Source organism: Diabrotica virgifera, chromosome 3 (assembly GCF_917563875.1).
Source record: "Diabrotica virgifera virgifera chromosome 3, PGI_DIABVI_V3a".
Lineage (NCBI taxonomy): Eukaryota > Metazoa > Arthropoda > Insecta > Coleoptera > Chrysomelidae > Diabrotica > Diabrotica virgifera.
Window position 1 is genome coordinate 149,651,255 of NC_065445.1, and position 254,731 is coordinate 149,905,985.

The 254,731-nt window shown below is 34.0% G+C and overlaps 3 protein-coding genes and 2 long non-coding RNA genes across 6 annotated transcripts; 2 read left to right on the forward strand and 3 right to left on the reverse strand.

The window, feature by feature from the left end:
- Positions 1–12,991: 12,991 nt before the first annotated feature.
- LOC126881354 (uncharacterized) lies at positions 12,992–15,501 on the forward strand. Of its 2 annotated transcripts, XR_007696812.1 has the most exons (4): positions 12,992–13,186; positions 13,286–13,537; positions 14,245–14,572; positions 14,913–15,501. XR_007696812.1 is itself a non-coding variant. In XM_050645603.1 (3 exons), the coding sequence occupies exons 1-3, from the start codon at positions 13,125–13,127 to the stop codon at positions 14,246–14,248; spliced, it is 318 nt and encodes a 105-aa protein (XP_050501560.1). In that variant the 5' UTR covers positions 12,992–13,124; the 3' UTR covers positions 14,249–15,501. The 2 variants fall into 2 exon arrangements, 1 of the variants encoding a protein (XP_050501560.1); XM_050645603.1 differs by having other exon boundaries at positions 14,245–15,501.
- Positions 15,502–23,686: 8,185 nt separating this feature from the next.
- LOC126881352 (phosphatase Herzog) lies at positions 23,687–128,858 on the reverse strand. The gene is made up of 4 exons (XM_050645601.1): positions 128,602–128,858; positions 73,273–73,559; positions 42,853–43,188; positions 23,687–32,091 (listed from the first exon to the last, which is right to left on the reverse strand). The coding sequence occupies exons 1-4, from the start codon at positions 128,672–128,674 to the stop codon at positions 31,873–31,875; spliced, it is 915 nt and encodes a 304-aa protein (XP_050501558.1). The 5' UTR covers positions 128,675–128,858; the 3' UTR covers positions 23,687–31,872.
- A 12,221-nt stretch (positions 128,859–141,079) lies between these two features.
- Positions 141,080–142,147, forward strand: LOC126882585 (probable serine/threonine-protein kinase dyrk1). The gene has a single exon (XM_050647558.1). The coding sequence runs from the start codon at positions 141,080–141,082 to the stop codon at positions 142,145–142,147; it is 1,068 nt and encodes a 355-aa protein (XP_050503515.1).
- Positions 142,148–157,919: 15,772 nt separating this feature from the next.
- Positions 157,920–162,442, reverse strand: LOC126881357 (uncharacterized). Its single transcript, XR_007696815.1, has 2 exons — positions 162,093–162,442; positions 157,920–161,989 (listed from the first exon to the last, which is right to left on the reverse strand). It is a non-coding gene; the product is annotated as an uncharacterized LOC126881357 (long non-coding RNA).
- Positions 162,443–162,654: 212 nt separating this feature from the next.
- LOC126881362 (uncharacterized) lies at positions 162,655–163,136 on the reverse strand. Its single transcript, XR_007696820.1, has 2 exons — positions 162,924–163,136; positions 162,655–162,823 (listed from the first exon to the last, which is right to left on the reverse strand). It is a non-coding gene; the product is annotated as an uncharacterized LOC126881362 (long non-coding RNA).
- Positions 163,137–254,731: the final 91,595 nt, after the last annotated feature.

Genomic DNA, 254,731 nt, shown 5'->3' on the forward strand with positions numbered 1-254,731 from the left:
TCATTACTGAGGTAGAGACTACAATTACTAGTCTCCCAACAGAAACAGCCGAGATAATACGCCAAGACGTATCAAAAATATTAAGAACAGCTAAACCACCAAAAAGAAATTTAACACGGGAAGAGAAAGAAGCCTTACATAATTTGAAGAACAACAAAGATATCATCGTGCTTCCAGCTGACAAAGGCAACGCTACGGTAGTAATGGATATTCAAGACTACGAAACAAAAATAAACGACATCTTAAATGATTCAACATATCAAAGCATCTCATCAGACCCGACAACATATCTAGAGAAAATAACAAAAGCCAAGATCAAAGCCTCAAATATCAAGAAAGAACAACAGGTCCATCTCATACCTAGAGAGAAGTCATCAAGATGCCCAAAATTTTACGGCCTACCCAAGGTACACAAGGCAGGATTACCATTGCGACCAATTGTGAGCTCCATCGGATCTCCCTTACAACCGCTGGCAAAATTTCTGGCTCAACAGCTGCAACCATACGCGGAGGAAGCGGATTCTTACGTCAAGAACGCGAGCCACTTCATCGAGCGTATAAAAGGTGTGACTCTTTAGGATTTAGGTAGTAAATTTAACCTTTGTCAAAATCTACCCTACGCCGAACCTCGCTTTTGCCCTGGGGGTGAAAACGACCCCAGCTAGGGGATGAAAATATTTTCAATCAAAATAACAATGGAAGTCCATAGACTGACCAATTCTGAGTAAATTTTATTCTATAAGATTTTTTTGCAAAGTTGATATTTTCCAAGTTATTAGCGATTGAAACTATGCATTTTTCATTGAAAAAACTCGTTTTATAAAAAACGTTTTATAACCGTTTTTTCATGAATAACGTAAAAAATTTAATCTTATCGAAAAAATTATTAAGAACAAAATTGGAGCTAATAAAAATAAAGAGATAATAAAATAAGAGAAAATAATAAAATAAAGAGATTTGCGTCGGAGAGACCTATGTAAACCCACTAACGACTGAGTTATTGCTCTTCAAAGGATGGTTATTTTTGAAGAACATCGAAATTTAGAACCTTTAATCTCATATAACTCGAATATGGTGCAATTTTTTGGGAAAATTTAACAGACATCTTTTAAAATTCATTAAAAAACCTTTCAAATAAGCTCTAATAAAAGTTTTTTGCATAAGAACTGACTGACTTATGACGAAAATACAGTCGCACTCTGCTATTTTCCTTTTTGAATGTAAAAATTAAACCCTCGTCATAACATTCCTAATAGAAATGGAATAGCTTCCCACTTGAAATTAACTTTATTTAGGTATAATTGGTATGATCCATGCAATTTGACCGGTTCGGAATGCTTAGTTTACAAAAAATAGTTGATTAAATAGAAAATTACATTTTTATAATTTTTAAAAAAAGTGTATTTTTCTTAAATAAATCTAAAAGTATTCATAATATGAAAAAATGTTTCAAATATTAATTGTAGGATTTCCTTTACTGAAAACTTTGATTTTTTTTGTTTTTGTATCATGAATACTTTTAGGCTTATTTAAGAAAAATGCACTTGTTTTTTTAATTATAAAAATGTCATTTTCAATTTCATCAACTATTTTTTCTAAACTGAGTATTCCAAACCGGCCAAATCACATGAATCGGATCAACTATATCTAAATAAAGTTAATTTCAAGTGGGAAGCTATTCATTTATATTAGGATTGTATTAACGAGGGTTTAATTGTTACATTTCAAAAAGAAAAAAGCAAAGAGCGACTTTATTTTCGTCATTAGTCAGTCAGTTCTTATGAAAAAAACTTTTGTCTGAGCTCATTTGAAAGGCTGTTTAATGAACTTTAAAAGATGTCTGTTAAATGTTTCCAAAAAATTGCACCAAATTCGAGTTACTTGAGATTGAAGGTTCTCCATTTCGAAGTTCTTCGAAAATAACCATCCTTTAAAGAACAATAACTTAGTCGTTATTGGGTTTACATAGGTCTTTCCAACGCGAATCTCTTTGTTTTTATATTATCCACAATTTTGTTCTTAACGATTTTTTCCATAAAATTAAAATTTTTGAAGTTACTCACGAAAAACGTTTATAAAACGTGAGTTTTTCAATGAAAAATGCAGTTTCAATCGCTTACAACTTGGAAAGTATCAATTTTGCAAAAAAATTTATAGAACGAAATTTACTCAGAATTGGTCACTCTATCGATTTCCATAGTTATTTTGATTGAAAAATTTTCATCACCTAGATGGGGTTGTTTTCACCCCCAGGGCAAAAGCGCGGTTCGGCATAGGATAAATTTTGAAGAAGAGAGTCAACCGAACTTAAATTCAAATTTTCATTAAAATCGGTGTTGATTCTCAAAATTCCACGGTTTTACAGTTTTTTACCGCTGATGAGTGGTTCATGAGTTTTTTTACCAAGAAATAAACAATACTGTATACAACTGTACGTAATTTAGATGTATTGTGCATATCGTCGGTGATGTAACAATGTTACGTCCCTGGATTATCCAATGTATGACGCAGGATACAGAGACTATACCTATATACGAGTGTTTTATAATTTTCAGGGCTTTTTCGCCGCTTCTCGTTTCTTAGTTAGTTTTAGCTTTTTTACTTTGTACTTTGTTACTGTATTTTCGAAATTCGTTCTCAAAAAATAAATTTTATTACGCAAGGCAATTTTTTAAACATCCGTTTTTGGCCATGACTTTCGTAATTGGCGCAGTCAGACAGTAGGATTTTCCGGAATTGTACAAGTGTTCGTCTTAACCTTTGCCGGATTTCGCGTGCAATTTTTCTTTTTAAAGATTAACGGAAAAATCTTTATTTTTGGGTACGATAACGGTCAAAGGTCCAGGGCTAGGAATGCACAGGATTATCAGCATCCAAAATAAGAGCAACACATATTCATTTAATTTTTAAATGTCTTACAAAATAAACATCACGTTTGTTGTTAAATAATGAGGCGACACCGATTGCTCAACACGAGTGCACTAGTTTCAATAACGCTTTGTCAGCTATTCAATATTATTCTTAATTCACGGCCAAGCCAAGTCAGCATTAAAAACATCAACACTTTTCTAGTTTATTTATAGTTACCTACAGCAAAGCATCGTGGATCATTCTATTATTATTCTTTTATCAATCATCATTCGTGGTTCAGAGACATGATTAGATAGTTATACCTCAAACCCACCAACTCGTTACTGATATTTAGAAGTGATCAATAAATATGGTATGAATAAATAGTGATTTACCAAATCAACCCTCTCCTCAGGGTAACTACCCCATAACGTATGGAGTTCTATTATATGGCGACCTGAGAGACGAACTGGACTTCTGAGGCAGCGAACAGGAAAGATGGCGAGGTTCTATAATTGGAAGAGAAGAAAGAAAATTGGTAGATGGAGTATGAGATGGATTTGGAGAGACCTAGCCACAGGGTAGAATGGTAGACGTCAGCAGGAACGTTTGGAGTCATGGGACAACGCCCAGCTTCAAGAGGACACATGAAGGAAATGGACAATAGTGGACAAATATGTAATCGTGAGTAACTTTTTAGCTATTTTTTAAATTGCATATACAGTCTCACACATATGAATAATTTTTTTTATTAATATAATATAAATATAATTATTTTAGAAGAACTAGAATTATTAATTATTATTTAAATATAATTAAATTAGGTCAAATTTTTCGTATATTATTAAGATTTAGAAGTATTTCCCCATATTAAATAATTTAGAAGATTTTTTTTGTAATTACATATATCACATATAGATAATCGTAATTGATAGTTTTATTTTAATAGAAATATAGTAATTCTTATATTATATCGTAAGAAATATATATTAAAAGAATTATTTTTAACCATACGAGTACGTAAATAAGTTTATTTTGATTTTATGTATTTCTACTTGACGAAAATGCTATTTTTGCATAAGGAAGTTATTTTGTTTATAACAGTACTATTTTTAAACTAGGTACTTCTAGTATAATAATTATGATGATATGACGTATTTGACATTGAAACGAATAAACTACATAGGAATTCGCTAAAACGACAAATTTTTACGAAGAAAGTCTATTACGATAAATAAAATTAGCCCGAAAAATAAAATATAAGATATTGGTATTATAGTATTCGAAGAATAAAAATAAAGTATTTTAAGATGTTGGAAAGAAATTAGAAAATCCAGCATAACGGACATATTGGAGACGAAAATGTCTCAATCAATGGAAATTTTTGTTGAGAAATGCACGTAAATGCAAAGAAATGCAAAGATTTTTACTTATGATTAATATGACAAGACAAAGAAAAGAATCCTAAAAAGGAAAAATTAAAAATATGACTATGGGAAAGAATATACAAGGATATACAAGAATTTTTATACAATGATTTTGTGAAGAAATGAAAGTAATGATGTAAGAAGAAACATAAAGACAAAACATGTTATAACGACGTAGTGAAGTTATATTATATATATATATATATATATATATATATATATATATATATATATATATATATATATATGACAAAAAATCACATTTGAGGGAAAAGAGAAGAGAAGATTGAATATTAGGACTTAAAAGTTACCCTAGAGAAAGACAAGGTATTAAGGATAATTTGAAGAAGATTGAATGTCAAAAGATATGGAAAAATAGAATGATTGAAGAGAATTTTGGTACCCACAGTACAAAAAGTTACAATACCTACAGTAAAAAGGTACTATTTAAGAAGAATACTTTGTATTGCTTCAAGTAACATAATTATTAGTGTAATATATAAAATAACTTTAAATTTCTATAATATTTATTTAATTCGAATGAGGTCATGTAAGACTGTATTTCAATTAGAGAAATAGAGATTATTTTTTTGTGACGTAAAAGTGACCATTCGCGCGCGAACTGAACTGAGCGAAGAAACTGAACTTCGATTTAACTAGTAAGAAAAATTTAGATTAACTGTTCTATTGTAGGTTTTTCTCATTAGTAGTTTTGATGTAAATATTTTAATGGACGTCCAGACGTATAGTCCAGGAACCGAAGCATTTCACCTCGCAATTTTTACAGAATGGATCGATTTGCTTGAAAGTTTGAGAGTAAGTAGTGCATAGTCCAAGGATCAAAATCTATATGATGCCAAAAGGTGCTTTTACCATGGGGGTGGTTGCCACCCCATCTCGTGGGTGGAAATTTTTTATTATATTTTGACCACAAAGGTTGATAAAAACATTCATTCTAAGCAAAAAATGTTCTATAAATTTTTTTGATAAAATTAATAGTTTTCGATTTATTTGCTATCGAAAGTGTTAGTTTTACATCGAAAAATCAATGTTTTTCGATATACTCGTTTACGATTCACTCAATTTTTGCAGTAGAAATTTTTTTAAACCCAGTTCTTGGGAATTAAATAACCTACAATTTCGTATTTAAACATTTTTTCGTATCTCTGATGCTAATTTTTATATTCTGAAGAAAATGCCATTATTTACCGAACTATAAAAATTTGTTATTCGCTTTTAACTCCAGTTTTTAAAAACTGATCATTTTAAGCCAGTCAAACTTCTAGAATCTATTAATAATACATAAATAAAGAAGAATAAATAAGGCCGATGACTAAAAACACCGCTAACTTGCATTATTCTGCTTTCAATTGGATGTCTCCTTTTTTTTTTTTCAACAAAATTAATTGATTTTTTAACCGTAACTTTTTTATTTTTTATCTTAGAAAGTTTGGGGAAAAACAATTTTGTAGGTTTTTAAAAGATCTATAAGGCTATTAATATTAAATCTTTTTAAAATCCTCAGTAGCAAAAAGAGGTGACTTTGAAAGGGTTGGTAAAGATGGTTTTTGCATGTTATTACAAGTTTTAATTGGCAATAGCTCACTTAATTTTTGCTGTAGAAAAAATTTATGCAAACCAATTTCTTGGGAATTAAATAAACTACAATTTTATATTTAAACATTTGTTCGTATCTCTGATGCCAATCTTTCTATTCTTAAGAAAAGACCATTTTTTTCCAAACTACAAAATTTCGTTATTAGCTTTTAACTCAATTTTTTTAAAAATTAATTATTCTAAGCCAGTCAAACTTCTAAAACCTATTAATAACACATAAGTAAAGAAGACCAAATAAGGTCAATGACTAATTTTAATTAGGGTGGTGATTAGGGGGTTGCTTCCGATAACTTTTTCGCTGAAAAAAATATAGACTGACATTCTTTTCATTATAAGTCACTTATTTTAGAGCTAGATACTTTTTTTTATTTATGGAGATAGATATTTTTAAATACTTTAAATTAGTTTGAATAAGTTATCCTCGAAAAATGCATAGTTTCTCCGTCTTTTGAGTTTGAAACTACAATATTTAGCATTTGGCAAAGAAGAGCTGTGATAGCCTGAAGTGAATTGTAGATACCTATACCGAAAAACATTGATTTCTTAGATATAAAACTAACACTTTCGATAGCCAATAAATCGAAAACTGTTAATTTTATCAAAAAAATGTATAGAACGTTTTTTCCTTAGAATGAACGTTTTTACGAATCTTTGCAGTCAAAATATAATAAAAAATTTCTACCCCCGTGATGGGGTGGCAACCACCCTCCATGGTAAAAGAGCCTTTCGGCATCATATAGATTTTGATACTTAAACTATCCACTACTTATTCTCAAATTTTCAAGCAAATCGATCCATTCTGTAAAAATTGCGAGGTTTTGTCCTATTTTAAGCTTCATTACTTGGACTATTAATATTATTTACTCAGCAATTGCAAGCTGAAATTTTCTTTATGTTTAGGAGATTTTCATGATATTTTTTAACAGAATATGGTCTATTTTTATTACCACTTTCTTTCGATTTTTTTTTTCATTATTGATTGCTGAAGTTTTTAATACCGACAATAAGATTTTTGATTTCAATTTTTTTTAATACTGTCGAATTTTAGTATAAATATGATTTTTAATGGTTTATGAAGAATTAAGTAGACAAATGATTTTTTTTAATATATTAGAAGCATAATTAACTAAAGACAATTCAGAAAATAAACACACTCTTGTCAAGGAAAAAGGTACAAAATGAACATCAGAAGATTTTAGCATGCTCATTTCGTGTTTTGAAATTAACCGACTCTCATCAGTCTCATCAAGACTGAGCAGTCCGGATCAGACAGGAACTTAGAGATGCGAGAAAATGTAGAAGATTTTAGAGACACAACTATCCATTTTGTCTTTTTGTAACAAACCTTCTCACGACTAAGGACGTGCAAAAGGACCGGAAGCAAATTCAAGGATTTAAAGTTGCGAAAAACTACCCACCGAGTGGGTAAGGGTTAGAAAATTAAGAATTTATGAAGTAAATGATATATAAATGAAGAATTATGAAAAATGATATGAATATATGAAGGAAGATATTATATGATATATGAAGTAAATAATAATGAAGAAATATGAAGAAGAAGAAATATGTTTAATAGTACACTATGAAGAAAGTGCTAAGTATAAAGAAAATGAAAATATCTATTAGTAAAGTACCGGACAAGAAGAAGAGAAAGAAAAATGAGAAATTTTAATAGAAGAATATGTAAAAGGTCAGAAAATCAAATAATTATGTTAAAGTGAAAGAATTATAATTAAAAACTAAGTTCAAATGTAAGAGTTAAAGTTATATATATTTTTTTAATCTGTGAATTATGGTAAAATATATTACAATTTCCGAGTATAGATTTTCTCGAGATTAAGAAAAGGAATAAGTAAGAATAGACGATGTTTGATGACTAATTTTTTTTATAGTGTTAAAAGTTGTATATTTGTATATTTTATATTGGTATATTTTGTATTTGTATAATTTTGTATAAATCTTTAAAAGTAATCAGTTGGTGGCGTTGTCTAGAAAAATTTTCTTCTTTGTCGGTAGTCAGAAATTTTTTCCCGGAAGGGTAAGGATGTACAGGATTATCAGCATCCAAAATAAGAGCAACACATATTCATTTAATTTTTAAATGTCTTACAAAATAAACATCACGTTTGTTGTTAAATAATGAGGTGACACCAATTGCTCAACACGAGTACACTAGTTTCAATAACGCTTTGTCAGCTATTCAATATTATTCTTAATTCACGGCCAAGCTGAGTCAGCATTAAAAACATCAACACTTTTCTAGTTTATTTATAGTTACAGCAAAGCATCGCGGATCATTCTATTATTATTCTTTTATCAATCATCATTCGTGGTTCAGAGACATGATTAGATAGTTATACCTCAAGCCCACCAACTCGTTACAGATATTTAGAAGTGATCAATAAATATGGTATGAATACATAGTGTTTTACCAAATCAACCCTCTCCTCAGGGTAACTATCCCGTAACGTATGGAGTTCTATTATAGGAACAAGCATTGTCCACAACCCATTGGAGAAGCCAATACCAGGGAAAAGGAACCAGCATCGTCCAGATTCCTATTGGTGCAGACGGAAGAACAAAATAGTCTGAAGTCTATAGAAAATGAAAATATTCATGTAAGTGTTTCCTATTTTTTACCAATCCATATTTTTACCTATAAGAGTGATATATTGTATATTTTTTATTCATACTGGAGGATATTTTAGAAAGTTTAATTAATTTAACATTTAACGAAATGGCTCAACCTAACTTTCAACTTATTTAATACCAGGAAGATAATATTCCTAAATTCGATGGCAACCCAAACCAACTAAATAGATTTATTAGATCATGTGAAAATTTTTAAATAATCATAGGAACAGATGCAAATAATCCTATTAATGTTTGTCTTTTTGACACTGTTTTGAGTAAATTAACTGATAGAGCAGCAGACCTTATTGCTTCAAGAACCGAACTCGATTCTTGGGTAAAAGTTAAAGATTCTCTCATAGTAACATTTTCTGACCAGAGATCCATTGATTGCTTAGTTCAAGATATAATTTCTATGAAACGAGAAAGGAACGAAAATCCTCAAAATTTTGGTTTAAGAATCCAAGATGCTAGAAGCATCCTTTGTTCTAAAATTAATATGTCTAATGACCAATTAAATGTAAAATTATTAAAGGTACAGCAATACGAAGATATTTGTCTTAAAACTTTTATTAATGGCCTTAATTATCATATGCAGTTAGTAGTTCGATTAAATAATCCTGATTCACTGATTCCATAGAACAAGCAATGACTTTCGCTAAAGAGGAGGAAAATTTTATTACTTACAAAAATCGAAGTAATAATACAAGACCTTCAAATTTTAACAATTCTAGATCCCCTAATCTTTCTCACAGAAATTCAAAGAATAATTCACATTCTTCATTTCCAAATAGAAATAATTATTCTCGAAATCATAATTTTTCAAATTACAATAATTTTCAAAATCGCCATTCTTCCCAAAGTTCTAGTCAATACAGAAATAATATTTTTTTCAGAAATCCTAATAATAATTTTCAAAATCAACCAAGTTTTTCGAACAGTAGTTTTAATAATAATAATGATAATCAATTTCTAAGACAATTTCAAATATGCCTAGATATCAGCCATCAATTTATATCCAAAATCAAAGTAGAAAAACAATACAACCAGAGCCAATGGACACAAGTTCCAATAACTTTAGTTTACGAAGTAACTTTAGAAATAATTATAGACGTTCTCCAAATAATCATAAAATAACAAGCAATAATGTAAGAGAAGAAAGATATATTGAACATGAAAGAAGAGTATCTAATGATGAAAATTTTCCAGTCCAAGCCTCAACAAGTACAGCCACATAGACTTTAATGCTATTAAACAATATGATAAATTAGCTAAAATAATAATTCCAGAAATTAATGCTACATTTTTGATAGATAGCCCGATCAAAGAACAATCTGACCCAAAAAAAATAAAGGAAGGATGAAAATTTGGAAATAGGTAGTTGACATTATCTATTATTATATAAGAAAAAGTTTACAATTCTACATCCCCTCCATTTTTCAAAAATGGAGGGGATACCTCCTTCTCGGGGGTGAAAAATATACATTCAAAATAAGTCCGGAACTGAATAAAATGACTAATTCTAAACAACTTTTGTTCTATAGAGTTTTTTCACTAAGTCAATACTTTTTGAGTTATTTGCGAGTGAATATTTTCATTTATAACAAGAAAAAACATGTTTTTGGACGGTTTTTCGTAAATACCTCAAAAAGTAAGTATTTTATCGAAAAAAATATTCTTAGCAAAAATATAGCTTATAAAAAATTGAAAAAAATGGTGTACGCATGAAGTCTGTAGACCCAACAGAATCAGAGTTGTAGCTAATGAAAAGAAGGTTCTTCTTCGTCAAATTCCAAATCAAATATTTCAATGTGAAATAACCAAACAATGAAGCACTTTTCGGGGAAAATTCATTACAACTTTTTTAAAGTGTTTAAAAAAAGGTTTATTTCTGTTTTTCAAAAAAAGATCTAACATTAAAAGTAAGTGAGTTACGCGCAAAATATTGTTGGTCCCTCTCATTTTTTGTTAAAAAGAATCACGAAAATCACCCCCTAACTAGCACCACAAATAAATTTAATCATTATCGCTTCACAGGTTACTTTGATTATGTATTCTATATATGATCTGTAAGTTTCATCAGTTTAAAGTGCTTATTTTTGAAAAGGCTGTAGTTAAAATGGCTTGAACGAGTAACTAATCACGAGTTTAGGCAAAATTTTGAACAGCCATAGCATAACCAATTTTTGTCTAAGAAGAAAACAAAAAATCCAAAATATTCAGAAAAGCAAAACGTACATTTTATTACTCTTTGAGATTTTTGGTATTACTAATAATTTTTAAATAGTTAAAAGTTAAATTGAAAAAAATAGGAATTTTTTCTAATTAAAAAAAAATGTTTTATTTTAAAACCAATTTTTTCCCAATAATCAGCACTTTGGACCAATGAAACTTATAGATGATATAAATAATACATAAGTAACGTAACTTTTGTAAAGCGGTAATGATTAATTTTATTTGGGAAGATAATTAGGGGGTGATTTTCGCGATTTTTTTTACAAAAAAATAAAAGGGACCAACAATATTTTGAGCACAGCTCACTTACTTTTAATGTTGAAAGTTTTTTCAAAAAGCAAGAATAAACCTTTTTTTAAACACTTTAAAAAAGGTGTAAGGAGTTTACCCCGAAAAGTGCTCCGTGTTTTGGTTATTTTACGTTGAAATATTCGATTTGGAATTTGACGAATAAGAACCTACATTTCATTAGCTACAACTCTGCTTCTACTGAGTCTAGAGTCCTAATGCATACACCATTTTTTTTATGTTTTTATTAGCTATATTTTTGCTAAGAATATTTTTTTCGTTAAAATACTTATTTCTTGAGTTATCTGTGAAAAACCGTCCAAAAACATGTTTTATTTTTGTTAAAAATGAACATATTCACTCGCAAATAACTCGAAAAGTATTAACTTAGTGAAAAAGCTCTATAGAAAAAAAGTTGCTTATAATTAGTCATTTTATCCAATTCCGGACTTATTTTGAACATATGTTTTTCACCCCCGAGAAAATATTTTTCACCCCGTATTTCCCAATTTCTGTAAAATGGAGGGGATGTAGAATTGTAAACTTTTTCTTATTATAATAATAGACAATTTCAACTATTTCCAAATTTTCATCCTTCCTTTATTTTTTTGGAGGTTTTCGAAAAGTTTTGTGTTCATTAATCGGGCTGGAGATTAAGATACAGGATCGGAACAAAGTTTTTTCAGACCCGACCTCGCAAAACAACTACTATTTTCGAAATATATAATTCCTGAGCAATTTGCTGGATTTGCTGTACATACTGCATACGCTACATTAGTCCATAATGAAACAATGACTATTCCAATATTCCCTTGTTTCGCAAATTCAAATTTTCATAAATTTTATCTATTCGATTTCTCTCCTAATTTTGACGGTTTGCTAGGATGCAACTTTTTGTCACAAATCAATGCTATTATTGATTTTAAAATCTCAAAATTAAAGACTCCAAATATTTCTCTCCCTATATTTTTTACTTCACAATATCCAAAGAAACAAAAATATTTTAAGCCCAGTAAAATAATAATACCTGCAAGAACTGCTCAAAAAGTTAAAGTCCCAGTTAACAGAAGATATGGTACAGGAATATTAAACTATACAAAAATCAGAAATGCAGAAATCCCTTCATGTTTTTAGTTGAGATAAATAATCACAACGCATTTACTATGATAAGTAACCTAGGAGAAACCCCAGCAGAAATTCAATTTTCAGGACCACTTAATGTAAATTAGGTATATCTCCCAGGCAACCAAGTGACGTCAACAACGTCGAGGAGACGTCAGTATTTGGTGGAATATATACACGTGGTTGAACATTACGTCATATCGACGTCTTTTGTAGGTGATTTTAAATACGTAAGATTAATGACGTTAAAATACGTTTAAAAGACGTTTTTATTTCAGCCAGCCTAAGTCTGACGTCACGAAATTGGGAGGAGCTTGGAGCTTAAAAGTTACAAAACTAAGGTTATGTTTGTTTCAGGGTTGTTAACTCTACGGATTTTTCCGTAGATCTACGGATTTTCGAAATTATTTCGGATTTTCAGATATCGACCACATTTCTACGGATTTTTCAGCTGCAGCCATCAAGAAGCTAAAATGAGGATTTTTTTACTCTTAAGGTGTCATTCTTCTTCTTTTTTGGTCTAACAAGTACCATTCTTCTTCTTTTTTGGTCTGTCAAGTGCAATTCTTCTTCTTCTTTGGTCTATAAAGTGTCATTATTCTTTTTTTTGGTCTGTCAAGTATCATTCTTCTTCTTTTTTTGGTCTATCAAGCACTATTCTTCTTCTTTTTGTCTGTCGATTGTCATTCTTCTTCTTTTTTTGGTCTGCCAAGTGTCATTTTCTGTCAGATTTCTGCACTACGGATTTCTACGGATTTTTGAAGCGCCCTCTACGGAAATATTCAGTTGCGTTGTTAACAACCCTGGTTTGTTTGTATCGTTGTCGTTTGTTTGTCCTAGTCACGTCTTAGTATTTTGCCTATTTTGGATTCATTTGGATTTTGTTGGCTGTTTTGTGTGTATTTTTTAAAACTTTTGTTTTTTGTCATTTGTAAATTTTATAAATTTACCACAATGCAAAGTGATTACCTATTTAAGGAAATTATTATTGGAAACTCCGCAGATGTTTTAGAAAGGTAGGCGAAACAATTTTTATTTACTATTCATTTTTCCCTGATATGTATCAATAATGATGAATTTTGCAAGCAATAACATTATTTCTTTTATTGTTTTAGATATTCATTGAAGCTGAAAATAATTGGAGATTTAGATCCATATACAATTCAGTCATCAGAATTGGATTTTACAGTGCATTCCATCAATTACTGTTATAATGCTATTATAGATAGACTGGTAGAGTCTCACAGTTACTACTTTAAGCAGCAGATGAAAGCATACAAAAGCCTTCAGGCACATAAAAGCCTTCACAACTGGATTTGTTTTGAAACATTTGATGTTTTGATGATTTTTATATTATTGTTGGAAAGGTAAGTCTTTATAATATTTATTCACCATTAAAAATATATAGATAACAGTATTAGTGTCTTTCAGATAAATGGGTTTTAAATATTACATTTATTTACGTTTATATATCTGTATGAAACCAGACATATTGCCGTCCTAATTTGTAAACTGTGTAACTGTGTAAAGGATACACATGCATATTTTTACCAGAAGAGTAAATAGTGACATCTTCGTATACACCGATCTCCCTTGCAGTAAATTTAGTACGAAAAATATGTAACTCCCCAGTTTGTCATACCACACGATTGACCTCACTGTTTAGAAAGTGATATTTTCAAGAAAGAGTTGGTGGTAAATAATATTAATACACTCATTAAACAATATAGGTACAAATGTTAGTACCTATCTATAAAATATTCCATTTTAGCATTCTATCTTTTAAAATGGGAGATACGTAGTATTCGCATTAGTCATATTTAGAGAAATAATTTTTTTGCCTCTGTAAAATTTGGAGAAATGGAGTTACACAGTTTACAGATTAGGTCGACGACATGTAATTGCTATGATAGAAAAGAGAATAATAAACAGTCATGATTGTTTGTTCTAAAATTATATTATATGAATGTCTGATTTTAAAATATTCTCAATCATTGTAAAGAACGCAAATACTCTAATGAAAATAAATATTTGTAGTTGAAGCATTCCCACAAAGATAAAATATTTTTTTTAGGTGAAGAATTCCCAAAAAGCTAATGCCAAACCACTAGATGCTTGGGTGATAGCCAGTTCCAATGGCATAGCAAATGCACATTGTATGTGTATTGCCGGTAATAGTGAAGTTTGCAGCCATATTGCAGCAATCTTATTTGCAGCTGAGTATGCCCACAGCAAGACAGAAGAAGAAGAACCCAATGCATGTACATATGTTACAGCTATGTACATTCTCTGGTGAAAAACTAATGAGTTTTCAAGCTGTTCAGTCAGAGTGCTTGTTGCTCTCTCTAAACGAACTGAAATATAAGACGGCTTTGGCTTCATGTTGCAGCGATATGAAAATGGTTAGTCATTTTTAATTATAATGTACTTCTTCATCATGAGTATTTATGTATAGGGCTTTTCATTCACAGTCATTTGTTTCGAGCTGCTGTCATGTGTCACATAATATTAATATTATATCTACGTCATACGTTATTGGTATATACCAATGATACACACCAAAGACATATCGCGTAGATATATTAATATTATGTGACACATGGCACATGCTCGAAACAAATGACAGTCGATAAAAAGCCCTATTAGTCTTTTAAGTGTGTATTATCAGATACCACACGTAAATTGTTTTTATCATTTTAATTTGGTCATTACAGTCCCTTAATCAAAAAATATATTTTTCAGGTGTCTGTGGATCTTTTTGTATGCAACTATTTGTAATAATTATTTGAAATCATTTTGAGGATTATAAGAGTATGGAAATATAAATGTGAGAACACAGACTATTATAGTTTTGTCCTATTTTTTATCATTCAATCGTCTTCTTTAAAATTTATAAATATAAAGCAGATAGTTTTCATTGAAATTCAATATATTGGGTCTTATTTGTATGTATTCATTTTTGACTAAAGGTACGATTCCGATAACGACTGCAGACAGCAACTGCAAACATCAGTTGCAGCTCTCGGCGTTATGGACGTTACTACTTTGCACTATTTATCTGTATGAGACTGATTCTGACATCTGACTGCAACTGCTGTCCGGCAGAACGTCAGTTGCTAATAATTATGCAAATTATTAGTGCAAAATAATGACGTCTGTCATGGTGACAACTGTAACTGCCATCTGCAGTCGTTGTCAGAATCGTACCTTTAAAATTTGTGGTATAATTATAATAATTATATATATTATATAACTTAAATGGTTTAAACTTAAGTTTGTTATTACATGTGACTTAAATGTTTAATTTGTTAATAAATGATTTATTAGTTTATATGTTGTTTCACTTTTGACACAGTAAATATTTATAATATAAAAAGTGAAAATTCTATGTATGTTATATATGTTGCATTGAGGATATTGTAATTCTATGCATTTTAACAAGCCTTCCATTTGGTTTTACTTAAATGGAAAAATTGCAATACTAACAATGCCCATACGAATAATTGAATGGGCCTGCCGAATAACGTTGTAAACGCCACATGGTTTGTTTTTGAGAAGTCAAAGAAAAAGTTTTAATATTGTGATGATGGTGAGTTTATACATTTTAAGGGTTAGTAATACAGTTTTTAAATACAAAATACAAACTGTATTACTCACCTTTAAAATGTATAAACTCACCATTATCACAATATAAAACTTTTTCTTTGACTTCTCAAAAACAAACCATGTGGTGGACCCATTCAATTATTGTGTATTTCTAAAACCATAAAATGAAAATTAAATCTAAAAAACGACGCAAAATCGACGTAAAAACTACGATTTTCATATCACGTATTTAAAACGTGATAAAAATGACGTGACTTATGGTGGGACATATTCACGTGATCTTCGACGTCGAAAAAACGTGATAAACTGACGTCGTTTGGTGATAATTATGACGTTTTTTCAACGTTTTATAAACGTTATTTGGTTGCCTGTGTTACCGTTAAAATCCGATTTCAGTTAAAATCCGAATTTACTAGGAAAAACTAGTTTTTACTATTTCCAAATAGTTTTTTCTGGAATTACTAGTGAATACCAGTTAAAATTGTTGCGAGAAGAGACAAGTAGGTACGGCTTATTCAGGGTAGTGTTAATGACGAAGGCGGCTGGTTGGTAGCAAACTAGTGTGTGCAACTGTTGATTATTTTGCATCGTTTTTATTGGTTATATTACAGCACTGTGTATCATTCACCATGAGTGATAATATCAAAGATCAGATTGAGAGTAGAGAAATAAGAAAGTGAAAAAACGTGTTTTGGAAATGATTTTACAAATGGAAGAGACAGAGAAGAAAGAAATTAAGTGCTTGGAGCCGATGGTATTATTACAAAGCACCTACATATTTTGATCAAAAAAAAATTTCCGAATTTTTCACTTATGTGCTTAGTCACCTCAGTCACAGATATCTATATGTCCCAGTTAACAATACCAATGGGACACATATGTCCCATTTCTCAATGTCAAATCTAAGAAAAAATCTTATGAAAACCTGTTTGCGTAACCTAATTACATACAAAAAAGCTCAGAAATTACGATTTCAACTCCGTTTATTTAAGTAAAAAAAATGGAGCTGAACGGGTTAAAAAACATGCATTTATTCACGACAAATCAAAATCTTTGATAGATCAAAAAATATTGATTTATTTTGATAACTTTATGTAATAAATTTTGCTTTGTGGGGATACTTTTAATAAAGTAATTTTCTAATTTTCATCCCCGAAAAGAGGTGGTAACTACCCCTAGGATAAAAGCACAAGTTGACACCATGTCACTTTTGTTTATTGAGGTATCCTCTAACCACTTAAAAACTTTCGTAAAAATCGATGGAGGTTGACCGCAATCGAAGGTACTGTCTATTTTTGAACCAAGAGGAGTAATTTAAATTTACCATGCCGTAATGCTTAGTTGTAATTGGTCCTACCTTAGGCAAGTTTACTCTTCTATTATCAAATTTTGACACTAATGACATTTATCAAATTTTAACATTACTGGCATTTCTTAGGTTAATTAAGTTATATCGGCGATTTTTTGTGTTTTCTGCGTTATTCCTTTAATTTTTATATTTTTAGTCTGCTTTATATAAAAAACAGTTGTTGTTTTTAGAACTCTTTAGCGACGCATTAGTACAATATAATATTTATGAATTACTGTCAAAGGCCGACATGATCAAACAAAAAAGAAGATGTAAGTAGGTATTTGGTGATTTTTTAGTGACTTTTTTGGGTGTGAATCTGTCTTTTTAATTTACTCCTCCTGGTTTAAAAACAAACTATAGTTGACTTTTACTTTTACCTTCTACCTTTAGAAATGAAATTGCAATTCAATAATCTAAATGCGCGTATTTTGTAAGCCTATAAATTAGTAAATTATAATATGTAGTCGCAAGATAATTAGTTTTGTTCATTTTAAGTATAATTCTCTCTTAAGCCGGGAAGATTGGGCCTTTTTGTGAAGGGGCCGTAGCTCAATAATCGAAATGCGCATATTTTAAGAGTTTATTTTTAGAATTTATACGCTATACGAATTACATCCGCGATACATTTTAATTTTTGGCAACATTTTTCTCTTGAGTTGAATCAATTCAAGAGTTGTTTGGGGATTGAGGGGATAAGTTCAAAAATAGAAACTATGTCACCTCGAAAGCTCATAAATAGCTCGTAATTCTGCCGCAAAGATCGATTAAATATCTTTATTTTTAAGTCAACAAATATTAAATTCCTGCCCAGTGTTACGAGCTCAAGATTTTTAATCTACGGTATATGAAAGAAAGCTCATAAGTAGCTCGTAATTTAGCGCTATTTGTATTTTAATTTCTACAAGGTAGGGAGGCCATCTCAACAGGGATGAAGTAGAAAGAAGGTTTTCGGCATATAAACAATTATTAGGAGATAGACGGCACAGATTTTCTCTAGAAAATATAGAAAAACATTTAATAATATACAGGGTGTCTAGAAACTCTCCCGACAAACGAAGACGGGATGCTAAAGATATTGGATCTAGGAAAGAAAATGCCTCCTAAGGGAGCTAGAGCTCTTTAAAGATGGCGTCTTGTAATTAGTTTTTTTAAAATAGCTCCAGAACGCTTCTATTTAGAAAAACGATAACTGCTACGTCTTTTTATCTTCCAGATAAATCGATTCAATCAATTGCGAATTTCTAGTACCGGTTATAGACGCCCGTCTTGAGCAGGGCAACGGTTATTTTATTCCATAACTTTTTTGTCTTTAACTTTTAAGTATTTTTGACACTGGATTGTTAAACTTTGAGGTATTCTAGTACTAGAAGGTACTCTTGCTTTAAGTCGGTATGATTTACCGTTTTCTAGAAAAATCGATTTGAAAATTTTTCGTTTTTTGAATAAAAAAAAAATTAAATTTTTTTTTTAAAACGAAAACTAGTACGCCTATTTATCTTCAGGAGATATATCGATTTTATAAATTGCGAATTTATAGTAACGGTCATAGGCATTCGTTTTGGGTAGGTCAACAGTTATTTTATCGGTTTTGTATTAAATTTTTAAGAACTTTTGACACTAGATTATTAAATTATGAGGTATTCTAGTAATAAAAGTTACTCTTGCATATTGGTTTAATTCGATAAAATACACAGTTTTATTTTGAAATTATTTTTTAAATTCAAAAAATTTTCAAATCGGTTTTTCTATAAAACGGTGCATTCTACCGACTTAAAGCAAGAGTACCTTTTAGTACTAGAATATCCCAGAATTTAATAATCCAGTGTCAAAAATAGTTGAAAGTTAAAGACAAAAAAGTTATGCAGTTAACAAAACCGTGCAGTTAAAAAGTTAAATGCCTATGACCGATTCTAGAAATTCGCAATAGAGTCGATTTACCTCTGGAAGATAAATAGTAGCAGTTTTGTTTTTCTAAATAGAAGCGTTTTGGAGTTATTTAAAAAAAAACTAATTATAAGGCGCCATCTTTAAAGAGCTCTAGCTCCCTTCGGAAACATTTTCAAACTATACTAAATTTAAAATCAAGATGCAGTAGAAATAAAGAAACCAAGACACGTTAAATGCTACCAGACCAGGAGCACTCCCGAATCATAATTTACAATGTATTTACATTTTAAATCCCAAATCATGATTTCCAAAGTTTATACATTCTAAATTATGATTCGGGAGTGCTTCTAGTAGCATTTAACGTGTCTTGGTTTGTTTATTTCTACTGCATCTTGAATGTAAATTTAGTATAGGTGATGAAATTATCTGATGAATCTCCGGTCTTCGTTTGTCGGGAGAATTTCTGGACACCCTGTATATTATGATGATGAATACAAAGAATGAGAAATGAATATAATGATGTAGGTGAGAGTTTAGCATAAAATAAATTAAATACTTTCAATACAAGGATTACTGCGTTTTTTGTATATATGCATTAAATGCATGAAGGCATATTTTAGTGCATATTTTTTGGAAGTGCATATTTGCCGAGCTCTAGTTATGACTTTACTCAACTTTTTAATAACTTTACCTTCCTCTAAAAAAATACGAGTATATTAGGAATATCGTAGTGTTGATAATTTAATTTGTGAAAAATTTGCACTTGCGTCAGCGTTTCCCCAAAGGTGTGATGTGTTCTCTACCGGTTGGTATGTACAAAAATATATATTTTTTCTGCATAAATATAACAAATATTTGATTTTTTAGCTAATCGTTCTCCAAATTCAGTAGTATTATAAAACTTCAAAATTTCGCATAAATGTACAAGTCAAAACATGTTTATTGTGTACAATTTATTGTACGTCAGGCACATCTGGGTTATTTAAGTTTTATAAATCAGAAAGTAGTTGATCTGGAGGGAGGGACTTACTCAGGGGCGTAACAGAGGCCCCCGCAGCATGAAGCTTGCGGGGGGTCCCAATCGATCTGGGGCCCCATCTTGTCGTCTGATATTATGTAAAAATCTATTATTGGTATATGTATTATTTTACGTTGTGTGTTTAAATTTAAGAACGTAAATTTCCAAATAGGCATGTTCGGCAAATGAATCATCTCATATCTATAAAATTAATCTTTTCCGGTCTCACGAATTTTTATGGTAACGGCAATAAACTATATTGCTTTGTACGTGACCATTGAAAGATTTGAAAATTGCAATTTGCCGAATTTCAGAACAATATTTCTAAATCTAAAAATGAGATTTCTCTTTACATTTAATATTTCGATACAATTATCAGCAGTAGTTTCCAGAGGCGTAACAGAGGCCCCCGTAGCATGGGATATCAATATTGCGTCGTCTTCATAACTGAGTATTTCTACTTCTTTGTTTCCCTCTCTGTATCCTCTTCTTTTGTTGATGCTGTTGGCGATTTCATTCATGATTAAATTGAAGAGAATTGGAATCAATGAGTCCCTTGCCTTATTCCGTTGCCTATGTCTATAGATTCTGTAAGTTGTCCATCTATTCTACAGGAACTTCTCTATTATACAGAAGATGGATTACATGTTTGAGTCTTGAAGCTTGCGGGGGGCCCAATATGTCAGGGGCTCCATCTTGTCGTCTAAAAATGTGTCATTTTTATATTATTATAGGCGTAAGTACATACGCAACGTTTTTTAAGCAGTGTAGTATTGAAAATAAAGTTGTCCATCAGATAGATGTGTCCATCTATAGATAGTACACGAAGAAAGTTGTTAGAAAGTAAGTAAGTAAGTTATCAAAAAAATATTTTTAGCAAAACTGTAGCTTATAAAAAACAAAAAAACGTGAAGTCAATCGACACAGTAAAAGCAAAATTAAAGCTTATGAAAAATTGTTCTTATTCGTCCAATTCCAAATCGAATATTCCAACGTAAAATAACCAAAATAAAGCACTTTTCGGGGAAAACTTAAATTTTTTTAGATGTGTAAAAAAAGTATTTTTTATAAAAGTATTTAGGATCAAAACTAATCGAGTTAAGCTCAAAATAAAGTTGTCCACTTTTTTTGGTAAAAAAAATCGTGTAAATTTCCCCCTGTTTAGCACCTCAAATAAAATTAATAGTTAGCGCTTTACCATTTACTTTATATATGTATTGTTTATATGATCTGTAAGTTTGACCGGTTCAAAGTTTTATTTTTGAAAAAATTTGGTTTTTTAGTAGGAAAGGGTTTTTTATTTTGGAAAAATGCCCTTTTTAAAAATAACTTAAAAAGTATTAGTGATACAAAAAATCTCAAATAGTAAAGAAATGTAGGTTTTGCTTTTATAAATATTATGGTTTTATTTTGTTATTAACACAAAAATTGGTTAAGATATGGCTGTTCAAAATTTGCATACACATGTGATTAGTGACTCGTTCAAAAATAAGGTCTTTGGACCAGTGAAACTTGCAGATCATATAAAAATAGTTAAGTAATTTGTAAAGCGAATTTGGGGTGCTAAATAGGGGGAGACTTTCACACGATTTTTTACCAAAACAAGGGGTTAACTTTATTTTGAGTGTAACTCACTTAGTTTTGATGCTAAAAACTTTTATAAAAAATAAAGATAAAGCTTTTTTAAAAAATTTTCAATGAGATTTTCCCGAAAAGTGCTTCATTTTTTGGTTATTTCACGTTGAAATATTCGATTTGGAATTTGAATAAGAAGAATTTTTCATAAGTCACAACTTTGTTTTTACTGGGTCGATAGACATAATTTTTTTATGAGCTACATTTTTGCTAAGAATATTTTTTAGATCAAATTCTTTTTGAGTTATTTGCGAAAAACCGTTTGAAAACGTGGTTTTCTTGTTGAACAATAAATTACACGGAATCTCCGTATTTCACGGTCATTTATATTATTATATACATATATACTATTACATATATTTATAGTCGTATTACTCCGTAGAGTAACTAGGTGCATTTTTCCGTTGGAACTTTACCAGCTGCAGACGGGGATGTGAATTGCATAGTGTAGAATTCCTTCCCTTTCGTCTTCACTGCAGCATCCATTTGACTTGCAAATTGTAGAAGTCTTGGAGGTGTCACCAGGAAAGTGTACCAATAAGTTTTCAATTTAAAAATCTTTTAGTAATGTTTTTAATATTTTTCAATATTATTAATTTACTATTAGGATTGAAAACTACTTCGTCTTTCAATGCCAGATGGCGCTAGCCACCTACTATCATCACTTCGGTTGCAATGGGTGGGAAAAGCTCTCGATGCGAATCAATTAGAATATGGAGAACAGTGCCTACGTTCTTTCCGATGAGGCTCCAATAAGAGCCGAAAATCGCGATTCAAGGGACTGGACTGCACTCCGTATTCTAATTGAAAAGTAAGATTGTTTTGCCTTCGCATTGCAACTGAATAAAAATGGTATACATTTTTATTTTATAGTCGTATTACTCCGTAGAGTAACTAGGTGCATTTTTCCGTTGGAACTTTACCAGCTCCAGACGGGGGATGTGAACTGCATAGTGTAGAATTCCTTCCCTTTCGTCTTCACTGCAGAATCCATTTGACTTGCAAATTGTAGAAGTCTTGGAGGTGTCACCAGGAAAGTGTACCAATAAGTTTTCAATTTAAAAATCTTTTAGTAATGTTTTTAATATTTTTCAATATTATTAATTTACTATTAGGATTGAAAACTACTTCGTCTTTCAATGCCAGATGGCGCTAGCCACCTACTATCATGACTTCGGTTGCCATGGGTGGGAAAAGCTCTCGATGCGAATCAATTAGAATATGGATAACAGTGCCTACGTTCTTTCCGATGAGGCTCCAATAAGAGCCGAAAATCGCGATTCAAGGGACTGGACTGCACTCCGTATTCTAATTGAAAAGTAAGATTGTTTTGCCTTCGCATTGCAACTGAATAAAAATGGTATACATTTTTATTTTATTACATATACGTTTTTGTTAAACAAGTCGTATTTAGTAACTTTTTAAAGAGGGCCCCATTTCCAATTCTGCGGGGGGCCCGACGGAGTTTGTTACGCCACTGGACTTACTTAAGACGTGTACAGTATCTGTTTCCAATAATATGCGCATAAGTGTTTGTTATAAATTGCAGGTGTATTTTTAAGAATCAGATGGTAGGTATACTACAGCAGTCTATAGGCTTCAAGGATGCAAACTGGTACTTGAGAATAGTAACTCATATCGTATGTTTCCATCGTATTTTATATGTTAGTTTAATTTCTATCTTATTATCTACATTATCTTCCACTGTTCCTCTGTACAATCCGACACATTGATAGATCCATTTGGTTATGTGTGTTGGTTAGTTGTTAAGTTGATTTATCATCCTTCTTACCGGATATCACACAGATAGTGTCATATCAATTATTATTAAGTACCGGAATCTGTTGCTACCATTTCTGTACCTTTTATTAAGTTGTCAGGTCTGTTCAATGTCACACTCCTTTTACTGAACTCCCATTACGCGGTGCTCAGCCACTGAGGATCAACTACCATTACAAACATCTGTACCATTTAATTTTTTCCACCCCCAAAGGTTCGCTTCAAAAAGAAATAAAATCATATAAATAAATTCTGTGTATTTACAGTTGTAAGTTATACATAGTTAATATAATAATACAATAATATTTATATACAATACAATAATAATTTCATTAGTTTACAGCATGTTGTTAACTTTAGCAAACTTAAAAAGAATAATTTAATTATGTCTTGTCTTGTGAATTGACTAAAATAATTCGAAGGAAAATACCCCGAACTCATTATTTTTTATTATATACTAAGAGTAAAAGGTACACATCTTCTTTCGGTTCGTCGATAAAACACTGAGCAATACAATGACATATTTTGGGACCTATACCATACAATCAAATATTACACATACAAAAATTAGACACAACTACTTACTATCCGGGGTACTTTCCCTTATTAAATTGGTGTAATCTACTTTTAACTAAATTTTTGAACAAACCTTTGACTAATAAACATTCAAAAAATGTACATAAAACAGTATATTCTTTAAATGCCCGGTATAGGGCTTTTCATTCACAGTCATTTGTTTCGAGCTTCTGTCATATGTCGTGTAATCCGTGCACATTAATATTATACACAGATTATACAACATATGACAGAAGGTCGAAACAAATGACAATCAATGAAAAGCCCTATATTAGATTTGCAGATCAACATCACAACAAATGAGAACATCTTTATTCAAATTAAAAACATCATATACTACTAAAATTATTTGCGTTCCGTGATTCTTTTCATCACGTTTGTACACGTGCTAATAGACTTCATGTACCTAATATTGCAAGTCATCCAATGCAGCAATTAACTGTCCGCAGTCGTTTAAAGCAGTGGTAGAATATTGAAATATGGATGAACCACTACTTAAAAGAAATAGCAGTATAGGAACTAAGTCGTTGGTGTTTTTGGAACACAAAATGAATTTTGCTGTTGAGTATCTTGCAAAAGGTAAAACCATAACTGGTAAATACTACTCCCAATTTCTAATAAATTTGGTCGCAAGCATTTGTAAAAGCACACCCGGCTTAAATAAAACAAAACTTTTCCATAAGGATAATGCAACTGCCCATAAGTGTCTTTGCCATGGAGAATAGGGAACTTGCACATTTTTTTTTATTACATAATAATGTTCAGTTTTGTTTAAAAATGAGATTTCCAAAATTTCACGCTTCAAAAACTCATAATAACTTAAAAATACAAATTTAACATCTACTGCGATATTGAAATATGTAGTTCAAACAGCCCGTGACGTCACATAGTTTTACAATATGGTTATATCTATGGTTATATTTAGGTATATTCTTCTTCTCCTTTAGTTTATTGGCCTCCACCTACTTGGGTATTTGGCCAGCTCGTCGTCGCGGAATAAGAGAAAAAATATTCTAATGACATTTATCGTACATACGTCATTGTAATAATATATACCAGTTTGTTGAGATTGGAGTTTGATACAGTTTTTGAAGGAAAGGAAAGAAGGTTTCCTATGGAAAATAAAACCATTTTGTAAAAGTACAAGTTTTCTATGAATAGTTCAAACGATCAAAAACACTTGTGACGTCACTAACTGTTTTTCTACTGACGCATGACGTTTATAATGTCTAATTTAAAATTATATACAATTTTGTTTACTTTGTTGGTGCAGAATGTAAACATTAACCATATGACGTCACGACGCGTTTTGGACTAGCTGCTTTAATTTGAATTTAGAATCGTCTTTAGGGGCCAAACGGAACACAAAAGCAACTTTTTTTTATCTTTGATACATGTTTTAAATTATGTTCTGTTGTGATTTATTTATAACATTTGTTTCGAATTTAAAATTTTATGCAAGTTCCCTATTGGAAGATCTTGTCAATACAGTACTGGAATGTCTACCTTCCTCCCAGTTTCATCGAGATTTTATTCTCGAAGTTGAAGATCTTCCTAAAGATAATTTTGTAACATTTTTAGAAAACACGGCTCTAAAGGGATAATGGCATTGGAACACTTCTAGATGAAATGCATTAATTATTAGATATTTTTATGATGAGAAACAAAACTTCTTCGTAAACATAAATTATCATTTTCACTATATGCTAAGAACATTCATACCACTGTTGTATACTCGTCAGCAATTACCAAACTCATGAAGACTCAATCACTTTGAATACTATAAACTTACTTATATTATAATACCTAAGATTCTTATTGTCTTACTAACCCTCCATTTCGCCCCAGTGATAGTGGTGATCGAGAAAAAATTAAGCTCGTGGAAAGTGAGAAGATCAAGTCTAAAGGCGGGTTGACATTACTAGTGAATAACGAACGTGGCTCACGCTTGTATTTTGCCCGTGCTATTGTTAGATATTTTATTATAGATGCATAGATACAAATACACTGCTCGAGTTTGAAAATAGATAATAAAATATCTAACAATAGCAGGGGCAAAATACGTAAGCGTGAGCCACATTCGTTATTCACTGGTAATGTCAACCCGCCTATAAAGATTACAACAGAGAAAGTTTGAAAGTTCGATGCAGCCATGATCTGGTGGTTTCGTGGAAAAAAATATATGGCGTGTATATTCAACGTGTGGTAAAAAATATATTTACTAACGACTTAAAAACATTGAATAAACCTTGCAAGTAATGGAAAGAATAAAAAGTCGATGTTATAAAGACTTCGATTCAGATCGGATTATACTGTCAAAAACGACAGAAAAGTAAAAGATTAATGTATTTAACGATGTCAAAAGTTCCTTTGTCGTAATCATCTTTATCGCTTTGAAGAATTTTCTAGTTCTTTGCAATTAGAATTATTGTTGGAATTATTTTTACAATTTTATTCACTGGTAGTACAGCGCAGACGAGAAGAAACAAATATATGGTAAAATTACAATTTCTTTTCGAAAACCTCGTTTTATGTAGTCAAAATAAACTTATTAAATTTTGTTTTCTGTGTTATGCACACAACGTTTTGTAAAAAAGTATAAATTCTATAATACTAATAATTAATCTATCACATATAAAATATTTGCTAGTACGTCAAAAATAAAAGACTACAACTGGTATTTAAACTTCAATGGGATAAAATTATACAAAAGCTAGTGCAAAAACCAATCACTACCATCAAATAAAAATGTTCCCTTTACTATGGTATTACCTGTTCATAATCAATATAACAAAATAACAAAAAACTTGTATACAAATCTATTACATTCTCATGTAGGCAGAAAACCCCCACCTACCATTGTCAAAGTCTCTTAAAATTGATTCAGTTACTTTTTTGCCATTCAATAGAATATCAAAATTGTTTCAATTGATATGTCGTCAGATGGCGCCACCTCTCCTGCGTCGTGGCGTCATCTTTCGGAAAAAACTCGTATAAAATTCAATATGATCAGCGTCTTGACAACACAAAGGCCACTAATTTTACAAACATTGGTACTATATCAAAAATCTTGAGAGTTCTGACGTGAAAACCTTTATAATGCTGTTCAGTCCATGGAAAATGATATAACCTTTGACAGTTATCGACTACTGATAGCTAACAATTAAGATTCCCAACAAATAGATCCTATGAGTCAATAGTGAAGTAAATCTTTAGAAAAATGTTTTAAATAGATATCTTTATTGACTCGGTTAACCAATACACATGCTGATACTCTTATATCAATCACTTGGATTTTTGTACAATAAGAATACAAACACGAGTAATATATGAATAAGCACCAAGTAGCAGCTATATTATTGTTAACAGGTTGACGATTACTTTAAATTCAGTGAATAGTTTTGTTTATTAAAAGACACAAGTGTTCAAAATCACCTTGTCAAAAATGTGTAGTACAGTCCAATCACCAGACATAAAACCCTAATTTTTAAGCTGGTCTGGACTGGAAATAAACATGGTCTTACAAGTCATATATGAGATCCTTAATCTGGACTAAACACGGATGTTTGAAAATTATTTAAAAAACTACAGACGGATTTACTACTATTTAGTTATTTGTTAACTAAATTTGTAATTATAAATACATTGCATTTATGGCTCAAAGTCAGCGAAGAACCTATAATCGAAATTAATAATGTTATCATCATCATCCAACCACTTTACGTTCACTGCTGGATATAGGTCTCCCCCAATTGTTTCCACACTTCACGGTTTTGTGATGATATACAGTAACGTAAAACATAATTAATCACTGATCCTGTACATTTTAAGAAAGTAAAACTGTCATATAATGGCAATAGGCCAAATGTAATGCTTCAGTTATTTCAGAAGCGGTAATATGATAATTATGGAATTTATTTTTAGGGGTTGTGTAATACTATCGGTCTTTATATGGTATTTGCGCTGTCAAACCTTCTGTTTTTCCGATAATATAAGGAACTTTTGTTTGTTACAGCTAGTAATTAAAGAACAGATGCAGTAAAAGATTTACCTAAATTAGGACTTAAAAACATGTAAAAGCTGAAGACAAATCGTTATATGTGTGCGTTTTGTTATAAGAAGGTTCACACTAGAGTAATAAGACAGATAGCTTCATATTTTACACATATCTGCTCTAATAATTTTACGTGATATGTTAATAATAAAAATAATAATCTCACAATAAAACACTGAAAACTTTTGTTTTCTATACTTCCACAAAATTTATTATTTACAACTATGTGACTACAGCTGTTTCGGCAGAGTGCCTTTCTCAAGTGATATAATTTACAATGTGTTTGCCTTTTTAAGTCTCTAACTGAAGAGGTTGAGGAGTGGGGAGCTGTTTGTCTCGAGTTGCCCTAAGTCCATTACTATCAGATATATTTATGAACCAACTTGAAACAACAATTTCTAAACATCGCGTATTTAAACAGTTCTTATATTGGTGGAGATACGTGGATGATATACTAGTATGCTATACAGGAACTAACAGACAACTTGACCAATTTCTATCATACATTAATTCACTTCATAGTAATATTGAGTTTACAATAGAAACAGAACAGAATAATTCCATAAACTTTCTAGATGTAACGATTACCAGACTACACAACAAACATGAGTTCTCCGTATATCATAAACCTACCCATACTGATACAACTATACACAATTCATCATCCCATCCTACACAACACAAATTAGCAGCCTACCATAGCATGATACATAGACTGACAGAAATTCCCATGACAAAAAATAACTTCGAGATAGAACTAAACATCATTAAACAAATAGCAGTAAACAACGGCTATAACGAACAAACAGTTAACAAAATCTTAAATCAAAAACTCCATAAGAAAGCCCTGAAATTAGTGTATCCACCACCACAGAAAGAACCCAGTACCTTCTGCTCTCTCACATATACTGGCAAGATAACAACAAAAATAGCCAGATACATAAAAAAGAAAGGAATAATACCAGCTTTCAGAACTAACAACAACTTAAGCAAATATATTAAGAACAATAAAAGTCGAAAGAGAAAGCAACTACAGAGTGGTGTGTACAAACTAACTTGTGGTGACTGTCCGAAAACTTACATCGGTCAAACTGGCAGAACTTTTGACAAACAGATAGCAGAACACAAAAGGGCTTTCAACAATAGAAAAACAGACTTCTACATACGCACTTCACCTTCTAGATCATAATCATTCTTTCAATGAAGAGTTTCAAATTCTCCATATCCAAAATAAAGGCCTTAAGCTATCTTTTTTAGAATCTATGGAAATTAATAAACTGAAAAATACAGATATACATAATTCTGAATGACCAACTCGAGACAAACAGCTCCCCACTCCTCAATCTCTTCAGTTAGAGACTTAAAAAGGCAAACACATTGTAAATTATATCACTTGAGAAAGGCACTCTGCCGAAGCAGCTGTAGTCACATAGTTGTAAATAATAAATTTTGTGGAAGTATAGAAAACAAAAGTTTTCAGTGTTTTATTGTGAGATAAAATGAACTTCCATCAAGTAACGGTCGAATCCATCAAAAATAATAATGATAATAAAGATAGTTGTCAGATGTAAATTTTGATAATTGTGTTCAATTTTGTGATACAACGAAACGGTCCAAATGTTTTAAATTTAAATAATGTTATGTTCTCGCCCTACACCACTATATGGTAACAGGGTTTTTTTGAAAATACATATGTATATAATATGTTCTCTGCAGAAAAAAGAAACTGATTTTATTAGCGGAATCGATTAGGCATAATCGATATTATCCACGGTGGCTGCATAAATTCCATTCTTAATATCCATAGGATCTTAAGGTATGGATCGGAATGATTGCCAATAAAATAATAATTGGTCTTTTATGCATTTAAGGGAATCTAAATGTCAAACTAATTTGGAGATACTACAAAACATCTAGCAAACGTTCGTGAGCTAGCTAGGCTATTCTCCAACATGTATTTTTCATATCTTTTAATTTAAAACTTTATTGCTGTATAGTTTTTAAACAATAGCAATAGCTTTAACTATGGTATTTGGTAGCAACAGGATGGAGCTGCTCCTCACTATGCTATTTAATTGAAATTTAAATAATGTGTTTACAGTTGTATAATTTTGTCAAACACACATACACACACTTGTATGTATAAAACAAAACAATTCGTCAAAATTCACGAACTAAAAGATACCATCTCTGCAAAGCAAATATAAGGATAATAAAGGAGGATATCTTACAAATTTAATGTTATCGTAGCTTTAAAGATCGGATGGCTTACCTTGTGGAAAGAAATGGATATCATTTTGAACGTCTATTGAAAATTCCTGATGTTTATCAATAAATAATTTTAGGTGAGTTTATTCAAATTGATTACAGTACAAAATGAACATTTTAAAATTTGATATTACGATATTAATTTCTGGAACTGTTACGTTTAGGTAAAGGGAGTTTTACATTACAAATATTCAGGATTAATTAGGTAGGTAATTTAAAAATCGAACAATGCACAGAATATATTTGAAAAAACAAACTCTCCTATATTATCAAATATACGGAATATCTGGGAACAACGCAAAAATCAAATGCAGATCGCTCATATTATACAACCCCTATCAAAAAATGTCACAATTTTTTATTAGCCGCTTATGAAAGGTTTGATAAATTTGTCTTGCATTGCATCGCATATGTCGTAAAATAATATATAAAGCTTTCATTTTGAAAGTAACGTAATCTTAATCGTTGGTTACTGGTGACTATTAAGTAATTCCTTGACTGCTTTGTAAAACATATCAATTACGTTTACCCAAAAAATTATACACCTTAACAGGACATCACAGGTCTATTTGTGGAAAAATCATTGTAAGTTGTATCAATTACTAAGTATTAAAAATATCAATAGTTCTTTCATAGAAAAATACGTCCTCGCCTCAACTGTCCCAATATGAAAAAAGTAACAATTAAAATGAGAATCCTCAATTTCATTTTACGTTTTTGTTCATAATTATACAAATGATTGTTACACAATGTCAAACAATTTTACGTCCACACAATTTTGTTATATAAAAAATTAAAAAATAAAAACAGGTCTCCAGTCGGTAAGACTATAGTTTTTAAATACGAGCGGGGAAATGGTATTGGCTGTTTTTTCTAACAGTGCAATAGAAAAATATCGGTTTATTGGATTCTTCCAACAGACATCAACTATATACAAAATATACAGACTATTTTCAAGACCCATACCGAAAATATGCTATTTGTAACAGTTCCAAAATAACGCCGTCCACCACTAGAATAATAACAAATTGGTATCACTGGTTGTCAAATAATTATGAATTAAAAGTAACCTGCATATAAGTACGTCATATAAATAAAATATTTTTGATTTTTACGCACAAAGAATGCAGCTTGGCACAAAATCACTAATCTATCACACATACAGTTAATTGCATTAGAAAACATCATCTACCAACATCACTAAAATGTATTTGCATTTAAAGAAGCTATATATAGAAATACAAAAAAAAATGCATTTGATTTTTATGACCTATTGAGAAGTACTTTCTGTTTATTTCGAGTAGTTTCTAGAAGGCTGCTGCAAGTGACGTTGGCAGGTGACGTTCGTTTTGTCACAATACTTAGCGGTACCCGACTTTTGCAAAAGGAAATGAAAATTTATCTACTGTACAGCCTGGTTGCCCAATACCATTTTCCCACCATTCTGTTGTCATTCACCCTGCTTACGACCTTTAATTATTAAACAAACTCAATAACAAACCACCAACTGAAAGATGATAAGCGATCGCTACGTTTTTGCCGGAGAATGATTGGTCTGCGGTCCTCTCAGGGCATGGTTAATGTTTTGGGGACCATTGAGTTGCGCGGGTGCGCTGTTATTGTACGGATGATTGGAGTTGCACAGCACTGTGTATACATTGTCCATGTTGCTGAGCTTCTCGAAGAACGGGATCAAGTCGAGCAGCTCTGAATCGTTCATGTCGTCGAACCACGACGCTACCGGCACCTGAAGATTAAAAAACCAAGCCGTTAAAATCCTGAGTACATGTAACTAAATTGAAGTCTATTCATATTTTTTTACCACCAAAGATAATTATAAAAGATGTCAGACGATCCTAACTTATTGGAATACAGGTATAATTTAAAATCCGTTTATACGAGTAGAATCATTGGGAGTCACGAGACCTTGTCGTGTTGGAGGAGCACTGTCGGTTTTGTTCAGTAATTATGTGAATGAGGAGCACGTTTGAGTGAAGGCTAAAAAAGGTTATAAACTCCGGGTACCAAGTCCAAATACAAGAAGTCCAAAAAGTCAGGATTCTTAACTAGTACAGTGCCGTTGGAAGTGTCTCTTGGGATAATAGATCTTCCTTGATCCATTTGCAAAACTGCCATCATGTTCTCCTTTTAGACTTTACTACTTTTTTTCTTATCTGTCATGGACTCAACCATACCGTACCAAGGCTGTATCGCCAGCTCTACGGTTCATCACTTAGGCAACGTTTTCTCACTCTACCATGAATACTCTGGACATGATGGGGCTACATCTCGGGATTGGGAAGGACAGTAGTCACAGCAGAAGTCTGAGCCAGCTGTGGTTCGGTGTTTTGTGACTTGTTGATTGAGTATGGTTTATTGTGTAATACAGAGATAACACTACATTGTTGGTGAAATGAAATTTCTGAGAAGAGTCTCTAAGACAAAAACAGAAAAAAGAATACATAACAATATAGAAACAGCAGACTGGCACCGTGAATTCACAATCTCCATTCCCTAGCTTCTCGTGCGATAAGAATGGATCACGACCAAACAAACAAAAACAGTGATAAAGCAAAGAAAAGATTTAAAGTTAATTACTGTAAAATTATATTGCGTTCCTGGGACGACTTTAATTCGAATAATTCGATTAATTATTTTAAAGCAAAATTATAGCTTATTCCCAATAAAAATAATAAATTCCATTAAAATGCCACAAGAAAATAGCTTCAGAATACTATTAATGATGACATGTTTCCATCACAGATACAATACATAATTTGAAATATACTTTTTTGCAGAAAAATTACTAATTTTTCTAAAAATACGAGGAGATTTTAAATGCAATAGTATGACGAACTAGACGCTGAATCTTAAGACGACATAACCAAAAGAAGATATAGTCATAACGGTATTCGATAATGTAACACATAGTGAACAAAGCGCTTTAAAATCAGCAGAAAGTATACGAGAGTCGGTTATTGAAAAGGAAAATAACAACACTCACAATGAATATAATCAGCAGAATTATATCCTGCAAATGATTTTGAGAGATTTTGACTTTGTATCTAATCCAGCAACTGATTTAGTAAGGCCCATTTTTTCAGTGAGGTTAAAATTTTGGTTAGCCAACCTAGTTTAGATTTTAACAAATACCCATTTTAACCCATTTATTTTTCGGCCACCGAAATATTTATGGTTAATCAGTTTTTCAGTACTAGGTTAGAGTTTAAACCCGTTTAAGTTGACCAAGATTTTAACCGATACCCATTAGATCAGCTGTTTCCAACCTTTTTTAGCTCGAGGCACACTAACTTAAAAACTGGTTCAGCCACGGCACACTTGGGTAAATAATCTCTATAATGATAGTGAGTATAATTAAATTTCGCGGCACACCTACAAGGACTTCAGGGCACACCAATGTGCCGCGGCACACTGGTTGGGAAGCTCTGCATTAGATGGTTTAACTCCGAATTTTTTGGTTACGCTTGCGCATAGGTGCAGTGAATGCATCAGAGTCGAATTTGTTTATTTTGAGAATTGCCTGATAGACCAGTAAGGATCTGTTTTTAGGTGGATGTGAGAGGTGGCACTCAGATTTTTGCGGATAAAGTTAGGTGATAACTTCGTTAATAATAATTGAATTATGCTCCTTCTCAAATATGCCCGGAACATTAATAAAAAAAAATAAAATATTTAAAAATTTCAAAAAATTTCGTTTTTTTTCTACTTTTTTGCTTTTAACTTAAAAACTATTCATTTTAGAACAAAGTCGTATAAGAATAAAACAAAGATAATTAAATTTTATATCAGATGCGATTGGCTAAAAATGTCTTAATTTATCGCCCTTGCTTCAAAATAGCAATAAATATAAAATAAGGGGGCCAAACAAGCCTGTCTTTATTCAATGATTTTCCATCACTTAGGTTACACTTTGAACCTTCCTAATTCGCTTAGAAAATTTTTGTAATGTGCTAAAACCGTACACCAAATTTCATTAAAATTGACTTACTAGATTTTGCATAATAATTTTGCAATCTAAACTTTTTTTAAAAAATTAAAATTTTTTAAAATCTTGCACATCAAAAACTAGAACATACAAAGATTTGTCAATTTTTTTACATATAAAGAAGTACTCCACCTATCTAGTGCACTTTACATAATTGAAATCGGATTATTTAAGCAGCCTCAGCAATGTTTTAAAGTTATAAACAAATTTTTTGGCTTATAAACAAATTAGTGCTGTGGCCAGGAGGGGTGCTACGGGCTCCTTTATTTAGATGGACTTTAGATGGCCAAGTTTTTTATGTATTTTGACCCGTAGAACACGAATTTTTTGGATAACAGTTGATCCGGATGTCGATAAGATTGTTACAAACAAAGAACTTGAAGAATTACATAACATCGATTTTTCGCAAAATAAAACATTTTTTTGTATTTCTTGGGCAATTCTAAGCAAAAAATGTTCTTACAAGTTTTTTCGTAGGATGCATAGTTTTCAAGATAACCGCGGTGGAACTTTCAAAAAATCGAGAAATTGCAATTTTTGAACGCGAATAACGTTTGATTAAAAAATAAAATAGCAATTCTGCTGACAGCATTTGAAAGTTTAAGTCAAATTATAAAGGTTTTAACTATTTGCATTGCTAAAAATTAATTTTTTTATAAAGCTATTTGTTTATAAGCCAAAAAATTGTTTGTAAATTTAAAACATTGCTGAGGCCCCTTAAATAATCCGATTTTAATTCTGCTGTAAAGTGTATTAGATAGGTAGAGCACCTCTTTATATGTAAAAAAATTAGCCAACTTCTAAATGGTCTACTTTTTGTTCAGAAAGATTTTAAAAAATTTGAACTTTTTTAAAAAACATTTATTTTGCAAATTTATTATGCAAAATTTATTAGGTCGATTTTAATGAAATTTAGTACACGATTTAAGTATGTTACAAATAATTTCCTAAGCGAATTACTAAGGTTCTAAGTGCCACCAAAGTGGTTAAAAAATATTGAATAACAACAGACTTATTTTGCCCCCTTATTTTGTATTTATTGCTATATTGCAGAAAAGGTAATAACTTAAGACATTTTTTACCAGTCGTATATCATACAAAATTCAATTATCTTTATTTTATTTCTCTACGACTTTGTTCCAAAACGAATCGTTTTAAAGTTATAAGCAAATAAAGCAGAAAAAATCGATGTTTGTCGAAATTTTTAAATATTTTAATTTTTATATTAATGTTCCGGGCATATTTGAGAAGGAGCATAAGTCAATTATTATTACTGAAGGTGTCACCTAACTTTATCTGCAAAAATCCGAATGCCACCTCTCACATCCAAAAATAGACGTTTTTCGCAGATCCTTACTGGTCTATGACAGAAGAGGTTAGTTAGATTGTTATTTTGTTTTTATCGCGGGAGATATTTTATTTTTTTACCCTGTTATTACAAGGAAACTATTACATAGATATTATTATCGAAGTTATAAGTTATTATCGTTATTATACAGTGATGAGAGCGCTAATAACCGGCAAAATAGCGCAAAAGATGGAAAACATAATACATTGCGAACCAAAAAGAGATGAAACTAGTGGAAGTGGAAATTATCGTTATAAACGTATAAATTAACATTACATTACATATTTTCCCACCTTTAGACGTCTGTCACAGTGACAGTTCTCTGATACGTCTAAAGGTGGGAATAGCTGTTTGTATAACAAGGGAGGAAAGTGCTACTTTTCCTCCCGACAATGAAGTTTACTGCCCGACGCGTAGCGGAGGGAGGAAAAGGCACTTTACTCCCATGTTATACATATGGTTTTTCCACCTTCCTCAAATAACGAGTTATTTTTTCATTTTTACTTAATTTATGTATGTAACTAACCAACAAAATTTATTAGAACTAAAACTACCAAGTAGGTACAATATAACTGTCAACTGTCAAATAAAGTCAAATTATTAATGTAAACATTGTTAAATCAAAATAACAATTTACTGTTTTTTACCATTCTGCAAAATACAGGGTGTTTTATAAATAAACGTTTTATAAATAAAGGGCGTCAATAAGTTATATTTCATGAATGAAATACCATGACGTCACTTTTACTTTTCATCCCTAGGGAGGAAAAGTACAACTTTGCTCCCTACAATCAGGTCCGGAAAAGTATACTTTCGGTAGAGGTAGGTGTAAAACTATGTTTCCCACCTAAACTAATGTTAATTTATACGTTTATCATTTCCATCTCCACTAGTTTCATTCCTCGATGTTAGCCAGGCTTTTGATAAAGTTTGGCATCAAGGACTGTTGTATAAACTGAAAAAGAACTTACCAGAGGAACTATATACACTCCTTAAGTCGTATTTATCAGGAAGATACTTTCGAGTGAAGTTTGAGTCAGCCTTTACAAAATTATATCCCATCAGATCAGGGGTACCGCAAGGAAGCGTTCTGGGACCACAACTGTATCTGATTTACACAGCAGACTTACCCACAAATCGTGATACAACGACCACCACCTTTGCAGACGATACTGCAATCCTAGCAGCAGTACACAAAAATCCCGTCGAAGCTGCTGCAAAACTCCAGAGAGTATTAAATCAAATAAATACATGGGCACAAAATTGGACAATTAAATTTAATGAACAAAAATCAAACCATATTGTTTTTACAAAATGTCACGGTGAATCACCTACAGTAACAATAAATAATAAGGTAATTCCCTCAGTTACCTTTGTAAAATATCTGGGCATGCACTTGGGACAGGGGATTAACCTGGAGAACCCATATATGGAACAAACGGAAACAACTGGGCATAAAATTTAGTAAGCATTATTGGCTTCTAGGGCGTAAGTCTAAGCTCACAACAAGAAATAAACTGCTAGTCTACAACACAACATTCAAATCAGTCTGGGCATATGGTCTGCAGCTCTGGGGAACAGCATCAAAGTCGAATGTATCCATAATTGAGAGATTCCAGTCCAAGGTGTTACGTTCAATAATCGATGCTCCGTGGTTTGTTACTAACAGGGATATTTACAATGATCTGGAAACGAAAACCGTCAGTAAAGTGATAGTGGAGTTAAGTGCAAAATACATCGTACGTCTTGAAAGCCACGCGAATGTGCTTGCAATTAATTTGTCAGACAACAGTCAGGAAACAAAACGGTTAAAGAGACAGACACCATTAGATTTACCGCACAGACATTAATATTGTTACAGTAGCTAAGTTAATATATGTAATACAGTAATTGAATATTATCTCTATAGAGATGTGTGGCGCTGGTCACAATCTCTTCATGTCATTATTTCTCAGATAAAATGTGCTTATTGTTATATGTTATAACAGATTGCCTAATACAAAAAAAACAAAAAAACAAAACTAGTTTCATCTCTTTTTGTTTCCCAATGTATTACGTTTTCCATCTTTTACGCTATTTTGCCGGTTATTAGCGCGCTCATCATCATGGACCCTGATAAATTCGGAAAGACGGCACTGAAATGTTCTGTTGGAGAGGAATGCTACGAATTCCTTGGACCGACCATAGAATAAATAATTCAATTTTAAGAGAGCTAAAAGTTAGCCAACGACTCTCCAGTAAAGTCCATCTCCAACAATTAAAATACTTTGGACACGTTATGAGAGCAAACACAGAAAACATGGAAAAACTCATTATACAAGGAAGGCCGAAGATCACGAGGAAGATCCCCAACAAGATGAATCTATCAAATTACAGGAATATGCAAAAGACCTATGCATGAGTTAAAAGAAATGACCAGAGACAGAGACCTTTGGAGACGGACAATACACGACATCACGTCGACCATTACACTCCCTCCGGGGGGTCAGGATTGAAGAGAGAGCGCGCTCATCACTGTATAGAAAGTCAACCCATCTAACGAGTTTCGATTAAAACCTTAGTCAAATTAAACGGGCTTAAGCGCTATTTCGGTACCGAAAATTAAATGGGTTAACCCAGCACTGAAAAATCGGCCGGACCTAACACATTTACTTGGCCATGTAAAACCATTAACAAACCAAAATATAATTATTACTACTTGGCAATGTATTTTAGAAGAATTAATAAATAGATACAAATATAAAAGTGAATCAAAGATAAAGTTACAAGATATCGCCAAATCAGCAATTGAGGCATTATTTTTTATCTGCTCTTTCTAACAGCAATTTTCAAATAATAAAGATTTATAATGAATATATGCAAAATATAGAATGGGCAGATCGCTTGTCGAGTACACAATCTCTCAAATACATACCTAAAAAAAAAGAGTTACTAGGGGCAGAAGATTGTGTCGCTGCTGTATCATGTACGAATATTACGCCAAGGAAATAAGGCAAAAATATACCACGTTCGGGACACTTGAGCAGCCAGGTTGCAAATAGGTTTTTTGGGTACTATATACCTAAACATTAGGTATTATAAATACAAAAATTCCCGTCATAGTTCGGACGGGAATTTTAGTTATTAACAAAAAGGGTCAAAAATGGCAGTTTTTTTCGTTTAAATCGCTACAGGTAAAAATAGGGTAATTAAATATCTTATTTATAGTATTCTCCTTTTAGTAGATGAGCCAAGGTTTAAAATGGCAGTTTTTGAATTTTGATACGATCATTTGTTGCTTCGGAAATGGCAAAATAAGACTAAAATTTCGAAAATAAAAAATTTGCTATAACTTTTCCAAAAATCACCTTAAGACTTTCATATTGCATGAAAAGTTAAGTCAAACAGTCCATATAATGCACAAAAATTTTTATGACGATTCGTCAATTGGTTTAAATTTTATTCAAGTTGTTTATCCCAAAGAGCTTTTTTTCGCAATGTTATAGTTCAGAAAATAATAATGATATAGCAATTCTGTGGAAACCACATGAAAGAAGAAGTCATATTTTCAAAGTATGTATTTAAAAAAAAATCGCTAAAAAGTCATTTTTATCACTCCGGAAACATTTTACTATATAGTAGAGTCATTTTTGGCTTATAAACAACTTGAATAACTTTGTTAATATTGACTGTAGGCTAAAACTACAATGGGATTTGAAAACCTGGTATTTTTACACGAATTTTCAAAAAAAAAACTTTTCGCCTAGGTTATTATTTACGGTCAAGTTAATAACTTTTTTTATTTAATTGACGGCTACTTTGTTTATAACAATTAAGCAACCTAACTAGCGTCATTTTGAAGTTGAAGGTATGTGTACAGTACTGTTTATGTGTAAAAGTTTGAGTAAACTTTGAACTTCAACAGAGTGGTTACTAAAGCTTTAAAAATGACGTCCTAACGAAATCGATTCGTGATCGGTGGAGGGGAATTATAAAAATCCGTGCACTCAAAAAATGAAACAGCTTGTTGATGTATTCTGATCATAATTTTTTTAATTTGTATGTACTAGTAATCTTATAGAGTACGTATGTACACATATGCCCACCTAACATTACAAAATGTTAGGGGAAACTCCCCTATCACTCAGGGATATGAAAAATAGATTAAGACCGATTCTAAGACCTACCGAATATAAATATATAATTTCATAAAAATCGGTCAAGCGGTCTCAGAGGAGGATGGCAAACAGTGTGACAGGAGAATTTTATAGATGTAAATATATAGATGGCTATTAACAGATAGGGGTTGGTGATAGAAGAGTGAAAATTACTGGTTGTATGTATTTTTTAATTCTACATCATATAAAATTAAGGTAGGCAATTTTGTCCAAATAAATTTTAAAAAATGTCAGGGGGGCAACCCCCCTTATAACTTATGGGTATGAAAAATAGATTAAAACCTATTCTCAGTCCTATAGGATATACGTGTAAAATTTCAAAAAAATCGGCCATGCAGCGCCGTTTCGGAGTAGTAGTCGAGGAAATGAAGCTGAAAAAATGGCAAAACCTCGCAATTTTTTCGTCCAACATCGACTTGTACAAAAATTTGGGATTAGGCTCATTTCACCCTCTTGTTCATTTTCTATATTGAGCCGTTGTACACTTTTGGTTTTTTTTTTGGTGAAAACCACCCCTAATTGTAAAAAATTATAAAATAACATTTTAAACGTTAATATTGTCAACATTTGCTTCTTATTAGTTACATAATGATTGTTTTGTGCTTTAAGATATAATGTCACAATATTTTAACCCTTAAAACCACCCTTGTTAGAGCTATATATGAAAAGTTTACTTATCCTAAAAGAATAATTTCGGCTTGCATCAATTTACATAAAAATTTGGGGATCATTTGGTTTTGACTGGTTAAATAATGATTGTTTTATGCTTTAGGATATATTATCATAATATTTCAACCCTTAAAACCACCCTTAATAATATTGCAATTTTTATAAGTAGACAATTTAATAGATCTATACAGAAAAAAAGTAGAATTAAAGAATTACAAAAACATTTATTTACACAAAAATACGAATTTACAAATATATAAAAATACACATACAAATAGTTTTTTAGTCATACAGTATACGAACCGGCTCTGTGGTATTATATAGGTACATTGAAAATGCTCTTATAAGGGGACTATTCGAATTTTTCGTAAAAAAAATTAGTTCTATAAACATAGCTCCTTCATTTTTGGCGATAAAATTTTTTTTCAATAATAGTTTTGTAGGGTTTTTGAAGAGTAATAAGACTGTGTAAATTAAATTCCGTAAGATCCCTTAATTTTTAATTGAGGTGGGTTTAAAGGGCTCGAATAAGGGGATGTTTGCTCGTAAATAGATGTTTTAGACAGCTATATCTCGTTAACTGTTCACTCTAATGAAAATCTATGCATAAGGAAATTTTAGCTATTAAAAAAACTACAATTTAGTAATCTATCATTTTTTTCGTATCTCAAGTATTTTCGGATATATTTTGAAGAAAATGATAAAAAATGCAAAATTGCAAAAAATCAATTTTTCTTTAAACTCCAATTTTTCTAAAAATAGGCCTTTTAAATAGGTAAAACTTCTTGGGTGTATTTATAATATAAATATAAACGGAATTACAGAAAGGTGAAGACCAATTTTTAGTTACAAGGGTAGTTAGGGGGTTGTTTTCACTGTTTTTTTCGTAGAGAAAAACAGGTACCCAGGAGAAAACCAGGAGACTTTTTTTTATCATAAGTTACTCAATTTTTATGCTAAAAACTTTTTATTATTTGTTTTGAAAGATCTTATTGTATGCTTGAAAAAACATCATGTAAGTTTTCCTGGAAAAATGCAAAGTTTACCCGTTATTTGGCTTTGATTATTTCAAATTATGCATTTGACGAAAAAAGCTAACCTTTCACATGCCGTATCTCGGTTTGTATTGTTCGTAAAAATATTATAGAAAAACAGTTTCGTTTGTGTTACTAAAATATACAATTTTGATATCTACAGTATTTTTTATCAAATGCATATTTTTCGAGTTATTCTCAAAAAACCCTCTAAAAAAGTCGATTCTTCCGTCGAAAAACTGTTACTTTCAACCACGAATAACTCGAAAAATATTAGTTTTACGAAAAAAATGCAAAAAACATTTTTTTCTTAAAATTACATTTTACATCGATTTACATGGTTAAAATGTAATAAAAAATTCCCACCCCCCGAGATGGGGTGGCAACTACCCCCAAGGTTTTAGCGTACAGCAGCATGATATAGAAAATGATACTTGGACGATTTCCTACCTTCTGTGAAAATTTCAAGTAAATCCATGCTGGACGAAATAATTGCGAGCCAAAATGCTTCATTTCCTCGACTATAGTATGGTAACTAACACTGTTACAGGATAATTTTATGAATTTTAGAAGTAACTGTGAATTAAATAATAAAAGTGGCTAACTTTGACCGTAATTAACCTAGGCGTAAAGTTTTTTTTGAAAATTCGTGTAAAAATACCAGCTTTTGAAATCCTAGTAGATTTACCCTACAGTCAATATTAACAAAGCTATTCAAATTGTTTATAAACCAAAAATGACTACTTTAGTAAAATGTTTTCGGAGTGATAAAAATAACTTTTTAATGATTTTTTTTCAATACTTTGAAAATATAACTATTCTTCTTTCATGTGGATTCCACAGAATTGCTATATCATTATTATTTTCTGAACAATAACATTGCGAAAAAAAGCTCTTTGGGATAAACAAATTGAATAAAATTTAAACTAATTGACGAATCGTCTTAAAAATTTTTGTGCATTATATGGACTGTTTGACTCAACTTTTCATGCAATATGAAAGTCTTAGGGTCATTTTCGCAAAAGTTATAGCAAATTTTTTATTTTCCAAATTTTAGTCTTATTTTGCAATTTTCGAAGCAACAAATGGTCGGACCAAAATTCAAAAACTGCCATTTTAAACCTTGGCTCATCTACTAAAAGAAGAATACTATTCTCGTCCGACCTGTGACGGGTATTTTTGTATTTATAATGTATTTGGTATATAGTACTCAAAAAACCTATTTGAAAACACGGCTGCTCAAGTGTCCCGACAAAAACCTTATTTCTCTGGACTATATAAATAAAATACTTACAGCATTATCTGGATGGAATATGTAGGAAGCAGGTGAATTATCAACAATAACAATCTGCTGCAACTCTCGTCCCAGCTTGTTCAAGTCCTTAACATAATTTCCTCTATAGAAGACGCAGCTGTCTCTAAATAATCTTGCCTTGAACACGTCCCATTTGTCTAGAAGGTCAGCGACGGGATCGGCGTACTTCGCCAGTGATGCAGTGAAGAGAACGCATTCATACAATTCTCCCATCCTCTGAAGGAATTCGTCTACGTGGGGCCTCTTTAAGACATACACTTGATGTAATGTGCCATCTATTTCTACTGGTACGACGAAGTCTGCATTGCTGATAGGCTAAAATAAATAATATTATAAGAGTACAACTACATAAAGAGAGATATAACTGTTTACGTAAGAATGGTGTTTTGAAACCCGATTTTTTATGGGAAACTTCTTCTACTGCAATGAAGGTTGACATAACCGTTGCAAATTCGGCTTTATCTTCTGCTTTTCTCAAAAGCGTCTGTGTGTTTAACCCGGTCCAGTTGCGAATGTTTTTCAGCCAGGATGTTTGTGTTTACCAGGACCCCCTTTTTTCCTTCGATTTTGCCCTTCAAACATGTCTGTGAAACAAACGGATGCAATTAACACTTTGACTAACATTAGACAAGCACTATGCATTCATGTAAAGTTTTAGATCAGTCATAGAAAGCCTGACGATAAACGACACAGTGAAGATAAAATTTATTATGAAAATCACGGGACCACACAATGAATACAATATCGCAAAGTTTGTGAAGTGAAATAATCACGAGTTGACATTCCATAATTATATTAAGATAATATGAGAAACAACAATTGGGAAACTATTGGAGTCAACATAAATAAGGAGTTTCTGAACAACTTGAGGTTTGCAAAGGAAAATAAGGACATAGTCCTTATTGCAAACTGGGTAGATCATGCCTGTCCACTTCTTCAAGACCTTCAGAGATATTGTACATGAGTTAACCTTAAAATTAACTTTTTCAAAACACTATACATGACCAACCTTCTGCTGACCAAAAACATGGTTTAATGGCACACAAATTGAACAAGTGTATATTCTACCTATAAATATCTGGGCAACGAGATTAAATTAAGAAAAGGTAATCAAAATACTGGTAAAAATGTCTGGATGAACCCAGAAATTCTAGACCTGATGGAAGTTCGACGGAAATACAAAAATAGAAATATGTAATATCTATAAAATACCGTGAAATCAACAAACTCATAAGAAGAAAAATTAAACAAGCCAAATAATCCTGGCTCGAGAACTCTTGTAAAGAAATAGAAGACCTCAAAAAAAAAACATGACAGCTTCAACCTCCACAAGAAACTTAAATACACCTCCGGATATAGAAAACAGAAAAATGCTCACTTACTTAAAAGCGCAGACGGAAAAATTTGTGATCACGAACAACAGTGCACAGAATGGGAAAGATACATCACTGACCTTTTTGACGATGTTACTCGATAAAATGATCCACATACTACCTGTGGCAATCAGTTAGACAGAGGTCCGAGTATACTGAACTCTGAAGTCAGAAAAGCAATACAGCAAGCCAAAAACAATAAAGCACCCGGATCAGATCAAATCAATGCCGAGCTACTTAAACTTTTGGATGAGGAAAACATTACCTATAGACTAAGAGCCGCTATAGGTGAAATTTCTTAATCATTTTAGGCACGATGGGACCCTATAACTTAAATAGTAAAACCTAAAAGAAGGCGTTTGAACACTGTGCCGTCACTTTTTAGTGGCACATGCGTCGACAGTGGCGCATCAAACTTTCCACTTATGGACGGGATAAATAAATTAAAAGTTACCCTCCCTTACTAACAGAATTAAATTTTTTTTATTCTTTTAAGTTCTATGTGATTAACACATAGGATTCAGCGTAATTTTAACCCACCACTCCCTTCCCCCTGCCCCCACCATCAAAAACTTCATTTTTCGTTTTTATTTTTTTTGGTGGGATGCAATCAATTTTAAAATTTCAAAAAATTCACACGCATAGCTGAGGCTTTTATAAAATATGCCTATTTTTTATAGACCCATAGGTAGAGTGTACATAACCTCAAAAAATTAAAAGAAATTTTTTTTTTCAAAAAAGCGTAACTTTTTTTGAGGAATAGCTGCAGGTCTAATTTTTTCTTAATCTTGTGTGTTTTATCAAACACTATATTTTTAATTTTTTTCAGATTTTTCCGTAAGGCTCCCCACCTTCAAAAATCCGAAAAACTGTTTTTTGGGGGGTTTTGGGGGATTTTCCCTATTTTATATACTTCATAATATATCAAATCAATTTTGTTTTTATAGGTTGTATGTAACTTGAAGTAACTGAGTCCTTTAGAATATTTAAAAATCAGAAAAACACGTTCAAACCCCCCAAAACCCCCTTAAAAAACAGATTCTTGGATTTTTGAAGGTGACCAGCATTACAGAAAAATCTGAAAAAAATTAAAAATATAGTGTTTGATAAAATACACAAGACTAAGAAAAAATTAGATCTGCAGCTATCCCCAAAAAAAAGTTATATACTTTTTTCCAAAAAAAAAAAATTAAATTTTTTTTAAGGTTATGTACACTCAATCTACAGGTCTATAAAAAATAGACGTGTTTTATAAAAGCCTTAGCTATGCGTGTGAATTTTTTAAAATTTTAAAATTGATTGCATCCCACCAAAAAAAAAATAAAATCGAAAAATAAAGTTTTTGATGGTGGGGGCAGGGAGAAGGGGGTGGTGGGTTAAAATTACGATGAATCTTATGTCTTAATCATATAGAACTTAAAAAAATGAAAAAAAATTAAATTCTGGTAATGAGGGAGGGTATTTTTTAATTTATGTATCCCGTCCATAAGTGGAAAGTTTGATGCGCCACTGTAGACGCATGTGCCACTGAAAAGTGACGGCACAGTGCTCAAACGTTTTCTTTTAGGTTCTACTATTTAAGTTATAGTGTCCCGTCGTGCCTAAAATGATTAAGAAATTTCACCTATAGCGGCTCTTAGTCTACTACTTAACCACTTTCTTTAACAAAATTTACAACGAAGGAAAAATACCAGATTATTGGTTGGAGTAATTGTTTATAACATTACCAAAGAAAAGCATGCCCACCAAATGTAGCGATTTTAGACTAATCAGTTTGATGAGCCACGCACTTAAGATATTTTTACGAATACAAAATTGAGTATTCCTTCTGTGTGAAAGTAGAATGGGTAATAAGCAATTTGGATTTAGAGATGGTCTAGGAACTAGAGAGGCACTATTTTGTACGCGCGTTCTTTTACAAAAAAACTGTGAATTCCGAAAGAACTTTTATGTTTGTCTCATCGACTTCGGGAAGGCATTCGACCGAGTACAACACGATATACTTTTCAAGTGCCTACAGGCAGCAGGACTTAACCACTACGATATAAGACTGCTAAAATACTTATATTACAATCAAGCAGCATCTACCAAAGTTGGAGATAGTCGTACTGAAAAACTACCCATCAAACGTGGTGTGCGACAGGGTTGTGTTTTGTCACCCAGTCTCTTTAATCTGTACTCTGAAGAAATCTTTAGGGAGGCTTTGGACGACAGACAAGAGGGAGTAAGACTGGACGGAGAAGTAATCAACAATATCAGATATGCTGACGACACAGCCATTCTTGCAGAAAATTTAGAAGATCTCCAGACATTAGTAAATCTAGTCAGTGAAGCAAGTTTGTTACGGTTTTTTTAAACCTTCACAATTCATTTATATATTAAATTGAGAGATACTTTAAAACCCCCCTGGTTACGCCTATGCTAGTTCCCATAAAAATAGTTTGCATGTCATATCGATACGATGTGGCAAAAATCCTACACTGTTTGGAAGAAAGGTTCTGTTCTGTTGATCTGTTTAGGAATGGTTTGAGATTGTAGAAATGTGCCGTCTTTCTCTCGTTCAGTCTGTGCATAGGTTCTTGTCACATAACTGAATCAACCATGGTTCTGTACTTCGATGTTCGTTTGGGAATCGAATGACATTGAGGCAAGACGGATGACATCCGGTCTGTCAAGGTGGTTTTTTGTCCTACGACAGTGCTTGGCATTGCAAAATTAAGTTGGGTTTTGCTAATCCAGATTTTGCTAATCCAAATAGGTTGGTTTCACGAAAAACCATCGTCTAATACGGATTTAAACCTATAGATTTTGTGTGCGGATTAATAATTTCGATTTAGTTACTGTGACATAACCCCAACTTGAGGCACGTGAGTATTTTAAAAGATTATACTATAATCAATAGTTTTGGTCGTTGTTGTACGCTTGGACTAACGTCCTGTGTCTTTCCTAGGCTTGTCCAGCATTCGAGGTTGAGGAAGGGTCCTGTGACAACCCCTCTCTGTTGGCCACCTAACACCTCAGTTGTATTTTCTCTCCTTGGTAGGCCAATTTCCCGAGAACACAACTTGGGGACTCGTGGCTGTCATGACACCCAATACCACCAACAGTAGTACCTAACACCTAGTTAACCAGAGTCACCACCACTGGAACACCAACCTTCTTCTTGATGTGCCTATCCGTGACGAATGTTGGCGATCATCATGGCAATCTTCACTTTATCTGCAGCAACGCGGAAAAGCTGCACAGATGTTGTGTTGAACCAGGTCCTGAGGTTCTTTAACCAGGATGTTCTTCTTTTTCTGGACCTCGCTTTCCAAATATTTTTCCTTGCAAGATGGATTGTAGGAGGGCATATCTGGATTCATTTTGCATAATGTGTCCAAAGTATTCCAACTTTCGAGATTTGATGGTGGTTAGTACTTCTCGGTTCTTCCCCATTCTTCTAAGAACTTCCTCATTTGTGACCCGATCAGTCCATGGGATTTTAAGAATTCTCCGATATAGCCACATCTCAAATGCTTCCAAGAGAAAGGTTGTGGCTCTTGAAAAACGCCCACATACGGTTGAAGATTGATCTAGCCTTTCCGATTCGCGCTTTTATTTCTTGGTTGTTGGTCCATTCTTCATTTATTATGGCGCCGAGGTAGTTGTAGTGCCTCACTCTTTCTACAGAGAGTTGACCTTCTGTTATCTTTTTCTTGCTGACGATCATAAGCTTTGTTTTCTTTACGTTTATGTTGAGTCCATATTGTTGACTTTTTATTTTTTTTATTTAACGTATGGCTAAGTACATCACAGAATACATTTAGATTTATGCATTATACAATGCATCATAAACAGATGTCCAATTTTTTATATATTCGATTGACCCTTTGGTTGCCATTACAAAGTCTATAGGGTCGCCTGTGTATGCTCTGCGTGGGCAGTCCTGAACAATGTGACTGATCGTCTGTCTTGCAGCGCCGCAGTCACAAGAAGGCGAGGGGAGTTTACCCCATCTGTAGAGGGAGTCGGCATATCTTCCACAGTTTGTTCAAATTCAATTAAGAGCTGCCCAAATCTTACGGGGACGTTCAAATTCGCCAGGTTTCCCTATGATGTCCGGTAGACTATGGTAATGCGGATCTGTCCTACTTTCCCAATCTTCTCTCCATCGAGTATTTAAGTCAAAGTTGGATTGCTGCAGCGCTTGAGCAGATTGTAGAGGGGGTAACCTGGATCGAAGACGGTTTCCAAGAATATCGGGGATGTCGTTGTGGACTAGAAGCTGGCGACTGTCCATTATTTTGTTATATTCTTTAACCAATGCATGTTCGCGGCGTAGGTTGCGTGGTGCTATATTACTAAGGGTAGGTAGCCACATTGTAGGGGTGGGCTTAATTGTGCCTGTTATCATACGCATAGCACGGTTTAGTTGGGTGTCGACCAGGTGGGTATGCCTGCTATTTAGCCACACTGGAGCACAGTATTCTGCCACCGGATATATCAGGCCAAGAGCACAGGATCTTAATGTTGCTGCTGTGGACCCCCATGTAGTGCCGCAGAGTTTCTGTATTATATTGTTGCGTGTTTTCAATTTTGCTGCTGTTTTCGTCGGGTGTTCTCTGAATGTGAGCGTTCTGTCTAGAGTAATCCCAAGATATTTCGGGTATTTGTGTTTTAACAGCTTGTTATTAAAATACACTCACAATTCTCTGTTTGCCAGCTTGTTGTTGAGATGAAAAGCTGATATTTGAGTTTTTGTAGTGCTTGGCTGTAGTCTCCATTTCTTAAGGTAATCGCTGAGGATGGATAAGTCAATCGTGAGAGTGATTTCTGTAGTTTCTAAAGATTGGTGGCTTGTTGCAAGGGTCCAGTCGTCAGCATATCCAAACTTCCGAGATTCGGTTTCAGGCGTGTCAGCAATATAGAGGCTGAAAAATAAAGGGGCAAGGACAGAACCCTGTGGAAGACCATTGTTAAGTTTCATCTGTCTCCTCGTCTCCTTTCTCATTATAACCTGGAAGGCTCTGTTGGTCAGCATGTTGTCAATGAGGTTAATTATCTTTCTGCAGGGGATAATACGGGCCAGTTTATATATTAATCGCTGTCTCCAAACAGTATCATATGCTGCTGTTAGATCTATAAATACTGTTGCTGTCTTGTGTTTCTTTTGAAAACTAGCTTCTATAAAAGTTGTTAATGACAGCACTTGGTCCGTACAGCTTCGATGAGGGCGGAAGCCAGCTTGTTCAATGGGGACATTTTCTAGTATCCTGTGACTAATTCTGTCGAGGAGAAGCTTTTCTAATAGTTTATATACCATGCTGAGTAGAGCTATGGGGCGGTAGATTTCTGGCTTATCGTTTGATTTGCCCGGTTTCGGAATTGCAATTATCTTTGTTCGCTTAAGTGAAAAAGGAATGTTACCTGACTGAAGTATATCATTAAAGAACATTGCAAGCCACTGTTTCGTGTATGCACCACTGTGTATCAAGAACTCTGGATGGATACCATCAAACCCAGGTGCTTTACCTGATTTCATTTCTTTCAGCGCATGTGTGATTTCAGAAATAAGTATTCTTGCTGAATATTCGGAGTTCGTTCTGTTTATTTGTTTTAAGGCCCTTAAGTCTTTTTTCACGTTGGTAGTATGTGTTCGATCTCGTGGAGCTCTGGATAGAGATACTATATGGGAGGCAACCTTGTTAGGAGACATTTTAGACTCTCTGGATTCCAGCTGGTTAGCTCCTCCAATTTTCCGCAACAGGGACCATGCCTGCCGGCTTGATTTTTTGAAGTCAAGGTTTTCGACAGTCTTTATCCATTTTTGGCGTCTAGCTGTATCGATGTTGTGTAAAAGCTCATCGGCTATTTCTCGGTCACCACTTTCGAGAAACTTCGTGTATAAGTCTTCACATGTTTCAGTCCATCCGGGCACATATTCTTTGCGATACCCCCTAGGGATGGTTTCCTTGGCAGCGCTTATTACTGCACTCACAAACCTCTCATAATGTTTGTTGGTTGGAGGGACCTCATTGTTGACTGTAATACGTGATTTTGTCCATGAGGACTTCTAGGTTGTCCGCAAATACTATGGTGTCATCTGCATACCTGATATTATTTAGCCGGTACCCGTTTAGTAGAATACCTTTTTCAGTTTCGTGCAAAGCTTCGATAAATATTCTTTCAGAGTAACGATTGAAAATTAGGGGTGACAAAATGCAGCCTTGCCTCACTCCACGAATGATTTTGACATATTCGGTGAGTTCACCGTCAACTCAACACTCAATGAGAATCGTTGAAAAGCCCTATAGGAACATCAGATTCCATCCTAAGTGGCACTTCATCCCCGTAATTCGGCCACAACCAATGAACTGTCAACACGGATGGAATGGGCAAGAAGTGAATTTAATGCGGCCAGGATGAGAGAGTCTAGTCAGGGAAGGATAGAAGATAATCGTCATCTTTCGTAAACAAAAAAATTGATAGTGGTAGTCAGGGTTGCCAGCTTGGGGTATTTTCCCATAATTTTGAAGTAATTTGAAAGCGTCTAGAGGAATTTTTCTAAGCAGAAATGGTTGGGGAAGGACAATTATGAGAGATTTTAAGGGGCCTTGGTAAATTAAATATGCGTATATATGTTACGGTTAGTATGATTAATTGGAAATTATTAATAATTACCGGTTACTATTAATACAAACCGAATAGCTAGGTAAAAGTAATAAATATGCCAGAATTAATCACATCGACCGGTAATTATTAATAAATCCTGGATTATTGTCCTTTTCATGATCATTTTTCAGTGCGTAACAAATGATAGGAAAAAGGGTAAGTCCGTGATAATACACATTTATGACATTTATTCTAACATGACATTTTAGTTAAATCTGACAGTTGTCACATTTTATTTTCAATTTGGAATAAAAACCAATCAAATGTGTTTCTTGCATTTATAAAATGGTATTTTCTTTGATTTGTATAGTCTTATAAATTATACAGATTATATTTGTAATATTATTATCTAATTAAAAAAAATTATTTTTTTATTATGGCGCCATCTATCGACAACTAGAATAACTAGAATAAATGTTATAAAAATGTCACCGACGAAATGTAATCACCGACGTGCCTTTTTTTCTGTCACATACAATTTAATGCGTTAGAAAGAAATCGAAAAACTGTGACGCACTGAAAGATGATCATGAGAAATACTGTAGATCGGTAAATGTGATAAATTGCAATACCGTATAATAAGTGCGTAGAAGTTTGCGGAGTGTAGGGAGGTTTATTACTCTGTGACATACCCAAGTTAAATACGACGCATAGCGCATACCATAGTTTTAGTCAATCTGTAGTCGGAAGCGGCCACTGCGTAATACACTATTTAATGTATTAAATACATAAGGCTAAAGTAGGATTAAAAACATTCTTACCTCCTGGTACTTTATACGAAATCAGAAGAAGATTTAGAAGCGACAATAGCAGATCATTCTAATGACGCTGATGATGGAGCAAAGCACCCTGGTGATATGGAATTCAACAGTTCAACCGAGGATTCCCAGATATGCGAATATTGAAGATACAAATAACACTAACAGTCCAATCGAACATAATGCGTGTGCGATAATTGCTGTCAATGAGGAAAACAATGCTAGTATTGGCGTTAAAGAAAATGAGGGAGACGAAGAAGATGTCACTGCAATTGACAAAACTTCAAAATAAAATTCAAAAGACTCGGCATCTTGCTAAACAGTCACTTGTAAAAGAATCTGACAGAAAGTTAAAGCATTCTGATAATAGATTCCCTGTTGAAAAAGTAGGTCAAAGTGTTAGAGTGCGAATTCCAGAAGTTGATAGAGCTAAAGCCGATAGCCAAAACATTATTGCCATTATTATTTCTGTTATAGATGAAAAGCTATACAAGCTAGGCAATAAGCATGGTATTTTAAACCAACTTCATGCAAGAAACGAATTTACCACCTGCAAGAAAACACTTATTTCAGTCAATGAAACACCTGATACTGAAATAAGTCTCAGTGAATGCGTTCGTAAAGATTCGAATTTAGGCAGTTAAGGATTCCGCCATTGCAATTGTAATGGCCAATGCAATTAAAAATGCTGCAAACGCAAAAAATTAAGCGTTTTTTGTAATTCTAAGTGCCACAATAGCATTTCCTATAAAAGCAAGTAATTATAGTCTAGGAATTTAAAGCCTAATGCGTGTGTATGAGTTTGTTTTCACTTATAATGTAGTGTTGACAGTTCATTGGCCACAACCCCTACGGAACTCGGAACTGACAGAATTATTTTTGCTATTTAAAGAGATATAGCCTGATAATACTTCATTAATTTCGATTACGATCTCCTGGGGTGAGTACTTTATTTTACTGTTCGATTTTACTGTTTATACTCCTAGTCAAACTTATATTCATAGTTCTTATAACCATTTTTCACATTTAATCTCAACTCTCCAAAACCACGTGTCGATTTTTTAAATTTATACTTTATTACTAATAGATATGCACCTAGAAATCATACAAAATTTAATAACTATCTAATGTTACGAATAATTCTATTTAATTTATTCCTTGCCACGTGCTAGTTTTTGATTATTTTATGAAGAATGACAAGGAAACTTTTCAATGCTTTTTGATGTCACTAATACACAATATGTATTCTAGTTTTTGGGAATAAGTCAAAAGAAACTTCTCATTTCAGGAGTCTGAAGCTTTCACCGCCGGTGATGCCACTACAAGGCAGCAATTAAACAAATATGAAATCAATGGAAAAATTCCAATAGTTGACTGTATACCATAGTTTAAAAAAACTCAAACAGAAGTAAAAACTTCAAGTTGTATACTGGTATACAACTATAATGCATCTACAAATGAAACAAGTATGATGCATCTCTAAGAGACACTAGCACGCACCCATATCTATATATATATAAAAGAAAGTCGAGGTTATGTTAGTTACACCATTTATAACTCGAGAACGACTGAACAGATTTTTATGAAATTTTACACGTATATTCGAGCGGACTGGGAATAGGATAATATGGAGTTTCATACCCGTACGTCATAAGGGGGGTTGCCCCCCCTGATATATTTTTTTAATTTTTTTAAAAACCGTTTTTTACTATTTTTATGAGATGTAGAAGCAAAAGATACATACAATCCTAAATTTTCAATTTTCTATCTCAGACCGTTATTTTTTAATATCCATTTAAATATTTTACATCTATATACATATGTTACAGTTCAAGTTGATCCTCAGTTAGAGTTGACTCCAACTAGTTGGAGTCAACTCCAACTGAAACGAGCAGTAAAAGTTGATTTTAAAAATTTAAATCAACTTTTACTAGTTGGAGTTGACTCTTACTGGATCGATTCAGTAAATGTTGATTATACGAGAATCTCAAGTGCTTTTTTGAGGAGTGTGCGTTTCTTTGTTTTGACCGTTTCAACTACTTATTAGTATAGTCTGTAACGTCGCCCCCGTTAGGTAAATTATTCTGATTCGATTTTTTGCACAAACTTACTCAAAGAAATATGTACATCCGTATAACAATCCTTATAACAAATACACAGGGTGTCACGCGGTACCGCGGTCGAAAAATTGTTTAACCAATTTTTGTTAACCAAATTCACAAAAATAATTTTTATCTACTCTATCTCATATTATGTAATTGTAAAGGTTTTATTGTGTGAAAATTGTAAATATAGATAGCAGTACATAAAGGGTTTAAAGTGTGTCTGAAGTAACAATGTATTTTAAATGGGTTTTACTTTTTCGCACTGTTTTTTAGCACACTGTCATATAATTAAACATCCTTAACTTTCGCCTTCGGGAGGAAATCAGACACGCCCTTGCAACGGCAACTGAAATGCTCACAAAACAGCGACCACGGAAGCAAAGATGGATGACAGAGGAAATATTGGATTTAATGGATGAAAGAAGAAAATTAATATTACCATCCTTGGATTATGAGCTTTCATTTGACACATCATTTGTCATATCGGAAAAGAAATGAAAGGCAGAATTTACAAATCAGTCATCAGACCAATAATGACATACACGGCAGAAACACAACCCGACACAGAGAGGACAAAAAGATTGCTCGAAACAGCCGAGATGAAAACCCTTCGAAAAATCGATAGTAAGACTCTATGGGACAGAGCTAGAAGTACAGATATACGACGGAGATGCAAGGTGGATAACATTAATAACTGGGTAAGAAACAGAAGAATAGAATAGAATGTAGTCAGGACAGCGAGAGACGGTTCCCCAATAGGAGGACGTTCAGTGGGAAGACCACGAAAACGATGGAACGACAACTTACTAGAGGCACATTGAAAAACAGACAAAGTAATGTCTATACAAAAAGAAGAAGAAGAAGATTTGTCATTCTACCTGTTATAATGACGGAGGAGTTATATTCGCGGACGGGCGGATAGACAGCCTAGGTTAAATTTGTCACCTTTAGTACCATCCTTGGATATTAATCTTTCCTTTGACACCTCATTTGTCATTCTACCTGTTATAAGTAACGAGGAGTTATACTCGCTGTCGGACAGATGGTACTAGGCAGTACCGTGGTCGAAAAATTGTTTAATAGTTATTTATGTACCAAGTCAGTAAAGTGGCTCTTTATCGAACGAGTCTGATATTACGAGCAGAGGAAGCGAAGCGAGCAACAGACTCGTTCGGTAAGAGTATTGAGGTGGTGCGTACAAAATTGTATCGTCAATCATAAAAAACATTAACACTTACTTACAACTTTGAGGAAATTTTTTTAATTTTGGACGAAATAAAAAATTCGTACGACAGTAATGACAGATGACTTTTGCACGATGGCTGGTTTTGATGTTTAATCGATAGTTATCAATATTGTATACCTACCTAATTACTAAATCTGTAAAGTTTTGATTTATTTTGTATGAATATAATTGCGAATCACTACAGAATTTTATTTTTTGACATAAATTTTATTAATAATAAGATAAATTTTGTACAATATTTTTAATAATTAAAGTAAATAAATTTTAATTTCACTCAAATAAATAATCGATTGCTGCCATTGACCACTTACATTCAATCTCGGTTAATTTGATTAATAATCGCGGCAGGTAAAGTAACATTCTTCTTTCAATACAACAAAGTGATACTTTACTGCCGAAAATGAGGGCAAATGAGTACAATAATGAATGATTTTAGTGACGTTTGGCGATAAACAATGATTTTAAACAAATTCGCAAAAATAATTTTTTCACTTCGTACAAATTTTTCTTAGATCCTTTGGGCCTTTTTTCTCTAAAATTGACTGTGGTCGAGTTATTAGCGACTTAAAATTTGAAAATCGCCAAAATAACCATTTTCAATGTTTAATAACTCGGTTAAAGATAATTATTGTCGAGCGAGCGGCCGTGGAGTAACGGCATAATAGCTGGCCTCATACGCCAGTGCACGTGGGTTCGAGCCCTACCAAAGACAAACCATTTTCATTTCCAATAATGACACGAGCCGTCTCACCGTGCCTCGGAGAGCACGTTAAGCCGTAGGTCCCCCTGGGCTAGTGTACATCGACACTAGTTACTTGAAACAGGGTTAAAGTTGTAATTGGCGCCGGAACTGTCCGAAAATACGATATTATATATTATTATATATTATGAAAGTCAGAAACTAAAAAAAATCAAAGATTAAAGCTACCTCTATAAGATCCTGAAGAAATTTTTGTCATTATTTCATTAATAAGATATTATTTTTAATTATCAACAATAAGCGCTAACCGTGTATTGAGGCGGCCGTCAATGTGAATGCGAGTGAGATCCACCATTGGACGGCTGGAATGGTGCATCTCTTTAGCACTCACCATTGACGGCCGCCTAATACGCACTTAGCGCTCATTGTTAATAATTAAAGATAAAGCTTAGTAATAAAATAGTGACAAAAATTTCTGCTGGATCTTGTAGAGGGGGCTATAAACTTGGTCACTTTCTGACTTTCATAATAATGGATTTTAACCGAGTTATTAAGCCTTGAAAATGGCTATTTTCGCATTTTTCAAATTTTAAATCACGTATAACTCGACAACAATCAATTTTAGAGAAAAATCACAAAATAACTTTTTTCTACGAGCGTGCAAAAATGTCTACTTTCGCGAACGCGTTTTAGTTTAGAAAGTTTTACTTTTCCGCACGCTTGTTACTTTTCCGCACGCGTTTTACTTTTCCGTACGAGTTTTACTTTTCCGCACGCGTGTTAATTTAGATATGTTAATATGGCCTTAAAGTAATTATAATACATACAATAAACTAATATTTAGATATTATTTACTAATTTATTTCAAATGTATCTTATTGTGTTCATGTTTTAACGAAATTAACGCGAGAATTCGATGAAATAAAATAATTTTGACATAATATTCGAAAGTCAAATCAGTAGACAATAACATTGGTTTTGAATCGTCGTCATGGAAACCAAGATCGTCGTCATGCTAACCAATTATGCTGAAAGTTTGGTTTTGACAACCTTGTCAAAGAATTAATTTGTGTATGTATTTTCATATTAATTAAATTAATTGATTAAGATTTTGTCATTTTTTAAAGACTCGTAGAAAAAATATTGTTCCTAACGCTTGCAGAAAGTCTCTTTTCCGCACTCGACTGCTTGCCGAACTCCGCGTCGTTCGGCAAACTGCAGTCGCGTGCGGAAAAGTATGACTTTCTGCACTTGTTAGGAAAATTATTTTGTGAAGTGAAAAGATTATTTGTGTGAATTTGTCTAAAAAAAAAATTGTTTAAACAATTTATCGATCAAGGTACTGCCTGGCACCCAGTAGATTTGTTATAAGGACCTCTTTTTGAGTAAGTTTGTGCAAAAAATTCGAATCGGAGTAGTTTACCTAACGGGGGCGACGATACAGCCTAGACTAATTTGAACAGTTTCAGTAACATTTAATTTCTAGAATCGGCTGTTTGTGTGAATCAGAATCAACTTTTACTAAATGGCATTGGGAAGAGTATACTTTTCCTAGTTGGAGTCTACTTTTACTAGTAAATGTTGAATATAAATCTTAATTTTATATTTATAATCAACTTTTACTGAAACCAGCCGTTAGAGTTGACTCCAACTAGTTGGAGTCAACTCCAACTGGATAATCAACTTGAACTGTAACACATATATATAAAAGAAAGTCGAGGTTGTGTTAGTTACACCATTTATAACTCGAGAACGACTGAACAGATTTTTATGAAATTTTACATGTATATTCTAGCGGACTGGGAATAGGATAATATGGAGTTTCATACCCGTACGTCATAAGGGGGGTTGCCCCCTTGATATATTTTTTTAATTTTTGGAAAAACCGTTTTTTACTCTTTTTATGAGATGTAGAAGCAAAAGATACATACAATCCTAAATTTTCAATTTTCTATCTCAGACCGTTATTTTTTAATAGCCATTTAAATATTGTACATCTATATATTAGGCAATCCAAACCACGTGACCTCTGGTTGGCACACAAACTAACAAAGAGGTTATGTTTGTATCTATTTTTCAATGATTTTTCATTGTTTATCGTCGTATTTTGTCTATTTTGTATTCATTTGGATTTCGTTTCCTGTTTTTGTGAACTTTATAAACTTTACCACAGTGCAAACTGATTATTTAAGGAAATTATTATTGGAAACTGCAGATGTTGCGAGAAAGGTAGGCGAAACAATTTTTATTTACTGTTCATTTTGCCCCGATATTTTTCAATAATGATGAATTTTGCAAGCAATAACATTATTTCTTTTATTGTTTTAGATATTTATTGAAGCTGAAAATAATTGGGGATTTAGATCCATACGCAATTCAGTCAGAATTGGATTTTACAGTAAAGTGCAGTCCATCAAGTTACTATTATAGATATTTATACATATCTGGTGGAGTCTCACAGTTGCTACTCTAAGCAGCAGATGAAAGCATACAAAAGCCTTCAGGCACATAAATATTTTACAGCTGGATTTGTTTTGAATGGAGTAAAAATTGTTAATGATTTCCTGATTTCCATATTATTGTTGGAAAGGTATGCCTTTATTTTATTTATTCACCTTTAAGAAATATATGGATAACAGTATTTGTCTTTTGGATAAATTGGTTCTAAATATTAGATTTATTTACGTTTATATATCTGTATGAAACCAGACATATCGTCGTCCTAATCTGTAAACTGCGAACTCCATAATTCTCTGAAAATGATTTATTACTGCCATCTATTTGAATTACTGTCATGATTGTTCTAAAATTATATTATATGAATGTCTGATTTTAAATAAGATATTCTCAATCATTGTAAAGAACGCAAATACTCTAATAAAAATAAATTTTTGTAGTTGAAGAATTTCCAAAAAAATAAAATATTTTTTTTAGGTGAAGCATTTCCAAAAATCTAATGCTAAACGACTAAATGCTTGGGTGGGGTGATAGCCAGTTCTGATGACATAGCAAATGCACATTGTATGCGTATGGCCGGTAATAGTGAAGTCTGCAGCCATATTGCAGCAATCCTATTTTTAGCTGAGTATGCCCAGGGCAAGACAGACGAAGAAGAACCCAATGCATGTACATAATATGTTACAGCTACATGGTTTGGAGATAGCAACATATGCATTCTCTGATGAAAAACTAATGAGTTGAAACTGTTCGGTCAGAGTGCTTGTTGCGCTCACTAAACGAATTGAAATATAAGATGGCTTTGGCATTGTGTTGCAGCGATATGAAAATGGTTATTCATTTTTAATTATAATGTACTTCTTTATCATCAGTAATTATGTATTGGTCTTTTAAATGTGTATTTATTTTTGTAATTAGTATCAACTTGTAATGATAATATACATTTATCGTTTAAGGTATGACTATGTTTTGACTCTAAAATAAATGTTTTAAAAATCGAATCCTGCCTCTTTCTGTTAGTAACTACCCATGGATATCACAAATTGTGCTTACTGATAGGTTTGTTCGTAGAACGATCAGCAACTCTTGACAACCATCAGACACATGCGCATTCGTAGTCGTAGTCTATGAATGCTAACTATTAACTGCACAACACTAACTGTTAACTGCTCATGCATCTGATGGTTGGCAGCAGTTGCTAATCGTTTGTGTCGTACTACGAACAAACCTATTAGGTCTGGATCCCGTGTACCAAAAAAATTGATTAATAGCAAGCTGAAAATTTGTTAATAGCTTAACGGTGTCCAGTTGGACAAACTTTGATGTATTGTGACACTGGAACAGGGGTAGTTTTAATTGTGAAACAGTTTGAGAAATCAATTTGGAACATCAGATTACAAAAACATCCCATATATTTTGTCGGACAGAACATCCAATTGATCTGTTATCCTTTCATTAAATTCTCATGCAAAAATCAGACTGCTATTACTAACCAACATGATTCCTGTAGTTTGACATGGTCTTCGTGTTCTACTCATTAAAATGCCCAGTTGGTGATTTTTTCACCAGTCTGGTTTTTGCATGAGAGTTTAATGAATTGGTAGCAAATCAATTGGAAGTTTTATCTGACAAATTACATAAACATTTTCGTAGTTTAACGTTCCAAATTTTTAACCTGTTCCACAGTTAAAACTTCCAGTGCTCCCGTACATCAAAGTTTGTCGGACTAGACACCGTTAAGCTATTAATAAATTTTCAGCTTGCTATTAATCAAATTTTTTTTGGTACGCGGGATCCAGGTCTATATGGAATAAATAAATAACAAAACAAATTCCCTGTCAAAACTGCATTTATTTTGAATAGAATGAAAAACAAAATAATATTGTTTTAACAAAATAGGGGATACATGTTAAAATTTAGTATTAATAAAGTTCGTCACATTGGCCTAAAAATTAATGTCACTAGTTACGTTAGTGTCACGTATAAATAATTGTAATAATATTAATAAAAACCATAATTCCTAGCATGAGTGCGTCCTGTTTTTTGATAATTTAGTTAGGCGAGGAAACATAAATGCGTTTCTAATAGGGCTTTTCATCGATTGTCATTTGTTTCGAGCTTCTGTTAGATGGTGTATAATCCGTGTATAATATTACTATACACGGATTATACGACATATGACAGAAGCTCAAAACAAATGACTGTAAATGAAAAGCCCTATAGAGGGAACACGAAAAAAAATTAACATTATCCGATCAGCTCGACTTCCACAGTTCACTATATACAAGTTACAGGCATGTTTTCAGCACTTAAAATCACCAAAAACGAAAAGTTTATAAAATAATCAATCTAATGAATGTCTTTAAATACTATATTAAGCTCAAAATCACGACAAAAAACAAATTAAAATTAACATTATTCTGATCAGTTGGACTTGCACAGTTCACTATTATACAAGCGACAGGCATGTTGTCAGCACTCAAAATCACCAAAAACGTAAAGTTTATAAAATAATTAATCTAATGAATGTTTTTAAATACTATATTAGCTCAAAATCAGGACAAAAAACAAATTAAAATTAACATTATCCCGATCAGTTGGACTTCCACAGTTCACTACTATACAAGTCACAGGCATGTTGTCAGCACTCAAAATCACCAAAAACGTAAAGTTTATAAAATAATTAATCTAATGAATGTCTTTAAATACTATACTACCTCAAAATCATACAAAAAACAAATAAGAAAAATAAATAATTACATTGAGTTTAGGTTAGGAACAGTTTTGTGTGCCAACCAAAGATCACGTGGTTTATCTTTGACAGGTCGATGGATTGCCTAATATAAAAGAAAGTCGAGGTTATGTTAGTTACACCATTTATAACTCGAGAACGACTGAACAGATTTTTATGAAATTTTACACGTATATTCGAGCGGACTGGGAATAGGATAATATGGAGTTTCATACCCGTACGTCATAAGGGGGGGTTGCACCCTGATATATTTTTTTAATTTTTGGAAAAACCGTTTTTTACTATTTTTATGAGATGCAGAAGCAAAAGATACATACAATCCTAAATTTTCAATTTTCTATCTCAGACCGTTATTTTTTAATATCCATTTAAATATTTTACATCTATATATATATATATATATATATATATATATATATATATATATATATATATATATATATATATATATATATATATAAAAGAAAGTCGAGGTTGTGTTAGTTACACCATTTATAACTCGAGAACGACTGAACAGATTTTTTGAAATTTTACATGTATATTCTAGCGGACTGGGAATAGGATAATATGGAGTTTCATACCCGTACGTCATAAGGGGGGTTGCCCCCCTTGATATATTTTTTTAATTTTTGGAAAAACCGTTTTTTACTCTTTTTATGAGATGTAGAAGCAAAAGATACATACAATCCTAAATTTTCAATTTTCTATCTCAGACCGTTATTTTTTAATAGCCATTTAAATATTTTACATCTATACAGGGTGCGCCAAACCTCTGGTCTTCTTTGATTACGGCTAAACTATGAGATATACAAAAAAATGTTTATAACAAAACTAATGTGCATCAAAGAGGTCTATAATTTAAAATTATTTTCAATTATACACGGTGAGTCAGAATGACGGTATGAACCAAAGTTGTATTTTTTTAAATGGAACATCCTGTATATTAAATCATTTTTAAATATATTATTTACAAATATGAAAAATTTGTATAAGGTCTTTTAGGCCTAAAGTTAATAATTTTCGAAATATTTACATTTTTATTGAGAAAATGGTAATATTTATAGGGGGTGGATTATGTTTCCAAGGATATAAAAATTTAGGTGATAGGTCAAAGTTTTTGAAATATAGTGTTATTTTTAAATAATTTAATATTTTTTACTTTTAGCCATAAAATATACAGTGTGATCACTATTTGCAAATACAAAATTTTCTCATTTTTTTTAAATGGGACACCCTGTATATTAGTTTTGCGTTTTGTAGTAAATATTACAACCTTTCTTCTGGTATAAGGTTGTATGTACCTAGCCTGTTTCGTTTTGTAGATATTTAAAAAAAAAACTATAGAATTTACGTTTTTGCGGATTTTGTATTTAAAAATTTTTTTGCAAAAAAAATAATTATAATCTGGTTTTAGAAACATACACTAAAATATAAAATATGAAAATAAAAACGTAATTAAAGATTAAAATAAATCGTATGCTAGTATAATTCAATTGAATTTAATAACTTTAAATTATTTTACAAAAAATATTTTACCATATTAATGAATACATAAATTAGTTACTAAATTAAATAAACAACCAAATTTTAAATCAATCGTAGTAATTCTTCTACCGCAGCAACTTTCCTGTACCAAATTAATTGTTAGTTATATTGTATTTACGAGTAAGATCAGTTAATAACTTTTTAATTTACCTACATCTTGAGAACGTTATGGAAGTATATTAAGAAGTAAATAGTATCTATGTACCTACTCGTGTCAAAAAAGCTGGTAATAATTTCTAATGGTTTCGCCAAAAACAAATGTCATATCCAAAAATTTTTTGGTTAAAAAATTAAAATTTAAAATATAAAAAATTGTTACAAAAATTTCAACTTCAAAAGTATTACCAGTTTTTGTGACACCAGTAAATACTATTTATATTAAGAAATAATTTGGCTGATACATTTAACATTCATTTGTTTCAAAGCATACTTTATAATAATTTTTATATTCTCAAGATGTATGTAAGTAAATTTAAAAGGTAAATTAAAAGTTTAACTAAATACAATTTAACTAACAATTAATTTGTTACAGGAAAGTTGTTTTAGTAGAAAAATTACTACGGTTGATTTAAAATTTGGTTGTTTATTTAATTTAGTAACTAATTTATGCATTCATTAATATGGTAAAACATTTTTTGTAAAATAATTTAAAGTTATTAAATTCAATTGAATTGTACTAGCATACGATTTATTTTAATCTTTAATTACGTTTTTATTTTCATATTTTATATTTTAGTGTATGTTTCTAAAACCAGATTATAATTATTTTTTTTGCAAAAAAATTTTTAAATAAAAAATCCGCAAAAACGTAAAATCTATAGTTTTTTTAAAATATCTACAAAACGAAACATGCTAGGTACATACAACCTTATACCAAAAGAAAGGCTGTAATATTTACTACAAAACGCAAAATTAATATATAGGGTGTCCCATTTAAAAAAAATGAGAAAATTTTGTATTTGCAAATAGTGATCACACTGTATATTTTATGGCTAAAAGTAAAAAATATTAAACTATTTAAAAATAACACTATATTTTAAAAACTTTGACCTATCACCTAAATTTTTATTTCCTTGGAAACATAATCCACAGCCCTATAAATATTACCATTTTTCTCAATAAAAATGTAAATATTTCGAAAATTATTAACTTTAGGCCTATAAGACCTTATACAAATTTTTCATATTTTTAAATAATATATTCAAAAATGATTTAATATACAAGGTGTTCCATTTAAAAAAATACAACTTTGGTTCATACCGTCGTTCTGACTCACCCTGTATAATTGAAAATAATTTTAAATTATAGACCTCTTTGATACACATTAGTTTTGTTATAAACATTTTTTTGTATATCTCATAGTTTAGCCGTAATTAAAGAAGACCAGAGGTTTGGCGCACCCTGTATATATAAAAGAAAGTCGAGGTTATGTTAGTTATACCATTTATAACTCGAGAACGACTGAACAGATTTTTATGAAATTTTACACGTATATTCGAGCGGACTGGGAATAGGATAATATGGAGTTTCATACCCGTACGTCATAAGGGGGGTTGCCCCCCCTGATATATTTTTTTAATTTTTGGAAAAACCGTTTTTTACTATTTTTATGAGATGTAGAAGCAAAAGATACATACAATCCTAAATTTTCAATTTTCTATCTCAGACCGTTATTTTTTAATAGCCATTTAAATATTTTACATCTATATATCGCACCTTTAATAAAAAAGCGAAATAACTCAAAATTCATGGTTTTCGAGATTTAATCATAAAGTGAAATAACTAGACGAGAAGAACCTGTTCCGTTTAACAGCCAGGTTAAAATGATGAAAATGAGGAAGATAAATTATTTTCCCGCTCTTTTTTACTAACGCCTTTGCACAAACCGGTACTCGTAAAGTGGTGGAATTCAGTTATACTCCGGCTGTGTTTGGAGGTAAGATATCCGGTATTTTCAAAGAAAGTGATACAATACGAAACAATTCTGTGTTTTACTAACGAGTAAGTATATTATTTGCTATCGCTTTTTAGAAAAGTGTATTCTTTCAGATTTATTTCACTTTATTAGAAAACTAGTTGAAGATTTGTTAGTTTATTTTAGTAGAAATTATTTCTTATTATGTGCCGTATTATTTCAACTTTATGCAGTTTCTAATTAAAAATTTAAAAAATTACTAAAGTACAATAAGTATTATTTCAATATTCTACTATTATTTTATTAGATAGGTAGTTAGAAACCTTCACGTTTTTGACTTGTTTCACTTTATTATAAAATCAACAATAATTATTGTAACAGTAATACTTTTAATATGCAATGGTTTGATGTTTGCATTGATACTTATGTACTTATTTTTTGATAATCCAATTTAATTAGATTCTTGTTGACTATCAGCTTCTTGTCTAACTAACCAGTATAATATTTATACTCTTGTTTTAGAGTGGCGTCTTCTAGTCTAGAGCACAAAAATACTTGGATTAGTAGCGAAAAATTCCTCATTGGATAATAATTCCATCAATGAAAAACCCGTTAATAATAAATGTGAAACTACGGAAGAAGTAAGTTTCAATTTGTATTACTTTAATATATGTATAAATACACATTTTTTTATTATAAACTATGGCTTTTACTTGTTTCTATCAAACAGTAACAGTATCTTACGTAATAATAGTAAACTTACGTATCTATGTCAAAAAATACAAAAAAAACTATCCCCGCTCGTTGTCTGAAAGAGCCATGTACCGAAAAGTGCAGACTAAGTGCTCCGATAATATCAATACAGCAAACAGATATGGTATTTTTTGCAAGTTCTGGGAATTGGGCAGTTTGCTAAAGCAAAGAGCATACATAAATTCTTGTATGGATTATTACTATTATATGCTATTATATTATTACTATTATATTAGTATTCAACCTAAGTACAGGTACACAAACGCTGAGAATCCTAGGCGCTGCAACCAGGCTTTCCATTTTGTTATAAATGATGTCAAAATTAGAGTGTGCAAAACATTTTTTAAATCAACGGTAGATATTTCTGACCGCATGATTTTTACAATACAGACTAAGATTGATGCAAATGGTTTTGCACTGGATGATTTAAAAGGAAAACATGGCAAGCACAGAAAAAAAAATCCCGAACTGATAACCGACATCAAGGGGCATATTAATTCTATACCAAGGGTTGAATCTCACTGCCTACGCGTTTCTACTTCAAGAGAATACATAGAAGGCAGCATTAAAGATTTATACAATGATTTTAAATTGGAATAAGAGGGAAACAATAAAGAAATTGGTACATAATATATTACCTATTATAAAATATTTACTACTGAATTTAATATCGGTTTCTTCCAACCAAAAAAAAGATCAATGCGATCTGTGTAATATCTACAACAATTCCAATGTTAATGAAAATAAAGACCTGGAGCAAAAATATAAATCAAATTTAGAAGAAAAAAAAAACTGGAGTAGGGCTGAGAAATTAAATGACCGAAACAAAGTCAGCCAAAATGTAAGAGTAGCTAGCTGTGCTGCAATGTCATACAGGTCAGTCTTCTTCATTTTATTATAAATCAAAACTGAACTGTTACAATTTAACGGTGTCGAAACTGACAGAAAGAATCTAAGCAGGCATATAAAAATGTACACTGTTATTTTTGATCTAAATGTGATGCAAAACGAGGCTCCATAGAAATCGGTTCTTGCATATTAGTCCAGGGCGCATCTGTTTTGAGATGGACGTTGAGAGGTGACTCAAATTTTTTTGCAGAAATTGCTTGAAAATAAATCGAACAATAGAGTTATCCTCCCTCTCAAAAAGGTCCGGAACATTGTTTAAATAATCAAAATGTAAAAAAATGAAGGAAAAATTCGATGTTTTTCTTCGTTTTTTGATTATAACTTTAAAAGTATTCATTTCCGAGAAAAGTTGTACTGACATATAAGTTGCGTAATTAAATTTCCTACAATATAAAATTGGTTAAAAATTTAAAAAATAGTCATCCTAGTTGCAAAATAGCAGCAATTGCGAAAAAACCATACAAAAACAAGTATTCGCATTTTACGTTTTTCAACCATTTATGCTACACTTAGGACCTTCATATTTCACCCAGAAAAACTTTATGATACACTAAAACAATATTATAAGTTTCATTAAGATCGGTTCAATAAATTTTGCAAAATAAATTTTGCAATCCAGCTTTCGCAAAAAATATTCATTTTTTCAAAATGTTACAGGACTGAAAATAAAGCAGATAAGTTGAAATTTTTATTCCTTTTAGAAGTGTACTGTACCTTTCATTTGCAACTTGCAAAATTAAAATCGATTAATTACCACGGCGTCAGGAAATTTTTGAAATAAACATTAATTTTTGGTGCTACGCGCAGGACAGCGGTGTTCGATTCACACAAGTTGATTTCCACCAAAATTTCTTACAATTTTTATCTAATATATTATTTTCTTACTCTATATTTTGTTGTATTTTAATATTTTAATTCCACAAAAATCAAACTAATTTTATTATTGTTTGTGAAATATTGTTTAAACAATTGCATATGTTTAAAAATAATAAACTTTTATTCTCTAAGTTAAAATATATGAACAAAGAAAGTTTTTGCTAATAAAAGTGTTATTTCAAATGACAAAGTATGTGTTTTTATTTTGCAATAAACAAATTTATTTATTTATATCGAAATGTAATAAAAATTAAAATGTATCAATCATTATCAAAGGTCATTGGAATGCCCAATCAGAGCAAACTATCCGCTGTCCTGCGCGTAGCACCAATAATTAATGTTTATTTAAAGAAATTCCTGACGCCGTGGTGTAAATTGATTTTAATTTTGCAAAATTGAAAATGAAAGGTACAGTACACTTCTATACGCAAAAAAAAATTCAACTTACTATCTGCTTTATTTTCAGTCCTGTAACATTTTGAAAAAATGAATTTTTTTTGCGAAAGCTGGATTGCAAAATTTATTTTGCAAAATCTATTAAACCGATCTTAATGAAATTTACGGTATTGTTTTACTGTATCATAAAGTTTTTTTGGGTGAAACATGAAGGTCCTAAGTGTAGCATAAATGGTTGAAAAACGTAAAATGCGAATACTTGTTTTTGTATGGTTTTTTCGCAATTATTGCTATTTTGCAACAAGGATGACCATTTTTTAAACTTTTAACCAATTCGATATTGTAGGAAATTTAATTACGCAACTTTTATCTTAGTACAACTTTTCTCGGAAATGAACACTTTTAAAGTTATAATCAAAAAACGAAGAAAAAAATCGAATTTTTCCTTAATTTTTTGACATTTTGATTATTTAAACAATGTTCCGGACCTTTATGAGAGGGAGGATAACTCAAATATCATTATTTGACTTATTTCCAAGCAAATTCTGCAAAAAAATTTGAGTCACCTCTCAACGTCCAAATGTACTAATATTTTTACAGATGGGCCCTGGTCTATATGGGCCTATTTAAAAAATATAAGTGAAGAGGGCGATGGTGAAAAAGAAGTCATATTCTATTTAGACAATTGCTGTGGACCAAAACGAGAATAAGTATATAACGTCGCTGTATTTATTCGCTGTGCACACGTTAAAAATTAAGAGAATTACACATAAATTTTTAATAAGGGGCCACAGTCAGAACGAAGCCGATAGTGTGCACAGTCTTATTGAGAAAGAAGTTAAAAAGAGCTTGAAATCTGAATCTATTTACACTCCAGACCGATATGTAACTTTAACAAGGAATGCTAGAAAATCGAACCCACCTTTAATTTTGCACGAGATGAATTACCAATCATTTTATGATTTAAAAGGTTTGCAAGAAGAATTGGGGTATAACTTTACGATTAATACTGAGGGAGAAAATGTTAACTGAAACGAAATCAAAGCAATTCAAGTGAACAACATCAAGTGAACAAAGATAATCCTACATATTTTTTTATAAGACATCATACAATGATGAGACTTATAAACAGGTAGATGTAAGGAACAAACGAAAAAAAAAATAGGATCAATAACGGAAATAGCACCCAAACCCGCCTATACAGAAAAACAAAAATTGAGTTCAAACAAACGGAAAGATTTGCAAGCATTGCTATCTAAAGGATTGATTCCTTCTTTTTACTCCCAATTTTATAATTCAATAATTTAATCGTTTTTTAAATTCACCTAAGATAAACGTTGTGCCATATTTGAGAGTAGCCACACAAGTTTCTTGAAACAATCTATTTTATATTTTCGGTTTATTTTTAAAATGTATTATACATCTTTTCATTGTATTATTATAGTGTTACTTATGTTTTAGTTTAATTTTGTAATCAGGCAATTTTGTTAATAAAGATAAATAAACGAATAATCAGTATTTTATTATAAAGAAAACGAAAATTCATTTTGTGTTTAAGAAAATATAGAAACAACTAGGATTAATTCAGTGTCAACTCAAGTTTTTACATCAAAACTGCAACAAACCTAATTGTTTATTTTACATGACAGTTCATTTAGCAATAAAATAGCATCATGTAAAATTATTTCATCGGCGCAGAATACATGTTTAATCATAAAGTGAAATAACTACAAACTATCAAAAGAACAACCCATTTGCACCCTTAACAATAGACGAGAGGATTAGCATTTACTAAAATCTAAGAGCTTACTAATTAAACTCTCCACGCCAACCTTTAGAATTCCTCTAACCCGTATGATTTTTGTGAAATTAATTTTTAACCTGTACTGTGCAAAACTTAAAAACTTTGACTGCCAATTCCCACAAACTGTGTTTTTTGAGTTATTTCTTTTTTTTTATTAAAGGTGCGTATATAAAAGAAAGTCGAGGTTGTGTTAGTTACACCATTTATAACTCGAGAACGACTGCACAGATTTTTATGAAATTTTACATGTATATTCTAGCGGACTGGGAATACGATAATATGGAGTTTCATACCCGTACGTCATAAGGGGGGTTTGCCCCCCTTGATATATTTTTTTAATTTTTGGAAAAACCGTTTTTTACTCTTTTTATGAGATGTAGAAGCAAAAGATACATACAATCCTAAATTTTCAATTTTCTATCTCAGACCGTTATTTTTTAATAGCCATTTAAATATTTTACATCTATTCGCGGTGTGCAAGTACTTGGAAGGGATACGTGAAACGATCGTGCGCGAATAGCGGAGAAATATTGCAACTTTCGTAAATAATTCATAATTGAAATTGTTAAATTGACGTACATTTCATATCTACTTACTGTCATTGAAGGAGAAAAATTATATGTTGCTCCACAATATTGATATGATATATGCAATTATTATATAAAGGTAAATTTAATTAATTGTATTTTGCTTGCAGTACTGCATTTTAATAACTAATTTTATTTACTACATACAATTGTTTACGTTTTCATCACATAACCTGAATCTTATTTTTTCTTCTTATTATTTTTTTGGGCTATGGCTTTGACAATTATCCAGCAACCAGGACTAACATAATTGGTCAATACAATTAAAAGTGCGAATAAAAGTGCAGAGCGTAGAAATAGGTGTCGCTTTGCGCAACTTGCACGGTCCCAATATATATAAAAGAAAGTCGAGGTTATGTTAGTTACACCATTTATAACTCGAGAACGACTGAACAGATTTTTATGAAATTTTACACGTATATTCGAGCGGACTGGGAATAGGATAATATGGAGTTTCATACCCGTACGTCATAAGGGGGGTCCCCCTGATATATTTTTTTAATTTTTGGAAAAACCGTTTTTTACTATTTTTATGAGATGTAGAAGCAAAAGATACATACAATCCTAAATTTTCAATTTTCTATCTCAGACCGTTATTTTTTAATAGCCATTTAAATATTTTACATCTATATAAAAATTCTCCGGTCGCAGTGTGTTACCATACTCCTCCGAAACGACTTGACCGATTTTTATGAAATTTTGCAGGTATATTGGACTGGACTGGGAGTAGGTTGCTGTCTATATTTCATACCCGTACGTCATTCGGGGGTTGCCCATGACGCAGTAACTCTCACAATAATGACGTGAAAAATATGAAATTAAGTAGGTAGACTCCTTGCTGAATTCCGAGCAGAACCGTACTAAAATATCTCAAGCCGTAGCAATATTCTGAGGACAGAAGAAGAACTAGCGACAAATTTCATAGAAGAGAAGTGGAACAATTTAACGTTGGGACTCAAATTGGGCAAAATATGAATTTTTTAATTTTGCGAAATTTTCATAAAATATCTCTAAACGGAACCGTAAGCAGGAGAAAAATTCTGAGCACACGAAAAGAACAAGAAGCAAATTATAAAATTTTATTTAATTTTAATTCATTTTGTTTAATTTTATTTAATTTAAGTATTTTATTTATTTTCGTTTATTTTATTTTATTTCATTTTATTAAATTTTATTTATTTTTATTAGACTATATTGTCTTTTATTTAATTTTATTATTATTTTTAATTTATTTATTATTTTTATTTAATTTTTTTTAGCTTTATTTAATTGTATTTAAGTTAATATGATTTTATTTATTTGTATTTAATTTTATTCAGTTTTAGTTATTTTTATTCACGTTTATTCAATTTCATTTAATTTTAATTTACTTCATTTACTTTTTTATTTAATTTTAATTGAATTTAATTTTATTTAATCAACACCTATAGACTTGGAATCTCCCCGAACCCAATCATAAATAGAGGGTTGTTTTGAATGTAGATATAATAAAGCTGTTATATTCATTATAAGATAAACAAATTTAAGATTGTAACTGCTGCACTACAAACTTTATTTTGTTATTTGTAACTAAACTTTATTATTTCAAACATCATGTGTAATTAATTAAAAATAATAATAAAACCTCATTCATATTGAACATTTTTTGTTTGTTAATTACGAATTCCTTTTGTTTATTTTAAGTTTACTGTATACAAAAGTTTGTTTTTATCTATTGAGGCAGTACGAAGTCTGCCGGGTCAGCTAGTCTTTAATAAAAAATAAACATGATTAGTTAACTTATTGTTTTTATTTGCCTCCATCTAAATCTTTATCGTTCATATTTTTGATTAGGACAAGACATACTCACAACCTGAGAGATTGAGCTAAGCTGGCATAAACGATGACTATCATAGTTAATTGAAATATTATTTTACAATAGTATTTCAATGTTCTGTGGTTGTTTATCGTCACATGGTCTTTGATCAATGTGTACTCCCAGTTCTAACGTATGGAGTAGAAACATTGACCCTTAGAAGAACAATACTAAAATAAACTGTAATACCTATATAATATACTGTATAATAATACATAATAATAATACTAAAAGATTAAAATACAAGTGGAACAGAGAGCAATGGAGAGTTCAATGCTGAATATATCCCTCAGATACAGAGTTTCTAATAAACTAATTACTAGAAAAGCTGGTGTTACGGACGCAATAAAAGAATTACAACGCTGAAATGCAACTGGACAGGACATGTTGCCCGATTCACAAATGGAAGATGGACCAAGAAAATTTTAGATTGAAGACCTAGACAGAATGCTTATCGTAATCGAGGACGTCCTCCAACAAGGTGGTCGAACGACATCAAGCGCATCTACCACAACTGGATTCAGGCTGCTAAAGATCGGATGCGATGGAATTATTTACGAGTGGCCTATGCTCAGCAGTGAACTCACGTAGTCTATAGATCTCCTAACTGGAGATTTACAGTTCGGACACAGGACAAATATGACCAACAGCGAAATGCAAACTAATCCACACATGAAAAATTTGTCAACATTGTGAAAAGAGTGTCACGGAGGTAGATACGTTCATTTCGTTTAGGACTAATCGATACAGCTCGTTTTAGGACTAAACGGCTTCACTACGAGCCTGTTAAGGAGTACTAGGCTAAGTACCAGGTAGGTCCTTTGACAATAGACTGAAAGTGGGGTGACGAACTGTAGGAGTAACAGAATCAATTAAGTTCATGCTGCGGATGGCCGTTGCGACTGTAAAGAGATTCAGACTCCAGATCATCTATTAGTCTGCAAACATATGAACTACGTGAAACGTATTTCTATTTAAACAAAGCGAAAATATAGTGTAAATTATCTTACATTGTAATACACATAGTTTCAAAAGTTATGCATCACCCCTCGGATTCACGGGAGCTGTATGTGTTCTTAAGCCAACTGGAGGCGGTCCAAAATATGTCTAGGTTGTAGCTGAGGAACTCTTATTGGTCGACGACTCCTAAAACCTGAGTCTAAAATTCTTCTTCTTATTGTAGCCAACGATACTCTGATTCCTGTAGCATGCCTGAATTCTATTTGGAGGGCTGGTACAGACATACAAGAATTTCTACGGATGGAAATTCTGATATATATATTCTGTCGATCATTGGTAACTCGGGGTCTACCAGACCGAGCTATATTCCGTATCGAGTTTATCTCCAGGAACCTATTCCATATCCGTGAGACATCACTCTGAGAAACATCCACTCTTTCCGCCACGAACCGCTGTGAATGGCCTTCTTCAACTAAATCGATAATTCTTATACGGTCCAACTCAGAAATTAAAGTACGATTCATTTTTAATCACGTTTTCAAAAATTTCATCAGAATAAATTTTTCAAATGTTTACACCTTGGCAAAACCAGGTCAATTAAATGGGTATTCAAATAAAATAAAAAACCAAAAAAGGTATATTTTTTATAAAAAATGCCCATCAAATGTGTGATAAAGATACGGATTTATAAAAGCGTAAACATCGTGAATACGAGGGGTGATGCACAACTTTTGAAATTATGTGTAATACTTACTTTAAAGCTGCTATGTACCAATGTTTCATCCAGATCTATAACCATACACTTCTTGTGTATATCCTCTTGTCGTGGCGGACTGAGAAGATAACTGCATCTGCTATGGTCAACGCACTGGGTCCCGTCAAGACATTGATCCGAAATGGGGGTTTTTGATTTCTTCGGGCGCAGGCAACATAGTAGTGAACGGAAGAAGCTCTTGGTAGAGCTTTTCTTCGAGGTGGTGATAGTTGTGGGCTGAAGTTGTGTGAGTTGGTCAATGGTGCCATCTTGTGTTGAGATAGAACCTGTAATAAAAAATATAGAATAAGAAAAGACTACTACGATACTATGGAAATAAACGTATTATTTATTGACAGATAATTTCCGCATTTAAAAACATGACAACTAGAATATTATTGATGATCATGTACAACCAACGAACTGTCAACACTGATGGAATGGCCCTGTCCCATTCAAACAGTGAAGCGAGATTGACTGCAACATACAAGAGAGAGGTCCTAGAGAGACAGAGAATTTTTCAGGTAAAATTTGTTATAACTACCACCGTACCTGACTAGCAGTGTCAATTTGTTTGTTTACGAAAGATGGCGATTATCTTCCCTCCTTTACCTGAGTATCTCTATCTCATCCTGAAGTCATTAATTTCGATTTTTTTCGATTCCATCAGTGTTGACAGTTCGTTGTGTACAACCATAGTTTGACATATTTGGTAGCTTTGTAGCGTAAAGTTGTTTGCATTTAATAACTTCGACCAACCAGACTGGGCTCATCTTGTTTATATATGTATATGAGATGAGATGGATACAAAAGATTCTAACTGCCGTGGCGAAACAGTACAAGGTTAATTTTATTATGAACGCCAGGACACTCGTGTATGGAAGGTAATGAACAAGCCGAAGTCCTTGCTATACAGGGCTCATTCAGTATGCCTCTGGAATCCAGGCCAGTCACTGGAGTGCCCTTCAGTACTGGTCAAGATAGTTTTACAGAACTTAATTAAAGCGGTTCTAGAACCCCTAGATCTGTAGTGAGGGTATAAGAGAGACCAGGCTCCACGTAATGGAGCCTTCAAAAAGTTACAAGGTCCAAATCTTCTTAATCGTAGAAATCTCCTGATGGTATGTATGACCGTGTTCGCCTATCTGATGAAGGGGCAACGTTCTGCGCGCTTTGCCCATCTTACGGTCGAAATAATCGTCCTACCAAGATAACTATTCGCACTGTGGTGGATAAATTTGAGTCCACTGGTTCAGTAAACAATCAACTGACACCGCTACGTCGATGAAACGTAAGATTGTAACGATAATGCTGCTCCACTGCTGACTCATGCATCCGACGTGCCACCGATCCGTACACACGCACTCCCGCATTGACGCGTGTTAAAAGAAAGATCACCGAGAATGATATAAAAGGAGCTTTGCCGCAACAGAAGGGGAGTAGCCAGAGTATTGATCTACTAGCCGAAATATATTGCTTGGAGACCAACCGGGCTCTTAAAGCATTGAGTTAAGGCCAAACCGTCCTGTCGAAGCGATTAAGTATTAATTAATCGCTGAGCCGTTACTTACCGGGCCGAGTATTAATTGGTCTGTCCCATCTCTATCCTATACTCGCCCCGACCGTCTTTCTTCTTTAATGTGTGTATACAGTGATGAACGCGCTAATAACCGACAAAATATCGCAAAATATGGAAAATATAGTACATTGTGAAGTAAAAAGAGATGAAACTAGTACAGGTGGAAATTATCGATGTTAACGTATAAATTAACAAAACATTACATATTTTCCCACCTTTAGACGCATCGGAGGAGTATGACAACTGGCACTGTGACAAGAGAATATTATAAAATACTCCTGTCACATACGTTCGAAGTTGCGCCATGGCACGAATGTATTTTATGGGAATTTGAAATTCCAGATATTTCTGTACTGAGGTATCTACGGATAAATGTTTGTAAATAGTTGAGAATGTTGACATGGAAACTGCTTGAATGTCTTCTTGATGAAGCATATCCATATACTTTTTTAACATGCTTTTCTTGTTTTTTAATAGCCAATTAGAGATGTTTTCATCCCAAGAAAATTCATAATCTAATATTTGAAAGTATTGCTTAAGCTGTGAGACCCAGTTGTATCTGTTCGTATTTATTGAATTATTTGCTGAAGAAATTTGAAGCTAACGCAGAAAACAAATAAGAGGAAGTCTTAAATCATGCATTTGCGATAGCTTGATGATCCAATTTAAAGTTAGCTTGAAAATAGTAAAAGAAATTTTGACTCTTCCTGTCTAAAACCTAACAGCATAATCAGGTGTATTGATACTGAGATGTAAAAGTTTTTTATTTGTATTCTTTCTAACTGGTCAGCATATCTCATTCCCCAGACGGGCACACAGTTCATAACAAGGGTTTGAACTAGCGAATCGAAAAGTTGCACACGAGATGTCCAAGAATTCATTTTGGTTTTAGCCATTAAACCTATCACGTTACTAATTGCGTGTTTTGCTCTTTTTACTGTTGTATCGGCCATTGCTTTAAAAAGTGATGTTGTGGTTAGGGTGACTCCAAGATATACAAATTTGTTAACAACTTCTATTTTTTCGTTCTTATATAGGAACTTAGTCTTTATTGCCAATTTGACCGCTTCGGGCAAATGGAATCGTTTCCTGATGGGATTACAGTAGTTGATACAAATAATTTTTATTTTAACAATTTTTTAATTTAATTTAACTAATTAATAATGGCGCTAATCTATTACTAATTCTGACAATAATTATAAATTATAAATAATTCTAATAAACAATTCTAAACAATTTTAATAAACAAAATGTAATTTTTAATTTATTTTTTTTATTTTAATTTTTTTTTGTGAAAATAATTTTTATAGTGCTTCTAGTTCTCATTCTCAGATGAGAAATGCCAGCACTATTAATCTAAAAAAATAGTCAGAAATAATTGTAAGTGCAGATCTATTTGACTTGTATAATATTCCCAATGGTATTTCGGTAAGCTTCAGACCCTTAGCCGAAAATATCCATCGAGTTTTAACATTATAAGTTTTTAGCATGTTTTTTTTTGTTTGATTAATATTTTTTTTATTTTTGATGTATTTTATCTTATTTTATTTTATATTTAATATTAATTTTTTATTTTTTATTATATAAATATTTATTTAGTTAGGTTAAATATTTATTTTGATCCATATTTTTATATATATAATTTTAATTTTTTATTTTATAATTTCTTATTCAATTTCACATAGGTTGGATACTTACTTGATTTCTTCTTCGTCTGATATTATATAATTCTAATTGTTTCATATTATGTCCGCTAAATTATTTAATGTATTATATAATTCTTCATTTTGTATTGTTTTCTATATTTATGCCAACAAGGTCTCTTCTCATATTGTGTGTAATTCATGTGTATTTGTTTGGCTTTCGCAATTAAATCATATGTGTTCTGGTGTGCCTATTTCTCCACATTCACAGTATTCATCATCTTTTAAATTAAATCTATGCAGGTATGTAGGGTACGGACCGTGCCCTGTAAGGAAATGTATTAATCCTTTTTTTGGGTTAAAATAATTTGGTATATTATTTAAATTTGGAATAAAAGAGATGGAGACGTCTTGCTTTAGGGGAATTATCCCATTAGTTTTGCCATTTTCTATATAATATTTCTTCTAATTCTCTTTTTGTTCTAATTTCCTTTCCCATTAATTGTATTATTTTTTCATAATTTTTTTTCTTTGCCAATATCTACATGCACGTTTTTGTGCTTCCAAGTGCATGGGCATTACACCAGTCAAGACTGTTAAAGCTGTTGCTGTAGTACTGAAGGCTCCTGTCACTCTAACAAGGAAACCTCTTTGTGCTTTATTTAGGTTTTCAATATTTTTATTATTTGTTAGTCTGTGTGCCCATACACTTGCACCATACCCTACAATTGAGGCAAGTATCGTACTCAGGTATACGCGCATATGCTGGAACGGAATTATATACTCCCTTTGTGCTAGGCTTGCAATGCAATGCATGACTTTCGCTGCCTTCTCATAGACGCTATTTATATGGTTTGTAAAGAGTCTTGGTTCATCGATTATGATACCAAGATATCTAGTTGTTTTTGTTCTTTTTATTGCTTTCCCTCTTATTTGTATATTTGGATTTTTTTCAAGTTTTCCTTTTATAAGGTTATATGTTGTTTTTGTTTCTGACATAGTTAGTTTAACTTTTTCATCCATTCATTTATATTTTCAAGTACTCCATTTGATTTTATTTGTAGTTCTCTTCTTGAATTCATACGCTATGCTCCCCAGAACTTCAGAATCCACAGCTAACCGTTCCAGCAGTTCTTCTAACATTATGTCCCAAAAAATAGGTCCACACACTGAACCTTGTGGACAACCTTTAGTTATATGTCTCGTTCTTTTATTCATTGGACAACTTAAGCTGGCATATCGGTCTTGACAATAGTTTCTGAAACTGCCGTACAAGTCCCTGGGGCAATGCATCTGTCGAAGTCTTTCGAATAATGCCGGCCACCATAAATTGTCAAAAGCTCCAGAAACATCTATAAAGATCATCAAAACATACTTATTTGTGCTCTCTTCAATTATATTAAAAACATTATTAATAGCATCTTCTGTTGATTTTCCTTCCCTAAAGCCATATTGATTTGGATGAAGTCCAGTTTGGTGTCTTATTTGATTTAGTCTCTTACAAAGTAATTTTTCATGTAATTTCCCCATTGTGTTTAGTAAGCATATTGGTCTATAAGATTTAGGTAAAGTTGGATTTTTATCTTCTCCTTTACTTATAATTATAACTTCAGCTTGTTTAAAGTTGTTGGGAAACTTTTTTTGTCTTAGACATTCATTATACAGGGGGTCCCGAAAAGATTGGTCATAAATTATACCACAGATTCTGGGGTCAAAAGTAGATTGATTGAACCTCACTTACCTATATAGAATAGTGCACACAAAAAAGTTACAGCCCTTTGAATTTAGAAAATAAAAATCGATTTTTTTATATATCGAAAACTCTCAGAGATTTTTTATTGAAAATGGACATGTGACAATTTTATGGCAGCAACATCTTAAAAAAAAAAAATTAAAGTTAAATTTGTGCACCCCATAAAAATTTTATGGGGTTTTGTTCCCTTAACCCCCCCCCCCAAACTTTTGTGTACGTTCCAATTGAATTATTATTGTGGCACCATTAGTTAAACACAATGTTCCTAAAACTTTTTGCCTCTTAGTACTTTTTCGATAAGTCAGTGTTTATGGAGATATTTTGAATATTTGTCGAATCCACCACATATTATTTGTATATGGTTAAGTACGGTTATAGAGACCAGTTAATAATCTGAAAATTTATTTATAATTTACATTTTTAGGTATATTTTGAAAAAGAAGCTACATCTCGATAAAAGGTGACTTATAAAAAAAAAGACTAAGAGGCAAAAGTCTTAAAAACACTGTTTAACTGATGGTACCACAATAATAGTTTAATTGGAACGTACACAAAAATTTGGGGGGTTTAAAGGAACAAACCCCCCATAAAATTTTTACATAAATATATTGAAAAAGAAGCCGCATCTCGATAAGAACTGGTTTATCGAAAAAATACTAGGAGGCAAAAAAGTTTTAAAAACGTTGTGTTTAACTAATGGTACCACAATAATGAATTATTTGGAACGTACACAAAAGTTTGGGGGGGGGGGGGGGTTTAAGGGAACAAAATCCCCATAAATTTTTTATGGGATGGACAAATTTCACTATAATTTTGTCTTAAGATGTTCCTGCCATAAGAATGATACATGTCCATTTTCGATAAAAAATCTCTAATAGTTTTCAATATATTGAAAACAATCAATTTTCATTTTGTAACTTTTTTTATGAGCACATTTGTACTAAGGTAAGTTAGGTTTAATCGAACTATTTTTGACCCCAGAATGTGTGGTATAATTTATGACCAATCTTTTGGGGACACCCTGTATAAAGAAGTGAGTACTGGTATTAAGTACAGTAGGAAAAATGAAAGAATACCCATGAACGAACATATAAAACACGCTGTATTTTTCTGCCACCGTGTCACACAATAAATTGGCCAGCGCAAGTACATATAATAATTATTGTTACATGTACTTGCACTGGACAATTTTCTTTGTGACACGGTGACAGGAAAGTACAGCGTGTTTTATATGTTCGTTCATGGGTATTCTTTCATTTTTCCGACTGTATGTACTCTGAAAGGGCCTGAAGAATTTCTACATGAATGTTATCTGGCCCAGGAGCCTTTTTTCTTTTCATGTTTTTGTATCATCAGTGTTCTAATATTTCTTTGTTCTATTGTTTCATTTTCTAAGTCGTCAGGAGGTAGTAATACATCTAGTAGTGTATCAGTTGAATCCTCCCAATTTTTTGGTAATCAACAGGTGGGTCTTGGTTTTATCAACCTTCGCCGGCCGAGTCTGGTGTCTAACAGAGCTACCGGTTACAAGCTCTACCGAAAACATCGACTCTGTCCATGAGAGTGTGCAGGAATCCTTCTTCTTAAGGTGCCGATTTCTTTCGAAGATTGGTGATTATTATGACTATTTGTATTCTGTTTACAGCTGCTCTAAAAAGCCGATTAGACGAACAATTGCGCGTCCATGATCCTTCCAACTCTACGCTTTTCTAACATCTTTCCCTACATAATATCCTGCAGAAGCTGGTATTTTGCTCCACTGATCACGTGGCCCAGGTATTGTAGTGTTCGTATCTTTATTCTATTATTCAGTTCTGTTTCGTTTGAAAGTATTCGCAAGACTTCTTCATTCGTGACTAAGTCTACGTAAAATATTTTTCATTTTGATAAATGATTGTCTCGCTATTTCCATTCGCCTCTTAATTTCTCTTGTCTGGTCATTAGTATCAGTGAACCAAACCCCTAAATATTTGTAGGACGTAACTCTTTCAACTTGCTTATTATTTATGGTTAAATTCACGTTGGTGTATAGCTTCTTTGTTACAATCATAAATTTAGTCTTTTTGATGTTCAGTTTTAGACCTTAATATACTTGTGGGTATTAGTGTCGGTATGAGTAGAGGAGGATACTAAATAACTAAATAATATGTAACATCAAATAATGCGCATTTTCCTATCGACAGGAGAATCCAATGCAGTCGATTTCATGTCGCTCACAAGAACTCTGCTTTACAAGGACTACAACTTGGCAAATATTGTCATTTCGGTTATGCAGTTGAGCCGCGGCGGACCTTTGAACGATGATATATTCCAACATATGTACTTTGATTTACTTAAGTTTGAAGATACATATTAGTGATGTAACGAATGTCATTTTTTAACATTCGCGAATACGAATGCGAATGCGAATATCTGCTACTGACATTCGCGAATGCGGATGCGAATGCGAATGTCCAGTTTTTTTTAATTTGTTTCTATTTTTGTAATGTTTCCTAAATTTTTAATGAAAAGTTAATTGATATTTAGTGTAAATCAATCTGAATCTTAAGCTTTATTACATAATACCAAATAATAAAAAAAAGTGAAGGCTGATAATGTGATTATACAAGGTTAGGTTCTATCTATCCATTGCCCTTCATTTGTCCAAAGTTGAACGTAGGCCTCCCCCTTACTTTTCCACTCTTCTCGGTTCAGTGCTAATGCTGTCGATCTGGTCGCTGCGTATCTCTTTAGGTCATTCGACCATCTCGTCTGTGGTCTGCCCCTTCCTCTTTTGTAGTCCCAAGGTCTCCAGTGAGTTATCGCTTCATTCCATCTTCCGTTTCTTTGTCTGCTGTTGTGTCCTGCATATTTCCATTTGAGAGTAGCTGCAGGTTTGAGGTTAAGTTACCTTTTCTTAATAAAAAAAGATGAGAAGTGAATAGATTTTGATTTTATTAACCTAATATTATCTTAAAATTATTTTTTTTTCTGGTTTTCATATTCGCAAAACATTCGCACAAATTTCGCGAATGCGTATGCGAATGCGAATATGCAAAAACATGCGAATATTCGCGAATGCGAATGCGAATACGAATATTCGTTACATCACTAATACATATAAAGCACTTAATTAAGGTTAAGGAGCCCACCTCCGTAATGTTTTGAAAAGTGTAGAAATAATATATGTACCTATATGTTATAGTCAAAGTCCGAATTTCAGGCACTCCTAGGTTTGACTAGGCAATCCTCAGGTCTGACTGACGGTCTTAGTCAAAGCCCGAAATAAATTACAGTTTCGGCCTTTGACTAGTCAAACCTAGGAGAGACTAAGTTGGTCAGGCAAAGGTCGAAATTTAATTTTACGAAATCGGGGTTTGCCTAGTTAAACCCCGATCAGCTATTAAAATGTCGTAATTTGTTAGATTAGGGGCCGGTTGTTCGAACGCTAATCAGCATTGATCACTATCAAATACTTAATTACTGTCACAACTGTCAATGTCAACTTTGGTTGGGTTGCCGAAAACATAATTATTGATGACAATTATGAAATTAGTTAATCAATTATGTTAATAATTATTATGTTAATTGACTAACTAATCTCATAATTATAATTAACTATGTTTTCAGCAACCCAACCAAAGTTGACATTGACAGTTGTGACAGTAATTAAATATTTGATAGTGATCAATGTTGATTAGCGTTCGAACAACCGGCCCTAGGTTTAATAAATCGTAATTTTTTAATTTTAATGTTTACTATTTTTATATTGTCGTAATTAAAATAAAAGACTTAGTGCTTATTCTCATATATGTTGAGGCATTATGGCATTTAAAGTTGCACAATACGTTAAACCTTTTACACTTACATAATTTTGAAGAGCATTTCTTATTGCAGTAGCATTTTATAAAGCCTTGTCCTCAAAATTTAGAATCTTTGACAGGGCCGCCTTTAGGTTAATTGACGCCCTAGGCAATTCTCTAGTAGCCGCCCTTTAAGCATGTACCTACCATTTTTGCGAAAAAAAAATTGCAAGCAGGTTTTTTTATTTAAATAAGAATACATTAAAATTGTCATTCCAGTTCGATCACATCAGATTTCTTTCTTGATTTTTCTTTGGAAAAATCATCTATAATGTCGTCATAATTTATCGCCTTTGTTACGTCACTTTCTATGGACAAAATCGACAAATTGTTAAGACATTCTTGCGTCATACTTGATCGGAAATTATTTTCATGACTATTTTAAATTCTTGACATTTTCGAAAATGACCTTTCAGCGGACACGTTGGTTGGCAACTGGAAGGCAGAAATAAATGCGCAAAGCAATATCAAAATTAGGGAAAATATCTTTCAATCCACTCTTTTTTAAATATTTAGATAAATATGTCAATTATTGGCGATTGTTGATTTTATTGTGGTATCCAAATGAACCTTTAAGTGAATGCATTCATGTATGAATGATGTAGGTATCTATTAGTGCAGTCAGTGAGGGTATTTGGCTCAGAATTCCATTATACTATCCTACTGCATCAATTTACTTGATATTTTCACTGTAAGTAGGGAATAGCTCAATAAACAAAGTCTACGATATATCCTATGACGCTTTTAACTTCGGGGTGGTTCCCACCCGTTCTTGGGGGTGGAATTTTTTTTATCAAACTAACACCGGAAGTGGCCAGAGAACCTAATTCTAAGCAATAACTGTTTTATATATTTTTTTGAAAACTCAATACTTTTTGAGTTATTCGTAATTAAAAATTTGCCCTTTTCATTGAAAAATGACACTTTTCGGAGACAGTTTTTTTGATTTTTTTGAGAATACCATAAAAATTGTGCATCTAACGAAAAAAATTATATAAAACATTTTTGTAGTTTATGAAAAAACAGGGAGATTCATTTTTCATAAATCTTCTAGTATTTATAAAAAAAAAAAGAGATGGTAGGTGAAAAAAGATTTTTTTGTGCATGCTCAAATCGGTGTTTTCAACTTAAAATAACAGAGAAATTGTCGATTTTAGGGGTATAATGCTACGGATACCTTTTGTAGTGCTTGAAAAGACCTTTACAACAAGATCTGTTAAATGTCGGTTACATTCAAACTAAGCGAGATATGGTGCAAAAAACTTATGACTAATGTATTTTAAGGAAAAATGAGAAGTATCCCCTCATCCATCAGAATTTAAATGCATTGTTTTTCTTCTAGGATACCCTCTACTATAGTGTTATTTCTATATTCAAAAAGTTGGACGGGTTTAAAATAAATGGTTTTTGAAAAGAATAAGGTCAAATTATAGAGTGCATTATTAAATTTTCTTAAAAATCTTCCTTTTTCTCCATGTAATTCGAAAGTGATAAGAGATACGTAAAAAAATCCCTTACAAAAATGCAGGTTTTCTTTTAGATAACAATTTTATTTTTCTTTCATTACTGTATCTCATTATCATTTTCGAGTTACATGGAGAAAAAGGAAGACTTAAAAAAAATTAAAAATGCTCTCTATAATTTGATCTTATTTTGTTTCAAAAACCATACATTTTAAACCCGTCCAACTTGTTGAACATAGAAATAACACTATAGTAAAAGACATTGTAGAAGCAAAACGATGCATTTAAATCTGGTGGATGAGGGGTTAAAACAGTGGTTTCCAACCTTTTTGTACTTGCGCCCCCCTTTAAAAAGAAAAAATTGTTGCGCCCCCTTAATTTTTCAAACAATCTAATTTCGTAAATACTCAACTGATATTGTAATTTATTTAATGGGCTACAAAATAATATAAAATATCATATAAAAATATACATAAAAAAATAATTATTTATTATAAGAAATAATAATTTTAAATGTAATAAAAACAAATCTTACAAAAATACAAAAATGAATATGTAAAAATTTAATGAGACAATTGAGCTTGTTTTTCAGCACAAATTTTCTCAATCCTTGGTGGTATCATTGTTTAAGACAGCCACTGTAGAAAAATCAGTTTCACATAGGTAAGATGTTACAAATGTCAATAAAATTTCTAAAACTTTGTTTGTCAAAGTAAGAAATTCGTCCTTTACTCGTAGCCAAAACGAATATATTTGCGAATATATAATATGAGGATGATGCGGTAGATGAGGATGACCTACAAAGAGAACTTTATCGATTCTACCAAGCACGTCGACGACCCAACATGAGCATATCCACGTAGAAAACAAAATGCATTACCATTGTGAAAGATCCAATTAGATCCAAGCTCGTGTTAGAGGAGAAACCCAAAGAACAGCTAAACCAGTTCAAATATCTAGGTGTAGACTTATCAATTTATCATAACCCAACCAGAGACCTAAGAGGACAAATTAACAGGGCCGCAGTCATGTCCGGATGTTTGAGAGATGTGATCTGGAATAACCCATATATGAGAATGGACAGCAAAGTTAGAATTTATAAAACTTGCATCAGACCTGTTATGACCTATAGCAGTGGTTCCCAACCTTTTATGTCTGGCGACCCACCTTCTGATATTTTTTCATATTCGCGACCCATCCCTCACTCATGATGATATATATCTACGTTATTCAGCTACTGTAAGAGTCAAGCCGCGACCCACCTGAAACCTGTTCGCGACCCACTAGTGGGTCGCGACCCACCGGTTGGGAAACGCTGACCTATAGCATTGAATCAAGAGAAGAGACCAATAAAACTAAAAGCATGCTGCGTACAGCCGAAATGAAGACACTAAGAGCCATAGCAGGGAAGACAAGAAGGGATAGAATACGAAACAACATCATCAGGAAAGAATGTGGCGTGCAAGATGTAGCAAGCTGGAGTAGACAAAGACGAAGAGAATGATTCAGTCTGGAGGACCACAGACTACCAATAATTGAATTGTGCTAGAAGGAAAACCAGCTGGCAAGCGTCCACCGGGAGACCACCAAAAGGTATGGGCAGTACGAGGGTATGGGGAGATCGACATATCTACAAGTATAAGAAGAAGATTTGGCGCGCGGCTCCAAACGCGAAAGCGAGATGTTTTTGTTCCAGCAAGAGTACAGATGAATGTTTTAGCATTTGTACCAGAAAAATTCGCGGCGAGGATTGTGGATTACGTATACCTATTTTGCAGATTCATTCTTTTGTCACCTATTCGACTTTTTTGGTCTGTATTCGAAAATATTTTAGAAACAACTGCGTGCCCCCCTTGCAACAGTCTCGCGCCCCCCTAGGGGGGCGCGCCCCACAGGATGGAAACCACTGGGTTAAAAATATACATACTTCGCATTTTATCTTACAATAAATTAGTCATCCTTTTTTGTTGCACCATATCTCGCTTAGTTTGAATGTAATCGAAACTTAACAGTGCGGCGTTTTAATGGTTTTTTCAGGCAGTACTTACAAAAGATATTGATAGCATTATACCCTTAAAATCGACCATTTCTCTGTTATTAAATTCAACACACCCATTTGAACATGCACAATAAAATTTCTTTTTACCTACCATATCTCTTTTTATGTTATCACTAGAAGACTTATGAAGGAACGAATCTCTTAGATTATTCATAAGCTACAAAAATGTTTTATATGGTTTTTTTCGTTAGATCCATAATTTTTAAGGTATTCGCAAAAAACCGTCCGAAAAGGCGACATTTTTCAATGAAAATGGCAAATTTTCAACCACTAATAACCAAAAAGGAGTCAGTTTAAAAAATATATAGAACAGTGCGCCCGCCGCCGCCGCTTTTGCGGTGCTGCCGACAGCCCAATAATCCCTAAATTTACGACTTCTGTCCGTTTTGAATGAATAGTGTTAAGAAAATGCAATTTGTTTTCTAGAAATGAATGCCCACTTATATTCCATTGATGGATGTACTATGTACTTAAATGTTATTCGATTTTAATTTTTATATACAAATATTTTTTGTACAGTATTTTTGCCGCCCTCTCATAATTTACCGCCCTAGGCAACTGCCTATATTGCCTAATGGATAAAGCAGCCCTGATCTTTGATACTAATTTCTCTTAGAGACAGCTTAACGTCTGAAACATCTTCGAAATTAAGAAAATTCTCTTTGATTTCTTGAAAAATGTGTGTTTATTGTTCTGTATTTCGTACCAACTCTATATAAACCGTCAATTGTTTTATCTTGTATGCTACTCAAAATATTTCGAGCATCCTCTTTGGCTCTATCAAAGCTGGGGATAGGTATTGTTACAGTTTCTCCGATCTAAATCGGAGGACATTTTTTTTTCACTTAATTATTTCATAGAAATAACCTGGACATGAAGACCTTCAATCGCATTTCCTTTATTTATTTTAATCTTTTCTGTCTGTGGACAACGCATGCTCGAACGCGTGCCAAGGAGAGGCGTGCCAAGGATATATTATCCAAAATATTTCGAGCATCTCCTTTGGCTCTATCAAAGCTGGAGATAGGTATTGTTACAGTTTTTTTCGATCGAAATTGGAGGACATTTTTTTTTCTCTTAATTGTTTCATAGTATTGGCCTGGGAATGGAGACCTTCAATCGCCTTTTCTTTATTTATTTTAATGTTTTCTGTCTGTGCACAACGCATGCATGTAACTTTTCTTTCAAAACCTTCATAGTATGCACCAAGTGTGCTGTCAGCGCACAAAATATGTACCACCTGATTTCAAATTATGCACGCATGTGAAATCTATTAGGTATCTCAATTCTGCGGAATCTATTACCTCAAAATATTTTTGTAAAAAATTTATTAATATTTTTAAATATTTAATGTTAAATAATTTTCTCATTTGTTATGGTGTAAATAAATTATAATTATTTATTGGCGTAAAAATTTCCTCCAATTTCGATCGGAAAAACTGTAACAATTCCTATTCCCAGCTTTGATAGAGTCAAAGCAGATGCGCGAAACATAGCATATAGAGTTGGTACGAAATACGGAACAATAAACACACTTTTTTCAAGAAATAAAATAAGAGAATGCAAAGAGAATTTCCTTAATTTTGAAGATGTTCAAGACGTGAAGCTCTATGAGAAATTAGTACAAAAAAATTTTTATTTTGAGGACAAGGCTTTATAAAATGCTACTGCAATGAGAAATGCTCTTCAAAATTATGTAAGTGTAAAAGGTCTAACGTATTGTGCAACTCTAAATGCCATAATGCCTCAACATGTGAGAATAAACACTACTTTTTTTAATTTTAATTAAAACAATATAAAAATAATAAACATTAAAATTAAAAAATGACGTTTTAATGAACCTAATCTAATAAATTACGACATTTTAATAGCTGATCGGGGTTTGACTAGTCAAACCCCGATTTCATAAAATTAAATTTCGACCTTTGCCTGACCAACTTAGTCTCTCCTAGGTTTGACTAGTCAAAGGCCGAAACTGTAATTTATTTCGGGCTTTGACTAAGACCGTCAGTCAGACCTGAGGATTGCCTAGTCAAACCTAGGAGTGCCTGAAATTCGGGCTTTGACTATAACATATATACAACCAAACTCCATTCAATACATTATGAATTATCACATTTACTGAATGCCGTTTTGTTATTAAAGTACTCTAGCAAAATTCTCCTCGGTTAGAGTTGCAGTTCGTCTAGAAAATATAACTATAGTACTTACACGCAATAACATAATACTTCTTAGAAATACTCGAATGTACCTTATAAACTTCCAAAGTGTAAATATTCCAATCCAAGATATTCACCTATTTACTAGAATTCAGTCGATAAAGAAAAATAGCTTTTTTCAAATGGCAGTAAGTTACTCTTACGTTCACACTCCACATGGGGCTAGCCATAGAGCAACGCCAGTTTAATGGGGCGATTGCATAGATTCTTAAGCCGGATCCAGACTATGTAAAAAAATATGTTAATAACAAAGTTGTACAACAAATTTGTTGTACTTCAATGTTGTTCTGTAACTTGTTATAATATAGCATGAGCATCCAGACTATATAACAAAAAATAAAACAGCAAAGTGCGCATAACTTTTGCAGCATTTTAGTTGGATAGCTGGTATGTTAGGCAGTATATAAAATTGCGTCATATATAGGTGATGTCGTCATAGCAGCAGCAGCTTGTGTAATATTGTGGAGGCGACGCTGGCGTGTTAAACGAAGATTTTGGGTGCATCCTTCATTAGCAACTCGAGTTAGTGGTACAGCTCTTTTAGCAGCTGATCTGGAAAGGGGTGACATAGATCCATCGACAAGAGACATTAAATGTGATGGCAGTTTTAAAAACTTCTTAAGAATGAAAAGTTCTGATTTTAAATTTCTTATAAATGAAATCGGCCATAAAATATTCAAGAGAGACACAAGATTTCGAGATGCAATTCCAGTAAGAGAAAATTAGCAGTTACGATAAGACTCTTAGCAAGTGGAGTAAATTTTCTAAGAAAGTATTTCGAATATTGTGCCAGAAGTTTGTGACTCTCTCATCAACTGTTTAAGAGACAGAATAAAAGTAAGCATATTTTTTAAACGTTTTATTCATTGTTTCAAAGAGGAAATAGCATCTCTGTAAAATTTAATTCCTCAGTATTATCTTCTGCACCTGTTCATTATTGAATGTCAGTCCCTGTTTGAATTGGTGCAGCTGGAGAAGTAGCGGATGTAGGTGTAGAGGACGGAAAGAAAAGGCTCAGATGTACTGTATGATTGAGTGCCTGTTGGAGTAGCTGGTGAAGCAGTCTGCATCTGTGTAGAGAATGAAGTGAATGTTACAGGTTCTATGTCTGAATACTCTGCTGTGTAGAGAATATTATTTATGTCAAATTTGTCGTTGATTTGCACCGATTTGCTGTTAAGGTTCCGCAAGGTAGTTACTACATATTCACCATATATTATCAAAGTCATCTCGCTTTTTCATATCACTTGATAGTTGTTTCATTACCGCGTATGCATCTTCAGATTTCGTATCTATTGCTTTTCTTTTGTTGGATTGAGTTGTAGGTGTACTTGCATTAGTTTTAGCTATAGTTTCTGTATCTATTTTCACTTCTACGGCTATTGCAGTCCATGCGTCGTGGCCATTTTTTATTTCTCTTTTTAAAATCAATAAATGTAGCTCATCCCGTAGCAATCACATAATACTCGTTGCTCATGAAATAGCTCAATTAGATGAGTATTCAGTTCTTTCGACAATTCCATAGCGTAAATAACGTGAACAGAGCAAAGAAAATCTAGTAAAATCACTCAAGAACGAACAAGGCGATATATGACTCCGATGGTTGCTGCTCGCGTACTATGCCAGAGAAATGTTTCAATTAAAATGTTTTTAGGTGTAGAGCAGTCGCGGTGCGGTTTTACAACAATATTTTATAACTTTCTTTGATGTTTACCGACATCTGTTGGATAACATAAAACATGCTATATAACCAGAAAAATGTTATACAACACTGTGTTTTAAAACTTTTTTCTTTAAAATTCTTTAACAAGTCACAAAACTTTGTTATTTAACATGTTTTGTTACATAGTCTGGACACGGCTTTAGAATTCCAAGCCTAATTTATTATGCGAGGTACATTCTTAAAAGAAATGTCAGTGACAACATTGATAGTTTATGCGTTTCATTCTATGATTATTCTCGAGTCAGTTGTTCGTGGTAGAGTTTTATTGTAGTTGTCGTTAATGTTTTAACTAGAAATAAAAAATAAATTTTTACACAATCTGACCGAACTGCATGACGACTATACATGATACGAATCACTGATTACTTCAATTATATAATCAGATGTGGCTGCAATTATGTTGATATGTGGTCAATAGAGATTACAATCTAGAGGCAATTGTAGATAATAAACTAAAATAATAATACATAAAATGTAGATAATAAACTTCACCACAAGGAGAATATTTAGTACATTACTGTATGTACATTATTTATTTTACAATCTACCAAGATTGTCCGATAACTATATATGTTACAGTTCAAGTTGATTCTCAGTTAGAGTTGACTCCAACTAGTTGGAGTCAACTCCAACTGAAACGAGCAGTAAAAGTTGATTTTAAAAATTTAAATCAACTTTTACTAGTTGGAGTTGACTCTTCCTGGATCGATTCAGTAAATGTTGATTATACGAGAATCTCAAGTGCATTTTTGATGAGTGTGCGTTTCTTTGTTTTGACCGTTTCAAATACTTATTAGTATAGTCTGTAACGTCGCCCCCGTTAGGTAAATTATTCTGATTCGATTTTTTGCACAAACTTACTCAAAGAAATACATCCGTATAACAATCCTTATAACAAATACACAGGGTGTCACGCCGTACCGCGGTCGAAAAATTGTTTAACCAATTTTTGTTAACCAAATTCACAAAAATAATTTTTATCTACTCTATCTCATATTATGTAAATGTAAAGGTTTTATTGTGTGAAAATTGTAAATATAGATAGCAGTGCATGAAGGGTTTAAAGTGTGTCTGAAGTAACAATGTATTTTAGATCGGTTTTACTTTTTCGCACTGTTTTTTAGCACACTTTCATATAATTAAACATCCTTAACTTTCGCCTTCGGGAGGAAATCAGACACTCCCTTGCAACGGCAACTGAAATGCTCACAAAACAGCGACCACGGAAGCAAAGATGGATGACAGAGGAAATATTGGATTTAATGGACGTCAACTAAAAAACAACAAATCTGTAGGAAAAGATGAAATACCAGCTGAGCTATTGAAGTTAATCAACGAGGAAAACTTAGACCTTCTTCTTGGACTATTTAATAATGTTTACAATACAGGGACTATCCCTAAAATATGGCTTGAATCAGTCTTCATACCACTGCCTAAAAAGAAGAATGCCAAATTATGCCAGGACTTCCGCCTTATAAGTCTATTAAATAACATTCTGAAGCTTTTCTTGCGTATCAGCAATACAGAACAGAATATATTATAAAAATGTGATGAGGTTACCGGTCAAGAACAATTTGGCTTCAGGAAAGGTATGGGGACACGAGAAGCAATATTCTGTCTTCAAACTCTGGCACAAAGATACAAAGATCAGCAAGCAGACCTTTTTATCTGTTTCATAGATTTTGAGAAAGCGTTCGATAGGGTGAAGCACAAGACCTTGATAGAAAGATTGAACGACATCGGAGTCGACAAAAGAGATTCTAAAATTATAGAGGCTATTTATTGGAATCAGACAGCAATCATAAAGACCAATGGTAATACGTCAAGGCCAATTGAAATACAACGAGGTGTTAGACAGGGTTGTGTGCTATCACCCATACTTTAAACGTCTACTCTGAGGTAATATTTGCGAACTCTTTATCGCATTCTTCAAAAGTAATCAGGATAAACGGGCAGAGAGTAAATAACATCCGGTATGCAGATGACACAGTATTAATGACTGATTCGGACCATAGTCTGCAGATACTGTTGGATAGGGTTACTGAGAGTTGTGAAAAAATGGGGATGAAGATCAATACTGCGAAAACCAAAGTTATAAGAATATCAAGGAACAAAAATTTACCTCTTCCAATAAATATGTGAAACACCAACAGCTTGAATATGTAAGCTAGTACAAATATCTTGGTTGCTGGTTCAACAATCAACTTGATTATAAACAAGAAGTTAAGAGCGAGAATCGAGGTAGCCCAACAGGGGTTTATCAAAATGAAAAGCTTATTTTGTAACAGTAGCATTAATATCAGCCTTAGATGTCGTTTTCTGCATTGCTATGTGTGGTCAATACTTTTGTATGGAACGGAGGCCTGGACACAACACAACACAGCCTTTGAACTCTGGCTTTATAGAAGAGACTTGAAAATACCTTGGACAACCCACACCACCAACGAATATGTTCTGAAAAGAATAGGTACAGATAGGGAACTGCTAAAAATCATTAAAGTCAGAAAAGTTAGCTACCTGGGACACATAATGAGAAACAAAAAGTACCGCCTCACGCAACTGATCATCCAGGGTAAGATTGAAGGAAAACGGGGTCCCGGTAGGCGCCAGATTTCATGGCTTACAAATATCAGAGACTGGACCGGCCTTGATTCAACATCTTTGTTTAGAGCCGCATTGGACAGAGACAGATTTGCCAGTGTAGTCGCTAACCTCCACTAAAGGAGAAAGCACCACAAGAAGAAGAACTTTCGCCTTGTCATGGTGATGACATGTGAGCAATAAATTACAAAAAAAGTTTTGACAGTTTTGTGGTTTGACAGAAGTTTGAATTTTTAAATGACAAAATGGTGCAATGGTGCATCTCACTCGCACTCACATTGATAGCTGCGTCAATACGCTCCTAGCACTCATTGTTAATAATTAAAAATAACCGCTTAGTAATAAAATAATAACAAAAATTTCTTCAGTATCTTGTAGGGGGCTCGTTAAAATTCGTATGACAGTAATGACAGATGACTTTTGCATATTGTATACCTACCTAATTACTAAATCTGTAAAGTTATGATTTATTTTGTATGAATATAATTGCGAAACACTACAGAATTTTACTTTTTGACATAAATTTTATTAATAATAAGATAAATTTTGTACAATATTTTTAATAATTAAAGTAAATAAATTTGAATTTCACTCAAATAAATAATCGATTGCTGCCATTGACCACTTACATTCAATCTCCGTTAATTTGATTAATAATCGCGGCAGGTAAAGTAACATTCTTCTTTCAATACAAGAAAGTGTTACTTTACTGCCGAAAATGAGGGCAAATGAGTACAATAATGGATGATTTTAGTGACGTTTGGCGATAAGCAATGATTTTAAACAAATTCGCTAAAATAATTTTTTACTTCGCACAAATTTTTTTTAGATCCTTTGGGCCTTTTTTCTCTAAAATTTACTGTTGTCGAGTTATTAGCGACTTAAATTTTGAAAAACGCCAAAATAACCATTTTTAAGGTTTAATAACTCGGTTAAAGATAATTACTACGCCAGTGTACGTGGGTTCGAGTCCTGCCAAAGACAAACCATTTTCATTTCCAATAATGACACGAGCCGTCTCACCGTGCCTCGGAGAGCACGTTAAGCCGTCGGTCCCCCTGGGCTAGTGTACAGTACATCGACACTAGTTACTTGAAACAGGGTTGAGGATGTATTTGGCGCCGGAACTGTCCGAAAGGCAAAAATGCCATACTATATTATATATTATGAAAGTCAGAAACTAAAAAAAAAATCAAAGATTACAGCTACCTCTATAAGATCCTGAAGAAATTTTTGTCATTATTTCATTAATAAGATATTATTTTTCATTAAGAGATTCTCATTAATAAGAGATTCACCATTGGACGGCCGGAATGGTGCATCTCTTTAGCACTCACCATTGACGGCCGCCTAATACGCACTTAGCGCTCATTGTTAATAATTAAAGATAAAGCTTAGTAATAAAATAGTGACAAAAATTTCTGATGGATCTTGTAGAGGGGGCTATAAACTTTGGTTTGGTCACTTTCTGACTTTCATAATAATGGATTTTAACCGAGTTATTAAGCCTTGAAAATGGCTATTTTCGCATTTTTCAAATTTTAAATCGCGTATAACTCGACAACAATCAATTTTAGAGAAAAAACACAAAATACCTTTTTTTGCTCAGAATAACCCAAATGATCTAAAAAAATATTGTTCGAAGTGAAAAAATTATTTTTGTGAATTTGTCTTTAAAAAATTGTTTAAACAATTTATCGATCAAGGTACTGCCTGGCACCCAGTAGATTTGTTATAAGGACTTCTTTTTGAGTAAGTTTGTGCAAAAAATTCGAATTGGAGTAATTTACCTAACGGGGGCGACTATACAGCCTAGACTAATTTGAACACTTTCAGTAACATTTAATTTCTAGAATCGGCTGTTTGTATGAATCAGAATCAACTTTTACTAAATGGCATTGGGAAGAGTATACTTTTCCTAGTTGGAGTCTACTTTTACTAGTAAATGTTGAATATAAATCTTCATTTTATATTTATAATCAACTTTTACTGAAACCAGCCGTTAGAGTTGACTCCAACTAGTTGGAGTCAACTCCAACTGGATAATCAACTTGAACTGTAACATATATACTAACAAAGAAAACGTTTTAACAAAAGCATTTTACTTTTCAACATTCAAGTAAGCAATGCCTTATAACTCCAACAACAATAGCAATTATATCGACATTGAACAAAATTGTCAAATTGTTGATTAACTGTTCAGTTTTGGAAACGGGCAAATAATCATCGATGGAAGCCAAATCAGGGGAATAAAGCGAACGAGGCACTAATCCTTCCAGAAATTAATGAATTTTGACCAATGCAACCCCAGGTGCATGGACTAATGGATGATGGACTTATTTTTCTATAAACGTATACCAATATATTCCGAATCTTCTACGCTACTCTATTAAAGTGGTGTCACTGCCCAACCATTCCTTCTTCTTTAAATGCCATCTCCAATGATTTCCGGATTCCTATCATTTAGGGCTGGTTAAGATTGGCAGAGTACTGAAATGCCTACGAATTCACACGGACGACGCACGGATCGATTTCTATGTAAACAGCACAACAGTCTTATTACAACAATTACCTGCAATTGTTGCAATACAACAACTATTAAATTATATATAGGGTGGAAGGTACTTATGGGATAAAATTATTTCTGTCCTTGTTCTATGCAATTTTAAAAAACGCTGAGACCCGTCGATTTTTATATAGAAATGTGCGCTTTTTAAACATAAACTCAGGGTGATTCACGCAAGTCTAGCATGGTTCAAAACTTTATTTTTAATGCATATTTTTATATTTTTAACAGCTGCTTAACAACCTGATTTCAATGAACTATATCATGTATGCTGTATTATGAATAATATAGGGTGAAAATTTAAAATTATAATGTATGGAAACCACTTACGGAATAAAATAATTGTTTGTGACCTTATTTTAGAAAATTATAAAAAACGCTAGGATACGTCAACTTTTAAATTCAAATATGCTATTTAAATATACAAATTAAAGATAGTGGACTACTATAGTAGTGGACTATGGTAATCCACTATCTTTAATTACATATAATAAAACATCCTGTATATTTTTATATTTGTATAATCTACAACCTCATCTCAAAAATATCTATTTTGTAGTAGTCGGAGAGATTTATGCACAGCACATGACAGAAATGCACGGAGAAGACTGAGGGACACCTATATCCAGCAGTGGATAGATCCGGGTTGAATGATGATGATGATGAGTCGGGAGAGATAGAAGCGGATTTTGCTCGTAATAAATAATATAGACAAACTATACGGGGATATGTTGAATTAGTCGTGTACATAACTTTCCCACACGGGCAAAAACCAGAGTGGGGACGAGGGTAGTTATAAGGGGTCAAAGTCGCGGTCAAAGCCAGGGATTCGAAGCCAACAGGCAAAAGACCAATAGGAAGGCCCTTTAAAAGGTGGCGAGGTAGCTGGCAGTCAACATCACAGCTACGAATACAAGCTCAAAATCGATAAGGAACAGGCCAAGAGGCCTATTATAAGAAGAAGAAAAAGAAGAAGAAAGTCGCGGTTTTTATTTTTTTTGTGACGCTTATGATCGAGATGGTGCACCAAAATTTGGGAATAAGTAGGTCATGAGGTAACTAAGTAAAATGTCCAGGGACGGAACGCTGCGTGGTGGACAAAGGGGTGGAAGAAGGGGGTGAACATAAAAATTTTAAGGGGTTTTTTTGTGACGTTCGTTATGTAGATAGTGCACCAAAATTTGGGAATAAATAGACCATGACATAACTAAGTAAACTCTCCAGTTATGAGAGAGATGAGAGTAGTTATAAGTGGTCAAAGTAGCGGTTTTTATTATTTTTTTTGTGATGCTCATGATCGGGATAGTGCACCAAAATTTGGGAATAGGTAGGCCATGACGTAACTAAGTAAAATCTCCAGGGGCGGAACGCTGCTTTGGGGACAAAGGGGGTGGGGGCAGGTGTGAATATAAAAATTATAAGGGGTTTTTTGTGACGTCCGTGATCGAAATAGTGCTTCAAAGTTTGGGAATAAGTAGATCATGACATAACTAAGTAAAATCTCCAGGGGCGGAACGCTGCGTGGGTGACAAAGGAGCGGGGGCAGAGGTAAATTTAAAAATTATAAATGGTTTATTGTGACGCCCCTGGAGATTTTGGTTACTTACGTCACGATTTATTTATTCCCAAATTTTCACACCTGCACTCACCCCTTTGTCCCCCACGAAGCCTACCGCCCCTGACGATTTTGCTTAGTTAAGTCATGATCTACTGATTCCCAAATTTTGATGCACTATCTAGATCACGAACGTCAAAAAAATCCTTAAATTTTTATATTCATCCCTGCCCACCACCCCTTTGTCCCCCCACGCAACGTTTCGGCCCTGGAGATTTTACTTAGTTATGTCATGATCTACTTATTCGAAAATTGTGGTGTACTATCACGATCACGAACTTCACAAAAACCCCTAATCATTTTTATATTTTACCCATGTAGCCTTTCGCCCCTAGAGATTAAAGCCCCTTATAATTTTTTAATTACCCCTACCCCATCCCTTTGTCCCCCTCGCAGCTTTCCGCTCTTGATGATTTCACTTAGTAGCGCCACAAAAAAAAATAAAAACCGCGAATTTTACCTCATAACTACACTCGTCCCCCGGTCTGGTTTCCGCAACTGGAGATTTTACTTAGTTATGTCATGTTCTACTTATTCCCAAATTTTGGTGCACTATCTTCATCACGAACGTCACAAAAAAACCCTTATAATTTTTATATTCACTCCTGCCCCCACCCCTTCTCCAAAACGCAGCGTTTCCGCGTTCGAATTTGATCCCTTATAAGGCCCGCTCTGGTTTCCGCCCCTGGGCCCGTATTCTTGAATTTCAGGGAGTAGAAATGGTAAGAGAAAGTGACGTAAAAGTAGGCGTGGCTCCCTAAAACCGACAATGCTGTATTCTTGAAAAAAATTCTCTTAATCTTTGAGAGAAATGTCACTCCCCAAGGGAGTAATAATTTCTACTGGTAGTATGTAAGAGAAATTGAAAATGGGAGTGAAAATAACAATACATAATCTTAAAAAAGCGGAGAGAAGTCTCAAAACCGTTTATTTTATTTCTATATCTGCTTTCTTCAATATCCATGTTTCGAATACCTAATATTATGTGGCTATGGGAAAAATTAGAGCTCTTACCAGCTTTTACTTTGTTTGCATAGTTATGGTTAAATTTTTCCAAATTGTTACGTTTCATCATATTCATAGCAGTGTTCTATGCATCTCTCTGTCACATAATATAATCTTTTCTTGATTGATGGATTCGACCGTTACTTGATGGAAGTTCATTTTATCTAACAATAAAACACTGAAAACGTTTGTTTTCTATACTTCCACAAAATTTATTATATCTAAGTGACTACAGCTGTTTCGGCGGAGTGCCTTTCTCAAGTAATATAGTTTACAATGTGTTTGCCTTTTTAATCTTCAACTGAAGAGGTTGAGGAGTGGGGAGCTGTTTGTCTCGAGTTGGTCATTCAGAATTATATCTGTATTTTTCAGTTTATTAATTTCCATAGATTCTAAAAAAGATAGCTTAAGGCCTTTATTTTGGATATGTAGAATTTGAAACTCTTCATTGAAAGAATGATTATGATCTAGAAGGTGAAGTGCGTATGTAGAAGTGTCTGTTTTTCTATTGTTGAATGCCCTTTTGTGTTCTGCTATCCGTTTGTCAAAAGTTCTGCCAGTTTGACCGATGTACGTCCGAAAACGTACATCGGTCAAACTGGCAGAACTTTTGACAAACGGATAGCAGAACACAAAAGGGCATTCAACAATAGAAAAACAGACACTTCTACATACGCACTTCACCTTCTAGATCATAATCATTCTTTCAATGAAGAGTTTCAAATTCTACATATTCAAAATAAAGGCCTTAAGCTATCTTTTTTAGAATCTATGGAAATTAATAAACTGAAAAATACAGATATAATTCTGAATGACCAACTCGAGACAAACAGCTCCCCACTCCTCAACCTCTTCAGTTGAAGATTAAAAAGGCAAACACATTGTAAACTATATTACTTGAGAAAGGCACTCCGCCGAAACAGCTGTAGTCACTTAGATATAATAAATTTTGTGGAAGTATAGAAAACAAACGTTTTCAGTGATAATCTTTTCTGTCTGAAATATTTTAGCTGATCCAATTGTATCGAACTCTGGGTTTTAATTACAATTTAGAAAGGTTTTTTTATTGAGATTTCCCAATGTCAGATTTTGTTGTTTTACCTGAAAGTCCACCGATTGAAGTTTACACTTCAATCCACATGTAGATGTTATAATGTAACTTCTATAAATATACAGATTTATGGATAAATTTCTATCTATCTCCATATCTATAGAATAATGTCTATTAGATATCCATACAAAGCTATTCCAACAAGTCTGAATTATAGTGACTTCGAAGTAAATACATATTGGGAAGTGCTTCAATAACCAATATTTACGAATTACAAATGGTAACAACTCTATAACGTTCAGTGAAGATGCCACACATATAGTTTGTCATAAAATGGTAATTGTTTTAGTTCCATTAGTGTAACAATTCGAGTTATTTCATTTTGTAACTGATTTTTTTCCTAAGCGTTTTATTTTCTCAGTTGCCAACAGTTAGATTTCTAAATTTTACGCTTCAGAGTTAGCTTTGAATGTTAAAAAAATTCAAAGACTGAATCTCCAAGGACAGATGATGAAAGAAATATTTTCGCAAGAAGGCATATATTTATATTCTTTTCCTGTAATGGAATCTCATTACTGCTGAGCTCACACACAGATAATATATTTACAGGGGGGTTGAACTTATCTGAAATGTATCGGTTGTATCTAAAGCAGTGCACAGAAAATAATTGTCAGTCTATTAAAGAGCATTTATATGGAAATATTTTTTAACTTCAATACTCAAAGCTGTAGTATGTATGTTGTTTTGACTTGTTAGCAGTTCAGGTTGTTCCAAACGAAGACAGAAGTGACTTTTTTTATAAAAGAGGGCTTGCCTGTTACAATTACACAATTTACGACATACATAATAAACAAGGATATTGTTTTTTTATGGCACGACGGGTAGTTTGTAGGGGTGTTAACAAAATAGGTGGTTGTTTGTTAAAATATTTGAGCGATCATGTTATAGTAAAATGTCATATTTGATTTTATTTTATTTATTCAGTTAAGCTCATTTGTACCTTTCGGCATTGGGCTCAAAAACGTCATATTTTACTCAGATTCAAGAATACAGCTTTTTAAAATCGAGAGAAATTGTGTAGGAGTAGAAAAGTGAGTTAGCGTAGTGGGGAGTAAAATTTTCTCTCGATTCAAGAATAAGCGCACTGGAGATTTTACTTAGCTATGTTATGGTCTACTTATTCCCAAATTTTGGTGAACTATCTCCATCCCGAACGTCACAAAAAAACCCTTATAATTTTTATAGTCACGCCTGCCCCTACCCCTTTACCCACCACGCAGCCTTCCTCTCTTGGAGAGTTTACTTAGTAACGTCATGACTTACTTATTCCCAAAATTTGGTGCTCTATCTCGATCATGAGCGACACAAAAAAAATAATAAAAACCGCGACTTTGACCCCTTATAACTACCCTCGTCCCCCACTCTGGTTTCCGCCCGTGTGGGAAAGTGGTGTACACCACTAATTCAACATATCCCCGTATAGTTTGTCCATATTACGCTTTAAGCTCTTAGACTATAGGGTCTGTTAAAACAAGGTGAAATTTTGAAATTATGTATAATTTTCGTCAAGATATTAAACATTTAAATTTTTGAAATTGTTAATTTGGGTATGACACTTTAAAAGGGTAATATTTTATAAATTAGCTGTCAATTTTCTAAACTAAGTATTAATATAGTGGGTTTTGTATTGAATGTTTTTATTTAACGAAATTTTTAAATAATTTCAAAATTTCACCTTATTATTCATAATAACCTTTTTTGAGATGAGGTTGTAAAGTAGCTTCTAATAACACAAAAACATACAGGGTGATTCATTAAAACTAATGATCATGAACTATGCTAGATTTTGGTGACTCTCCCTGTATATTAAATTTACGTTTATAAAGCGCCCATTTGAATTTTAAAGTTGACGGGTCCCAGCATTTTTATAATTTTCTAAAATGAGGATACGAACAATTTTATTCCAAATTTCCATACTTGATAATTTCAAAATTTCACCCTGTATTGTTCATAACACACCCTACATGATATGGTTCGTTGAAATCAGGTTGTTAAGTAGATTTTAAAAATATACAGGGTGTTCCATTAGAATAGAATATAAATATGTTTTATTGTCACTGAAAATTATACAATTTTATGGACAAAGCTTAACATAGAGTCACAAAATATATATACAGGGTGAGTCACCACTAACGGGACGGAATATTACAGCGAAACGATAAAATATTTGAAAAAAATTTAAATTGAATAGTTTGTAAGTTGATAAAAGCTACATTTTAAAATTATTTTGAAATATACAGGATGTCCCAATAAATGGCGGCGTATCAAAGTTATATTTTTTCTTACGGAACACCCTGTATTTTATTGCATTTTTTAATTGTCCGCAAAAAATAAGGTATAGTTTCATAAGGCTTCCCTATACCTATGTACAGAGTGTTCTGAGTTATGTTGACTTTTCTTAAAATGAGAAGTTTTAAAAGAAGGCTTATTCTCAAGTTATTTAAGAAATTATAAAAACGTTACTTTTGCATCTAAATAGTTGGATATTGGTTGAATGTATTCCATGATTAATTATTACACATTTGTCTACAGGGTGTTCAAAATTTATAGTTTCATTAGTGGGGTATTCATTGTGTCATATGATGCGTATTTTAAATGGAACACCATGTATAATAATAGATAATTATACTTAAAAAATTTACCTCTTTCGAATGGTATATGGATGTCCTATACCTAGGTCTCATAGTTTTTGCGTAATTTACAATTATTTAAATTCTTACTCTAAATCGATTTTAAAACAAAAGATGAAGTCAATTAATGTCATTGTATGACATTGTCATTTTATGACAATACGGTCTGGTAATTATCTTATAATTAATGCATTCCATGATTGATTATTACACATTTATTTACAGGGTGTTCAAAATTTACAGTTTCATTATTAGATTATTCAATGTAGCATAATATGATGGGTATTTTATTAGAACACCATGTATATTAATCAAAGATTGTACTAAACACAGGTTTCTGGGTTAGGAAGTGAAGCATTTACAATATTTTTAATATAACCTTGTTTAAAAAAATTCATCTTGGTCAATCCTGGTGACCTAGGTAGCCAAATATATGGACCGAATCAATCTATCCATTTATTTCTAAATTTTATGTTGAGGTTGTTCTTAACATCACGTCAAAAATAAGCAGGAGCTCCGTCCACTTGGAGCCACATGTTTGTTCGCACGCTAAGTGGAAGGTTTTAAGTAGGATTCAAAAAACTTGTTTTAAGAAATTTAAAAAAGTTGCTCCATTCAGATTTTCGTCAAAAAAATATGGGTCGATAACGTACTGGCTCAGAATACTGCCCCAAACATTAACACTTCATCGGTGTTGGCGATCAACAGTAAAATGTTTGTTTACTGTATCATAATAAAATGAAAGCTATGTCTATTAACTAGACGATTATTATTAAAAGTAGGTAGATTCGTCTGTACACAATACATTCTTAAAAAAACAGGATCTTCTCCAAATTCTAAAGTCTATAAACGAAAAGTTAAACGTTCATGTTCTGTCTAATGCTGGTGTAGTTGAGTTTTATACGGATGATAGTGGTTTTTCTTATGTATTCTACATAAACTTGTTAGATTGATCTCCAATTGACTCGACATTTTTCACGTAGGTACTAGTATTTGGGTTTTCCGTAACAGAAAGCAGGATATCAAGTTCGTTGACGTCATCAAAAATAAATGGTTTATTTTTATTTAACTTTTCCTACCTATGCAAAATTACCAGCAGCACGGAATCTATCGAGAAATTTCTCAAAAACGTCCTTTTTTGGGTGTCCTCTATCAGGATACTTTTAAGCGTAAACTTTAGAAGCTAAGAGAAAATTTTAAAAATATTCCCCAATGCAAAGTAGCATGTCTACTCTTTCATAGATAGTGTGATTATTCATTTTTAGGAACAATTAAATTTGAATGTAATTGGCTCTTCCAAAGCCATTTTTAAGTAAAAAAAAAATAGAATATCATACACGGATGTTTATAGTTTTTATAATTACCAGACCGTACTGTCATAAACTGACAATGTCATACAATGACATTAATCTTTTGTTTTAAAATCGATTTACAGATTAAGAATTTAAATAATTGTAAATTACGCAAAAACTATGACACCTAGGTATAGGACTTTCATATACTATTCGAAAGAGGTAAATTTGGTTAGTATAATTATTTATTAATATACATGGTGTTCTATTTAAAATAAGCATCATATGACACATTGAATACTCCAATAATGAAACTATAAATTTTGAACACCCTGTAGACAAATGTATAATAATTAATCATGGAATACATTCAACCAATATCCAACTATTTAGATGTAGAAGTAATGTTTTTATAATTTCTTAAATAACTTGAGAATAAGCCTTCTTTTAAAACTTTACATTTTAATAAAAGTCAAGATAACTCAGAACACTCTGTACATAGGTTTAGGGAAGCCTTATGAAACTATACCTTATTTTTTGCGGACAATTAAAAAATGCAATAAAATACAGGGTGTTCCATAAGAAAAAATATAACTTTGATACGCCGCCACTTATTGGGGCACCCTGTATATATCAAAATAATTTTAAAATGTAGCTTTTATCAACTTAGAAACTATTCAATTTAAATTATTTTCAAATATTTTACCGTTTAGCTGTAATCTTCCGTCCCGTTAGTGGTGACTCACCCTGTATATATATATATATATATATATATATATATATATATATATATATATATATATATATATCAAACAAATAAAATAGAGAATGTGGAAAAATCCCCTTCCGAACAATTCACACATCCACCATATATATATATATATATATATATATATATATATATAAAACCCGAAATGGTGGATGTATGAATTGTTCGTAAGGGGATTTTTCCACATTCTCTATTTCATCTGTTTGATATATATATATATATATATATATATATATATATATATATATATATATATATATATATCCAAGTCTTGATCACAGCTGAACAATTGAATACACAAAGGAACGGATCAATGGGAAAGCAGCTGAATAATGGAGCCAAGAGTACTCTTTTTTTCAAATATCAAATATTTCGGTATTTATTTGATACCATCATCAGTGATAGCTAAAAGATTGTTTTGGTGAGTTACATTACAAAATATAAATTGAAAATTTCGACTTACAAAATTTTTTTGTGTTTTATTGACAATAATTTTTAAATCACAACATGTTTCCCCTCTGGAGGCTTTTCTACATATTTTTTAACAACATAGCCACATTCTCAATTTTGTAAGTCGAAATTTTCAATTTATATTTTGTAATGTAACTCACCAAAACAATCTTTTAGCTATCACTGATGATGGTATCATATATATATATATATATATATATATATATATATATATATATATATATATTTGAAAAACAAAAAAACAAAAGATGTAAATCTTTGAAACACACTCAGTGATCAAAAGATCTAAGTTATTGGTTTACCGACCAAACGTAACTAAATCAAACAAATGAAATAGAGAATGTGGAAAAATCCCCTTACGAACAATTCACACATCCACCATTTCAGGTTGGGAAAAATTTCTTGAATAGAATCAAAGATCCAAACACCTGTTCTTAAAAATGTGTTTCGCCCTCTTCAACCTCTCTGGGCTTATCAATAAAGATGAGAGGTTGAATATCTTTAGACACATTCCATCAAAAAACAACATTCGAGACCCAGACATAGCAGGAGCGTATATCTACGCCGCATAATCTGACCATGACAGCCTCACGTTTTAATTCCCTAATTACTATAAGTAAAATATATGTTTGAAAAACAAAAAAACAAAAGATGTAAATCTTTGAAACACACTCAGTGATCAAAAGATCTAAGTTATTGGTTTACCGACCATGTGGATGTGTGAATTGTTCGTAAGGGGATTTTTCCACATTCTCTATTTCATTTGTTTGATTTATATATATATATATATATATATATATATATATATATATATATATATATATATATATATATATATATATATATATATATATATATATATATATTGATACATGTATCCATGTGACTTCCAAAGTAGATTCTCGTAATACGTTGTTACTTCATATATACCGTTATGACTTCCGATTTCGGAAGTCACAACGTTTTGCCTATATTTTTACGAATTTGGCTACTAGATGGTATCAGAAGGCTTATATTAAAAATTTCGCTGGAAGTCATATCGTATCTAACATACTCATAAGATCAGATTTTAGTTCGACGGTATATCACCAGCGCTAGTGTCGCTCCCGTGCTGCTATACAGGTTATGTACACAACGCGTAGCGTCTTCCGTATACCACACCGCTCGGTGTGACTTCCGTTTTTTGGCAACCCTGTGTAACGGTTTCCAGACATTTATCTGTTGTAGATTCGCGGTCCTAATCGTACTTAGTGTTTTGTGTGCCTTTTGTTTTTAAACATGAATAATAGCAGATCTGCTTTACTTTTAAAGTTAGCCTTAAATGAAGGTACAATAAGTGATTATATATCTCTATAATTATATATTTTCTGTACTTATTTCAATCTATAATATTTACTTACCTATTTACTTATATAAATTCATTTTTCTCGTGTTTTTGTTTACTTCCTTTTTTACAATGAACTTCTAATTTAATCTACACTCACCGGCACGAAAAACGGGCACCCTAAAAAAATGGGTAATTTTTGATGTCTCGTATCTCCCAAACCTTTGGTCCGATTTAAGTAATGTTTTTAATATGTTATAGCCTTATTATTTAACAATATAGCTATGATAACATTGTTGATAGACAGGTAAATTTTCATTGTATACCGGGTGTACCAATCAAACTGGGTTTTTTTCTCAATTTTCACAACACCCTGTGGAATATTCTAGCCTTTATAAAATATTTAAATTAAAGCCTAACTATAGCTCCAGGTTTTATTAACATTCTGTTTTTTTATTCATTCGCTTACGTTGGATAATAAAAAAGTTAAGGACTTTAACAACTAGCCATGTTCTTTATCGATACAGGTGTTTCTAAATATAAGTGCGACAAATTTTAAGGGGTAATTTCTGCATGAAAAAATAATGATCGTTTGGCAAAATAATTTTATATTTGCAAGCATTTGCGGACATAGCTTTATCAAGTAAACGATCATTATTTTTTCATGCAGAATTACCCCTTAAAGTTTGTCGCACTTATTTAGAAACACCATGTATTGATAAAGAACATGTTTAATTGTTAAAGTCCCTAACTTTTTTATTATCCAACATAAGCGAATGAATAACAAACAGAACATTAAGAAAACCTGGGGCTATAGTTGGGTTTTAATTTCAATATTGTATAAAGGCTAGAATATTCCACAGAGTGTTGTGAAAATTGAAAAAAAAAACCAGTTTGATTGGTACGCCCAGTATACAATGATAATTTACCTGTCTAGAAACAATATTATTACAGCGATATAGTTAAAGAATAAGGCTATAACATATTAAAGAAATACTTAAATCGGAGAATAGGTTTAGGAGATACGAGCCATCAAAAATGACCCATTTTTTGGGGTGCCCGTTTTTCGTGCCGGTGAATGTATCTATTAAATAATCTAAATTATTTTTAAAAATCTTATTAAAAGCTTAAATACAAGAAATGTAGGTAAATGTTCTCATTTAACGAAATTTCCGAAAATTGCGTATTTTTTTGACCCAAGTAGGCTGAAAAATCGATTTTATAGTTATTGTTATTTCGAAAGTAATAAAACGTGTAAAAATTACAAAAAAATTGAATGTACAATTACAATTGAATGGAATTAAATACACGATCAAATGAATCAAGAGCGATAAAAAGTTTAAAGTAATAAATTCTAGTAATAATATAAAATACAGTAAACTCTCTCTTAAGGGGGTAGGCGCAAAATCTCTGTCCAATGCTATTTAAATACATTTATTTTTTTCGAATCCTGAGAAAACTAATAAATATTTTTTAAAACATACACCCAGAATGAAAGATAACATTATTACGGGGGACCGAAAGTCCCTTAGAATAAAAAAAAGTTTCTTTTGAATGAAATATTCGAAATTAAAAAGCACACTAACTTTTCTCTTGTTTTTTCATCCCATTATCTTTATTAAAATAAACATATATTAGGTATATAAGTTATTAAAATAAACATTATATAAGTTTTCAGGGACTTTCTGCCCTCGGTAATAATGTAAGCTTCCATTCTGCGTTTAAATTTTTCAAAAATACTTATTAGTTTTCTCAGAATTCGAAAAAAATTAATGCATTTAATTAGCACTGGACTAAGATTTTGCGCCTATCCCCAACGAGCACCTCCTCTATACGGACGGTATTTAAAACAAAATTCATTTGCCGATATATTGAGCCTGTACTCTTCCGGACAATCCCTTAAAATGATGTGTACCTAAATGAAAAAAAAATACATAGATATTTTTTCCAAATATTTTAGAATACAAAACTACAATATTTATATTTTATTATTTCAAATTAACACAGAGATGACAACGATTGATATTTGATAACTCTTTACCTTATCAGCAGTAGGTAATAAAAATCTGGTTCTAGTGTGGGATCCGTCATTAAAATATTTTGTGTGTCGGTCATTAAAAGAAATGTGACACCATAACGCGTTGCTCTAATAATACTTTAACATTGATATTATGTTGTGACTAAAAATGTTAACGGAATGTCTGCTTGGCAAAAGAAAACATCGGCACAATATCAATTTTCTTCTTTGATATGTTACCTATGTGTATGCCAAATTTCATGTCAATCTTAAGTGGTTTTTTAAAATTTATGGGTTTTGCAATATTTTACCGTCAGCGAACGGACTAATAGAAGAGGATCCGATATAAGGCCGATCTGCATCGATCTATTTAATGGATAACAATAATTATTGGATATGTAATTTAGTATGTTAACAATTATAAAAAACAAGGGGTGCATGATCTAATTTTCTTCTGACTATAATCAATAAATAATTAATAAATGACTTTTATCTACTCTATGTCATATTATAATATATAAATTTTTAGTTTGTGAAAACTGTCATTATAGATAGCAGTGCTTTAAAGTAAGCATGAAGTAACAATGTATTTTAAATGGGATTTACTTTTTCTCACTGTTTTTGACACACTTTCATATAATTAAATATTCTTTCTTAACTTTCGCGTTTCATGGTGATGACATCTTCTTTTTCTTCAAGTGCCATCTCCGCGAAGGAGGTCGGCAATCATCATAGCTATTCGGACCTTGGAGACGGCTGCTCTGAAAAGTTCGTTTGATGTACATCCGTACCATTCTCTCAGGTTGCGCAACCACGATATTCTGCGTCTCCCTATGCTTCTTTTTCCTTGAATCTTTCCCTGCATAATGAGTTGGAGCAAGTTGTATCTCTCTCCACGTGTAATATGTCCGAGATATTCCAATTTTCTGGTTTTAATTGTATTTAAGACTTCCATTTCTTTATTCACCTTTCTCAGAACCTCTTTGTTTGTGACGTGTTCTGTCCATGATATTTTTAGAATTCTTCTATATACCCACATCTCGAATGATTCCAGTTTTTTCATTGATGCCGCATTCAAGGTCCAAGCTTCCATTCCGTAAAACAGAGTCGAGAAAACGTAGCACCTAGCCAACCTTATTCTTAGCTCTAACCTTAGATCTCTTGTGCAGAGCACAAGAGAGGTGATGACATAATGAGCAATAAATTACAAAAAAAAAATTTGACAGTTTTGTGGTTAGAAAGAAATTAGAATTTTTATATGTCACAGTTCTAAGAATTGTAGAATAGAAATGAATTCCAGTGACGAAGAGTTACAGTATTTTTATTTGTTTATCGTAGATAAAATATTGTATGAAATTGTGCGTGAAGTACTTTTTGCGAACTTACGCGATGTATAGCACTCACTCCGTTTCATAAATAACTATTTTCATATATTAAAAAAAAATGTTTCGACCCGGGTAGATATTATTCCAGATTTTCAGATTTGGGCACAGAGTTGGATTGTTGGGGCATATATGGAGAGCAGGTAGCGCAACAACTATAAACTCAATTTTACAATGGAGACCCGGAGTTAGAAGGAGACGCGGAGGAACTAGAATAAATGGTTACAGGAATTAAAGGAAGATTTATATAGGGCAGGAATTAGAGACTAGCAGAAAAACAAAAGAGGATAGAAAGAAATGATAGAAAAATCTGCTCGAAAAAGATGGATCTAGATAGCTTTTTAGCGGGTAATCCCCACCTGGAGGGTTTAGCCATTTAATTTTTTATTACATATTATTATTGGTACATCAAAAATTAAAAGGACGGTGCCTGTAATAAAATCTAAAATATTAAAATTTTCTATAAGTTCAAATTTATTTATTAACATTTTTGATATAATTTTCATAAATAAATGACTTACTATTAACACTTTTTTAATTAATTCCAATAAATCCATTTTACAGCAATAATAATATATTAGTATTTTTGTTCAAATAAATATCAATCATATTATCATAAATAACACAGGTTTACAAAAAAAACTAAATTTCGGACAATTTGACGAAACCATATGACAAGGGGGTTTTTGGAGTGGCTGATCACAAATCCGGGGTCTGCTCACCTCTATCGCGTCAGGTAAAGGTCATTTCAAGGTCAAATCAAGATAAATCGACAGTCGCTCTGAAAAAGTATATTAGGGGGTTCTTGGGGTCGCTGAAGATGAATCCGGAGTCCGCTGACCTCTATCTCGTCTAGTTCAACGTCATTTTAAGGTCAAATCAACATAAATTGACACAATTGCTCTGAAAGTATAGGGAGTTTTGGGGTCGCTGATCATGAAAACTGCGGTCCGTTGAGCTCTACTACGTCATGTAAAGGTCATTTCAAGTTCAAATCAGAAGGAGTTAACAAAATTGATTTGACCTTGAAATGGCCTTTACCTGACGTGGTTGAGCTCAACGGGCCCCAGTTTTGTGATCAGGGACCCCAAAAACACCCTAATATACTTTTTCACAGCGATTGTGTTGATTTATCTTGATTTTACCTCGAAATGACCTTCAGCTAGACGTGATAGAGGTCAGCGGATCCTGGATTCGTTATAAGCGACCCCAAAACCCTCCTAATATACTTTTTCAGAGTGACTGTCGATTTATCTTGATTTGTCCTTGAAATAACCTTTACCTGACGTGATAGAGGTTAGCGAACCCCGGATTCGTAACCAGCGCCCCCAAAAACCCCCCTAGTCATACGGTTTCGTCAAATAGTCCGAAATGTATTTTTTTGTAAACCTGTATAATCAAAAGAATATCAATATTTTAATTTAAATAGACAACTTTAAAACACAGACAACTGTATTCACAGTAAAAGTTTCAAAAGATCACACATTACGCTCAAAATAGGAGGTAAATCTAGCAGACGAGTCGTTGTGACTTCCAAAATATGACAACACCGCTGGAAGTGACAACGCGCCTTGAACTACCCTATATATGGAAGCCATAACGTATGCTGTACGCTTCGGTATATACGTATATATATACAAAATTTATTTTGGTAAATCCTTTCCCCTCAATAGGTAGACCCATTTTATAAGCCCCCCTTTTACCAAATACACAATTTTTAAAAAATAATTCCTAGTAGAAAAGGTGGAAGTCGGACAGCCTCTTCTGTATACCGGAAGTCACAACTTAACGTGCATCAATATATATATATATATATATATGTTACAGTTCAAGTTGATTATCCAGTTGGAGTTGACTCCAACTAGTTGGAGTCAACTCTAACGGCTGGTTTCAGTAAAAGTTGATTATAAATATAAAATGAAGATTTATATTCAACATTTACTAGTAAAAGTAGACTCCAACTAGGAAAAGTATACTCTTCCCAATGCCGTTTAGTAAAAGTTGATTCTGGTTCACACAAACAGCCGATTCTAGAAATTAAATGTTCAAATATGTTCAAATTAGTCTAGGCTGTATCGTCGCCTCCGTTAGGTAAATTACTCCGATTCGAATTTTTTGCACAAACTTACTCAAAAAGAGGTCCTTATAACAAATCTACTGGGTACCAGGCAGTACCTTGATCGATAAATTGTTTAAACATTTTTTTTTAGACAAATTCACAAAAATAATTTTTTCACTTTTTTCTCTAAATTGATTGTTGTCGAGTTATACGCGATTTAAAATTTGAAAAATGCCAAGGCTTAATAACTCGGCAATTCAAGGCTTAATAACTCGGTTAAAATCCATTATTATGAAAGTCAGAAAGTGACCAAATCAAAGTTTATAGCCCCCTCTACAAGATCCAGCAGACATTTTTGTCACTACATATTTTATTACTAATCTTTATCTTTAATTGTTAACAATGAGCGCTAAGTGCTTATTAGGCGGCCGTCAATGGTGAGTGCTAAAGAGATGCACCATTCCGGCCATCCAATGGTGAATCTCACTCGCATTCGCATTGACGGCCGCCTTAATACACGCTTAGCGCTCATTGCTGATAATTAAAAATAATATCTTATTAATGAAATAATGACAAAAATTTCTTCAGGATCTTATAGAGGTAGCTTTAATTTTTGATTTTTTTTAGTTTCTGACTTTCATAATATATAATATCGTATGGCATTTTTGCCTTTCGGACAGTTCCGGCGCCAATTACATCTTTAACCCTGTTTCAAGTAACTGGTGTCGATGTACACTAGCCCAGGGGGACCGACGGCTTAACGTGCTCTCCGAGGCACGGTGAGACGGCTCGTGTCATTATTGGAAATGAAAATGGTTTGTCTTTGGCAGGACCGCAAATAATGATATGTACCACCAGTGTTACATGTACCACAGATTGAGAACCGCTGCTTTACATAATATGAGATAGAGTAGATAAAAATTATTTTTGTGAATTTGGTTAACAAACATTGGTTAAACAATTTTTCGACCGCGGTACCGCGTGACACCCTGTGTATTTGTTATAAGGATTGCTATACGGATGTATGTATTTCTTTGAGTAAGTTTGTGCAAAAAATCGAATCAGAATAATTTACCTAACGGGGGCGACGTTACAGGCTATACTAATAAGTAGTTGAAACGGTCAAAACAAAGAAACGCACACTCATCAAAAATGCACTTGCGATTCTCGTATAATCAACATTTACTGAATCAATCCAGGAAGAGTCAACTCCAACTAGTAAAAGTTGATTTAAATTTTTAAAATCAACTTTTACTGCTCGTTTCAGTTGGAGTTGACTCCAACTAGTTGGAGTCAACTCTAACTGAGAATCAACTTGAACTGTAACATATATAACAATAACACATAAAATTTTCTGAAATTAGATAAATTGTCAATAAAAAAAAATATAAACAAGTTAAAAAAGTGAAGCAAAAAACCAAACCAATATTGGCAAAATAAAGCTTATGGATTCTGCTAGGCTTACGGCAATCACCCTGTACATTTAAGTGTATGTTTAAAAAGCGGACATTTGTATATAAAAATCGACGGGTCTCAGCGTTTTTTATAATTCTTTAAAACAAGGACACAATTTGTGCAAATAAATGCAGTAAATGTAAAGGAAGTTAGATTAAGTCCGCAAACATGCGCACAAAGTATTATGTTTGTATTCTCATATAAACTAACTCCTCAGGGCTGTGCGGTGCTATGATGCGGTGAGGCAGTCGCATCAGGCGGCATCACAAGGGGGGCGGCATAATTAGTAAAATGAAAATAGATCAAAATAATCATATGGATAACAAAGGGTGTGCATAATAAAATATTTGAAAAATATCCGATGGCGTGTGTCACTTGAGTTTAAAGAGTAACCATGCCACTCTGCAAACTTAGTTTTAAAAGTGAAAGCGTCTTCTTCTACAGAAACAACAACCTTTTTTGTATTATACAAGAACTTTACACTTTTTTTCTGGTTCCACAAAGTGTTGTTAAGTTCTGAAAAACGATGTTCTTCAACTAACTCTAAAACCGTTAAGCGATACTAGATGGTCAAGTCGAATAGATGCATTGAAACCTTTAAGATTTCAATTTTGTGAAATATGTGATGCCTTATTCGAAACAATAGAATAAGTCAACAAAGATACAGAAACTAAAGTCAAAGCACGAGGGCAAACAAACAAAATTCTTGGGCATGATATTTTATTTCATATAAATTCAGTCTCGAAGATGTTGCAACATGTAACTATAAATTTGTCAGATTGTGTAAAAAGGTTGTCAATAACAATAAAAATTTTTAAAATTTACAGACAATCTGGCTATGACCAAACGAAAATTACTGCTAATGAAATTGCAGAAAATCTTGATATAAATCGAAAAATATAAATTATGAAAAACCTATGGACGAGCTTTTAACAAAAGTAGATAAATTTAAAATAGATTTTTTCATGTATATTTTAGACATTCAATACTTTCAATAGAAAAAGAAAAATAATCGAATATACAGGCGAATGATCTATGATAAAATATTCTATGAAACCTTTAGAAATTTTGAACTATTTTTGTATACCCAAATGTAGTTGTATCGCTAAGAATTTTATTAACACTCTGGTCTCGGCAGCTAGTGGGGAAAGAAGTTTTTCAAAATTAAAAATTATTAAAAACTATTACGAATCTCCATAAGACAAACAAAACTAAAAACAATTAGCACTCATTTCAATAGAATCCTCGCTAGCTGCTACTTTAGACTACACCAATCTGATTGACGAATTTGCCAAAATTAAAGTCGGAAGGGCAGAACTGTGGGCATGTGTGTAATTTTTGTAAATGTTATTTTGTTATTTAATGTTAATACGTATTTCATTTAATTTACATTATGTTTTGTTTTTAAAATAAAAGTGTGTTCATTTTGTACAGTTGCATTTAATAAAAATAAAAGTTAAGATTTAATTATATTTAAGGGGCGGCATTTTAAAGACTTGCATCATATTGAAACGATGTACCGCACGGCTCTGTAACTCCCGTTAGTTTATATGAGAATTTTCCCAAATTTTCGGAAAGAAGGTACTCTCTGCCGATTATTACAAGAGATAGATATCGAGATATTCGAAGAAAAATCAAGAAACATTGATTGGAAGGATACAAGATTCTTTCTCTGAATTAACTTTGGATAAATATCGGACATGCAGTAAATAAAGTATGGCTGGATTGAATCACTAGTTGTAATCTAATAGACTTGAGTACTAGTTTGAAAGGTCCAACATACGTACATAATCGTTCCTCCTCTACCGTTAGGTGTCCTTCTTGCCAAGATTTGCCCTTAATTTGTAATACAGGGTGAATCGTGAGGAACTGTACATACTCCTACCTCGTATGCAGGCCTCCCATTGTTTAATAATATACAGGGCGAGTTGTTAATTTTTACAGAAATTTGTTTTCGTCATAATTTTTGAACAGTAGGTTCGATGTGTCTCTTATTTTGGTCAATCGTTACACTATTACCACCCAATTAACTGATTTATTCAAACTAGAAAAAAATCAGGTACGGCTTTAAAAAATTAGTTCGTTTTGGTCTTAAAATTTCACCATGTATACGGTTTTTGAAAACTCTAATAAGAATTTTACAAATTAGACAAATAGGCAATTAAAATGGCATATTTATTTTTTCCCACACAATTACTTGATTTTTTATAAAAAAAAATCAAATTTGACTATGAATTAAAAGTGTGGTGAAAAGAACCATAGATTTAAAAAAAAATTTAAATAGTTTGCCGAATCTACTTGCCAATGTTGCCGCCCGAGGTATGTACTTTATGCACGATGGGGCATCACCACATTTCTCAGTTGCTGTTCGTCAACATCTTCATGTAACTTATGGAAATAGGTGGATAGGACGCGGAGGGCCTCATGCATGACCACCTAGATCACCTGATTTTAACCCTGTCAACTAGTCCCTATGGGGTCGATTAAGAGAAATGGTTTATCGAGAGAATATCAATAAGCGACAAGACCTGAATAATTGATAAAATTAATGATTCTTGTAACATTATTAGAAATGATCCCTTAACTCTCAGAGGTCTATTAGACAGTTGATGGTCCGACAAAGATGATTTCATTTCGAAAATCTGCTATAAAACTCAAAAAAAAATTGTTTTATTGTTTTATTTGTTTCTTAAGTTCTTTTATGTATCTATGTATACAATTGTTGTACACACATATCCTCCGTCTAATTTACTTACCGTTGCATGTCACCCGCGTCATAGCCCGTGACGTCACATGATACACGAAATATTTAGGCGGTAGGTGTGTTCTTTTTTAGAATCATTTTGCCGAGTACACTGGCATTACAGCCATTAGATTTGTTTTATTTATGTACGCGTAGAAATAATATTTAAAGATTTCTATTAATGTTAACATAAAGAAATACACTATAATATTTTTCATTTAATTTGTATAAATGGATTATAAAGCGTTTTTATGAAGCACATTTGTTCGGAACACACTGTAACTGTAATCGAACAAAGGTGATATTTTGGCATAAATTGGTAACATTTATTTGACAGTTGCGGTGATGACACTTCATATTTGTTTTTATTCTTTACTATAAGTATTTGTTTCTTTTTATTTACTGTTTTTATTATGTACTTTAACGTAAGATTATATCCTAATTCTTGTTTTCTATTTCTAAAGTTTTTATTTATTTACATTGCATATTAATTTGTTTTGCTGTATAATCAACTTCCGCAAAAATTATGTGATGTATTTGATTTAAAATGAATTCAAGAATTTTTTTGTAATTGGACAACAATATCAACTTAGATCTCTAACGTAAATAATGACGTGCAACGGTAAGTAAATTAGTCGGACTGCACATAATATTGTTAAATTTACAACATGCAAATAAATCCGTTTATGTTCAATGTTCTACACATAATATGTATTTTCTTTTCGTTAATTTAAAAAATAAATTTAGTGTATTTTGCCTTTTGAAATAAAACTCTGAGAATTCAATAAAACGACACTACTTATGAATCACTAAACAAATACTATAAAGGCCGATGTTTTAGTATTATTCAAAACAACCTCTTCCTTTTGAAATTCTGGAAATTAGCTAAAAGGGTTTTATTATTTACAACGTATAGCACAAGCTGTAGAAGTATTAATATATATGTGTAAATTAAATATTTGTTAAAAAAAATAAATTTTGCAAAAAAATATTGTTTTTAAAATCTATGGTTCACTTCACCAAACTTTAATTCATAGTCAAATTTGATTTTTTTATAAAAAATTAATATACCATTTTAATTGTCTATTTTTGTAATTTGTAAAATTCTTATTAGAGTTTTCAAAAACCATATACATGGTGAAATTTTTTCTAAGACCAAAACAAACTAATTTTTTAAATCTGGGCCTGATTTTTTTTAGTTTGAATAAATCGGTTGATTGGACTTATAAATTAAATATTTGTTCAAAAAAAATTAATTTTTGTAATAAAAGTTATTTTTTTTTTAAATCTATGGTTCACTTTACCAAACTTTTAATTCATAGTCAAATTTTATTTTTTTATAAAAAATTAAGTAATCGTGTGAGGAAAAAATATGCCATTTTAATTGCCTATTTGTCTAATTTGTAAAATTATTATTAGATTTTTTAAAAACCGTATACTGGGTGAAATTTTTTCTAAGACCAAAACTAACTAATTTTTTAAAGCCGGACCTGATTTTTGTTCTAGTTTGAATCAATCAGTTGATTGGGTGGTAATAGTGTAACAATTGATGAAAAAAAGAGAGACATCGATCTTACCGTTCAAAAATTATGACGAATACAAATTTCTGTAAAAATTAACAACTCACCCTGTATATTATTGAACAATGGGAGCAGACACTTTTTAATGGTCATTTGTTATTGCAATACGAGGTAGGAGTATGTACAGCTCCTCATGACTCACCCTGTATATCTGCTATGTCGCTGTTCCACTCTTTTATTATTCTGCCTCTTCTAGTTTTCACTATTGCTTTAGCTTACCACACTCTTTTCACTTACCTGTTACTGTACATTCATGTTAGATGACCGAAACATGCTAATTGTTTCTCCTTTATTTTGTCAAGTGACGGTTTGATTTTAAGTATGATTCTTATTTCTTCATTTCTAAATTTGATGAATTTTCTCCATTTTATCTTATTATTCGCCATTTGTGTTGCTTCTTGCCAATATTTGCCCTTAATTTGTAATATATCTGCTATGTCGCTGTTCCACTATTTTATTATTTTGCCTCTTCTATTTCTCACTATTGCTTTAGCTTCCCACACTCTGTTCACTTACCTGTTACTGTCCATTCATGTTAGATGACCGAAACATGCTAATTGTTTCTCCTTTATTTTGTCAAGTAACGGTTTGATTTTAAGTCTGATTCTTATTTATGAGTCTGTCTGAGTTTTGAGTCTGATATTCATTTCTGAGCCTGTCTGTCCTTCTTGTCACTATCGTTCTTCTGAGGTATTATCTCTGCTGCTTGTAGCCTACTCTAGTGTCTTCTGTTTAGGATCGAGTTTTCTGCTTCATATGTCAATTCTGGCCTATAAATTGTTTCATATATTGTCATCTTCGTGTTCCTTGATATTTCTTTGTTGTTGAGGAATCCTCTATTTAGTATTGTCTGGTTAGAGATAAATGAGAAATTTAAAGAGATAGACCAATTGGTGTATTACCACTTTAAATACACCAATTGGTCTATCTCTTTAAATTTATCATTTATCTGTAACCGGGCTATACCTGAAATAGTTTTCCTGTGCCCTCTAGTCTGTTTTGAGATCATCCTCGATGCTTCCTCTGTTATTTATTACTGTTCCCAGGTATTTGTATAATATCGTGGGCATACTTAGAAAATCCACTAACTCCATTTTTTTTAGACTACAGAACTACAGTTGAGTCCGCGAGTCTTTACCCGTGCGTCATTAATACCTGGCGAGATAAAACACATACTTTTTATTTAGCATAATTCTCTTCCACACATGAAATTAATGACAAACCAGCTGCCGCCTGTTATTAAGTAAAAACACATGTTATTTTTATGAACGATTTAGACTCAGTGCATTGAAAAGAGATAGGTACAAAGAAAGACGATTGGGATGTCTTCACATATTTTAAGTACAATTTGTGACGTTTTGGTTTGTTTACTTTTGTGGCTGTCAGTTTGTTGATTTTTTTGCTGTTATTTTGTCGAATCTTTGCATTTTGAAGTTTTTTATAGTATACAAACAGTTGTTGTTCTCACAACTAATTTTATATTGGAGTTAGACATTTTATAATAAGTTTATGTTATTTTACGATAAATTTTGACAAAGCACAAATAACCTCATTGTTGACACAGTTGAATGCTTGTGTTTAAGGTTCCGCCAAAGTGAATAAAATAACAAAAAAAAAAATATGTTATTGAATTCTTTTATAAATTGTTTATTTATAATTAATCAATGATAATAAAATAATTTATTAAGCTACTTCAAATGCGCAGAGCCTTAATGGGTTCAAAGCTGCGTATTGGAGCTGATCTTACCCTATTGCAACGTGAGAAAGTGAAGGTAGTTTATCAGGAATTGGAACACAGGAAAACACAGGGTGAAACGGATTTGATGATCAAATACTTTAATGGGGTGCCAAGAATCGTCAAGAAATTCAATAATTCAAAAAACGATCGTTGAGATTATATTTTCAGAATGCTGGGGGTATGTGCACCAAACTTCCGAATTTCAGACAGGCTGTGCTTCTTTCTAGTTACGATATTATTGTTATCATTGAAACATGGCTTACTTCTAAAATCTTAGATGCTGAATTGGGTTTGGGTGACTTTAATGTGATTAGGCATGATAGAGACACTCAAACTAGTTCGAAGACTCGTGGTGGTGGTGTCCTTATTGCCATCCATAAGCGTCTTCGTTCAATGATGGTTAAGCCCATCGATTCCTCTGTGGAACATGTGTTTGCACAGGTAATGTGTTCTACTAAAAAGTTAATCATTGGTGCTGTGTACTTTCCTACGCGGTCATCTGGGTCATTATATGAGGAGCATTCCACCTGTATGTTGGACTTAGCAGATAGATTCAGTGACTGTGAGTTTTGTATTTGTGGTGACTACAACCTACCTGAGGCATCCTGGTATAATCTCAATGATGGTGTAACAGTTGAGTGTACGCAACACTATTCAGCAAATATTATTTGTACTTGCTACAATTTTCTTAATATGTCACAAGTAAATACTTTGCCTAACCTTAATGATACATTTTTAGATCTAGTTTTCTGTACGCAGAGGGATGCAGTTGTGTCGATTTCTACTGATATTCTATTGAATACTTCTCAGCATCATTCAGCTTATACTATATTGTTACCAGCAGCTAATTTAAATTTGTTTCTTAAATATGATGTCTTTTATCATGATTTTAAAAAATGTAATTATCAGGTTTTAAATGAACATTTAGCATCAATTCCTTGGAATGAGGTATTAGATGTATCAGATATTAATTGCTGCATAGATAATTTTTACCATGTTTTATATGACGCCATCAGTATGTTTGTTCCTGTCAATCGGTTTAAATCATTGAACTTTCCTGTTTGGTTCTCACGAGAATTGATTGAACTTGTCATACAGAAAAAAATAGCTCACCGGAATTTTAAAGCATCAGACAACTCATATGAGGAATTTTCAGTGCTAAGGGAAAGATGTAAATCATTACAAGCAGTATGTTATAAAAACTATTTAGAGAATATTCAAGCAAATCTTTCAAGCAATCCCCGCTCTTTTTGGAGACATGTTAATGCTACACGTGGGTCTAACACTTATCCTAATGTGATGTCTAATGAAGGTGGGGATGTAATAGCTCAGTGTGGTGAGGAGATAGTCAATCTATTTGCCAATTATTTTTCGGGTACATATAATGATAGTGAGTATAATTTACCTAACTTTGAATTAGACTACAGTGTTGATATCCAAACTCTGGAATTTAGTCTGACTGATGTTTTTGAGGGAATTATGAGTTTAAAAACTACATATTCTTCAGGGCCTGATGGTATACCTGCAGCGCTTATTAAGAACTGTGTGTTTTCCCTTTGTAACCCTTTACAACAAATTTTTAATTTATCATTATCATCATCTATATTTCCACATTATTGGAAAAATAGTTTTCTTACACCTATCCATAAATCTGGCAATCGCGAGTGTGTAAATAATTATAGAGGTATAACTATTCAATCAGCAATCCCAAAACTTCTAGATAAATTGGTATCGATTACCTGGGCTTGCCGAAACATAATTGTTGATGAGCAACATGGTTTTTCTAACGGAAAGTCAACTGTAACAAACCTTGTCAACTACCAACAATACTTGTTGGGTGCATTTGAGAATAAGATTCAGGTCGACAGCATTTATACTGATTTCTCAAAGGCATTTGACAGGGTTAATCATAACCTGTTGGTTCATAAACTTCGTGAATCTGGCTTTGGTGAACCCATTGTTAATTGGATTAAAAACTTTTTGATGGGTCGTACACAACAAGTTCGTATCAACAATTATGTTTCTAAAGAATTCCATTGTTGTTCTGGTGTCCCACAAGGGTCTCATTGTGGTCCCTTACTCTTTAACTTGTTCGTTAACGATATTGGTAAGGCTATCAAAAACTCACACTTTCTACTATTTGCTGATGATCTTAAGTTATTTCGTTACATACAGGATATATCAGATAAAGATCTCCTGCAAGATGATGTTAATAATATATGTTTATGGTCGAAACAAAATGGTTTAAGCCTAAACCCGACTAAATGTTCTTGTATTTCATTTGGTCGTATAAATAATCTAACAGCTAATAGATATGTTCTTAATGATGTACTCTTGAATTCAGTTACTGAGATTAAAGATTTGGGTGTATTATTGGATTGTGCATTGACATTTAGAAGCCATTATCTTAAAATTAAGGAAACAGGATTTCGCAATCTTGGGTTTATTTATCGCAACAGTCATGATCTCTCACCTACTGTATTCAAATTACTGTACTGCTCTCTAGTGCGCTCAGGACTTGAATACTGCTCTGTTGTTTGGTCTCCATTTCATCAAGTCTACATTGATGGATTGGAGAGTGTTCAGCGGAAGTTTCTAAGATCTTTGGCTTATAAAGCACATACTAATATAAGAAATACTGAAAATTTTGTCATAGATTATTCTGGAATAATGTCTCAATTTAACATTGCTACACTGAAGAACCGCAGGTTGAGAGCTGATATGTTGTTTTTATTTAAACTTCTAAACAATGATATTAATTGTCCCTCGTTGTTGGATAATGTGTACTTCAATACAATTCATAGAACTCGACACACTGCACTCTTTCATATTCCTTTTCATAGAACTGAGTATTCTCGTCATTTTCCCTTGTCGAGAATGCTCAGTTTTTGCAATGACATGAAACTTGATCCATTCTGTCTAGGCATTAATGACTTCAAGAGGCAACTAGAGAATTTAATGAGTTAAATAAGTGATATTTTTCATTTTCTAACTGTGATTTGATATATGTACTGTGTTATTTTACAAATTTTATTGGTTAATTGTCTTATATTCATTGTTTTTTATACATGATCTTACTTATTCTATTTTATTTTTTTTTTTTTTTGTTTTTGTATTTTGTAAATGGTTCTACCGTAGAAATAAATAAATAAATAAATAAATAAATAAAAAAAATGTAGCTGTAATTATGCACCAAAATTTTAAAGCAAAACTTAAATTTGACATTCTATTTATTTGATAACGTCAAATTTTATACTATAACCCGTGATCGGAATAATATCCACTTGCCATTGCGTTTAGTAAATTTCCGACTTATTTCGTATGCTTTAAATGATGACGCACGGGTAAAGACTCGCAGACTCAACTGTAAATGTGATTTAATTTTTCTCTATAAACTACTTGATCATACCACCGACTGTTCTGATTTATTAAGTCTTATCAACTTTAGATGTAGCACTACAATTCTTAGAGACATGCCCGTATTTTCTATAAAACACTATCACACCAACTATGGCAAATTCTCTCCAATTAACAGGATTCAGACACTGGGAAATGACTTTAGTCAATCTTATGATCTAGTGGATACAAGATTTGTAAGATTTAAGCACTTCCTGACTGAGTATGTAAAGAATCGAAGATGAGTGACCTTTGCCTTGGAGTCTTTATTTCATTTGATTTTAATTGTCAGAGATTTTCATTTTAATAATATTTTCAGGAAGTTTAATTTACTTAAATTATAATCATTTGTTTAACAATATTTATTAATTATTTAATACTTAGTTTAGTATTTGTGTTATGGTTAGGATACTTTATTTTTGATATTTATAAAAATGGGGACATCCCGTAATAAATAAATAAATAAATAAATATATTGGGGTGTATTCTGTAACACTTCGTTAAATTTTAGAGGCCTCTAAAATTTTAGCGCCCGCTAAAAATATTTTGGTATTCTGTAAATCATACATCCGTTAAAATGATAACCTAAACCGTTAAAACCCCCTCTAAATAAAAATATTTTAGAGGATGTCAAAACGTACCCGCTAAATTTTTAGCAGTCCATTAAATGTGGTTTGATTACATATTTTTGTTGGATTATGTTTGTATGAATAGTAGTTTGTTATTCTTGTATTATACTGGAGATAAATATTTAAAAATGGCAAATGACTTTTTATAATGTATTTGGTGAAGAAGTACTTAATAAATAATAATGAAAGGTAAGTCTCATTTTACTTTACAATCGACACACTACACCTATAAGTAACAAAATTCAAATTTTTGTTTCTTTTTGTAGAGCTGATTTCAGATTACAACAAAAACAAAAAGTAATTGACCTGAAAGTAACTATGATACAATTACCATTTCAAAAGAAGTTGGTACCTACCTAAGTAGGTACCTAGAAATGTGATTGAAAAAGTGTTGGAAGTCAAAGATGTTTGTCAATGCAATTAAATCCTATTAATGCAGGTAAAATTATTTAAAGTTATTGTGGAACATTACAAAACGTACCAAATGTTTATAAAGGTGAAGTTTCAGAAGGTTTATAACCAGATGCAGATTAATAAGATGACCTTAATGTTATTGAAAATAGACCATTTGACCAAAATTAGTGTCGAAGGGGAGAAGAAATAAGATATGCAATTTTTCAGCAATATTTTAATGTATAACTTAATAAATAAAAATGTTTAATTGGAAAATATGAGTTTTACTAAAAAATAATTAAATACAATAAATATTATTTTCTAGGAAACTGTCAATTTCTTCTTCTTCTTAAGGTTTTTGGCCTCTGAGAGTCAGTTTTCGGTCAATTTCTAGGTTAAAAGTAGTTAAAAAATGATCAACATGCGACGTTGCTGTATTTGTTCCAAAACCTTTTGGAGGATTCCTCTAAAAAAATATTATTTTAGCGGTCCTCTATAATATGTGTATACAGAATGTCAATCTAACCTAAAAGTTTTAGAGGACCGTTAAAAGTTAAATTTTAGAGGCCTCTTAAATTTAACGGAAATGTTACAGAATACACCCCATTGTGTTAAATATATACAGGGTTACGCAATTGAACTGTTACCTATTCAAACGACCATAATTTTTGGTGTGAAATTATTTTTTATGATTCAAATGACAAAAATGTGTGACAATAATCAAAATTTTAGAATCCGCTCATTTTAGCTCGATGTGACCACCTTTTGCCTTGACTATGGCCTTCAAACGACCAAAAAACGAGTTTCATGCTGCACGAATGTGATCGAATGTGATATTCCAGTATTTTGGCCCATTCACGTATAATTGCTTTCTTCAGCGCATCCATACTGGCATATTTTTTAGTCCTCACCTTGCTCTCCAAAATGGACCAGATGGAATAGTCCATCGGATTTGCATCTGGCGAATTCGAAAGCCATTGTGTGGATGAAATGAAGTGTGGAGCGTGGTTTTTTAACCATTCTTGGTTCACACTAGCTTTATGAGACAGTGCCGAGTCTTGTTGGAACGTCCATGGTCTACAACCAAAATGTTTGCGTGCTCACGGCTCTAAAGCAGCTTCTAAATCATTTTCCCGATAATAAGTTGCATTGACTTTGACACCAGATTCAATAAAAACATTTGGAGAGCGTCCATCGGCGGTTACAGCTGCTCATACCATTACTTGAGATGGGAAATTACTACGGGTGGCCGTTCTTAGACTCAAACTTTCGTAGGTGCGTTCGGTCAAGTAAACATGATCATTTTGAGATTTTATGAACTGCTCAATGGGGAAATTTTGCTTATCAGAGAACACTATGTTCAGAAATTCGCCACGTTCGTGCAGGCGTAACAACTCCTTTGCTCTTTCAAGCCTAACTTTTTTTGCTTTGATGTAAGATTGTGTGCTTTTTGGAACTTGTAAGGCTTGACCTTGAGCTCCTTTTTCAATATTCGTTGCATGCTTCGCTGGGATATTTTTAGTTCTTTTGCCATTTATTTATTTATTTATTTATTTATTTATTTATTTCTACGGTAGAACCATTTACAAAATACAAAAACAAAAAAAAAATAGAATAAGTAAGATCATGTATAAAAAACAATGAATATAAGACAATTAACCAATAAAATTTGTAAAATAACACAGTACATATATCAAATCACAGTTAGAAAATGAAAAATATCACATATTTAACTCATTACATTCTCAAGTTGCCTCTTGAAGTCATTAATGCCTAGACAGAATGGATCAAGTTTCATGTCATTGCAAAAACTGAGCATTCTCGACAAGGGAAAATGACGAGAATACTCAGTTCTATGAAAAGGAATATGAAAGAGTGCAGTGTGTCGAGTTCTATGAATTGTATTGAAGTACACATTATCCAACAACGAGGGACAATTAATATCATTGTTTAGAAGTTTAAATAAAAACAACATATCAGCTCTCAACCTGCGGTTCTTCAGTGTAGCAATGTTAAATTGAGACATTATTCCAGAATAATCTATGACAAAATTTTCAGTATTTCTTATATTAGTATGTGCTTTATAAGCCAAAGATCTTAGAAACTTCCGCTGAACGCTCTCCAATCCATCAATGTAGACTTGATGAAACGGAGACCAAACAACAGAGCAGTATTCAAGTCCTGAGCGCACTAGAGAGCAGTACAGTAATTTGAATACAGTAGGTGAGAGATCATGACTGTTGCGATAAATAAACCCAAGATTGCGAAATCCTGTTTCCTTAATTTTAAGATAATGGCTTCTAAATGTCAATGCACAATCCAATAATACACCCAAATCTTTAATCTCAGTAACTGAATTCAAGAGTACATCATTAAGAACATATCTATTAGCTGTTAGATTATTTATACGACCAAATGAAATACAAGAACATTTAGTCGGGTTTAGGCTTAAACCATTTTGTTTCGACCATAAACATATATTATTAACATCATCTTGCAGGAGATCATTATCTGATATATCCTGTATGTAACGAAATAACTTAAGATCATCAGCAAATAGTAGAAAGTGTGAGTTTTTGATAGCCTTACCAATATCGTTAACAAACAAGTTAAAGAGCAAGGGACCACAATGAGACCCTTGTGGGACACCAGAACAACAATGGAATTCTTTAGAAACATAATTGTTGATACGAACTTGTTGTGTACGACCCATCAAAAAGTTTTTAATCCAATTAACAATGGGTTCACCAAAGCCAGATGCACAAAGTTTATGAACCAACAGGTTATGATTAACCCTGTCAAATGCCTTTGAGAAATCAGTATAAATGCTGTCGACCTGAATCTTATTCTCAAATGCACCCAACAAGTATTGTTGGTAGTTGACAAGGTTTGTTACAGTTGACTTTCCGTTAGAAAAACCATGTTGCTCATCAATAATTATGTTTCGGCAAGCCCAGGTAAGACCCATCGATACCAATTTATCTAGAAGTTTTGGGATTGCTGATTGAATAGTTATACCTCTATAATTATTTACACACTCGCGATTGCCAGATTTATGGATAGGTGTAAGAAAACTATTTTTCCAATAATGTGGAAATATAGATGATGATAATGATAAATTAAAAATTTGTTGTAAAGGGTTACAAAGGGAAAACACACAGTTCTTAATAAGTGCTGCAGGTATACCATCAGGCCCTGAAGAATATGTAGTTTTTAAACTCATAATTCCCTCAAAAACATCAGTCAGACTAAATTCCAGAGTTTCCAGAGATTCCATTTGATTACCACTACGACGTGGATTTCGCTCAAGTCGAGCCTTCACTTTCTGAACCATTTCAGGTGATGTTGCTGTTTTTTTTCGTCCACCACCATAGCATTTGGCAATGCTACCAGTATCATTATAACGAGTTATGGTGCGATACACAAACATTTTATTCACTTTGAGGTGTTTGAGCTGACGAACAATAGCTGATTGTGATTTTCCCGCCAAATATAACGCAATCACACTATTAAATTCCATTGCGAATAACTTTTGTTGTATGTATAAAACTTATATGCTTTTGACTGCTTATTAAACAATATACTGAAGTGTTATCAGCAGGCGCGGATCCAAGGGGGTGTCAATGGGGGCAATTGCCCCCTTCTTGAGACCTCGCCTGGTGTCTACTGGCACTGTTTTTAAGAAAGAGATTACGATTGAACATAAATAGTGAATTTTGTGTCCTGTTGATAACTGAAAAACTGAAACATAAATATGGCAGAATTCCTTGGGATCGAAAATTATTAAGAGTCTTTGGAACATAATAAATGAAAAAGTCCCACAATAAATCTGTTTATTGCCATTTATTCAATGCCAGAGACCAGATAAAAATAGTAATTGCCGGTGCTATCTTATGGTAATTTGATCATTTAATAAAACCCCCAGAATAAGAGCCGGTTTTAGAAGTATTATGTAACAGAGACCTAAAATTGGCATTAAGGATCTAACTACTTTGCTACTACGTGTTCTCGGTCTTACTGTATGGTGTCGAGTCTTGCGACTTTGAATAAAATCGATTTAAATCGCCTTGAGGCTCTCGAAATGTGGTGCAATAGAAGAATTTTAAGAGTATATTGGATGGAGAAGATTCGAAACTCCACAATACTAGAATGTCTCAGCAAGACTACTGCGATTATAAAAAGCATCAAGAACAGATAGCTGGATTATTTCTGACATTTAATGAGAGGTCCCAAATAGGTTGATACAAAATATTATTCCAGTGAAAATAGCAGGCAAACGCAGTCCAAGACGAAGAGGAACTTCATGGTTTATTTAGGGTGGCAATAAATATAATAATTAAGATACCTATGACCGTAATCAACATTCTGAAAGGATATGGTATATGGAGAATAAGAAAATAATAGCCCATCCCGAAAAAAAATGCTGCATACGCCAGTCATAAGAAAATTTTTATTTCATTGCCCCCACCTTGCAAGGTTGCTGGATCCGCCGTTGGTTATCAGGCCAACTTTGATGTAGCTGTCATTATCGATTTGCCAGATATATCGATGTGAAGTTGGTAACAGTTCAATTGCGTAACCCTGTACTATAACATAGTAAAATGTAAATGTACAATATAACTTTATAAAATATGTCCACCAATGATAGCCATTTCCTAATTATTACATTGATAGTATGTATCAATGATATTTCACATCAACGTACATGCCAATAATCCAAATGTACACAACCATAATACGACCAGCAGTGGCATACAGAACTGAAACATGGACACTGAGAAAGAAAGAAATCAATAAACAACTATTAGTATGAGAATGCAGAATCCTGCGTGTTATTATGGTCCTTGTAGGGACAGTATGACAAATGAATGGCAAATACAACAATGAATTAGAGACTCTCTTCGAACAGAAGAGAGATGTACATGGTGAGATACGTAAAAGCCAATAGACTAAGACTGGCAGGTCACAGAGTGAAGACGACAGACCGAGTAACAATATGATTTGGGAGAGACCAAACAGTAGAAGACTGGCAGGACAGCCTAGAAAAAGGTGGAAAGATGCAGTCAGAGAAGACTTGGAGAAGATGGGAGTGAGACCATGGGAAATAGTAGCACAGGATCAGAACCAATGGAAGACAATAGTAAACGCAGCAAAGACTCACGAAGAGTTGTAGACTCACAAAGTTGATGATGCTGCTGTACATCCCAATTAATGTTTTGGTTTAACTTGTTTGATAATGAATCATGGCGGTGGGGCAAAGATAAAATGGAACAACTAAGTATATCATCAAATGCAAAAACAAAATGTCTTGTTTATTATTATTCTAATCATCTATAGAAGCTCTGAAAAATCCAATTGTTTCTGTAAATTATAATAATGAAACTAATTTTAAAGAAAGATAAACTTCACATTAACATAAACCATCTGTTGTTATTTTGTAAGGAATTATTTTTATCACTTTTTTACTAAAATCAGACATTAGATCTTCTAAAAATAGATTTATATTAATTTGCTGTGTTTACAATAATTCCTCCAACAGTATCAAATAAAAAATTTTGGCATAACTTATAAGATAATAGAACTTCCTATTCATGATAATAAATTCTGTCATACTAGTTTTGTTATTTGGGAGAAATAATTTTAGATAAATTCACATTTTTTATGGATCACATGTCCATGACGTCATTAACCCCATGTCAGTGATACCAACCTATTTTTGGAAATCAACATTTATTTTTGGAATTTAATAATTTCATACTTAGCCAAAAAAATTATTTTTGGGTGACCCTGTAAATGATGTATTGGATACACACTTGTTAAATATTTAGATAAAGATTTAAACACTAAGTTCAAGAGTATTTTAGTTGTTATTTAGCATCAGATTGTACTATCAAATGTGAAAGTAAAAATGTAGTAGAGTTTCTTCCTTTTAAAGAGGTCACTCTATGGAAAAGGAATGTGAACAATTTACATATTAAAATGAACACCAATCCCATTTTTCCTAGACTAAACAATCAAACTATGAAAATAGAAAACGATATTCTCAACATTTTATATTGTCAACAATGTGATTGTCCAGCTTGAATAATAGCTTGTAATAGACCTTGGATTAAAAATCTGAATCTCGTTTTCAAGTGTTTACCTCACCTCTGTTTACACCTTACACGCCTACTGATTCTAGAATTATTCTTCAATCGCTTAAGATATTCTTATTATTTAAAGAAATATGTGGATACCAATAAAAACTACTTCAATTCGAGATAAATGTTTACCTTTTTCAGTAGCATAATTATTCAGATGTTCCTCGTCTCTTGACACCTGGGTGATGATGGAGGATGCTTCCATTTAAACATTTGCTTGTCACCACCAGTTTTCTTATTTACCAGCACATTCACCACATTTTCTCAATTATTTCCGCACTAACTAGATGTGCAATAACGGCTCTTTTACTATTTTTTCTTATACTTCGCACAACTAAACTCAACAACAATCAACATACCCATAAACTGTTTTACCAATAACTGTCAAAGTTTAGAAGCGGGAGATTTAAAATCGGAGAGGCCATTTAAATTTACGAAATAATACTGAATCAAAGTACATTTATTTTAACATAAATGTCAAACCACTTCAAAATAATTCAAAGTTCTTCGGAACTGTAAAAAATTTCAAAATCCTTTATGTATAAAACCATTCCAAACCATTCGAGCTGATGTATGAACGATTCAAAAACTTAATTAAAAAAACTGAGTAAGTGGTTAAAGTTACCATGAAGTTACCTTTGCTACATGACGTTTGACATTGCCTTCTTCTCGAAGATTTTCGTTATTGATATTTATTCAGCCACTAGTTGTGTATATAGAGTTGCATAATTTCAGTTCCATTATTTCAATATTCTTTAATTGTTTATTATTTTAAAATGAGTCTAAATATTTGGATAGCGGTAATAAATAATTATCTATATACTATTTAACTACAGTAATTTTGATATAAAAATAGAAACTTAAACTGTAAGAATGATGAGAAATGCTTACAAATACACAGAACAGCTGCAAACAACAAGATCAAAAGTATAGAAAAAACTGCAACTGAAAAGACCAAAATACCCGAAGGATGGACAATAGGAACTTGGAACGTAAGAGGTCTCAACGGTAAGGAGACAGAACTTGCAGAAGAATTTGATAAGGCTAGAATAGACATACTAGGTATAACAGAGACAAAAAGAAAGGGCAAGAGCACACAGTTTCTAGAAAATGGCCATTTTTTAATCCTCAGCGGAGTATCGCAATTAGAAAGAGCAAGTGAAGGGGTTGGTTGTTTAATCAATAAAAATTTGACTAGCAGCATTAAGGATTGGGAATGTATCACCGAAAGGATCCTGAAAATAAGGATGACAACCGATGAGAAGAAGCTACTTAACATATTTGTCATATACGGACCAAATGATACCGAAAGAGCGAAGACCAAGGACATTTTTTGGGAAAAGGCGACAGAGATTATAGACAGCGCAGAAGGGAACACAATAGTAATGGGAGATCTTAATGGTAGAGTAGGCATAAAAGACAACGACTCATCGGATGTACTAGGGCAATATGGAGAACTAACAAGAAATAATAATGGAGAACGTATTATAGACTTTTGCAGAGAGAATGATCTTTTAATAATGAATTCGTTTTTTCAGCATAAAGATGTGCATAAATTCCCCAGAGAAGTTAAAAGCAGAGGAGAAAGATCTATTATTGATTATGTATTGGTGAACAGATCTTTAAGACAATATATTAAATATGTCAGAGTGCGAAGGGGAGCAGAAATATATAGCGACCATTGCTTGGTAGTGTCCCGAACAAGTATAGGAAACGAACAAAAACTAACTCAAAGGAAACTGAAAAAAAGAGACAAAACCCCAAAAAATCTCACAAACGCAGCTATTAAGTCATATAAGCTAACAGATAAGAAAATAGCACAGAAATAAAAAAAGTATGTAAACAATAGTCTTCAAAAGCATTTAAACCAGAACTATGACTTAGAAGAAACTTGGCAAAAACTTAAAGAAGCACTCCTAGATGGAGGCAAGCAAGTCTGCGGAATGACTATATATAATTAATAAAAACAAGAAGTGCACAAATTGGTGGAGTAATGAAATAAAAGAAGAGGTCAAATTAAAAAAGTTAGCGTGGAAGAAATACCTAGGGAAGCACAGCCCAGGAAGCTATCAAAAATATAAACAGCAGAGGGCAAAAGTAAAAGACATGGTTATGGAAGCGAAAAAGAAGAGCTGGGAGGACTTTGGCAATAAAATGGAGAAAGACTACCACACTAATCAAAAATTATTTTACAAAACCCTGAGAAGTCTAAGAGCAGAGAAGGTACAACAAACACCAAAACAAATTAAAAATGAAAATGGGCACATTCTCTGCGAGAACGAAAGCATCATAAACAGATGGAGAGAATATTTTGAAAACCTCTTGACCCAAGAAGACTCCAATAATAAATCAGATAACACCGAAGAAAATGCACTTGAAAACCAAAATCAAACCGAAATAACAACAGATGAAATAAAAGAAATAATATGCAAGCTTAAAAGAGGAAAGACAGCTGGCTATGATAAGATATCCGCGGAAATGCTAAAAAATATGGGAGAAAATGGAAATGAAATGCTCAGAAAAGTTTGCAATAAAGCATGGAATGAGAGTCAGATCCCAAAAGACTGGGAAGTGGGGATTATTTTACCCATTTTCAAAAAAGGAGACAGACGAGACTGCAGTAATTATAGAGGTATAACCCTCCTGAGTATTCCTTCCAAAGTCTACGAACGAGTACTAGAGAAAAAATTATTACAAGAAGTGGACCACAAACTGGAACAGTCACAAATCGGATTCAGGAAGGGAAGAAGCATTCATAACCATATTTTCACACTCAAGCAGCTAATACAAAATACGCGAAATACAAGCACAGAACTACACCAAGCTTTTATAGATCTAGAAAAAGCATTTGACAGAACACCAAGGATAGAAATCGACAAAAGCCTAATGAACAGGAAAGTAGACACTAAACTCAGAAAAGCTATTATGAGCCTATACAAAAACACAAGACATAGAGTAAGAACAGATAATATGGAATTGGACGAGTTTATAGTTAATGATGGCTTAAGACAAGGAGGTGTACTATGCCCCATCTTGTTCAATATTGTTCTAGATGATGTAATGAAGGAAACCAGAGAAGAAACATCGAAAATATATGTTGGACATAGAAATCTCTAAATGATACAGATAGCAGAATGTGCATTTGCAGATGATCTCGTTGTGTTTGGAAGAGATGAGGCCGCACTACAGAGAAACCTCCAAATATGGAGGGATAAACTTGAAAAACGTAATCTGAGTGTAACGTCCCTGGTTTTACGGCCGTCAGCCGGGTGCCTGTATTGTTGGTCGCGGTAACAAATTCTTTCCGTGTAAAAGGAGGTGTTTTTCGTCGGCGGCTGAGAATGGAAATGTTTATGACACGCGATAGGAGCAGGTGCATTTTGGAGGATAGTAAAAGGGATTTATGATTTCGTTTGTTGGGTGTTGAAACTTCTAAGAGACGAGAGAAAAACAGATTCGAGGATTTTATGGCAGTGTTATTTTGTTCTTTGGGGAGTGCGCTGCGAAGAACGGTCAAAATAAAAGACGATTGGAATGTTTTGTTTTGCTCGGCGTGTGTGTAAGCGAACGAAGGGTAATTTTTTTTCTTGTTACGGATTAATTCCTTGAGGAAAGGGGTGCGATCGGAACTACTAGTGATCTGCGGAAAAAAATACGAATTCGCGTAATACCGTACTAACTATGTCCGAAGTTGTCGTCTAGGGTGTAGACTTGGAACACTAAATGGCGGATTAGCTGGGACCCGGGAGCAGTAAGACAGTGGCGGATACTAGAGGTGGTGTCTCATCGCCATCGCAGAGGACGTCAACCAGTTCGTGTGTTTGCTGAGACTTCGGAAGTCGTAGATTTAAGGTAATTGACTTTTCTTATTTCTTAGTAGGACCTTAGAACATTATAGACGGTTCTATACAATGGTGGCAGCGGTGGGATAGATTAGTTATTAGTTGTCGTGGACATTGGGCTGTCTACTCGGGGTATAGGTGTGACGAGAACCAAGCGAAAGGCACGGTGCCGACGGGTGTAAGACTGGGGTTTTGTTTTGTCTCTAAAAACCATGGCGGAAGTTGGTGACGAGGTAGATAGGTTGAAACAAGAGTTAGAAAAGGCGAGAGAGGAAGTATGCAAGTTACAAGATGAGAGACAGAGGGTCGCACAAAACGAACTGAACTATTTAAGGAAGGAAATGGAAGAACTGAGAATGGCCGGAAATAGGAGGGTGGAAATGATAGGTGCCAGAGAGGTGAAAGAATGGTGTGGTAGCGAAGGAGAGATGAGTGTAGAGGAGTTTGTTGAGAGAGTAGAGATGTTGCAGCAAATTAATGGGTGGACTGAGCAGAACACAGCTGATTTGGTGAGACGAAGAATGATTGGCGAGTCGGCAGAATTTTTGCGAAATGCGACGAGTCAGAAGCAAGAGGGATGGACATGGAAGAGATAAAAGGGTTCCTATTGCAGCGGTTTGGGGTGAAAAAAGACAGAGTGGAGGAAATGGCGAAACTAATGAACATCCGACGGAAGGAGGGGGAAAATTATCGGAGATTCGCTGATAGGTGTAGAACAGCGGCGCGCTATGTTGTGAAAGAATATGAGAAAGAAGAGGAAAAGCAAGTAGCGAATGAGATTCGAGAGGAGATGATCTTGGGAGTATTCATGGAGGGTTTAAATAGCGAGGTACGACGTGTGGTGAAGGCTAGGAAGGGAGTAAATACCCTGACGGTGGTATTGGATATGTTGAAGGACATAGGAGAGGAAGGTGACCGGAAAAGAGTAAGGAAGGTGAGGAAGGAACTAGAGGAAGAAGAAGCAAACAGCAGCGGTTCTGAGGAGAGCTTTGCGACGGTAGTAAGCAATAGCAGCGAGCGAAGAGGAATTCGGCGGATCGAAGGTGAGAAGAAGGAAGGATTTGTAAAGATGAACCGCGCAGATGCTATAGTAGCGGGCGGGAGTAAATGGCATGATAGGGCGAATCCGGCTGGAGAAGTGCAAGGAGAGCGGCAGAGATCACTGCGCAGAGTACCGTACACCCCATGTAGAGGTGTGGACAGGTTGGTCACTGGACACGGGAGTGCACGATACATCTGGGCAACCAGAAGAGTGGAGAGTCACGTTGGAAACCGGAAGAAGGAACACGGGTGGGGAAAAGGGCGAGCAACGAAGAATGCTTTCAGTGTGGGCGACCGGGGCACTTTATAAACACATGTCCACAGACCATATGCGATAATTGTGGATATGGCGGTCACGTGTGGAGACAGTGCCAAAATACTGGAACATCCGCGAGGAGGGGCCCATTTTCGCGGCGACAACGGCCATGGGAATCAGATAAGTCAGACAGGGGGGTGGAAGATTATGCGAGCCTAGCCGGAAGACGGGCTGAAAGCCGTAGCGTTTCCCCAAACTAGGTGGCCCTCCAGGTTCCCCTAGCTTGGAGATGGCCCAGAAAACTGGAGGGGGATATATTGGGAAAGCGACCGTAACCGCAGGGGGAGTAACATCCTTGATAATTACCGCCGATTTTCAAGGGGCTAATAGAAAAGTTTTAGTGGATACGGGAGCCGATGTAACCTTACTGCGAGAAGCTGTGGAGGGTGTACCAGTTATCACCGGCCGAAGCGAGACCATTACGGGGGTGACGGGGGTATGTCAGCGCACCCAGGGTAAGCAGAAGCTAAACGTAACCATCGGTGATACCGCAGCCATACATGAGGTATGGATAGTCGATGTGGACTGTGGAGCTGAAGGTATATTGGGACTCGATCTGATGAAACGACTTGGACTGGTGATCGACGTTAATAGAAATGAATTGCGGACGAAGGAGGCCATGATACCTGTTATACGGAAAGTCACTCACGAGATACTGGGAGGTAAAAGGAGAAAGTAACATTTGATTTACAGCGAAACGAAATCAAGGAGTATCATGTGGAGACAACAATGAAAAAGCTAGGAAATGACGGTAGGGGGGTTAACCGTAAGGAAACTTCTGCTCGACGAACATTAGTGATCGCAGCGGATAGTCATGGACGCTTCCTGAAACCACTTCTTCAGCGATGGATTGAGATGAATGGGAAATCGAGGAAATGGTTTGGCCAGGTCATGGTACTGTAGATATTATTAATGGGGTACAGCAACGGACGAGTACACTTGGAACTAATGATTGCCTCGTTTTGTTAACGGGCACCAACGATATTCGGCGGAAACGACAAGAGCAAGCAAATGATGCAAGAGCGAGGTTATTTGTGAAGACAGAAAAATCTAAGATTATTCTCTGTAATCTACCAAAACGATTCGACGTAGTGTCAGGTTCTACTGTTGTAGAAGACATCCGTCAACATAATTTGGACTTGTTAATGGTGATGCAGATACATATGAATGTAGACCTGGTCGATATATACAGCGGCACAAGGAGAAGCGATTATACCAAGCAGGGATTCCATTTTAACCTTAAGGGAAAGATTAAGTTAGCAGAAAGGATTCGAGAGGTCTTGCAACCCGACAAGAGATGCTGTGAGAGGCAAGCGTTGACAGAATATGTAATGCGGGATAAATATTGGGAAGTAATCAAAGGAGTGATGGAACAAAATGTACGGCAGTGTACGGCGAGCAAAAGCAAAACGAATAGGGAACGAAAGAAGACGATAAAGCGTACAGCTGATGAAAGTGGGATACGTGGTGGAATAGAATTGAAGAATCGTTTTAAGTTACTTGAGGCAGAGGAGGACAATATCCCCATTATTTCGCACCAAAGTGAAGAGCATAGAGAGAACCAGAAGAAACATGTCGAGTTTGTACGGGAATATTTCAAAGAAACAAAGGAAAATGGAAGGAGCAAGGAAGACGAATTTGTGTGTTTGCAGAGGACTCAGATTCAGGGAGATCATATGGATGAAGGAGAGTATTTTAAAGTAATAGATGGCGAGATTCAGCGGGCACCAAAGGATCGGCGAATAAGAGCAATTTGCGGCGGAGTCTGTCAGAAAAATTGGGAGCCAGCTGAAGTGGTACTAAAAAGTAGGGCCCACCTGCCAGCCTGGAGCGAAACCATACTAAAAGCCAAAATTAGAGGACCGAACCAACCAGAGGAAATAATTGTCGAGCAGTTTGGACACCTACCATCAGGTGTTAGAGTGAACCGAGTGATGGCAACGCGAATGGGAGATAATGTATGGGTGAAGTTCATAAATTGTAACCAGGAACCCGTGGAGCTAAGTTCGGGAAGAGTCGTAGGAAAGACGGCAATAATCACTCGAGATAATACCAAGATGGTGAGACAGGTGAGAGTTGAATCTCAAGGGTCCGACTTCACAGAGGAAATTCACGAGAAGTTGGCCCACTTGTCAGTTGGGCAGGAAAAAAATATAGGGGAGATATTGCTTGAATACCGCGATGTGATGGATGCAGAGACGGAGGGGGAATTCTCATGTACTAATCAGGTGCAACATAAGATCATCACGGGGGATGCTGCCCCGATAGCTAAACCGGCTTATAGAGTGCCTTTCCGCTTGCAGGACGAGATGAGACGGCAAATACAGGATCTTCTGGACAAGGGTATAATTGCACCATCGACTTCACCATGGGCAGCGCCAGTGGTGTTGGTAAAGAAAAAGGCTCTGGAGGGGGAGGAGGCAAAGTACAGGTTTTGTACTGATTTTAGGGGGTTGAACGCGGTGACAAGGGCGGACACCTATCCCCTTCCCAACATAAATGAAACATTGGATCGGTTGGGAAAATGCCAGTGGTACACGACCATTGATCTAGCCAGCGGGTACCATCAGATTGAGATCAGACCAGAGGACCGAGAGAAGACTGGGTTCAATACGATTGATGGACACTATGAATATAACCGGATGGCGTTTGGACTGTCAGGAGCACCAGCGACGTTCCAGAGATTCATTGACGCGGTACTAATGGGAATAAAGGGGACGGAGTGCTATGTTTACTTAGACGACGTAGTGATCTTTGCAGCGGATGAGACGGAACACAATAGGCGGTTGCGAAATGTTTTACAGCGGCTACGTGAAGTAGGTGTTAAAGCGAACCTTAAGAAATGTCAGTTCATGATGAGTGAACTGATATATTTGGGTCATTTAGTCACCAGCGCAGGTGTAAAACCTGACCCACAGAAGGTTGTAGCAATACGCACATATCCGCGGCCGAAGACGGTGCGAGAAGTACGCGCCTTTCTGGGGTTGACGGGATATTATCGGCGGTTCATAAAAGGGTATACGGAAATAGCTAAGCCGCTAACGGAACTAATAAGAGTGGAAACTACGTTTGAGTGGACCCCAACTAGAGTGGAAGCGTTCGACCGACTAAGAGAGAGTTTGTCGAAACACCCCGTATTGCGCTATCCAGATTTTGAACTGCCCTTCATCCTAGCGACTGATGCGTCGGGACTAGCTTTAGGTGCGGTTTTGTCACAGCGACTTGGAGGAGCAGAGCATCCGATAGCCTACGCTTCAAGGCAACTCAACACGGCGGAAAGAAACTACTCGGTAACGGAGAAGGAACTTTTAGCGATGGTTTGGGGAATCGGTCAGTTTAGGTGCTACTTATACGGGCGGAGGTTTAGCGTCATCACCGATCATGCGCCGTTACGTTGGACGTTGCAGATGAAAGATCCGTCGTCTAGACTAGCGAGATGGCAAATGAAACTGGCCGAGTACGAGTATGAGGTAGTGTATAAGCCGGGAAAGAGACACGTAAACGCGGACGCTTTAAGTAGAGCCGTAGCAAATGTTAGGCGCGATGAAGATTACTCAATAGATCGGGAGTGGATCAAAAGAACTCAAGAGTCCGATAACGAGTGCCAGCGCTATGTCAACAGTGGTAGCGAGGAATATCGAAAGGATTTGGACGGCGTACTATACAAAGTGACGAGCGGTAGGTGGCGAGTCGTAGTACCCGTAAAAATGAGAAATCGGGTGTTGAAGCGGACACATGATGAACCGAGTGCGGGACATTGTGGGGTACAGCGGTCACTTCAGCGGGCGGAGTCGCAGTTTTACTGGGAAACCATGCAAAAGGACGTAAGAAAGCATGTTGAGGACTGTAGAGAATGTGGACGGACGAAAAGTGTAAATAGGGTGCCCATTTGTGAACCATACCATACGTCTAGACCTCTCGAAATGGTAGGAATGGATATAGTGGGTCCTTTGCCACAAACGCAGAGAGGTAATAAATATCTCTTGACGTACGTAGACCACTTTACGCGATATGCTGAGGCGATACCCATAAAAGACTTATCGGCCGAAACTGTGGCGCGTGTTTTTGTGAACGAGGTCGTTCTTCGGCATGGAGCGCCGGAGCGGTTACTGACGGATCAAGGGACAAATTTTGTTTCGGAGCTAATGAAAGAAGTTTGTAGACTATTGGGAATCAAGAAGATTCAAACCACGGCGTATCGGCCCCAAGTAAATGGACGGGTGGAGCGATTGCACCGAACACTTATTGGAATGGTGAAGCATTATGTGAACAGTAAGGCACGGGACTGGGACGAACATATAGGACTGGCGCTAATGGCTTACCGGAGTGCGAAACATAATGCTACGGGGTTCACCCCAAATTGGTTAACCTTTGGGAGGGAAGTACATATTCCTTTTGACTGTGACGTGGGACCGAGAATAGATGACCGAGGAGAGTTAAGCTACCCAGCGGAACTGCGAAGGCGACTGGACGAGGCTTATATATTAGCAGCAGAACAAGCGCGGAAACTAGAACAAACTAATGCCGAGAGAATGAATCGGAGAAGGCACGAGAGAAATTTAAAGGAGGGTGATTATGTATATATTCAAAATCCGATCGTGCCCAGCGGAGTCAGTAAGAAGTTTTTCAAACCATGGAGTGGGCCATAAAAAATCATAGAAAAACGCGGGGCTGTGAACTACGTGGTAGATAAGGGCGACGGTAAGACCCAAACTTACCACATAGATCGGCTAAAATATTATAAAGCCTGGGAAGATCCAGACGTATCGGAAGAACAAATCGGCAACCAAGCAAAACCTACGTTATCCCTTCCGCGAATAATAGAAGATGGAGTAGAGGAGAGACCCAGGATGACCGACGACGAGGGAAGCGACGAGGAAGGAGAGATTATATGGGGTTATGCAAGAGAGCCAGAGGTTGACGACGATGACTTAGGGGGTACGGCAGATATTGGAGACGTTCCGGACGAATCGAGAGTGATAGCCCCAAGAACGAGAAGGCCTCCACAGCGATACACTCCAACCTCCGATGGAATTGGCGAGAGTGAGTTCTGGACAGATGACTCCGGTCTCAGTGAAGAACTGCGGGACTTGCAGCAGCTTGCGGACACCAGCAGTGAAGAAGAGCAGATGGTAGCGGCAGAAGTAGGGGAAAGTTCGGGTGACGAGGAAATCCTAGACATAATTAACGAAGCAACCGTGGAGGAACCTGGGTTATCAAGAGGAGGCCGGCCTCAGCGAGAGAGGCGAAAACCCCTTAGATATCGTATAGAGGATTGAAAAGGATTGCCCTTGGGGCAATCTTTTTATGTGGAGGGGAGTGATGTAACGTCCCTGGTTTTACGGCCGTCAGCCGGGTGCCTGTATTGTTGGTCGCGGTAACAAATTCTTTCCGTGTAAAAGGAGGTGTTTTTCGTCGGCGGCTGAGAATGGAAATGTTTATGACACGCGATAGGAGCAGGTGCATTTTGGAGGATAGTAAAAGGGATTTATGATTTCGTTTGTTGGGTGTTGAAACTTCTAAGAGACGAGAGAAAAACAGATTCGAGGATTTTATGGCAGTGTTATTTTGTTCTTTGGGGAGTGCGCTGCGAAGAACGGTCAAAATAAAAGACGATTGGAATGTTTTGTTTTGCTCGGCGTGTGTGTAAGCGAACGAAGGGTAATTTTTTTTCTTGTTACGGATTAATTCCTTGAGGAAAGGGGTGCGATCGGAACTACTAGTGATCTGCGGAAAAAAATACGAATTCGCGTAATACCGTACTAACTATGTCCGAAGTTGTCGTCTAGGGTGTAGACTTGGAACACTAAATGGCGGATTAGCTGGGACCCGGGAGCAGTAAGACAGTGGCGGATACTAGAGGTGGTGTCTCATCGCCATCGCAGAGGACGTCAACCAGTTCGTGTGTTTGCTGAGACTTCGGAAGTCGTAGATTTAAGGTAATTGACTTTTCTTATTTCTTAGTAGGACCTTAGAACATTATAGACGGTTCTATACACTGAGGATTAACGAAAGTAAAACTAAGGTCATGATATGTGGGAAAACAGATAAACGTACAAAAATTAAAATCAATAACGACACCTTAGAACAAGTTGAAACTTTCAAATACCTGGGAGTTCAAATAGAGAATAGGGGTGCACACGATACTGAGATAAACAACAGAATAGCAAGCGCAGCCCGCATATACCATGCAATTAAGAGCACATTCCTATCGAAAAAAGAAGTATCCCAAAAAGCCAAGATAACAATCTACAACACAGTTTTCGTACCTATCCTAACATTTGGATGTGAAAGCTGGACGCTCACCACCAGACTAAAGAAGAAACTGCAAAGCATGGAAATGAAGTATTTAAGAAGAGTACTAGGTGTGACCAGGATGGACAGGATACGGAATGAGGAAATAAGAGAACGCCTTAAAGTCCAACCAATAGAGAAGAAAATCGAAGCAGCCCAGTTAAGATGGTACGGCCACATGGTTAGGATGGATAAAGGAAGGCCAGTAAAACAAGTTTGGGAAGCGAGAAGAAACCTGAAAAGACCGAGGGGCGAAAAGACCGAGGGGCAGGCCCATGAAGACCTGGGACGATGAAATCGCTGCCATCCTAGACAAAAGAGGAGTCACTAAAGAACAAGCGAAGAAAATGGCAAGAAATAAGAAGGATTGGAGGAAGTTTGTGTACGAAGCATAAAAATAGACTTTATTTTAGACTTTATACCCAACACCTTAGGGTAGAAGGGTTATCGATTATATATATATAAGTTATAGTGTAGGAACAGCAGTGTATGCACAAGGTTAGAGGACGTTGGCCAGGAAGCATATACTGTTTCAGCAATTTCAGCATTATTGTATTTCATAATTTGTTATCATGTTAGTTGTAATTATTTCATTTTTAATTTAGTTTAGAATCTGTTCTCCGACATTAAAGACGTATTTTTGTAGATTATTTGTAATAAATCTTTTTTAAAAACCTATACACGGAGTGTTCGAAGTTAATTGGCGCAGTCAGTAGGATTGATTTAACGGGTTTAACGGATATAAATCCCGGTTCGTGTTAACGATTTAATAATCAATCGAACAAATAAATAACCGACACCGCGAGTATAGACTCTTGGTTGGGTGAATTGAGTAGCCTGATCTGAAGAATAGTGACGGGAAAGTTCAAGTGAATATTGAAGTTCCTGTGAAGGTCCTGTTCCTGCCGTTTCATCGTGGACTCGAGCATAGATGGGCTGGAAGCTATTCTTACTGTAAGTACCTTTATTTATGTCGTATAGAGAGAAACAAATTTTGATTAATTCAGATAGTTCTGATTCAGATTCTGACTCAAACAATACTAATTTACTATTTAAAAATCAAGAAAATACTTCTAATCTTTTTCCAAAAATCACTTTATCAAAACCCAAATTAACTATGGCTTTACCGGCTGTACCTCAACTCAAAAAAGAATATCTCGAAATGATCCCAGATTTTCATGGAGATGTCGCATTACTTCCTCGCTTCATAGAGATTTGCGACAAACTAGTCACTAAATTTTATAATGTAGCCGATCCAACCGATTTTCAGAATGAATATCTGACTTCTAGCATTTTAGCAAAAATTAAAGGCGAAGCCGCCATAAATATTTCATCATGTAGTATAAAAACTTGGGAAAATTTAAAAGATGCTCTATTAAACACTTATGCAGATAAAAGAGACGTTTATACACTTAGTATACAAATTACACACCTTAAACAAGGCAATGAATCGCCTTTCGAATTTTTCCAAAAAATACAGCATCTCTTAAATCTACAAATATCTTTGTTGCAAACTCGTTCTAACCGTAACGAACAAGAGATACTTGGTAGCTATTTTAGAAATCTGGCTTTAAGAGTATTATTACGAGGTCTGAAAGAACCCTTAGGAACTTTTATGCGTACTAAAAACCCTAATGATATGAACACAGCTTTAAATGTTCTCACAAATGATTTCCAAATCTATATGGGACAAAATAATTCTCCCAAAAATCAAAACCCTTCATCATCAAATAATTTTTCAAATAAAAACAAATCAAACTCATCTAATTATGTTCCACCAAATAATTTCAACTTCCAAAATAATAATTACCAAAGGAATAATAATTATTCCCAATTCCCAAAAAATCAGTATCAAAACACACAAACGCGAAATTTTAACAATAACCAAAATCCATCTAACACTAGCAGAACTAGTAACGTTTTTAGACCTAATCAAAACCAAAATCTTCCAAACCCAACTCCGATGACTATTTCTACAAATAATACCTTCAGACCGAACCAAAATTATCAAAATCGATACAAACCTCGTAGTCAAAATCAAAATTATTTTGCTAGGCAACCACAAAATATAATTCAAGAAGAATTACATAATATTGACGAAATAAATAATTCCGATGATAAAAATGTATACCAAGAAGATAATGATCATTTTTTAGAGGAAATTGCCTCGGACCAAGTAGAATAGAATTATTAAATTTAACCAATAAAGAAAGTGAACTACCGTATATAATTTTTCCTGAAAATAATCTGAAAGTTTTAATTGATACCGGTAGTACTAAGTCTTTTGTTGTTCCAAATGTAGCAGAAAAATATTTTAAAAATGACATTTTTCGGAAACCTTTTCAAGTTTCAACCGCTTTAGGCAGGAGCCAACAAAATTTTTGTACTGTGATTCCTACTTCTAAAATATTCCAAACCAAAAATCCTATGAAATTAAATTATTGCATATTTAAATTTCATGACTACTTTGATTGTTTATTAGGATTAGACAATCTTAAGAAACTTAATGCTAAAATAGATTTAATAAATAATGTTCTAATAACAAAAAATAGTAAAATAAATATTCTTTATCATAATATTAACGAGGACAGCATGAATTGTATAGTAGTGCCTCCTCGTACGGAGCAAATAATTTCCGTAGGCATAAAAAATGTCAATAATGGTGATGTAATAATCCCGTATACCAAAATTGGGAACGTAGAAATCCCACAATGTTTAACAAAAGTTAAAAATAATAAAGCCATTTGCAGTATTTTGAACTCTTCTGAGAATGCATGTAAAGTTACTTTCACTTCACCCATCGAAGCTGAAAGCTTCTCAGAAAACTATTATAGCACAGCTTACCCTAATCTAAATAATATATACGCAGAAAAATTTAAATTCGATATTTCCAAAGTTCGCACTGAACACATGAATATCGAAGAACGGGAAGCTATATTAAAACTTATCAAAGAATTTTCAGATATATTTCATGTAACTGGCAACATGCTATCTTTTACTAGTAAAGTAAAACATAATATTAAAACAGCTAACGATATACCTATTTATTCGAAGTCCTATAGATATCCTGAAATCTATAGAAAAGAGGTACAAAACCAGATTCAAAGTATGCTGGACCAAAATATTATTCGTCATTCTGACTCAGCGTGGTCGAGCCCCATCTGGGTCGTTCCCAAAAAATTGGACAACTCACAAGTACCTAAATACAGAATCGTAGTTGACTACCGAAAATTAAACGAAATCACTTTAGGAGATCGATATCCCCTACCTAATATTTCCGATTTACTTGACAAACTAGGTCGTTGTCAGTATTTCACAACTTTAGATCTTGCTTCGGGATTTCATCAAATAGAAATGGCCGAAGAAGATATACCCAAAACTGCGTTCAATACAGAAAACGGTCACTACGAATTCCTCAGAATGCCCTTTGGATTGCGTAACGCACCGGCGACCTTCCAAAGAGTTATGGACAATATACTTCGAGGAATACAAAATGAAAAGTGTCTTGTGTACCTGGACGACATTATAGTGTTTAGTACCAGTCTCCAAGAACACCTTACAAATTTAAAAGAAGTTTTTAAGAGATTAAGAGAGTCAAATTTTAAAATTCAAATTGATAAATCAGAATTTTTAAGAAAAGAGGTTGCTTATCTGGGACATATCGTTACACCAGATGGCGTAAAACCCAATCCAGACAAAATTAAAGCTATCGTAAACTTTCCTATTCCAAAAAATACCAAACAACTAAAAGGTTTCTTAGGATTATTGGGATATTATAGAAAATTTATAAAAGATTTCTCAAAATTAACTAAACCTTTAACTTCTCGTCTCAAAAAAGATGCAATTATAAACGTAAACGATTCAGATTATTCCCAGTGTTTCGAAATGTGTAAAAATCTTCTTGTTAATGATCCAATACTACAGTACCCTGATTTTTCTAAACCCTTCAACTTAACCACAGATGCAAGCAACCTTGCACTAGGGGCTGTATTGAGCCAAGGAAAAATCGGATCTGATTTACCTATAGCGTATGCTAGTCGAACTTTAAATAAAAGCGAAACCAACTACTCAACAATTGAGAAGGAACTACTTGCGATTGTTTGGGCAGTGAAATATTTCCGCCCTTATCTTTTTGGTCGTAAGTTTACAATTGTAACTGACCACAAGCCATTACAATGGCTATTTTCTTTAAAGGACCCTAACTCAAAGTTAGTTAGATGGCGCCTCAAATTGGAAGAATATGACTACAATGTCGTATACAAAAAAGGTGCGTTAAACACTAATAGTGATTTTCTATCCAGAATAGAATTAAATGTAAATGAGACAAATGGAACACAACCAAATACCGAAGAAGAAATGGATTATATAATGAATTTTGACGAAGAACTACTTAATACCCCAAATAATGACGTAGAAAACGAATCACTTATAGTTGAATGCGAAGAAGCAGATGACCCAGATGACGAAGGTAACACAATACACACCAGTCAAGAAAATCCAATTATCGGCATTCCTATCGCAGAATGTGCCGTAAATGTAGGAAAAAATCAAATAATCATTTCTGAAGTAAACTTCGAACCAGCAATACCCAATATTATCATATTATTTAATAATAAGCGAAGAATTCTGGTACAATTTTCGAAAAACAATTTCGAAAAGGATGTCATAAAATTCGTCAAAGATTACACTGTCCCAAAATTAAAATATCATTTATATTTTGAGGATCCCATATACGAAAAATTTAGCGTAGTCGTCCAAAAATTCTTTAAAAATTCCCAAATATCCTTCATTAACTGTACAAAGAAACTTATTGACATTCCTCTCAATGAAATAAAAGAATTAATCCAAAACTATCACGAAGGAAAACAAAACCATAGAGGATTAGATGAGACCGAGTCGCGCATAAAAAATATATATTACTGGCCCAATCAAAGAGCTTCGATTCAAACTTACATAAACGAGTGCGAAATCTGTCAATTAACTAAATACGATAGAAACCCAATCAAACCATTTTTCAATATTACCCCCACAGCAATCAAACCCTTCCAAATATTACATCTCGATACAATCACATTAGAAAACACTAAATTTCTAACCGTAATCGATTCATTTTCCAAATATGCCCAACTCTACAAATTAAAATCCGCCCAAGGAATAGAAGTTGTAAACGCCCTAATAAAGTATTTCTCTCATCATAATACACCCGAACAAATAATTTCGGATAATGGTACCGAACTTAAAAATTCTCTAGTTCAAGAACTTCTTGCTGTTCATAAAATCAAAATCCATTTTATAACCTCACAACACCCAGAATCCAGTGGAATTGCCGAAAGATTCCATAGTACAATTATCGAACATATTAGATTATTTAATAACCGCGACAATTTTAAAAACGAACCAATAGAACAAAAAGTCAATTATGCCCTATTGGCTTATAATAGTAGTATACACTCAGCGACTAAATTTAAACCCTATGAAATAATAAATGGACATTTAGAGAATACTCCTATTTTCGACTTAGATCTGGAAAAACAACTTAATAATAATTATATAATCAACCATAAAGAAAAAATGAAGTTACTGTATTCAGAAATAAATAAAAATTTACAAGCAAATAAAGAAAAATTAATTGGAAAAGCAAATTTAAATCGTGAAGAAGTACCTGAAATAATTCCTTCCAAAATATTTGTGCGTAACAAACAAATTAAAGGAAAAACAAAAAACAAATATCAAAAGGAGGAAATAAAAAGCATTAATCGCGGAAGAAAGACAGCCAAAATCGTTACTCGACACAAAAATACAACTGAAGATATACACTTATCTAATATTAAACGACCTAAACAAAAACCTTATAATTTTATTACAGGTGCATCGCAGTCGGGCATGCAGCCATCAACATAAAGGATATTAGCAACAATATGGGCATTCTACCCATTAACCTAAGACCTGCCAAATTACAAAAAGCAAGTCATACTTTTATCCACTTTTATGATCTTAATCCATTATTAAACGAATACAATAATCTAAATATTCAGTACGACCATCTCAAAACTAATATTTCAAATGATACTTTCTTTAGGTCAGAAACTGAAAATTTTATTAATTTAATTCAGTATGTTAAGAATAGTATAGATGATAAGTTAGATAATTTTAATATTCATTCTACTAGTATAAGGAAAAGAAGAGGGTTAATAAATGGTCTTGGATCAATAGTTAAAACCATTACTGGTAACTTAGATTCAGATGACGGAGAAAGGATAAATCTAATGTTGGAACATTTAAAGAAAAACCAAATTAATTTACAAAATCAACTTCAAATGCAATACTCTGTAAGCCACGAAATTATTAAAAATTTCAATCAGACTGTAGTCGACATTCAAAATAACGAACTAAATCTTAAATCTAAAATACTAGAAATCAAAGATATCGTTAACTTTCAAGGAAATCTTGAAAATGTTGTCTATTTGAAAGATTTGTTTAATGAAATGCTAATTATCTTTAATTCAATACTTAATGTTTTAGAAAATATCGAAAACTCCCTCACATTCTGTAAGCTCAAAACCTTACACCCAAGCATCATAAAATCCCGAGACTTATTATCAGAAATAAGAAAAATCTCTTCCCATTACCAATCTCAACTTCCGTTTGAAGTTAATTATGAAAACATATTAAATTTTGAATCTTTATTAGAAGTTAACTGTAAAATAGACAAAAATAAAATAACCTATTTTCTTTCTATACCCATTGATTTCGAATTAGAATTTGAACTCTTTTATTTATTACCTATTCCCACAGAGCATGAATCAGAATTATCAACAATAATACCAAACACAAAATTTTTGCTGAAATCCAAAAATATAATAAAACCTCTCAACGACATATGTACTAAAGGTAAAATATTCCAATGCCCTCGTCACCTTCAAAACAATAATAAATTTAAATGTGAAGAACAAATAATAACCAATGGAAATTCTTCTGAATGCCAATATATCCGAGTCGAAATTTCAAAAAATCATATTGAAATCATCCCAGAAGTAAATCAATTTTTAGCTATATTTCCTTCACCAGAAAAATTAACTATAAATTGTCCACAAGGAACAGAGATTAAAACGTTAACCGGAATATATCTTATAGAAAATTCTAATTGCAAAATAATATTTAGAAACCAAGAATTGGTCTTTTTAGAAAAAACTTATGGACAACCACTGATAATAAACCAACCAAAATTTCGATTTAATCCCATCAAAATTTTACCAATGAAAATTGACCTGAAGTCACTAGAACTTAAGGAAATTCATACCAATGGACCATTTCCTATCATAACGGAAACTCCACAATTCCACACTCCAAGCGTATGGACTATTCTATTGTATATTTGTATTATCGTATCTTTATTTTATTTTATTTACAAACGAAGACAACAAAGAAAAACAAACTCAACATTGGTACAAGGAGAAAATAAAACTCAGCTACCTGACGGAGCCTCATTCTAACGGGGGAGGAGTTATAGTGTAGGAACAGCAGTGTATGCACAAGGTTAGAGGACGTTGGCCAGGAAGCATATACTGTTTCAGCAATTTCAGCATTATTGTATTTCATAATTTGTTATCATGTTAGTTGTAATTATTTCATTTTTAATTTAGTTTAGTATCTGTTCTCCGACATTAAAGACGTATTTTTGTAGATTATTTGTAATAAATCTTTTTTAAAAACCTATACACGGAGTGTTCGAAGTTAATTTATATATATATATATATATATATATATATATATATATATATATATATATATATATACGAAATATTAAGACACATCATTGAACCGTCGGTGTATCAATTCGTACCTAGCCGAATACTAACGAGCGAGGCATCGCGAAACTAGTCTATTCTATTGGTACCCATTGATATACGGAGGATTTAACGATGTGATCTTACACCATTTATTTGGTATGTAAAAAAAAAAAAAAAAAAAAAATATATATATATATATATATATATATATATATATATATATATATATATATATATATATATATATATATATATATATATAATTTTGATATAATACATAGGTACCAAATATAATAAAATCATTTTTTAGTTGGATTCGGAAATTTAAAAATAACTGCCAAAAAGCCAAAGTATTTAATTTCCATTTTAGACGAGCGGCACACCTCCAAAAAACGCTTATTTCTCGAGATACTGACCACGGAGACACAACGGAGAGGTGATAATTGCCAATTTTAGTCATAGGTAGGTACAGTCGAGTCCGCAAGTCTTTACCCGTGCGCCATTAATACCTGGTGAGATAAAACACATACTTTTTATTTATAGTATTTTTACTACAAAAACGTTATTACGTAGGTCAAAATTTTTGACGTAAGAGAACTGTCAAAACATTAGAATGTGACTTTTCATTATTGCCGTGTTTATAATAAACATAGCAATAATGAAAAGTCACATTCTAATGTTTTGACAGTTCTCTTACGTCAAAAATTTTGACCTACGTAATAACGTTTTTGTAGTAAAAATACTATAGCATCATTCTCTTGCACGCATGAAATTAATGACAAACCAGCTGCCGCCTGTTATTTAAGTAAAAACACATGTTATTTTTATGAACGATTAAGACACCGTGTATTGAAAAGAGATAGGTACAAAGAAAGACGATTGGGGATGTCTTCACATATTTTAAGTACAATTTCTGACGTTTTGGTTTGATTACTTTTGTGGCTGTCAGTTTGTTGAATTTTTTGCTGTTATTTTGTCGAGTTTTTGCATTTTGAAGTTTGTTATAGTATACAAACAGTTGTTTTCACAACTAATTTTATATTGGAGTTACAAATTTTGTGATAAGTTTATGATATTTTAAGATAAATTTTGACGACGTACAAAGCTAACCTCATTGTTGACACAGTTGAATGCTTGTGTTTAAGGTTCCGCCAAAGTGAATAAAATAACAAAAAGGAAATATGTTATTAAATTTTTTTATAAATTGTTTATTTATTTATTAATCAATGATAATAAAATAATTTATTAAGCTACTTCAAATGTAGCTGTAATGATGCACCAAAATTTTAAAGCAAAATTTAAATTTGACATTCTATTATATTTATTTGATAACGTCAAATTTTATAATAACCCGTGATCGGAATAATATCCATTTGCCGTTGGTTCAGTAAATTTCCGACTTATTTCGTATGCTTTAAATGATGACGCACGGGTAAAGACTCGCGGACTCAACTGTATTCTTTGGTCATATTGTATGTTTTTGATGGTGATGAACACGAAAATGCGGTTTATTTTGAATTTTATGTGGGGGAACACAAATGTTTAAAAATGGGGGATTTTTCAAAAAGTTAATACTGCCTTGAAAAGACCGTAAAATATTTTTTAGGGAATATTTTGAACTTTTTAGTTATGTTAATTACTTTAATGTATGAGTCTGGGTTGACATAATATCTAATTAATACAACAGTAATTTGGAATTACTACCCGTTTATTTAAGCGTAGGTACATATTACGTAAATATAGCTAATTACATGTAAACAACAATGCATGAGGATCCATGCTAATATGAAAGTATAGTATTGTTACTACAAAAGCGATATTACGTAGGTCAACATTTTTGACGTAAGAGAACTGTCAAAACATTAGAATGTGACTTTTCATTATTGCCATGTTTATTATAAACATGGCACATGACTTTTAATTATTGCCATGTTTATAATAAACATGGCAATAATGAAAAGTCATGTGCCATGTTTATAATAAACATGGCAATAATGAAAAGTCACATTCTAATGTTTTGACAGTTCTCTTACGTCAAAAATGTTGACCTACGTAATATCGCTTTTGTAGTAACAATACTATACTTTCATATTAGCATGGATCCTCATGCATTGTTGTTTACATGTAATTAGCTATATTTACGTAATATGTACCTACGCTTAAATAAACGGGTAGTAATTCCAAATTACTGTTGTATTAATTAGACCTACGTAATATCGCTTTTGTAGTAAAAATACTTTAAACATGGCAATAATGAAAAGTCACATTCTAATGTTTTGACAGTTCTCTTACGTCAAAAATTTTGACCTACGTAATATCGCTTTTGTAGTAAAAATACTATAGTTCGCGCATGCGTGTAAATAATTCTTCGGAGCGCACGCCCCTCTGGATTCATAGTCAGAGAGCTGGATACATTACACTCCTCCCTCCTAGATGAATTTACTCATCATAGTCCTCCAAATACTTTGGAGGTTTTCTTATTCGAGCGGGTGGCTTCTTGACTTGAGAGACCTGCTCTCCAAGTTCTGGTTCTGGATCTATCAAATCGTTAGGATGCGGTAAAAGCGGTTGCGGAGTTTCGCGTATTCCCGTTTCCATCGAGGTTGACGGTGTTACTTCGTCTGTGGTTTCCTGGTCACATACACGAGTTCTTATTTGGTCAGAAGGACGACGTAAAATTTTACCATCAGGTGTTTGAATTTTGTAGCTTAATGGTCCGGTGGTTTCAATTATTTTGGAAGGAAGCCACTTTTGACCAGGAGCAAATGACCTTGCAAATACAGTTTCGTTTTCGTGAAGAACTCTGGGCCCTGCTTCCTTAAGATATTTGATCTCTTGCTTGGATTGCATCTCTTTCCTAAAATCAGGCTGTAGACGATCAAAAAGTGAGCCTAACTTCCGCCCCATTAATATTTCGGATGGGCTTCTCCCTTTCGCACAATGGGGTGTAATGTGCTGAGTAAGTAGATATCGGTGCAATGCTACTTGTATGTTGGTTTGTTGATTGCTATCTGTCATTTTCTTAAGTGTTTACATTCTTAAGTTTACATTTTGTACCAGCGTTCCGCTTGCCCATTACTACTTGGTCGGTACGGTGCAACCAATGCTTGTCTAATAAGGTTTTTCTTTAAAAAATATTGGAACTCAGCCGACGTAAAACTAGTTCTGTTATCCGATACGACAACATCTGGGATGCCATGAGTGGCAAATAAACCGCGTAAAATGTCTATGGTCACAGCACTAGAGGTATTTGGAATGATTTTTACCTCCAACTACTTTGAATATGAGTCTATGATTATCAGAAACATTTTCCCTTTAAATGGACCGGCAAAATCGAGGTGTATCCTTGTCCATGGAGCTCTGGCCCACCCCCAAGGATGAATTGGAGCCTTTTTTGGCATATTTCCAGACTCCTGGCACTCGCTGCATGTATTTACTAGGTGTTCAATTTGCTTGTCGAGATTTGGGCACCAAACATATGAGCATGCCAGTGACTTCATTTTTACGATTCCAGGGTGTGCTGAGTGTATAGCAAATTCAGTATTGTTTTCCTCCCTCCAAGTGGAACTATTACCGTTGTACCCCATAACAGGCAGTCCTGATAACAGCTAATTTCGTGTTTACGTTGTAGATAAGGAGTATATTCGTCTGAAAATTTAATTTTCTCCTCAGGCCAGCCTTTACATGCCCACTGCAAAACTTTAGATAACACTGGGTCTTTCTTAGTTTCACTAGCGATGTCTTTGGCACAGATTCGTTTTTCTGGGATGTTCTCGAGCATCAAAACGTCATCTGAGTTTGGCGGTTCGCGGTTCTAGCGCATTTACCTTTTGTGGCAACCTGCTCAGAGCATCTGCATTCTGACTTTTTGCACCCGGTATGTAGCATAATTCGTAATCATACGCAGATAACATGGGAGCCCATCTAAGAATTCTGGGTGACAGTATCTCTGGGACACCTTTTTATGGATTCAAAATACCCAGCAATGGTTTATGGTCCATTTTTATGCTTATTCTCCTGCCATATACATACAATTGAGTCCGCGAGTCTTTACCCGTGCGTCATCATTTAAAGCATACGAACTAAGTCGGAAATCTATTTCACGCAACAACAACTGACAGAAAGTGGCTACTGTTCTGATTACGGGTTTTATTATAAAATTTGACGTTATCAAATATATACGATAGAATGTCAAATGTAAGTTTTGTTTCAAAATTTTTGTGCAGAATTACAGTTACATTTGAAGTAGCTTAATAAATTCTTTTATTATTATTGATTAATAAATAAATAAACAATTTATAAAAAAATTCAATAACATAATATTTTATTTTTGTTATTTTATTCACTTTGACGGAAATCTAAACACAATCATTTCTTTACTGTGTGAATGACGTTAGCTTTGTATGTTTTAAATATTAATTGCCAAAATATAATTATTTACCTTAAAATTTCAAAGCCCAATATAAAATTAGTTGTGAAAACAACTGTTTGTGTAAAATAAAGAAATTTCAAAACGCAAAAATTCGACAAGAACCGCAAAAAATTCAACTGACTGACAGTCACAAAAGTAAACAAAGCAGAAACGTCAAACAAATTGTGCTTAACTTAAAATATGAAAACATACCGAATCGTATTTTTTTGTACCTATCTCTTTTCAATGCGCTGAGTCTAGATGGTTCATAAAAATAACATGTGTTTTTACTTAATAACAAACGGGAGCTGGGCCCTGATTCTAAATCAAATTTCGACCAAAAACAAGTCGCTTTCAATATGGCGACTGTCGAAATTATTTGACACGGAGATGAATGAATGGCCAAAAGCGAGGTTAGGTTTAGTTTAGATGTGTTTTGTTTATTTCTTGCAAGGAAAACTAAATCAAAAGGTATTATAATATAGCTGGGTTTAATTGAAATTTGCTTGTTTTGAGGAATTAGATAGAATAGTATTAAATTAGAAATATAATAATTGAGAATGTCCACAACATGAATCATCAACTCAATGAAAGATGTGAGGTAATAATCTGGGAAAATTAGTAAAAAACAAGGAAAATTAATTACCAGCTATTTTATTGCTGGACATGCTGAAATCAAATCTTAAGATTTCCTATATTAGTAATATAGCTGTGCAAAGTCCACAGAAAGTGTGCTATTTTGTTTATAAACAAATTAGCGCTCCGAAATCTTTTTTTTTTTATTATTGCTCTATAACTCCGAAAATTTTAACTTTAAACCAAAACACTCACATAAAAATTGACAGTAATTTAATTCTGCACATTGATAATTTATTCCAATTTCCTTCGACGGAAATTTTCTTCGGAAACTTCGGGTTTTCCAAACAAAATCTTTAATTTTCAACTAAAATTTGAGGGAAGTAATTATTTATCAATAATTAAATAATTTGGTGACAGTGACATAAATCTTTTTTGTTATGAGTGTCTTGAAGATATGAAAATTTGTATGTACAAAGAGGACCGGAATTAAAAGGTATCTAATGGTTCAAAGATTAAAATCCTGTTGTTTATAACTCTGTCGCAAATGCCGGTCAAATTTGACCGGTTATACCTGGAATCACTCCTCGCAATTCAATTTGTTTTTCTTCGAAAAGGACACAGAAGCCGTGCTCTTTTGAACAGCGTTAACTTAATTTAATTTAATCTAATATTTTCTGAGGGGTTCTATTTGTTTATAAGCCAAAAAATTGTTTCTTTATAACATTCCTGAGACCGCTCAAATGGTCCAATTTCAATCCTGTAAGGTACGTTGAATAGGTATAGTGCTTTTTTATATGAAAATCATAGTTATTCTGGTGTATCATAATCTTTCTGGTTATTATTTCGACCGAAATTTTTTAATTAACATTTTAATTATTGCTAAACTATTGGTTAGATTGTCGCCGGTCTCCTGATATACAGAGAGGGGCTAAATTATGGAATAAATTCATTTTCTCTAAAATGGACGATTTTAGAGAAAAATCCCGAAACAGGTCGATTTTTATTTTTAAATTAAATTTCTTGGCATATATTTCAAACTAGTGACGTCATCCATCCGAGCGTGATGACGTAATTATTTTTTTAAATAGGAATATGGGTTCGTGTTGTAGCTCATTTACAAAGGCGTTCAATTCTCTATTCAGTATTATAAACATTAATATCAATATTTATACAGGGAGGCCAAAAAAAAAATTTTGAATTAAATTAATTGACGCAAGAAGAAGAATGCATGTAATTTATTTAACTCAAAATACATTCTATTGCTGTCAGAAAATAGAAAAAAATGTTTATTTTGCAAATAAACATTGCTTTTAGCTTAAATTAAAAGTTCAAACTGCCAATGGGTAGGAGGGAGGCTGTTTGTGATTTAATTTAAACGAAAAGAAATGTTTATTTGTGAAATAAACCTTTTTTTCTATTTTCTGACAGCAGTACAATGTATTTTGAGTTAAATAAATTACATACATTCTTCTTTTTGCGCCAATTAATTTAATTCAAAATTTTTTTTGGCAACCCTGTATAAATACCTAATGATATTAATGTTTATATTACTGAATAGAGAATTAAACGCCCTTTCAAATGACCTACCACACGACCCCTATTCCCATTAACAAAATTATCGATTACGTCATCACGCTCAGATGGATGACGTCACTAGTATGAAATATATGCCAAAAAATTGTAATTTAAAAATAAAAATCGACCTCTTTCGGGATTTTGCTCCAAAATCGTCCGTTTTAAAGAAATGAATTTATTCCATAATTTAGCCCCTCTGTATAATCTACTATAATAAACCTTTTATGTCTTCAATTATTTAATTATTGATAAATAATTAGGTACTTCCCTAAAATTTTAATTGAAAATGGCAGATTTTTTGGGAAAACTCGGATTTTCTGAGTAAAATTTTTGTTGAAGGAAATCGGAAAAAAAATAACTTTGTGCAGAACTAAATTACGGTGAATTTTTATTTGAGTGTTTTTGGCTCAAAGGAAAAATTATAGGAGTTACAGACCACTAATTGAAAAAAAAGAAGATTTAGGAGTGCTAATTTGTTTATAAATAAAATAACACACTTTCTGCGGACTTGTCATACCCCATATTACTAATATATGCAATCTTAAGATTCGATTTTAGCAATAAAATAGCTGGTAAATAATTTTTCCCAAAAATGGTACTATTATTTCGATAATTTTCCCAGACTATCAACAAAATCCAAGAAACCGAAGCGCCAACCCAAATTCTGAGCAGTCTCAACATGATAAGGTTAATATCCCCAGTTGCTGTCATGGCGGTGTCGAAATGAAATTGCGACTGTCGAAATGAATTAGAATCAGGCCCCTGGTTTGTCATGAGTTTCATGCGTGGAAGAGAATGATGCTAGATAAAAAGTATGTGTTTTATCTCGCCAGGTATTAATGACGCACGGGTAAAGACTCGCGGACTCAACTGTATTCATGGAATTTTTTAACGCCCGATATTATAGCCAGTGCTTCTCTGTCGATTTGGACGAAGTTTCGTTCCGCAGACGATAGCAGATCCACAGCATCACAGATCACCTACCTCCTCTAGATGTTCCACGATAACGCTTTGGTTAAATCAGAGTGCGTCCAGGGAGAGTGTAGCCAAGCCCGGAAACCAGAGCAAAATATGGCCGCCCTCAGTGATCACTGGTTGCCCTAGTCGCACACAAAAATATAAATTTTACATAACTGTCAGTTGTAAAAAGAAGATTGAGGTTATATAGAAACATTGCAAAAAATGAAAAAATGCAAAATTATATTTTGATTAAATTAATGTTATGTTCTTTTATTAGAACTGCTTGTTTTGAGAAAGTCTGAAGTGCCTATAGATAGTGCAATATTGATTCGTAGAAAAAAGACGTTAATTCATAACAGAACAGAAACTAAATGAATCTGAACCAAATCATTGTAAACAAAATTCTGGTCTCATTATGGACGGGCTGCAGTGGAGCTTGCAATAATTGGTTTCACACTGATTGTGTAAAAATATCATTTGCTTCTTAAAAAGCTAAAACGGTATTGTGATAATTCTATAGAAAAGGTGAGAGTTGTCATTTAGGTTCAGATGTGTGGAAGATACTGGGAATAAGATAAGAAGCTGGTCAAAATAGTAAAGCAGAATACATAGCGTGGAAGGAGTTAGTATGGTTATTGTTAATGAAAAGTATAAGCATTTATCAGTTATTCTGCAGGTGGATTCTCCCAGGCATAAACTGTTGCTAGAAAAGGGGGAAGATCAGATGAGGATGCTGGAGCTAAACTGGTCTGTTACTTACAAGATTAGTTTTTGTGCTAATTTGCAAAATGTGTTTAGGTGCCTCTTTTAATACTAGTGACATAACCAGTGTTTAAACATGGATTAAAAAATAGTGTGTGTACTTTTATGTATGTAAGTTATACTTACAGTAGACGCCCTCTTAACCGACCGACCCTACACCTTTTTGGATGATACTATTTTTAGATTAGAGGTCATACAAGTTTCATAATTTGTCTTGTGAGTGATATTGTTAATTACATATGTATATACACATCAACATTCGTTTCACTTTATATTTTGACTTAATTTGTTTGAAAATGAATTGTGACCCATGGGAAAAGTTATAGCTGACGGACTATATGTACATACTACTTTTTTGTTTATAGATCATAAAATATATATATTTTTAATAGAGTTACATATGTAATGTCTTTCTGAGGGTGGTTTTAAAGATTTTCGGTTTAACCAACTTTTTGATTATCTGACCTATGGGCAGCTCCCGTCATGGTTGGTTAAGAGAGCGTCTACTGTATATATGATTTCAACTATTTCAAGGAAATAAATAGATTCAAAACAAACAGTTTATTTGTAATTTATTTAAATATTAAATTAAATTTTAATACTTACTACTTTCCAAAAAATTTCATTAAAAGAATAGCACAAATTAAAAAATTATAAAACATATTTTTACTAAAAACACCAATATATTTTGTTCACACTTTATTTCCACCGATACGTAACTTGAAAGATTTAGCAACTAACTTTATATTGTCTGTGTGCACAATAGTGCATACTGTTAGTTTTATCAAAAACTCACAACATTTTTCCCAATCGCACCTAATAACTTCAAAAATAGAATCAAGCTAGAAACATAAAGCATAAACGAACTTATAGGTGTTTAATTCAAAATGACAAAAAACATATAAACGTTTTTTGGACAGAAAAGTAATAGACCACTTGTGCGTTTAGATTTGTCAATTTTAATCAAAAGCTAAGTAATGACTGCTAGGTCTGTATGAATTTTTAAGTCTGTATTACTCATTATTCATCACGAATAGCTGGTGTATCAGAAATTTCAACACCTCTTCTTGGTTAATGTGGAAGAGACAGATAAAATTAATGGAACATTGCTGGAATAAAGCTTATGTTAAGTGATAGTCCATATTCTCCACTTACTGCGGTCACTTTATTAAGTAAGCAGTATCTGTAGGTTTTCATGTGATTCGGCTAAAAGAACTGTATCATCAGCGTATCTCAGGTTATTTATGATCATGCCATTAATTCTAATGCCTATGTTTATTTCATCCATTGTCTTACTTAATATGTCTTCCAAGTACCTATATATTAAATAATATTGGTGAACGTATACACCCTTGTCGAACACCTTTTTTTTTCATTTCTATTTCTTCTGATGTTATGTCTTCTATTCTCACTACCGCTTTTTGGCCATAGTATAAGTATATAGTGAGCCTATAAGGGTCCGTTTTTCCTTTAGAAGTATGGAAACCTAAAAACTGTTAATTAATCAATCAATTGATATCGGCCCTGGACAGATAACGAAGTACAGGCATATTTGTGCTCTTCACAATTTGTTAGTTCTTGAGTGGTGAATCAATATCTATGAAAGATTTTTAATTTTTGCATACTGGTAAACAAAAGTATGTTACATCTCCTACTGTAAGTAAAACTGTAAACAATTTAAAATGATTGATTTAACATGTAGTGTTACCACTTTAAATTCTTAACCTGTCCAAATCAACCGGAAACAAAAAGCTGACAAGTTTCTTTGCTAGTGACATGTGAGCGACTTTACTAATTTGATTTTTAGGCATTAATATTTATTTTGAATTGACTTTATTTATTTTTAAATAAGAACACTTATATTAATTTAAATACACAGACTTACTTCATATTATTTATTTACCACACTAACTTACACGAACAATAAACACTTAATAGTATTTAATTTATTAGGAAATACTACACATTATCAAATCTAATTTATATTGTACTTTACAAAATTTATCTAATCAAAAATACCTCCAAATCGTACGCTCTGATACAGTATCTCGTCGTGGCTTTATTAGACTTCTCACTCATTCACAATCGTTGCCTTAAATACTATTTACAGTTTTTCTAGAACAAAAAGAATGATAGCGTCATTTACCTGTTAAAAGAGTCTCCCTTTGATTCTAGAATAAAAATAATATTTACATAAAATAAAGTAACGTTTACATGTATCCAGAAACTGGTGCCAGTCTCACTGGAATGCCAGTGGCATGAAAAATAGACCACCTTTCTATTCAAGACAGCGCTGGCAGACAGCTCTGGACTGGCGCAAAAAAGTGTTTACACTTGAACAAAACCCTATACAAGATGACTCTGCCACATCCTTGGTAGAGGAAGAAATTAGAATAATCTTCTAAAATTAGGAATTAGAATAATAAGAAATTAGAAGAAACTTCCTTGATGGACAACGGATCATCCAAGTAACGAATCAAGACTGCTAAATACCCCTCCTGGATTTGAACGGTGACTGAAGAAACCATGGCCAACAGACTTAATAAATTAACTATTTATGTGAACTAATATAAAATATATTATACAGGAGAGTTGCCACATGGCAGCTTCTACCTCATGTGTTCAACATTCACACCATTTACTTATAGCTTCATGATCAGATGGTAAATTAAATTGTGTATTAAATAAAAAAAACGTCAAAATATTTTTTATACCTAAAGGTGGAGCAGAATCTATTTCCTGAATTTCAGTTATACAATTTTGATTGCTTATGGAAGATGTTTGTTGTCCTTTATATACTTTCTTATTTTGTACACCAATCCTTTTTCTCAGCGATTACAAATTCAATTCTTGTTCTGCATTACTTCCAATCATTGCAGGAAGTATTTGTATTGTATGATGACCTGATACTAAAGATATAGGAAAAGTCAAACAATGAGGAATGCACATAACTTTCCCCTTGTTGCCATATTCTAAATTTGAAAAAATATATAGAGAATAGTCAGATTTTTTTGATATGCCATTCCTATTACAGCAAGCATTTCATTGGCTAGAATTAGTGACGAGTATAATATATGATGTCATGGTAACTGACGTCTGTCATAATATTGGAGGTTACATTTATAATGTCAAATTATTGTTTTCAATTTATATTTGATTTGTATAGTTTATATTTTAACAACGGTTTATTTTTTAAATAACTTTACTTTCCCTTCCGTATCCTTGATTGGTCGTTTAGGTTCGTAATGGTTTTCTTGTATGGTAGGTTTAGTTAGGCATTAATTTTAAGAAATGTTGCTGGCTAAATGGGCACAGCTTCCAAAGGCCACAAAAGAAGAAGAAAAAATAAACAAACAAAAATCTTACATAACCTTCTATCTAAGCCTTCTATACTATAGGAAAACATGACTGACACTGGGTGCGTTCGGATGACCACAGCGGCTGGACAGCTGAGCCAGCAGTAGCTGTCAGACGTCACCGCTGGAAGTCAGCCGCTGAGAGATTTACTAAGCTTTCCCTATCACAGCTGGATACAACCACTCAGCCGATTTCTGCTGACAGTCATCCGCTATGGTCGTCCAAACGCACCCACTTATACGCTCTGAACTTCGCTGGTGTCGCTCCTAGCGGATTACTAATTCAACTTTCACCAGTAATTTTTAAATTTATTATTTAATTTTATCGCTTAATATTTACAACGCAAAAAAGTAATTAAATTGTAATCGATTTTTTAAAAATTTTGCTAACTGTTTTAACATTCTCTTAATGAAATATTAATTTCTTACTTCAGATACATTCACAATTATCGTGTAGATGGCGCTTAGATGATTTATATCTAATTATAATTAGATATTACAAAATATTAAAAAAACTTAATTCAGTATTTAAACCGTAAGTATACTTAAGATAAAAATATATACCACAGCTTTGACCAACTAATATTTTTTCTAATTAATGTTTTTAATTTCAATTTTAAATTATTCACTTTGACATTTATGTCAAATTTCCAGTAAAGGTTTACAGACTTGTCACTACTGACTCTCGCGATTTTTTAATTATCCCCTCTACCTATGAGCTCAGCGTATATTACAGATACAGTTGGAAAAATGAAAGAATAGGGCTTTTCATCGATTGTCATTTGTTTCGAGCTTCTGTCATGTCTCACACAATATTAATATATCTACGTCATACGTCTTTGGTTTGTATCATTGGTTATATCAATAACGTATGACGTAGATATATTAATATTATGTGACACATGACAGAAGCTCGAAACAAATGACTGTGAATGAAAAGCCCTATACCCATGAACGATCACATCAATCACTTAATTTATGTTTGTTGTCTTTTTCTAATAATAATAAACGTTTGTTATAGAAAAAGATAGGAAACACAAAATAAGTGATCGATGTGATCGTTCATGGGTATTCTTTATTTTTCCCACTGTAGTTATCTTTGTTTCACACTCTTAAAGACAAAGAGAAACAGTGTCACCTGTAGTTGCTGTGGTAAATACATACCGTCGAAAAAATGAAAGAATACCCATGAACGATCACATCAATCACATATTATTCAGATTATTAATAATCTATCTCTCTCATTTATTATTTATGAAAAAAAAAACAGCAAATACAAAATATGTGATTGATGTGATCGTTCATGGGTATTCTTTCATTTTTCCGACTGTATATGTTTTTATTTGGCAACAGCGCTTGTTTCCAAACTTAACGGTAGTGAAAAACTAATAAATGAGGAAAAAATTGTTGAATTTGCTTGCCGTCAAGTTTGTACGAGTACCAGTGGGTTATATTTCATTAAATATAATATGAAGTGCATGCCTAATTGTTTAACTTTTAGTTTATCATACTTTAACAATGAATTGGGTGGCTCTCTGATCCAATATAAGTACTGTTATTATTTCCACTAAAAATGGTTACAGGAACAATTTTTTAAATTTTTTGATTTGATTGATATGACACATTTTTACAATTCTGATCAGTCTGACGTAGAGGACATTTTGTTTGAATAATAGGTTTGTTCTAGCAAACAGTCGAACTAGTCAGCAAACAGTTGGTCAGTGAGAGAACATAATACAGTTACGAGTGCTATCCCCTCTACTCGTGCTGGTCCACTATTCGCTAATGGTTTCAGACCGTTTGAAACTCGTGCTAGAACAAACTGATTGTAAGAAACAAATCACAATAACTGAATAAAACAGATTTTCCCACCTACCTCTATCCAAAGTATACATTTCCTGGCCTCATTGTAGGGAGCATAGTCATATTTTTTCTCCCTAGGGAAACAAAGTACTTTTAATCCCTAGGGAGTAAAAGTAAGTGATGTTGACGTCATACTATGTCATAGCATAGATGAAATAACTTATTGACACCCTATACTATTACTCTATTTTGTATTAGGTAAGTATCCATACATTTTAAATTTTATTTATAGATGTTGCAAAATGGTAAAAACAGTAAATTGTTATTTTGATTTAAAAATTTTTCATTAATAATTTGATAGTTATACTGTACCTACTTGTTAGTTTTAGTTCTCTAATAAATTTTGTTAGTTCTATTGTTGATTGAATACATAAATTCCTGTATTCAATTATGATTCATGTATTCAATCAACAGTTATATAAATATTTTAAAAATGGAAAAATGACTTATTTGAGGGAGGTGGAAAAATGTATAACATGGGAGAAGTGCCTTTTCCTCCCTTGAATGATTACTGTAGTAAACTAGTACACTTTATTCTTGGGAGGAAAAGGTGCACTTCGCTCTCTTGTTATACAAATATCTATAGGTGTTAAATTGGTGAATAAACAAAAAACCAATATAAATAATTAAATACTTTCGCTTTCTTCTCTAAATATTGTTGGTACAGCATTGCATTTTAATTTTCTGCTGCCATCTTGCCAACTTTTTTCCACATGTCAGAAGTAGTGTTCCTAAACATTCAAAAATTGAATACAATATTTTTTAATGATATAAATATTATAAAGAGAATGCATCAAATGCAAATACTCAATTAGTTTTACTTGAAGAACTTACTTCACAAACAACAGCATATTTGTTTGGATCTTGTTTTAACCCTATATTTTTAATCCACACTTTCCGTCGTTCAGATTCTTTTGGGAAAGAATTCATTTTCACATTATTTTTCCCCTATCGACTTCGCAACCTTTTACCTTAGAAGAAGGCATTTTTCAACCTGAATAATAGTAATAGTAATTTAATATTTCTCGATCTATCTAGTTAAGTGAGGTTAAACTAGAGTAAACGAAAAATAAACAACTCATCATCTGTTTACCCCTTCCAAATTAATCCGGAAATCTGAGCAAAAGATGGCGGAGCCAATCAGCTTTTAGCGTATACGATGGCAACACTCTTCCAAGACGCACACTGGGTTAAATATGAAAAACAGCGCTCCATGCCGCTTGTATCGGAACTAATGCAAGCGGCAATTTCAAAATGTAATTTTGGTGGGAAGAAAATGTTAGGTTAAAATATTTGTATAGTTGAAAAAAAAAATAATATGGTTTTAAAATATGCAAATTATTTTTAATTTCAAATATACAAAATACCATTTGGGAAAAAATAAGACGTGACAACATATTTTTATTTATTTATTTAATACCAGCAAAACCACTTTGTATATACTTTTTTACAAATCGTATCTTTACAAATGAAATTATTAATAGTTATCTTCCAAATACTTCTACAAAAGGGTATCTCAAATGATTGAAACATGTGTGCATCTCTACTTGTTGAAGGACTTTCAACTAAAACAAAAAATTAATATAATTGATTTGATAATAACCATATTCATTTCACGTAAAATAATTTTTATTAATTATATTATTTTCAGTAGGGGTTACTTACTTGGTGTTACATTCGTTTGCTTCCCTACACCACTAACTGTGTTACTTGTTCTCTAATAACAAATACTTGTTGAATGTAAGCTAGGAATTTGATCTTCCTAGGGATCTTCAAATCACATTCGTTTTGTTTCAAAAACTGTATTTGAATCCATTTTATCTAAATCAGGATTTTTTATTATTGCTAACAATCAGATAAACATTTACTGACATAAAGATTAAAGATAAAGGCATAGGCATACTCATACTGACATGATTAATGATGACAATTGACAAATTATAATGACCCTCAGACTCAGTGATATAGAAGAAATCTTCACTCCAGGTGCATGGCGACATCTCAGAAAACGTATCATTACTAAAAATTTAGTTTAGGATGACCTTGAGATACCTGCGTGAAACATCTAAAGAGAGTTAAGTGATCTGTGATAGAGTACGACTATGGTACGCCACTGGATATTCGCGTACCTCATCATCGCGCTGGCTAAGCACACAACCTACCCCGTAAGGGCTAGCATCACACGTCAAAAATAAATCCTTCCGTTAATGTCCCAACACCGGTTCTTTTGCAACAAAATGTCTTTTAATAATTCAAAAGCTTTTTGTTCCTTGAAACGCCACTGCCAAGGAACGTCCTTTCGGAGTAGTGCATGTAACGGATTTGCAATAGTTGCCTTGTCTTTTAGGAAAGCATGATAAAAATTAAAAAGTCCAAGAAAAGCTTGTAATTCGGTTTTATTAGTCGGAGCAGGCGCATTGGTGATGGCCGCGATTTTGTCTTTAGTGGGACGTAAACCGTCTTCACTAATTTGAAACCCGAGAAACTCTATTGTCTTTGTTCGAAAAGCACACTTTTCCTTACGCAAATGTTTTCTTTGCAAACGGTCACAATTGGGGTGCACCATTTTGGGTGTGTAGTCGGCTCTAAAACACCATGCGCTATAAGCCTGTCCAATTCAACTTCAATCTTGTCTTTTAGTGCAAAGGGAACCTTAGGCGCTTTAAGCATATTGGCCTTCCTGGAAACGCGATAATACTGCGCGCACTTTTGAGTCTTCTATTACTGAGGTACCTACTATTAAAATGTCATTGTAATACGGTAGTACACCCGAATTACCTGTTAATCTAGTGTCTATGAATTTTTGAAAAATTTGTGGAGCCACAGATATACCGAACTGTAAACGATTGCATTTAAAAGCTCCCTTTATGCGTAATAATTGTTTGTGCCTCCGCAGCTTCGCGGTTGACACTTAACTGCAGATAAGCTTGCGCCATGTCCAGTTTGCAAAAACTTTACCGCCCGCGAGAGTGGATAAAATGTTCTGTACCGCTGGCACTGCATAAGGTTCTGGATTTAGCGCTAAGTTCAATGTAGATGTGTAATCGCCGCAGATCCGAACCTCTCCGGTTTCTTTGCAAACGGTCACAATTGGGGTGCACCATTTTGGGTGTGTAGTCGGCTCTAAAACACCCTGCGCTATAAGCCTGTCCAATTCAGCTTCAATCTTGTCTTTTAGTGCAAAGGGAACCTTACGCGCTTTAAGCATAATTGGCCTTACATTTTTGTCTAACAAAAAACTTACTGGGGGACCCCGGTCCAGACTACCCAGTTTCTACCCAGAAGATTGGCCAGTTTCTACTCAGAAGACTTTCCGTGATTATAAGGGGAAGCTTGGCTGATCGTTGACCCCTTTTCACCTCCACTAGACACTCACCCAGTATGGGTATCACTGTATTTTGATAATCGCGTAGAATAACACTGGATTGATTTAATTTAGGTCGATTTTTACTAAATATTTTATGGTAGGTCGATTTGCTAATCACTGAGAAACTTGCGCCCGAATCAACCTCTATTTTCACATTTTGGTCATTGAGTAGCACGTCTACTAAATATTTACCGGTAATGCTATCAGACGTCACGTTAAATAACGAAAAATTATGGTCGCTTCTTAGATAACAAACACGTTGAGTATTTCCCGAAACCGGCTCGGTATTTTTTTGTCGATTCCTCGGTAGTCTGATGCACTTTGCGTCTTTGATTTTGGTCTTTCTTTTTACCAAAACAAGCTATTTCAATATGTCCGACCTTCCAGCAAAATGTACAGCTTGATTTAATGTGTTCACAATGTTCAGGAGAATGTTCCTTTCCGCACCGAAAACACTTTTTCCGTTCGCGATCAGCTGATTTTTGTTTTGATTGTCCTGGCTGATTTCTACGGAAACCTACTGCGTTCACCTCTGTGTTCAGCTCACTCTCTCGTAACAACTGCAAACTTTAAACAGCCACTTCGTGTGCCAGGCACATGTTGTGCGTCTTTAAGTTTTAGCTTTTCTGTGGCGAGCAACTTTTGCTGTAAGGTGTCATCCAATAAGCCACAGACTAATCTATCTCGTAGCATTGCGTCCAGGCCATTTCCGAAACCACATAGTTCTGCCAATTTTCGCAATTCTTTTAGATACACAGAAATTGTTTCACCAGTTTGCTGATTTCGCCTATAAAATTTGAATCTGCAGCCAATTTCAGACGTTTTTGGAGCAAAATGTTTTTTTTAACTCTGCAGTGATCTGTTCGTAGCTCGAATCACTAAATTTTGCTGGTGCAACCAAAGACCTTATAATTTCATAAGTACTTGCCCCACACAGACTCAGAAATGTGGCTCTTTTCTTCTCTGGGTCCGTGATATTATTGGCCGTGAAGAAAAGATCCATTCGTTCCACGTAGGAGTCCCAATTTTTTGGCCCACTAGTATTGAAATTTTCTATGCTTCCGTAAGCTGCCATGTTTACTAACCTTGTTTTATTATTTATCTCCGGGATGAACAAAGAACAAAGCACTTAAATCCCATTTATCTTCGTCGCCAGTTTAATGTACGAGTCTGGGTTGACATAATATCTAATTAATACAACAGTAATTTGGAATTACATACTACCCGTTTATTTAAGCGTAGGTACATATTACGTAAATATAACTAATTACATGTAAACAACAATGCATGAGGATCCATGCTAATATGAAAGTAGTTCGCGCATGCGTGTAAATAATTCTTCGGAGCGCTCGCCCCTCTGGATTGATAGTCAGAGAGCTGGATACATTACAATTACCATTTAATAAATGCATAACGTATCTTCACATGTACCTATGTGCGGCAGATTCGTGCAAATATTATAAGAATTATTGTGCATTTAATGGTAGAAGCATATAATTTGGACCACATATACTACACATCCAAAGTATCAAATTTAGATATGAGGCCGTCTCAGTTTTGTTCCTTTTACAAAAATGGCGGACATTCAAAATGGCGACTATACATATGTGACTAATAGCACGATGACTTTTGAACGAGACGTCAGATTTCAACCAAATTTGGTATATAGGTTCTATTTTTGATGAGAACGATCGATGTCTTAAGCCGGAAGAATCGGTTTACTATAAGTTGTGTTTTTACTGTTTTTTATGTAAAAATATGTTGTTTCTTTTTCAATTCTTTCACCCTATATATATAAATTTTTTAAAAAGGTAATACCGCCATTGAAAATAGTGTAAAAATATTTTTTGAAAATATTTTGAACTTTTTAGTTATGTTAATTACCAATTAATAAATGCATACCGTATGTTCACATGTACCTATGGGCGGCAGATTCATTTTGAATGGCCGCCATTTTTGTAAAAGACAAAATGTGAGATGGCCTCATATCTAAAATTGAATATTTGTATGTGTAGTATGTGTGGTCCAAATTATATGCTTTTACCATTATTAAATACACAATAATACTTATATTATTATTTGCACGAATCTGCCGCACATAGGTACCGACATGTGAAGATACGTTATGCATTTATTAAATGCTAGAGAAGAAGGTGTGAATTTGTCACTTCCGCCAATGCAATTGTTGATATACGCTAAGGATCCCCCAAAACGACGCGAAACTTTTGCGACGCGAATTTTTCGTTGCGGAACATTCGCAGGCGAAACGGTAGCAGACAAGGCTTTCCCACATTGGCGCGGAACTTGACGCGACTGTTCGCCATACAAATATGAACAAATTATAATTTTAGGGCGGTCTTTTCATCTCCGGATAAATAATTAACGAGAAGTTTATCTGACAGATATTTAATAAAACTGTCAGATAAACTTCCCGATAACTACATAGTTACCCGGAGCACAATGGAAATAACGGCAACCGCATTGCTGACCAGCTATCTAGGAAGGCAGTAGGCGTAAGAGTTTTAGGCCTGCTGATCTTTTTGGCTGGTCAATTACAACAATCTAGGAAATTGCCAAAATGTCACTCCCGCACGCAAACCGTGAAAAGATGGGAACAAGGGCCTGAATGTAGACTTGCAAGGGAACACTAAAGAACCTTGAGAGGTCAGCATTAGAAAACTACTTGAGAATGACCAGGGGCCTGATTCTAAATCAAATTTCGACACTAAACAAGTCGCTTTCAATATGGCGACGGTTGAAATGCGATTGTGCGAGGAGGGAGGCTGTTTGTGATTTAATTTAAGCGAAAAGAAATGCTTATTTGTGAAATAAACCTTTTCTTCTATTTTCTGACAGCAGTACAATGTATTTTGAGTTAAATAAATTACATACATTCTTTTTGCGCCAATTAATTTAATTCAAAAATTTTTTTTGGCAACCCTGTATAAATACCTAATGATAATAATGTTTATATTACTGAATAGAGAATTGAACGCCCTTTCAAATGACCTACCACACGACCCCTATTCCCATTAACAAAATTATCGATTACGTCATCACGCTCAGATGGATGACGTCACTAGTAAGAAATATATGCCAAAAAATTGTAATTTAAAAATAAAAATCTACCTCTTTCGGGATTTTGCTCCAAAATCGTCCGTTTTAAAGAAATGAATTTATTCCATAATTTAGCCCCTCTGTATAATCTACTATAATAAATCTTTCATGTCATCAATTATTTAATTATTAATAAATAATTAGGTACTTCCCTAAAATTTTAATTGAAAATTGCAGATTTTTTGGGAAAACTCGGATTTTCTGAGTAAAATTTTTGTTGAAGGAAATCGGAAAAAAAATAACTTTGTGCAGAACTAAATTACGGTGAATTTTTATTTGAGTGTTTTTGGCTCAAAGGAAAAATTTTAGGAGTTACAGACCACTAATTGAAAAATAAAGAAGATTTAGAAGTGCTAATTTGTTTATAAATAAAATAACACACTTTCTGCGGACTTGTCATACCCCATATTACTAATAAAGTAACTCATAACTTCGTTATTTCGTAAAGTGGTTACTTTAAGGAAAATTCCCGAAACACGTCGATTTTTATTTTTAAATTACGGTTTTTTTGGCATATATATCATACTAGTGAAGTCATCCATCTGGGCGTGATGACTTAATCGATGATTTTTTTAAATGAGAATAGGGGTCATATGATAGCTCATTTAAAAGGGTATTCAATTCTCTATCCAAGAATATAAACATTAACATAATTATTTATACAGTGTGTTCAAAAAACATTTTTTAATTAAAATAAGTGAGACAAAAAGAAGAATATAATGTAATTATTTAATTCAAAATACATTTTACTACTGTCAGTAAACAGAAAAAAATTTGCAAAAAAAAATGGGAACAAGGGCCTGAATGTAGACTTGCAAGGGAACACTAAAGAACCTTGAGAGGTCAGCATTAGAAAACTACTTGAGAATGACCAGGGGCCTGATTCTAAATCAAATTTCGACACTAAACAAGTCGCTTTCAATATGGCGACGGTTGAAATGCGATTGTGCGAGCCTTGTGGATTTTAGTTGAACTAACGAAGTGACGTCATGAAATAGCGACTATCGAAATTAATAGCGACTTTAAAAAGGGTGTTGATATTATAATTTCGACTGTCGAAATTATTTGACACGGAGATGAATGAATGGCCAAAAGCGAGGTTAGGTTTAGTTTAGATGTGTTTTGTTTATTTCTTGCAAGGAAAACTAAAGCAAAAGGTATTATAATATAGCTGGGTTTAATTGAAATTTGCTTGTTTTGAGGAATTAGATAGAATAGTATTAAATTAGAAATATAATAATTGAGAATGTCCACAACATGAATCATCAACTCAATGAAAGATGTAAGGTAATAATCTGGGAAAATTAGTAAAAAACAAGAAAAATTAATTACCAGCTATTTTATTGCTGGACATGCTGAAATCAAATCTTAAGATTTCCTATATTAGTAATATAGCTGTGCAAAGTCCACAGAAAGTGTGCTATTTTGTTTATAAACAAATTAGCGCGCTCCGAAATCTTTTTTTATTATTGCTCTATAACTCCGAAAATTTTAACTTTAAACCAAAACACTCACATAAAAATTGACAGTAATTCTGCACATTGATAATTTATTCCAATTTCCTTCGACGGAAATTTTCCTCGGAAAATTCGGGTTTTCCAAACAAAATCTTTAATTTTCAACTAAAATTTGAGGGAAGTAATTATTTATCAATAATTAAATAATTTGGTGACAGTGACATAAATCTTTTTTGTTATAAGTGTCTTGAAGATATGAAAATTTGTATGTACAAAGAGGACCGGAATTAAAAGGTATCTAATGGTTCAAAGATTAAAATCTTGTTGTTTATAACTCTGTCGCAAATGCCGGTCAAATTTGACCGGTTATACCTGGAATCACTCCTCGCAATTCAATTTGTTTTTCTTCGTAAAGGACACAGAAGCCGTGCCCTTTTCAACAGCGTTAACTTAATTTAATTAAATCTAATATTTTCTGAGGGGTTCTATTTGTTTATAAGCCAAAAAATTGTTTCTTTATAACATTCCTGAGACCGCTCAAATGGTCCAATTTCAATCCTGTAAGGATCGTTGAATAGGTATAGTGCTTTTTTATACGAAAATCATAGTTATTCTGGTGTATCATAATCTTTCTGGTTATTATTTCGACCGAAATTTTTTAATTAACATTTTAATTATTGCTAAACTATTGGTTAGATTGTCGCCGGTCTCCTGATATACAGAGAGGGGCTAAATTATGGAATAAATTCATTTTCTCTAAAATGGACGATTTTAGAGAAAAATCCCGAAACAGGTCGATTTTTATTTTTAAATTAAATTTCTTGGCATATATTTCAAACTAGTGACGTCATCCATCCGAGCGTGATGACGTAATCGATTATTTTTTTTAAATAGGAATAGGGGTTCGTGTTGTAGCTCATTTACAAAGGCGTTCAATTATCTATTCAGTATTATAAACATTAATATCATTATTTATACAGGGAGGCCAAAAAAATTTTTGAATTAAATTAATTGACGCAAGAAGAAGAATGCATGTAATTTATTTAACTCAAAATACATTCTATTGCTGTCAGAAAATATAAAAAAATGTTTATTTTGCAAATAAACATTGCTTTTAGCTTAAATTAAATGTTCAAACTGCCAATAGGTAGGAGGGAGGCTGTTTGTGATTTAATTTAAGCGAAAAGAAATGCTTATTTGTGAAATAAACCTTTTCTTCTATTTTCTGACAGCAGTACAATGTATTTTGAGTTAAATAAATTACATACATTCTTTTTGCGCCAATTAATTTAATTCAAAAATTTTTTTTGGCAACCCTGTATAAATACCTAATGATAATAATGTTTATATTACTGAATAGAGAATTGAACGCCCTTTCAAATGACCTACCACACGACCCCTATTCCCATTAACAAAATTATCGATTACGTCATCACGCTCAGATGGATGACGTCACTAGTAAGAAATATATGCCAAAAAATTGTAATTTAAAAATAAAAATCTACCTCTTTCGGGATTTTGCTCCAAAATCGTCCGTTTTAAAGAAATGAATTTATTCCATAATTTAGCCCCTCTGTATAATCTACTATAATAAATCTTTCATGTCATCAATTATTTAATTATTAATAAATAATTAGGTACTTCCCTAAAATTTTAATTGAAAATTGCAGATTTTTTGGGAAAACTCGGATTTTCTGAGTAAAATTTTTGTTGAAGGAAATCGGAAAAAAAATAACTTTGTGCAGAACTAAATTACGGTGAATTTTTATTTGAGTGTTTTTGGCTCAAAGGAAAAATTTTAGGAGTTACAGACCACTAATTGAAAAATAAAGAAGATTTAGAAGTGCTAATTTGTTTATAAATAAAATAACACACTTTCTGCGGACTTGTCATACCCCATATTACTAATAAAGTAACTCATAACTTCGTTATTTCGTAAAGTGGTTACTTTAAGGAAAATTCCCGAAACACGTCGATTTTTATTTTTAAATTACGGTTTTTTTGGCATATATATCATACTAGTGAAGTCATCCATCTGGGCGTGATGACTTAATCGATGATTTTTTTAAATGAGAATAGGGGTCATATGATAGCTCATTTAAAAGGGTATTCAATTCTCTATCCAAGAATATAAACATTAACATAATTATTTATACAGTGTGTTCAAAAAACATTTTTTAATTAAAATAAGTGAGACAAAAAGAAGAATATAATGTAATTATTTAATTCAAAATACATTTTACTACTGTCAGTAAACAGAAAAAAATTTTATTTGACAAATAAACATTGATTTTCGCTTAAACGAAATGTTCAAACTGCCAAGCGACAGGTGGGTGGCAGCTTTAACATTGAATTTAAGCAAAAAACAATATTTATTTCTCAAATAAACATTTTTTTCCTGTTTTCTGACAACAGTAAAACGTATTTTGAATTAAATAAATTACGTACATTCTTCTTTTTGTTTCAATTATTTTAATTAAAAAAATGTTTTTTGAACACCTTGTATAAATAATTAGGTAAATGTTTATATTAGTGAATAGAGAATTGAATACCCTTTCAAATGAGCTATCACATGACCATTCTCATTTAAAAAAATCATCGATTACGTCATCGCGCCCAGATGGATGACGTCACTAGTATGATATACCGGGTGCTGAATTGGAAAGCGGGCCATAGGAAACTCAATGTAAAATTCTAAACTGTTGAATTCCTGCTTCCCTAATTATTTTACATCAAAAGTCATAAGAAACTATTTGTAGAGAATTGAAATCTGTATTGAAAACAACTGTTAATATTGTTCTACGAACAATAATTATTCAAAATTTTGTAAAAATATAATACATTTTTCAGAGTAATACGCCAAAGTTAGGCCACACGCAATACCATAATGTGTATAAGGTTGCATTTGTTGACAATAAATTTATTATATTAACAATTTGAACTGTCAATTTTTTTATTTATTTTATCACTTACTGTTTAAAACACAATAAAGTTGATAAGATACCCTTAGTTAAGGAGAAGTATTAATAATAAAGATATCTTCTTCAGTCAATAATGTGCTCACTGTCAGTTAAATAGTAACGTGTGGCCTAACATGCCCACACATACCTACTGCGGTAAATACATTATACTTTTTCAAAATTTTGGAATGTGTTTAAATCGTAGAACAATTGTAACTTCTGTTTCTAATACAGATTTCAATCCTCTACAAATAACTTCTGATGATTTTTGATGTAACATAATTAGGGAAGCAGAAATTCAACAGTTTAGAATTTTACATTGAGTATCCTATGGCCCGTTTTCCGATTCACCACCCTGTATATGCCAAAAAATCTGAATCTAAAAATAAAAATCGACCCGTTTCAGGATTTTTCATTAATGTCGCTGGTTTACGAAATAATGAATTTATGCGTTACTTTATGGACGCACTGTATATGTAATCTTAAGATTCGATTTTAGCAATAAAATAGCTGGTAAATAATTTTTCCCAAAAATGGCATTTTTTCGATAATTTTCCCAGACTATCAACAAGTTCCAATAAACGGGAGCGCCAACCCAAATTCTGAGCAGTCTCAACATGATAAGATTAATATCCCCAGTTGTAACTAATATCGAAATGAATAAGAATCGCTATATTCTGCGGCTGTCATGGCGGTGTCGAAATGAAATTGCGACTGTCGAAATGAATTAGAATCAGGGCCCAGGAAAAGACTACGCTTGACAGTTGGTTTTTTAACTGATGTTATCTTTATTGATGTTATTATCTTTATTTCATAATCATTAATCAACTATTATTTCTGAGAATGGATGACTAGTTCATGAAAATTCATGCATTTTTACTAATTTAAAATATTTATTTTAATTCATTCATTTTCTCCCAATATCCTAGATTTTATCCTTTTTTCTTATATTTTTCTAATCTATACTTAACCCGGGAGTAGTCGCGCTCACTTCTGTAACGTCGATAGTCGCGTGTGAGATTCTATCTCAAAATACGAATTTAAAACAAATTTTTATTTTGTACTATTTTTATCTACTTTTTATATTGAAAATATATATTTCTAACAATTTTATTAAAAAACCTGTGTCAACGGCCACCTGCCAACATCGGCCACCTGTCCTAACGGCCAGTTTAAGAATTTCCCAAACCAATTATATGTAGACTACAAAAACTGGCAATACCGTCCACCTTTCTATATCGGCCAATAGTTCTTTCATTTTTAGTGGCCGTTACTGACAAATTTTACTGTACAGTAAAACCTGTGTTAACGGCCACCGGCCAACATCGGCCATCTGTCCCAACGGCCAGTTTAAAAATTTCCCAAACCAATTATATGTAGACTACAAAAACTGGCAATAGCGGTCACCTTTCTATATCAGCCAATAGTCCTTTCATTTTTAGTGGCCGTTACTGACAGGTTTTACTGTATTACGAAAAAGGATGAAATGTGAGATTCTATCTAACGGCGCGACTACTCGCGGGTTAAAGCTAATTGGCTCTCCCCAAAGCCATAAATTCCACAAAAAGAAGAAGAAGAAAAAAAATGTATACGCATTACTAAACCCTTCCTCGAGACACTTACGAAATTTTTTCAAAATTGCAAAATTTTTCATCAAGTTATCGCGAAAAAGGATAAAAATTGAGATTTTATCTCACCGCGCGACTACTCGCGGGTTAAATCATATATTATAGGATATTGTTTCACAATTTCAATGAGTTTTTCTGTAACAGACATTTTAATTCACGCGAAACTACAACGGCAGCGGAAAAAACCGTGCATTCAGCGTTTCATGAAAACAACGCTGATCTACCGTGACCGTTGCGGATACCGCCCCAACTAGTGTGAACACGCTCATAAGTCGCCGTGCCTATCGATTCGCCGCGATTCCGCGTAGGTTGCGGCTGCGAAAGTTTCGCGTTGGTTAAAGGATCCCCCAAACCGACGCGAAAGTTTTGCGACGCGAATTTTCCGTAGCGGAACATTCGCAGGTGGAGCGGTAGCGGACAAGGGTTCCCCATATTGACGCGAAAGCCGACGCGACTATTCGCCAAACAAATGTGAACAAATTATATTTTTAAATCGGCCAACAGGTTTAGGAAATACAAGACATCAAAAATAACCAAATTTTTAAGTGGGCGTAATCTCTATGCACGCAAATTTATAATAATATTATAATATATAATGAAAACTTACCATTTTCTCCTAATTCTGACCCTATACTATTCCAGAATTTATCATTTTTTCTTATATTGTTATAATCTTCGTCCGTTAAATCATATATTATAGGATATTGTTTAACAATTTCAATGAGTTTTTCTGTAACAACCATTTTAAAACACGCGAAACTACAACGGTAGCGGAAAAACCGTGCATGCAGCGTTTCATGAAAGGAACGCTGTTCTGCCGCGACCGTTGCGGATTACGCGCAAAGTGGTCTGAACACGTTCATAATCCGCCGTGCCTATCGATTCGCCGCGATTCCGCGTAGGTTGCGGTTGCGAAAGTTTCGCGTTGGTTTGGGGATCCTTAATATGGTTAATATGGTTTTATACTACATCTATCTTTATCTATCAAAACTTGTCAGGACCCGAGAACTACCGCGCTTAGCCTTTAGCCTTTACTCGACTTACAAAGCTTGCTTCATTCACGTGCTTAACAAAACTTTTTGCCGTTCTTGTGTTTATGTTGTTTTTTCCAAGAAACCAGTTATAAACATTATCTTTCTCTGATTATGAAAAAAAAAATAGTGTGTTAAAAACCATTGAATATCGACTTTTAAAGGTAACTATGAACATTGTGCAATAGAAATAGATATAAATTGTTTTTGATATTTTGTTTATAATGTATTAACTATTTATTTAATATGGCCCCATGAATGTGTATGCATTACGGACCCGGGTCCATATTACATACACATTGAGGGGGCCATATTACATGTTTGCATTTTATTATTTCCAATTTTTCCAGATGCCTCGTACTAATCTTTCTCCTAAATCTGAGAAAAAAAGAGGGAAATTGTGGAGTGCCAATGACATGAAAAAGGTAGTAGAGGCTGTTCGTAATAAGCACTGTACCAAGACCAACGTTAAGAAGGCTAGTTCATGATCCTGAGTTATCATTAGATCTGTTAGTACGAAAACCTTTAATCATGCTCATTTTTTTCATGCTCTTTGATATATTTCTTATGCTTTCTGGTATATTTTTCATACATTTTTCAATCTTATGAGCAGGGGCAGCTCGTGATAGTAGAAGGTGGTGAGGCACACTACACCTGAGGAATTTTATTATGATGGTTAGCTTCTCTTTAATGGCCGGAAGGTCGATTTTGTGACGTCATAACGCTAAGACGAAGCTAGGACAAATAATCTCGGACAATAAATCCCCACAAATTATCCCTGGACAAAAAATCCCCAGACAAATAACCCCCGGACAAAAAATCCCCACAAAAAATCACCGGACAAATATTCTTCGGACAAAAAATCCCCACAAAAAATCCCGGGCAAATAATCTCCACAAATTATTTAGACAAAATATCGCCACAAAAAATTCCGGACAGAAAATCCTTCAGAAATATTTGCTGCCGATTAGTTCTCTAAAGGTTTTCCCGTGAATGCGATCGACTCGAATGCTTTCAGCCTCAGTGCATAGAGTTATTTTAAATTCCAATTCCATATCGAAAACTTCAAATTTTACGTAACAAAAGAGTGTGAGTTTTTTCAAAAATCGTGGAAGATATGGGGATTGGGGAATGAGGTAAGGCTGTGAGAATCATGTTCCAATATTATTTGCTTAAATCTTTTGCTCACTCAGATTTGAATAAATATGTTCAAAACATTGCCATTGTTCAAAAAAATTGTGGGGATTATTTGTCCGGGATTTTTTGTGGGGATTTTTTCTCCGGGAATTATTTGTCCGGGATTTTTTGTCCGGGATTATTTGTCCGGGGATTATTTGCCGGACCCTCGCTAGGGCGTCTACAGAACGGCGCTGTATTTATTTAATGATTATTAAAATATTAAATAACAATTTTTTTCGCAAAAGAATAGCAACGAAAGCTCTAAACCTCCAACAGGTTCACACTCATAGGAGCTGTTTTTTAGCTAAAAATAATTACTATAATACCACATATCAAACCAATATGAATCAGATGTTTCGTCCTTCCTTGGTCTCATCAGCGTTGTACAGATGTATAGCCATATTAAGCAAAACTTTACATTACATACCTACTACATGACAATAACGGACAACTGATTCTGTTAATATGAATCACTTGCCAAAATGAAATTATTGTACGCAAACAATATACCCATAAACACGTGATAACTTCATTTTAGAACCAATCTTATATTGTAAATGTTTTGAATATTGAATATAGGGAAATACAAACAAGCAAGTAAGCAAATTACTGTTATATTATACCCAGCAAACAGACTTGAGCCCAGTTACGTGATAATTACGTTAAATTTACGGCAAATTTCAACGAATACGCAACTCGGTGATTTATGACGGGAAAAAAACGTATTTCAGTGCCAAATCATCCACCTATATATTAGTGCTTCCTTTATACATGTTGGACATTAGAATAATATAAAACCATAATGACGAATATAGTACATATGGTTTTTATAATAGTTGTGAATATCGGTTACATCGCAAAGGTACGTTTATTTCACGTAATAATCACGAAACAGAAGTAAATTCTGTTAAATTTTGAGAAATATTTTGGAAAACAAAATTTTACAACGGTATTGGTTAAATACGTATCGCTTGAATTTTACTCACTGTATTTTATGGACGTCGAAAAATTAGATGTATTTCACGTAAAAGGAATGTAAGTAATATCTACCAATATTTAAACAAGAAGTTTATGATTTCGCTTTTAAGAACATTTAGTATAACTATTTCAATCCAACCTTGATTTGGAGCTATTTTTGCTATTTTTTCTTTAAAAATATCACAGGAGCTAAAATGATGTTGAGTCTAATTTTCAAATCGCGCGCGGTGAAGACGTACCTACTATCAAGCCTTTCTTATCCTTTAAATACCATCACGTGACTGAAATAGTTGATTCGAAAACTAAATTAATCGATTTATCGAATAATACGTTTCGATAGGATTATTTTTTTTATATTATTCTGGTATTGAAATAGATTTTTAGTAAGACCAATTAGTTAATAGTAAAAGAAATTTAAAAACAAAAGAAAAAAGAAAATATGTAAAACTAATTTAAAGTAAGTAGAATAGTTTAACTTTAATTTAAAAATAATCTGCTTCTCACAACTCACACTCGCAACAAAAAGTGAAACGTGAAGTGAAGAGTAGGGTCCCCGTGAAGAGCTTTCTTTATTCTTTCCTTCGTTTTATTTTATAATAATGTCTTTCGTATTAATGTTACCTCACTGCACGAGTGTTGAAGTTCCGATGGTGCAATTAGGAAAAACAAGTGTGCTCCTCGAAATAAAAATTGACCTGTGTTTGCATATTTTTAATGTGTCTTTAGGTCGGTATTATTTTTGGTGTCTTATCTTGTATAATAATTATACAATACAAATGTTTTTAAAGTCTCTAAATTGTACTAAATAAATACATTAAGAATACTTTATATGCTTGTTTTATTTATAGCATAATATGAGGATAATATTTACGTGATTCATAAGTTAATTAAGGTCGAATTATTTACGTGAACCGAGGACGTCTCTTTCACGTGAAAACTAATATATACGTTCCCTAAAAGATATGTTTAATCAACACGTGTTTGAAACGTGAATTTCCCGAAACATTTTATTGCTATTAAAGGTAAATAACACGTCTATTGAAGACGAGTTATTCAAGTAATTTAAAGACGTATTTTCAATGTGACATTCCAACCAAATTTTCACGTGAAATTCACGTAAGCAATTTACGTATATTGGTGAAAAATGTACCCAAAATTCACGTCATTAACACGTCGGTCTGTTTGCTGGGTAAGATTGATTTTTATGTTAAGGTGATACAGTAGCGATCAACAGGTAGTAAAAAAGCGTTCCAAGATTGCGGCTGTAGTTTTGAATATTTTTTCGAGATATTTGGCACACGTATTCGTAATATAATAAAGAACAGCAGTACAGAGCCCAATTTAAAAAATATATTAATATGTGGAAATTACTCTATAATTAAATACAATATTAAAAAACGAGCCTGTACCGCCATTAAGAAGATCAAAAAAATACACTTTCTTCAAAAAAACTTTTTTATCCGATGCCTAGATTTTGTGTCATTTTGGAACTACTAAAATTTTTTATTTCATTAGTAGTTCCAAAATGACACAAAATCTAGGCATCGGATAAAAAAGTTTATTTGAAGAAAGTGTATTTTTTTGTTCTTCTTAATGGCGGTACAGGCTCGTTTTTTTAATATTATATTTAATTACAGAGTAATTTCCACATATTAATATATTTTTCAAATTGGGCTCTGTACCGCCATTCTTTATTATATTACGAATACGTGTGCCAAATATCTCGAAAAAATATTCAAAATTACAGCCGCAATCTTGGAACGCGTTTTCGCTATCTGTTGATCGCTACTGTTTCCTCTTAAGTAAACTAAGGGTTAAACTTCGTTTTTTTTTTGGTATTTTATTTTATGTTTTTTAAAGAAAGCATGAATTCTAATTTTTTTTATTTAGTTGGCATTGATAAATGCAATACAGCCAGTATGACATTGATAAAATCTTCTCAACATAATCTAAACTAATAAAAAACTATATCTAAAACTACTTTACAAAACTACAATACAAGCATCCATAGCAAATAAGGGAAGCAAGGTCAAGTACTTAACTTCATAACTAAAATAACACATGTTTGAAGCGTGCCTCAAGGATGGATGAATTTCGGTCCCAGAATTGGTGGCACATTTTTCAAATTTTGCCGCTTTTACTGTCCCATTTTAAGAAATGGTAGTATGATAGACAAGGAGGTTTGAAGCAAGCCTCATCCGTAATGATTTGAGAAAGTTGAAATGATATGCATGATGCATATAATACTGGCACGTAGAAGACGAATACAAAGATAAAGAGTCAGGGCCGTACCGATTTTTTTTTTTTTTTTCATAAAAATAAAGTCATTTAGGAAATTTCAAAAAAATTAATTTATATTTAAAAAACTGATTATGAAATAACGGAGTAACGTAAATAGTCAATTGATATACTGGTGAGGCACTGCCTCACCTGCCTCATAGGACAAACCGCCACTGCTTATGAGTGTTTGGTAAATAATGGGCCATAGCTTAACCTTGGATTCCTGAGCTTAAAATAGGTCGATTTAAGCTAACTTACTTTAGTACGAAAGTTGATAATAACCGAAATACAGGGTGTCAAATTAAAACTTTTATTTTATTGATTCTTGATTATTTCCTGACAGGCATGGGATAACAACACGAAATTTGGTAAGCGGGGTTTTTTGGGGATGAGAAATCTAAATTGGCTACCAAAGATGGCGCCATTAGCCAGAGGGCGCCACATACGTCTTTTAGCGTTCATTTAATACGTTGCATTTTTTTATCCCCCACTCTACATACTTTATGAACCAAAACTTTTATTCTAAACATTCAAAATATTTTTACTTAAAAACGGTACCTATACAACATTAATCTCGCCAAACTCAACTGTTTTCAAGATAAACGCATTTTAAATCTGCGATACAACTTTTGCATACCATTTGTAGTGTTATGAAACTGACTTTTTTTATTTTATTATTTATATTTTTAGGCACTAAGTTTAATTTAAATAAAGGAAGACTTATTTTATATTATTTTATTTTACAGCACTTATTTAATTTATTTAAATTAGTTAAAAATAACTCAAATTAACACATCTAATTTATTTACAAACTCAAATTTATGATTTTACTAACTAAACATAATAATTCCGATAACTAATACATTTCAAAATACACGGCGCGCAATTCGATTCGAATACAATAATATTATTCCGCGTCGATAACTGACTGGTCTGCTAAGGTAATTTCCCTTCTTATATACTTCGGAAGCGCTCGTTTCGAATGCCGTGGTAAGGACTCGTATTCTCTCGTAACGACTCGAATCTTCGATCACAAATATGCCAGGTTGTGAGCAGCATTATAAATAGTGTCACATTGCCCCCACCTTAAAAGATGGTTCCTCCTGGAACCTTGTCGGGACTGGAACTGGATGCTGGTATCTGCAACTGGATGTTGGTATCTGCAACTGGACCCTCTTTTACAACTCCCAGTTGTATAAAAGTGACAGGGGACGGTCTTCGCTCCGCACTAGTAACGATGCGGATTTCAACAGACTAACACCTGGACCTCGGTGTCTTGGAAAAGTTCTTCTACCATATTTCGGATAACTCTCCAGTCTAATTGGCTGCATTCTAAGTTTGGCATGGCTAACGTTTACACGTCGGACTCCAGCAAAGCGCAACACGTGCTCTCTCAATTGAATTAATGCATCCCACACATCTTGGTAGGTAGGTTGGTCATGGACAGTGTCTTTTGTTACCAGATAGAATAGGTAACGTGATGCATCTTGGAGTTTCAAGGCTTTGCCAGGAGCTGGCAGTTGGCATTGAAGTTCTGCAACTCGACCAAACTTTCTTCGAAAGGCAGATGCCAACCCTCATGCGTCTTTGATACTGGCCGGGATGGTATGGGCCAGTGAATAGTCATCGGGAAGTCTTTGGATTATAAAGCCAGACTTTGTCGTTCTCCTTGAAAGATCCCTTCTCGGCTTGGGTATCGTATCGTTTCTTCATTCGGTCGCTAGCTATCTGAAGATGGGAACGGACCAACTTATGTATATCGTCCATTCTTCTTCGAAATTCATTCACATAATCCTCACCAGTCACATCTTCTCCAGGTCGACATCCAAACTCTAGATCACAGGGAAGACGCATCTCACGTCCAAATGGGACTTTTGCTGGTGTTTGGCCCGTTGATTCATTAACAGCAGATCTATAGTCCATTGCCAAGAACGGAAGGTACTGGTCATAGTCTCGCTGATGATTGGACACCATATTTGTCAAATACTTGCCGACTGTCTTATTCATACGCTCCACCATTCCATCCGATTGCGGGTGATAGGCCTTGGTTCTTGTCTTCTTCATGCCTAGTCTATCACAGATTCCCTGAAATAGATCGATCTCAAAGTTCCTTCCTTGATCACTATGGGTCTCCAGAGGCACTCCAAATCAGCTGATACAGTCTTTGATTAGCACATCTGCAATAGTGGCGGCCTTCTGGTCCGGAATCGCGTAGATCTCAACCCATTTCGTAAAGAAATCCATTACGACCAACATGTATTTGCATCCATTTTCACTTTCTGGAAATGGCCCGGCGATATCCAAAGCTATTCTTTCAAACGGACTTCCAACATTGTACTGTCTCATAGGAGCCTTTCTTTTCCAGTAGGGTCCGTTACTTGTAGCACAGGTAGTACATTTCTTACACCAGTCCTTCACATCGTTGGAACTATTCATCCAATAAAATCGTTCCCGAAATCTCTGAAGGGTTTTCGTTACACCAAAATGCCCTCCTGATAGACTGTCGTGTAACTGACGAAGTACTTCGACTACTCTGCTCTTTGGAATCACCAACTGTGTTCTCCTCGCTGAACCATCTTCATTTTCCAGTACTCGTTTAAGCAAGCTGTCTTCCAAGACAAAGGAGTCCCACTGGGCCCAATACGTCTTAGCTACTGATCCTAGATTTGATATCTCTTGCCAAGATGGTCGACGATTTTCTTCTGTAAATCTTCTGTAAAACCGGATCTTTCTCTTGTTCTTCCCTGATTTTAGTAGGCGTCCACTCGTCGTTGACCACTGTTGTTCTTAGTATTGCTGCTTCCTTTGACTCTGTTTTGTTGCAATGGGAACACTCTGCTGGGCACGGCCTTCTAGATAGAGAATCAACGTTCCTGTGGCTAACTCCGGCTCGATGTTGAAATCGTATTCTTGAAGTCGTTCAATCCATCTGGCTATTTGACCCTCTGGATTCTTAAACTGCATTAACCGTTTAAGGGCGGCCTGGTCGGTTCGGGTTAGAAACTTCCTTCCATAGAGGTATTGATAGAAGTGTTCTACTGCTTTCACTACTGCTAGAAGTTCTCTTCTCGTGACGCAATAATTTCGTTCAGGTCTTGAAAACACTTTACTAAAATATCCAAGGACTCGTTCTTGTCCTCCTTGAATCTGCGACAGCACTCCTCCAATTCCCACTCTCTCCCAAGATGAACTCTCCTTCTGGCAGTTGATACCCTAATATTGGCGCTGTAATTAAATGCTGCCTCTTCAAAGTTTCAAAGGCCGTTTGGCAGTCGCCATCCCAGCAATAATCCCTTGCTTCCTCTGTAAGTCGCGTTAATGGCTTAGCGATTTTCTGCAAACTTCTTAATGAACCTCCGGTAGTAAGTACATAGTCCCAGAAAACTTCTCACTTGATGTGTATCAGTTGGTTCAGGCCATTCCTTAATGGAATTGATTTTTCCTTTATCCACGGCCACTCCTTCTTTGCTGACTATATGACCTAAATAATTAACTTTACTTTGAAATAGCTGGTATTTCTTGGGGTTTAACATTAACTGGGCAGCTTTAAGTCGATTAAAAACGTCTTCTAAATTCTTCAGGTGGTCTTCAAACGTCTCCCCCAAAACGATTATGTCGTCTAAATACACCAGGCACGTTTTCCAAGATAACCCTCTCAACACATTTTCCATAAGCCTCTCAAATGTCTCAGGAGCATTACAGAGTCCAAACGGCATAACGTTGAATTCCCATAATCCAGATCCTGTAGTGAAGGCCGTCTTCTCCTTGTCCACTGGATCCATTTCTACCTGCCAATATCCAGACTTCAAGTCCAACGTAGAAAACAATTTACTTCCAGCCAATGTGTCCAACGTGACGTCGATCCGAGGCAGAGGATAACTATCTTTCTTGGTAACATTATTCAACAAACGGTAGTCCACACAGAACCTCGTAGTTCCATCTTTCTTCTTGACCAGGACCACCGGAGAGACCCATGGGCTCGTAGAAGCCCGTCTCTTCTTCATTTCTTGAACAATCCTTTCAGCTTACTCTCTCTTCGCCTGTGGTAATCGTCGGGCTGTTTGACGAATTGGCCTAGCGGTACCAGTGTCAATTTTATGTTTGACAACTGTCGTTTTTCCTGTCTTTCCTCCTTTTGGTACGAATATATCACGATATTGCTGAAGAAATTCCCTTAATTTCCTTTTCTCCACTTGATTTAGAGATTGACCTGCAACTGCAACCATTTGGTCGGCACTGGAATAATCTGATGTTGTGGTCTGACGGATTATGGACGTCACAGGTACACAAGTTCCTACTTTTGTCTCCTTCTTGATGGTCACTGAGTACAGTGAGTAGTCATTGACATTAATCAATCTCACGGGAATTTCTTTAGCAGAAGTAACCAATTCCTTTCCAATTATGGTTCCTCGACCAACCTCCTCATCGTGGTTCCATGGCTCCATCATAACAGGTGTTCCTTCTTCTACAATTCCCTGAAGCCGCGCTACGATGATCGTTTCACTCCTCGCAGGCACCACTGTATCTTCTTTAATTGCTGCTAGCACAGTGCTGTCATCATGTGGACGAAGCAGTACCTCCTCGTTGCCAACTGTGATTACCCTGTTTTTAGAATCCAATTGAAATCCATGCAAATTTATTACGTCCATTCCTAATATAACATCTTCGATGTCTGCAACTATGACGGTATGGACGAACTTTTCTGCTCCAATCCCTAATTGTATCTGGATTTCTCCGTGGGTGTTGGCATTTTTACCTGTGGCAGTACGCAGTCGCAACCTCGTTGGTAAGAGTTTCTTACGGCTGTTTATAACTGACGGTCGTATAATGGTCCTGGTCGCTCCGGTATCCACCAACAATGTATACTTTTTACCATTTATTTCTCCACCTACATAGACACTATCTTCACGACATTTCAAAGAAGCTATTAGTATTAGATGGTCTTTAGAGAACTTCTGAGTCGAGGCTGCCCACCTAGGGTCTGTCCGTTCTCTAATTTCCTGCTACTGGCGAGCTTCTTGATTTGCGTTCTTACTTAAACTCCGTGCGTGGCCATTTTCGCCACAACTGCAGCAATTCATGGTCTTCGTTTTCTTCGATGTAAAGCCTTTCACCATATTTACCAGCTGGTCAGTTTGTCTTTATCCTCTTTTTCTTTTACAGTTCGACCTGCACTATACTCACCAGAGGCCTGCGTAACTGATTCGAACTCGAGGGCCGCGGACAATACATCGACCAGCGTTTTGTGACGAGCTAATCGCAGTGTTCTCTGCATTTCAAAATCACGAAGACCATCAATAAATGTTTGAACAGCCAACATTTCCATCATGTCTTCGGGACCTGTTGGATAAGCAAATCGTACTAGCCTGGCAATATCTAGCTCATATGAGGAAGACCAATAAATGACAGTCTTCCTCAGCTGATCTGCTGTTCACGTGGGCTCAAAATGGTTTGACTCAGCCATGTTGTCTTATTAATTAATAAAAGAATTTAGATGTGATTTTATTCACTTTAAAGGGTTATTATACCCTATATCTGTGGCTTTTGCCCAGTATACATGTTTTTTATTCTGTCGTTTAGCAATTGCTCTTCTATGAAGGTTTTATAAGAGGACGTAAGTTTTTCACTTATTTTTTATATAAAAAAATCTTACCTTAAATATGTCCTTTTAGGAAGCTCTGATGATGACACGTTATGTGTTGATAGTACTTAGCTGATAATAAAATATTTTTTACACACTATCAAAAGTTTTTTGAAAACATACACCTGTTTGCCTTTTTGACCTCTTCATAAGTTGTTCAAAATCATTCGTCTTCTCTACAGCTATGGTCTGGAGTACATCCAAAGCCCCTCCTCGAAGAGCAATAACCAGATTGACAGCTTTGTCTTTTTAAGACCATCCGTTCACTCTTGCAACTGTTTCTTAAAACTGTTCCATGATGACTTTTCGTCGAAATTTGGCACCTTAATACGAGCAAGACTCACACTCCCTTCAACTATCGACCGTGGCTCCAATTTGTATTTGGTTTCATAATCTTTAATGTCTGTTAAAATGGGTCCCATCCCATTCTCTACTTTTTCCGTTTCCTCCATTTTCTTTTCTATTTCCTTGATCTTTTCTTCAAAAGTGGATTTTAGGGATGATATCTTGTCGTCAAAATCAGAGGTGACTTTAGAGATGCTAGCAGAGATCTCGCCACTCATCTTGCTTTCAAGGGATGAAATATTACCCGAAACTTTCAAAATATCACTAGAAACTCTACGTTCTAATGATGTTATATTCGCCGAAACTTTCGAAACATCCAAGGAAACTTTCGAAATCTCGCCAGAAACTTAGAAGATTTCACCAGAAACTTTGTTCTCTAACGATGTAATGTCTTTAGAAATTGACGAAATCAAAGCAGAATGCCTGTCCTTAAACACGTAGGTTTCTGGATCATGACCCTCTTCTTTTAGTGCGTTCTTCAGACGATCGACTAAATCAGCCTTTTTCCCAGCCGAGTCAAGCTCGCGATTTTCCAATTCTGTTTTGAGCTCCGTAACGCGGAGGTCACAAACTTTCGGCTTATACTGTGAAGAGATGCTCACACACTTTATTACGATTTATATGTATTTATTTTTAAAGGTTCCACACTGTATTTAACTCGAATAATGTTAATTTATTATTATCCCACTTCTAATCACCACTGTTATGAAACTGACTTTTCTATTTTATTATTTATATTTTTAGACACTAAGTTTAATTTAAATAAAGGAAGACTTACCCTATATTATTTTATTTTATAGCCCTTATTTAATTTATTTAAATTAGTTACAAATAACTCAAACTAACACACCTAACTTATTTACAAACTCAAATTTATGAGTTTACTAGCTAAACATAATAATTCCGATAACTAATACATTTCAAAATACACGGCGCACAACTCGATTCCAATACAATAATATTATTCCGCGTCGATAACTGACTGGCCTGCTGAGGTAATTTCTCTTCTTATATACTTCGGTAGCGCTCGTCTCGTATGCCGTGGTAAGGACTCGTATTCTCTCGTAACGACTCGAATCTTCGATCAGAATTAGGCCAGGTTGTGAGCAGCATTATAAATAGTGTCACAGTAGTTGCACCCGAAAAATAAACATAAAACCATAATAATTGTGTCAGTTCTTATATGTATGTCATTCTATCGTACATTTTTGGAAACTTTTATGGTTTTAAGTTATTTTTTGCACGATTGATCATTTTTGACTGTTTACCGTGACAGATTTTACGTCAGTAGTGACATTTACTAGCAACTCGACGGTAAGTAATCCAACTCGACGGTAAGTACTCCAACTCGACGGTAAGTAATTCACTTAAAAAATCTCTTAATTTTAATTTATTTTTTGAAAGAATAAAGAAAACTAACGAATTATTTATTAATATTGAAACTTATGGTACAATTTGTTAATTTTTCTCTTCAAATACGCGATCAAAGTTGAAAACTTGGAAATATTAATGCCATCGTAAAGAAAAACGGTGGATTTAATCATTGAATATTCTGCCCAGAGGCTTCCAGGAGCTTTTAACTGCATATGTCTTTGAACGAAATATGCCAATAGAGTCTTTTCTTCGATTCTTAAATTCTTGCCTTAGCACCATTTTTTAAAACTTTGGTAGGTATTTTGATAACGGATTTTGGATTTTTCGTGAATAATTGCGGAACACCCTTCTTCCCAAGCCCGTTCAATTTCTTCAAATTCACTTTCGCTCATATTTTAATTTATAATAATCAAAATTGTACTTAAAATTATTGACAACTAAATAAAAACTCAATTCTCCATTGTTGTTATGCACCCTAGTTATTACCTAACAACCAAAGTATCTATCTTGATAAAATGAATGAAACTAGTCAATATGACGAAAATGTTTAATTTATAATTTATAATGGTATCAATCGTGCAAAAAACGTTATAAGCATGTCGAACGTTAAGGGTAACCGATCTCAGACAATAATTGGAGTCGTCGCTCCGCTCTTCCTCCAAACAATTGTCTTCGATCGGTATAAAACCCTTACCGTTCTCCATACTTAATATACTATTTCGGGTGTAACTACAATGATATGCAAAAAATTATGTTGCCTCGCAGATTTAAAATGCGTTTATCTCGAGAACGGTTGAGTTTAGCGAGATGAATGTAGTAACCCTTTTTAAAGTAAAAATATTAAGAGAATAAAAGTTTTGATTCAAAAAGTATGGAGAGTGGGTAATAAAAAAAATTGAACCTATGAAATGAGTGCTAAAAGGCGTATGTGGCGTCCTCTAGGCAATACATCATTTTTGGTGTTGAATTTATATTTCTTGTCCCAAAAACCCCCACTTACCAAATTTCGTGATATTATCCCATGCTTGTTAGGAAATATTCAAGAATAAATAAAATAAAAGTTTAAATTTGACACCCTGTATTTCGGTTATTATCAACTTTCGTACTAAGGTAAGTTAACTTAAATCGACTTATTTTACCATCCGGAATCTAAGGTTAAGCTATGGCCTATTCTTTACCAAACACCCTGTATAGGTGCATATTTGCATTCTAGCCAATCTTTTTGATTTTCTATAAATATAGACTTCGTTGAATTTTTAATGTAATGTAAGTAAAATCAACATTGGAATTGAATCACAATTGTTAGGAAAGTTCCGCTACCTCAGCCGCCGTTTGTTCGTCTCACGTCTCTACTTACCTGCCCATATCGTCGGTTCTTTTGTCAAATACATAGATTGGGTTGGTTTATTGTACCTAGTAAGCAAAAAGTATTTACCTACCTATTTTATAATCTATTTATAATAATAAAATATCTAAAGAGAGAAAGAGAAGGCGGATGAAAAAAAAATGAAACAAAAGTTGAATGATTATTATAATATAATATTACACTAATAATAAGTATACATAGATAGAATATCTAACTTCTTTTTAAGAAATTGTCCATTACCTCTAAATGAGCAAGGTGTCGATTTGAAATCTATGTATAATATACAGCCCATTACGCACCACCTTAAAAATTGAGAATTTTTGATGTCTCGAATTTCTTAAATCTGTTGTCCCATCTATAGGTGATTTTGTTTATTATTATAGCCTAGGCTATAGGTTACCTCCTTAAGCTTGTCATGCACGGGGAGCTATACTGTAATATATATTATATCACATCGCTCTCTATAGCAATGAGTGAGCCTGCACACACGGAACCATTAGTTCCGTGTCTGCAGGCTCACTCATTACTATAGAGAGCGATATGATATAATATACATAATATATTACAGTATAGCTCCCCGTGCATGATAAGCTTAAGCAGGTAACCTGTAGCCTAGGCTATATTATAAAAAAATCACTGAGATGGGACAACAGGTTTAGGATATTCGAGACATTGGACCAAACTGGGACGTCCTATGAAGATCCAATTGACGTCCACCAAACGTCTCCTCGGACTTTAAGTGGACGTCCATTGGACGTTAGATGGACATCCATTGGACGTTAGATGGGCGTCCATTGGACGTTTGACAACGTGGCATTTGGACCAAACTAGGACGTCCTGTTAAGGTCCAATTTACGTCCCCTAGGACGTCCGATTAAGGTCCAATTTACGTCCGATTAAGGTCCAATTTCCGTCCGATTAAGGTCCAATTTATGTCCGATTAAGGTCCAATTTACATCCGATTAAGGTCCAATTTACGTCCCTCGGACGTCAGATGGACGTCCATTGGACGTATGGCAATGTGGCTTTGGACCAAACTAGGACGTCCTGTTAAGGTCCAATTCACGTCCCCTATGACGTCCGATTAAGGTCCAATTTACGTCCCCTCGGACCTTAGATGGACGTCTAATGGACGTTCGGTAGCGCGACATTTGGACCAAAATAGGACTTATAAAGGACGTTCCTCGGACGAAAACGGACGTCCAAAGGACGTCCTTAAAGTCCGTGAAGGACGTTCATTGGACGTCCTTGTGCTATTAAGGCCGCGTCCCACCATCAAATAATTTGATCAAACTGGTTTGAGCAAACTGAAAGTGACAGTTAGTGACGTCACATCCTGAGTGTTCATTGTGGATAATCATGAAAAATTTTAATTTTAAATAAAGTACAAACAAGTTAGACAACTCAATACAAAAAACTTGATCAAACTAGACTGATAGTGAAAGTACAGATTTTTAGAATTTCAAAAAAATGCAATTGTGACGTCACTTTGACGTACTTCCGGAGTTTGCTCAAACTGTTTGATCAAATTATTTGATGGTGAGACGCGGCCTTTGGGGTATAGTTTAACATCAACGTGATTAAATAGATAAATTTTAAATTTTGTCACTTAATATTTGCGATTTAAATTTGCAATTCACGAATCTGCACCTTTCATTTTAAAAAATTCATAACTTTTATAAGAAAAAGACTAAAAATCTACAACAGCTTTTGTAGTCTTCAAAAAGGTGACAAATATATTATGCTGTAAAAATTTCAAAAAAAAAAATAAATAAAATAGAACAGAGTTGTAGCGAGTTAAACATAAAAACGTGATTTCATTTTTTTTTTCATTTTTAAGGTAAAATTGCCATTTTGAAATTATTCCTCACATAAAATTTAAAATAAACCTCATTTTCATTTTCAGCACTATCCAAAACATAAAGTAAGACCAAAATTAGCCATTCACCGCCCATGGTCAGTATCTCGAAAAATAAACGTTTTTTTGGGGATGTTGAACGGTCACTCAAGTTTAAGTTTAATAAGTCACTAAGTTTTTTTGGGGATGTAACTTCAAAGGGCTGTAACTTTTTTATGTGCACATTTGTACTAAGGTAAGTTAGGTTCAATTGACCTATTTTTGATCCCAGAATCTGTGGTATAATTTATGACCAATCTTTTCGGGATTATATATATTGAATATGTATATTGTGTATATTGAATGTATGCTTATGTATATTGAATACTCTCTCTGGTTCTCGTTAGTTCTCCACACTCGATTTAAAAAGTAGAAATTGGCAAGTAAACATGGAGCCAGCCAATTGGGACAAAACCTCATTTTCGATAGGATCAGGGCTTTGGCAGTTTACGGATATGCCTTTTGGTTTATGTAATGCTCCTGCCACACTTGAAAAATTAATGGAGGCAGTTTTAAGAGGTCTAACATAGAAAACATGCCTGGTTTACTTGGATGATGTAATTGTGGTTGGAAGATCCTTCAATGAACATGCCAAGAATCTAATAGAAGTCTTTCAACGATTGCGAGCCACGAATTTGAAGTTAAGTCCGAAGAAATTTCACATATTTCGACGAGTAGTGAAGTATTTGGGACATATTGTATCGAGTAATGGTGTAACAGCTGATCCTAAAAAGATTGCAGCAATTAAAGATTGGCCAGTACCAAAAGATAAACTCGACATTAGCAGTTTCCTTGGCCTATGTATTACCGACGAGTTGTCAAAGGGTTTGCCAATATATATCTCCAAGCCTCTAACAAAGTTGACGGAGGAGGGTAAAGAATATGCATGGGGTGAAATCTCAAAAAGCTTTCGAACAACTAAAAATGTCTCTGATCAGTGCACCGATATTAACCTTCCCGGGACAGGCAGGAAAATTTGTTTTGGATACCGATGCCAGCAATAGTGCAATAGGAGCTGTTCTCTTCCAAATCCAGGATGGACAGGAAAAAGTCATCGCCTATTTTAGCAAAATCCTGTCGAAACCAGAAAGAAACTATTGCGTTACCAGAAGATAACTAATAGGTATAGTGAAGGCTTGCGAACATTTCCATAAATACTTGTATGGCAGAAAGTTCCTTCTTTAAATAGATCACGCTGCTCTAAAATGGCTCATACAATTCTGTAATCCAGAATTACGAGAATCAAGAATACAATTACGAGATCGAACACAGGGCTGGAAGAGTTTATTCAAATGCTGATACCTTTCGAGACGACCAAGCAGTGCAAATTGTAATCACTGTGCTAAATTAGAGGAACGATTTTTTCCGTGAGGCGAACCACCGTCATTAATAATCAATGGCAGCCTCAACAGTTACTAGACGCCCAAGCAGATGATCCGTCTATAAAAAGAGTATTAGATTGAATGCATCGAGGTGAGAGACCTTCTTGGCAAGGCATTAGTGCATGTAGTCCAGAAGTCAAAGCCTACTGGAACCAATGGAATTGCCTGGTACTAGAAGATGATCTTCTGTACAGAACCTTTGAGAATGATGATAGTACTGAATCAAGCTTCAATTAATTGTACCTAAAAGTACAGTGTCCGAAATACTACGTCAGTTGCATGACGGTGTATCAGGTGGACACTTTGGTATTACGAAGACTCTGCAAAAGTTTCGAGAACGGTTTTATTGGGTGAACTATAAAGGTGATGTTTTCCTTTTCCAAAACGTTTGTAAATTGATCCATATTGTGTGTCAAGAATGCATAAATATAAGAGAAATCCCTATAAAATGGAAGATATCATACCTCAGTACTATACCTAAAAAGGTTGATAAAAATAATTCTGAAAATTACCGAGGAATAGCTATAACCGGATTTATGAGTCGAATATATGGAAAGGTTTTAAATAATCGAATCGAGTGAGAATACTTAGATTCTGAAGCAGAAGAACAAGCAAGATTTCATACGGGTCGATCCACTCTATTGACCACATTTTCTCCTTAACCCAGAAAATAGAAAAAAAGATGGCACGGAATCAAAAAAATTCATATGTTGTTTGTCGACCTGCGAAAAATCTACGACAGCGTTCCTAGCCTAACCCAAGCAGCCCTCTTGTACAGAGGACAGCTGGTTCCGATATTCCCTGGTGGACACCTTAGGTAGAGAGACAATGTAAACTGACCCGGATTCTCTTCAATAGAGCCAAGAGGACTGGTAAGATTGCTCACTGGAATTCCATTAAAGAGGCTCAGAGGGAGTACGAGTCTCTGATTAAGAGGTTAAAGATGAGCTCTTGGAGAACCTACTGTGAAAGCGTGGAACACATGCCCGCTGTAGCTAAACTGACCCGGACTCTCTTCAATAGAGCAAAGAGGACTGGTAAGCCTGCTCACTGGAATTCCATTAAAGGGGCTCAGAGGGAGCACAAATCTCTGACTAAGAGGTCAAAGAGCCTACTCTTGAAGAGCCTACTGTAACAGCGTGGAACAAATGTCCGGTGTAGCTAGGCTCCATCATGCCCTTTCCAAATATCTGACTCCGGGGATGGGTCAGGTAGGTATGCCTGCCTAGTGAAAGCCTAACTTCAACTGACGAAGAGACCCTCAAGACTCTCTTAGACTCTCACTTCCCGGATGGTTTGGACAATGATACTGCCCTAACCACGGCTAGGCTCCCACAAATGGAGGATTTTCGGATGGCGAAGGTGGTAGTATCGTATACGAAGGTGTGCTGGGCTATTAGGGGTATCGCTCCCTTTAAGTCACTAGACCAGGTGAGGACGGAATCATACCGGCTCTGCTTCAGCAGGGTTTGGACTTCATTGCTCCCACACTGCTCAGGATATTTAGGGCCTGCCTTGGGTTAGGGTATATTCCTTTTCGCTGGAGGAGGACTAGGGTAGTACTCGTATTTATTCCTAAACCGGGTAAAACTGATTTTACCCTTGCTAAATCGTTCCGGCCAATGAGTCTTTCATCCTTCCTTCTAAAGGCTCTAGAGGAACTAGTGGACTGGTCCATACGACACTTGATGGAGCATTTAGGGGCAGCCCATTGCATGTACGTCAATAAGCCTACCAGACTGGGAAGTTTTGTGAGACGGCTCCTCAGTTATTAGCGCAATTTGTAGGTTGAAATTGTATAATGAGAATTAGAGTTTGCATCCTTGTCGGTAATTCATCTTCCAATTCATTTTCTTCAATAATTTTGATATGTCCACGATGTTGCTGGAACTTTCACCACCACAATGGAGGCACACTGCTGAACATTTTAGGTCTGCTTTTCGGCAACCACATGCACTTCCAGTTTCCATTGCATGTGCAAAAGATTTAATAAGTTCGGGGCTACTGGATGCTTGGAAGTTTGGATTGGTATCCAAAATTTTCCATGCTTTTTCCAGCCCCAATCTTCTGGATCACAATGTTTACCGAGCGATGACTGAAAGGTGATACACTCAGGTGAAAGGTGACTGAAGCTGGCGATACACTTGGTCTGTGGAAATGGGCTGCATCTTGTGTTGGGGGAAGTATGAGAAGAGATTAAATGCATTTTTTGTCGCTGTTTCAGCGAATCGTTTGTATCTCAGGGTTTCCAGAGAATCGTCTTTATTTCCGCCATATAAAGAGACGAAAAACGTTCGGCGACAAAAGTGAGTAAAGATGGCTCGATTTTACCACTGACAAATAATTTTCCCCAGAGGTTTCTTACAACTAAAATAATACCCACTCATGATGCGCGTTTAGAAAAAACACAAAATGCTTATCTAATCACAAAAATATAAATTTGATCCACTCTTAATCGTATCTTCTATAAAACCCAAAATATTTTCACAATTTTTAATACGACTGCAGGTGGCCAAATAGGTAGCACAACTGTAAGAATAAGTTAAGTAGAGGGTAACCGACTGCTGTGCCATCTAGGATAAACTATAATAAAAAAGTAATAGCAGGCGGATATTCAGTCCGGCAGGGAAGAAGAATGACGCAACTGCAAATTTTGTCAATTCCTGTTTATTGCGTAATTAACTTCTAAAATAATATGTAAAGATGATACAGAAACGACCGAACTGTAAAAATGTGCTGAGCCACTATGGGGTAGTTGCGTCGTTATTGAAATACGCGCTGTTAGACCTTGTTTCAGATGCATAATAACGCAACTGTAGGTAGGGTTAAAAATGGGGCGACTAAATTAAGATAATGAAATTCGAATCAATATCGATGAAAATAAAAGCCATCGTTGTTGTCAAAAAATATGTCAAAAAACAAACGCCATACCGATGCTCCTGGACCATTACTCTTCATTTGATCCCTATTTTAAATATTTAAAAATCGTTTTTTTGCTTCTGAAGAATTTTGCACTTTGCGGTTGTGTTATTCTTCTTCTGGACCTGCGAATGTGTCCTCAAAAAACTTCTTGGACCTTTTCTATATATGCTTATAACCTAGATAAATAAATAGAATTAAACAACTTTATAGTGAAAATTGTTCGCTGAAAAAACCCTCTACAAAATTGCTATAATGTTATTTTATTGTAAAATGAACTAAAAAAAAGTTATAACCTCCACAAGGAAACTTCTTAAAAAATTGTTACTTATTTTTGTTTATATCTTTTTTGTTGGTCACTTGACGATAAAAAGTAATAGAAACAAAATTGTAAAAAATTTAATTTGCTACATTTTATGTTTTATTAGATTTTCCGTAGGGTTAGTAGTTTACGAGATATAGCGCGAAATCCCTTTATACCCCTTTCCAAGATGGCGGCCGGGGGACAAGGGTGCCGACACCAAAAACTTGAACTTAAGCTTCTACTGAACCCTCCTACACATTAAAAAAATAAAATTGACTCCTCTAACAAATGCAAGGTAAGGCCTAAAAAATGTAACATTTCAATGGACTAATATTCATTCATAAATTGTAATAATTATTAAGGTCTAAATTTTGATATTATTTTGAATTCCTGCATTTTATAAAGAGTATATAAATGATAGTTTTTACATAAAATAGGGTTGTTGTTATTATTTTTATTATGATTAAGGAATAAAACAAACAACTTAACTCAACAATATATTAAAGCAAGAATTGTAACCAAATTAAAATATAACTAAGCACTATCAGAGGCAGCAAAACATTTTAACATAAGCAGAACCACAGTTTTTGCTGCAGTTCGGTATACCTAAGACTAAGACATGCGATGCTTTAATTCTGCGCCAAGTTGTTGTCTTTCTTCCCGGAAACTGTGACATAATTCTTGCAGTTTTCGCATCTTCAAAAGGATTCTCTTCTAATCTCTCCAAAAGCGTACGATCTACCCCTGTTGAGCTACCCTCCCCTTCCCCACTTGCAAAAATTAAAAAACAAATAGCGCTGATTTATGAGCTATTTATGAGCTTTCATATTCGGCAAATTAAAAATGTTGAGCTCGTTACACTGAGCAGGAATTTAATATTTTAGTGGGGGGGGGGGGGCTGACTCTCACTACTTAAAAATAGGGACACAGAATCGATTTTTGCGGTAGAATTACGAGCTATTTATGAGCTCTTAAAATTATATAGTTTCGATTTTTGAGCTCATCCCCTTCACCCCCAAACAACCCTTTAATTGATTTAACTTAATAGAAACGTGCTGAAAAAAATTAAAATATATCGTATCGCGGATATAATTCGTATAGCTTATATATTCTAAGAATAAACTCTTAAATTACCCGTATTTCTATTATTGAGCTACAACCCCTTCGCCAGAAAACCACCCCATCTTTCCGGCTTAAGGGAGAGTCGTACTTAAAATGCATTAAATTAATTATTTGACGACTACATAACCTTTAATGATTTGTGAGCTCCCAAAATAGCGCATTTAGATAATTAAATTGCAATTTATTTTGTATAGTGCAGTCACTGAAGGTAAAAATCAACTATTACCTTCAATTTCGGTGAACCTTCATCGATTTTCACGAAAATTGGTGAGTGGTTAGAGGATACCCCAAGAAACAAAGGTGATATGTTGCCACCTTGCGCCTTTACCCTAAGGGTGGATACCGCCCCTTCTCGAGGGTGAAAATTATTTTATTCAAAATAACTCCACAAATCGACAGAAGGACAAATTATAAGCAGAATTTTTTATATAAAGTTATTAAAATAAATCAATACTGTTTGAGTTATTAAAGATCAAAGATTTTAATTTTTCGTGAAAAACTGCATGTTTTAAAGCGGTTTTTCGCAAATCACTTAAAAATTGTAAGTTTTTACAAAAAAGTTTTCATTACCAAAAATTAAAGCTTTGAAAAACCTTCTATTATTAATTCAAAGTGATTTATAGGTAATTAAATGTATTGTTTTTTTTTTCTCGGCGAGTACTCAAATCTAATTATTCAATCCTAATTAACAGGCAAACGATGCATTTTATAAAATATACTTAATATTATACATTTGCCAAAGTGCTCAGAAATACCTATTAAATGAGCACCGAAAGAAGTTGATATCATCAAAATTAAGCAAGTGAACATGAAAATAATAGGACCCTTTCGAATTTTTTAGTAAAAAGTCAAAAATAAAACGAACGCCATTTCCACAGAAATTACATAAAATTTTTAGTAATCCCTATAAGACTTTATTTACTTTAGCATAAGTAATATTAAACATTTTGACCGATTTAGAATGCATATTTTTAAAAAATAATGATTAAAAATTTTTTTTTCCAATTTTCGTAAATTATTTGTTTTTGATAATAACTCCAACAATACCCGATACACGTAAAAAATGATAGATAACGAAATTTGAGTTTGTTTTATTAGCAAAGATTTTACTTGTCTTTTGATTTTTGTATGAATCAAAATAACCAAGATAGAAACGTTTAAGCCTAAATTTTACTTGTACAATGTAACTGGAGCCCTTTAACCTAATATGCTAAAAAAATAAAGTATTTGAAAGATTAAATATAATACAGTTTTATAGCTCTTGAAAAAGCTCTAAATTACCTTTCAAATAGTTGGATGTACTTGATACCATAAAAATTAACGGTTATTTAAAAAAACAATATCATTTTTTTGGAAAGTAGTCGTCCAAACTTGATCGAGGACGGTTGTAGATAAAACAATTACTGTTATAAATTTACCATTTAAAGCTAATTATACCTTAGTGGACTTGAAATATTAAAAATAAATCTGGTGTAGTGATACAAAACAGATTTTATATATTTAAATCAACCAAATTAATTATTTCAAAACAAATTAAATAATAATATATATATATATATATATATATATATATATATATATATATATATATATATATATATATACATATATATATATATATATATATAATATATATATATATATATATATATATATATATATATATATATATATATATATATATATATATATATATATATATATATATATATATATATATATATATATATATATATATATAGGGTGTCATATCGGCTGACGCCGCATCCCCACACCTAACCGCCATCTATTTCTATCCTGGGCATCTTCCTCTTCCAAATCTCGGTGTTCCATGGCCTTCCTTATCGTGTCATTCCAGGATAGTCTTGGTCTTCCCCTTTTCTTCCTACCTGGGGGTTTCCATTTCAGGAGTTTCTTTGGCCATCGTTGGTCGTCCATTCTAAGTAAGTGACCGAACCATTTTAGGCTTCTTCTCTCGAGCCTGTCTACCGCTGTATCGTGTGCCTGCATTCTTCTTCTTATTTCTTCGTTACGTATTCTGTCCAATCGGGAGATTCCAGCACTTCTACGTATGTAGTCCATTTCCACAGCATTGATCCTTCTTCTGGACTCTGCTGTTAATGTCCAGACTTCGCTTCCATACATGAGTACCGATTCCACAAATGTCTTCCCTATTCTTAATTTTGTAGTTCTGGATATATTTTTATCCCACCACACGGAATTCAAGCAACCTACTACCTTCCTACTTTGTTCAACTCGCCTTTGAATTTCTTTGTTGCCTAGGCCTTCTCTGTTTATTACAGTTCCCAGATATTTGAATTCTTCAACCTGTTTAATTGATGTGTTCTCTGTTATTAGGATTTCAAAGTGGGCGTCAGAATTCACGACTAGATATTCTGTTTTTTCTATATTTATATTTAATCCCCATTTTTTCTAGGTTGAATACAGGCGGGTTAACATGAATTCCATGTCATACGAATCTTGTGCCAGAACTGCTTGATCGTCAGCAAAGTGGATGTTAAACAGGCAGTCATCTCCGATCATGATTCCCATTAGTCCACAACTTCTTTTCCATTCTTTTAAAGCGACTTCCAAGTATATGTTAAATAGCAACGGTGATAAGCTACACCCTTGCTTCAGTCCTTTTTCTATTTTTATTCCTTCAGATAGTTGTGTGCCAATCTTGACATATCCCACATTATCGCTGTACAATGATTTGATAATATGTATAATAGCCGGACTAACTTTCATTTCAACAAGGGCATGCCACAACTTGTTTCTAGGGACGGAGTCATATGCCTTTTCCAAGTCTATGAAGGCAATGTGGGTTTCTTCATTTACGCTCGTCCTTTTCTTCTATAAGTTGTTGGATGACGAAAAGGTTGTCCACACATGAGCGTCCCGCAGTAAAACCACTTTGATCTTCACTTATTCTCCCTCTTGTCTCTACGTCTAATATGTTCTTTATTATTCTGCTAAATAGTCTACTAATAGTACTGTTAACACTAAGGCCTCTGTAATTAGACGGATTACTATGTTCCCCTTTTTTGTAGATGCTCGAAATGTAGGATATTTTCCATTCTCGAGGAAAATAATTAGTTGCAACACATCTATTCATTAACTTAGTTAAGCGTTCTATAAGCATTTTCCCTCCATATTTAATCATCTCTGTCATGATTCCTCCTGGGCCTGGAGCCCTGCCGTTTTTCATCGAATTAAGTGCTTTAACTAGTTTTGCCTCAGTTATTATAAGGCTATCTTCTTCTCTACGTACAACCTGTGTCGCCTGCTTTATAAATTCTTGTCGATCTTCACTAAATAAGGCCTGATAGTATTCTTTCCAGTCTTGAGTTCGGATTGTGGATGGGCGTCTATCTGTTTTATTAGTTTTCATCGTTCGTAATAGTCTCCAGGCTTCTGTCGATTGGGTACCACCTAATTTGCTTTCTACTTCAGCACACTAGACCACATTTCATTCTTGCATTTCTTTATTTCATTTCGAACTTGCCTTTGGATGGTTTTGTATTTTATTCGATTTTCTTGTGTACTATTTGATAGCCAAGTATTATAAAGCTTGTTCTTTTCTTTTATTTTATCTTCTATTTCAGGACACATCCATAGCGGATTGTATTTCGTTTTACTTTTTTGTCCAAAGGCTTCATTGGCGGCTTGATGTAATGCTGTTAACAAATTATTATATTCTTCTTCCACGTCGTCCACCACTTCACGATTCTCCAGCTGCTGTTGAAGTCTATTTTCATATAGCTTTTTAGTAGTCTCGTCTCTAGTGAGGTGTATATTGTATTGTGGGATATTTATATCATTACTTTTTCCTTGAGCATTGCAGGGGTGTAGTTGCCTAAAGAAGGGAAAAACTATTTCTGACCGTACTAAGAGATGATCAGACCCGCAATTAGCCCCTCTTCTTACCACTGTGTCTTTGACCACTTCCTTCGATACTTGTCCCGTAATAACAAAGTCAATTATAGACTTCTGATTAAGTGATGGCCGTGTCCACGTATATTGATGTATACGCTTATGTGGGAAGAATGTATTGCTAATCTTTAAATTGTACTGCTTACATACATTTATTATTCGTTCACCATTATCATTGAATGCTGGGTCTCCATATTGTCCCACAACATCGTCGTTATCTCGTATACCTACTCTCCCGTTAAAGTCTCCCGCTAGGTATAAAGACTGTTCATTTCTTACAGTATCCAATTGGTCGCATAATTCCTGGAAGAAATCGTTTTTTACTTGTATTGAAGCGTCATCGGTAGGATCGTATATTGAGAAGATTACAATTTGCCTTCCAAATTTCTGTAGCACGATTCGTAAAATTCGTTCATTTACATGTTGTATGTCAATAATGTGCCGAAACAAGGTCTTCCTAATTAGAATAGCTACTCCAGCGCTTGCTCTTTCTGACTTGGGAACCCCTGACCAAATATGTAACTAGTCTTCAAGATTTTGATTTCCTTGTCCCTTCTTTTTAGTTTCCGTTAGGCAAATGCAGTCCATCTTATATCGTTTCGCTTCAGTCACCACTTCCTTGTATTTTGTGGATATTCCCTGGACATTCCAGGTTCCAATTCTCAATGTCCTTTGTCGTTGCGTGTGTCGATTACCATTAACATCAGATCGATTCCGAGGCTTCTCGTTAGGTTTTTTAGCAATAAAACTTTTTAAGAGTGTTAGAGAGCTAGTCTAACGCCTCAACCTCCATCCTGTAGGAACGGGATTTTCTGTCAGGGTTTTCTCCCTTAGTCCAGCTGCTCCTGTTTTTAGGCGCCGGAGACTCGCCTTTCACCCTCCCCCGTCAGCTACACGACATACATCCATTGCATGCCGTGCATTGCCCAGCGACCACGCGGCTCATGCCTTCTTGGACGTGGGGGTAGGGTTTATCGGTTAGTGTTTGCTACACTGTGGGCATTTCTCAGAGTTTTAGTGGGGTAGAGGCCTGGACATCCTCTACCCGCTCCGAGGCCCTCCCGACCATTTAGTCGCCATAATAAAAAAAAAATAATAATAAAAATAAAGTATATTAATATTAGTGCTGGCGATTGTGTCAAAAATGTGTTGTGAATTTTATTTTTGGAATCCACAAATCAAAGGTAACACCTTATACTAATATTAATATTTAAATCAAAATGTCGAGCGGATATAATCAGTATCCATTTCCATACTCTCAATGTCCAACATTTAGCCAAATGAACCTCAGCGACCAAAACTTAACAGTTCAACAACTAGGATATTTTCCACAACAAATGCAAATGGGACCACATCCTGCATCACAAATCCAGCAAAATTTTGCTCCAAGCCAGCCAATGCAGTTATATCAACCTCAATACCAATATTCAGTCCAAAGTACATTACCACAATATCAACCCCCAACCACATCCAAAACAAATGATGAAGAATGGCAAATAGTCCCAAATAAAAAACGTGGTATAACCAGTCCGGAACAACATTCCAAACTTAAACAAACCAAAATAGATAACTACTGGCTCAACACACCAACAGCAAATAAATTTAATGCATTAATTAATGAAGAGACACAAGAAGCAGATACTGAAGAGGAAAAAACAGGAAGAGAAGCCCCCACCAATATTTATTGTCGTTGTTAAAAACATCCAACCATTAAACGAACTACTAAATACTATAGCCAAAGATAAACATTTAATCAGAGTGTTGAATGAAGAACAAGTCAAGGTACAGGCCCAAACAATTGAAATATACGACAGTATAATAAAAGCACTTGATGAGAAAAAAACCGAATATCATACATATCGTAAGAAGCAAGATAAACCCTTTAGAGCAGTGATTCGCCATCGTCATCCTACAGTGAATATACAAGAAATCAAAAAAGAAATAGAGAGCCAAGGACATACAGTTCTACAAATAACGAATATACTAACTACAAAGAATTACAAAAAAACCCCTACCACTATTTTTTGTGGACTTAAAAATGCAAGAAAATAATAAAGAAATTTATAAGACGGAATATTTACTCAACGCAAAAATTGATATCGAAGCACCAAGGCTAAAAAGAGAATTAGTACAATGTACCAGATGTCAAAGATACGGCACACAAAAAATTTCTGCTATCATCAATACATGTGTGTAAAATGTGCTCTAAATCACAAAACAGCTGACTGCCCTAAGAAAATTCGATCTGATCTAGTAAAGTGTGTACTTTGTAATAACCACCCAGCGAATTACAGAGGATGCAGTGTACATAAACAACTGCAAGAAGCAAGATTTCCAACCTTAAGAAAGAAAGAGTCACCGAATCAACTACAAAACCAAAAGCTACCAGTGGCTACAACAAATATAAGTACAACACAAAGACCTACATATGCTCAAATGGTAAATACCAACCAACAAGATATTACAATGGTCACTCAAACAAATGACATGCAGGAGTTAAAGAATATGATGAAAGCGATTATGGAACAAATGAGCACCATGCTTAACTTATTAACAACACTTGTCTCAAAAATGAACTAATGGCTAACACACTAAAATTTGCCATATGGAATGCTAATGGCTTGACACAACACAAACATGAGTTGTATGCATTTATAGTTAATCACAAAACGTCAAATCAACGTCAAATTGAAAGGCAGTTTATTTAGAAGTTCTCCTAAAAATTATTAATTTTTAAGGTTTTTTCTTAACTTTTTGAGTATTATGAGTAGTATAAAGAAGTACTAAACCAGCGATCTCTAACAAAGTGTGAAATTTCGCGCCTATAAGTTAAATTTCAGAAAACAAATAATATGGAAGGTATACCACCCGAACCTCCAGATAGAGGTAAATTTTATGTATAAATGGAAGGAGATGGGATGATGAAATATGAGGAATTAAAAAAAATAACAATAGGGTAAATAATAAGGTAACAAACAAACAAAACCAAACAAGTAGCACTATTGAGGTAAGTAACAAATTTAGTTCCAATAACGATGAAACTTTGACAAATCTAAATCAAACAGATAAGTCAGGTAAGCAAAATTTAAATAAAGTAATAAATTTAAGATTAAAACAGATATCAATTTGGAGATAATACACCTTATATAGTACATATAGAAAATAAAAACGGTAACATTGGTCGATTACACAGGATCGGCACGGCTCGTTTGATTTTAAGTTAAATAATTTTGCTAGTGCTTATAAATTAATTGATTCTGAAATTCTAAAAAGCAAAGAGTATGAGGCATCTATTCCAACGTTTTTTACTCAAAAGAAGGGTGTTGTAAAATTGGTAGATAAAGAGATAGAAGATAATGATTTATGATCATTAATTAAACCTAGATTTGGAATTAAGTTCGAAGTACTACATGTAAAAAGAATTATGCGGAAAGTGATTCAAGATAATGGTAATACTATTTATGTAAAAACAGGAACTGTAATTGTCACTTTTAAAGGTCAGTCAAAAAATGTAATAATAGAAAAAATTATATACGAGGTGGAAAATTATACACCCAGAATAATCCAATTTTTAAAGTGTTTAAGATTTGGGCATGTAAGTGCCCAATGTAGAGGAAAAGATAGGTGTGAAAGATGTGACAAAGAACACAACAAATCTAATTGTTTCAATCCGAATAATTTACTTTGTGTATTGTGCAAGGGAAAACACAGCGCTACTGACAAGGGAGCAGATTGTACAGAAAGACAAAAACAGGAATATATTAAAAAAATTATGAATAACGAAAATATAACATATTATGAAGCTAATAATAAATATAAAAAAATATTATTCAACAGTAAGTAAAGACCAAGAAAATACTTCAAATAAATATACAATATCTAAACGAAAACGATCAAGTAGTATTGATCCTAGTAGTGTAGATAAAGAAACAATGGAAGCACGCAGAAAAATTTTGCAAACACCAAGAGTACAAAGTCAGCCTTGTTATAATTTGAATAATCCCATTTATTCTAACACAACACAAACACAAAACGATAACCAAAATAATATAGGAGAAAGAATAGTAAACTTTATTTCAGCAACATTAAATCAAATTAATCATAATTTAGATCAAAAAACGTTGGAATTATTAAAAAACAATATTTCACAAACACAATTATTATTACCTCGTGATGGCTAACGTTAACGTTTCATTTCTTCAATGGAATGCGAGATCAATTAAAACAAATAAGGGTTATTTAGAAAAATTCTTGTATGATAATAAAATAGATATAGGATTAATATCAGAAACTTGGTTAAAAAAAAGTAGTTTTATTAACTTTACTGGTTATAATGTCTTTAGGAATGATAGAGATGATGGATATGGTGGAGTAGCCATCCTTTTGAAAAAATTAATAAAATTTTCCAACAGTCCTACTTTTCACCATATCAATGCCATAATGTGAAATAGCATATCAATTAAAATTCAATCCGGCAAAAAGATAAACATTTATTCAATATACGTAAAACCAAATCTTAAAATCGCAGTAAATGAATGGAGAAAGTTTTTTAATAGTCTAGAGAAGCCTTTTATAATTGGTGGTGATTTTAATAGCCACAATTATGTTTGGGGTTGTAGTACTCTGGACACTATAGGAAAAAATCTGTTAGAAGCTATTGAGCTAATATAATAATAAATCTGCAATAGATCTTACAATATGCTCAGCAAATATTAGTCATTTTTTCGATTGGGATGTTGTGGACGAGACATTAGGATCAAATCATTTTGCTATTGTTATCAAGTCAAATATTAATGTTAATAAAGCGGAATGTGTAAATACAAAATTCCAATGGAACATAAATAAAGCGGATTGGTCTCTTTTCTCTTCTATCACTGATAATTTCATGGAAATTGATAATAATTTAAGTTACCAACAATTTTTAAATAAATTAAACGAATATTGTAAGATATATATACCAGAGAAGAGAACAGGGACTAATCCACGATTTAGAAAAACTTGGTGGAATGACAATTGTAAAAAGGTAATAGAAGAACAAAAACTAGCTTTACGCAAGTTTAAACTACAGTCTTAATATACAAAATTATATAAATTATAATAAATGTGTAGCAAAAACCAAAAAAGTTGTATTAGAGAGTAAGCGTAATGCATGGAGAAATTTTTGTAAAACTTTAAACAAAAATACACCAATTAAAGATATGTGGAATCAAGCCAAACGATTACAAAACATTTTTAAACAAGTAAATCCAGTGACTTAAGGAGAATGGGTTGAGGAGTTTTTAAGAAAATTATATCCAGATAATATATTTTCAAAAATTAATGTAATGGAATGGAAAAACTCTAACCATCCACTTTCAGTTCCATTTAGTTTCTGTGATTCACCGATAAGCCTTAAGAATAAGAAAAATACTTCTCCATCTATAGATAATGTACATTATATTATGTTGGCCAATTTACATCAAAAAGGAAAAGAAACACTATTAAATTTTTTTAATCAAATATGGCTATCAGAAGATATTCCAGAAAACTGGAGAGAGTACCGGGTGATTCCTATTCTCAAAACAAATCGGAATCCTGATTCAACAGAATCTTATAGAGGTATTTCATTGAGCTCCTGCATAACAAAAACAGTGGAAAGAATGATAAAACTTAGGCTCGAAAGTTGGCTAGAAAAAAACAATAAATTATCACAAACACAATTTGGATTTCGAAAAAATCATTCTACTGTGGAAGCAGTGAGCCATTTGGTAACAGATATAAATTTAGCGTTTACGAAAAATTCTTCAGTAATAGCTCTTTTATTAGATGTTGAAGCAGCATACGACAACATTAATTTAAATATACTATATAACAAAATGATACAAATAGGTCTGCCAGAATGTTTCTGTCAAAAAATAATAAAATTGTATGCCTGTAGAAAAATTTATATATCGGTAAATAATAACACATTTGGTCCAAGACTAGGGATGGGTGGTTTACCTCAAGGAGGAATATTAAGCCCTTTTTTATATTTAATTTACACTTCTGATATAGAAATAAATTTAAACTCAACAAAAATTTTACAATTTGCAGATGATATAGTTGTTTATCAAGAAAACTTTAAAATAGAAAATGCAGTCAGATCCATTGAAGAAGAAGATAAACATATTAAAATATGGAGTGAATTACATGGACTAAATATTAAACAATATCTCCTTTCCAGTACAAAGTTATGTTAAATATTTGGGTATTACTCTGGATAGACAGCTTCTCTGGAAAGAACATATAGACCATATAGTTAAAAAAAAACAGAAAGAGGAATAAACCTTCTTCGATTCGTATCACATTTACGTTGGGGAGCAGATCCAAATATTTCTTTGTTGTTATTTAAAAATAATATAAGAGCTATATTCGACTACGGATCAATATTATACCGTGACGCATCACAGTGTCATTTAATAAAAATAGACAAAATCATTAATAAATCCCTTAGATTGTGTATAGGAGCCCTAAGAAGTACACCGATAAATAATCTACAAGTTGAATGCTGTGAAGTGCCGATGGATATAAGACGAAAAAAACTTGGCATCAGCCTTTTAATTAGATTTTATGAAAAAAAAAGCAAATTTAATTTCCAAAATACAACAAATGTTTTTAGCAGACATGACAGAAAAATATTGGATAAAAAAGAAAACTCTAAATATAGTAGATTTATATTCAAAAATGACAATATATAATAAACAACTTTATAAATATGATATAAACCCAAATTATAGTATTGACTTTAATACTATGGAACACGTTTAGGTATACTTTTTAAGGGACTATAGCAATTTGCCTCTATCTTTAAGAAAATTAGTGTTTATCTCCGACAGTTCACAAATGTTCAAAGATTGTTGTATGGTATATACAGATGCATAAAAAAATATTGTTTGTCTAGTTTGTATTGTTTTTTTTTGAAAAAAAAAGCAATAAAGTCATTATTATTATCCCAGATTTAGCCATACGGCTCACACTCCCTCTAAGGGGAAAATTGACTCATCCCAGATACCTACGGTATCAAAAGGATTGAGATCTGGTGGGACTCTTTCCGTGTTATCGAGCCCTAGGTGACTTGGAATGCAGGTGTATCTCCCAGAAATTTTCGTACGCATCTGGCCGTCGCGAGTAGTACAGCTTTCTGCATGGTCTTATAAAGATGTTCATTCAGACCCAGCTTTTTTACGCTTTCGAGGAGGGTCTTCGGAATGACTCCAGTAGTAGACATAATAATCGGTATCGTCTGGGTACTTTCCATTCTCCATTGCCTTCGTATTTGAATCTCTAGATCTCTGTACTTGGCGATCTTTTCAGTAAATTTACTACGTAGATTATTGTTGTTAGGTATCGCCACATCAATTAGTGTTGTTTGTCTTGTTAATTTATTAACTAGTACGAGATCTGGTCTATTATGTGCCACTGTTTGGTCTGTGAGCACAGTGCGGTCCCAGTATAGCTTGTAGTTGCCATCCTCAAGCATACTCTCAGGGACGTATTGATAATACGGGAGATGGTCTGTTTGGAGAAGTCCCAGCTTGATAGCTATCTCTTGATGAAAAATTTTTCCCACTGCATCATGCCGTTCCTTGTATTCAGTTGCAGCAAATGCCTGGCAGCCCCCTGTAAGATGTTGGATGGTTTCTTGGGCTTGACATCCATATCGGCATCTGTCGTTTTGAACCTGAGGGTCTTTGATAATATATTTCAGGTAATTTCTTGTTGTCTTATTATTATTATTATCCAGATTTAGCCATACGGCTCACACTCCCTCTAAGGGGAAAATTGACTCATCCCAGATACCTACGGTATCAAAAGGATTGAGCTCTGGTGGGACTCTTTCCGTGTTATCGAGCCCTAGGTGACTTGGTATGCAGGTGTATCTCCCAAAAATTTTCGTACACATCTGGCCGTTGCGAGTAGTACAGCTTTCTGCATGGTCTTGTAAAGATGTTCATTTAGACCCAGCCTTTTTATGCTTTCGAGGAGGTTCTTCGGAATGACTCCAGTAGTAGATATAACAATAGGTATCGTCTGGGTACTTTGCATTCTCCATTGCCTTCGTATTTGAATTTCTAGATCTCTGTACTTGGCGATCTTTTCAGTGAATTTACTACGTAGATTATTGTTGTTAGGTATCGCCACATCAATCAGTGTTGTTTGTCTTGTTAATTTATTAACTAGTACGAGATCTGGTCTATTATGTGCCACTGTTTGATCTGTGAGCACAGTGCGGTCCCAGTACAGCTTGTAGTTGCCATCCTCAAGCATACTCTCAGGGACGTATTGATAATACGGGAGATGGTCCGTTTGGAGAAGTCCCAGCTTGATAGCTATCTCTTGATGAAGGATTTTTCCCACTGCGTCATGCCGTTCCTTGTATTCAGTTGCAGCAAATGCCTGGCAGCCCCCTGTAAGATGTTGGATGGTTTCTTGGGCTTGACATCCATATCGGCATCTGTCGTTTTGAACTTGAGGGTCTTTGGTGATATATTTCAGGTAGTTTCTGGTTGGTATAACCTGATCCTGAATGGCCAGTAATGAACCCTCCGTTTCAGGGAACATCTTTCCTGATGTCAACCAGTAGTTCGACGCTATATTGTCGACATAATCTTGGCTGACCTCATTGGGATGTCGCCCGTGCAGAGGTTTACCCATCCAGGCGCGCACTTTTTCGTCCTTAGTAAGGTGGTTTATGCGCAGTTCTGCTTCCCTCAGTTTGATCGGTGTTGTGTCATCTACTGCGCAGATAGCACGATGTAGAGTAGATGTCTCAGCCTGCATCTGAAAATAAGTTCTTAAATTAGCAATTTGTTTATCTAATTGCTCACCTATATCCATAAGTCCTCTTCCTCCTACATACCGGGATAATGTCGTTCGTTCTACTGCACTTTTAGGGTTGTGCTTTTGTGTCTTTGTGAGGTGTGTTCGTACTGTATGTGTCCGTCGTATCTTCTATCCAGCCAGCATTGTTGTTAAGAGCAGCTGGTGTGGAGAGTTGATTTCCCCAAAACTCATGAATCTCTTCTTGGCTTGGGTAAGACTTGTCGACACTTTCTACGGTGGAATTGAGTTTTCGGTAGAACGCCTTCTCAGAGTTCTCAAAAAGTGCATTGTCACATTTTCGGTTGTTACTAACTTTATACCTTCTTAATCGACCTGAATAGACGGAGAGTTTTTGTTTTAATGTATCCAGACACTGTTGGGCTGTGTTATTTTCCGGATCGTATCTCGAGTGTCTTGCAGTGCTCCGCATTATTTCTTCATCCAGATTTAGCCATACGGCTCACACTCCCTCTAAGGGGACAATTGACTCATCCCAGATACCTACGGTATCAAAAGGATTGAGCTCTGGTGGACTCTTTCCGTGTTATCGAGCCCTAGGTGACTTGGTATGCTGGAGTATCTCCCAGAAATTTTCGTACACATCTGGCCGTCGCGAGTAGTACAGCTTTCTGCATGGTCTTATAAAGGTGTTCATTTAGACCCAGCTTTTTTATGTTTTCGAGGTGGTTCTTCGGAATGACTCCAGTAGTAGACATAATAATAGGTATCGTCTGGGTACTTTGCATTCTCCATTGTCTTCTTATTTGAATTTCCAGATCTCTGTACTTGGCGATCTTTTCAGTAAATTTACTGCGTAGATTATTGTTGTTAGGTATCGCCACATCAATCAGTGTTGTTTGTCTTGTTAATTTATTAACTAGTACGAGATCTGGTCTATTATGTGCCACTGTTTGGTCTGTGAGCACAGTACGGTCCCAGTATAGCTTGTAGTTGCCATCCTCATGCATACTCTCAGGGACGTATTGATAATATGGGAGATGGTCCGTTTGGAGAAGTCCCAGCTTGATAGCTATCTCTTGATGAAGGATTTTTCCCACTGCGTCATGCCGTTCCTTGTATTCAGTTGCAGCAAATGCCTGGCAGCCCCCTGTAAGATGTTGGATGGTTTCTTGGGTTCGGCATCCATATCGGCATTTGTCGTTCTGGATCTGAGGGTCTTTGACGATATGTTTCAGGTAATTTTTAGTTGGTATAACCTGATCCTGAATGGCTAGTAATGAACCTTCTGTTTCAGGGAACATCTTTCCTGATGTCAACCAATAGTTCGACGCTGTATTGTCGACATAGTCTTGGCTGACCTCATTGGGATGTCGCCCGTGCAGAGGTTTGCCCATCCAGGTGCGCAGTTTTTCGTCCTTAGTAAGGTGGTTTATGCGCATTTCTGGTTCCCTCAATTTGATCGGTGTTGTGTCATCTACTGCGCAAATAGCGCGGTGTAGAGTAGATGTCTCAGCCTGCATCTGAAAATAAGTTCTTAAATTAGCAATCTGTTTATCTAATTGCTCACCTATATCCATAAGTCCTCTTCCTCCTAAATACCGGGGTAATGTCGTTCGTTCTACTGCACTTTTAGGATGGTGTTTTTGTGCCTTTGTGAGGTGTGTTCGTACTTTTCGCTGAAGATTTTCTATATCCGTTTTTGTCCACTTAACAATACCAAATGAATAGCTAAGCGCGGAACAAGCGTAGGTGTTTAGTGCCTTAAACAAATTTTTACTGTTAAGCTGTGAACGAAGCAGCTGTTTTACCCTTCGTATAAACTCAGTAGTTATCTCAGTTTTCATTTGCTTATGGTCAATTTTCCGCGCCTGCTTTACCCCAAGATATTTGTACATATCATTTTCGCCCATGGCCTCGATGTTCTGACCAATTTGCATATCGAATCCACCGGGCTGTACCTTTCCTCTGACTATATTCAAAACACGGCACTTGTCTAGTCCGAAGTGCATACTAATATCATTAGAGAATGTTTCTACAGTTTTTAGCATCTGTTCTAGGTGTTCTCGAATGGAAGCCATTAATTTTAAATCATCCATATACAACAGATGATTGAGCTTCGCTACCACAGTATTATTGTTTCTAATGCTAAAACCTGAGTCAGTGAAGTTTAATAGCTGGGATAGAGGGTTCAAAGCTAAGCAGAACCACAATGGACTCAACGAGTCTCCTTGAAACAGGCCCCGGCTGATTGCGATATTTTCGGTTTCGATATTGTTTTCACCAGGTATTTGGAGGTGAATTTTAGTCTTCCATTCTCTCATTATATGACTTAAAAAGGTCACTATGTTATCACCGACTTTGTATATTTTCAATATATCTATAAGCCATTCATGCGGTACTGAATCAAAGGCCTTGTTATAGTCAATAAAGGCAGTAAAAAGGTTCCTTTTTTTAGTGAATGCCTGGTTAGAAATGACTGAGTCGATGATAAGTTGTTCTTTGCAACCCATGGAACCCTTAGCGCATCCTTTCTGTTGAGGCTCTATGATATTGTTTAGAGCACAGTGTTGGTAGATACGCCGGGTTACACAGGATGTTACCAATTTATACAAAGTTGGAAGACAAGTAATTGGGCGGTACTTGGATGGATCTTGGGTGTTATTTTGATCCTTTGGTATTAAATAAGTAGTTCCCTGAGTTAGAAATGATGGTATTTCCTGCGGATTAGAAATAACATGATTAATTAATGTTGATAAACAATCATGAATACACCAAAACTTTTTAAGCCAGAAGTTCTGAACTCCGTCTGGTCCAGGGGATTTCCAGTTATGAAGCTCTTTGATGACATTTGAGACCTCTTCAGTCGTGAATGATTCGTAGTTAGCAGTAACGTAGCGGTGACAGTTGTGCGTCGTATCTTCTATCCATCCAGCATTGTTGTTAAAAGCAGCTGGTGTGGAAAGTTGATTTCCCCAAAACTCATGAATTTCTTCTTGGCTTGGGTAAGACTTGTCGGCACTTTCTACCGTGGAATTGAGTTTTCGGTAGAACGCCTTCTCGGAATTTTCAAAAAGTGCATTGTCACTTTTTCGGTTGTTACTAACTTTGTACCTCCTTAGTCGTCCTGAATAGACGGAGAGTTTTTGCTTTAATGTATCCAGACACTGTTGGGCTGTGTTATTGTCTGGATCGTATCTCGAGTGTCTTGCAGTGTTCCGCATTATTTCTTCAGCTCTCCTAACGACTTTTCTTTTTGGTACTCCTCGTAAATATTCTGTGACTTGGCCAATATCCCTACGCAGTAATTCAATCTTCCCTTGCAGTCTTTTTTCCCAGGGTGCAATTCTGTTACCAGTTCTTCCGTTATTAGTATCCCGCCGTGTTCTGATCTTAATGCCCATGACATTAGCAATTGCTGTTGCTGCACAGTAGATGAGCATATGCAAATATTCTAATGTGTAATGAGCTTCTACGACGTAATTGGGTAGGACTTCAGTGTTCACAATTTGTAACAGCGCACCTAGTTTCTTACAAGAGTTAATTCTTGGTAGCGGTGGTCTGCTAAGTGGGTTTGTTCCATTAAACTCTTGTACGGCGCGAGCCATTTCGTTTACTAGGCTATCACGTAACTCGTTGTTTTCCTGCGGTGTATTATCAGGTTGAGTTGTTTCTGGTATGGGAAGCTCAGGAATCTGCTCATCAGGGATTTCATTAGGGACTTGATCTAAAATTAGCCCTTGATTGTTAATCTCCCGTTCGACTTCGCTTTTGATGGTATCGCGTCTAGTCTCTGGGATAAGATTATTTCTGATGATTACCCGGTATTGATCTGATACTCGTTGCTCCGATACTTATTTCTTCATTATTATTATTATTATTATCCCAGATTTAGCCATACGGCTCACACTCCCTCTAAGGGGAAAATTGACTCATCCCAGATACCTACGGTATCAAAAGGATTGAGCTCTGGTGGGACTCTTTCCGTGTTATCGAGCCCTAGGTGACTTGGTATGCAGGTGTATCTCCCAAAAATTTTCGTACACATCTGGCCGTTGCGAGTAGTACAGCTTTCTGCATGGTCTTGTAAAGATATTCATTTAGACCCAGCCTTTTTATGCTTTCGAGGAGGTTCTTCGGAATGACTCCAGTAGTAGATATAACAATAGGTATCGTCTGGGTACTTTGCATTCTCCATTGCCTTCGTATTTGAATTTCTAGATCTCTGTACTTGGCGATCTTTTCAGTGAATTTACTACGTAGATTATTGTTGTTAGGTATCGCCACATCAATTAGTGTTGTTTGTCTTGTTAATTTATTAACTAGTACGAGATCTGGTCTATTATGTGCCACTGTTTGGTCTGTGAGCACAGTACGGTCCCAGTATAGCTTGTAGTTGCCATCCTCATGCATACTCTCAGGGACGTATTGATAATATGGGAGATGGTCCGTTTGGAGAAGTCCCAGCTTGATAGCTATCTCTTGATGAAGGATTTTTCCCACTGCGTCATGCCGTTCCTTGTATTCAGTTGCAGCAAATGCCTGGCAGCCCCCTGTAAGATGTTGGATGGTTTCTTGGGTTCGGCATCCATATCGGCATTTGTCGTTCTGGATCTGAGGGTCTTTGACGATATGTTTCAGGTAATTTTTAGTTGGTATAACCTGATCCTGAATGGCTAGTAATGAACCTTCTGTTTCAGGGAACATCTTTCCTGATGTCAACCAATAGTTCGACGCTGTATTGTCGACATAGTCTTGGCTGACCTCATTGGGATGTCGCCCGTGCAGAGGTTTGCCCATCCAGGTGCGCAGTTTTTCGTCCTTAGTAAGGTGGTTTATGCGCATTTCTGGTTCCCTCAATTTGATCGGTGTTGTGTCATCTACTGCGCAAATAGCGCGGTGTAGAGTAGATGTCTCAGCCTGCATCTGAAAATAAGTTCTTAAATTAGCAATCTGTTTATCTAATTGCTCACCTATATCCATAAGTCCTCTTCCTCCTAAATACCGGGGTAATGTCGTTCGTTCTACTGCACTTTTAGGATGGTGTTTTTGTGCCTTTGTGAGGTGTGTTCGTACTTTTCGCTGAAGATTTTCTATATCCGTTTTTGTCCACTTAACAATACCAAATGAATAGCTAAGCGCGGAACAAGCGTAGGTGTTTAGTGCCTTAAACAAATTTTTACTGTTAAGCTGTGAACGAAGCAGCTGTTTTACCCTTCGTATAAACTCAGTAGTTATCTCAGTTTTCATTTGCTTATGGTCAATTTTCCGCGCCTGCTTTACCCCAAGATATTTGTACATATCATTTTCGCCCATGGCCTCGATGTTCTGACCAATTTGCATATCGAATCCACCGGGCTGTACCTTTCCTCTGACTATATTCAAAACACGGCACTTGTCTAGTCCGAAGTGCATACTAATATCATTAGAGAATGTTTCTACAGTTTTTAGCATCTGTTCTAGGTGTTCTCGAATGGAAGCCATTAATTTTAAATCATCCATATACAACAGATGATTGAGCTTCGCTACCACAGTATTATTGTTTCTAATGCTAAAACCTGAGTCAGTGAAGTTTAATAGCTGGGATAGAGGGTTCAAAGCTAAGCAGAACCACAATGGACTCAACGAGTCTCCTTGAAACAGGCCCCGGCTGATTGCGATATTTTCGGTTTCGATATTGTTTTCACCAGGTATTTGGAGGTGAATTTTAGTCTTCCATTCTCTCATTATATGACTTAAAAAGGTCACTATGTTATCACCGACTTTGTATATTTTCAATATATCTATAAGCCATTCATGCGGTACTGAATCAAAGGCCTTGTTATAGTCAATAAAGGCAGTAAAAAGGTTCCTTTTTTTAGTGAATGCCTGGTTAGAAATGACTGAGTCGATGATAAGTTGTTCTTTGCAACCCATGGAACCCTTAGCGCATCCTTTCTGTTGAGGCTCTATGATATTGTTTAGAGCACAGTGTTGGTAGATACGCCGGGTTACACAGGATGTTACCAATTTATACAAAGTTGGAAGACAAGTAATTGGGCGGTACTTGGATGGATCTTGGGTGTTATTTTGATCCTTTGGTATTAAATAAGTAGTTCCCTGAGTTAGAAATGATGGTATTTCCTGCGGATTAGAAATAACATGATTAATTAATGTTGATAAACAATCATGAATACACCAAAACTTTTTAAGCCAGAAGTTCTGAACTCCGTCTGGTCCAGGGGATTTCCAGTTATGAAGCTCTTTGATGACATTTGAGACCTCTTCAGTCGTGAATGATTCGTAGTTAGCAGTAACGTAGCGGTGACAGTTGTGCGTCGTATCTTCTATCCATCCAGCATTGTTGTTAAAAGCAGCTGGTGTGGAAAGTTGATTTCCCCAAAACTCATGAATTTCTTCTTGGCTTGGGTAAGACTTGTCGGCACTTTCTACCGTGGAATTGAGTTTTCGGTAGAACGCCTTCTCGGAATTTTCAAAAAGTGCATTGTCACTTTTTCGGTTGTTACTAACTTTGTACCTCCTTAGTCGTCCTGAATAGACGGAGAGTTTTTGCTTTAATGTATCCAGACACTGTTGGGCTGTGTTATTGTCTGGATCGTATCTCGAGTGTCTTGCAGTGTTCCGCATTATTTCTTCAGCTCTCCTAACGACTTTTCTTTTTGGTACTCCTCGTAAATATTCTGTGACTTGGCCAATATCCCTACGCAGTAATTCAATCTTCCCTTGCAGTCTTTTTTCCCAGGGTGCAATTCTGTTACCAGTTCTTCCGTTATTAGTATCCCGCCGTGTTCTGATCTTAATGCCCATGACATTAGCAATTGCTGTTGCTGCACAGTAGATGAGCATATGCAAATATTCTAATGTGTAATGAGCTTCTACGACGTAATTGGGTAGGACTTCAGTGTTCACAATTTGTAACAGCGCACCTAGTTTCTTACAAGAGTTAATTCTTGGTAGCGGTGGTCTGCTAAGTGGGTTTGTTCCATTAAACTCTTGTACGGCGCGAGCCATTTCGTTTACTAGGCTATCACGTAACTCGTTGTTTTCCTGCGGTGTATTATCAGGTTGAGTTGTTTCTGGTATGGGAAGCTCAGGAATCTGCTCATCAGGGATTTCATTAGGGACTTGATCTAAAATTAGCCCTTGATTGTTAATCTCCCGTTCGACTTCGCTTTTGATGGTATCGCGTCTAGTCTCTGGGATAAGATTATTTCTGATGATTACCCGGTATTGATCTGATACTCGTTGCTCCGATACTTATTTCTTCATTATTATTATTATTATTATCCCAGATTTAGCCATACGGCTCACACTCCCTCTAAGGGGAAAATTGACTCATCCCAGATACCTACGGTATCAAAAGGATTGAGCTCTGGTGGGACTCTTTCCGTGTTATCGAGCCCTAGGTGACTTGGTATGCAGGTGTATCTCCCAAAAATTTTCGTACACATCTGGCCGTTGCGAGTAGTACAGCTTTCTGCATGGTCTTGTAAAGATGTTCATTTAGACCCAGCCTTTTTATGCTTTCGAGGAGGTTCTTCGGAATGACTCCAGTAGTAGATATAACAATAGGTATCGTCTGGGTACTTTGCATTCTCCATTGCCTTCGTATTTGAATTTCTAGATCTCTGTACTTGGCGATCTTTTCAGTGAATTTACTACGTAGATTATTGTTGTTAGGTATCGCCACATCAATTAGTGTTGTTTGTCTTGTTAATTTATTAACTAGTACGAGATCTGGTCTATTATGTGCCACTGTTTGGTCTGTGAGCACAGTGCGGTCCCAGTATAGCTTGTAGTTGCCATCCTCAAGCATACTCTCAGGGACGTATTGATAATACGGGAGATGGTCCGTTTGGAGAAGTCCCAGCTTGATAGCTATCTCTTGATGAAGGATTTTTCCCACTGCGTCATGCCGTTCCTTGTATTCAGTTGCAGCAAATGCCTGGCAGCCCCCTGTAAGATGTTGGATGGTTTCTTGGGCTTGACATCCATATCGGCATCTGTCGTTTTGAACCTGAGGGTCTTTGATGATATATTTCAGGTAGTTTCTGGTTGGTATAACCTGATCCTGAATGGCCAGTAATGAACCCTCCGTTTCAGGGAACATCTTTCCTGATGTCAACCAGTAGTTCGACGCTATATTGTCGACATAATCTTGGCTGACCTCATTGGGATGTCGCCCGTGCAAAGGTTTACCCATCCAGGCGCGCACTTTTTCGTCCTTAGTAAGGTGGTTTATGCGTAGTTCTGCTTCCCTCAGTTTGATCGGTGTTGTGTCATCTACTGCGCAGATAGCGCGATGTAGAGTAGATGTCACAGCCTGCATCTGAAAATAAGTTCTTAAATTAGCAATTTGTTTATCTAATTGCTCACCTATATCCATAAGTCCTCTTACTCCTAAATATCGGGGTAATGTCGTTCGCTCTACTGCACTTTTAGGGTGGTGTTTTTGTGCCTTTGTGAGGTGTGTTCGTACTTTTCGCTGAAGATTTTCTATATCCGTTTTTGTCCACTTAACAATACCAAATGAATAGCTAAGCGCGGAACAAGCGTAGGTGTTTAGTGCCTTAAACAAATTTTTACTGTTAAGCTGTGAACGAAGCAGCTGTTTTACCCTTCTTATAAACTCAGTAGTTATCTCAGTTTTCATTTGCTTATGGTCAATTTTCCGCGCCTGCTTTACTCCAAGATATTTGTACATATCGTTGTCGCCCATGGCCTCGATGTTCTGGCCATTTTGCATATCGAATCCACCGGGCTGTACCTTTCCTCTGACTATATTCAAAACACGGCACTTGTCTAGACCGAACTGCATACTAATGTCATTAGAAAATGTTTCTACAGTTTTTAGCATCTCTTCTAGGTGTTCTCGAGTGGAAGCCATTAATTTCAAATCATCCATATACAACAGATGATTGAGCTTCGCTACCACAGTATTATTGCTTTTAATGCTAAAACCTGAGTCAATGGAGTTTAATAGTTGGGAAAGGGGGTTCAAAGCTAAACAGAACCACAATGGACTCAACGAGTCTCCTTGAAATAGGCCCCGGTTGATTGCGATATTTTCGGTTTCGATATTGTTTTCACCAGGTATTTGGAGGTGAATTTTAGTCTTCCAATCTCTCATTATATGCCTTAAAAAGGTCACTATGTTATCATCTACTTTGTATATTTTCAATATATCTATTAGTTATTATTATTATTATTATTATTATTATTATTATTATTATTATCCAGATTTAGCCATATGGCTCACACTCCCTCTAAGGGGAAAATTGACCCATCCCAGATACCTACGGTATCAAAAGGATTGAGCTCTGGTGGGACTCTTTCCTTGTTATCGAGCCCTAGGTGACTTGGAATGCAGGTGTATCTCCCAGAAATTTTCGTACGCATCTGGCCGTCGCGAGTAGTACAGCTTTCTGCATGGTCTTATAAAGATGTTCATTCAGACCCAGCTTTTTTATGCTTTCGAGGAGGGTCTTCGGAATGACTCCACTAGTAGACATAATAATCGGTATCGTCTGGGTACTTTGCATTCTCCATTGCCTTCGTATTTGAATTTCTAGATCTCTGTACTTGGCGATCTTTTCAGTAAATTTACTACGTAGATTATTGTTGTTAGGTATCGCCACATCAATTAGTGTTGTTTGTCTTGTTAATTTATTAACTAGTACGAGATCTGGTCTATTATGTGCCACTGTTTGGTCTGTGAGCACAGTGCGGTCCCAGTATAGCTTGTAGTTGCCATCCTCAAGCATACTCTCAGGGACGTATTGATAATACGGGAGATGGTCTGTTTGGAGAAGTCCCAGCTTGATAGCTATCTCTTGATGAAGGATTTTTCCCACTGCGTCATGCCGTTCCTTGTATTCAGTTGCAGCAAATGCCTGGCAGCCCCCTGTAAGATGTTGGATGGTTTCTTGGGCTTGACATCCATATCGGCATCTGTCGTTTTGAATCTGAGGGTCTTTGATGATATATTTCAGGTAATTTCTGGTTGGTATAACCTGATCCTGAATGGCCAGTAATGAACCCTCCGTCTCAGGGAACATCTTTCCTGATGTCAACCAGTAGTTCGACGCTATACTGTCGACATAATCTTGGCTGACCTCATTGGGATGTCGCCCGTGCAGAGGTTTACCCATCCAGGCGCGCACTTTTTCGTCCTTAGTAAGGTGGTTTATGCGCATTTCTGGTTCCCTCAGTTTGATCGGTGTTGTGTCATCTACTGCGCAGATAGCGCGATGTAGAATAGATGTCTCAGCCTGCATCTGAAAATAAGTTCTTAAATTAGCAATTTGTTTATCTAATTGCTCACCTATATCCATAAGTCCTCTTCCTCCTAGATTCCGTGGTAATGTTGTTCTTTCTACTGCACTTTTAGGATGGTGTTTTTGTGCCTTTGTGAGGTGTGTTCGTACTTTTCGCTGAAGAGCCTCTATATCTGTTTTTGTCCACTTAATAATACCAAATGAGTAGCTAAGCGCGGAACATGCGTAGGTGTTTAGTGCCTTAAACAAATTTCTACTGTTAAGGTGTGAGCGAAGCTGCTGTTTTACCCTTCGTATAAACTCAGTAGTTATCTCTGTTTTCATTTGTTTATGGTCAATTTTCCTCGCTTGCTTTACTCCAAGATATTTATATATATATATCGTTTTCACCCATGGCCTCGATGTTCTGGCCATTTTGCATATCGAATCCTCCGGGCTGTACTTTTGCTCTGACTATATTTAAAATACGACACTTATCTAGTCCGAAGTGCATATTAATATCATTAGAAAAAGTTTCTACAGTTTTTAGCATCTCGTCGAGTTGGTTTCGAGTGGAAGCCATTAATTTCAAATCATCCATGTACAATAAATGATTAAGCTTCGCCACCACATTGTTGTTATTTTTGATGCTAAAACCTGCATCTGAGGATTTCAATAGCTGAGATAGTGGGTTCATAGCTAGACAGAACCACAGAGGACTCAACGAATCTCCTTGAAACAGGCCCCGGCTGATTACGATATTTTCAGTTTCGATGTTACTTTCACCAGGTATTTGAAGGTGAATTCTAATTTTCCACTCTGTCATTATATGTTGTAAAAAGGTCACTATATTATCATCGACTTTATATATTCTCAAAATATCTATAAGCCATTCATGCGGCACTGAATCAAAGGCCTTCTTGTAATCAATAAAAGCAGTAAATAGATTCCTCTTTTTGGAATATGCTTGATTAGAAATGACTGAGTCGATGATAAGTTGTTCTTTGCAACCCATGGAACCCTTAGCGCATCCTTTCTGTTGAGTCTCTATGATACTGTTCAGAGCACAGTGTTGGTAGATAGAGCACAATGTTGGTAGATATTATTATTATCAGATTTAGCCATACGGCTCACACTCCCTCTAAGGGGAAAATTGACTCATCCCAGATACCTACGGTATCAAAACGATTGAGCTCTGGTGGGACTCTTTCCGTGTTATCGAGCCCTAGGTGACTTGGAATGCAGGTGTATCTCCCAGAAATTTTCGTGCGCATCTGGCCGTCGCGAGTAGTACAGCTTTCTGCATGGTCTTATAAAGATGTTCATTCAGACCCAGCTTTTTTATGCTTTCGAGGAGGGTCTTCGGAATGACTCCAGTAGTAGAAATAATAATCGGTATCGTCTGGGTACTTTGCATTCTCCATTGCCTTCGTATTTGAATTTCTAGATCTCTGTATTTGGCGATCTTTTCAGTAAATTTACTACGTAGATTATTGTTGTTAGGTATCGCCACATCAATTAGTGTTGTTTGTCTTGTTAATTTATTAACTAGTACGAGATCTGGTCTATTATGTGCCACTGTTTGGTCTGTGAGCACAGTGCGGTCCCAGTATAGCTTGTAGTTGCCATCCTCAAGCATACTCTCAGGAACGTATTGATAATACGGGAGATGGTCTGTTTGGAGAAGTCCCAGCTTGATAGCTATCTCTTGATGAAGGATTTTTCCTACTGCGTCATGACGTTCCTTGTATTCAGTTGCAGCAAATGCCTGGCAGCCCCCTGTAATATGTTGGATGGTTTCTTGGGCTTGACATCCATATCGGCATTTGTCGTTTTGAACCTGAGGGTCTTTGACGATATATTTCAGGTAATTTCTGGTTGGTATAACCTGATCCTGAATGGCCAGTAATGAACCCTCCGTTTCAGGGAACATCTTTCCTGATGTCAACCAATAGTTCGACGCTGCATTGTCGACATAGTCTTGGCTAACCTCATTGGGATGTCGCCCGTGCAGAGGTTTACCCATCCAGGTGCGCAGTTTTTCGTCCTTAGTAAGGTGGTTTATGCGCATTTCTGGTTCCCTCAGTTTGATCGGTGTTGTGTCATCTACTGCGCAAATTGCGCGGTGTAGAGTAGATGTCTCAGCCTGCATCTGAAAATAAGTTCTTAAATTAGCAATCTGTTTATCTAATTGCTCACCTATATCCATAAGTCCTCTTCCTCCTAAATACCGGGGTAATTCGTTCGTTCTACTGCACTTTTAGGGTGGTGTTTTTGTGCCTTTGTGAGGTGTGTTCGTACTTTTCGCTGAAGATTTTCTATATCCGTTTTTGTCCACTTAACAATACCAAATGAATAGCTAAGCGCGGAACAAGCGTAGGTGTTCAGTGCCTTAAACAAATTTTTACTGTTAAGCTGTGAACGAAGCAGTTGTTTTACCCTTCTTATAAACTCAGTTGTTATCTCAGTTTTCATTTGCTTATGGTCAATTTTCCGCGCCTGCTTTACTCCAAGATATTTGTACATATCGTTTTCGCCCATGGCCTCGATGTTCTGGCCATTTTGCATATCGAATCCACCGGGCTGTACCTTTCCTCTGACTATATTCAAAACACGGCACTTGTCTAGACCGAACTGCATACTAATATTATTAGAGAATGTTTCTACAATTTTTAGCATCTCTTCTAGGTGTTCTCGAGTGGAAGCCATTAATTTCAAATCATCCATATACAACAGATGATTGAGCTTCGCTACTACAGTGTTATTGCTTTTAATGCTAAAACCTGAGTCAGTGGAGTTTAATAGTTGGGAAAGGGGGTTCAAAGCTAAACAGAACCACAGTGGACTTAACGAGTCTCCTTGAAACAGGCCCCGGTTGATTGCGATATTTTCGGTTTCGATATTGTTTTCACCAGGTATTTGGAGGTGAATTTTAGTCTTCCAATCTCTCATTCTATGCCTTAAAAAGGTCACTATGTTATCATCGACTTTGTATATTTTCAATATATCTATTAGCCATTCATGCGGTACTGAATCAAAGGCCTTTTTATAGTCAATAAAAGCAGTAAAAAGGTTCCTTTTTTTAGTGAATGCCTGGTTAGAAATGACTGAGTCGATGATAAGCTGTTCTTTGCAACCCATGGAACCCTTAGCGCATCCTTTCTGTTGAGGCTCTATGATATTGTTTAGAGCACAGTGTTGGTAGATACGCCGGGTTACACAGGATGTGACCAATTTATACAAAGTTGGAAGACAAGTAATTGGGCGGTACTTGGATGGATATTGGGTGTTATTTTGATCCTTGGGTATTAAATAAGTAGTTCCCTGAGTTAGAAATGATGGTAATTCCTGCGGATTAGAAATAACATGATTAATTAATGTTGATAAGCACTCATGAATACTCCAAAACTTTTTAAGCCAAAAGTTCTGAACTCCGTCTGGTCCAGGAGATTTCCAGTTATGAAGCTCTTTGATGACATTTGAGACTTCTTCAGTCGTGAATGGTTCGTAGTTAGCAGTGACGTAGTGGTGACAGTTGTGCGTCGTATCTTCTATCCAGCCAGCATTGTTGTTAAGAGCAGCTGGTGTGGAAAGTTGATTTCCCCAAAACTCATGAATTTCTTCTTGGCTTGGGTAAGACTTGTCGACACTTTCTACGGTGGAATTGAGTTTTCGGTAAAACGCCTTCTCAGAGTTCTCAAAAAGTGCATTGTCACATTTTCGGTTGTTACTAACTTTATACCTTCTTAATCGTCCTGAATAGACGGAGAGTTTTTGTTTTAATGTATCCAGACACTGTTGAGCTGTGTTATTTTCTGGATCGTATCTCGAGTGTCTTGCAGTGCTCCGCATTATTTCTTCAGCTCTCTTAATGACTTTTCTACTTGTTACACCTCTTATATATTCTGTGACTTGACCAATATCCCTACGCAGTAATTCAATTTTTCCGAGAAGTCTTTTTTCCCAGGGTGCAATTCTGTTGCCAGTCCTTCCGTTATTAGTACCCCGTCGTGTTCTGATCTTAACGCCCATTACATTGGCAATTGCTGTTGCTGCACAGTAGATTAGCATATGCAGATATTCCAATGTGTGGGCTTCTACGACATAATTGGGTAGGACTTAAGTATTCACAATTTGTAACAGCGCACCTAGTTTCTTACAAGAGTTTATTCGTGGTAGCGGTGGTCTGCTAAGTGGATTTGTTCCATTAAACTCTTGTACGGCACGAGCCATTTCGCTTTCTAGACTATCGCGCAACTCGTTGTTTTCCTGCTGTGTATTGTCAGGTTGAGTTTCTGGTATGGGAATCTCAGGAATCTGCTCATCAAGGATTTCATTAGGGACTTGATCTAAAACTAGCTCTTGGTTATTAATCTCCCGTTCGACTTCGCTTTTGATCGTATTGCGTCTATTCTCTGGGATAAGGTTGTTTCTTATGATTACCCGGTATTGATCTGATACTCTTTGCTCCGATACTTGAATATCTGGGTACTCCCTGCAAAATTCGGCATACAGCTGTTGTCTGTAGCCGATCGTTTCTTGACCGAGGTTGGTCACCTTATAATAGAAGCGCAAAATGCTTTCGTTGATGGACACAGTCCATTTCATGCGCTGCCTCGGTCGTCCCGCTTGAGTGAGCGCCGGCTGATGTTCCAGCGCAGCACCTTCAGCGAGTGAAGCTCTTGGTGTTGTTTGGCTCGCTTGTGGTTGTTGTTCTTGTTGTTGGGCTGTAGCTGTTTGTGTGACAGGGGCCCGCCTCCTCAACACCCTGCCACCGACGTCCCGCATGCTGTCACGTCCAGCGCCGGCTCCAGACGTGCCCTGGCGATCCCCAGGCAGCGATCCTAAACATAAACCATAATTCTCCATATCAATGGGTGTGCATTTTATACCTACTGCCAGGTGTCAGGTGTCAGGTGTAAATCCTAAATCAAAAGTGAACTACATTGAATTATATATTTATAATAAATAAAATTAAAGAACTTCAGTAAGAAGGAAAGTCTTAGCATGGGTTAAACGCCACTGTGGAATAACTGGAAATGAAATGGTAGATGAATTGGCTAAAAAAGCGGTGACAAAAGGAGTATTAACACATTATCTTTTTACGTCTGGAGATATTGAATCAGATTTATTCAGGGAGCTTAAAGGCCGCGTCCCACCATCAAATAATTTGATCAAACTGGTTTGGGCAAACTGAAAGTGACAGTTAGTGACGTCACATCCTGAGTGTTCATTGTGGATAATAATGAAAAATTTTAATTTTAAATAAAGTACAAACAAGTTAGACAACTCAATACAAAAAATTTGATCAAACTAGACTGAAAGTGAGAGCACAGATTTTTAGAATTTCAAAAAAACTGCAATTGTGACGTCACTTTGACGTACTTCCGGGGTTTGCTCAAACTGTTTGATCAAATTATTTGATGGTGAGACGCGGCCTTAAGAAAGAATGGAAAGAAAGGTATATTGATGAGAACATAAATACCTACAGGAAATCACTACAGATCAATCAGAAACTATATAACAGATAAACCTTGGTTTTCTAAAATAGAGTCGACAAAGGATATGACAAGAACCATACGCAGAATGAGATTTAATCACTGTCTTACACCATCATATTTATTTAAACTTAATATAACTGATAGCCCTCAATGTATTTGTGGTCAGTTTGGTAACCTACAACACAAAATTTTGACCTGTTCTCTTATTTCTAATAAAGTTAATATGTTTTTAAATTCACTGTATTCTTTGACTGATGTCCACCATCCCATTAATTTAAATTATTTATTAACATTATAAAATAATGAGTTGGTATACCGACTATTGTATAAACATATTTTAGATATTAAACTTAAATTGTAATTGTAAAATATAGAGTAAGTATTTCTTGTAAATTGTTATGTATTAAAAGAAAAAAGAAAAGAAAAAAATATAAATAAAAAAAAATAAAAAAAAAATAAAAAAAAGAAAAAAAAATATAAAAAAATATATAAAAAATATGTAAATAAAAATGAATGACGCACTTGGACAGTCCATAGTAAAAAGCTTTCTAATTAAGTAGACGGCTAAAGAAGAATGTTGCAGTTTTTGCTGTGGAACCCTGAGACCATCATTTAGAAAAAAAAAATAAAAAAAATATAATATAAAAAATTATTTAAAAAAAATACAAAAATAATTATAAAAATAAAAATGTATACCATTTTTATTCATTCAGTTGCGGTGCGAAACCAAAACTGTCTTAATTTTTACTCAGATCAGAGAGTGCAGCCAGCACTCTTATCGACGATTTCACCTCTTGTTAGAGGTTCATCAGAGACTGCATAGGCTGCTTTTCTCTGGCCCAGGTAAAAATTTTCGACATATCCATCTCCCACCGCAACTGACGAGATGGTAGTAGGTGCCTAGCGGCATCTGCTAAATAAAAGACTAAGCTTTTCAACCTAATAAAAATATTTGTAAATTAAATATTTTTAAAAGATTTTTAATTGAAAAACTTTATTGGCCCATTTCCTGGTGACAACCTCCAAGGCTTCTACAATATGCAAGCCAAATGGATGCTGCAGTGAAGACTAAAGGGAAGGAATTCTACACTATGCAATTCACAACCCCCGTCTGCAGCGTGGTAAAGTTCCAACGGAAAATGGACCTAGTTACTCTATAGGAGTAATACTAATATAAAAATAAAAATGTATACCATTTTTATTCATTCAGTTGCGGTGCGAAACCAAAACTGTCTTAATTTTTACTCAGATCAGAGAGTGCAGCCAGCACTCTTATCGACGATTTCACCTCTTGTTAGAGGTTCATCAGAGACTGCATAGGCTGCTTTTCTCTGGCCCAGGTAAAAATTTTCGACATATCCATCTCCCACCGCAACTGACGAGATGGTAGTAGGTGCCTAGCGGCATCTGCTAAATAAAAGACTAAGTTTTTCAACCTAATAAAAATATTTGTAAATTAAATATTTTTAAAAGATTTTTAATTGAAAAACTTTATTGGCCCATTTCCTGGTGACAACCTCCAAGGCTTCTACAATATGCAAGCCAAATGGATGCTGCAGTGAAGACTAAAGGGAAGGAATTCTACACTATGCAATTCACAACCCCCGTCTGCAGCGTGGTAAAGTTCCAACGGAAAATGGACCTAGTTACTCTATAGGAGTAATACTAATATAAAAATAAAAATGTATACCATTTTTATTCATTCAGTTGCAGTGCGAAACAGAAAATTAAGACAGTTTTGGTTTCGCACCGCAACTGAATGAATAAAAATGGTATACATTTTTATTTTTATATTAGTATTACTCCTATAGAGTAACTAGGTCCATTTTCCGTTGGAACTTTACCACGCTGCAGACGGGGGTTGTGAATTGCATAGTGTAGAATTCCTTCCCTTTAGTCTTCACTGCAGCATCCATTTGGCTTGCATATTGTAGAAGCCTTGGAGGTTGTCACCAGGAAATGGGCCAATAAAGTTTTTCAATTAAAAATCTTTTAAAAATATTTAATTTACAAATATTTTTATTAGGTTGAAAAACTTAGTCTTTTACAAAAATAATTATTTATTAGTAGAATTGTTTATTAGAGATTAATATTAGTATTAGTTTTAGGATAAGATACGAAAAAATGACTAATAAAATAAAAAATAGTAAAATTGGCGAATGGATTTAGTGTCCGCAGTCATATAAACCCAAATAAACAACAAAAATAGTTAATCACCAATTACACATAATACTGATTTCAGAAACACACTTCACGAAAAAAAGTTTCATAAAATTTCACAATTATAAATTATATCACACAACACATCCAGATGGAACTGCACATGGTGGGACAGCAATCATTATAAGAAACAACATCAAACATTACCAGACAACTCACTATCAAAAAGCACATATTCAGGCCATAAATGTCACATAACAATTTGATGTTCTTAGTAGATTCATAGAACATACTTTTTAGAAAAAGTATATATAGGTACTGAGGATATGCGTAATTACCATTGCGAATGTGCAGAGCACATACTGAGTATATACTACATTACAGTACTTAAACGTTCCATTTATATACTTAGAATGTACTACCGCACTTATTTTCAGTATATACTAAGAATATACTTTTTAGAACATTCCAAAGACGTGCTATAAACCTTCTATTTATATACTTAGAACGTACTACCGCACATCTTTTAGTTTACACTAAGAACGTACTTTTTAGAATATTCCAAGGAAGTGCTATAAACCTTCTATTTATATACTTAGAACGTACTACTGCACATCTTTGTATTAGAAGAATATATATTTTTAAGGATATTCTAAGAATGTGCTATCAAGTGCTATATTGCTCAGAAACATGTTTTCAGCATCACCTAATCTCATCTTAGGTTCTACTGGTTCTACCAAATACCTATTATATTTACATATTTTAATGGCAAATGAGAATGTAGTTAGTACCTACATTCTGCAATTTTACTTAAAAAGTAAGTACATATTTATAAATTTTAGTTATCTATATAAACTATTATATTATAATATTTAGCTAAACTAAACTATGCATCAGTAACTAAAATTTATATACTTATATGTACTTATATGTATTTATTAAATAATATTGAGTTACCAAAATAGATTATACCTATTTTGAAGCACCGCAAACAAAATAAAGAGATTAGGTATGTTCTTTAGTCCTAGTACTTTATCATTCGTCTGCATCCTTAACACTAAACACTGCATAGATACAAATAATGCCTATTTTCAATTTCATATTTTACCCTTGTTTCCTACCCTGATCCATTTAGGTAAGAAATGGTATCTAAGACAAGACGGGGATAGGGGGATAATATGTTTTGTGGAATAACAACATCGGTGCGCCGGTGGTTAGTGTTGCCAAAGGGAGGGAAGTTTCACTTTTTGCGGGAATTTTCAACATAAAAGGTGATAAAGGGAAAAGTTAACTCAAAAGGGAATTTTTGTTCCAGTCCAAATTGTACAATATTAAAAAAAATCAAAATATTTGAAAATAATTAAATATCTTCTCAGATTTTGTAAACAGGAGAGATTTTTTTTATAAAAGTGGAAATTTTTAAGGTTGACGGAAAAAGCTTACTCGAAGGTTAACAACACCAAAGCCTTTGGTTGTGGGTTTTGGCATGCTTTGGTTCTGGAATGGCCCGTATTGAATTGAATGTACCTAAATTCAAATTCCAACGATGTAAAAATCCTCATGATAAACTCGAAATGGTAAAGTTATTTCAATTGTGAAAACGAATTTTTAATAATAAACGTTAATACAATTAATGTTTAAACTTCTTTACCATACAACAATTTTGAAATGAAATTCGTCCAATACTAAATACATACATAAATTTTATTAATTATTCTAAAATATAACGAAGTTGATAATCTATAAGGCTAATATTATACTTCCTATACATACATATTATTTTTAACATATTTTAAAAGTATCTACTTATAAGTATTTGTTAAGAATGCACTTATAGGTATGTGCTAAGATTATTCGATAAAGGTATATTCTAAGAATAAACTTTTACGAATATTCCGAGTTACTACGTACACGAATGTACTCAGTATATTCGGTACGAGAATATACTTTAAAGTATGTGCAAAAAACATGAAATTTAGAATGTTTTTAAGGTACATGCTATGCTTGTACTACGCATATACTAAAAAGAATATACTCCGGCGAATGTTGGTAGTATATGCTTAGAACATGATGCGAACATCATTGTTATGTGGGATAGTTGTAGAAGACTGGACAGGACCTATAACTTTTTCAGCTATATATTGTCCACCAAAACATTCAATTAAACAACCAGAATTTAAAACCTGTTTTGATACACTTGGACCTAGGTTTATTTGTGGCGGAGACTACAATTCAAAACATCTAATGTGGGGATCTAGCAGGCGCGTAGATAGGTTTTTTTCTAGGGGGGGTACTTAGTATCTTATTTTAAGTGCCGAGAGCAATTTTTTGCGCCAGGTACCACGCTCAAACAGCTAGGTAAATTTGAACTTTTATTAAAGTTTATTTACACAAGAAAATACAGAAGTAACAAACAAAAATCATTGAAAACCTGTCTATATCAGTCAATAATAAAAAAATACAAATCAACATATAATTAAACAAACATAACACGAACTCATTTTATATATGTTATATATTCTAGGTAAAAGTAAAAAAAAATCAATTCCACTATTAGGTAATATAGGTAAAATAACTTAAAACGCAAAACTCATCATTAGGTCTATTTAACAAAATATTACACCACAGTAACTAGATTATGAAACAAAGTCAATTTTTCTTGTCCGTTGCTTTGAAAACCTATCAATAACAGCATCGATATTTATTTCAATATCTCTGTGTATATTTAATAAACTTAATCCAACTAGTCTTTCCTGACACATCGTAGACCGTAACCATGATTTTAGTCTCTTAAGTGTGGAAAATGATCTTTTAGCACTTGCCACACTTACCGGCATAACAGAAATTATCTGCATGAGTGTATATATGGTGGGAAATATTTCATTACTTCAAAGCAGCAAGGTATCTAACGCTGTCGCTGGCAAATCATTTGTTTTATTTTCTATTCCTTTCCATTTATTTATCCAGAGCGCTATTTCCGATTCCAACAAATCTGATAAAAATTCTACGGAATCATTTCTAAATTTACTAAGATATTCGGAAACCTTTTTTACTAGAAACTTTAAATCATTATCGCTCTGGTTTAAAACATTAACCGGTATTAAGTTGTTTATATCTAAAATTTCGAAAAAATCTGAATTGAAACGAAACTCGAGGTCTTGGAATATGTTTTCTAAAAGGGGTATAAAAACTGACACTCTAAAATATTCTTCAGGATTTTTTGTTTCAATATTACTGCGATAAATTTGTCTGGCATTGATTCTTGGCAGTAATATTGGAAAATCTAATTTTTTGATGAACTTTCGTTACTTCTTCAAAAATACCTTTAAACATATTTTCAGCATCCTCTCTTTTTTTATGAAATAATAATAATATATCGTTTACTAAAGATCGAGCACAAATTTTGTCCAAACTTTTAGCCTGCAAAGATTTACTTAAACTTACAGTTATATTTAAAACATGGGACAAGCAATGGAGAGCAACTACAAAATTTGTTTTTAGCATTGTATCCAATAATCTTTGAGCTTTTGAAGATGATTGAGAATCTTTCCACTGCGTTATTAGTTGCAAAGTTTCTATGATATTTTCAAAAGAAACTTTGAACCTAAGAATAGCTGTATGGCGTTCTGTCCATCTGGTTTCGCATAAGCTTTCCAAAGCAGATGAGTTCGTGAAGTTCAAAGCGTTATGTATTTTAGACGATGCGTTGAAAAAGGCAATGGTTTATTTAATGGTACCTACCGCGTTACGAGTATCTTGGACATTGCTAGATTTTGATAGGGATAAATTAAGTGAATGGCTGTAACAAGGACATTTGCAAGTATTCTTTAACATTTTTTGAATTTCGGTAACTGCTCCTTTTTGTTCAGACAACATAACACTGCAAGTGTCTGTGCCAATCCCGACGCAATTCTCAAACGGCAACCCAATCTTATTTAAAAATGAAACAACTGTTTTTCCCAGTAGTTCACCCGTTAAAACTGGCTCTTTTGTAAAATCATCATAATTATTTTTATGACAATCGATGGATCCTACAAAGTCCTCGCGAAGAATATTTTCCGGATCTAAATATCTTATTAAAATTGACATTTGCGATACCTTACTAATATCAGTTGTTTCATCGAAAATCACACTATAAAACTTATTGTATGAAATTTTGGAAATAATTGAATTTAAGATTTCGTCCCCACAACACGAAATTAATTCATTTTGCACGGTAGGACTTATGTACTTATTTCGGGAAGTTGCGATTTCAAAATGAGATTTCAATTTTAAATCATCACCACACGTCTGAATACGGTGGCGGATGATTTCTCTTAAATTGCCCTCATTTACCTCCGAGGATTTTGACAATTCTGACTCAGTTCTGTAACCGCGAAATGCTATACCCTGTTTTCCCAAAAAAACTGTTCTCTTTTACTTGGGCCAATCGTCCAGAACTAAGAATGTTTGATATTTCCCTTTCAGGGTTATTAAAAAATTATCTCCAATTAAAACAGCATCTTTGTGATACCTATTTGCGGCATGTAATAACAAATCGCCATCTTTTCCAAATAACTTTGAAAATTTCTTTATAGGAATAGTTACCAAACTTTTAAGAGGAATATTTTTATGCATCCCTCCTGTTCTTGCAAATAAAACACAATATTTACAGAACAGTCCCCCATTTGACTTCGAATAGACTAGCCAGTTAAATGATTTAAAATGGTTAAAAGATAAATGACATTTTTTTCTTTTTGTTTTTTTACATGAACTGAAAATGGAAATTTAAATTTGTGGTCTGGAATAAAAGAGTTTTTTAATATATTTACTTTTTCTAGGTCGGTTATGTTTGTTTGGTTGACATACTGTCCAATATCTAGTTCTTCTCCAAACTTTCCCGCTTCAGGATTCTCTGTTCCTTCAATGGCACTGGCTTGCGATTCCTGCGAAACTGCAACGTTTTTTATTGCTTCAATAATAAATTCTTTACTTTACCCCGCTTCATTTTCTATTTCTGGTTGTTTAGTTTTCTTAACAAAAAAATAATCCAAGGAGGGCTGGTTCTTTCGCTTGCTCATTTTTAGGGAACTATAGGTATATCCACAACCTGTCGATATAAAACTCCGTATAAACTTCCAATTTAAAAAAAATAACAACAACTTACAACAATAATCTAAGATGTGGCTCGTGGGTCGTGTAGGGTAGAATACGTAGAAATGAGTAGTTTTCCAGGTTTATGTGTTACACAAACGCAAAATTGCAAAGTATTTCACTCACTTACAGTTTATAATTCTACAATGTATTCATTAACACAATCCCTCCGCGATAATAGAATAAGGAAAATAGGTTATATATAAATTAAACAGTAACGATATTCTGCTCGACTCTGCTAACACGCGGCTGTTGAGTACTGTTGAGTGACTGAGTGTTGTCTGTTCTCTCCATAGAAATAATAATATGTTCAGTGTTCAGTGGTTCTCTCTTGGCCCGGGCCCGACTACCTGAGCTGCAACGCAACGAGCGATTACGTCGGTTACATAGGGCTTTTCATCGATTGTCATTTGTTTCGAGCTTCTGTCAAATGTCGTATAATCCATGTATAATATTAATATATACGGATTATACAACATATGACAGAAGTTCGAAACAAATGACTGTGAATGAAAAGCCCTGTAGGCGAAAGATGTAATGGTAAAACCAGTGGCGGGCTGTGGTCGCGTTATAGTTGACATTTTAAAACTTAAAAGACAATGTAATAAAAATTGGTTTTTAAGCGAATAAGATTGAATTTTTTTTTGATGAGGGAAGTGTATCATTAATTTCTCCTACATCTTTTAGTATTTTATTGCTTCTATTAGAATGCTTCTTAGGGGGGTACTGTCCCCCAGTACCCCCCTTATCTACGCTGGTGGGATCTAGACTTATTAATACCAAAGGCCGTGAACTACAAAAAGAAATACTAATAGATAATCTAGCTAAACCTAGTAACCACAAGGGAGCCAACGTACCGGCCTACAGACCCTGCGAAAATTCCAGATCTCCTCGATTTTGTGAGAGGAATAAATGAAAAATACTTTAAACCAAAGTTTTGTTACGATTTGTCCTCTGACCATTCACCTGTTATCATAACTGTAAGCAAAAACATAACAAAAATAGTCTGGGCTGATTATCGGAGAATAGGCCATTTTTGGGAAAAATTATTTACCATCAATTTTATTGCTGGAATCGAATCTTATGATTGTATATATTAATAATATAGGTATGCAAAGTCCGCAGATAGTGTGCTACTTTTTTTATAAACAAAATGGCGCCCGAAGATCGTGTTTTTTTTAATTTTTGCTCTATAACTCCAAAGATTTTAACTTTACACCAAAAACACTCAAATAAAAATTCACCGCAATTAAATTCTGCATAGAGACGTGTTTTTTTCAATTTACTTCAACGAAAACTTTCCCCGGAAAAAGCAGATTTCTCCAACAAAATCTTTAATTTTCAACTAAAGTTTTAGTTAAGTAATTGTTAATCAATAATTAAATAACTTGGTAATACAAAAGCCCTTTTCGTATAGATTATAATTCCAGAAGCCGATGGAAATTGAATGAACAGTTTAGCAACAATTGAATTGTTAATTAAAAATTTACGGTCGCTATGATAACGACAATAATTATGATGCATAAGAATAACTATAATTTTTTCATAAAAAGATACTATACCTATCTAATGTACTTTACAGAATTGAAATTGGACAATTTAAGCGGCCTCAGGAATATTTTAAAATTATAAAGAATTTTTTGGCTTATAAACAAATAGAATATCTCGGGAAATATTAAACCAAATTAAATTGTAAAAACGGTATTCGAAAAACAGCGGCAAAACGCTTCTTTTAAAAGAAAAAACGTTTAATTATGATGAGTAGTTCCTGAGATACAATCGGTCAAAGTTGACCGGAATTTACGGCAAAGATATAAACAATACGATCATAATTTTCAAACCATCACCTTTTTATTTTTGTCCTCTTTTTCCACACCAATTTTCATATCCTTAAAATGCTCATAACATATATTATTATAATAATAACTATCGATAATACGTGTGAAAATTGCCAAAAATAGCAAAATTCCAATCAAAAGTTAGGTTGGAGAAAATGTTACCCTCAAAGTTCAAAATCGGTATACGTTAAAAAAACGCATTTTCTCGGCTTTCCATGGAGCAATTTCCTTCATTCTTTTTTTATTCCCAAGTAACTCGAGTAGAGCCATCGAACTAATGCATCACTAAATGTCAAACTTGCTTTTGTTTTGTTATAATAAATTAATTTATTTATTATAACACAAAATTTTAATTTGTTTAAATAAAAATTGTTTAAATAATTATACAACTTTCAAATGAGAATATTTATGTTTTTAACTTTAAAAGGTACACTTGTAGTAAGTTTATCTAAGAAAAGCCTACAACTGGAAAAAATATGTAGTTTTCTGTTCTTATAAATAAATTAATGTATTATAACAAAACAAAAGCAAGTTTGACATTTAATAGTGCGTTAGTTCGATGGCTCTACTCGAGTTATTAGGGAACAAAAGAAGAATGAAGGAAATTGCTCCATGGAAAGCCGAGAAAATGCATTTTTTTAACGTATACCGATTTTGAACTTATAGGGTTACATTTTCTTCAACCTAATTTTTGATTGGAATTTTGCTATTTTTGGCAATTTTCACACGTATTATTGATAGTTTTTAGTATAATAATATATATTATGAGTATTTTAAAGATATGAAAATTGGTGTGGAGAAAGAGGACAAAAATAAAAAGGTGATGGTTTGAAAATTATGATCGTATTGTTTATATCTTTGCCGTAAATTCCGGTCAACTTTGACCGGTTGTATGTCAGGAACCACCCGTCATAATTAAACGTTTTTTCTTTTAAAAGAAGCGTCCTACCGCTGTTTTTCGAATACCGTTTTCACGATTTAATTTAGTTTAATACTTACCGAGATATTCTATTTGTTTATAAGCCTAAAAATTGTTTATAATTTTAAAATATTCCTGAGGCCGCTTAAATAGTCCAATTTCAATTCTGTAAAGTACATTAGATGGGCATAGTGTCTCTTTATGAAAAAATTATAGTTATTCTTATGCATCATAATTATTGTCGTTATTATAGCGACCGTAAATTTTTAATTAACAATTCAATTGTTGCTAAATTGTTCATTCAATTTCCATCGGCTTCTGGAATTATAATCTATACGAAAAGTGATTTTACATTTCCAAGTAATTTAATTATTGATTAACAATTACTTATCTAAAATTTTAGTTGAAAATTAAAGATTTTGTTGGAAAAACCCGCTTTTGAAAGTTTGAAAGTTTTCGTCGAAGTGAATCGGGGAAAACACGTCTCTATGCAGAATTTAATTGCGGTGAATTTTTATTTGAGTGTTTTTGGTGTAAAGTTAAAATCTTTGGAGTTATAGAGCAAAAATTGAAAAAAAAACACGATTTTCGGGCGCCATTTTGTTTATAAAAAAAAGTAGCACACTATCTGCGGACTTTGCATACCTATATTATTAATACATACAATAATAAGATTCGATTACAGCAATAAAATTGCTGGTAAATAACTTTTCCTTGTATTTTGCTAATTAACCCAGAGTAAAATAGAAAGGAGCTGTATATTACACAACAACAAAACAAATTGGAGTTATTTTAGATATCAAGTAAATAATCAAATCAATTTAGACATCCCACTAAAGACGGATAAACAAAATCGAACACGCAGTAGAACATTTTAACACAGTTTTACTGGAAGCAGCATGGAACTCGACACCATTACCTACAAATCGACATATGAACAAAAACTGTTCCAATACAATACATGAAAAAATAATTGAGAAAAGAAGACTCAGAAAACAATGGCAATTATCAAGATCACCTCAAAGTAAAACAAACCTCAATAAAGCACAAAAAGACCTACAAAAATTGATAATAGCAGAAAAAAATGCAAGCTTTCAGGAATACCTACAAAAACTAGATGCAACTGAATCCACTGACTACTCATTATGGAAGGCTACAAGGACCCTACGAAGGCAGAACTATACAGTCCCACCACTAAGAACACAAACAGGACAATGAGCGAGAATTCCTCTAGAAAAACCCGAAACATTTGCGACACACCTTAAAAAGTCTTTACACCCAATGAGGGAAATTACTCACTACAAACTGAAGAAGAAATTATTTCGATACTCACAAAACCTTATCAACTAGAACTTCCTGAAAAAAGATTCACAAAAAATGAGGTAAAAAATATTATACAACACAATATCGATCCAAAAAGGCTCCGGGATACGACCTGATTACAGGAAAAACTCTTCAGCAACTCCCAGAGAAAGGCTTCCAATTTCTGACACAGTTATTTAACTCTATAATGAGACTAGGTCATTTCCCATCACAATGGAAACTAGCACAAATAACAACTAAAGCCAAAAAAAGAACCAGAAAGTGTACAGTTCTACCGTCCTATTAGTTTTCTTCCAGTGGTATCCAAAGTTTTTGAAAAGCTGACACTTACTAAGCTAATGCCTATACTAGAAAACAAAAAACTAATACCACCACACCAATTTGGGTTTATAAAACAACATTCAACAATACAACAGGTACATAGAATTGTAGAGAGAATCAACGAGGACTTTAAAAATAATAGGTACTGCTCGGCGGAATTTCTGGACGTAAGTCAGGCATTTGATAAGGTCTGGCATAAAGGCCTATATATGTAAACTGAAACAGAATTTACCTACAAATTACTATATACTCTTAAAGTCCTCTATCACCAACAGAAACTTCCAGGTAAAGTATGAGAATGAATACACAAACATACAAAAATTCTTGCTGGGGTGCCCCAAGGAAGTGTACTAGGACCTATATTATACCTTATATTAACTGCTGACTTACCGACAGATACACATATCACTACAGCCACATTTGCGGATGATACGGCAATACTACCATCGAACAAAAATCTCAAAATAGCCTCAGAAATCTTACAAAATAATCTAAATAAAATTCAACAATGGAAGACAAAATGGAGAGTCAAAATTAATGAAAACAAATCGCTACACCTACCATTTACCACGCGTAGAGAAACATGTCCGGCTGTATACTTAAACTTAAACGGTAAAGGAATCCCACAAGGGGATGAAGTCAAATATCTAGATATGTACTTGGACAGAAGATTAAACTGGAGGAAGCATATATTTGCTAAGCGAAAACAACTGGGTCATAAGTTAAGAACCATATATAGTGCAGTCACTGAAGGTTTTCACCTCCGATTTCGTTGAACCTCCATCGATTTTTATGAAAGTCGATGAGTAGTTGAGTAGTTACAGGATACCTCAAAGAACAAAGGTGACATGATGCCAACTTGCGCTTTTACCCTGGGGGTGGATGCCACCCCATCTCGGTGGTGAAAATTATTTCATTAAAAATAATACCATAAATCGATAGAGGGACAAATTCTAAGCAAAATTTGTTATATAAAGTTATTAATATAAATCAATACTTTTTGAGTTATTAAAGATCAAAGATTTTATTTTTTCGTAAAAAAATGCATGTTTTAAAGCAGTTTTTCACATATAACTCAACAACTATAAGCTTTTACAAAAAAGTTATTATTACCAAAATTAAAGATAATAAAAAATTGAATACATTTCTTATTTAAAGAACTACACTCATGCTAATTCAAAGTAAGTTATGGGTGATTGAAGGTATATTTTTTTCGACGAGTACGCAAATCTAAGTATTCAAGCTTAAATAACGGGAAAACTATGCATTTTATAAAATATAGGTACCTATTAAACACTTGTCAAAGTACTTCGGAATACCTATCAAATGAGCTCCATAAGAGCTCCATTGGAATTTTTTTGGAAAAAGTGAAAAATAAAATATCGCCATTTCCACAAAAATTAAAATTTATAGAAATCCTTACAAGAGTTTCTTTATTTTAGCATAAGTAATGATTTTGACAATTTTGACCGGTTTAGAATACATATTTTTGAAAAAAAGATATAATTTAAAACAATCAGAATTTTTCAGATTATCGTTACTTTTATTTTCTTTTAATAATAACTCCAAAAATACTCAATATACGAAAAAAATGATATATAATCAAACTTTAGTTTTTCTGTATCAAATATTTTACCTTTTTTGTATTTCTGTAGGATACAAAATAACCGAGATAGAAACGTTTTAATCTTAAATTTTGCCTGCGAGAACCATGTAACTGGGCAATTTAACCTTTTATTATTAAAAAAGTAAGGGGTCTAAAAGATTAAATTTAACGTAGTTTAAAAGCCCTTAGTTTTAGCTTTCAAATGGTTTTTAGGCGAATCTCTGTCTCAAAATTAACGGAGTTATTTAAAAAAAACAATAACATTTTTTGGAAAAATTTTTAAAAGATATATTTTGAAAAATTTTTGGAGCATACATTTTAATGCTATCAACTTGTTCGTAAGCTCATCTGATAGATATTTTTAAATACTTAGACAAATGTTTAATAAGTTTGTGTTATAAAATGCATAATTTTCCCGTTATTTAAGCTTGAATACTTAGATTTGGGTAGTCTCCTAAAGAAATATACATTCAATTACCTATAACTCACTTTTAGTTAACACTAAAAGGTTTTTCTAGCACGGGTGTCCAATATCAAACATTCATTATTCATATTCGATGTTGAACAGTATATTTTTATCACCCCGTATATGACATGAAGCAATTTGTTTTTATATAATTACATGTACGGGTCTCTAATTTAGTTCACGAATTGTAAATTGTAAACAATAATTCGGGCAATTGCATTATTTAATTTGATGATCAAATATATTTCTTTGTACTCAATATTTGTAAATATACTCAACGTGTGGCTTGACCCCAATACTAAGTGCCACCGCTGATAAATAATACACATTTAGAATCATTCTCAAGAATCACGTCAACCAGGCCAGAAGTGCCTTTAAATTCAGTCTTGATCAGTCCTCAACTAAGCGCGTAACAGTCAGTGTTCAAAGTTCTCCCGGGGTAAAATTTTACCCTAGTGTCGGTTCCATCAATAAATACCTTTACCGCTATTTGGTGTTTCCCTTAAAATATACAAGGTCCTTATCGAGAAAAAAGGAGACCTACAACTACAGTCCACACCACGCAACACCAGTAGCAGATAGACGACGCTAGGCCCGGGAGAACAGAAACTACAAACAGAGGATTAGCATAGCATCCGCAACAGAAACTATAAACAGAGGATTAGCATAGCATCCGCAACAGAAACTACAAACAGAGGATTAGCATAGCATCCGCAACAGAAACCACAAACAGAGGATTAGCTTAGCATCCGAAACAGAAACTACAAACAGAGGATTAGCATAGCATCCGCAACAGAAACTACAAACAGAGGATTAGCATAGCATCCGCAACAGAAACTACAAACAGAGGATTAGCATAGCATCCGCAACAGAAACTACAAACAGAGGATTAGCATAGCATCCGCAACAGAAACTACAAACAGAGGATTAGCATAGCATCCGCAACAGAATCTACAAACAGAAGATTAGCATAGCATCCAGATCAGAAAGCAGAAGCAGGAGAGCCGGACAGTTTCCAGAGCAGAAAACAGGAGCGGGAGAGCCGGACAGCTTCCAGATCAGAGACCAGAAGCGGGAGAGCCGGAGTTTCCAGATCAGAAACCAGAGCCAGGAGAGCAGAATCTACAACCAGAAGAGCGACTCAACGCTCAAAGAAAAATTAAAAAACCGTAAGTTTTTGAATAAGTTAATATTTTTCCAACTTTTACGTATCGTATACCGAAATACTTTTCATTTAACCCCAGGCTATTTAACTTATACATATATACAATATATCTTTTTTTTTCATAGTACATTCTATGCAATATTTTCCATTTAAACACAAACTATTTAACTTACACATAGATATTTTTTTTCCTATATAATAATAATAAACGGTATTTATCCCTAAAAATATTTAATACATATTTATTTTATTTAAAAAAAAAATTGATAAAGAAAAAACGTATAGGTAATTTAATAGGTACATATCTCTGTAGTAGTCTATTCACATTGCATAATTTTAATTAAGCATCGTAGCCAAAAGGTTTCAATTTATAGTTGTGTAACATAATATTATATAACATTAACCTACATGTATAACTGACCTAAAGAAAAACTGAGTGTCAGCAAGGTCAAACAGAATAACATTCTCTCATCATTTAAACGTGAATCATAGTAATTGAGAATATAAACAACATTTTAAAAATACAATAAAAACACTTACTACTGGATAAAAGTAGGTAAATTTTAACATGGAAGCGGTATACAACAAGCAGGCAGAGATCGGATCAGAGATTTGTAAACAAGTATCGTCTCTTAAAAGGGAACCTGGATCTCGCAAGAATCAACAATTTATTAAAGAGCGTCAGGATAGGTTGGAGGATTATTGGACAAGATTTGTGCATAACCACGAGAAATTACTAGAGAGTGGAGTAACGAAAGACAAATACTTCGAAACGAAATACTACGATCAGGTCTTTAAGACATATATTGAGGGAAAAACGCTATTGAAAGAATATGGAAGAAACTTGAAAAGAGGAAAGACAACAAAAGTAAAGGAGATACAGATAAGAAAACAAAAAATCGAGGAATTATTACAAGAATATGAACAAGACTTGCAGTACGATGAAGAATTGCAAGCAGAGTTAAAAGAACACATGGAGAAAATAAATACACTCGTCATCGAAGCAACAGTAAATGAGGAGCTGGACGTGTTGGACAGTGAAGAAGTAGAGAGAACAAAAACAGCTAAGGAGGAAAGTCAGGGAGACTTTAAAGAAAATACGGCCTGGGATGCAACGGCCAGATAGCACACAGAGAAGAGATGGTGTGACATTACCGCAGGTAAAAATCCCTGTGTATGAAGGAAGATACGAAACGTGGAGAACTTTCCACGATTTGTTTACTAAAGTAATACATGAGAACGACCAATTGTCGAACGCAGAAAAAATGCAGTACCTAAAAACTCAAGTAAAAGGGGAAGCCAACAGAATGATACAACACTTACACATATCCGAGGCCAACTACGAAGTGGCATGGAACATGTTAAAGGAAAGATATGAAAACCCGAGGATGATATTGTTTAAACTAATAGACAGGATGCTACTAGCGCAGCAAGTAAAGGAATCTTCTGCTAGAGCACTGAAATCACTACATGACACCTTCCATGAGTGTCTGGAAGCCATAGGAGGATTAGGAACAGACACGGAAGCGTGGAGCCCATTGATAGCGCGAATCAGCATAACAAAATGGGACAACGAGACGAGGAGGCTATACGAAAACCACATCGGAGACAGTAGAGACATACCGACGTACAAATCAACACAAACATTCTTACAGCGACGATTCCAAACACTGGAACTGCTGGAGTCAGAAAAGAGACAAGAGAAGCAAGGAGGATCGGGTAAGAAAACAAGAAGGAGTTGCGTGATATGCAACGGAGATCACGGAGTACCATACTGCAGAGAATTTCAGGAACTCAATGTAAGAGACCGGAACAAGATAATACGAGAAAAAGAATGGTGTGCGAATTGCCTAGCACATAAGAAGGAAAAACAATGTTTTTCACAGATGAGGTGCAGACAATATGGCGGAGACCACCAAAAAATGTTGCATTATGAAAAAGGAAACACAGGCAACAGAAGAACCACAAATGAAACAAAAGGAGAACAAACACAAGAAAGAATTGGAAGAGAATCGAACAGTAGAAGAAACGGGTACCAATCGGACAGGTACAGAGGAGGAAATAATTACTCCAACAACGCCAGAGAACAAAATAACGGAAGACGAGAAAACACGCAAGAGAGAAATGGGCAAAGAAACAACAACACACAACAAAGAGGACAGAACTCAGTTAATTGTGCAAGCCATAAGGAAGGTGAAGCAGTACTAGCCACAGCAGTGGTACGCATAAGGGATGCGAAAGGAGATTCTCACATAATGAGAGCATTGATCGACCAAGGGTCACAATGCGCATTTATAACAGAGCAAGCAGCGACGGCGCTAGGAACAAAAAGGCAGCCAATACAAGCGACCATATCCGGAATAGGCTCGTCAGGAGAAAAGACAGCCAACTGGAGTATAAAACTTTTGATCGGAACTCATTACCAAACTGACTTCGAGATGGAAATAGAGGCACTGGTACTACCGAAAATAACAAGGGATTTACCGGAACAGTACATAATCCTACAGGACTATAACGAGAGAAATGCACTACTGGCAGACCCAAGATACTACAGGGTAGGAAAAATAGACTTATTGCTAGGAGTAAAAGAATATAGTTACATATTGACAGAAGGAATGCACAGAATAAGTAATGGACTCCTAAGTCAAAACACCAAACTAGGATGGATAGTTTCGGGGATAGCACGAGAAAAAGAGAATACAAAAGCAGAAGTATGCTGTATGATATCCAGACAAGAAATGGACATACAAATAAAGAAATTCTGGGAATTAGAAGAAGTAAATCAAGAAACAAGTTTATCAGCAGAAGAACAAGAATGTGAAGAAATGTATCGACAGACAGTAAAAAGAAATGAAGAAGGGAGATACGAAGTGAGAATTCCGTTTAGGGAAGACGTCACAAAGTTAGGAGAATCTAAGCAGCAAGCATTCGCCAGATTGATGCAACTAGAAAGGACGTTTACAAAGGACAAACAGTTAGAAGCGAATTATAGACAATTCATGGAAGATTATGAAGACCAAGGTCATATGGCAATAGCAGAAAACCAGGGAGACGGTTACTACCTACCTCATCATCCAGTGAGAAAGGAGGACAGTACTACAACAAAAATAAGAGCCGTGTTTGATGCATCAAGTAAAAGCTCATCAACAGTAAGCTTGAATGATATTATGCACACAGGGCCAAAATTACAATAGGATTTGACAGATATACTATTAAGATGGAGATCCAATAAAGTAGCATACTCAGCGGATCTGGAGAAAATATTTAGACAGATCAGAATGGCAGAAGAAGATCAAATGTATCAAAAAATACTCTGGAGAAAGGACACAAAGGATCCAGTGCAACAATATAAATTGAAGACGGTGACATACGGCACGGCCGCAGCACCATTTTTAGCGTAAAGAACAATACAACAATTACAAGAAGATGAAGGAGGGAATTTTCCTATGGCATCGAAAATAGTAAAAGAAAATATGTATGTAGACGACATCCTAGGAGGAGCGGAGACGTTACAAGAAGCAGAAGCAGCCCAAAAGGAACTAATACAACTTTTCAAGAAAGGTGGATTTACACTTAGAAAATGGTTGAGCAACGAAGAAAAAATAATGGAGAACGTACCGGAAGAAATGAGGAATGTAGACTCCAAAGCATTCAAGCAAGAAGAAGTACGAAAGACGTTAGGAATACATTGGTCACCTAAAGAAGATACAATCAGATTCAAAATAGAAATAACGACGACAAAGAAAATAACGAAAAGACACATACTGTCAGAAGTAGCAAAACTTTATGACCCATTAGGATGGATAGCACCAGTAGTAATTCAGGCGAAAATGTTCACACAAGAACTTTGGGAGCAAAAGACCAGTTGGGATAAAGAATTAACTAGCACGCAACAAAGCCGGTGGAAAGCATATCAGGCATAATTAATAAATCTTGAGAAGATAACAATACCCAGGTGGAACAATTTAAATAAAACAATCAGAGTAGAACTACATGGATTCGCAGATGCGTCTCTGAAAGGATATGGAGCGGTAATTTATTCAAGGGTGTTAGGCCCGGAAATTAAAACGAATCTAATGATAGCAAAATCGAAAGTCGCACCATTGAAAGGGAAAACGATATTACCAAGATTAGAATTGTGTGCCGCAGTACTATTAGCAAATTTAATGAAGAAAACCCTACAAGCATTGAACAGGGAGAACATGGCAGTATATGCATGGTCGGACTCAACAATAACCCTGGCTTGGATAAAGGGATCGTCAAAAAGGTGGAAAATGTTCGTCGCCAACAGAGTAGAGGAGATAAAAAAAGTTATAGGACCAGAAGGAACAAAGGAACAAATGGCATAAAACGCACCCAAACATCAAAAAAGAGAAGAAATAGTCATAATTAAGGAAGAGGATACACCTCCAGGCAGATGGCCGTTAGCAAGGGTAATAGAAACACACCCTGGAGCGGAGGGATTAACCAGAGTAGTGACAGTGAGAAAGGCAAACGGGAAAATAACAAAAAGACCTATACATAAGCTGATAAAATTAGAAGAAGAAAAACAGGAAAAAACAAAGAATACATCAGGATCAAGATGGAAGAAATTACTCATCGCAATAATGTTTTTAACACTATTAAAACCCATGAATGCAGAACTGTATAAAATATACAATCCGGAACCAGGATTATTTACAGAAGACCTTGGAGAGGTTTATATAGACCGGGGAACATTCCGAATAAAGGTGCTACTCGAAAAAGGAAGAATTCAAAAGGAGCACCAACTGATAGGAGGTATGATACAAGGCATACAGGATCTGTGTCAAGAGACAAAAATCGTAAACTGTAAAGATATAATAGGGAAGTTAGAGGAAGGACAAAGGAAGGCGGAGTCAGTAAGCGAGGCGTTGACAGTAGAAATAAAAGGAAGTAGAAATAAACAATGGACGCAGGTGACTTACAACCACCGTGAGCGACAAAATAATTCGGTGCCTGATGCAAAATTTTCGGAAGTGTATGCAAACTAGATAGGGATTAACTTAAGGGTTGAAAACTAAGTCGTGTGTGATGATGCTAAAGAGGTATGCCTAGGGTGGTAATTCGAATCCCACTCGGTTTGAGGACCTGCATATTTAACACGAAAATAGATTGTGTACATGATGAGAAATAAGCAAACGGAACTTGGAATTATGGAATTAGGATATTTTTTTTTTGGAAATCAGCTATAAAGCTGCAAATTGTGGGGATTTTTATTGCCTCGCCCCAAGGAATAATCTACTAACTATAGAAAGTAGATTATTATTCTACACTTCTCTACAAATCTTATACAACTTTTGTATACAACTACAGGGTTGATATTTTAATACTTCACTTATGGTCATCCAAAAGGACAATATAAAGGTGACTGTTTTTTTTTATTTTTTTTGTTTTGATTTAAATTCTGATTCAGATTTAACTTGATTTAGTACCTAAGGTATTGCAGTTGGAGAAGTATTAGTTGTTCAAAGACTAGGGTCTTTACACTACACATTATATTAACGTATCTTTGTAACCTAATGTATTTTGATTATTGTAAACTTTGAGCACTGACTACATCCGTTATTACTTATTTCGTGGGGCGGTACTTAGTTCGCCCCGCAGCATGTCCAATATCAAACATTCATTATTCATATTCGATGTTGAACAGTATATTTTTATCACCCCGTATATGACATGAAGCAATTTGTTTTTATATAATTACATGTACGGGTCTCTAATTTAGTTCACGAATTGTAAATTGTAAACAATAATTCGGGCAATTGCATTATTTAATTTGATGATCAAATATATTTCTTTGTTCTCAATATTTGTAAATATACTCAACGCGTGGCTTGACCCCAATACTAAGTGCCACCGCTGATAAAGAATACACATTTAGAATCATTCTCAAGAATCACGTCAACCAGGCCAGATGTGCCTTTAAATGCAGTCTTGATCAGTCCTCATCTAAGCGCGTAACAGTCAGTGTTCAAAGTTCTCCCGGGTTAAATTTTACCCTAGTGTCGGTTCCATCAATAAATACCTTTACCGCTATTTGGTGTTTCCCTTAAATTATACAACGGGATTTATTTCGTTTTTTAATATCTTCAATTTTGGTAATAATAACTTTTTTGTAAAAACTTATAGTTTTTGAGTTATTTATGAAAAATCGTTTAACAACATGCATTTTTCTCACGAATAATTAAAATCTTTGATCTTTATTAACTCAAAATAGTCCAGAAAGCCACTGCGCATCCGCTAGAAAAAATATTCTAATTCGGATTTTTTGCACAATCTTACTCAAAAAGGACCCCTTTTAACAAATTTACATGTTGCCAGGACCAAAAGTTGGTCAAAAGTTTTTTAAACGTTTTTTTTTTGTTTTTTTCCTAAAATTATTTTTTTTGCATGGAACAAAACTTTTTTTAGGTTTTTTGGATCATTCTAAATAGAAAAGGTCTTTAGTGACTTTTCTCTAAAGTTGATAGTTTTTGGCATATAAGCGATTAAAAATTGAAAAATTCCGAAATCGGCCATTTTTAACCCTCAAAAACTATGTGAAAAACTGAAAATTTGAATGTTGTCAAGGTGGATAGATATTCTTTAAACATCGATTGATGAAATCCCGAAGAGTTTTTGCAATACCGTAGCAAAAACCCCTTTGTTTTTTAATTGCCAATCAAGCGTGCGCGAGACTATTTTCCACCGTTTCATGTGTATTCAGTATGGTGCAAATGAAAGGAATAAATTCGTTATTTCGTAAACCGATGACTTTAAGGAAAAATCCCAAAACAGGTCGGTTTTTATTTTTAAGTTAAAAGATTGTGGCATATATAGTATACTAGTGACGTCATCCGTCTGGGCGTGATGACGTAATCGATGATTTTTTAAATGAGAATACGGGTCGTGTGCTAGCTCATTTGAAAGGTTCTTCAATTCTCTATTTAGTAGTATAAACATGTACATAATTATTTATACAGGGTGTCCAAATTTTTTTTATTAAATTAAATCATTTGGCAAATTGACAAAAAAATTAAATTATTGGACACTCTGTATAAATAATTATGTAAATGTTTATATTACTGAATAGAGAATTGAAGAACCTTTCAAATGAGCTAGCACACCACCCCTATTTTCATTTAAAAAAATCATCGATTACGATGAAAATTCAATACTTTTTGAGTTATTCGTGGTTAAAAATTTTCAATTTTCATTGAAAAATGACACTTTTCGGATACTGTTTTTTTGGGAATGCCATAAAAATTGTGCATCTAACGAAAAAACTAAAAACATTTTTGTAGTTTATGAAAAATCAGAGAGATTCATTTTTTCATAAATCTTCTAGTTTTAATAAAAAAAGAGATGGTAGGTGAAAAAAGATTTTTTTGGTGCTTGCTCAAATCGGTATATTTAACTTAAAATAACAGAGAAATTGCACATTTTACTGGTATAATGCTACACATACCTTGTGTAGTGCTTGAAAAGACCTTTAAAACGAGAACTTTTAAATGTCGGTTACATTCAAACTAAGCGAGATATGGTGCAAAAAATCTTATGACTAATGTATTTTAAGGAAAAATGAGAAGTATATTTAACCCCTCATCCACCAGAATCTAAATGCATCGTTTTTCTTCTAGAATACCTTCTACTATAGTGTTATTTCTATATTTAAAAAGTTGGACGGGTTTAAAATGAATGATTTTTTAAAAGAATAAGATCAAATTATAGAGCACATTTTTAAATTTTCTTAAAAATCTTCCTTTTTCTGAATTCAATTTGAAGGTGATAAGGGATACGTAAAAACTACCTTACAAAAATGTAGGTTTTCTTTTAGATAACAATTTTATTTTTCTTTCATTACTGTATCTCATTATCTGTTACATAGCGAAAAAGGAAGATTTAAAAAAATTAAAAACGCTCTCTATAATTTGATCTTATTTATTTCAAACATTTTAAACCCGTCCAACTTGTTGAACATAGAAATAACACTATAGTAAAAGGTATTGTAGAAGCAAAACGATGCATTTAAATCTGGTGGATGAGGGGTTAAAATATACATACTTCGCATTTTATCTTAAAATAAATTAGTCATCCTTTTTTGTTGCACCATATCTCGCTTAGTTTGAATGTAATCGAAATTTAACAATGCGGTCGTTTTAAAGGTCTTTTCAGGCAGTACTTACAAAAGATATTGATAGCATTATACCTTTAAAATCGACCATTTCTCTGTTATTAAGTTGAACACACCCATTTGAGCATGCACAAAAAAAATTTCTTTTCACCTACCATATCTCTTTTTATGTTATCACCAGAAGACTTATGAAGTAACGAATCTCTTTGATTTTTCATAAGCTACAAAAATGTTTTATATAGTTTTTTTCGTTAGATGCATAATTTTTAAGGTATTCGCAAAAAACCGTCCGAAAAGGCGACATCTTTCAATGAAAATGGCAAATTTTCAACCACGAATAATCCAAAAGGATTCAGTTTAAAAAAAATTATAGAACAGCAATCCCTAAATTAACGACTTCTGTCCTTTTTGAATGAATAGTGTTAAGAAAATGCAATTTGTTTTCTAGACATACTTTCACATACTTGTACAATACCAGCCTCGGGGGACATGTGTGTTTTAATGGAACATTGGGACCCACATGTCCGACGATCAAACCGGTCGCAATCCGTAATAGAGTGGTACCTATCTGACCCCAAGCTATACCACAACCCTGGAATTCTATGGCTGTATATTTTTGTATAATTTACTTATGTAATAATGCAAGAATAACAGACACAGATTAGAGATTATGAGGAATTTAAATCTCATTTAAAAAATTAATTTCTCTATTTTAGTATTTTCGACACCAGGAAAAAGCTCATTTTGGCGCCCCCAAATCCATTGTAGGCCCGTTATCCCCGGCGCTTAATGTAATTAAATGTTATTCGATTTTAATTTTTATATACAAATATTTTTTGTACAGTATTTTTGCCGCCCCCTCATAATTTGCCGCCCTAGGCAACTGCCTATATTGCCTAATGGATAAAGCAGCCCTGCTGTTCGTAGGTTAAAACGAAAAGTTCCTTTAGAGTTAAGTGAACAATAGGTACTAAATTAATGTGTATAAGTTTATGTCAGAAATAGTCAGTGTTGTAGGCTAAGTTTTAAAAAAGGGGTGCGGCTCCCTACATGTCATTCCTAATTATTGTCAGTCCTATTACTTATTGTCTGTTATCTAAATATTTAGGTTTAGATTGTATAGAGAGATTGTAATAAATGTGGTGTTAAAAAAATTTTTTTTGGAAAAATTTTTGGAGTTATTTGGAAAGAAATTTTGATGCTATCAACTTCTTCTAGAGCTCATTTGATAGGTATTTCTAAGTACTTTGACAAGTTTGCATCGTTTTCCCGATATTTAAGCTTAGATTTGAATACTCGCAGAAAAAAAATATACATTCAATTAAATACAACTTACCTTAAATTAACATTAAATGGTTTTTCAAGTAAGGAATTTATTATATTTTTTATAGGCTTCAATTTTAGTGATGAAAAATTTTTTTATAAAAACTTACAATTTTTGAGTGATTTATGAACAACAGCTTTAAAGCATGTATTTTTTTTTCAAAAAAATTAAAATATTTGATCTTTAATAACTCAAAAAGTATTAATTTATTTTAATAACATATAACAAGTTACATATAACATATGGTACCATGTTACTTTTGTTTCTTTAGGTATCCTTTATCCACTCACCAATTTTCGTGAAAATGAATAAAGGTTCACCGAAATCGAAGGTCATAGTTGATTTTTACCTTCACTTACTGCACTATGGAAAGAAAATTGCAATTCAATAATTGACATGCGTGTATTTTGCGAGCTCATAAATTATTAAACGATATGTAGTCGCCAAATAATTAATTTAATTCATTTTAAGTACAGTAGAACCCCGATTATCCGTGTGCGGATTATCCGGGCTGAGGATTATCCGTGCTATGATTTTCTATTACTTAAATTGCATTTTTGAAGTTTTATCAAAATAGCGTCACTGTAAATCACTCGACAGAAATTCTATACGCGGAGAGGGAGACTCATAATGAGAGCTTTATTTTTTCTGTTGTCTTTTTATGGTAGGGCTATATGTATGGATATATATATATATAAGTAGTGGGGTTCCTACGGTCTCCCCCGCATCCCACATTTCGCTCGCCATCGTTTTCTATCCACCCATTCGTTTTCGTCAATAGCTCTATCTGCCATAGACTGTTCTATGCCCTTCTTCCATGTTTCTGTAGGCCTTCCTCTTCTTCTTCTATTTATGGGTGTGTAATTTAATGCTCTTTTTGGCCATCTTTCCTCTGACATCCTCATAACATGACCATACCATAGCAATTTCTTTGTTTCTATATGGTCAACCGTGGAATATAAACTCTTTGTCCGTCGTCTTATTTCCTTATTTGGTACATGTTCTAATCTAGATACTCTGCATGCTCTACGTAAGTAATCCATTTCCGCTACTTCTATATTTTTTCTTTCGTTTCCTGTGAGTTGCCAACACTCTGCTCCATAAGTTATAATAGGTTCCACAATTGTTCTGTAGATTGTTAACTTTGTGTTCAGCTTCCCCAAGTAGCAATTTGTCGACGCGACAACGTTATCTACCGCGTGGCAACGTTTTCTTACAACGTTGTTATTGCCTAGAAGACGACCCTATTCTGCACTGATTTGGTGGACGATTTTTGAGTTGTCTTAACGTTGCCTAGGCAACCTCCTGTTTAAGCAACATCGTTTCGTACACGTTGCATAAGACAACTGAAGCGACTATAAAAAGCACCTGCGCGTGCAATGGTTGCTCAAGGAGTCAGACTAGTTATGTTTTTTTACCTATATTTTTAACACCTGTATGGTGAATGCGAAAACCAAAAAGTAAACTGTTTTGACATCGTATTCGGTATTTAAATTTATATAAATACATAAAAGACTTATTACCTGATGTGAAATTTATAAACGCATCTCAGATTACCGTCAAATATGGATATTTCACCTTTAAAAAACACACGCGCTCCTTTTTTTATGACATTTTTGACAAAAAATATGCAAATTTAAAAAATCAAATTTTAATATAATAGTCAAAATTTATGTTAAAGATGTTCTGTATAAATTTAATGTATTTATGGTGCTTTTAAAGATATCAGAAAATGCCTGCATTTTTTATATTCTGTGTTTTCATTTTCTTTACATCCCAAAAATCTCGAGTAAAACCAAAATGGCGCATTAAACAATATTACCAATATTACTAAAAAATACCTTATCACCAACCTTAGACGATAAGACAACTTAGAAGTCCAATCGCCAACCAAACCACAACCAAACCCGGCTGCGCCGACTATCAAAACCATTTTAGAACGCACCCTCTTATTGGATGACAGAGGTCATGTGACCAGTGTCAACAGTGTATCATTCTCATTAACAGCGTTGCCACATTTAGTAGATTTCTACTTTTTTGGTAGATTTTTGATATTTTTTAAAAAAATTCTATAGTTTATTTTTTAACCAGGAGGAGTAAACTTAAAAGGCAGATTCACGCCTAAGAAAGTCACTAGAATAATAACCAAATACATCTTCTTTTTTGGTTGATCATGTCGGCCCTCAACGGTAATCCATGAATATTATATTATATTAATACGTCGCTAAAGAGTTCTAAAAACGACTGCTTTTTTATATAAAAGCAGACTAACAATCTAAAAATTAAAGGAATAACACAGATAACACAAAAAATCGCCGGTATATCTTAACTAACCTATGAAATTCCACTAGGGTCAAAATTTGATAAATGTCATTAGTGTCAAAATTTTATAAGAGTGGAGTAAACTTGTCTGCAGTTGGACCAATTACAAACAAGCATTACAGCGCGGTAAATTTGAATCACTCCTATTGGTTAAAAACAAACCATTAGTAGGCAATATTTTTTAGTAGATATTTGGTATCTTTCAACAGAATTTGATCCATTTTTTTCGGATCATGAGGAAACTATAATAAGTATTTTTGAAAAATTTAAACGCAGAATGAAAGACTGCATTATTTAGAAAAACCAAAACGTTTCTTTTGAACGAGATATTTGGAATTAAAAGTCACACTAAATTTTTTCTTTTTTTCACCCCTGTAACTTATTAAAATAAACATTATAGAAGTTTTCAGGGACTTTCGGTCCTCGGTAATAACGTAATATTTCTTTGTGCGTTTAAATTTTTCAAAAATACTTATTAGTTTTCTATAAGGATTCGCAAAAAATGAAAACATTTAAAATACATTGAACATTTTAACAGGCGACATTTTGCGCCTATCCCCTTAAGTTAGCTGTTGTTTTTATTATAAAAAATCCCAAATATATCCCAAAAATCCTTAAGTATATTTTAGTTTTTAATTTAGTAGATTTTAGCTAAAAAATGGTAATTAGCAGTTGGTGGTTTGGAATAATTAGGTTTCCAATTTTGTGGAATTCCTCTTGGGACATTTAGGACGGATGTGCATATCACTGTATTACTGTATATTTACATGGCCTAAAAAGAATCTACTGATTTTGTGAAAACATAACTACTGAAAGAGTAAAAACTGACCTGGCAACCCTGTCTACGAAAGCTGATACAAAGATTAGGTTATCAAATCTCAAATCTACTGATAAAACAATGGAATGGAAACCAGCTATTAAAAAAACAAATAAAGAGGTTGTTAAATAAATCGAAAATTTCCATCAAAATAAAATATATAATAATAAGAAAAAAATAAGGTTATAAAGTAAATTCTTTTTCTCCTAGTTGCCGCAAACGTGTCACACCCCTAGAACAACACAATGGTCGTGACGTGACAGCAGATAACTAACTACTCAACTACAACACTTAACGATCCCAATAACTGAGCGGGACAAGCCGAAGTGAACCGACTACAAGCACAACCAGATACTTAACGATCCCAATAACTGAGCGGGACAAGCCGAAGTGTAGCGTTACCACATTTAGTAGATTTCTACTTTTTTGGTAGATTTTTGACATTTTTGTAAGAATTCTAGTAGGCAATATAGTCCTGTCGCCAGGGGGGGTACAACGGCCTCGTTAATTCAGATGGACTTACCCAAGTTTTTTTTATGTATTTTGACCCGTAGAACACGAATTTTTTGGGTAACAGTTGATCCGGATGTCGATAAGATTGTTATAGACCAAGAACTTGAGGAATCAAATAACAGCGATTTTTGGCAAAACAAAACAATATTTTGTATTTTTTGGGTCATTTTAAGCAAAAAATATTTCTACAAGTTTTTTAGTAGGATGCACAGTTTTCGAAATAAACGTGGTTGAACTTTCAAAAAATCGAAAAACTGCAATTTTTAAACCCGAATAACTTTTGATTAAAAAATAAAATAGCAATTCTGCTTAGCGCCTTTGAAAGTTCAAGTCAAATTATGTCGGTTTTGATTATTTGCATTGCTAAAAATTTATTGTGTTATTGTTAAACAAAGCTACAAACAACTAGTGCGTGAGTGATGTTTCTATGATTTCTCATTTAAAATCGAACGAGTAGGTAGAATAGGTACTAGTGCAATCAAGACTATTTCTACGTTACATGCGGTAAAACGCATGTAAAAGCACGGGAAACCCTACGTGTTTATAGCTTTGTTAAACAATAAAAAAATAAATTTTTACCAATGCAAATAATCAAAACCGATATAATTTGACTTAAACTTTCAAATGCGGTAAGCAGACTTGCTATTTTATTTTTTAATCAAAAGTTATTCGGGTTCAGAAATTGCAATTTTTCGATTTTTTTAAAGTTCAACCGCGTTTATCTCGAAAACTGTGCATCCTACGAAAAAACTTGTAGAAATATTTTTTACTTAAAATGGCCCAAAAAATACAAAATATTGTTTTGTTTTGCCAAAAATCGCTGTTATTTGATTCCTCAAGTTCTTGGTCTATAACAATCTTATCGACATCCGGATCAACTGTTACCCAAAAAATTCGTGTTCTACGGGTCAAAATACATAAAAAAAACTTGAGTAAGTCCATCTGAATTAACGAGGCCGTTGTACCCCCCCTGGCGACAGGACTAATATTTTTTAGTAGATTTTTGGTAGAGTTCAAAATTTTGTTATGAATAAAATGAAATTTGCTTTTTTTAGTATTTATCACATTTTTAAAATAATTTTTAAGCTTTCGCTTTCTTGTTCCAAAAAAAGCTGACAACGTCGCTTTTCTTTCATCGTCATGAGCATGTGTGAAACAGGAAACAGGAAACAACCGGAAATGGCTTCCGACTTCCTTCCTCTTCCTTCGTCTACGGCTATTACCTTAGAATATAAAATAAATCAGGAAGGAGTACAATGCGAAATGACTACGAGTCAGGAAGGAGGTTGCAAATGACGATCAGCTGTCAGATTTACTTTCTATCTCCAGTGACGTACCTTTGAAAGAGGGAAGAAAAGAAATTCTTAACGATTTTATTACATCTTTGATGTTAAACAAACAGCTACAGATCAAGATAAAATACGTATTAATATAATATTTTGTTGAAAAGTCAGTTAAATAACATTTTATTATATTAATAACTTCAGTTAATTGATTGCATATACAGGAGCTTTACCAGATGGTACGCCTATGCACACAGCTGATCCAATACACAAACACCTTCTACCTCGTTGACAAAAACTTATGAGTCATCCACAGACGTTCAAGATGGCCGGTTCCGCTAGAAATTTAAGGTGTTGTTGATATATGAAAGACTCCTTCCTGTTTTTTATATTCTAAGGCTATTACTTACTTTACTTTTTACTTCCTTTTGTAACAAGAATTATACTTGGCAACCCTGCCGACCGTGTGACGTAGGTTCTCCCGACGGCTGACAGCTGACATGGCGGAGACTGCTTCAAGAGTGCATGATTGTACTCCAAGCCATTGAACTATTAGTTTTAATAATGTAGTTTGTTTCTATTTCTTTCGGTGATTATACCGCTCAAAGTAAAGTTTGTGCTTATTATTATTCAACCCCGATGTGCAAGGTGCTTCCCATTATTTACAGCTGAAGTTCGTGTACGAGCAAAACCCCTATAATATATCCTAACTCTCACACCCTAAACCCTCATCCCCTTATATTGGCGTCCCAACTTTGTGGCTAGGAATTATAGACATTGTTTCGTAAGTGTTAAAGTGCTTTTTAATACCAGAATTTCGCTGTAAGTACTTTTTTAACCCTACTTTTTCATATCGTGGCGTGGCATCTATTTTGCGCCGATTTTCATGTTTCACCACCGGTATATATCGATTGTGCATGCACGATCTGGGGCCTGATTCTAATTCATTTCGACAGTCGCAATTTCATTTCGACACCGCCATGACAGCAACTGGGGATATTAACCTTATCATGTTGAGACTGCTCAGAATTTGGGTTGGCGCTTCGGTTTCTTGGATTTTGTTGATAGTCTGGGAAAATTATCGAAATAATAGTACCATTTTTGGGAAAAATTATTTACCAGCTATTTTATTGCTAAAATCGAATCTTAAGATTGCATATATTAGTAATATGGGGTATGACAAGTCCGCAGAAAGTGTGTTATTTTATTTATAAACAAATTAGCACTCCTAAATCTTCTTTTTTTTCAATTAGTGGTCTGTAACTCCTATAATTTTTCCTTTGAGCCAAAAACACTCAAATAAAAATTCA

Bases quoted from the DNA above. Each gene is read 5' to 3' on its own strand.
- LOC126881354 (XM_050645603.1), top strand. From the start codon at position 13,125: ATGCAAAGTGATTACCTATTTAAGGAAATTATTATTGGAAACTCCGCA. The intron at 13,187-13,285 runs GTAGGCGAAACA...TTATTGTTTTAG, and splicing joins TCCGCAGATGTTTTAGAAAG to ATATTCATTGAAGCTGAAAA.
- LOC126881352 (XM_050645601.1), bottom strand. From the start codon at position 128,674: ATGGAAGCATCCTCCATCATCACCCAGGTGTCAAGAGACGAGGAACAT. The intron at 43,189-73,272 runs GTAAGTATTACA...TATTTATTTTAG, and splicing joins TGGTACATAGCAGCTTTAAA to CCTATCAGCAATGCAGACTT. The intron at 32,092-42,852 runs GTAAGTATTTTA...TTTAATCTTCAG, and splicing joins TATTCCATCCAGATAATGCT to GTGCCGGTAGCGTCGTGGTT.
- LOC126882585 (XM_050647558.1), top strand. From the start codon at position 141,080: ATGGCTTTACCGGCTGTACCTCAACTCAAAAAAGAATATCTCGAAATG.